We start from the raw sequence: 287,367 nt of genomic DNA, 5'->3' as shown, positions 1-287,367 counted from the left end.
GGCCATCAGCAACTGTAGTGGCACTCTGGAGTAATATATTTAAGACGGGGGAAAACAACTTGCACACCTGCAGCCCAAGAGTGGAGTGAGAACATGTGAGAGAAAAAACTCTGCAGACATCAAGGTCAGTGAAGAAGGAGGAGGAGGAGGCACTCCAGGCTCTAGAGCAGAGATTCCCCTGCCGCCCATGGAGGTCCATGGTGGAGTAGAGATCCGCCCGCAGCCTTTTTAGGATCTCACATTGAGAGCAGGTGGATATGCCCACAAGAGGCTGCGACCCTGTGCAAAGCCTGTGTAGGAGCAGGCTGCTGTCAGGACCTGTGGAGAGAGAAGCCCACACTGAAGCAGGTTTGCTGGCAGGACTTGTGATCCCCTGGGGCACCCATGCTGGAGCAGTTTGTGAAGAACTGCATTCTGTGGGAAGGACTTACATTGGAGTTCAGTGTTTTCCTTGGAAGGCCCCCATGCTGGAGCAGGGGAGGAGTCCTCCCCCTAAGGGAGAAGCAGCAGCAGAGACAACTTGTGATGAACTAACCACCATGCCTATTCCCTGTCTCCCTGCCCTGCTCAGACAGAGAAAATTGTGAGGGAAGTTGAGCCTGGGATGAAGGAAGGAGTGGAGAGACGAAGTGTTTCTAAGATTTGGGTTATTTCCCGTTATCCTACTGTGGTTGGATTGATGAGAAATTAAATTAATTTTCCCCAAGTTGAGTCTATTTTGCCCTTGACAGTAATTATTCAGTGATCTCTCCCTGTCCTTATCTCAATCCATGAGCCTTTTGTTATATTCTCTCTCCCCTGTCCAGCTGAGGAGGGGAGTGACAGAGCGGCTTTGGTGGACAGCTGGCATCCAACCAGGGTCAACCCACCACACAAAATAATGTAACTTTGCTGAAACAGATTACAAGAGCGAGTTTGGGACACAGCATCAATAGCACTTTTTTAAATCAGTGATCACCTTGAAACTCCTTTTATGACAAGCTTTGACAAAGTTCTCTTGGCTAGAGAAAAAGGGCCAAGGTTTACACTCCATTAATTTTTTTCTCCTAATTAGAGTAATACTGTTTGTATTTTGCACTTGCATTTCAAAAAAAGACTTTTTTTTTTTTTTTTTTTAACGTAGCGTTATATAGTGGAAATTGTTCTACAATACACGGTAGTAGAAAATAGGACATCTTAATGGAGCAAGATTGCAAATAAAACCTGTCAGGAAATTCTTAAAGTAAGTACCTCCACTTCCTGTATTTTTTGCTTTCACATAAAGGGAAGAACGTAGAAATTTGTGGTGGTTTTCTACCTTCATTGTTGCTGACAGTTTCATGGAATAACCAAACACCTTTGGTGAAAAACTTTTTGACCATGGTTATTTACTAGGCATTTTAAAGGAGATAAGGAGACCTGGACATGCCCAATGTAATTTCGTAAAAATATTTCCTTTTTAGGTGCTTGGGATATGGATGTGCTATTAAAATCCTCATCATAAAATGTTTTAGAAGAGGAAATCATGGCTAGGCTTCATGAACAAAGACTTGGGAAGAGCTCTACCCACGCTTGTTACAAGCACGCTGGTGGCAAAAAAGGCCAATACGAGACAGGCACATTCAGTTGCAAAAGGCACAGCAGAAGGATTCCTTAGGTGTTATATTCTAAGAAGAGGAAATAAAAAGACAAATACAATCTTAAGGCAGAAAAATAAATTCAGACAGAAATCCTCCAATAAGTTACTGCCTTTGCAAGTTATCTTCAATATTGCTTAAAAATAGATTTGTATTTAAATTTATTTTTTTAACTGTTATTACTTCTTTCACACCATCTCTTATGTCCAGAAGAATCTCCATATGAACCCTGCAAATAATATGTACTTTCTGCTGTTGAGAGGTTTACAGAGATCTTGACAAAAGATTCTTAGTCAAGACTAGTGCTTTTTCTGGTAATAATATTAATCGCACTGCAAGTTTGTGTATCCACTTCTTCTCTCCTGCATCATCCTTACATTGCCAATTTTTAGAAGCATATTCAACTTTACTACTATGACTACTGACACCAATAACCTTAAATATGTGCAGTGGGGGATCTTACAGATTAGATTACATAGAGCTAGGATGATCCCCTAATATATGTGAATAGATCATACACACACACACAGTCCCACCTGCTTCAAGGAGTCTTTGGCTCTCTTTCAGCATTTTGGGTTGCCATGGTAATTTTTACCCTAAAGAACATATCCCATCACACTCATGGTAGTGTACAGAAATAGGTGATGCTCCCACAATTAAATACTTTTGTCAAACCTTTGCATTAAAGACAGAATGTAAAAGTAGAAGGTCTGGCATCTTACCCTGTGATATCTTAGCACAATTAATACTTCCTAAGAAATATCAGATTGGAAGAGACCCTACTAAATTGTCTGGCACTGTGGGTGAATGACAGGATTACAAAAGCTGGAAAGAACAGCTTTAGAAACAGGCTCATTACAGCTCATTAAGCCATGTAAAAAAAAAGGGACAACCCTGCTCTTTGCAAAGTTTACATAACAGACCGAAGCATGACAAACCAAGCATACAAAGCACACAAAATCAGTCACTGACAGTCTCACTGTATTTCTTTCTTTTCATCCATAGAAAAGGGCAATCTTTGGGATGTTTTTAAATTATGTGTAAAGAAAGAACTGTTTAAAGAAAGAAACATGCATCTTGAAATTCCTTTTACTGACAGGTTCTTTTACAGCACGTCAAACAAGTATGTGGGCTCCATCTATCCTCCAGTTTTCTCTTATCTAACCTTGCCCATCACTCCCCACAACATGGACAAATGCAGAATTGACATCCTTTGCATAGGCATGTTCACTCCATTAGAAGTGATGACATCTTGTGATCTCTATTGATGAGATATTTCCATCCATGTGACTTATTAGCAAAAGTCCATATGATGTACTGTGGTGGGTTGATCTTGGCTGCTGCCATATGCTCAACAAGGAGCTCTATCACTCCTCCTCATCATATGTACAGGGGAGAGAGAATATGATGAAACACTCGTTGGTTGAGATAAGGACGGGGAGAGATCACTCACCAATCACTGTCACAGGCAAAACAGGCTCAACTTAGGAATTTAATGTAGTTTATTGCCAAACAAATCAGAGTAGGATAATTAGAAATAAGAACAAATCTTAAAAACAGCTTTCCTCTGCCCTCCCTTTCTTTCCAGGCTCAAGTTCGCTCCTAATTTCTCTACCTTTTCCCCCAGGGTGGCACAGGGGGACACGGAATGGGAGTCATTGCAGTCAGTCCATCATGCATTGTCTCTGCTGCTTCTTCCTCCTCACACTCTTGCCCTGCTCTAGCTTGGAGTCCCACACACAGGAGATAGTCCTCCACAAACTTCTCCGATGAGTCCTTCCCATGGGCTGCAGTTCTTCACAAACTGCTCCAGCATGTTCTGTCATAGGGTCCTCTGCAGGCTGCAAGTCCATGTGTGCTGCATCTTGGACCTCCATAGACTGCAGAGACGCAGCCTGCTTCACCATATGAAGCTGCAGGGGAATCTTTGCTCTCTCACCTGGAGCAAAGCACCTCCTCCCTCTCTTTCTTCACTATCCTCAATGTCTGCAGAGTTTCTGACATTTTCTCACTTCTCTCTCTCTCACCCTTCCTTAAATACATTATCACAGAGGCACTACCACCACTGATGGTTAGCTCAGCTTTGTCCATTGGTAGGTACATCTTGGAGCCAGCTAGAACTGGTGCTGTTAGACATGAGGGGAACTTCTGGCAGTTTCTCATAGAAACAGACCCCTGCTACCAAATCCTTGCCACGCAAACCCAATAGAATCACACACAAAAATGTTTGTCTCTCTCTTCTTATATTCCTATAGTAGGGCTAGAAACATTTCCATTCCTGGTTGGCTTATTCCATCTACAAAAGGATTTTTCTCTCTCATCAGAAGTTTATTGCATATCCAATGCATGCAATAGAAATAACAGTTCCTAAGCTAACACCTTCTTTTCAATTTTCAATTTGGTAGTCTGAAATCTCCCTTTTCCCTCCAAGTACTGTACGAGTTTTGCTTTCCAACTCTGACCTTATTTGGCCTAGTCCCTACTGTCTCAAGGGCTCCATGTTCTGTCTTCTGGTATGAAAACATTTTTGAGTGGTCATAATTAGTTTTATCAGGAGATGAATTTTCTGGAGCATTTTTATATTATTCCATAAACTTTTGTCTGCATCTTGTATTTCTTGACAAAAGCTTCTTACTCCCCAACTACAGAATGGGCATTTATACATAAATCAAAAGTGTCCTAAATGAGCCAATTAGAAAGCTTTATCAAGTAAAAAAAAAAAAAAAAGGAAGGTGAAAATAAAATCTGGACAATTCTTCCTTGCCTTATGTTAAGGAGTCATACCATACATATGGAGATTTTCTGACCTCACACAAGTGAAACTGCATTGTAAACCACCTACACAGACTTCCTCTTGTACCATGCTGATGTTGTAGTCAGATGTGTGGTTGCCTCACAGCAGACACGCTAATAATTCCAAATAATTCCAGATGTGTGGTTGCCACACAGGTCAGCTCTATTATCTATTGCAAGAGGGCACTAGTAATGCGGAGACCTCTAAGTGTTTTCAAAGAAGGTGCCATGTAGAATTGCTGATGTAGAAAGTTCTCTAAGGGGGCTCAACCATCACAGAGGAACCCAAGAGAAGACACTTCACAATGCTTTTAAAAACACATTTACCATCCTAAGACTGGCAGATTTTTTTTTCAAACATTTAGGTTCATTAGTTTTTCACCCTCCACATCTTCCAGTATTAGAACTGCCTGCAGTCAGCAGCCTGGCCTCTGCAGGATGCATATGCCCTGCTCCCCTATCTCCCTGTACAAAGCTCTTACTATGCAGTTAATTTGAAACCTGGCCTTGTGGCCCCATGACTCACTGCTCCTTCTGGCTGCGAGACTTATGACCCCTCACAGCTTTCCTAATGTGCAATGAAATACAGCAGCAGTCCCATCTGCTCTGTACAGCACAAAGTCAACCAGGCAATTCAGCAGTCAGTCTTTGGGAGTTAGAGAGGCCCTGTGCAGGGCACACATGGGAAGAAGGAGGGGAAAGACACGAAATGAAAAATTTGCCCTTAAAGTACAATGAAAAAGTTAAATCAAATTTGCAATACATTATTTAAATGTTGAAGGGCAGAAAGAGTTAATGTAAGCAAGCACAACTTATCTCGATATGTGGAAACAAGAGCAAGTAAGTCTGAAAAAATTCTTTGTGTGGATTTAATTAATAATTGGTAACTACCCGTGAGAATACCTTCACCCACTTAAAAGTATAAGGTAATTGCAAGGGGCTTACCCCTTTCATAAAAACAAGAAAATAAAAAACCTACTGTGCTTTTACCCTAACTTCTGACAGAAAAACAGAGTTTCCTTGGACTTAAATGATTTTTTCAATAAAAAACCAAAGTAGCTCTCTATGGCTCCCTTCAAATCCTTTCTTAATGCATAGTTTTGTCTGTGGTAGCTGCAAACATTTGACAGCAGATGGGAGGCAGACAATTCATAGGCTTGAACTGCTCCTTGTCAGACTGGTCATTATTTTGTCCCTGTTGCCTCATGTTTTTTCTGTCAGCCCATAAACCCCGATAATTCCTTTCCTATCATGAGATTGTCAATTCTTTGAACAGAAACAAGCCTCTGGTCATAGATAAGACACACATATGACAAGATTAGCATTTTATGGTAGAGAAGAAAACGGAAGGATGACCTTTGTCCTAAAATACCACATACAAATTACCACAGACAAATGGTAACCCTGAAGCCAGGACTTCATCCCATAGCTTCAATACAATGAGAAGAATCACAGGTTGTTGTGCAAGTGACAGGAATGTGCCCTGTATTGTGCTTTTGCAGGTAAAAATATCTCATAAACGTATCTTTTCACTTGTGTAATACCATGATTTTTAACATTGATAAGTGTGTGTGTATGGGTTTGTGACTTGTTGTTTTTAAACAACAGTTGTTTTATCCTCAGATATCTATGTCTATTTATCACTATAAAACACAAATTTGGTTACTTCTTGACATTTCCATGACTTCACCTACTGGACAGTCACTTTTTTAGAAAAAAAAAATCTGTTCTTCCCTTTTACTCCCCAAATTCACAGGATAAATTGCTTTTAAAATTCCTTGCAGCTCTCCCTCTATACCTCATTTTTCTATATGTTCAGTCCCCTGTTGCTGCAGAGGGTATGTCCGTGCATCCTGATGCACGGGACAATGATGGCATTGGCACTGCCCTGTGCCTATGCCTACACTCTCACACTGCAGAGGAAATGTCCATGTGAGAAAAGCAGCTTCTGCTCTGTGTTGCTGAAGTGAATGCATGCAAATTTCAAGTCTTAGTTCTTGCGGTCACTGTCAACTAGCATTCTGTGTGAGGAAGAGGACAGTGGACCTGTTGGAGATGTGGTGTGAAGAACTTCTAAAGTTGTGTCTGGGAAATGGGGGAATCTTCCTAGGCAGCACTGTGAAGAGGAAGCACTTAGATGATGACAGGTAAGAAAGACTGTTTTGCAGAAGGGAAAGTCCCAGTGAAGGCCAGAAAATCACCCATGGGCCTGAAGAAACCCACTGCAGCGCTAATAATGGAGTGGTAAAGTGACAAAGATAAGAATTAAGATCTCTGTGGGAGTGTAAGAGGTACAGAAAGGCTCTCTGACAACATGGTATTAATTTTTATATCTTTTTTTTCATCTTCATCTTATAGCAGCAAGTCTTCTCTCAGAAACATGGGATTAGAACGACCCTGAGTCCTTCCATTTGTACTGAGGGAGGACTGACCCTAGGCACAATTCTGACAGATAGTTATCTAAACATGCTCTTTTAACCTCTAGTGAAGAAGAATCCACAAAATCAATCTTGAAGTGTAAAAAAAATCCCAGCTTTCTAACCAAACTTCACATCTATGTAAGTCAATTATTTTTTGTCTCTTGTCATTGTGTCCATGAACATGATTGATCACAGTCCCATACAGCCTAAGAGAACATTTTTATATGAACTACTATACCTTGTTGGGTTTTTTTCTTTGCTAGTCAACCCATTCATGATCAAGAATTTTGTTTCTGATCCTCTTTTCACCCTTTATTGTTCTCTCAAGACTGCAACTTGACACAATACTTTCAAGCACAGTACACCAAACTGGAAAAAATACAAAACCTGCAAACTGTATGTCTCAGAAGAGACTGGAATGTTTGCTAAAGAGGATGAGTTATGAGACAGACCAAACTCCTCTCTCTCAGCAATTGTAAATTCAAAAATTAAGGGGCTTTAATCAAGGAAGTGTGGAAAAAAAGAAGAAATAACAACCCTTTATTAAAAGATATATGTATATTGGCAAGAACAGTAACAGAACATAAAAACAACTAGACAATAGTCCTGTACCCAGAAGTTCCCTTCAAACAAAAGAAGAAGTCTGAATACTTCTCTGTCTTTAGCGCAGTTCTGATCACGGTCGGCAGGGGGCGCTGTTGGATCGCTGGAGGTGCAGAGCTGCCGTTCGTTCTCTGTGTTGACCTGCAGGGGGCGCTGTCGGGCTCTGGCGGTCACCACAGGGGAAGGGGGCTCTGGGGGGTGGTCTCGGATCGTGGGAGAAACAGAAAACAAAATGGGGACCCTTCCCCCAGTGGAAGAAAGGGGGAAAGGAAAACAGTTAACCCCCATGAAACTCACTGTTGTCCTCAGATGACGGTGTCCCAAGACTCCTCCTTTCTCCTCCCCGTGAACACAAAAACTCTCCAATGAGAACGCAGCAGGTCTGGGCTGGAGACAAAGACAGCCTGCCCACAAGTCGAGGCCAGCAGTCAGGGCTGACCAGGGCGGGAAGCCAGGAAGACTTCCCACCAGAAAGACTTCCAGGCCTCCTCTCCAAAAGCACGCATGCAAGATTCCCCCCACCCCCCCCCATCTCCGTCCCAGAGCGAGAGCTCAGCAAAAGCTGACCTGTCCTGTATGAGGGCGGCAACTTCCCCGTGAGCCGGGCCAGCTACCGAAATCCCAAACTCCTTCCCCCCCCTCACTCCGGCCTTCGATGGGCCATTAGCTAGGTCCTTTCTAAGGACTGCTCTGTGCCCTATTAGTCCCTATGTTACTGGTATGCGTCTGATTTCCCCTTCACAAATGCAGTGCCTGTTTCTCTTATCGTCACTCCCAAAGAGCTTCTCTCTGACATTTCCTAAGTTTTCTGATGTTTACTTTTTCTGAGGTCCACTGATCACTCTGTCCAGGCCAAAAAGTGAGTGCTGTGGTCAACTGAAAGACTCATTTCCATCTGTATATATGTGTGTCTGTGTGAGACAACTGGAAACAAGAGGATCCAGGTGACACTTGGGGATCCAGTGTGCTCATGTCCATAAGTAAGGCTGCAGGCACTGGGGGCTTGTGTGCAGAGGCGTTAGCAACTGTGTGAACTAGGGATCCAGGGCCAGTTAGTGAGGCTATCAGTCAGTTATTAGAGTAATCCATATTTTGTTTAAACATATAGATATGTTTCCCGCCAGCTGACTTTCATCCTAATGAGCCAGAAAAGGGAACAGTACAAGGCCACTGGTGCAGCTTGTGTTTTTGTGAGTGGTGCATTTTTTTGTCTGAGTTCATCAATGTGGTCAGCTATGTGCATATGTATATGTACATGTGTATTGTATATGTGTGTCTGTGTATATTTGGACTACATATCAGCTTTGCTCCTGGCTGGACCTGGAGTGTGGAGCTGCAATGGCTTTTCCTCTGTTGGACTAGGTGATGTGCCCTCTCCATTGCAAGGTTTTGGTATTGTATGAGCACAATCTCATTGCAAACAAAGGGTTTTTGCTTTTTTTATAAGCAAATCTTACCCCAGCCTCAAACTGCTGTGACAGGGAGAGAAGAGAGTTTGGCATCTGGTTCCAATTTAGAAAAACAAGGATCCAAAATATGGAATTTTTAATGGGGAAAAATAATTCCTCATCTCCTGTATCTCTCAGAGTCTCTGGCAAGTCCAGAAAGGGTAAACAAAGTACTAGAAATTTTGCACTAGTATATACTTTCTAGGCTGTATTTGAAATCAAAAGGAATTGCCACAGATTGAACTGAGCCAACAATCCCACAGTGCAGTTATAAAGTAGTGGTATCTGCATATCTGATAATTTCAAAAAGCCCAGGATGACCTGAGGAGAATATCCTCATTTTACCTCAATCAGTTATGCTGCAATTGAAATGTTGTTGTCCCAGTTCTGCTGCAATTAAGACTCTGCTCATTAGTCCCAGTGAAAATTTCTTCTCTTACAACACCGTTTGTGTACTATAATAGATGAGGAACAGACTGCTCTGCTATTGTATTCCTGTTTAATGGGGAGCAATACATGGATTTTGGGATGCCTAAAATCCTCCTGGTGCTGCTGGAGTTGGAGGATCAGGCCACTATTAACACAAACAGCAGTTTAGGACCAGAAGTGTCTAATGTCCCGTCCAGCTGAAATTGTGGAGCAGAATTTAAACAGGCAGAATCAGCTATCCAGATTGTATTAGAGTAGACCAGTAAAAAAAAATAGCCTTTTTTTTTTATTATGTCTTCCCAAGGGAGGTCTGGAAGCATCTAAAAAGCTTTTGTAAAGGTTGTCAAAAAAAGTTTAACTTTGATTCTGCTGTAGACTTAGGATTTTTATGAGGACATTTTAGGTTTCTGATGTACCACACAGATTTTACAATGAATTCAGGCATAATACACCATAGTTAAATATATTAGTTTACCATTTAATTCTGCATCTAGAGCTCATCCGAAAGTCACGGTGGGCTGTCTAAAGAGACTTACTCAGGAAGACAATTGTAACTTTCTTAACTAAAGTATGTTACAAAAAAGATCTCTGCAACCTGATAATTGATAAGTTCTGTTATAAGCTTAACTTGGAAGGTTCAATGTGGACCAAAACTAATCCTCAAATTCAAAAGTGGAAGGTAAATATTAATTCAAATTGCTTAACTCCATGTCCAAATACAATCCTCTAAAGTAGGTCCATATCATGCGTGTTGACACTTTATTTATGATTCACATTTATTTGTTATTGAACATAATAGTAAAGTTGTTTTTAACATTACAAATTGAGATCTAAACCTAGGCTTTCAAATACTTGTGAATAGATCTGACATAATGCCTTCACATAGTTTTTGTTTATTTCAGTTCTCCACTGATAATTCCTGACTTAGTTGAGCTCCCAAGAAATTCCCAGAACTCCAGGATACAACAATGCCTGCAGTGTGATAAAACTGTATGAAAGCGGGGGAATTTCCTGAGGCACAGCTCGCTGGTTCCCCCTGTTCAAAACAAGAGCAGATCCATGCAAGTTTACTGACCTTCAGGCTAGGGCTCACACTGTGCGCTCTAGCCAGAGCTCAAGGTCTGTCTTTCCCAGCTGACTCCTGCAGTGACCATCACTGCCTCGGTCCGCTGGGATAGGGGAAATGGGACCGGGCACTGCAATTACGGTTCGGACGCAGTTGAGGTCTCGTGCTGCAATGCCAGTTTATTCAAGGGAAACAAGGGTTTAAAAAACCGCGGTTTAAGGGGTGGATGCTAAGCCAGGGAGGTGCAAGAGATTGACAGCTCAGGGAAAGATGTGGTAGGGGGACAGGGGAGAGATGGGTGGAACTCTTGGGTATCTGAGGGAGCTGACTAATGGTAGCTCTCTCTGCACTGTGATAGCTACAGCTAATCAGTAACAGAGGCATGGGAAAACAGGGGAGAAGAAGAGATAAACAGCTTTCAAAGGGGAAGCCTGAGGGAGAAATAGGGACAATATGGAGGTACAGCAGGATCTATAAATTTTGACAATAAACCGGGGTGTACAAGGGTTCATAAGCACACAACAGCAAACTGGGGAAAAACTGCCAGTCTGCTGGGTGGATTATTCAGTGAGTAAAAAGTCCATTCAGATTCCATTAATGCTTTTCCAGGCCACATATCTCTCCCATTCTGTCTTTTCATCCATCGCACATCACCAAAGCAGTTTGGCTGGCAGAGAGGAAAGATCCTGAAATGTGAATCTGACCAGTTTGACAACTGAAATTGCTAATGTCTTGAAAAGGTAACAGTGGTTCATTATGGCCATCAGTACCAAAACCAAAATAAACCCACAGTGAATTGTGAAAGCCCTCCAGGGTTATATAGATCCTGGTACATAGGTAATGATGTAGGGAGGGAGAGAGAAATTAAAATTGACACAAAAAGGAGAAAATTACTTTTTCATATTTCTCTGCTCATTTCTTCTTCCCATTCCAGCAGATGCTGTGGCTACAGGCCTGTTCAACTCCTGTTTCTCACTTGTCGGCCTTGTGGCTTCAAGGTCTGTGGCAGCCATCATGCCGGAAGCACCGTTCTCCATGTGTGCCAGCAGCTTTACCAGTGTATCTGGCCGGGTGTGTGTTACATAGTACCTTCCTCTGGAACTACCTCAAGAGACAGCAAATCTGGGCTATTTGCATTTGATGCTGAGGGGATAATGTTTGCACTGGTCTGAAGAGCAATCACCCTCCACCTCACTCCATTGCCTGGAGACAGGAGGGAGCTAAGGGAGTGATCTTGTCTATGTATTTGTTCACTTAGACAAACTACTTTTGCTTAGTGCATACAAGAAGGAGGTAGCTGCAACCTTTATTCTGCTCTTCTCCCTGCTTCTCCCATTTCAGAGCAAGCTAGGCATACATACCTCGCAATAGAATTCCTGAAGCCAGGAGCCTTAACGGTCAGAATCACTAATCGCACTCTCTTGCTTGCTTATCTTCTAGGAAATTATACTGTACTTTTCTCCATGCCCCATCACTCACATGGAAAGACCCCTGACTGAGAAGAGACAGTATCAGTGGTTGCTAATGAAAAATGATGGAAGAGGTTACCAAAAAAAGGCAACACGTAATAGCATTCAGTTATCTCCTTGAAGATCCTGATGGACACTGATGGAACCAGTGGCCCCATTTCAGGTTTCTCTAAGCCTGACATGGACACACTACCATCAGGGTGCTTAGGCAGGAGAATGACAAATGCATCATAGGAAGACATGCAGAACAGACACTGTCAGAGGGACCATTTTGTCATCTGGGTGCTAGGGCACAGAGGCCACATGGGTCACTTTCTGCTATTTAACTGCAGCCAGGCAGCCACTGCAATTTTTCTTTTGTTTCTAATAAATATATTTATATACTTAGTAACAATACATCTAGCCACCTTAAGAAAAAGCAGTAATTTGTAGAAAGTCTTTGGACATAGCAATTAGATATGTTTCCTTTAAAATATTTCTGTTCACCTACAGTGAAACTGAGTTCCATTATCTTATCCTGTACTGAAAGCTGTCTGAAGTCCATGTTCAACCCACTATGCATCTGTATATTGTAAAGTGTAGCAAATTATTTTCCATCACCAGTGGAACATGAAGGGTTGCTTTATTAGGCAATCTATTCTTCATTCTGTAAGCCATGGTTTATTAGCAGAAGCAAGTGTAGCATATATGACTGACAGCAGTGAAAGCATTAGTTGAAATCAGATTGATCCTGAGTTTAGTTCTAACCAGATTTAACAAAGGCAGACAGTTTAGGCTGGAATTGTGGAGAAAAAAATAAAAGGGTGACACTAATTGCAGTGTTAAATCAAACCACTTCCCCTGTAGCAAACCGTTTTCCTGCTAGGAAAATTACTCTTTAGTAGCGAGCAAAGTGTGCATTTAGTAGCCGTCAGTTAAGGTGATATAAATACAAAAGTCAGAATTCAACACTTGGCAAGACCAGTATAGCCAAATCTAGATTTTAATAGTCAAAATCTCCATAATGCCAAGTTTAGCATTTCTAATTGCATTATTCAAATTATCCCTGTGGAATTAATAATTAACTGGTCATCAGCTAATTTTCAGGAGGTTTGTATGTGTTTGATTGATCATTTATATGTAATACCTTACTGATGTGGCAAAGATTGCCAAAGGTTTAATCTAAAATCATGTGACTATCTAGTCGTTATCTATTTGCATGTCTGTTCAAGTGAGATAATACTGTGGTTATTTAAGAAAAAACTCTTATTGTGGATCAACATAACTGGTCTACTCTGGCCTCCAATCAGGAGGTCTGGAGACACACCATCTATAATGCTGCTGATGCCTTTGAGAACGCACACAGGATCACTCTCGAGGAGAAAAGACAACACAGAAAGAATCGTGTCTTGCAGAAATTACCACCTAAGGAGTCTTTCTGCTGTGCCTTTTGCAACCAGACGTGCCTGTCTCGTATTGGCCTTTTTAGCCACCAGCGCGCTTGTGTCAAATGTGGGTAGAGCCCTTTCCCTAATCTTCGTTCGCAAAGCCCAGCCATGATGATGATTTAAGAAAAAACTCTTATTGTGGTACAAGATGGGCGTGTTCATTTAGCAGTTTGAGTAGACAGAGAAAACACATATTATGGCTATATTTATGTCAAGAAATATTTCGTTAACATCCTAAATCTGTTCCTAATGGGAAACAGCTTCCAGATTACTTTCAGCTAAGACTACAAAATACGTGAAGTCATACTCTCTTGTTCCTTATTAGATATTTTTAAAAAAATTTTATAATTAATACTCTTAAGCTTTATCTTATATTAAATGTAAGCTGCTAAGGGAGGAAATGTGCCTCTGGACGTGGGGCGTTTCAGTAGTGCAGTGCATGGACTATGGGACTGTGCTAGGCTGGGACATAGTACACATAAGGAAGCAGTAAGGGAGTAAATATTCTGCTATACTGAAACAGGGATCTCTGTGGGATTCCACCAACTGTTATTATGGTTGCTTGACACTGGCTGGCCACCAGGTACCCATGGAAGACACTCTATTACTCCCTGTCCTCAAATGGACAGGGTAAGAAAATACAACAGAATGTTCCTGGGTCAAGATAAGGACAAGGAGAGATTACCATCATGGGCAAAACAGATATGACTTGGGAAAAATTAGTTTAATTTATTACCAATCAAATCAGAATAGGATAATGGGAAAGGAGAACAAAAGTTAAAACACCTTCACCCACACGTCCTTCTTCCCAGGCTCAACTTCACACCCAATTTCTCCACCTTCTCCCCCCAAGCAGTGCAAGGAGACAGGGAAGAGAGGCTGTGGTCAGGCCATCACACACTGTCTCTGCCGTTCGTTTTTCCTCATGCTCTTCCCCTGCACCTGTGTGGGGTCCCACCCACAGAAGACCTACAGGATCCTGTTCAATGCAAGTCCCATGAACTGCAGTTCTTAAAGAACTGCTCCAGCATGGGTCCCTTCCACAGGATGCAGTACTTCAGGAACAGACTGCTCCGGCACGGATCCCTCATGGGATCACAAATCCTGCCAGCAAATGTGCTCCAGTGTAGGTTTCTCTCTCCAGGGACAACAGGTACTCCCAGAAGCCTCCTCAAACTTAGGCTTTCTACAGGATCCCTGCCTTCTTCAGAAACATCCACTTGCTCCAGTGTCCTCCATGGGCTGCAGGTGGATATATGCTACCCCATGGACCTCCATGGGCTGCAGAGGAACAGCCTGCCTCACCACGGTCTTCTCCATGGGCTACAGGGGAATCTCTGTTCTGGCACCAGGAGCACCTCCTCGCTTCTCCTTCTAACCTTGGTGTCTTGCAGAGCTTTTTCTCTCACATATTCTCACACCTATCTCTGTCTGCAGTCGCTGTTGCCCAGTAAAGTTTTTCCCCCTTCTTGGATATGTCATCCCAGAGGTGCTACCACCGTTGCTGATGGGCTCTGCCTTGGCTGGTGGCAGGTCCATCTTGGAGCCGGTTGGCACAGGCTCTGTTGGACATGGGGGAAGCTTCTGGCAGCTTCCCCCAGAAGTCATCCCTTCAGCCCCCCGTTATCAAGTCTTGCCTTGCAAAACCAATACACTTAGATTTTTCTTTTATTTTCTTTCATCATGGCTAGGCATCGCGAACGAAGATTTGGGAAGGTTCTATCCGCATTTGTTACAGGCACGCTGGTGGCTTATCAGGCCAATACGTGACAGACATATCCGATTGCAAAAGGCACAGCAGAAAGACTCCTTAGATGGTATATTCTGCAAAACACAGTTCTTTCTGCACTGCCTTTTCTCCTCGAGAGTGATCCTGTGTGCGTTCTCAAAGGAGACAGCTGCGTTATAGATGGTGTGTCTCCAGGCCTCCCGACTGGAGACCAGAGTAGACCAGTTATGTTGATCAATATGGCCAAGGCTGAGATGTTGTTTCAGGGAGTCCTTGTATCTTTTCTTCAGGGTTCCTCTCTTGTGGCAGCCGGTGGCAAGTTCACCATAAAGCAGGATCTTAGGGAGGCGGTGGTCCTTCATCCTGGAGACGTGTCCTGCCCATCGCAGCTGTGTTCTCCGTAACATGGCCTCAATACTTGTGACTGCTGCTTGCTCTAGAACAGATGTATTGGTCACAAAGTCTGACCAGTGGATGTTTAGGATTGCTCAGAGGCAGCGTTGATGGAAGCGTTCTAGGAGATGCAGGTGGTGGCGGTAGATGACCCATGATTCAGAACCGTATAAGAGAGTACACAACACTATGGCTTTGTAAACACTGATCTTGGTGCTTTTCTTCAAGTGTTTATTACACCATACTCTTTTGTGGAGTTTTCCAAAAGCCCTATATGCCTTTGCTAACCTGTTGTCTATCTCTCCTTCAATCTTACCATCCGAGGAGATGAGGCTACCTAGGTAATTAAACTGCTGGACTGATTTGAGCTCTGATTGGCCAATGGTGATGTGGGGATGATGGGGGACTTCCTGAGGTGCAGGTTGATGGAGGACCTCTGTCTTCTTTAAGCTGACTTCCAGCCCAAAGAGCTCAGCAGCATCTGCAAAACAGGATGTTAAACGCTGCAGAGCTGCTTCTATGAGGGCAACAAGGGCGGCGTCATCAGCATAAAGCAGCTCCCGGACAAGATGGTTTGAGGTCTTGGTGTGGGCCTTCAGTCACCTTAGGTTGAATAGGCTTCCATCAGTAAGGTATCGAATGTAGATACCGTCCTGATCATCGAGGTCTGCCGTGACCCTTTGGAGCATCATGCTAAAGACTGTGAATAGGGTAGGAGCGAGAACACAACCTTGTTTCACACCATTCTTAATTAAAAAGGGCTCAGAAAGTGCATTGCCATATCTGACTTGGCCGTGCTGATCCTCATGGAGTGAGATGATCATTTTAAGGAACTTGGGGGGACAACCTAAACGTTCCAAAATCTGCCACAGACCTTTTCTGTTCACCATATCGAAAGCCTTGGTGAGGTCGACAAAGGTTACATAGAGACCTTTGTTCTGTTCCCTACACTTCTCTTGCAGTTGTCTGAGGACAAATACCATGTCTGTGGTACTCCTGTTGGTTCTGAAACCACACTGACTTTGAAAATGTGATTTTCTTTATCACATTGAGAAAAATCATGTTTCAGGTGAAGGCTTTAGAGAAAATGTAAAATTAGTTTAGCTTGGATTACTACCCCAAGGGGTTTCAATTGGCCTTCTGAGGCACACTGACTTGTCCTTGTGGTGAACATGGTGTCCCCACAACTAAAAAAACTTCCCTATGCATGGGTCATATTTGGTTCAAAATTAAAATGGGATACACTAGAAAAAACGTACCTGGGTGTTTGCTGCAGCAATACAGTTATTTGTTGCAGCAATAATTTGGTAGCAGTGGGACATGTGTTAATAGTATCGGTTTAAATGACAGTAGTTTTAAGAAAAAAAGTGCATTCAGACAACTTAGAAAAGGCAAGCCAGATAAGGCATTTCCAGAAGATGGTGCTATTCTCAAGCCTTTTGCTGCCTCTCAAGGAACAGTCAGAGGATTGCCTGTCTTTTTCTACTAAGTTCCAGCTTTGTATGATTTGTAATTAAAATAATCATCAATTTGATTGGGTTCCTTAATTACGAGACTGCATGTTGAAAGGTTCACACTGCTGAACTCCCCTGGGGAGATGTCGTGTGCCATCAGCCTGCAGAAGTCCCCTGCTTCCGGCACCCATGTGGAGGGAATCAGTCTCCACAAGAAAGAAACTCCTAAGGGAATGAGCTTCCGGATTTGGGGTTTTTTCTCTTTGTTTTTGTTTTTTGGTCTTTTGGTTGTTTGGTTCGTGGGGGTTTTTTTGTTTGTTTAGGTTTTTTGGGGGGGTTGTTTGTTTGAGGGTTTTGTTGGGTTTTTTTGGTCTGTTTTGTTTTTTGGTTTTGGCTTTGTTTGCTTTTCTTCTCCAGAATCAAACCCTTGTGTTTTACTCTAAACAAGAAATTTAAGCCCAGCTCTGTAACACAAGTGGAACACTCAGTCTCAGAGCTTAAAAACTATAACCACTCACCTATGCAGAGAACTCCCTACTCAGGTCTCAGTTCAGTTCCCAAAAAAATGCCCATGGGAGTTAATGCCTTTCAGCTGGAACATGTAACAGGCAGCATGCTGGGAAGGGAATTGATGAAAATAGCCTTAAAAGGTGAAGCCAAGCAAAAAAGTGTCTCTCAAAATCTTGTCTACATTAAGCCTTCAAAACTTACACTATGCTATAGGTCTCTCCTGTGCCTCCAATACAACTCCTGAGACCAGGACGCACTCCCTTTCAAGGACAAATGGCTACTGCTCAGATGAGTTACAGAAGACTCAGCTCCTCTTCTCACTTTTGCTTGAGAATACTAAACCACACTCAAAAAAGTGTCCTAGACACCTACTACTGTCTGTTTTTCAGAAGAAAAGCTGGTTTTGTATTTAGTTATAAGTTGAGCAACAGTTGCGACAGAGGCTAAAACTAAAGGTTATGGAAATCAACTGGAAATTAGAGACTCAGTTACCAAAACTGCACAGATAGGCTTTGGAGCATGGGCACCCATTCCAAGAGAAGATACCAAACCACTTAGCAGTAGTCTCATGCCTGTTCTCAACCTACATCACTCTACATCTTGTTTATTTTTTGCTAGCACCATGGCTTCACATGGAGACCTACATCATTTTCCATGGCTTGTCCTTCAAATCAATGAATCTGTGTCTTGGTGGTTAAAGCAAATCTATCAGGCACATATGGGAAGTTAGACCAAGCCTCCCACCTCAAGCCATGGAGAAGATAAAGGTCTTGCCTTCACTCATTGCTCCTGCAAGAACCTGCAGAGGCCAATGTAACAGGTTTCTGGGCACATATGAGAAATGGGCCTTAGAAAGGCTGGGTGAGGAAAGAGCAGGTTTATGAATCCTGATGGGCTTAGGCTTCAGCTGCAAGATGATCCCTGCAGCAGTAGGAACCAAGAGCCTCTAAATGCACTTTGGAGAAATCCTTCAGTCATCAAAGGAATTTCACTGTCAAAATCCAAGACTCTGGCAGTAGACAAGAGGACAGTTAGACTTTGGATGGCACTGTCTAAACCTTCTGATCTCTCGGAGACTTGGTCTTTTAGCTGTAAAAAGGAAAGTATCATTTACCTTAGGGTTGCAAAACATGCTTGAATAATGTACCAATCCTAACGAAGTCACTGAACTACCCAAGTAAATGGAGTGGCAGAACTAGATCCAAATTCTGGGTTTGGTGGGGAACAGAGCCCCAGGAGGTTCATTTGCCAGCAGCGTTCAAGTTCTGAAGGATGAACTGTATATAGTCTCACCTGAAGATGAAAAGTCATAATCATCAGTTTTGCTTAAAGAAAACGATAAATTTTAACTCCACAACTATCAAACACCAACAGCTTTTTTTTTTTTTTTAACAAAAAGTCCGAGAGATTTAATTCATGATTATATTTAAAACAGGTTAAATCACCATTTTTGGCTCAGGAGATTTCACCAGACCCAAGCTTTAACTTCTGAAATATGCACAGATAGTTCATGGACGTTTAGTGCCTCATGGCTGAGCATTTTTGGAGAAAGGAAACAAACACACAGTCTGGTGTTCTCATGGTCACTTTTTTGTTACATACATTAAATTTTTTTTGCTGCTGCTTCTTTTGAATGTGTAAGAGACATTCTTGGCTTCTGTTCCCCTAATTATAAAAACATGCAGAAGAGTTAAACAGGTTTTAGTTAAGGTGTGTTGTAATTTGTCTTTCCTGGTAGACAAACCCTTCTCAACTGCTTTTAGCACTAGTTTGGAATAACTTCTTTGTTCTGGGAGAATATTTAAGCATACACTTCAGTTTTAAATTATATTTGAGGCCTGTTGGAGTTGTGGTCAAATACTTCCCTGATGATTTCAGTTAAAGAATTGAGGTGTATAGCAGGATTCTATTTTACTTACCAAGAGAGTCTTGTCTGCAAAAAAACTGCCTTATCTGCAACAAGAAGCTATAAACAGTGAATTAGTGACTCAGTGGTGTCTTAGACCAGGAAGCTGCTCTGAATTACATTTTTCATCTTTTGGAGTATTACATTAAGCTCTGAAAATGAGTCACTGAGGATACAAGAGTGGATCATAAAAATCCGTCATGAATATATTAGCTGCATTGGGTTTTAGTGTTATAAAAGAATAGTTTCTCTAGTCCGTTGAAGACTTATTGAAAAAAAAGAATACAGAAGCATATGTTATTCTGTTCCATTGCTCCTTACACCGTTTATGGATGTGCAAACAAAGAAAGAGATTGTTTGGTGTAATGTGTTCCATATGCTTAAATTCATCCACATAGTTGCTGCATTGATTTAAAAATAAGGACAGCATTTGGCTGTGTATCAACAACAGAGGAGTGGATAAGTGAGCAAACCTTTTGGGGTTTTTTTCTGTGCTGGTAGGGGGAAATCAAAGTACAAGTAAGTTTGATGTTTATTATTGATGTGGCTAGCAGATAGAAAACATTATAACCACCCTGCATGAAGTTCATTTAGGGTACTAAGAAGTAATAAAAAATATTAACTAGTGCCTCTACCAAAGAACCTCTGCAAAAATGGAAATTGCATGAAAAAAAATTGCAGCAGACTCTGTTAAATATTATATGTAACATTCATATGCAAGCATTACAGCTCCAGTATTGCAATGCACCTCCACAGACTTCTCGGTTTGCTCTGCACCTGGACACTGTGGAGGTACTGGAAAGACACAGTGACTGCCCAAATTATGGCCCCCATCTCTTCCCTCCTGACTGGGAATTTTCTGCCAGTTTGCACTGATTTATATATTAGTCTAGTAGTTGAATAGGGCTTTTATTAAAATAAGAATATCCATTGACATGGGAGATCTTGAGACACCTCTTCTTTATGCCAGGTACTATCCTTTTGGCTAGAATATCTTTGTGAAATTGGCCCTGTTTTCACTGAAGATTCATAGAGTTTCAGGTGCAACTTGTATTGATCTTCAATATAATTAAGTTCCTTTGAAAATTCCAGCTAATACTTTTCCACTGATAGTGGAAATAGTTTGATGAGCTACAGATTTGCATACAAGAAAATAGATACAAAAAAGCTCCATTCAGGAAATCCACTATTCCTATAACACAACTGAAAGCTGAATAATTGGCCACCTGAATTAAACCAGAGCATCCACACTGCTCAAAAATCCCTGTATTTTTAATTGTTAGTCTTTATTATCCTGACAGCATCCTGTTTATTAGCTTCCTAGGTCTCGGTTTGCACATAGAGACTCAAAACCAAACCCAGAAATTCTGACTAGCTAAATAACAAAATGTAAAGTAAATGGAAAGTTTTCGATGACCAGAAAGAGTCATCTAGTCCAATATCTGCTCAAAGCATCTCTAAACAGATCATGCTGTGCAAGGCATTTTTAAGTTCTTAATATCTTCAAGGATTGAGACTAAAACTTCTTTTGGCAACCTGTTACTACGCTTGACCATCCATTGGTGAAAAGAATTTCCTGTACCTAACTTGTGTCCATTGCTTCTTGTTTCATCATTGTGTACCTCCAAGAAAAATCTGTCTTTCTCCCCTGTAGTATCCCACTGAATAGCTGAAGAGAGAAAAAGATGTCCGCTTTGCCTGCTCTTTTTTCAGACTAAACAGGCCTAAGTGTCTCACCCCTTCCTCATATGCCATGCTTCTCATGCTCCAAGCAAATAGGTAAAAACTGCAAAACTGTTTTCATTTTCTATCTTTGTTCTGTTTGCTCCCTCTGCTGTGCTGCCAGCCAGATTCTTCACATGCCTTCGCATACCAAACACCTTTCTGCCTTTCTACCGATAGTCTCTCATTCCCCAAAGCATATCCTACTCTAACCAAAGCAGTTAAGGAGAAAAACAGCACTCTCCTAAGACGGTCAGGATTTGAATGCATTGTGATGCAAGGAGGCAAAGGCTTGGTGAAAAGCAACAAATATCATCAGGCTTGCATTGAAATTCTGAGGTTTGGCAACACTGACTGTACTTGAAGCTTCTCAGAGCAGAGTTCACAAGGGTTGTATACTGCTGACTCCAAGCTCCATAAGCTTCATACAGAATGTTACCATAACAGACTATTTCTCCCATCAGCTGAAGCTCCAACACACCATATATCAAGTCATGCAAACAGTCATTCCATGACTGGAGGAATTGTAGCAGAGGATTGTGGATGCTCTCTGGAGGCCAGAACCCCTGATACATACATGAGGACTCTCAAAAGGTGCTTATACAGGGTAGAAGTATCAAAAAAGTCTTTAAGCAGGAGAGTATTCTTTATCCTTGTAATTAACTGATGGAGATAAAGCTTGCTGAGACCCAATGCTCTTCTTGGATCTATTCATTCTATAGAATCTTAAAGAAAGACTTGGTCAGTCTACATGAGCAGTTTGAAATGAGTTTTAATGCATGAACTACATTTCAACAACCATTTCTATTCTGCAGTTATGTTACAAAATTCACCGATTATCCACATCTCTAGCCTGCAGAAGCCAGGTAGTCTTGCTTTCACTGGAACCAGTAATATCACACAAGGGTCACTCATAAAGCTCCTTTTAATCTTATCTCATGAAGTTATTACACTCTTCATGCTGCACGTCAGGCAATGCTGCCATCTGTTCAGCTTTGCTGGTGCAAAAATGGCTTGAAACCAGAAAGTGATTGGGTCTGAGTGCACAAGATCAGCTTGACACCAGGCTGCAGAGGAGAGGGAATTTCTCTGTGCTGCTTCAGCCCTCTCAGAACATTGTCTGTTGTATCTTACTCACTTAACAAGCTAAGCGGGCTCAGTACAGTGTCAAAATATCACTACATATTTTCTTCAATAAAAATGAAATCTGCTTCTCTAGCTGTTTCCATGTTTCATTGCTTTCATATTTTATTGCAAGTTTGAGTGAAAGGACACCACACAGTCTCTGACACATTCCTGCAAAGTTAAAGCTACACAGCTACAAATGCTCATAGGACTTTTATTAGGTGGTCAGCTCTTACGGTGGAAAAAAAATTTAACTGAGTTTTTTAAGTTTGTGTGCTTTCTCTGGTGTAAATCAAACCACAAGCAAGTTTATAATTTCTGATAGGATGACAGAAATCATAATGAACGCACTGAGCTCAGAAAACAAACTAGCCACTAGGGGACAGCAGAAATCCTACTATTATGACATACAATAAATACATTCAGCTGTAAGGCAACTAAGATGTCAAAAACAAATATATTGTGGTATCTGTCTGGGCTAAGATACATTTGAGTTTTCACCAGGGAGCACTGCCAAATTTAGTTAGTTGAGTGGTATAACTAAGAATTGTTTAAGATACTGCAATAAATATGCAATAATGAATGTTACAAATCTTTGAAAAATAACTTGCAGGTATAACTGTTCTTAATTTTATCAGAAACAAAATTGTCACAAAACACTCAACATAATGAGATAAATTATTGTAAATAATTAGTGTAAATTAAATTAGTGTGTAAATCCCTGGACATGGGATCTGGGGTTCAATTTGCTGAAAATCAATGAACAGTATCCAGACAGAGTGAAATAATTTAGTAGCTTTAAACAGAATAGTCTGAAGATGTTTTTGGACAAAAGGGTTTTTAGAAGAATCATTGTTCTAAACTATTCAGTTGTCTCATACTGGTTTTAGTAGAATACAGAGGAGGTCATAATATCCTGATAAAAACTTCCAGCAAGTTAGCTGATTCTGTGTTCAGAATTGAGATGTGTTTTTCTCTACCAGAGCAGAAAACCTAGAAAGGTCACACATGCTAATAAAGGCAACTTAAAGAGACATGACACAAGTGTTGTCAGTGGATGGTGTTATGCTCTGAGCTCTCATTCTCCAGCTAATGCAAACCTCTCTGTCCACTGTTGCCCAGGTCCCTTCCTCCAAAAAAGGCATTGGTCCAGGGCTGTCCAAGGCTCTTTCCAAAGAAATGCTTTGACCACTGTTCACATTAATTGATGAAATGTTTCATTTCTCTGTAATGAATGTTCAAACAATGGAGCCTTTGCTAATGCATTTTGCAAATGCGTACTAAGATCAATGCCAAGACAGCACTACAAGCATAGTCTGAAACCAACGGATGATAAATAATCTATTGCTGCCCTGGTTATCAGATATTGGCTTGCAATCTAATAGCTTTTACAGTTTCCCATTAGACTTGCTGGCCATCTATTTAGTCCCTGTGAAGAGATACTGTGCAGAACAAAGGAAGAGGGATGGTCTGGTCTGGACAGCTTCTCTTGCATCAAGGAAATTTAGCTGCTCAGTCTGACCAGGGGGCCCTTGATGAATGGTACAGTGGAGGACACCCACAGGCAGCATTCAAACATGTCAGCAAACAAAGTAAATAAACACAAAGCTCTGTTGCCCATCAATAGGTTCAAGACTAAAAGCCTATCTGATCTCTCCTAGTCACAAGAAGAATGGCTTAAACAAAAGTGTGATATAAAACAATATGAAAAAGAATATTTAACCATGTATTGTGGTCTGGGGGTCCTCAGCCTTTGGTATTACAAGTTCTCCCACACAAATGAGGAGGTTCCACACAGTTGTCCCACCTGGGGCTTTAATTAGGACACCAGTGAATGGCCACTTTTGCCATCCGTTTAACTCTAAACTAATGACACTGCAAAAATTTTTAGAAAATCCTAAGGTGCCTTTCTGTGCAGAGTGCATGTAATCTAAATGAAATCTTAATTTTTACATGAAATATGTTAAAAAAGGTTACTTTTTCTTATAATTGTAGTTGTACGGTATGAACTTCATCTTACAAGAAAGACAGTAACGAGTAGGGGAATCTCTGCTGAAATCCTGATATGACATTGTGATTCTAAAGACATTTTTGAAGGCAGGGAATTGGCAGATGCAAGAAATGCAGCTCAGATATTATGGCATCAACTTGCTGGAACAAGTCCAGAGGAGGCCACCAAGCTGATTAGAGGGATGGAGCACCTGTTCTGTGAAGGCTGAGAGAATTGGTATTGTTTAGCCTGGAGAAGAGAAGGCCTTTGGGTGACTTAATTGTGGCCTTCCAGTATCTGAAGGGAGCCTACAAGAAAGATGGAGAGGGAGGACTTCTTAAAAGAGCACAAAGTGACAGGACAAGGGGGAGTAGCTTCAAACTGAAAAAGAGTGGGTTTAGATCAGATATTAGGAAAGAAATTCAGTACTGTTAGGGTGGTGAGGCACTGGCACAGGTTGCCCAAAGCAGTGGTGGGTGACCCATCCCTGGGGCTGTTCAAGGCCATGTTGGATGGAGCTCTGAACAGCCTGGTCTAGTGAAAGGTGTTCCTGTCCATGGCAGAGAGGCTGGAACTAGATGATCTTTAAGGTCTCCTCCAACCCAAACCATCCTATGATTCTATGGTTTTCCTGGCCATCTCCCTTGCTCCAATTTCAGCAGCTCCCCAGCAATTTGTTATCTATAAATCCCCCACACCTGTGTGAGAGCTGCTATTGCTGAAAATCATCATTACATATAATACAAGTCTTGTCTCAGTGAAATGTTTGATCTTGAAAGCGAAACTTAGGTGCTACAGCAATTGATGTTTAATGTTTTCATAGAGGCACAAGGTGATACCAAAAAACAGGGGCAGAGAATGATCTAGAAATGCTGAATGCATACACCAGTATTTTTTGGTTGTTTGTTTTTCTTTTGCTAGTGTAGAGATACTGGTAGGCTCTCCAAGTGTATAAAAAGCAAACGGAAAAATATTGCCAAAAGATTACTTGGGTTTATACTGTTTCTGAATAAAAGAAATTGTACAGGGAAGACTTTTATTGTCCCAACGTCATCCATGCAACTTGCTTTCACTGGAATAAACATGCCTAAATATAAAGTAAAATAATTCCCCTAGCCAATATTTCAGTCTAGTCAAAATCTGGACTTTTTGTGTATAGTTCCACACAAGGGGAGGATGTTCCTAAATTCCCTTGTGCTTTTGAAAACCTCCACATCATATAGTCTGTTTGCCCCAGTGGACCCTTAACATTCTCTTCTAACTCTAGTCTGAACTTATATGCCAATTTCATCTGACATTTAAAAGACACAGAGTTCTATGAAGTTTTTACACATTTATGCAAAAATAACAGAAAAGGAAAAAACATTGGTTAATTGGTCGTCTATGTACAAAATTCTATGTAGGTACTGCCTGCTTGTGCAGCAGTTTTGAAATTAGCCATAGACAAATCAGAAAGGGACATGAGAAAAAAACGAAGGAGTGTCAGCAGGGTGCAGTGGGAAGTGGGGAAGAAGCTGAAGATGGTCTTCAAGGAATTGAAGGTGCTGGGGATAGTGAGGTCTATGAGCATAAGAAGGACCTACACTGCCCTGGAAGTAGGATAGTGGGGTGGGAGACAAACTGGAGAGGAAAAGGGACAAAAATCTGGAGAAGACCCATCCTCTCTAATTCTTCTCTTGTGAAATCCCTTTATAGGTATAAAACACAACTATTGGAAAAGTTGTTAGGCTGCCCTTGGAGATACTAACTGACTTTCCAGGATTCTTAGAGATATTTGGACAGCTGGAGATACAAACATATTAGTTTCAACTATATAAAAAAACCCAACTGCACTATTTTTAAGTTATTTTGTTTGATCACTACAAAGGCCACAAAAATTACCATTGTTTATGCCTCAGATGCAGATTGATGGAAGAGAATGTTATTTCTTTGTTTTGTAGTTTCTGCATGTCCTCCCAGCTGCTACAATGTGCAGCAATATCAGATGCCATGAGAAGAGATCTGACACTCCAGAAAATAGGCACGGGAAGAAGATTTCCTGGCTCTGAGGACAATAGGCAGCTTTGGTTCACTATGTTTGGAAGAGACAATGGGAATTTAGATGTGGAGGCTGCGAGAGAAGCACCAACACAAGAAGTTCTTCTCTTGGTCTACAAAATCTAACCCTACAGACATAGTCAGCAACTAGATATACACCATATACACATGGGAGGGGGATACAAGAAGGGTGTGAGAGACATCTAAAGGAAATGAGTGGACTGTATATATGCACTGAGGTATTAGGAGGCAAGGGGTATATATGTAGGAGGAGGAATGGAGGCAGTGGGATGCAAAGGGAATCAGAGGCATTAGGAAATCCTGGCTGTGCTTCTTTTACAGAACATGAGACCTAAGACTCTCCTGGACTGCTCTATGAAATTAAGACAATGATGAACATGTTGGGACATTGGCAGCATTCTTTGTTTTTTTTCAGATATTTATGCTTTCCTCTAAGACAAGAAAATGCCTGGAAGACAAACCCTAGAGGAAATCACCAATGCTTGACTAACTTTCTGCATCTGAACACTACTAAATTTTGAACTGCTCAGGATTAATTTACCTTTTGCTGTGAACATCATGATCTGTAGTTGAGATGCTCTAAAAAATTCCTAGCAACCAGTCTTGTTTGATCAATGAAGCATCATTCTTTTGTTATGGTGCTTAAGACCTTATTGTTCATGCTGTGAGTTAACCATTAAGCCTTGGTCTTAAAGAGTCAATAAAGAGAATGACCTTTTTTTGTGGTAAAAGCCTCAATCTTAAATATAATAATTCTACAAATAAAAGCGTCAATCTTAAATATAATGATTCTACAAATAAATTTCATCCTATTTCAACTTTCTTTCAAGTTAACATTGCAGTTACCTATTTCATTTATCAACTATTTCTTTATGATAAATGTAGTATGAATGATACTAGAAAAGCACTTCAAGTGTTGGAAAAATGCTTATATTTTTAAGTGGAATATCTCAGGAGATTTTGTCATATGAAGAGAGTGTAAAGCCCAGATATGCTTTCCTTTAGGCTTTGATTTGTCTTTGATTTCAGAAGGAAATAGACAGAAAATCTCTCCCATGAACATAGGCACAACCTGCTAGATACAGTCAACCATATCACAGTAGTTCACGCACTACTAACTTTTCCATACTTTCTTCTGCATCTGCTTCCAAAATTTAATTTGAGATTTCCTGTCTTCTCATCTAATGCTTGAAAGGCACCCAAAGTCTCAACAGAGCAATTCTTTGAACAAATTCATGTTTGTCTTTTACCTTCACAGCAAAACTTACATCAGGAGGCCATATCAGGGAAATTTTTGTGCAAGACCCAAGAAAAAGGAGACTTATTTTAATTTATCATTTTAAAACTCTTATTAGAAACTTTGTTCAAATTCACAGATTCAAAAACTATTATGATATGATCTCATCTACAATACAAAATTCCACAAACAGCTAGAAACCCAAAAATTCCTCACTAAATTATAGCATAATTTTTCAAAACCTTTTCCATCTCAGTTTGGAGCTCACAAATGGGCATAAAAAATTCCATGGGGAGAGAAAATATTACATTGTGTTTTTCAAATAGTCAATTGTTCTCACTAGTTCTCACAAGCCTTCAGTCCTCCCATCTTTTTCCTCTTCGCCTTCCTAGAATTTCTTTGACCCTCACTTTCAGCCCGTGTTATGAGTTGGCTGTTAAACCCTTATCCTGATCTAAACATTTGACAAGTTTGATCTAAACATTTGACAAGAAAATCTATTTTCTATCACATGACTTGCATTACAGGTCTTTACTGCAATTTTTTTACTAAACAACATAGGAAACCTCCCCTTTATGAAGACAGTTCATTTCCCTAGAAACCCGACATAGGATTTTTAAAGACCCGTGATTCAATTTCTACCTCTGTGCAGTTTCAAAATTAATTTTTTAATGTACTCAAAGTATGAGTCACTAGTCAACAGAGGTTAGCCTGTCTCAGGGTCTAGATAACAGATATTGTGAGATAGTGAAAACTTCTCATTTTCAAGGATTGTGAAAGAAAGGATTCTGTTAAATATTTTGTGGTAATTGAGTATTATCTCTATTTCAAATGGACCATAAGTTTTGTTATGTCTGTCAGAGACTGAAATAGTTAATGATTTATGCACTCCAGGAGTTTGCAGGCTTTGACTTTTTGCCCTAAAAACACAAGGGGATACCCCAGATGGACAGTTGAGCCCATCCCCTCAGTGCTAAGCCCTAAAAGGCAAGAAGATGCCTCAGGTGGACTAAGCCCTAAAAAGGCAAGAAGATGCCTCAGGTGGACTAAGCCCTAAAAAGGCAAGAAGTTGCCTCAGAGGGGCTAAGCCCTAAAAGGCAAGAAGATACCTCAGGTGGCCAATTGGGCCCATCCCTCCCTCCAGTGCTAAGCCCTAAAAGGCAAACAACTCCTCATGCCAGGGAGGTGCAAAAGCATGCTGAGGGTATATAAACTGACTGGTGACTTTGAGAATTTGGGAGTTCTCCTTCTCCCCCACTGCCTGTGAATCAAGACCATCGCTCTCAAGCATCGCTGGATCCCGTGGGCGGTGACTATGTCCATTTCTTTTGTACTCTCAGCTTCTCTTTTCCCTTACTCTCATCCTAGTTTTCCTCTCCCCTAAACAGTTTCCCCCCCCCAAAAGTTATCTTTATGTTACATTGTTTTATGACAACACCCAAACTGTTAGCATGCTTGTTGATACGGAATTGTTAAAATAAACCTTGGCAGTATATGTTTTCAGACACTGATTATTCAGTGTCGTTTCACTCTAATCCACCCCAAGGGAATTATTGATAAAAACCTGAGTTACCCCCCTCCCTTTTTCTGGGACGGGTCGTAACAATGTCTTACTTCGTTATGAAGTCTATTCAATTGAATTGTAGTTAAAAGGTCATTGTGATCACACTGGATTTATCGAGGCTCAGGAAACACAGCTATTTACTATCTGTGCTAAAGAACCACTTCTGGATATACTTTTGATGAAGAGAAATAGAATGAATGAAATTTTTCTACAAAACAAACAGAGGAGAAATCATAGCTCCAAATAAAATTAAAGCTCCATGGAGCTTTCAGCAGATGGTTTTGGCCAGGCAACTTTTGTCTTTGCTACATCAGACACAATAATTTTGGATCAGCTTTTCTGACATGAACTCCTCAACACTGCCAGTGGTGTCATTATCTTACCTTCAGTCAGCCAGTCATCTGAGACTGTATTTCTCCATCTAACAGGGTATACATTAGCCAGTCTGAGCCCTACTCACATGTGTCTACCCGACCATAACATACATAAGGAAGAGACAGGTAACTTTTTCTTTTCTATCTCAAGAGAGGGTGACTTTGGGGAATTCAAATGTAACAGCAGTCAAAGAGCTATGGTCTTCACTGGCCGTGTAACCTCTTGAATAATTAATGGTGTCAGTGGATTGGCACTGGATGAAGTCTTGAGATGCAATATGCAATAATGCAGCTGCAAGGGCCTCAGAATATTCAGAGGTTTCTGCGTGCAGTCAATCAATGTAGCTTCTCCCTCTCAGTGGCACAGTTGCTTACCTTCTAATACAACTGCCAAGAAGCTAATTCTTTTTACCCTGGCCATTTACAGCTTTCAGGACTGAATTTTAAAGCCAGTTGAAAGATTTAGAGACAAGCCCTGATGACTTCCAGCAGTCTTTATGTTCTCATCACAAATCCTCCAAACACTTCTGAAAGTCTCCCAGCACGCACTTTCTCCATGTCTGAAATAGTGGACCAGTGAATCAGAACAGTGTTGACATCAGCAAATGCCAGGTTAATAGTGAGTCCCCAGACTTGCTGTTTACAAACCTAGGTATGTAATTCCAAGTTCCTGATAGCCAATTCCTTGTCTGGTTTTTAAATGCTGACTACCTACCACTTCCTCATATCCTATGGAAGAATGCTGAAATACTGGATTCTAAAAGATACCTGTCCCCTAGTTCATTGCCGCGGTCTGAAAAGGGGGGAGGGACCGCGGCACTGCACGAGTACAGGACACAAAGGTGGGATGCAGGTAGAGTCCTTTATTCATGCGTGCACCCGGTCTTTTATCAGCTCGGGAGGGGAAAGGGCCAGAACGTAGGGCGGAGCATGAGACAGACAAGCGGGGGCACAAACCAGGATAGGGACACGGGCAAAAGAGGGAGGAACCGGGGAGAGAAGGGGCGAATGGAGGCTGTCCCCTCTCTGCAGCTTGTCCAGCCAATCGGCAGAGAAACAGAGAAGCAGGGAGGTGAACAGGCTGGGACATGCCCGGGAAATATAAATTCTGGGGAAGCATACAGTGTGTATGTACATAATAACTGTAAAGTCTGTATCATAAAGTCCTTTCAATCACTGTACATCTTTTTCCATTTCTGAGATTTTCCCCATTCTGATTCCTGGTCCTTCACAGTTCATTATGCCTGGCTAGGCACATCCATGGATATGCTTCTCAGAAGGTGCATGTCACCTCTGTCAACAGAGGACATTGACCTGAGATGTGAATGCATTGGGAGGGAGGAGTTCAAGGGCCTTCTGCTCTCTTCAGAGAGACCACAGAAGAACATAAGATGGGAGGAGACTGTCAAAGCCATCAAGACAGTCTCCCCCAAGCACAGGAAGATTTGTAAGGCAATTAATTCAGAAGGACTACACTATCAGATGCCCACTATGCCCATTCCCAGAAAGCCCCAGACACTGCTTAATCCTTGTCAAAGATGACCCAGAGGAACAGAAGCACAGTGATGTAAAAGTCAACAGGTGTTGATCTCAGATTGAGATCTTCATTTAATGCTAATAAAACTCACAAAACTGATTATCCTAGTCTCAGAACACCTCACTAGTACACCAATATAGTACTTCTGGAACATGGGTAACATTTATTTTAAAAATAAGTATGTTGAGACACTGACATGCTGTCATTTGCCTATGATGACTTGCACCATGATTTACAGAATCACAGCATGGTTGGGATTAGGAGGGACCTTTTGAGGTCATTTTGTGCAGGCCCCCTGCTGAGGCTGAGCTTTTGAGTGTCTCCAAGGATAAAGACTCCACAACATTTGTGAGCAACCTCTGGCAGTGCTCAGTAACTCTCAAGAGTGACTAAGGTCACAGGAAAAATATGTTTCCTAACATTCAAACAGAAGCTCCTGTGTTTCAATTTGTGAATACTCCTTTGCTGAATCCATGTTGACTATTTTCTTGTCCTTCGTGTGCTTGAAAATGGTTTCCAGGACTATCTGTTCCATAACCTTCCCAGGAATCAAGGGGATGCTGACTGACATGTAGTTTTTATTGTACTGATGTCATAGGACTTCAGTGACTTCAATAGGCTTTAGTTAAAGTCATAAAGAAATTGAGAATAGACCCAGGAACCTTACCTTTTAGTGTTAGCCATGAAATGCACTTCTTAACTGTAGGGATGATCTACACTGAGCCAGTAGTTGCTTTCTGGACACAGGACAGGCAGAGGATTTGTTTGAACAGCTGAATAGTGAACTGCCTTCCAGTATCACCTCTGAGGAAATGAGAAACAAAAAGGATGTACTAAAATAGTCTTAGTAAAAAAAGACACGTGTGTCTTTTACTCCAAATGGCAAGCCTGCCCCAGTAGACAGTTCAGAGGGATTTCCACAACTTTCTGGCTAGTACTTAAACTCAGGTATTTCTCTCCAAAGTACAAAACATCCTCTCAGCTGTTGGCTAGCTTTCTGTTTTTGTGGGGGTTTTTCTGTCTGATTACACATCATGTCTCACTTGCATTCCCTCCTTTTTTCCTAACCCTTATGTGAGCGGACACGCTCTCCCCATCATATCCTTTTCCAAGCTTCCTGCTATTCTGCTGCTTCTATTAAAATCTAATCTAACATCATTATTTTTAAAATATAAAAGGGCAAAATCTATTCCCTTTCCATTGTACTAATTTTTTTCTTGGCTGCATGCATCATTCCAAAACGTAGTCTAGTTGTAGGGAAGCAAGAGGGAAATTCAACTTGCACATCACATCTACAACCCCTTCTGGGTTATGTGACAGGGAAGAGATACTAAATATAGAAATTAAATAGCTTCCACAGTTAATCTAGATAAAATTAAAATTTTAATATTGAAATTCAATGTATAATGTAGCATTTAATCAGTATACTAAGGGGATCATGTTTCAAAATATGAAACAGAAAATAGAACATTTAGTATTTTTTACTTCAGAGTCTGACTTGGGATTTGCATCAAGTTTTGCTTAGTTGCCTATAATTCCCTTCATATGAGTTATCAGAAAAAACAGTTTTAAATTACAGGAAGGCTTGGTCATGGCCCAGATGAAGATGTACTGCTGGGTCTCTTTTGGCATTTACAACACCTGGCACAGGACCCCAGTGGCTGAAAATTGGCTCGGGAGATGCTGCAATAGCAAAACATAATTTCCATACCCCATTCTTGTATATCCTTCAGGGCTTATTCTCACTGCAGTTCAGATAATGGATGCATTTGGGTTCCCCAAGCAAGCTGCATTCCTCTAGGTACCAAAGCCCCCAGATTATGTTGTCATAGTACTGCTAATGCCAAAGGCTTGCAAAGCTTTCACTGAAATATATTCCTGCACCCAGATGCCTTAATAATTTATAAAGCCAGAAAATCACAGTGTTGGCACAAAGATGCTTTAATATTAAGCTGCTCTAAGTCTGGACCAGATACAGTCTGCTGAGTTCAATGAAAGGCAAATAGCAATAATGTGACAAGACAGCTGAAATATTGAGTACATTTGGAAGACACTTGGAAACACAAATATTTAACAATTTATGCATTGCTTTTGCAGATGCTTAAGAAGGATTTGATTTGTCAGAACACAAAGCTAAGCTACTAATAAGGTCAAAAACAATCTATGTATTTACAATACATAGCACAGTGTTATATAAGGGAGCAAACCCCCCAAAAGAACCATATGCATTTCTTTCACAACATGCTACATAATTGTAAAATTATTCCTCTCATCTACTTCTAGTCATGTCTGGCACATGACACAGGAGATAGAAATGAATGAAAGGAAAAAATCCTGCTGAATAACCTCATATAATTTTGCCCATAGAGGGAAAATGGCAGTCACAAGCAGTCAGCTCTGGGACAGAACACAGCAGATTTCAGTAGCACAGAAAAATGTTGCCTGTGTGCTTTGGGATGGGGACCAGGCTGTGTGATATAAAAGACACAGGGCAGAAAGCAGTGCCAAAACTCTGTGCTTAGACTGTGTGGGCATGCTTCACTACCTGCAGCAGGAGTAGTTTTCAAGCATGTTAAGCTTTTCTTCATTTCAGAGGACCTAGGAGTTGTGGGTAAAGAAAACATGAGAAAAATGACATTGCAACATATGGAAAACCGGTGGGTCCCAAACTGAAAAAGTCATAGCTGGAATAATAAAAAAAAGGTCTGGTAATGTGAAGCACAACACACTTGTACTGGGTTTGGCTGCAACAGAGTTAATTTTCTTCACAGAAAAGGAATTTTGGCTGGAGTTAAACTATAAAAACACTGCAGGTTTAGTGTTTTTAAAAAAAAAAAAACACACAGCCATAAGATGAGGCAATTCACAGTTCAAGACTCACTATCATTGTCAACTTTTATTTACACTAAAAAGCACGCATGATGATATCTCCCATCTATGTTTCTAAGAGCAAAAGGCATTATATGTAGACCACAAAGCTGTATCCATATCTCCCATTGTGACTTCATACCAAGCCTTCTCTCTTTCATATTTGGAGTCTGAAACAAAAAATTTCCAGCCTAGAGCTCTGAAAAATGCCGGGTGATAATCAGATGAACAGAAAAAAGTAGAAAGGTGTTTCATCTAGACTAGAGAGTTTTTTAATCAATGATGATGAGCTGCAGCACCTCAATATAAACATGAGTTTCAAAGAGAAGTACATTTCAGCTCTTACACTAAAATAACTTGTGGATATTGATGGCAACTTAGCAAAGTGGAAGTTTCCATTGGAGCTTAAAGCATGCTTTGGCAAAGTCCCAGCTGAACATAAATATTGCTTGTAAAGGCAACACTGACAATTTCCTGCTGAAATCAAGGGATCGTTTCTTCACTACAATTCAGACGTGACTCCTTATACACAAACAGTAAACATCTATGGGTTTGTGCACATGTACTGTGTGCTGCGCTCTATGAGAAGCACAGCCTTAGCCTATCTTTCTGCCACAAGCCCGGCTTTGCCTGTCATCAGCACTGTCCCCTTCCCAGAGTCATGCAGTGAAGAGTTGAAGAAAAAGTCTCTATCCACATTCTCTATCCACAATTTCTCCATGGATGCAGTTCTACCTCTAGCTGCTCTTTATGAGTGTTGGTACCTGAGATGAGGTAGGGGATAGAGGAGCTTTGCAGCCAGGTATCTGGAGTGCCTTGCAAGCTTGGGCTTGCAGTGCCAGTCCCATGGCTGCCCATGCTGACGGCACATCAGGATAAGGCACCTGTGGGTGCTGCCTGCACAGGAGTGGGCCAAACAGCTGCTGCAGTGGAGTACACAGCTGCATTTCTCTGCCATGGTGAGGACACTGAACATCACAGTCCTGTCATCAAGGAGCAAATATTTCAGGGGAAATCTTGATTTTGTCTGTTTCATGTATATTTTAAAGCTGATTTTAACCACTTCCGTACTATTGCGTGCTTCTTGCCCCTGTTGTCTAGACCTTGTTTCCATCAAGTTCAATGAAACCCTCATCACTAAACTCCATAGGTCTACTTCACAATCCTCAAAACCACTAACAAATTTCCAATTGTGAAGTGCTGTATTCTGACTTTGTGTTTTATCTCATGTATCTGTCTTGCCTGATCTCAGTAGCTATAGCTCCTTGCTGTTCACAGCTAATGGGTCCATCCTCTTTTTAGTTCAAGTGATAAATGTCTAGCTTTTCAAGCCAATTTTTTCGCACAGCTGCTGTGCTTTATTGCAGGCAAGGAGTTAGTTAGAAAAGGTGGGGAGCTGTATTTTATGAGAAATATATTTTTTTTGTTTAATTTAGTCATAGAGGTAGTTAGACTAGAAACACACAGAGATCAAGTACCATATATAAAGTAACACTAATTTAAGTTCAAGATCTGTTTCGCAGCTCCCTACCCAGAGAGAGGAGAAAAAAAGAGGGATTTGCACAAATAATCAGTGGGAAAATACTGTGCCAGTCTCCTGATGATGAGGGACACAGACACCAGAGAAAAAGAAGAGAACTGATAAAACATGATTTTGTCTTGTCTTGCTGTCTTTTTAGAAGAAGTGAAGATCAGTAAGTGTGAATATCTTCAAGTATTTTCCCCCTTAGGAAAAAATACTGCAGGAAAAGCTTTCATCTTCCAAATGAGCTGCTTTTTAACAAACTATGTTGGCTGCTTGCCATATTAAGCTTGACTCCTGTTTTGTTTTGGTTTTTTTTTCAGCAATAGCTAATGAAAATGTTTGTCTGATCAGATTGTTGGACCCAACAAACCAAGATTGTGAGACATAAAACTCAAACTGGCTTGGTGTCAGCTGTCTTCTTACCTGCCAAATACCTCAGCCTAGGAGAGTCACAAGCTTTGTTCTGTTCTGCTGAGCTGCATGGAATTTATAGATTACAGCAGGGTTAATGGGCTTTGTTAGTCAATCCCAAAGCACACCACATAAAACCTTCAAGATCATAGGGCAGCCTCTCCTCCAGGGCTGGGAAAGACCTGGAGGAAGCAGAGACCTGAGCAACCAGCTCTGAGAAGAGGAAATCCCACAAATTATGAAAATTCCTTCCTTTTCACATTGCTGCCCCCAGGGACTTTTCTCAGTAGGCAAAAACTGAGTGTGAAAATGGGTGGTGGCTTGCTTTGGTATAATTTTGTCTGAGTTGCTGCTGAAACATGAAGCTGGCTTCCCTAATCAAGTTACATGTTATCTAATATGCATGCTATTTGTTTGCCAGCAATAAAGTAGTAAAGCTGTAGAGCATTTTTGTGCCTTCCTCAAACATATATCCAGATGGTTGAACTGATGCCTAGAAGAACTCAGGTGCCTGCAGGAGATTGTGCTGGGAGGAGGAGTTTAGAGGAGCTCTCCTCACCCTCCCCATGTGAAGGGTACACAATAAAGCAGGTGGCATAAAATCATATGTTTGGGTTTGAGTTGGAAGCGACCTTAAAGATCTTAGTTCCAACACCCCCACCACAGAGGCAGGGGCACCTTCCATGAGACCAGGTTGCTCAAGGTCCCATCCAACCTGACCTTGCATGGGCAAGCACAAGCTGCCATTCTGCTCCTGAGAGTCCTTTCACACAACTGCAACTAGCAATTGGTCCTTAAGACCAGTTTGATTTACAGTTGCACCCACAAGGTGTCTCAAAGCAGGCTTTGATCCATTTTCCTTGCAGGATCGATCACCACATACTTTTTAAGTCCATAGGGGTTTTTTTAGCCTCAGTAGCATCTTACACTGGGGTCTTGAGTGCTCAAATCTTCACTCACAAGAGTGGTTATGAAAGCTCAGGTGAACTATTCTCTACACTTAGATTTATTAGATCTCTGCTCTTTACTACAGTTAATCTGGGTCCACTGGAGACTGGTTTATCTGACACAGATATTAATATCTGTGCGCTGAGGAACCTGAGCTTCTGGGTCAGGTCAGGATATTTTGTGCCTTCTGTTTTTGTCAATGCACTTGTGAAGAAATTTTAATCTCCTTTTGCAGGAGGACCACCAAAAGTATGGCAAGAATTGGGGAAAGCAGCAGGAGAATCACATGGCTTGTAAGGAGGTGGCAAAGCTATGCTTGCTCATCTGCTCCCCAGCACCATCCCTCACAGAGTGTGTATGACTGGTTCCTGTCTGGATGATGTAAAAGGTAGCAGAAGAGCCAAACCATTTCTTTTTGGCAACAAACACTGCTGCCTAAATAAGGAGCATTAGGCTCTCTGGTTAGTCCAAGGAGGTCTCTCCAGAAACAATGCAGTATCTCACATAGTGTGAAACCTTTTAATGTAATCTAACTTCATGGCTTTTGCAGCTAGAGTCGAAGAAATATAATGCCCTAATTACTAAAAACACCAAAAACAAGAACAGCCATTTCTGCCCAGCACATGTTCTGTCTGCTTTCTGTTCCCACCTCTTCTGAACCAATTTGCCCACACCTTGGTTACATAGCATGTAACCACATCCTGCTCAGCAGTGAGCAGGAAATTAAAAGAACAAAAAGTAATGAAATACTACCATAACATAACTCTTCTCACCAGAATCTATGTGATAAGACTTATAAGAGGAAATGCTGCCCCGCTCACTGGAGACCATCATATAATGGTATCACTTCGCTGGAATTGGTGCAGAAAATACTGATAATCAGACCAAGACAGAAATTTCTGTGTCCTGAGTTACTGTAAGAAAAACAGGAATGAAAGAGAAGGGCAAAGCATTAGAGATGGAGAAACTGAGTATTAGGCTTGGACATAATCTGATGAAAAGGGACATATGTATTTGTAGATGACAAAGCAAGCTGAGACGGTATCAGTCTACAGTGTGTCACAGAGCTTGCAATTCTCACCTAAGGGCAGGTAAAATAAGGTTACTTATAAAGGATTGAGAAGGAAAATAATCTGTATCCAGGACATTTCTGTCAATAAAAACAAACATTCCAGACTGCTGTATCTTCCTCATTCCCTTTTCTTCCTCGTTAGTGAGCACTGTCTTATCCACAAGTCAGTACACAAGCTCCATCAAACACATTTTAAACTGGCCACTGGCTAGAAGAAACCAACTTTCTCTTGGATCCCTGGGTAAGTATTACTCTGCTTGAATGAAATATTGAAGTCATACCTTAATTCAAGGTAAGCAGGAAGCCATCTTGCTAAAATTAATGCCTATGTTTCCTATAGAGATAAGATATACAGACAGACCAGCCTATCCAGGACTAGCTGCCTAAATAGGATCCAGTCCAAAGTGTTTTAATTTAGCTTATTTGGCCACTGAGCCAGATGTGTCCTGATTTAATGGGTGAGTTATATTTGTTGGCAGTGATAGATCTCATTGCCCTGTTTCACACCACGGTGCAATATAGGGTATCACCAAACAGTTTGAAAGCAAACATGGCCCTGTTTTCCTGGATGCAGCCATCACCCTGGCTACAGACTTCTATTGAGCCTGTGGAGTTGAATTGTAGAAGGCAGTGCCAAGTGCTTTGGATGCTTCAGCAACAGAAAATACTCATAATAATAGGCAGATTTAGCCTTTCTGATTAACTCAGTGGCCTAGGAACTGTGAAGATATCTCCATCAGCCTCTGACCAGCTGTTACGTTGATAGAAGAGTCTAAAAATTACTCCCTGTTGTGTCCAAGCACAACAGAGTTGTATTTCACTATTTTTTTTCTTTTAGAGAACACAAACTTATCCCGTCACATGCCTGGGAGAACCAGTGCTGCGAATTCAGCTCTGCATTTTCACTGCAGAGCTGCCTCAGAGCTTGTCTGGTCACATCAGCAATGAGGGCCAGAGTTGGACCAAGGTCATGTTACTGTGCTCCCTGGAAGGGAAGTAGTAGTGAAAAGAGATTGTGAAGAATTAGTCCTTGTGTTCCATTACCATCAGCTTTGAGAGATTTTGGGAGATTTTGCATAGTGCAAGCTCTGCACAGCTCAATTTCCTTTCTGGGCAGAAGCAGCACTCCCACCTAGGTTCCCAGCTATCTGGAACAGATTAAAAAGAGGCCACTGCCATTTTTCTGCCCTGAGCCATTTCATTCTTTGCCTTGACTACAGCTAGCCTTGTTTTCTCATATGCCCGAGGTTCCAGTGTTGCAGCACGGCTTTGTCTGACTGATTTTGCCATTGCTGAGCCACCAGCTGAAGTGTAGAAAATCCTTTATCTCTTTTCTGTTTGATTTTCACCTGCTGTGTGCTTCCTACAAAACCATGATAAATATGAATCAAGGTGACAGTAGCAGGAGAGGTCAACCAGCGGAAGGTCATGTCCAGCAGATGCAGTCTGCTCACTTTAGTGGCTTCCCACTGAATACAGTCATTGAGTGTGAAAGATTTTGTTGTAGTTGTCCCTTCACTAATTAATGTGAGTGTGACAGCTTTCAGGAGAAATCAGGCAGCATTTCATGGAGACAGCTAAATGTAGAACTCCTTTGAGCACTGGAGGTTGCTGCAACTGCAGACCTTAATGAAAACCTGAATACATTCAAGCATTGCAAGTAATTAGTATTTTTGCCATTGACAGTTGCCTGAGAGTGATATGACAGTGAACTTTATTCCTGATAAAGGGTCGATATATATATATATTAGTAGTTTATGATTCTGTGATCAGACAGATATGCAAGTTATAGAGGCTGAAAATTTTTTTATCCTAATTCTCTACTTCCATGCTTTGTTCCAGTACTCTCTGGGGCCTTGCAAAGAGCCGGCATAAACTCTAAGAGCAAAAAGTGCTCCAAAATCAGGCATCCAAACCCTTGATACAGCTGGTAATTCTATTCTGTAGAAATCCAGAAAGACTATAGAAAAATTGTTTCCTATGCAGCATTCACAGGCAGGTCTGTGAAACATTTGCCTGGAAAATCATTTATCTACCCTATTCACAGTGGATCGATTGCAATCTGTAGCTACATCTCCATGGACAGAACTACTCACATTTATACTGAGGCTTAAGTTTCATGTTCTGTCAAATAGCCTGGGCTTTTAATAGGACACGATCTACAAACACCTCAGTGATAATCTAATATATTGATTTTCCCCTTCTACTTTTTCTCATATGCAATATCATTATAATCAGATAGTTTCTTGATTCTTCTTAGTTCCTGGTATTACTACTACCTGTGTACACACTCACAGACTCCAAACAACAAATCTGTTCAAAGCACTGAAAAGAATGCTTTGTGATCTTTCCCTTTCTGGTACTCATAAAGAAATGATGAATTTTCCAAGGTATTTTATAGGTATTTATGCATCAATGAACTTAAAATCCAATGGCTGTAATTTGTGCTCCTCCAAACATTTTTGGAATAATTAACTTCTTTTGGCCAGGTCCTTATCTCCAGTATTATGAAATCAGCAGATCCAATAGAGTGGAAAGAGCTACTGTACTCTTTCTTTTTTTACTTTCTGTTATTTACAAGCTGGATCACCAATTTGTCTTCAGCTAAATCACACATAGAGCCTGCTTACATCGAGACCCACACAACTTTACACTGAACTATCATTGTGTGAGTGGCAGGAACAAACACTGTCAGGAAAGCACTGGCTAGGAATAGAGGATATAGGCAGCAACAACAGCTTACAGATATTGTACCAGGTAATGACAACCTTTTGAAGGCAGTGGGAGATTTACTTTTATCATCTGAAGAGATCAAGACTTCATGAAAGAAAAGTTTTATTTTAAAGACACAAGGAAGGAGATCTCTGCTATGTGAGACATAGTGAAAGCAGATGTGAAGAAAGAAGGGAAAGAAATAACTGAATTTTTTTTGACATCCTAGGAACAGGGGCAAAGCACTGTGGATATAGACCTTACAGGACCAGGAAAAGCACAAAGGAGCAGATCTTGAATGCTGATGTTCCAGCTGCCAGAAAACCTCCCCACATTTTATGCAGCCTATGCTATGTCCGTGTCCTAGCCCTGGCAGTGAGTTATTTCTGAATCCTGAAAGGATAGATGAGAGAGCAGCAAAAGTCCTGAGTTCTCCCTGCTGGACCAGGCTGTGCTGGTCAGAAACAATCCAGGAAGGACATGCTCTGCTTAGTGACTGGACCAAATGCTGCTGTTAGAGACAGGGTAATGTGATTGAATTAACACTCTTCATTCTTCTCTTTTTAACATATGCTTTCAAAAATTCTCACAGAGAGCTCTGGGAACCATCAAAGGCCAATCCCAAAGATCAATTCAAAGCAATATCATAATAAAGCCAGTAGAGGTAAGGAAAAAGTGGAAAGGGCGAGTTCCTTCATATCTGAGCAAAATAGTATAAAATTCTTTAATAATCATGCCAATAAAATGGGAAGAAATTGGCCAGATTATTAATGTGCATTAATATGCATGTTGTAACCATGAAAGCACCTACCTATGTACAGGGAGCAACAAGATAGTCCTTAAGAAGAGGTCGAAGAGATACACACAAATTGTACTTCCTTTCCTTTTGAAAGGTACAACAGCATAATTATCTGCTTAATTATAATTAGCCATTTTTTTTTGAATATGTATTTTATGCTTGTATTTGCATAAAAGTGTGCGTTTATACGTCTCCATAAATACACACAGGAATATGTACTTATGCACACACACGTGCTTGCACAGGGATTGCTGTCTGTGGCACAGTGAGCAACCAGAGGAAGCCCCAATGAATTCCACGTCCAGTGAGTGAACAATGCAAAAACTCTTGTGGTAGAAACATAACTTGCATCAGCTGGTGCAGAAACCTGAATATCTCCTTGCATAGCTGGCGCAGAAGAGCCTCTTACGTCCTGCTCACCACACACTGGTTTTAGCTTGCCAAGTGACAGAGCCTGCCACGCCAAGGGAAGCAGGAGAACTTTCTGCCATGTGAAAGAGCTTACTCACTGAAAGAGAGTTTCCTGTTCCCCCTGAAAAGAGCTCCCTTCCTAGTAGGCTTCCTTAGAGAATAATTTCAGTAGTACAGAAGCAATCGTACTTTAAAAATTACGCAGAGGGAAACAGGAGAGGCAGCTAGTCACTGTCCTTGAAGCCTCCCTCCTTTTTTCCATCCAAAGTGTATCAGATGTGCTCTGCCATTTGAAGGACACTGAAAAAAACTAGCTTTTGCAAATTTTATTTTTCCCTGGAGAATATTAATTTTGAAAATGCAAGGGGCTTTTCCATTTGGGAATTTCATCAAAAACATACCTAACTTTTATATTAATTCTTCCTCCTCAGGCTGCATCACAAAGCCCTGTCCTTATCTCTTTCTTCAGATTTTAGCCTTTGAGCTTGCAGCCTCCCTGGGGTTTGTCCACAGGCTCAAGCAGCCTCCCACTTCTCAGTGTGCAGCCTGTGACCCTGTCACTCACAGCTCAGGAGCAACCCCACTGCCTTCACAGCCCAAAGAATACAGTTTTCGGTCAGGTGCATCCACCTGAACATGCTTTCAAAGCAAAAGCATTTTTGCCTGTCATCAGAGCATCTCTTCACCATCCTTAAATCTCTTTGGTGCTATGCACACAGCTGAGAGGAAAGAGCACTCCTAGCAACACAAGCTAAGAATTTTTGGTGATTTTGCTGCCCGAGTTCTAAGGGTTTTTTATCACCACCTCATGTGCATAATACCTAAGTGCCTGCAATTAACACCTCAAGTTCAAATCAAAGCCCTTTTACACCCTCTTTTATATTTTTTTTTAGTGTCTTAAAGGGCACTCTTCACACTGCAAAATACAGCTTAGCTGAGAGCTTCAAGCAAAACTCACACTCATCTACAAGGTCACACACTAGGCAAGCACAGAAGACCACATCCTGCAGTACTGCAGTTACTGCTGGTGTGCTTTTGAGCACTTTCCTCTATTTAGAGAATCAAAATGCAGTATTTAAAGCTGTGAGACATCAGCAACACATTAAAGAAGCTCAGCAACCTGAAGTCTTATGGGGTGTATGCAGAGGCATCCCCTTCACTCCGTAGGGGGTCTAAGTGTCTAAGACACCCTCCCATCCTCCTCAGAGGAACAGCACTACAATGGCACTTTCTCAAGGAAAAGTTTCCCACTAGAAGTGGACACGTCCCTCTGGAGGGCAGCATCCTTACTGTTAACTCCACCCTCCCTGTTTTTCATGCTGTGGCTCCCCCAGATCATTATCTCTATCTAGAGCCAAATTTGGCAGGTGAAGGAGTTGTAAATCGTATCCCAAAAAAGGAATTACTTTGATCACTGACAAAACAAACACAATGAACTTTTTTTTCCCCAGAGTCAATCCGCTGTCCCAGACAATAGTACACTGCTGTGAATATTAGAAAAAAAAACTCTGTAAGTTTTACAGTAGGATAATCTGCTACTTATTCTGTAGGATTTTTTCAACTACCCATCAGAAAGACTGCTTCCTACCAAACTCTCGAGGATTTGCCCATTAAAGTTCTGGTCTCATGATATTCTAAGGCACTTGCAGAGACTGAACCACTTCTGCCAGGGAGCAATGAATGATTGCCCACTAAAACATGATCTTCTCTTCCACTTTCCAGAAATAAACACAATGGTCTTTAGTACAAGGGAGAAAAGCCTTGTCAGTAAATCAGGTTTCTGAGTAGCAGCAAATATAACTTATTGCTCAGGCTTACAAGAGACAAAATCACAGGCTGTTGGACACTGATTTATTTAGGAAAATCCAGATTAACTGAACTGTATAGTGGAAAATTTGGCTTCCCTAATTTCTACAGAGGCATCAGTCATTCTCTTATAAGTTCCTCGTTGCATGCAACCCAGATAGCATTGCCCTTTTCTTCGGCTTCATCCTACTCCTACACATTTCAATTACCAGTTTCCCTATTTTTTTGCTACTTTTGACTATCCTAGTCCTTCCCAGCACAAGCCCTTTGTGTTCTGAACTTCCATTCTTTTTTTTGCAGATAGTGGCTTGCTTGAAGCTCATTCCTGTCTCTCAGCTACAAATACTTCTTCATATTCCCCTGGTTACTAGTTAAACACGGCCTTATTTTCTATCATTTGGGTTGCTTTTTGTGGGCCAATGTTAATGGCTTACAGTTAGTTTACCCAGGCAGCACCTTCCTGACCTTTTGACTGTCACTAGCCATCACACTTTCCATGGTGCATCAACACAGCATGTCAGTTGCCATCACAACCAGACAGTCACTGGAAACAGAACATGGGATTGCTTTTAGAACTGTCTTTGTTAAAAACATGAAGGCATTCATCCTCAAACAGCGAACAGGTTTCTGTTTTGGGAAAGAGGAGGGGCATTGTTGCAAATAGAGGAATTAAATTCTCATGTCATCTGACATAAATCTTCTTAGTGATTATAAATGTATATGACTAGCTGATCCACTTACAGCAACCTGTTCTAATTTTAACATAATTTTTTATGAAATTAATCATATTTCCTGATTAATTTGTTAGAAGTCCTAATTACCGGGGGGTGTATTACGCAGAATGGGGAGATTTTCCTAGGTCACTAGTAATCTCTGCAAATCAGTGTCCTGAAAACACTACACAATATCTTAATATCTTTTGCATAAAACAAATTGGTACAAAAACTGGAGATGAATGTTTGTGCAACAGCTAATGCAAATGGTATTACATCTTGCTCCCAGTTCACCTACACAAAATATCTACTGTCACAGTGATTTTTCCCACTGACTAAGACAGACTGCACAAGTCTAGGTCTCTTGAACCACTGCACCTTAGACTGTGAGTCTCATACTGTATCACTATTTGATACAAATTTATCCTAGGAGCAACCAAATACCACAACTGTAGCTGGGACTTCTCTAGTTTGCACCTCTTTCCTGTGAGACATTGCACATCTCTCCTACTAAAGAAGATGCAGCAGAGCTGCTCAGGTGAGAAAATTAAAGACATTATCCCTTTTGTTCATTGAGGATTCCATTTCTTTTCCACGTGGGAGCACATGGTGAGCTGTAACGTAAACCCCAGAAAATAGAAAGTTCAGAGAAGATGAGCTCAATGCTCTAACTGTGGTGGAAAAGGAGCAAACTAACTTCATAAGAAATATAGTTTTGTTCCCATGGTAATTTTTATGCTGTGCTTAGGGGACAGCACATTCTTATTTTGACTGAGGAATCTGCTGTGGGCCAAGTGGGTTACTCTGGGCTTCTATAGGAAGCAAAAGTACAAAGGCTCAAGTCTGAGTAGGAAAGATGCTTTCTACTGGAGCTGAAAAGACCTGCTATGGCAGCAGACTAATCTCTCCCAGAGCCTGACCAAGCCAGGGCAAACCCACAGCAAGTCAGACACACAGCAGTGTGGCACAACTTCTCCAAATTTGAGCAGCCTTGCCAAGCAGGGACACCCTTTTTCTCCATTTGACATCACCCTTTAAACATAGGTCTGGGTAGTTAGAGAAGTGGTGGATTACATTACTATACATTGATACATACATTGATATTTCAGGAGAGCCATTCAATTTTCCTCAAAGCAGCCCTGATGGTTTGTTTTTCCACAGAAACCACAGCCCAAATCGCAGAATATTAATTTTGCTTTAAAAAATCTTAAAAGGACAACTCAGTATAAAGCCCCAAGGTGACTGGCATGCACATGGCCACCTTTAAACATACTCACGCACCCACACACCCCCCCCCATCTTGTGGGGAAGCTGTCACAAACTTTGCAGTTGAAAGCCACATGGGTGCTTTCTGCAAATCACACTCACTGCTCAGAAGTGGTGCCTTCAGTGTCCACCATTGTTTCTCATCCTTATGAAGCACTGCCACTCACAAAGGCAAAGGCAGCAGTTTTGTTAAAAGTTTTTTGCATTGCTTCTGTCACTGTCTGACTCACTGTTTTGAAGGTCACTGTCTTTAAGAGATGAATAGATGAGATTTAGGTATCAAAGCTCTGTCCATGAGAGCCCTCATGAACAATCAAAGATCTAAATCATTCCTATAACACAAACTACACAAATGACCTTCATTATTTGTCTTCTCTGAGGTAAGGCCAAGCCTAAAACAATCTTTCAGGTCATTACCATGCACTTCAGGAAGGCACAATGAGTACCTTTTCCTCAAGTGGTTCTGTACAAAATATGACACATTGTTTTTCAGTGAGTTTTCAAAATAGCTTTTTCTATCAGGGCTGTCTAAGATGAAAAGTGAAGTGGAGCATCAGGCTTGGTAAGTTAGTAACCTGCTCCATAATGCATTTGTCCTACAGAAGGCAGCAAACTAACTGAATTACATTTTTTTCCTTACTGCAAATTCTTTTGTTTGCAGCCTGTGGTTAGGTAAAGTGCCCTGAATGCTGTGTGCCACAGCTAACCCTCCATGTGAAATTCACAGGAGCATCATACACAAAACTCAAATCAGTAATTTCCAGGAATTAAAACTTTCTGATATTCTTCCACTTCTCCTTACTGTTTATATGTATCACTTTGCCTGTATTTGGCACAGTAATTTTTCCAAGATTCATTTTTGGCTCCCTGGCTGCTGCTCCTCATTACACTGCTTCCTGGCCCAGCGACCAGTGTCACTGCTTGAACTACACAGCTGTTTAAAGACATATGAGGCATACCTGGCTTATAGGCAGAAGGGTGACAGTCTCCTCATATTACAACACAGGTCTGCAGGAGAACAGAATGAGTTCTTCAAACAATAAGCATGTCCTTTGAGAAAGGAGAAACAGTTGTACTTTCTAGCCTATAAGACTATGGATAACTTTCATAAGCAGTGCACATGAGTAAGCTGAATGTAAGCTAATATAGGCAGATAATAAGCAAATTGCTATTAGGAAATTTCTTCAGCCATAACTTCATTAGTTCTCTAGAGGTAGCCTCTAAGATCTGCCTGTACAGTGCAGTTGTAGCAGGATTTATTGCATTTGCTCTCTTACTTTGCATTTCCTGACAGATCTCATGCTCCTGAGTTCTGCTGGCCCCAGATTATGAAGCATTAAATCACATTTATTCTAGTCAAGCTCAGCCTTATTGAAGTCTGTTGCTCAGCTGCTCTTCCTCAGAAGCAGCACAAGAACTGCTCTGTGGGTTTCTTGGTCACTGCAAGACAATTACATAGGCTACAAAGGAAAGAAACATAAAATAAGTTCAAATAAGGACGGGAAGCCCCTAATCTGTGTCTATGAGATCATAGTGGAAATACATATACATATATCTATTTTGATTCATTTATATAAACTGGCAGAATACACTGAGCAGAGGTGCTTTTTCTTTAATACTGTGGCAGAAAGTTGATATGAAGCAATCAGAACAGATTCCTCAGAGTGATCTTCTGGACTGATGTATGCTGCAGACATTCCCAAAGCTGATGGAGACAATGTGATTAATTTTCATAAATTATTGAACCAAAAACAACTTTCAGCATCTAGAAATAAATATCACTTTGGTAACTGTTGCATTATTGACCAATCTATTTACCAAGTAGTGAGTCAAATGTTTATTCATGGCAGCAGGGTAACAAAGACATACATACACATACACAGAGCCACAGGCTGTTTGCAGAGGCTCAGGGGTACAACACATTTATTATTTACTGGTAGCTTGCTTTGCAAAAGCCATTTCCACTTTTAATGGTGACATGAAGCCTCAGAATTCTAGTACGTGTTCTAAACACTCCAGTTCTGTGCATGCTGGTTGAGTGGCCAATTCCAAAGTCTTAGCTACTGCTTTGTAGCTTATTTTAGGCCACAGGTTTGAAGAATATGAAGAGGAGGTTTTTCTTTCCCCTGGTCAAAGGTAGTATACACCTTGGTAAGTCATTCTTCTTGAGTTTATCAGGACAAGTGGTATAGCAGACAGGTTGCAGAGTAGAATTCATCCAGCCACAAATGCATAAAAGAGTGCCTCCACTCAGGAGGAAAAGATGTGAAAAAGGAGCCAGCAGAAGGATAAATACATTTTGGAGACCATTTTCAGAGTATACACATACCATCAAGTTATTAATATTTGGTCAGACATTTCTTGAGATTTGTTTGCATAACTTTTGTTAGTGCTTCTATTCTTCAACACATTTTGCAAACAGGTTCACTTCCAGTAGCATGCTACCTATTACAACCTCACAGCATCGAGGTGTATTTTCACTGAGAAACCAAGAAAATATTTGACCTGAAAAGTTTTTCACATTCAAGCAACAATAAAACCCAGGGTAATCTTTAAAATTTAACTTTTTTTCTGAAAGAAAGTCAGTACGGTTGCAGAAAAATTAATTTCATCACAAGTCTGTAATCCTGTAGAACAGTAGTTTCAGCAGAGATTTTCTGACAAGTTTACTGGCAACTTCCTCAAAGCCTGATATAATTTCATGTCAAGCTCAGAGCTTTGCTTCAAATCAGACTATAACTAGCATCCAATTGACATTATTTAAATGGTTTTGTAATAGCAGAACCCAAGCAAAACTAATTTCTTTGTACTTTTAAGCACTTTCTTTTCACAGATATTCTGCTCCTGTGATACTTTCTTTCTTCTTCGTCATAGTATCATTCCTGTTTTGCTCTCACACCTGGTTACTTGCAATATCAAAACTACCAAATTCAGGGACTTTATTTATGCCCTTGTACAGACATGGGAGGGGACAGAGACAAAAGAAATGCCACTTAAATGGTGGCTTACTTGAGCACAATAAAGACAGCATGTACACACTGGCACTAATTTGGCTATATTGAGGCCCTCAGAAATTGCTATTTATTTACATATGGATCCAGGAAGAAGGTAAGACCCCAGATATGGGATTAAGATATTGGCCTCCATCTTAAAATGGAGGTCATCTTAGATAACCTACATTTTTAAAAGCAGTAAAAATAAAAATGGAAAAATACTACCAAAAGCTAAAATAAAAAAATGCATACTGGGAGGAGGGCAGGGGGAAAGAGCTTTCACACTATCCAGATCTTACATATACTATTCAAGGATACAAATATGCTGCCTTTACACAGACACACCCTTCTCTGCCTCTCCCCAGCCGTCACTTTTCCCCCACAGCATCCCCTCGCAGTCCCTAGCCTTCTTTTCTGGCCTTACAGAGCTCCCTCCCCACCCAGTAGGGATGGTGGGCTAGGCTACGGTGCTCCCTCTACTTGGACCTGGCACAGCTGTACCTGGGGAAATATCCCTCCCCGCCTCCCACCTGCAACATCCTGCAGCAGCAGATCCTCCAGCTATGCCACCAACCCCAGGAAAAAAACGTCTTCATAGAGCAGCTCTGCTCTCAGAGCAGTATTTACAAGCAGATTTTTTTTTTAGCCAATTTGATTACGAAATAAACATTTCATAAATATAGGGCAATGTGGATTGTCCATAAGTACAAAGCAGTTGACTAGTCCAATGCAGCTGCAGGACCATTGTCCACTTGTGAACACTCAGATCACCCTAACACATCAAAACCCATTCAGAGTCATTAAATTCCAGATATTTTTCAGCAGAAATGTAAAACTGTTTTAACATGGAAGCCATTTCTGACACTGGAAAACGAGTAAAAAAATGGGTTGATTTGCTGCAGCCACAGCAAGAAGGGATCAGTCTCTTGGTGCTGAGAGGACAGAAGCTCCTGAAATGACAGTCAGAATTACAGGCAGAAATTTTATTTTACTTCCATGGTTCCCTCATGCTTCAACCATTTCTTTTTCCTCCTAATATTTAGTTAAACTGTAACCTTTCTCAGAGGGGGCCCCCACAGAGCCTGGAAAACTGGAGTTTAAAACTCAGGAAATGAAAAAAAAAATTCTGGAATAGGAAAAGTTGCTTGGAGACTGTCAATGATCATGCTTCTCAGAAAGCCTTTGAGTAAACCCCATTTATAATTTTTAGAGCAAGCTGGTGGTGGGAAGGAAATCCCTGTGGAGACAATGAACAGCAAAGAGCAACACTTCAAAGTTTGAAGTGGAATTGTTCTGGGAGAGAAAGTGATTACCTTACACCAAGAAAGAATCAAGGTGTGATTGTGCCACAACAATCAGTACCTCTTCATTAACTTAAGTTAGCTGTTGCTTTGCGGTAGCCTATGACCTGCCAAAAATTTCAGCTTGGCTTTCAAAGTGAGTTTGCATCACTAGCTCTGGACTTTCTTTTAGCTTGTAAACCAATGCTCTGAGTGGTTGTATTGGTACAGAATCCTGTAGCATAAAAGCTCAAAAGCATCAGGAGCAGCAATTAGAAGTGGCAACTGCCGACTTTTCCTACATATCCAACCCAGGAGCACCATTAGCTGTGACTGACAGTACTAAAAGTCCCAGGGCCACAGTTACCAGTTTGGATCACTGGATATCAGGACTTCAGATCAGATATCAGTGTATGTACCAGTCTAAAATCTTTGATTAAGCTTATGACTTGTTACTGATGTAGCTGCATGTGCATGTGCTGTACAGATAATGTTCCCTTTCACTGTTTGTATTCCTTCCTAAGATTAAACTACATAATGATAAACTACACTGCTAAGGAACTGTAAATTTCCGTACCAGTATGTTTTCTGCTGATTCAACAAGAGCAGAAAAATTAAAGCTAGCCACTTCTAAGAGCAGACCACCATCACTGCTGCTAATTAACAGAAGGGCCCTTTGTGTTCGTAATGATCAATATTAACAACTCCAACTCCCACTCCCACTTGAATTTGGCTGTATTCTTTTCTAAGATGATTCTGTGATTTTATCTGCAGCCTTAATCAAATGCAGCCTGCTTTCTGCATAGTACAGACCATGAAAAATCAGAGTAATTCCCACATCAAGCCCCAAAGTTACCACTAAACTACGACTATCTTCAAATGACAAAAGATCAAACATACGCCTTGGCAATTTGCTCCAAAGGCAAATTCCTTTGCTGAAAAAGAGTTATAATTTGAATGTTATTGCTAATAACTGGCATTGTGCTCCAGTCACTACAGTTCTATTATAAATCTGTCTGCTAGATTAAGCAATACTGTGGAAGCTGATTTGTTAATTTTTTTCATTTATGGTCCAAATCAAGTTGCTTTTCTGCTTGGGGTTAAGAAAAGGCAGGTATCTCCATTTATAAGAAGCACTGACACAATTTCTTTTTGGCTGCTTTTCCTTCCCTCTGGGTGTTATTTTACTTTTATCTGGTCTCGCCCATAAATCAGTTTCCATTTAACATTCAACACATGGTTCGTTCACATCAGCAGGGTCAACTGCAGCAATGAGCAATGGCCCAGTTGTGCCTTCCAAGATTCCTCAGTGAGGAGATACTTATGGATTTGCTTCTCTGTTCATGCCACAAGAATGGACAAATGGTTGATCTCAACAATAGACTAAAGAGAAAACAAAAATAGAAGGATATTGCAGGAGCATTTACCCTGCACTCAGAGGAAAGGAGAATCAATCCACTGCCAAAAAGACTTCTGGACCTGTTCATTGGGAAGCAAAGTAATCATACAGGGATGAACCCAGCAGCTACACAACTCATTCTGGTTTGGCATTCCAGTTTTCAAACACATCTCCAACCCAGCCTTAAAGGCAGGAGAAGCTCCTGGGTGCACTACCCTTTAACTGATAGCACTCCAGGATGGTATCACTTTTTGACTCCATGCGAAAAACAGCCTAATCTTAACTGAACTGTCTGAGCAGGCACTTCCCACATCCCTATGATTTGACTGGGTGGACAAACATGATCTTATCACTAGTCTTGCCAGCTAGCCCAGTCTTGGACAGTGAGCTCAATTAACAGCACCCAAAAGAGAATGCAGGTCTTTCCCCCTTATAGTCCAGCAGTGACTGTGCTCACCTGTGTGGTGAGCACAAATGCTCACCACCTCATCATGCCTCTGTTGAAGAAGGTATCAGCCACCAGCAAAGTGGATATTCAGAGCCATCTCTCTCAGACACTATGTGAAGTGCCACTGGTTGACAGGAAACATTTCAATTTAATTTTAAACTCTCTGCAAACAATACCCACACTTCATGCAACCATCAGCTAAACTGGCAAATGTAGAAAGTCTCAGAGGCAGCTGAAAACCTTGCCAAATTATGTCACCCCTCAGCTGGACTTGCACAATATGTATAATTCAGAAGTTCAGTTGTTAAGAAATTTTAAATAGATTTGAAAAAAAAAATCTGTCAGAAAACGCAAGGAAAGAAAAATAGTAGAAATATGACAGCAGAGAGAACTGTGGCTACATATTCTTGGGCTAAGCGAGTTCCTGCTGCAGATTAAACTAGCTTGCAGAGTGCAACACATCTCCTCACAACCTCCTCACAACCCAAACCTCCACTTCCTGTATCTAGTCATGTGAAGGGAACATCTTTACATGCCTGAGTGTTTTTCTAGTTGGAATCCACTGTAGCCCAGCCCTTACCTTCACTTTTTCCGAGAGTGGCAATATTGAAGCTTAATCATCTGTCATATTTATCTACTCCAATGGCCTTGAAACACTGTTAGGTAGGATCACTGCCCAAAGGTTATTTCTAGAGTGGTGAGACAGAGGCCTGTTCTTCTGCCCCCTCACCTAATGGCTGCAGTGAGCAATGCCTCAGCTGGGGAGAGCACAGCTTCTGTGGCACTGGGGAAGCTGTGCCACAATGTCAGCAGCAGCTCTGTGGTGTGCAGATCTGTCCAACTGAAATGGAAGCATCTCACTTTGCATAGACTGCAACAAAAACTTTCAGGTAAGTGCTCCCAGTAAGTTTTTCTTTAATATCTATACTTCTTGCTATTTGATTCATGAAATGCCTCAGATTTCTGAAACTGTATATAAAACTATCCCCTCAATAACAGCAGAGAAGTAAAGTACTACAGCTACTCAGTTTTAGGATTACTCAGTGTTTCATGTCTTCAGCTCTTTATGGTTTTATTACTGCAGAAGCTGATTTGGCTGCCTTGGTTTCAAATGAGGACAAGATATGCAGTACCAGAAGACATATTGTGTCTGTTCCAAAAATATATGTAGAGACTTTAAATAAATCTTAATTTAAGAAAGGCGTAAGAGAGAATGCCATGATTCTTCAGCCAGTAAAACAACACAGATAACACAATTAGCTGGCTGGTCTGGAAAATTGTAATGCTGATGTGCCCTAATGAAATGAAACAGAGATGGTGCTTGCTCTGCTGGCTGAGTGGGCTGATTCCTGCTACAGTGTGGTTTCTGGAGGCAGCTACATCTTCAGGAGGCTGTCTTGTCCAATCACTTGCATGCCAACAGCCAGGTGCTTTTCTGGTTCTGCTCTATCTTAGAGGAATCCTGAAATCTGAGGTTTAGAAAAGAAAGAAATCACCTAAACCTGCTCATGGCTTCACAGGTTACCGCTCTGTTCCACAAAGAAGAGGGATGAAGCTTTACCAATTGTATGCATCCACATTCCAATTGAGAAGAAGCTTGAAGAATATTTTTAAGAATATTGTTAGCAATACAAAGGTCACAGAAGTTACTCCAGCTGTCTGCAATAACAGCTGCACTTATCACTATTCAAGCCACAGCATCATCTGTTTTTTCAATTACTTGAAATTACTTCTCCAAACCAACTTTTTTCTATTTTTTTGAAATACCAGTGGAGTAAAATATGGTTCATCTCCCAGTGATGCAAGCTCATAGGTGTTGTACCAGTTGAGGCCCAGGGTAGCTGAGCATGTGCACATGCACCACTGAAGTAAATTAAACAGAAATTCAGCCATGCCACACGCTGATTTCACTCTGAGCCCTTAGAACTGCTTCAGAAGAGAAAACAAGTTTTGGATTCCAAAGCAATTTAGAGTAAATGAGAAGTGACAAAATTTAGTTGGTATGGGTATCTCATAGCCATAAAGGAGCTGGGACTGCTGCACTAAAAGGTAAGAAACAACTGTAGGGAAAATAACCAACCACAACATTGCTTGGAGAAAATAAGTGGATGCCTTCAATTCTGCTATTTCAAACCTCTGTAGCAGGAGGGCATCTACTTTCTGCTGACTGAAAGGTCTTGCAACGCATTTATGGCTAATTTTTTACATGCATCAGATTAAAATGGACATTCCACCTGTGTTTTCATCCTACTTGCTCTGGCCCCTAGCAATTTAGCACTGAAATATTTGTGTGTAGTTATTTCCAACTGTGATTTCCAATTCCTATTACATTTATGAAGAAATGGTGATTTGAAGCTCTACAGTATAAGATGCAGTTATTCTTATTTCCCAGCTGTTATGCTATAGTAACATATTAATAGCATAACAGCTATATATGTATAGTAGCATAACAGCCAGTGTGGTGGTAATGATGCTACCTGCAGCATCTCTTTATAGTCTCTAATCTTCTCATTGCCCTAGGTAAAGCTTAGACTTGCCATCCTTTCCATTTCAGAGCCCAAACTCTGAGATGGCAGAGAAAAGAGGCTCAGCAATAGGAAAGTTGTTGCCTTTAATTTAAATCACAATGAAGACTCTAATTGTAGCTCAGAGAAGAGTCTTTTAAATAAACTCATATGTGTTGGAAGCAAACACTTCAAATATAAGGTGGAAGTCAGTCTCTAGTCTTCAAATTAGCACATACTTAAATTGGTTTCTACAAAGAACACAGAAAACATCATTAAAAACCATTGACCTGCCATGAGAAAAAAAATCAGACATTCCTTCTTCTGCTCTCTCAGATGCAACCAGCACATTCTCCTGAGTCTTTTTGTGATGCCCTAGACAAATTTCAGTAAATTTTTAAGCACTTATTTTTTTGCAAGATGGGACACTGATACAGGCTCCAGGCACTTATCTCCTAAATCATCTTTGTTTTCAAAATGTACTAACTCAAGTCTAGCTTACCTTGATCAGAGATGGCAGCAGCAACCATGCCATATGCAAGCATTTACACTTAAGCAAATCTGTGCTAAGACACATAAGTGGAGGCTCAGCAGCAAGAAAACGTATTTTCCTTGTTCCTCTTAACAATATATGATCTGGCTCCTTCCTGTCTGTGGTGGTTTGACCCTGGCTGGACACCAGGTGCCCACCAAAGCTGTTCTGTCACTCTCCTCCTCAGCTGAACAGGGGAGAGAAAACAAAACAAAAGGCATCTGAGTCAAGGTAAGGACAGGAAGAGATCACTCATGGAAAAAATTAGTTTTTACTAATCTAGAGTGGGGGAAAAAAATCTTTAAGAAAGAAACCATCTTCCCCCACTCCTCCCTTCTACCTGGGCTCAACCTCACTCCTAATTTTCTCTACCTCCTCCCCTTCAGCAGTGCAGGAGGATGGGGAAAAGGGTTTGGGGTCAGTACATCACACACTGTCTCTGCCACTCCTTCCTCCTCATGGGGAGGATTCCTCACACTTCTCCCATGCTCCAGCGTGGAGTCCCTCCAATGGGAGACAGTTCTCCGTGAACTTCTTCAGTGTGAGTCCTTCTCATGTGCTGCAGTTCTTCATTAACTGCTGTAGTGTGGGTCCCTCCCACAGGGCACGGTCCTTCAGGAACAGACTGCTCCGGTGTGGGTCACCCACAGGATCACAAGTCCTGCCAGCAAACCAGCTTCAGAGTGATCTCCTCTCTCCACAGAGCCACAGGTCCTGCCAGGAGCCTGCTCCAGCATGGGCTTCCCATGGGATCACAGCCTTCTTTGGGTATTCGCCTGCTCCAGCTTGGGGTTCTCCACAGGCTGCAGGTGGATCTCTGCTCCACCGTGAACCTCCATGGGCTGCAGTGGCACAGCTGCCTCACCACGGTCTGCACCATGGGCTGCAGGAGAATCTCTGTTCTGGCACCAGGAGCACCTCCTCTCCTACTTGGCCACGCAAGACCTGTCTCACTTGAAAAAATGCCTCCTCCAAAGTTTCACATCTATTGCTTTCTCCGTTCTCTTAGAAAGATTAGTGCTACAAAGATTAGTATACTTTAGCCAAAAAAAACTAACGAGTTTTGTAGCTCTGAAGAAACGGGCCCAGGATAGAGGGTTTAACTATCAGCTTGAAATATCAAACAGCACTGGGGTCTTCCAGTACAGATTTACTGCATTGTAGTAACAGATCATATTGTTCTGAAGTATCATATCTGAGTGGAAATTATCACCAAGACCAATCCAATTTCTGCAAAAACATCAAGTATAAACAGATATGATACCTGAAATAAAACTCAAGGTCACACTGTAAATGCACACTAGTGTCCCACATATACTGCATATCTGCTGCCCAAGTCCTGGTTTTTTCATGTTTATACATTCTGATTTAAGTGCCACAGTAATGACTTTGCAGTCATAAAAGTGCTCAACAGTCCAAGTCTGTTTTAATTACAATTGCAGATTAGATGTCTAATTTCTAGTCTTTCCTTTCACATTCTTTTATTCCAACATTGAAGAAAGTACATTGTGAGGCATTTATATTTGTATATACTATTGTCCTGACTCCATGTCTAGCCTAATAAATTCATTAGCAAGTCAAGTTGTACTAATGTTGGCTCTGCATCTCTTTCATTAAAGTTTATTATTTCCTTTTCTTCCTTACTTAACTTGTCCATGTTAGAACACATTTAGCATTTTTGCTTTTTAATCCACTAACAAAATGGTGGGCTGGACTAGTGCTGACAGCCAGGACCAGCATTATTGCTGTGCTCGTGCATCCTTCTTGAACAGGAAAACAAGGTCAACTGATAGTCCAGATTCTTCATGGGACCAGCACAAGGCAGGGTGGGTGGAAGAAATGGGCCTTTTTCAGCAGAAAAAGTACACAGGAAACTATCCAATATGTGTGAATGTATGTGCACTTCAAATCTGGGAAATAACTTACAAGAGGAATCTCTCAGAAGTGAGGAAGGGGAAGAAGAAAAGGATATCTAAGCTTTACTAAGGTAAAAAACCAAACCAACAAAAAAAAAAAAAACAAACCCAAAAACCAAAACAAATCAAAACAAAAATTAACAACTCCTATGAGAGCACCCCTGTGAGAACTGCCTCTAATCTAAGTTTTGGCCCAAATAAAACTTCATATTTGCTTTGCCATAAACTAGGTTCAGGTTCTTTCCTCACAGAAAGATTGTGGATCTTTCTGTGCTGCATATCTAGGTACATATGCAGCAAAGACAGACCTACCTGAGTAAAGAGCAACTATGATGAAGCCAAAAGTAAATAATGGTAACACTGCAGAATGTAAAGTTAAAAACAGAGATAATATTATTCCAAAGTTAAGAAACTTACATTTTGACTGTTTTTCTTCTTCTTTTGGAAACAATGGAAAATGTTCCTCCTTCCTTAGAGGAAGAGCCCTCTGCAAGAGTCCCTGGAAAGCCCAAGAAACTCAGCTAAAAGTAAGTGTTGATCCTATTGTGAGTAGGAGGCTGGGCTAGATGATTTTCAGGGCCTGATCAGGCCTGTGATTTTTGTGAACTGCCTTTCTACAGCCTTGAATAGCCTTTGAAATTACTTTCAAAAAAAGCAGAAATATCTAGAATTCATTAGAAAATCAGAACTTCATAAAGTTGCAGCTATGTCTGTACAACTTCTACTTTCACATCTAGCAAACATATTGCTGTAATGTATGATGCTGCCTCACATTGTGCCACGTCCACATCCTCTTCCCTACGACCTTGGAAGGATGACCTGCCTTATTCCAAACTAGTTAAATGACAGGTATCATTAAACCCAGTTCAACTAAAGTTGCACAAAGTTTCATCTTGATTAAAATTATATACTTCAGTAAAGTTTATTGTGCTGGTGAATTATATTTATAAATTTATTGCAAGTCAAACAACTCCAATTAAACACGAATGGGTGTGTGTGTACATACATACATAAAGCCAGTTTAACTAAATACAAAATTTTAAATATATCATTAACCATGGGTTTATGTGCACAGAAGGCTGTAGCTTGGCCCTCTGGGATCCTAACATTCTCTTTTATTAACCTTTTTACCACATGGGGACTCTATTTATATACAAGTACTAATGTATGAATTTGTAAATACCATCAATATTTAATTTTCTACAAAGTGTCTATAAATTACATCAAGTCAGGACAGCCCTAGGTAGACATGGCAAGTCACTTAAGTAAGCAACACAGACTTTAAAAGTAATCCCCATTTATTTCAGAAACAATATATTAAAGAAATATGTGACCTGTGCACCCACAGATTCCATAAATAGTTTGATATACAATTAGTATTGTGCAACCAACTCACAAGACCCACAGGTTCCAAAGTGCTTAGTAAAATAACAGAAGATTGTGGTTCCCATTTTACAGCTGGAACAGCTGAAACAGAAAACTCACATGGTTTGTCTGAGGTCTTATTGAAAATCAGTGTCACAAATGTGGGAAAAGGCCTGAGACTCCTGACTTTCAAACCAGTCTTAAGCCACAGATGACTTGACAGTGACTAAATTTATAAACAGAAAGTGAGAGCAAAAAGTGACTTGGTTCTTTCAGATCAAATAAGGAGCATGGATATGAGACATGGTCATTACTGCAGCAATTTGTAGAACAGTAAGGCCAGATGTCCCGAAGTCACTCATGGGAAGAGGCCCCATAATAAAAGACAGATGACTAGAAAGAAGACAGTGGTATGGAGAAAGCTAGACCTCAAGGTCCACTGGAACCACCAAAACTGAACTTCTGGCAGAGCAGTATTCCAGGGAAATCCCCAAAATGCCAAGTGGCATTTCTAAGTTGCAAGGGTTTCTGCAGAGACCCCTACACTAGCAAACACTTCCTGCATGCTGTAGCATGAGAAGGCCATCTGCGAGGAGGCTCCAGAGACACTTCACTATCTGAAGATCTGGGAGGGCCATGGTAAGCAGGGGCTGTTGGAAAATACTTGCTCTACAGCTAAACTAGGCCTCATTCAGGCTCCTGTCAGCCTGGGATCATGGTGGCACAAAGCGACGGACTTGCACAGAAAGACACTCTACACAGGGTCATAATTTCTGCAATATGGCTATTCTTATGGTTACTGCTCAACTTTGCATGTTCTGCACTTCAACATACCACCACACTGCTCAACACTAACTAGAAATAGCACTTGTTATCCACTATGTATAGATTGGGATTTCACAGAAGGATATTTCTATGGGCAGAGATAGAAATGAAGATTGATCTCTTTTGGCACGGATTCTACCCTAAGGGGCTGCAGAGACTGCCCTTAGAACACACTTGTAACTTTGAAGAATAACATCGCACAATTCTGTTTCAACCAACTATCACAGATTCCATAGCATTGCACAGCAATGCTGAGCACGTGCTTCACAAAAGGAAAAGCAATGCACAGGTGAGTTGGGAGAAGAGAACAATGCTACAGACAATGCAGCACACAGGGATCTTCTTTCCCTTATATCATCCAGTCATATTCACATTGCAAAGATCTGTGCAGCTCCCACAGATGAGAAGTTTGCAACTTCAGGTGAGGTCACATGGCTCATTTGGTGTCATGCTGATCTCTTGGTTTTGTCTGTGAGATGGGCACTTGCAGTTTTCCTGAGGTAGCAGACACAGAGGTCTTTGTTTCATTCCTTTAAGAAAAGTAAAAGTGAAGGAAAAGGGGACAGGCAGACAGACGTGTTGGAGTTTCTTATGAAAGACACAAACACACTTGAAGTAAAACACATTTCTGAAATACTCTTTTGGGACAAACAATGCCACAGCCTCCAAAAGAAAATTTCACCTCTCAGAATCATCCTGAAGAACAATTACAGGTTTATTGTGGCAAGTTACAAAACAATTAATCAGAGAGGCATAACTTTTCATAAATAAACAGCCAGGCACCTGGCTCTCCAGGGGCTTGAACTTTATACAGAATGGATGTTTTGCTCACTGACATCCTGCAGCAAAGGCAGAGGAACTGTAGGTGCTGTGCTACAGCAGGACACAGCAAGGACAGCAGAGAGCACAGTGCTGCTATAGCAAGGCATTCGTAGAACTTAAGTGCAGAAAGTGTTTGTCAGAGGACAAACGTACCCACTCCTTCTGTTGTTCTGCCACTTTTTCAGCCAAGCATTTTACCAGAACAGGGTCTACTTTGGAGTCAATCTTGTTGGCGAACCAGTGCCCATAATTCAGAAGCCATCTTAATTCTCCAGCCCCGTAGATGCAAACACTGCGAAGGTGGGTACCAGTGCATGGAGGATACAAATAATCTTCAAGATAATTCCATTTCACCAGACGAGTTTTGCTTTGTAAGTCTGTTATGTCCTGAGATGACCTTGGAACTTCCCCAGGGACCCCAGGAACACGTACAAGAGTGGCCCAGAAATGTTCATCTGGAGAGTATGTGTCCCTTGACCACTCAAAAAAATCTTTTGCGAGTGAGCTTTCAAGTGTGTATTGAATAAATTCTCGGCTTAAAACAAAATAGGCACTGCCTACAAATACTTCAATATTATGAGGTGGCGGATTCTTGGAAATGTTGGTTTTTACAGGCATCTGCATGTATTCATAAGGCACTTTCATAAGTTCATAGTGGTAAGTAAATCGCTCTCTTTTGCTACTGCTTGGCTTTGTAGTTTCCAGCATGTTTCCTCCACCAAGTTTCTTCAGTTCAGCGACCAACTCGAAATTTGACCTCAAAGGGAAATCTTGACCACACAAATTGATAACATACTTCCAAGGGACTGGAGAGCCCATCAAATCAGACAAACAATTGAAATCTGCTTGCAGACGTGAAATATGTGCATAGTCCACTGTCTCCAACTTTGACGCAATGAAAATATTTGGGAAACATTTAGCCAGATTTTTCAAAGCAGATTTGAAACTTCTTGCTGCTTTTTCATCATAATGGATGCAGTAAATATTTTGATGACTGTACAATGAATGTATGAGCCTTTCTACCATTACTGCATCTTTGTGAACAACCAAAGAATAGGCAATTGGAAAACTCTCCTCCTCTGGAGAAACAGGTTTTAGGTGGTATTTCCTAAGAGAACGATACACATTGCAATCACTTGTCATTGCTACAACATCTTCATCAGCTAAGTCAACTATTTCTTTTCTTCTTATCTCTAAACTCTTGCCAATTTCATGAGGATCTTGTTCATATATAGATGAACAATTAATTTCATAGTGGAACGCATTTCTAGGATATGAATACCTGTTTCTAACATAAGAAGAAGTGCTTAAGAAGTGCTCAACCAAGTAAATGCCCTTAGAAGGAAAAAAGTGTCTTTCAACATGGAGGATCTTCAGCAATGCAATTAACCACCCAGTAACACAAAGGATCAGTATGTTCCTTTGTGAGGGGCATGGGTAGGGCCACTTTCGTCTCTTCATTCTGCAAGAAAAGAGAGACATGGAGTTATTTTAAATCAGAAAGAAATCATCAGAGACAATTCCAACTTCTAAGAAAGGAGACAATTCCAACTTCTAAGAAAGACATGCAAACATGAGTCAGCCTACACCATAAACACCACCTTATCAGGATAGGGCACTGGTAATCCACAGTTTCTTCTTAATCATCATTTTAAAATTTCATTCCCCTGAATTAGCTGATTGAAGGCAATAAACTAAAAAAACAACTCGGATTTAAGATGATTTCCAGCTGAATAAGAGTGTTGGAACAAGGCTCCTACTGTTTCCCTTCCAAACCTTTTTTAAATTTCTAATGAGTTACAAACTGAAGTACAGCAACCCCTGGATTGGCATAAACATCACTGTCCTATGCGTAAGTAGGAAGGATTGTTTATTTTTCTGGGTATGGCCAGTCTTTGCGAACGAAGATCCGGGAAAGGTCTCCACCCACATTTGTTACAAGCGCGCTGGTGATAGAGGGCTTTGCAAATGCGGGTAAGGCCTTCGAGCCTGCGCAGTGGATTTTTTAGGTGAGACACAGTATGCGCTGAACTGAGCCCACCCTTTAATCCTAAGGTTCATCTGCCGGGGCCGAGTGAGCTTGGACTGTGGCAGTGAGGTCCTCAGGATGCAGGTTTGTTTAGAGTGACCTTCTCTTAGATGGATGGCCTTACAGGGCTGACGAGCTCCATCTGCCCAGGTTTAGAGTTGTCCTTCTCTTCTGTGTGTTCCAGGGCTCCCCTCTCATCTCCCATGATGGCACTGTCTGCACAGGCGAAGCTCCCATTTTCTCGCTCCTTTCCGCGCCCGGGCCCCAGCGCCCGGGGTCGGGTTCTGAGTAACTATAAGGGGTTCAACAGGAGCAGCACTGGGATCTCTTGTGAATTTGCAAAGAATGTGTGCTTAATGGTAGATATTAGCATTTTTAAAAAATAAAGCATGGAACTGAAAGCTTCAGAATTCAAGCAGGTCATTCTCATTCTCTCTAACACTGGAGCCAGCTCATAAAAACGTCCAAGGAGATATGAATTTCTTTCCTGTCCTCACCCAACAGGATCTGGCAAGTCCAAAGTCCTTCCTCGGTTCAGGTTTCTCCTGGAAAATAGTGCTAACTTGCCCTTAAGAAAGAGGTGGATGAATACACAATACTTTCATCCACTGGTATGAACATATAATGAATGCAACCTTTAGAAGACAGAAGAGGTAGAGCAGTGAGCAATACCACACCTGTCCTGCTCTCTGCCGTGTGACACAACCTTTGATCTGACTGCAAAAACACATGGTCCCTTTTCATACAGCAGGTTATTTAATAACATTCCTGTGTAGCAAGTTAACTAAGGTATTAGTTAACCATAATAACCATAATAAAAGCTAAATACAGATATCCTCTTTTGATACAGGTTTGCTTTAATGGCTGAGTACTGAGTACTGAGCAAGCAACATTGTTGCTATCCCTGAATGAACATCAGACCAGAATTATATACAATCCAGCATTAAACTAAACTCTACTTCGTCTTTACATTGAACATCTTCCAGTATTTTCTTTTGAATAAAAGCTGTTCCAGAATGCTTCAGAGTCAATAAAAGGTAAGGCCAGCAGAAGTGGCTCAGATGCCTGAAGATCCCACATATGCACATAAAACCAAATACTGAGGTGTGCATGCAAACATACTGCAAGACTAACTTGGGCATCTTTAGCATTTGCATAAATGTCAGGTCTTGCAAGCTGTAAGTTCATTTAAATAGCAGCCTGTCAAGGCAGAGCTGCTTCATTAGTCTGTTCTCCCTGACCTTAGCTTTCCCTGTGTATCTTTGTCCTTGATATTTCTCTTCTGGGGCAAGAGAAAGGAGGAGGAAATGTCATCTCCTTGTTTCACCTAGAAGTGCCAGGTGCAGACCAGGGTAAGCCAACATTTACCTATTTTGTAGAAGCCAAAGCTCAGCAGCTCTCTGCAGGTTTTACAGTCTCCAGGTAACAAAGAAAAAATCCAGATCTATCTCATAGAATCATAGAATGGTTTGAGTTGGAAGGGATCTTAAATATCACTTCATTCCAACCCCCCTGGCCATTGGCAGGAGGGTTGCCAACCTTCCAGTAGACCTTGAACACTTCCAGGAATGGGGAATCCACAACTTCTCCGGGCAACCTGTTCCAGTGCCTCACCACCCTCACAGTGAAGTGAGGTGTTCATATCCCCATGAAGCTAAAAATCCCGCCTTCCCCTTCAGCCAGCACATGCTTTCCTTCACATCTCCAAACTTATCCCAGCCCAATGTCTAATCTGGATCTCCCCTTTACCTACTTCCTTCCTTTATCTGTGTTCCTGGAGAAAAGTCACTCTCAAAAGCTGCTCCTAACCAAAGGCAGGTTTTCAGCCATATGACAAAAGCCCTGTAGAGGGGAACACAGCTAACCTGCCTGTATTTTTTTCTTTGGAGGGAGAAGACCTGTGTGGTGTGACCTTTTTGTGAACCCCACCCTGTGCGTCCACCAAGTGATCTCCCTGGCTATGAAGGACAACACCTACCAGTCCTGGCTGGACAGCGATTGCCTAACCCAAGGAGCAAATCTTCTCTTATTCTCTCCTTCAAAAAGGTGAGTCTGGAGAAAGAAAAAGGAGGGGAAAAAACCAACACATCCTCCACTGCTCCAAAGCCTCTCTATCTATGGCCTGCCACAACCCAGTGCCAAACATTCTGTTGCTACTAAACCAAACAAAGCCATAGAATCTTAGAATGTCCTGAGTTGGAAGGGACCCACAAGGATCATCGAAGTCCAGCTCCTGGCCCTGCAGAGGACACCCCAAAAATCATGCCATGCCCCTCGGAGTGTTGTCCAAAAGCTTCTTGAACTCAGATAGGATTGGTGCTGTGACCACTTCCCTGGGGAGCCTGTTCCAGGGCCCAACCACCTGTTGGGTGAAAAATCTTTTCCTTATATTTAACCTAACCCTTCCCCCTGACACAGTTTCATGCCATTCCCTCCATGGGTCCTGTCACTGGTCACCACAGAGATCAGTGCCTGCCCCTCCTCTTCCCCTCCAAAGAAACCTGTAGGCCGCGATGAGGTCTCCCCTTAGTCTTCTCCAGGCTGAACACCCCAGGGGACCTCAGCTGCTCCTCAAGGCCCTTCACCATCCTCGTTGCCCTCCTTTGGACACTCTCTAAGAGTTCAATATCTTTCTTATATTGTGGTGCCCAAAACTGCACACAATGTTCAAGGTGAGGCCACCCCAGTGCAGAGCAGAGTGGGACAATCCCCTCCCTTGATCGGCTGGTGATGCTTTGCCTGATGCCCAGGACAAGGTTGGCCCTCCTGGCTGCCAGGGCACTGCTGACTCATATTCAACTTGTCCTTAACCAGGACCCACAGCTTCCTTTCCATGGGGCTGCTCTCCCAGCCTTTTGTATTCCAGTCTGTCTGTACATCCAGGGTTGCCCCATCCCCGGTGCAGAATCCTGCACTTTCCCTTTTTCAATTTCATATGGTTGCTGATTGCCCAGTCCTCTAATTTGTTGAGGTCTCTCTGCAGGGCCTCCTGGCCTTCAACAGCCCCTCCCAATTTAGTGACCAAGTTTACTTGTATCCTCTCCAGTCCTGTATCCAAGTCATTTATGAAGATGTTGAAGAGCACTGGCCCTAAGATGGAGCCCTGTGGAACCCCACTAGTGACAGGTCACAAGCCTGATGTTATCCCACTTACTGTAACCTTTTGTGCCCTTTGTGCCATCAGCCAGTTGCTCACGTGTTTATCCAGCTGTGTGCTGGACATTTTGTCCAAAAGCATACTGTGAGAGACAGTATCAAAAGCTTTACTGAAATCCAGAAAGATTACATCAATTGGCTTCCCTTGATCAAACAGGTGGGTTACCTCATCAAAAAAGGGAATTAAGTTTGTCAAGGAGGACCTTCCCCTCATGAATGCGTGCTGGCTGTGACTGATGACTGCATTGTCTTTCAGGTATTTTTTAATAACTCACAGCATAATCTTCTCCATAATTCAACAGGCACTGAAGTGAAACCAACAGGCCTGTAGTTACCAGGGTCATCCCTCTTGCCTTGAAGAAATTCTTCCTGATATCCAACCTGAATTTTCCCTGGCACAGCTTGAGGTCATTTCCTCTTACCCAGTCACTAGCTGTGTGGGAGAAGAGGCCAACTCCCACCATGGCACAGCCTCCTTTCAAGTAGTTGGAGAGAGCGATAAGATCTCCCCTGAGCCTTCTCTTTTCCAGGCTAAATACTCCTTCAGCCACTCCTCAAGGGACTTTCTAGACCCTTCAACAGCTTTGTTGCCCTTCTAAATCATTTGACTCTCACCAGGATAAAGTTAATTTCTGCAAAAGACTGGGATTTCTTGAGGAACAGTGTATGACCAGGGAATTAAATCCTATGGGACAGAAGTGCCACTGCAAATCTCAGCAGGTTTTGACTCAAGTGCAAAGTGTTTATTTCTTACCACATGCAGCTCTCAGAGCCCTACTGAAACATAGACATTCTCTCCAGAGGAGCAGGAAATGGATTAATGTGGCAGATGAAAACAGGAACTTATACCTACCCAAAGCACCTATCTTGGGTAGCACTGACCAGATACTAACTCGAGTTATCCTGCCCATGCAAATTTTTTCCTCAGGTGATGCCATACAGAGCACCAAAGTTCCATCTTTATATTATAATTTTATATTATGAGCTTGGCATTTTCTTGTCTTTTCTATATGCAAGAAGACTCCTGAGACATATTTGCATGGCTCAGGACTTGAGGAGGGCAGGAGCCCCAGGTCTTCATCTGGCATAAGACTTCTGACCAGATCCTCACCAGGTTACACAGCCCTTTCATGAACTCTGACTCCCAGGGAAATCCTCCTCTCCTGCCTCTGCACAACACTATTGCTAAACCTCTCAGATTTTACCCTCTCGAAGCTGGCCAACAAACACATGCATTTGTATCAGTCTGATTAACAGACCCATTATCAATTTTGTTACATCAAAAAATCTGCATTTCCCTTGTCATGAGCACTGTAATGCAAGACATACAAAAAAAATTCAAAAATCTGGGAAGTGTCTCTCCCTTCACAACTGCTGCTAACACTCAGAGAAGATGAATGAAAGCAAAGCATCCATCCCTCAAGCACTGACTACAGCTCTTAGCCTCTCAAAGATCATGCCCTCAATTGCAAAGATCACTGTGTCAAAGGTTACTTAATTCATAAAGCCATGCACACTGCTCAGGATTCAATTGCAAAATGAAAATGGGTGAAGCTTTTGGGAAGAGGAGGAAATCCTGCTCAGGCTTCAAGTAGGAGCACAGAATGGTGGCCGGGAAGTGGCCCAGCTAAAAGCTTCCAGTCACGAACAGCAGGTGTTAATTGCAACTCTTCTGATTGAAAGCAAGGCTCTAGGTGTGCCTTCTGCGATACTGAAGTTTAAAAGGGTTAAGCAAAGGTCAGGTGTGCTGCTAACTCACATGCAATCTAGTTGTAAAACCCTGAACATCCTGTTCTACAAGCCACATGAAAAACTGAATGATTTTGCATTTCACTGGCACTCCCAAAAAACTCCTCAAGTCAATGTATTTCTTTCAAACTCTACAGAAACACTTCCTATTTTGGGATTTTTTGTTTAAACTGAACTGAACTAAGTCCTAAAAGAAATTCAGTTTTGAATGAGAACAAAGTATTAGAGATGGCAACAATCTACACTTTGGCTTATTCTACAGGTTAGGGGGGTTTTGTCAAAATTAAGATGGATTAGAGCAATGTTTTCTTCTTCATTTGCACTTTTTCACAATTAAAAAGAATGTTCTTTTCTGTAAAAATCTGTAGAAGTGGCAATCATGACCTCCAAGGCAGACCCCAAGAGGGAATGACAATCTGTCTGCCCAAAAAACTGTTCTGCAGTTTCACCTGCATACTCGGTAATTTTTGTTGGATTGTGATCTAAACACACTGGCTAAGGCCACAGTGCACTATCACAGAGGTATTGAGGTTATTGCAATATTGAAGTTTATGACTCCTATGTTGTTTAATTTGTATTACTAATAGTTCCATAACATCGAATATCTAAGAAGCTGTGGAAACAATACCAATCACTGTAAACTAGATTTAAATTGTTTTTGAGTGTGCCCACCTGAAGTTTCACTGTATTTACCAAACTGTTGAAAAGTGAACCTTATAAACTGTTGCACCTTCTCAGCGCTATGCAGACAAAGAAATGGTTGCAGGTCAGCTGGTGAACTACCTATCTGGGCAACATAGGATACCTCGTACCAGTCCAGGATATGTTCCCTGGGGGGAAGTAGACCACAAATACACAAAAAGGAATGGAGAGAAGCTGCGTCCATCTCCCTGTAAGCCCACAGCCCCTTAAAAATAAAATAGGAGTTGCTAATGCTGTTCACTGGATGAAGAACAGAACAGTCAGATATTAACTGCCTGAAATTGTACATCATGAGTTGTGGTGGTCCAAATTTCTGCTCTGAACAGCCTCTTGTGAGCACATAAATTAATTTATCTGGAATAGCATTTAAAAAAAAAATTCCTTCAGAGTAAAATCAAGTTTAAAGCATCACTCCTACTGAGAAACCATATAACCACTTTTATTATGTATAAGTATATATGTATAACCATCATACATTATTCCATAGAATCACAGAAATACAGAATTACTTAGGTTGGTAGGGACCTTTAGTGGTCATCTAGTCCAACTTTCCTACCATGGGCAGGGACATTTCCAGTAGACTGCTTGTAGTTGTCCCACCACATCTAGATATATTTTATGTCAGGGAGCAGAACCCAATGTGGTTAAACTACCCAGACTACTTCTAGATTTCGTCTTGAAAGAAACCAGCGGAGAACGTGTTCTGTATCCTGGTCATTCTACCACACACATAAGACACACCTTGCCCAGACTAACCATCTGAAGTCCCTTTGCAGCTGGTGGAAAGATACAAGGAACTGCAAAGGATCATCAATTTGTCTGTGAGATGAAGCATTCCCGGGAAAGTCTTGGCCCCAGCAAACAGGAGACAGGAAAAGAGCCCAGCTTCTGCACCATGACTGCAAGCTCTGCCAGCTCTGCTTGTGATGGCACAGCTTTGTTGTACTTCCAATGTGAAGTGTTCTGGGGATAGCAGCATTGCACCCAACCCTGATCCTCTCTCAGCATCTCCTCCATCCCAGAATGGCACTCAGAAGCAATGGAGAAAAGCCAGCCTGAAAGCTGCTCTGGCCAGCAGAAGTCTGAGGCAGCCCAGAGAATCAAGTTCCTGCTTGATTCTAAACTTCAATGGCTCATATGCACCAGTGCTGCAGCAGCTTCAGCCCTCTTTGAGGCCACCCATCTGTATAGGTTTAAGGAGGCATTTGAGCAACTCAGAGGAATGGACAGGTTCCCTTCTTCAGCACAGCTGAACTGGCAGGCTTTGGGCTCACCTGCCTCTCTGAAGGCATGCTTCTACTTTACTAAGACCCTAATGATTTACATATGAAGAGCCCTCGTTCCTGAGAGAGACCAAGGCTTTATTGCAGCTCTTCACACTACTATTTCTGCTGTTTTCATCAGCTCAGCTTAGAGTAACAGCAACTCCCAGTCTGTGCAACTTAGTGATGCCAATGTCATTCTTGCACAGGAGGAGTCTACAGCTCCCTTCACCCTGAGCAGGAACAAATTACCAACTCACATTCCTCTTGCTCTGCATGGCAAGTCTCACCTGTGGTCTGCACAGTACAGAGGTGTTCCTAGTTTGTCTATATTCAGAGCACACTGATTTATTAACAGCTTGTGAACTACTTTGTTTGAGACATGATCTCTCCTAATGTATAGACCTACTGAATTTATATTACTTCTTTTCTACTTTATCATTACCCATCAAAGACGTCTGTGACTCTCTAGAGATGCCACTATCAGTGTCATGCCAGATGTCCAGCTGTGGGAACCATCTCTTTATCTGTTGTCACATTGGTTTGGGAATGGTTAACCCAGAGCATGGAGTGACAAGACATGCTAGTTGCAATTCTGGATAGAACAGGGATTCTTGGAAAGTCCAAGCACTGAGTAGTCAGTGCTCTCTCCTCGGTGGTTCTGAAATACACAGTACTCTCTATGAATGCTGTCGTGAGGCAAACTACGTCCGTGCTCACCATGGAGCAAGAGTTAAGTGAAAAGGTCAAGTATGAATGCAAGTCTGTGGAAGGAGAGGGAACCAGGAGAGTGGATGCAGGGGAGCAGGAGTGCTCTTACCCCACCGTGTGATTCTCTCTTGCATGCAGAAGCCCTTCTGCACGAACCAAGCTCCTTGCTGTCACCTAGGTTAAAAAAATAAAAAGGGAATGGGTATTGAGAAGAGAAGGAGCATCAGAACAGAGGTTGGGAAATTATGAAGGAGGAGAATGGAGGAAGGGACCAATGAGGGTAAGTGCTTTCATGTAGGTAGCATTAACAACAACAGTAAAAATCAAAGCAGCAGAACAGGTACTTTCTCCAACTCGCTCATCACTCAAAGGCATCTGAGGCATAACCAGTGTCTACACTTTTTCTTGGAAACCAGGTCACAGTGTATTTCAGCAACCAACACCATTACTACATAACACCGGGAACTATGGGAACAATTCCCTCTCCTCCAGGCAAAAACACTTTGGGAAAGTTCTCCCTGATAAAATATCTCTGTTTGCTTAATACACACCTGCTCACACAGCATTGCAAACTTGACATGTTTGCATGACCAGCTCTATGGAAAGATGTAGCTAGTTCCTTCTGTTTTTCCCTTTGGCCTATACAAATCAAGTCTGGGTCTTGATGGATCTCTGGAAAAGGTAGAGAGGCACTGTTCCTGGGAAGCTGGTGAAGAGGAAAAGTAATCATGTGCTTTACTAAGCAATTTATTTTATTTTATTTTTAGTAAACTGTCTGACTGAATTAAACTTTTAACACTACTTGATTATTCAATGGTGCTAGCTGGAAAAGTTAATTTATTAATGGGCTAGTTTTTACTGCTGTTAGCTGGTTATTTCCATTGCAAAATTATCTATTGATAGGGATCATGGGATTTCTGTAGGAATACCATTTATTGGCATTAAATCTAAATCAGTTGATTCTATCAAGTTCGTCTGGTTTTCTACCCTCTTCCTCTGCCTTGGAGCCTCAGGCTATGTCCCTGTAACGTGGACACTCACTACCAGCCTTGTTTTGACTTGCCTGTCTGATGTACTACTTAGATATTCTCTAAATGATGCACAACTAAATAACTAAGTAACTACTATTGTTTACATACTTAATTGCAAGATGTGGAAAAATACGTCATTACTTTTAGACCCAACCCTAACTAAATGATAAGTCTGCCAATTTTAAGACCCCGAATACTTAAAACAACACAGTGTCACCAGGAAAATAAAATCTACAGTTTAACACAGCCTGGTTTTTCTTCTGGAAGAGGAAAGACAGGTTCTACCACATACATGGGAAACACAGGTTCAGCAAAGATTTGGCAATTATCGGTATCACACCAGAGTTTGTCCTAGTGTTAAGCATGAGGACTCTTCATTGCACAGGACACACAGATCTGTGTTTCCTAAAAGAACCTGCTGAGCACATAGTAAGTTGCTTTGCTTGTCTGTCTGCTACTCGGTCCCAACTCTTTGTATGCTCTTTAGAAAAGGCCAAATGCTCTTTTCCAGTTGTCTTCAATGGCAATCCCCATAATTTCAGTAAAATATCTTACATTAATTCCTGCATGCCCATGTCTCAGATATATGCTGAGGTAAAGAAAGTCTGTGTCTCTGCTCTTTGCTTAGGAGAAGAGGTAAGCAACTTCTGTAGGGTCATGCAAGAAGACAACAGCACAAGAGAGATGTGAACCTGGTTCCTCTGCATCCCCAACTAATCTGACCTGTTTTACAATAAGTTTTGATGGAAACTGTTCTGGTGAAGGCCTGAAAAGAAAAAGTCTCTCAGCACATTTCTTGGTACATCACACAGCACTTTGTCCTGCCAGTCTGAGGATTTGCAGCCCTCTTACAGTTAGAAAGTGTTAAGAATGCCCAGAGATAGTCAGTCCTGAAAATTCCCAAGCTTGATTGCTTATACATCAAGTATTTAAATGCTCTTGACTTTTTGAAACGGGAGTATTCATGCTTACCAAGGATTTAGTGTACTATAAAGCCAGGAGTCAAGGGAAAAAAAAAACCAAACACATACCTCAGCAAATAGAGTTTACTCCCTTCTAATTCAGGGCAATCTGAAGTTTAACAGCTTTGTTCTGACTCATACAGGAGTTTAAAGCAATACTACTACAGCGGAGAGAGGGTTAACTTTTACTCCTAAGCTACAGTATAACAAAAAAATAAGACCCAAAGGGCCAGAACCTGTATTCATTGGCAAGGAGACGCACTGTAAAAGAGGGTGGAAATTTCCTGTTAGACAGGAAGGCAGGAGAAACTGCACCACACTGCAGAAAAGCTCCCATTAAGAGCTCAAAATATTTCTCCATTTCCTTCACCTCTCCACTAAGCTGCCTGCAGACTCTCTGCAAACCCCTTGCTGTAAATCACCCTCTTTGAGTCAATTCCCCCTGCCAAAGTCACAGCTTGTCACATCAGCAAGATCATTTCATGGAGGGCTGCAGACCTACCTCCTGGACTTTGCTGTGGTCTCTTCCCCTTGCAGAGCTCTTTAGGATGCCCTGCCCCAGGATATCAGCACAGGCACATCCAGCTTGGTGGGTGAGCACAGTCCTGGTGTCTGCTTCATCCTGCCACTGCCCGCAGCCTTCACCATCTTCAGTGTTTCAAGCGCGTATGAAGCCGGATGTACAGAAGTAGTAGGGATGACATTGTTTCTTGCACAAATTACAAAAGAAAATTGTAAAAGTTAGCTGAAAAATAGTGAGCATCAAGGCTTTCTATGAAAAGCTGTGGAAGACATTATCTGTATAAGAACCTGTAGTGGGTTGACCCTGGCTGGACACCAGGTACCCACCAAGGCTGCTCTATCGCTTCCCTCTGCAGCTGGACAGGGGAGAAAAAATATAACTAAGGGTTTATGGGTTGAGACAAGGACCAGGAGAAGCCCCTTGTATCCTTGGCATCAACTACCTCAGGAGAGAGTACTCCAAGAATCCAAAGGGCTATCGATAGGCTTTTGGTGTAGCTACTCTGAATACGGAGAAGATCAAACAATTAGGTACCCTGCCTGGCCTCTCAGAAGATCCCTTCATCATGAGGTTGCTGCAAGTCGAAGACCAGTAAGTGCCAGTTGCTACCAGAGCAGTGCACCAGCAGAAATCACACCAACCAAGACTCCGTAATTCCCATCTATAAGCTAATTTGTCAACTGGAGAGCCAAGGAGTGCTCAGCAGGACTTGCTCGCCCTTTAACAGCCCCATATGGCCCATGTAAAAGTCTAATGGAGAGTGGAGACAGTAGACTATTGTGGCCTGAATGAAGTCACACTGCCTCTGAGTGCTGGTGTGCCAGACATGGGCAAAGCATCTAGCAGCTTCTCACACAAGCCATCCCAGTATTCCCCCCACCACTACCAAAACCTGGCCACACGAACCCAATACAGAACCCTATATTTTTGTTTACCCATGTAGCATTTCTAAGCACCAAGAAGGTAAGGAGAAAAAAAGAAGATAAGGAGAAAAAAAAACAAAACAAAACAGATCACATCAAAGCAACCTAATTTCCTCTACAGCATGCTGAAGAGGACTTGGGGATAGGCAGGAAAGCACTGAGATGTGAGGAGTTTTTGTCAAAAGCCTCACCAATAAGATGAGCATGGTACTTCAGGTACTGAGACCTCAGGTCTTGGAGGTCTTGCTCCTTTCACAAATTAAATAGCTCTGACACTAAGCCAAGACCAGAAATTTGGGCTACTGTTCTGAGACCCACAACCCTGGTGATACTTCCTGAAATTCTGCTTGGATACGATGATCCGCATTGCAAGTTCATCTGTGCGTAAGTACTTTATATGGTATACAATGTCTCCTACACGGCAAGAAATACATTTTTAGGCTATTATACCTAACTTTTCTATGTCTAATGGTTACAAAGAAATCTGAGAAATGAAACACTGTACCAATTGCATATACAACAAACAATTATCACAGTATTTTCCCTCAAGGAAAGCACAGCAGCAGTAACTCCTCTCCATCCATATTTTCACCAAAATACTGTGCACACCAGCCTCCTCTTCATCATCAGACTTCCAGCTCATACAGAATTATAACCTGCACTTCTGTGGCTAGAGTAGGCTGAATCTCATAAGCTCCAAAGAGGGCTCAGGATCATGGGATCCTGCAGTCCTGCCTTAGCTTGATGGCCCCAGCACGGCAAAATCGTACAGAGCACAGTTTCTGGATTCCCCACTTAATATTTGGCACTCTCTGTATGCATAAGATGCCATGCGGCATGACAGTAGCTGGGTCAACATTACCTCTTCTCAGTCTGATGGTAGGGTATAGTGGCTGATTGTATCAAATGTTATTAATTGATTAAAAAAAATTAAGAACATAGAACATTTTCTCTGAGACAAAAGCTTCCAGCACATGTAAAACTGGGAAATGTCTGCAGACAACTATGCATCTTTTGAGTAATCTTTAGGCTGCTGACTTGTCCTTACCTGAAGAATCAAGTATGCAGAAAGACCCCTCCCACCAAACAACAAGACATCATAAAAATGCACACAGGCCAGCTGCACTCCGCAGCCAATACAAAAGGAAAAGGTCTTTGACTGGCACCAGGGTACCCTGCATGGGCCAGGGACTAGCTTCCTGACACACCAGACAAACCACACTGTAGTTAGATAATATGACAAAACACATTGTAGGAGGATGGGTGGGTCTCGGATGGGCTGGTATGTACCCTGTCACCTGCTTATTGATGCCTCTCTCTGGGCATGATGCAATTACAGAGCTCCTCTTTCTTCACAGCTGTCTCCCTTGTACTCAAAGCAGAGGGACCTGTGCATTGCACATTGCAAATCCTGGTGAAGCCCTCTTCATTTTTGAGTGTTTCAGTGAGAGGTCTGATGAGGCTTGACTTGTTGACAGCTACGCAAAATGTAACTCCCTTGCTGGATTCAGCACCCTGCTGTTTATGTGATAGAAAAGAGCTTTCTATGACTCATCTGATGTATCTCTTAGTTTCTTTATCAATATTTCCTGGAAGACCTCAAAAGCTGGAGTCCTGATGCCTTTCTGTAGCTGTAACAGCTATGCAAATGCTGTGAGGTTAATTCTTCTGAACTCATCTGGGCTGCTTCTAAGGAATCTCAGAGATATAGTCTCTTGCTTTTTACCAAGCAATTTTAAGGTCATCACAGACAGCCTGTTGACTTACTAGAATAATTTGCACATATTGGGCCAGAAAATAGCATGCATAGTACAGGCTATGATCTACAAAATCTACAGAACCCAAGCACAAGCAGTTTTCAGTGTCTGGACCCCTTTCTTGCACTCCCACTGTAATACCAGCACAAAGCTGCAGCCAATACAAGTAACTGAAGCCTGAACGTATTCCTTATCACCATTACTGCTTTTCAAAAAGTTAGAGTCCTTAAGAATTGCTCATTTATATGATGCATGTTTCAAAAAGCATTAGCCAAGTTTGTTGGCAATCTTTAAATGCCTTTGCAGCTGGGCAGCATAATGAAAAAGATAAGAAGTGGACCAAACCCCAGCAGCATCACATATATATAAAACTAGAAACCACAGCTGCACAAACGTAGTAGCATTTCACTTCCCTTTCTATGACCTTCTCAGAAAAGCTACATGCATGAAAGAACAAACCCATTCAGCCCAAGATGTCACCTAAGAGTACTCAAAAGCAGATACTTGGAAACAGAACTGCGATGGATGAAAAGACAGAATGGGAGAGATATGTGGCCTGGAAAAGCATTAATGGAGTCTGAATGGACTTTTTACTCACTGAATAATCCACCCAGCAGACTGGCAGTTTTTCCCCAGTTTGCTGTTGTGTGCTTATGAACCCTTGTACACCCCAGTTCATTGTCAAAATTTATAGATCCTGCTGTACTCCCATATTGTCCCTATTTCTCCCTCAGGCTTCCCCTTTGAAAGCTGTTTATCTCTTCTTCTCCTCTGTTTTCCCATGCCTCTGTTACTGATTAGCTGTAGCTATCACAGTGCAGAGAGAGCTACCATTAGTAAACCCCCTTTGATACTCGAGAGTTCCACCCATTCTTCCCCTGTCCCCCTACCACATCTTTCCCTAAGCTGTCAATCTCTTGCACCTCCCTGGCTTAGCGTCCACCCCTTAAACCGCGGTTTTTTAAACCCTTGTTTCCCTTGAATAAACTGGCATTGCAGCACGAGACCTCAACTGTGTCCGAACCCTAACTGCAGTGCTCGGTCCAAATTTCCCCTATCCCTGCGGACCGAGGCACAGAACTCTTGAATACCTTTTCCACACATTCTTTCCACTTCCATTTCCTTACAGCTCAGCAGTTGCCAAAGACAGGGGTTGCAACTGTCCATTTCTTATGAAATTTTGGGTTCTTCTATCCAGTCATTTTTTAACCTACCTAAATTTTCTGACATCCAGAGACTAGGGAGTATGGGGGTGGGGGGAAACACTGTACAGCTGACTTGACCATTGCGTAAAAACCCACTTTCTCATGCTTGCTTTCAGTATTTTGCCCTCCAGTGTCATTTGACCGTTGTAGTTCCTAGTCGGAAAGAGAGCAAGCAGCTCTTTCCTGTTCACTGCCTCCACTACGTTACTATTAAGGACATGTGCCTCACTCAAAATGAAACAGGCTGCTTTACAGACTAGGTCTTCGGAATGAGTTAGAGGATGTTCAGTGGAGCAGATGCTCACATTGGAGCACATGGATCACAGTGGAGGTTCTCCTTAAGGTCTCCTTCTTCAAACCTTACTCTGATATTAATAAATCTGTCTGCCCCATAATGAGGGAGAAGCTGCTACCGTCTCTCTTCCAGGAAAAAAAAGAAAAAAAATTGAGACAGATTCTTGCTATTGTTACTCTTTGTTTCCTCACAAGGAAAAAGAGCCTCTTTCCATACTAAAGAAATGAGTAAGTGCTCTTGGCACATTTAAACACAGATACAGACTAACATGTACGTTTTTAGCAACTTATTGAGAGATGAAAAAAGGCTAACATCACAACAAACCCGATTTCTGTTATCAAATCACCCTGAGTTGGTGTATAGCTCCTCGAGAGCAGCTTGTGCGGCTGCAACATCTGGGCAGCCGCCTGCCTGCGGGGGTGCGGGCAGGTGCGTGCCCGGCTCCAGACACCCCTTGGTAAATTCTGCCTTGTTTTGCTTCCGAGATGCAAAATCACCCCGTAACTAACTTTTGAGACACACGGCGCCTTCTTACCAGAACTTTCCCGCAGCACCGCCGACGCCGGCACCGATCCTGCTCCTCCTCCTGCTGCTCCGGCCGCCTCCAGCGCCGCGCCCGGCCCGGCCCTCTCGCCCCCGCACAGCACCGCCCCGCTGCGCTCCCGCGAAGCCACAGAGCTGCTGCTGCCGCCCTTTCCTCCTCCTCCTTCTCCTCCTCCTCCAAATTCCGCCGCCGCTGCCGAGCCTCCAAGTTTGCGCCTATGGCGAAGCCTCCGGGAGAAGGACAGGAGCTGCTGCGGCCCCAGCGCGCCGCTGCGCGCAAAAAGTTGGGACTGAGCTCCGCGGCCCGGGCCGAGCCGGGCCCCCTCGCTGCCGCTGCCTCGGGACGTGTCCGCCGGCCGCGCTCTCCCCGGGGCGGATCGCGGCCGTCTCGGCTCCGAGAGGCGCGCTGTGTGCGGGGGTTGCGCGGACATGTGCGCGGCGCGGCATTTTGCTCCCTGACGCGGAGGAAAAATACGAAGGGCCGCCACCCCCCCCCGCAACCTGGCGGGTAGAAGGAGGAGAAGGAGGAGAAGGCGAGGGCCCCGTCGGCACCTGGGTGCGGGAGGAGCCTCCCCACCGCCCCTCCGGCGAGCGCGGCGCCGGCTCCGCGGGGGCGGAGCGGGGGAAGCGCCGCGCTGCGCTGCGGGTTCGCAAACGCTGCGGCCGGCGTGGGCCCGGCAACAAGACAGGACTGTGCTGGAGGGAAGCCCCCGGCCCGGGCTCCTCGCCCTCTCCGCGGCTGCCCGGGGAGCGCACAGTCGTGAGCGGGGCCCGGCTGCAGCGGTCCCGGGTCGCGTGGGCGCGGGGCGCCGGCGATGGCTGCAGTTCTGAACCAACAAGCTGTGGTCTAGATTTAAACCTCTACTAAGAGTGAGATAACCTGCCGCTGCACCGGACTAGTGCAGTTCCACAGCGACTTCCAGGAAAAGGCCGGTGTTTTAAGGTCAGGCAGAGCTTGCGGGCCTGCACCCCTAGTATACCAGCTCGGTGGGAAATGTGGAAACGATCACCAGAACGGAGAGCATCTGTCTGCTGCCGTAGCACAGATCGTGCAGCTGGGCACAGCTGTGGCAGCTCGGCTCAAGGGTGATAATTATTTAAGCTGCTGTGACCCAGTTACATGTGTGCTTGAACTCCCGCCACAGAAACGCGTGAGTGAAATCAAAGGGACACAGATGCCAAACAATTCACCTGTGAGTTTGCTCTGCTACAGAAATATTGGTCTAAGTGGTAAAACTTTCTCCCAGAGACAAAGCCAAAGCCTTCGTAACAACATACAAACATCCAAAAAACCCCCAAACAAAACCAAACCCACAACCACAACCCAGAAAGGCAGAGATACAAAACACTTAAAAGTTCTTTGAATTCAGTTCCCAAGTCCCATTCCTCTGAAATGTTTTACTCTCTTCCTGTATCATGATTGTTTTCTTGATACGGACAGAAATTTAAGACTTGAAATTCCAAATCAGTTATAATATTTTCCTACTTTAGTGGTTAATTGACTACTGGTGACCAGAAAAAAGGCCTGAATTTCATGTATGCAGTTGCTCATTCTCTTGACTACTTAAAGAAGATATTTTCCTCCAGTTACTATTAAAGTTCAGAAACCAGAAAAAAAGTCTCCGTCTTCGTCTCTGTGTCATAATGACAAAACACTTGAAAACTGCAACTGCTTCAAGAATTTATCCAAATTCCTATGGTAACATTATTCACCCCTTCCTCCCCTCCACTCCCCACCTTAGCTGCATTTCCACCATCAAAAACTCTTGCTGGTTACAGTTCATCTTTGCCTGCCAAGACAGTGCAAATGTTTTGTGCTGATCCTCTACCTAGTGTGAATTTAGCTATCTCTTCATGTATGTCTTTATTTCTTTTCTCTTTCCCATGTGTTTCCCTTGCTTAACAGAGCTTCATAACCTCTGGCCTGTGTTACTCAAGAGGTCTGCTTATCACACTGGTCCCCGCTGGACTTAAAATCTATGTATCTTGTGTTGTATTGTGTGTCTCCCAGCTGCTTATCTTCCTCCTCATCCCTATTCTTTCGAGTCTTGCATTCTTCTTCACTGGTATTAATCTCCCCCACTGATTTTAACTCCATTTTAGCAATAAATAAATAAATCTGTGGAAATATGAATCTGAATTTGTAGTTTTTGTTCACTGCAACATGTCTTTCTCTTTTTATTCCCCATCTGAATATTAAGAGCATCATAATGCTGGGGTTTTGTATTATTATTTGCATTTTATATCCTTTTTACTTTAGCCTGCACCATGCAAAATAAATGCTAACTCACAGCCTAGGAGTGGAGAAAAGAGGTTTACCCAATAAAAGAACTGAATTACAGAAACAGCAGGAGGGGCTGGGAGGACTGACAATCTGTTTGCCATTTGTGAGCAAAAGCTTTATTACTCTGCTGCATTTCAGATCATTAATAGCTGCCTATCTGACCTGTGATAACCAGTTATATTTTTATGCAAAAGTACACTTAAAAAATATAAATTTAAACAGAGAAAACATTATGGAGTAAGTTTTTCCCATCTCTTACTGGATCTTCACACTAAGAACAATATTCCAGCAGGGAGAATGGGGAATATTCATAGTTTTAAGATTTGGGGAGCAGAATCCTACATTTGCTAGTCATATTAAACCATATGTTATCAAGCTATCCTTTCTCAGGACGTTTATATATAATATAAAAATTGAAAAAAAAAACCCAACCAAAAAACCACTGGTAGCTTACTTTTTTACATACGGCATCAGTAAAAACCAGTGGTTTTCATGTAGCACTTTGCATTTTTACCTCTTCGCTCAGCTTGAATCAATTCAATTTTCTGTCACTATCTAAGGACTGCCTTAGGTCATGTAATCATGTTAATATAAAGGAAATCACGTTAATATAATGGACCAAAATATTACTGTCAGACACTCATGGGTTTTTTACATTAATTTTATTAGACATCTTGCAACAAAGAAAAAATGTCAAACAAACATGCAATTCAGAGGTCATTTTAACAGTCAAATATTTTCTGCTTTTCAGTGTAAGTGCCATATTTGAATGAACACTTCCTTTTAAAACAACATGCCTTCAGGTTTGTTTTGCTGCTGCAGTTGTGAGACCACTCCATTTTCCTTCTGTGTGGAAACTGACCTTTACAAAATACCTGTTACTCAATAGCATTTACCTTTTTTGACTTCCAGGCCATTTACATTTCTTTATTCTTACAGCCCACCTATGATTGCTCATGCATCCTATGGCACAGTATTAGCTGTCTGCGTGTCAGACCCCTCTCTCTTCCCTAAACCAACTTCTCTTTAAGCCACTAATCACATCTCTGCAGAACATCTCTTCGCACTGCAAATATCTTGCTGAGGCTGTTTTGTATTGACAGAGATACTTCTCATCCCATTCACTGGAGTTAGCAGTAGCAGGTACAATTATTTCATCCCTTCTTATAATCCAGAGAATGAAAGAGCAAGAATGCCATTTGAATGCAGATAATTCTCACAACAGTCAGACATGTTACAAATATGCTGCTAAGGCAGATTCGCACATTGTAAAATTAAAATAAATAGAAACCCGCCAGAGTTTGGAATGAATATCTAAGATGCTGTCAGATGAAAAAATTTGTGTTCTGCAAACAGGCTAATTGCAATTCCTGCCATATGCCAGCACATTTTCTGCCTGTCAGAAAGACTTGTCTGGAACATGAATGGAGTTTCCCTGAGCACTTCCAGTGGACAAAATTCCTCTTTTAACCTCTCCCAGTACCTGCCCCTCTTCTCAAATGTTATATCCATGCCACACAAAGCAAAGCTGCTGGTGATTTTCAAAGCTGCCCATCTTGATTTTTTGCCTACCCTAACAGTTTATATTATTACACAAACATGTGCTGTCATTTCTAATAGCACATGCTCAGCCAGAGCAGTTCCAGGTTTAGGTGTAGGAAGTAACTATTTGTGTTGATATCTGTCAGGTTCTGTGCTGCCCCATCAAGCATGAGCAGTTACTTAAATCTTAAATTAAAACCTGAATTCCATACAAAGTTATCAATCTGGAATATAATTCATAAGTACCACTGTATAACAGTCCTCATCTATTTCTCCATTTCTTAATTTTGCAGCACAAAATTAAATATTGATAGTTATCCTTATCTGCTACTAAGTACTCCCCCATTCCTCACTTAATCAATCTTTCCATTCATTCCAAGTGCTGGGCAAATGATTTATCAAAATGACGGTAACAAAGCACTTAGTTCTAAAAGCCCAAGTATTTACTTCTAAGTGATGAGAAGAAAAAAAATGTTAGCACTCAAGAAGTCTTTAAAATCCAAAATCTTCACACCCTCTGTAGAAACTCCAGTGCTTTTCCATTACAGAGCATGGCAGAAACTCCTCTTTACATACCATTACTCTCTCACAGAATTGAAGAAAATGTGTCAGACTTTCCACTGAGTTAAACTGGACAGAAGAGCCTGTTGAAAATGAATGCAAATGATAACAGAGTGTTTATTGGAGTAATAGAAAGCAATCATTGGCACTACTTTCTAAAAAGGTGTTTGCTGTTTGTTAGACCATGTAATCATTAGTGTTCCCTACAAATCTGTAACATATCCTAGGATTCTTGTGGGGAAAGACTCAGGACATTTTACCAGTATCTCTCACCCATATCCAGCCTTCAGTGAGACAAGGGCCATATTAGACCTTCTGGTGCCCAGGCTGAAAAGTTAACCATCCCACATATTTCCAGTTAAGTAACAGGAAAATGCAGTTTTTCTTTAGTACTGATGGAATTTCACATATTATGTCTACAAAGAGGTACGCTTGGTGTACTTCCCTAAATTGAGGAGTCTCACAGGGAATACCCATCCTGCAGTCCTGAAAGGACTATATAAAAAGGAAGGCATACACTCATAGAGAAGAAATTGCAGGATTGAATAATGGGTGTTTGCAATATTTAAATATCTGCTGGACTGAATTAACTATTGCAGTTAATATATTTAAGGCATTCGTGTCAGTACAAAAACTGAACTTCTTAAAACTTAAAAATCATTCACAAAGTAACATTGTGAAGATCCAGCAGTAGGAAATGTTACAAGGCATTTCTCTGTAACAGCACGGACTCCAAAAGGCATTTGCAACTGTAGATTTCAGCGTTACTTGCTTTTGTTTATCTTTCATCCTCACTTTCTCCCTTCAGAACCCTTGCACAAAGTAACAGAGTTGCTGAGCTGCCACAACCAGTCCAGCACAGAAACTGCCAGTGAGGGCAGAACTGTCACACTTAGCAGGCGGTATCAAGAGAGGGAAGACTGTCATTAAAGTAGGATGTCTTCTGATTAAAAAAACCAACAACAAAACCAAACAACAAGCCACATCAAGAAGGTGTCCAAACAACATTCAACTGTCTCGATAAGCAAAACAGGGTACATATTTCAGGACTATTAGATCAGTCAAGATAAATCCTTGTCAAAGTGCAGAGAAAACATGTTTGAAGTGACATCAGTTGGCCATTTAGTCTGGACCTATTTCTGGGCTCCCATGTGCCACCCCAAGAGTCTCTTTCTCTGCTACTACAGTTTTCCATTTGTGTCACCTACACCGCTTCCAAAAAGCAAAATATATTCGCTGAAAACATTGGCAGAAGAAGCCAGTGCTAAAACAAACAGTGTAGCTTCTAACTCCATGTCTTGGAGCTCACCATCCAAAGCAGCGAAGCAGAAAATTGCTGTTAGAAGCAAAAGGTCTGTGTTCAGAAATGCAAACAGGGAGTTTTATGTGTGTGGATGTTCCACACCCATGACATCCACAGCAAAACTTCTGACTCCAGTGAGGACAGGATTGCATTCGGCGTCTTACACCATCTATGCATCTTCAGTACCCTCAGCCACAGCATAGTACATAATGCAACAAAGTATATGATCTCATGTCTGGGGTATATTTAAGTATGACTGACTGCAACAAAGACAGGCTGCAAATAAATCCCATGCAAGAAGTTACATCACAAACCCTCCTCACAGTCTTTACCACTTGTGAAGCAGCTGTCAGTTGCACTAGAAGAAGACAACTTATACATCTAGAAGCGATGTTTTAAAGGGCACAAACAGGAATGTTTGGACAGAAAATCAAAAAATAGTTTTAAGAACAACTTCAGGTAAAAATAATCTTAAAAGTATGCCTGAGAATTTTTTTTATAAAAGAAACTGGCAGAAACTGAGATGAAACATTGTCATTAATTCTGAGTCTGTACTGCGGTGACATGACAGGCATGGCTTCAATCTGCTTTGGTTTGTTCAAAATAAGCTTTTTCATTCTCAAATCTCTACATTTTGTATACAAGCAGAGGGAAAATTCTTAGCACAGCCTGAATTTAACATCATGTTTTGAGAGATCATAATTGGAGAAAAGACATTCCTTTCTTAGTTTGGAAATGCTCTTTGGAAATGCTCCACATTGATTTAACTTACTTACTAAAAATTCTCAACTCAAATACAAAAGTGTAAGAGAGATCTGACCAATTAGATCTATTGAAGTAACTTTTTTCTTCAGCAGCTGACAGCTTGTTGATTCCTTTGGGTTAAATTTATGTTTTACTTATCCGATTAAGATTTTGTAAATTAAATATCAGTATTCTACTGTAAATACTTTACTCGAGTGAATAATTAAAATATCTAAGATCTATAACCTCTATTTTTTAATAATTTAGGTAACAGTCAACAGCTAGCAATTTATAGTAACAGTAACAGTAGTAACAGTAATTTATATTTCCTAAAGCAGCCTTCCTCAATTCTGACATCAATGTTTGATATCAAAATTTCTACATCCATAGACAATATTTCTTCCTCAGTAAGGATGAATCAGTATTTTAGTCCCTGTGTTTTTTCCTCTATATTCTGACACAGATTATTAATGTCCTTCCCATTTTTCTTTCTCAATTTTTTCTCCCCTTTCTCTTTCCCTTTCCTATTATTTTTAATCATCTAATATCCACTTTGATGTTTCCTTCCTCCATTTTGCTGACTGTTAACTCTCAGACCCTTACGAAAGACTGGCAGCTTCCAGGTTGTAAACAGCAGAGAAATGTTGCTATACTGTTATCCAAAACTCAGTGCCCCCGACACAGAGGATAACTTAATAAATGAAGACACACACAGGCAGGGTCTTTCTCTGCTTTCCTACCCTTGCTGTCCTGGTAGGTGTTCTCAGTTTTCTGTCATCTTCATGAACTACAGGATAAAGTATCAATATTAGAATGAGCTTTTTTTCCCCAAAAATATGTGGAATGCCCATGTTGTCTCTTGGTAGCTTTTCCATCCTGCTTATCAACAGTTTTTCTGTCTCTGAAGGCATCTATTTTAGTCCTACAGTTTTGAAAATCCCACTAGTATCTTTCTTACTTATCCCAAGCAAGAAAGTGTTGGGACTATCCAGAGGCACGGTTATGCATTTTATAACTATTTTACTTGGGGAAATTATTTGTAAAAGGAATTTAAATGCTTTTGTCGTTTAAGCAACATATTTGAGTAAATTTACAGGCATCAGTGAATCCATTTTAAACACTTCTGTAAAACAGGTAACCATTAGTATAATCTGAGAGATCATCTGAGGGAAAGATGATCTCATTTGCAGTATTTGGCAAAGTCACAGGAGATTTTATTCTTCTAACTCAAAAGGATCTGGTTCAGCACAGCTAGTCTAGACATGGTCTACAGACGCATAAGCAAAGAGAAGATCTAAGAACAACACACTTAAAGGTGACAGCCTTTGATCTAGAGTGCCACAAGGGAGTATTTATAAAACAAAAATCTATTTTTAAGTGCTTTCAAGTTTCTTGGGACCTATCCACACTCCTCTCAAGAACTTAGAGAAGACCAGTCACAATCTAGGAGTCTCAATAGGCACTGTCTATTCAGACCAAACAAGGCCTTAGAAATGACAGCCAGCAATTCACATAACATTTTTGGGCCCCCTGACTCTTAAAAAAAGGTTTCTACTAAATTGAGGCACAAGAATTCTGCCCATGCTAGTAGTAATTTTGAAAATAACTTTTCTTTCAGCTGATTGAGACCTGACATTTTGGAAAAAGAGATGTGTGTGAACAGATTGAATAGTAAGACTAGACCTTTCTCCAACAAAATACATTTTCCTAGTAATTTAATATTTTTCCCCTCTGAATGCTTTTGCTTTTCTCCAGGTCTCCCGACAGTTCTTGATTCACTTCACTTGATATCAATTCTTTTTTCCTCCTGTAAATGCTGGAGTCCAAGGTCTCTGTCCTTACAAACCAATTACTAAGGAGTGATCTTTTTTTAACATTCAGATCAACCATGTCAGTCAGACACCTGAAGTTAGGGTGGTGTCCATCCACTATAAGATAGAGATCAGCAGGGATTTTGTCAATTATGATCCTCTTTGGCTATCCCCATCCCAATTCTGAAAGTACCTTTTCCCCTAGAATTAATTTATAAAGCAACCGTAAATTACACACACTGCATTTTTTTGAATTAGTAATTATAACCCTTTGAAAAAAAGTCAAAGGATATTTATAGCATCATTATAATAAATAAATCATTTTAGTTCGGAAGCTACCTAATGGACTTTAATGATCAGATAATTCATGGAACAGCTATAACAGTGCCAGAAGGATGTAGAGCAGCTTCTGATAGTACCTTAGCCTACATTTTTTTCCCTTCACATATCAGACATGAGTCACCGTGGATGATCTGTAAGTTCAGTTCATCATTTTCCTATAACTGGAATTTGTATAGTAATAAGTAGAATTTAATTCATACTTCCACAATTCGCTATTCTATTCTGTTGCTTCTAGATAAAATGCTAGATTTGAGAAACATTTCCTTTTTCACTCAGCAAAGGATAGTATTCCTCAGAAGTTCATTTTTCCTTTTTGTCCTCCAGTGAGATCGGCAAAAACAATGTCACAAAGCAGAAAAAAATATTAGGTGTTTAGAATCATTCTTCTTTCAAAGTTTTTATAACTGGGTCTCTCTTGTTGCACTCTGTATCTGCATGGGAAAAGGACTTGCAGGTATGATTAAAGATTAAGTATTCATGCCTTTTATTCTAAAGCATCACTTTCAAGGTTTACACTGAAATCTCTAATTATTTTATGTTTCATTTGGCAGAAAATATCATTCCTACAAAAGGACTCAGAGATAGTATACTTTTTCAAAAGATATACATTTTCTGTTTCTAAACATCTGAAGAATGTAAAATAGTAATATTAAAAAAAAAGCTTTCTTTAAAGCATTGCCCAGATAAGTGATATGAAGTGACACGAATACATTATTTTCCATTAAACTTCTGCCTACGTCACAATCTCATAGAGTAACTGGTTTTTATCTTCTTCTAGGTATCCTTGGGCCTGTTAGCCAGTAACAAATACTTGTACATGACACATTCTGAATCATTATTGTTTAGGAACCTTGGATTGGTGTATTAAGATATTGTTAAGTTTTTCACTTAACAATGTGAGGAAGTCAAGTCCTCCAGTGTACTGCAGAAATCCACCGATGCTTCAATAACCTCTAAGAGAAACAAGATGACAATTTAAATCTCAGTGACTCTTGCCTTCTTTGATACAGATATGATTTTTTCCTCAAAAGGTGAGAGGTATAATTGACATACATGCAAATACCAATTGAGAAATGTAAACAGCCTCCCACAGAAGAATCTATATTCAAGACTGAATTTATAAAGAAATAAAATATAATAAGTATTTTTAAAATAAAACAGCTGATTCCATTTTTCTCACGCAAATATTGTGTGCCTAGATGACCCTTCGGTTTCTCAGTTAAATCAGTCACTCTACTTCAATATCAAATTGCAAGTTCAATAACAACAACCTAGTACCTTTTATTAAAAGGGACAAAGATTGCTTTAATATGATTTCTAGGAGTCTACTTCTTGGTATGACTAGCGGGGTGCAGGTTTCCAGCATATGTTTCTTTCTTTTCAAACTTATTGATTTATTGTTGTACACTTGATTATACAACTGTATAATCATTTGGAAGGAAAATGCTTCTCTAAAATTATTTCTAACCGCTTTAAGAAACTTGAATTTAATGTGCCAAGATAATGCATAAGAAGCAGTTCCAGGGCTAAACCTGGGTAATTAAAAACACAATACTTTAAAATTCTTGCAGTTTATAGCAGATTGAGATGCAGACTGGAAGAAATGGAAGAAAAAGTATAAATCAAACTTCAGCCCAGGTTAGAACAGCCACCTGTAGAAAAACCAGCAGCTCATGTTTTTCAAGCACTGGCAAAATCTACAGCGGCTGTAACTAATTTGCTGAGTTTTATGTACAGCCTCAGAACAACTCATAGAGCCTTCTCCTAAGCTATTATCATGTGGTGATTAAAAGACTGAATTATTTTGTTTAGAAGCTGTGTTGCAACTTTGTTAAAAGTCACTGAAAAAAAGATAGAAGTATGACATAATCTGAACACTCACCAAGGTAAAATCATCAGGTAGTCTCCTAAAAGCTTTCATTTCACATGTACAGTGTCAAAAAAGTCTTTCCTCTCTGTTTCAAGCAAAGCAGCAGCTGAAGCCAGTGCCTCTTGAAGCTTGCTGTGTATCACACTGCCTTTTGTTTATTGCTTCCAAAAAGATAAGAAAAGATAAATGTGTTCTAGGAAGATTATCTACAACAGTTCTGTTTGCCTTAGTCTTCTCTCAGTCTCCATGGGACCACCAAAGCAGATGAAAACATCACAGTGCAGCTGATGAATTAAGAAGATTTATCAAAGTTATCAAAGGATTATTTTTTACAGTTGTTTCACAAAGTAAAAAGGCCAGAAAGCCAGTGTTCAAAGCACTTGACTAGGAATTAGTTTATGTACTCTTAGGCAGTTTTCTTAAGGAAACATGGTTTCTGTATCAACAAAGAGGGGCAATGGTTGCAAGTTTTAAAAAGCAAGATTTCAACTACATTCACTGGGGAAAAAAACACCATAAGCACATGAATATGCTGTACAGTCGTATTATGGAATGCCCATCCTTGAAAATACTCAGAATTTGACTGGACAAGGCACTGAGCAACCTCATCTAACTTGGAAACTGGACCTACTTTGAACAGAGGGTTGGACTAAAGATCTCCACAAGTCCCACTGAACCTATATCAGTCTGTGATTCTGTGCAATCACATTGTCACCTAGTTATTTCTGCAGTGATTTGCCAGTTTCAGAAAAATCTAACTTACAGGTAAGTAAGACAGATATTAAATTCTTCGAATTGGCTTCCATGACATATAGTCCTTGATAGCTGTTTCTTTTTCCCCCCTTTCTCTCCCTCCACAAGTTTTTGGCCATCTAAAAAGTGATTTTTGTTTGTTTCTTGCTGGCCACATACTTCAGTTCTGAGTCAGTCATGTGACATACTACCTTCTAACCTGCTGGAAGTCAAACAACAGCAGATAGAGGATTTTGGAAAGGAAGAGTGTGCAGATGAAGAAAGCCTATACTTCAGTCACGGTATGCAAAGGTACAGGAAAACACAGCTTGGTAAATTCTGCAGGCAGAACTGTCTGCTTCTCAGTAAAGTAAGTAAGTACCTAAAGCAACTGCCTCGTACTTTACAGTACTGGAAAATACTTTTAAATATTTTGTCTATGAGCCGTAAGGAAGAGACAACAGTGTACTAGTTGTGCCTTGAAATACCTCTGAGCTTGAAAAATATTATGGATGCAAAAAATTTGGATTCCAGAAGGCAGAGAAATCGAAACTGAGATGGTGGTTAAATTTTTTAAGCCTTATACTGCATTTTAGGCAGCTTTTTTTTCCTTCAATTAACAGGGTAATTATAGTAAGTATAAACAAAAATTTATATATGGAATGACATTTCTGTAAATTTCCAATTTACTATTTTTTATTATATTATGAAACTTTAATTTTGCATGATCTCCACTGACTGCTATGGTTACTTTTGCTACAAAATTACTCTACACTCTTGCTGTAACAGTTTCCACACAGGACTGAGCACCCAAGGACCATACAGGCTACAAGACCATTATTCTGTTAAGCAGAACTAGTAGCTATATTTCTGAAAACATGAATGTGGTTGTTAATTTGTTCAGTAGAGAAATGTAACTTCTATGAGACATTACTTTTCAATTCATATCATAGGGTAGTTCAATTGGGGCTTTTTATATATAAATCTGAAAACAATTCACTACACAGTCTGTTTTCTGTAACTTTAAAGACTACCTTCTTCCAAATATTCTGCTCTGGCTTTTACTAAGTCTGAAAAAAAACCCCACCCACAACCCACCACCACCAACAAAAACAACAACCAAAAGAAACCCATCACAAAACAAACAAAATAAACGTGTGGGATAACAAAGCATTTTCTGCAGAGGTTTGTCAACCCTGGGGTAAACTTCATCCTTTGCAAGGTAGCTGCAGGGCCTATGTACAGAAGCATATAAAGAATTGCTTTAAAGCGTGGATACTTTCAGTTTGCAATGACTGACTAAGTTTAGGCCCTTCAGTTCTGGTTTCTGTCCTACTGCCTCCCAGAGCAGATCTCACTCGGCACTGTTTCCCACTTCAGTGCAGTGTTACCTGACACCAGGGTTTGAGGGAGGTTTGACTTTGCACTTTGGTCAATCAGGATCGTCCCTCTTAGTGTAACCACAAGCAGTACAGAAAAAAGTACCAGGTCCAAGTGCAGTAATCACTTTTCAAATCGTACAAATATTACACATAGGGTTTAATGTGCAATCAACATAAAAATGTAAAACTGAAAACACAATGTTACAAGCTCAGTCAACTACACAAAGATCAGAGAATGTTTAGGAACATTTCCACATCTTCCTTTAAATTAGATTACATGAGACTATTTAGCAATGCTTATGTATCATATTTCTCCACCTATATCCAGAAGACATTTGGCTATGCTATTATTTTGGAAAGACATTTAACTCAGTACTCAAAATGATACGGAGTTATTTTATTAACTACATCAAAATAGCAAAATGTTTCTAATTTGGACACAGGAGAGTCAACCGTACTGAGTTCTGAAAAAATCACTGTTGGGTCATTTAGATGAATCCAACCCATCAGCAGCATCATCCTTTTTCTCCAGCACTCTTTCCCTCCCACACACTGATCAGTTCCATGCTACCTACTTTCTTTTTCCTTTCATACCTCTTGCACAGTCCCTGAATCCGCCATTAGCTTTTTAGACAGTTAAAAGAACACTTACTCATAAATTCCCTGTCAACAGCTGCTTCTCTTTCAGCACACAGCAAAGTTTTCACAACTTCTCTTGGGGGTAAGGATGGGGTGTCTGGATGCATGTTGCTCAGGTCAAAGCTCCCAAGAGGCTGAGCAATGGAGACAGTACTAAAACTCTGATGGTGCTGGCTATGGCTGCTGCAGCCCTTTGTGATAAAATTCTTTCCTGAGAGCGTAAAACGATAGTTTTGTTCTAAGAACAAAAAGTAACACTTAACACTGGTGCTTTAATGCACAGAGCAGATATGCTTTTTATTTAACTTTTTTCTCTAGATTTCCACTTAGTCTTACACCACCTAACACATGTAAGGGCAGACTTTCCTTTGCTCCTTTGCAGCCCAGTTGTTGCTGCTGTAAGATGATTCTTTTAAAAAAATATATGCCTTCCTTGGCAAAATTACTAGACTCCACACGAATTTAACTTGAAAAGCAGCCTACTAAATATATGAGTCCATTGCTTGCCTCAAGGAACACAGAAACATATACCATATCACATGATATCCACATCATGATCACAGCAAAACTATTCTTACTTGCTTTCAAGAAAACTTACTGAGTTCAGCTGCTCATTTTATGCTCCATACCTGAAATAACACTAACATAAACCTTCCGAAACAGCTCCTATGGTTTAGACATTAAGAAATCACCCAGATACCCTTGAAAACACTCTCTATTCTATACAACTTTGGGGTCTTTCATGAACTAAAGTGGAACAAGAGTTGTTCTAATCTTTCTAGGTGGAAAGATTGGTTATTAAATGCATTAATGGTTATTAAAGGCATAATAGGATTGTCAGAGCACAAGAACTGGACTAGCTGTTTTCCAAAGACTGCCTTCCTGAAATAGCAAGCTTCAAAATGAATATGCATGTCACACTTACTGTAACAACTGGATAAGCTTTTATTTTAAGCCACTCTTCTGGAATTTCAATATGAAATTAATTACCTAACATCAACATCTACTCTGCAACTGACATCTGCTTCTGAATCCTTGTTATTCTTCGTCATTTTTAGCAAACATTATCTCGTCATTACATGTATCAGAAAGCACAGAGGAATAAATTCCAAGCCATATAATAACTGTTTCCTCTGCTTTCCTATATACAGATAGTCTAAAAGTACTGTTTATTTCCTTAATGTTTAGTTCTCACTCAGACTTGAATACAGTAATTCCCTCTTTCTGCTAGCATGACCCTGGAACTCAGTCTCAAAGAAGGGACGTAAACTGAAATTTAGTCGGGATCCAGATGACCAATTCCAAAACTGCAATATTTAATGCTGTTCAATTTTTTTGCACTAACACTCCTAAAGTACCGAAAAGTCTGCTGCTGTACAAACCTTCAAGCATCTTATTAATCTCAACCAGGCTGGAAAGATTGGTTGAGATTATGATTGATTTCTTATGCTGGCAGCAACAGAACAGCAACTCCATCTGTCTTGCCTAGGGGCCTTGATTTGGTAGATGTTCTTAGGACACACTTCGTAAACTGGGCTGCATACAAAGTTCATTGGTAGCTGCTTCTTTCTGTTACAAAATGGCTAGATGCAGCTCCTGTGCATATCATTGTCTTCCCACTTCTCCACACCCTTCATACAGTATCCGAATGAACACTGAGCTAAGATACAGGAAGCTGGAAGGACAGTGAAGGAGGGGTATTTAAAAGAATAGCATTCTCCTCCAAAATCACTCCAATTACAGACTTCAGTCTTCTTTCTTAACAATGCTCTGGGATGCACAGAAAAAAAATTAAATTCATTAATACAGTGAGAAAAACAGAAGTTTGATTCTTTATAAAAGCAGCATTAACTTCTACTATATAATACACAAAGGCTTCAAGCATATTAGAAAGATAAAAGAGTGCCTGGGAATGCGTCCAGGCAAGTAGTACGGAATAGTTCACATCCACACCAGCAACGTTTCCTCTGCTTTTGAGCAGGCTGGCTGCAGGCAAAATGCCTGTTGTGAACAGTGTTTGGAACAAACTAACTCCTGAACTTGAAACCATTTGAGAGTTGCCAAATGACCACAACTGTTCTCACAACACAACACTCCAGGTTAATCCTTTCCTGAAACTATTTAAGGTACTGTTTAATTTCCTACTATATATCTGGCCATCTGAAATGGAACTGAAACTGTGAACACTCTGGCTTTCCCTTCCTCAATTTCTCACCTAGGGCTAATTACACATCACAAAAAACAACTTCTTTAAGTACTCTTTTCCAAACTGCCCTGGGCTATTTGGGAAAAAACACTCTCTGCCCTTTAGGCTGATTTTTGTTTGTCAATAGTATTTTTTGAATAAACAGATTTCTCAGTTCTAGAAGTTACAATGTTCATCATAAATATTCTGTAAGTGGAATAATTTAGAAGAACTAGTGAAATTTTCAAAAGCCTATTAAAAAGTTATAAAACTAAACCCATTTTAAAGTCATTTACACCTGGTATAAACTGAAGTTACTGAAGCAAGGCAAACTGAACTCATCATCTGGATGGTCTTAGCTTGAAGAAGATACCAGCAGAACACGGTAGTTTGAATATCAAATTAGTTATTTTGAATTATTATATTTTAATTTATTTTTTAAGAACAGACTAAACCTGGTATCCCAGTTCACATGAAATGCAAAATCTCATCCAATTAATGGCACCAATCCCAAAACCCCAAAACCTTTCTGGATTCCAAGCACAACTGGCTGTCAAAGAGACCTGGGTTTCCCAGAGAACACATTACTTATCAAAATTGGACTGAAGTTCTTAAGTCTGCTGGGCAATTCCGAAAAAATTGTTCGGTGTCATTTTGTTTCTTATGTACTCTGTTTCTTATGACTATTTATCTCTAAAAGAGAGTACAATACCCCCCTGGTTATTACCGTTGCTTGGGTATACTGGGATTTCCACCAATACAGATTACTCAATACGATTTGAAGATGCACATGAAATTAAAACTTATGCTACTGTATCTGAGTTTGCAACAGAATAAATAAGTATTAAAATAGCTTATTAACTTCACTATATATCAAATATTTTAATGTAAAACTTTACATAAAAAATTTTAACACAGCAACCAAGTCATTATTAACTATTCTCTTCACACAACAAATTTATGGAAGAAAAGAAGTGTACTTCTTTAGGGTTCAGGTATAAGTTCTAGCACTACTTTTATTTCAAGCCCAAGATCTGTGACGATCATGTACCCCAGAAAAAGCAATCAGAAAGCAATAAAGGAATTTTGGGATTTCAGTTCTTCAGAAATCACTTTCTGATGCTTTCAGTCATGGCGAATATTAGATTTTAAGTGCTACATACCCAAAGGCTCTCCTTCCTGTGTTGGTAACTCCAGGTCACTGGAAACTGACACTTCATCAACAATAAATTTTGACAATTCTGTCCCAAGATATGTAACCTGCACAAAGAAATCTAAATGGATAACTCATTGATTGATTTAGGGGATTTTTTTTTGATAGGTGTAAAAATTTCACTTTTCTAATAAAATGGAGTTTATGCACTTATCAATCTAATTTGTGTCTGTCAAGATTAAGGAGGAATTCTGCTAATTTGAGTTCTAAATGAAAGAAAAAAAATCCACAAGCACAATACAGTCCATGTGCAAAGCCCTCTAAACTCTGCCAGTATGTTTGCAACGTATGTCTGTGACACCCCGACATTTCAATAAGCTTGCTCTTTTTTATTCAAACTACCTTTCAGCTTTTTCTACCCCTCTGAATCATTATTAAAAGGAGTGTTTTCAAATACATTAATGGCAACAGGCAGTTTAAAAATAACATGGGCCTACTACAGGATGAGGATGGTCAGCTCACAAACAGGGATAGAGACAAGCCAGCGGTGTTTAACACTTTCTTTGCCTTTGTCTTTTCAACATGGAATACAAATCAAAGAGGTCTCAGTGCCCTGAGCTGGAGGACCATGACTGTGAGAACGATCAACTCCCAGTCAACCCTGAAATTTTGAGGAATCTGCTTCTCCAGCTGAATCCCTACAAATCTATCGGGCCTGATGGGATTCATCCCAGAATTCTCAAAGAGCTGGCTGATACCATTGCAAAACCTCTCTCAGTGATTTTTGAGTGGTCTTGGGGTTCTGCAGAGGTCCCAGCTGACTGGAAGCTGGTGAACACTGTCCCAGTTTCCAAGAAGGGCAAGAAGGAGGACCCTGGAAACTATAGGCCTGTCAGTCTAACTTCAGTGCCTGGTTAAGTTATGGAGATTATTCTGGGAAGTACTGAAAAAAACCTGAAAGACAACAAAGTCACTGGTCACAGCCAGCACAGCTTCATGAGAGGAAAGTCCTGCTTATCAAACCCGATTTCCTTTTATGACAAGGTAACCCTCCGAACTTATCAAGGGAAGCCAGCTGATGTAACCTTTCTGGATTTCAGCAAAGTTTTCAATACTGTCTCTCACAGGATCCTTCTGGTCAAAATGTCCAGCATACAGCTGGATAAGCACATCATGTGGTGAGTGAGCAATTACAGAGTAATAGTGAATGAGGTAACATCAGACTGGTGACCTGTCACTAGTGGGGTTCCACAGGGCTCCATTTGGGCCCTGTGCTCTTCAATATCTTCATAAATGACCTGGACGGAGGACTGGAAGGGATAGTAAGAAAGTCTGCTGATGATGCGAAACTGGGAGAAGCTTCTGACTCCCTTGAAGGCAGGGAGGCCTGAGGACTGGGCAATTACCAACCATATGAAGTCCACCAAGGAAAGTGCCGGATTCTGCAGCTAGGATGGGGATTCTGCAGCTGCAACCCTGGATGTACAGACAGACTGGGGAATGAGATGCTGGAAAGCAGTGTCAGGGAAAGGGACCTGGGGGTCCTGGTTGATGGCAAGTTGAATCTGAGTCAGCAGTGCCCTGGCAGCCAGGAGGTCCAACCCTGTCCTGGGGGGCATCAGGCAAAGCATCATCAGACAGTCAAGGGAGGGGACTGTCCCGCTCTGCTCTGCGGCGGCCCCACCTTGACTGTTGTATGCAGTTTTGGGCACCACAATATAAGAAAGATATTGAACTCTTAGAGAGTGTCCAAAAGAGGGCAACAAAGATGGTGAGGGGCCTTGAGCTGTATCAGGAGCAGCTGAGGTCTCTTGGGGTGTTCAGCCTGGAGGAGACTGAGGGGAGACCTCATTGCAGTCTACAACTTCCTCATGGGTGGAAGAGGAGGGGCAGGCACTGTAGTCACCCAAGGGAACATCCTGAAGTTGTTTCAAGGGAGATTTGTATATGATATGCGAAAAAGGTTCTTCATCCAACAGGGGTTGGGTGCTGAAACAGGCTCCCCAGGAAGTGGTCACAGCAACAAACCTGACAGAGTTCAAGAACGGATGATACTGTCAGGCACAGGACAGTCCTGTGTAGTGAGGCCAGAAGCTGGACTCAATGATCCTTGTGGGTCCTTTCCAACTTGGCATATTCTGTGATTCTGTGATCTTTAACACTATTCTTTCAAATCCCTGATAGCTCACAGTGCAAGCATTCTACATTCTTTCAACACTTATGACTAGTTCATCTCTGTACAGCTATAGTTATGTAGCTCTATCTTTGCTGCTCCCTCAGTAAGAAGACCTTTTAAAATTTAGGCTTGTATTCTTTTCTGCTTTAAGAACTGTACAGAGATCTAGATTAGTGAAATTTGTTATATCCATTTATTATTGCTATTTTTGGCAGTAAAATCAGGCCTACCTTATTCCACACATACTTCCATGTCACAGAAATATCACTTCCTAGTAGGTCTTTAACCCATTGAACTGGATTCTGCAGTATTCGTCCTTTACTGGTTCTGATCTTGCCATTCTTTAAGATTGTAGCTTTATGACTAAATTCCTAAAAAAAAAAAAAAAATTTCAACTCATATATTAAAAAATCTGAAATAACATTCTTGGAACATGAAAAATGCTGAAGAACAATACAGCTGAAAAGTTGCAGCTAACTCTCTTTTTCTCTGAAAAAAAAGTGAAAGAATTTATTGCCACTATCATAAACTGTGTCAGGTAAAATAAGAGGATTTATTCCACCAGAAAAAGATGTTGTAGCCAATAAAAGGACAAATCTCCCTATGTGTTTATCAGAATTGTATTTACATCTTATTTCCTCCTAGACATAACAAGGCTTTGAATAAATTATTTTGCAACAGTTAACTCAGGCACTCACAGGAGGCAAGTTGGTGCAACAAGGAACTGCTACTCAAATGCAATCTGCCTTACACATGTGGAACATGCATGTCACAGTGAAATTCCAGCAAAATGCAAAGATGAAACATATTTGCATAAAAATTTCCCTTATATCAAGGGATATAATTTATATGTTTTAGGAGGAACCTGACAGTCTTATCTTATGCAAAATTAAGTATAAAAGAACTTACTGTTAATGCTCCTTTGATAATGTAAAAACAGCTCAGTTCTGCAAACACAACCTCCAGAAGCACAACTCATTGTGCTTAATAATTGTTTATAATTGAGCAAAATAAATAACTGTTAAACAATTGTTTATAACAGAGTAAGTTATGGTTTTGTCATATTGGTCTTGGTTAGACTAACAGAGCTAAACAGTGGAAAAATCAGCTGTTGATAAACTCCATTAGAAGTTAGTAAAGTCACTTATCATGCATGAGGTTAAATAAATAAATCAGAATAAGAGAATGATCCAGCAAATACTGAACTACCTCCTACCATATCCACTGGCTTGGGGTATCCGTAAGAATTTAAATTAAGATGATTAACCCAAATGTTTTGATGAGCACTCAATCCAGTTCACAGTTCCACAGCCTAGGCCTACAGAATTCAACAACTGCATTCAGCCTGTCCAAAGCTAACCATAGGTATGGACTATGCACCAGCTGTATGTTGTTAAGTACATCTCTATAATGAAAAAGGAAAATTTACTGATCATCTCTTCTTTGCAACGCAACAGACATTGATTTCTAAATTTCAATCTCTATAGCACATTCTTCCAAGACATAAATGAATATCATTTTCATCCTAGTAAAGATCACTGACTTTTCTACACTCTGAACACCAGTACTTCCACAAGGGGTTATAATTCCTTAAGATCCACATGCATCAAGCTGGTATCAAAGATAACTGTCTTGAGAAATGACAGTAACCATACTGAATTATTCATCCTTTGAATTAGTCATCTTGCAGTTCAAAGGAATATTATATGTTCTTTAAAGAAAACAAGCATGTGTACATACCTATCATACGGACCACCATAGAGCCTTGTGATTTACACTATCTTGTTACTAACACAAGACCACATGAAATGGCAACTCTCAGCAGAAAAGCATTCCAGAGCAGATTATAGGTGTAGAAAAAAGTGTCCTTTCTACATTAACTGCACCTGGTGAGTTGGCTGAAGAGAACCTTTCATGTTTTTATCAATATGCTGCCCTGCAAATAACTAGCTCTCATGTGGGAATTCAGTCAATAATTCCCTCATTTGCCCAATACTAAACCAGGCCCCTGCCAGCTGCCTTGCAAATCTGCTCTGTATTTGGAGGGACATGGACACGCTTTTCTATTAAAAAAGAGGTTTCTTTTTATTTTTTTTAATTCAAATATGGTTTGTATCAGACTGTAAAATTAGTTTGTAGCCTACAAGCAAAAAATTTTGCACATATTTATGCCTATGAAATCCTTGATGTCACAATTCTTTATTTGAGGGACTTGCTTCCAAAAATCACATTAAATCACAAAACCTTTATGCTCTCGCTCCTTCCTTCTGGTTCTAGCAGTAGGAAATATTAACAAACTGATAATGCAAAGTTAAAACACAAATTTTACACATGCAATAGTCTGCATGTTATAGTTACAGGTTGATAAAAGACTTAATCCATAGCATTTTCCTTTAAAACTCATAAACAATGATCTGTAACCAATGAACAAACACATTCAATAATGAGTGCTGAAGATACAGACTGAACTATGAGAACTGCTGATTCCCCATTTTAGTGTGGGGAGTTTTTTCATTATATGCTAATATTAATATTATTAGATCTCAACAATTACCTGCAGTTTAAATTCTAAAACATTTTCTCCTGGCTTAATCCTTCCCAATTCAAGCAGATCTATCAACTGAAGCTTTTTCTTACTTTTCCGTTCATACCTCACTTGTTTTTGTTCCCATTCCTGGTTAGTATAGCTCTGTGAAGATTTCTCACTAACATTTACTTGAGAATCTCTATTTGAGGTAAGATTTGTAAGCACCAAGTTGGTATTAAATGAATTCTTACTACTCCCAAAGACCATTTGCTGTGAAGTATTAGGGAAGTTCTTCATAGGTGCTAAAGAATTTACTTGCTGCTGCTGGAAAGCTTCTTTCTTGTTTACATATCTGTGCAGATTCCCACGTGTAATAACCTGCAAGCAGTCACTGGCTGGCTGACAGACATTCTTATTCACAATATTTAATGTGTTGGTCACTGAAGTGGGATTTAAAGACTTGTTTCCTTGTTCTGCAAATGCTACACAATCAATGTCTTTTTGCTGTAAGCATCTTGTTTTAGCAGTGGAAACAGCAGGTTCTGAAGGCAATGTCACCACTTCCGCAGTGTTTGTCAGCTTTGACATGTTGTCAAAGGGATATTCTCTTACACTGTTTTCAGATGCCAAAGCATGATCAGAAGCCTCTTTGCTTCTAATTGCTTCTTTATTTGCTCCTGTCTCATCCAAGCAGATGTGTGGATGCTGGCTGCAGTCCTGAGCTGAAAATCTATTTTCTAAAGAGACATGTACTCCTACTCTGCTTCTATTAGGCATGCTGGCACAAAGCCCCATACTAAATGTAACTACATCAGGACATATGATTTCATCGGCAGTTAAACTTTGTCTTACATCATTTCCATAGAAAATAACGCAGTTTGAGCTTTGCTTCTCTGAAGATGACGAACTGAACATTTGCTTTGTTTTTCTGTAACTTTGTATTTTCTGCACTAATTTTTCCTGGTTTTGGGCAAGAGTCAACAGACTCTTTTGCCTAGAAGCAAGGTTAACTAATTGTTTCCTCAGTGCTCCTTTTTTGAAAGATTCCACTGAAGCCCTATGGAAAATAAAAAAATAAGGACATCAGAGTTACTGTAAACACAAAATAAAGACAGTTTAATAGATGTAACCTACTAAGAACAGGAATATGTTTCAAAGGACTCTGCCAACACCTAAAATTTCAACAATATTTTTATCCTGTATGAAGTTTAAAGTTCAAATCACAGGGTTATGGACAAACTGCAGAATCTCACAGCAGGATGTACAAGTAAGAGAATCTCATAGAATTTGGATGGAAAGCATCAAAACAACCTTGTACTCCTATACCACCCTTAATTCACAGAATCCAAACTGGGTCTGTATTATAACTGTCTGCTCTTTTATTACCACAAATAATAATACTTCATTGAACTCAATGCCTTTCGGATTCTAATTTGGAGCCTTCTAAAATGAGCTCAGGACGAACTACCGAAGGGTGATACTATCAGAATTTTTTTATGGTGCACATAACAAAATATTTTGTGAAGCTACACTAAAAGTACCACATGACCATTAAAAAAAGAGAACAGAGCAGCTTAGGATTACCTGCACGGTATCTGCAATACCCAGAAATATTTATCACTTCCCTCTGGAACAGTTTCACTCTCAGTATTAAAATGCAAATAAATTTGTGTAGCTATTAATTTTACTGTCCTTGTTTCTTAATTCAGTCACTAGTTCGTTCACAAGGATAATTTGAAACCATAATTCCTCATAATTTTTTTTATTATCTGGTAATTTACACATTACATTTTATAGCTGGCAAAATGGCTGGTGGTAGAAATATTTCAGTCTCTGCTCAACAGCCTGTATGTTTTGCTATGGGTCTACCTGGGAGCTGCACATTCTGCTTTTACATAATCAACCAATTCTGCTCAAACAAACATTATGGAGACATCCTCAGAAGCTGGTCTAGAAAGCATCCATTAAACAGGATGCTATATTCTTATCTCACCACATGACCAGCACTGAGGTAGTCCCTCTCAGAAGGAAGAAAAAAAGAGGCCTTGTGAGAGCTAGAGTCATGAAGCTGACAATTCACACAGTCCATGCTCACACTAAGGTGAGCACTCCTATCCTACATTTGAGTTGTCCTCACAAAACATGAATGTCTGCAAGCATGCTTCAAGCCATTTCTTTAAATGGCTCTTGGCCGAACACTCCTAGAAAGTGTTCTCTTTCTCTAGAAAGGGTGCTAAAGAAACAAACCAGAGGCAGGGACACTCCAAATAGTGTCTTGAGTTGCTACTACTTTCCCCCATGATACAGCTCAAAATTAATGTCTTTGTTCAACACCTCCATTTCTCAATTTCTTCTTAGGTATTTTTCCACACTTTTTGCATGTTCACTACTGAATTTCAATGCTCACTGTGTGCACAGCAACTGATTTGTATGCACTAGCTCAACTGAAGTTCTTCCTTGATGTAAATGCTTATTGGGGGTAACTGAAGCCAGTGTGGATCATGCTCCCACAAAATCTGAACGAAAACCACATAGATTTACTTTCATGCCACTGCATGCTAGTCTCCTAAAAACTTCTAACACTACTTCTATGAAGAACAGCTTCCTATCAATACAATCCCTCTATTCTACTTACCTGTATTTTTTAGCAAGGGCATCCCTCTCTGTTTTCTGGCTTGCAAGCATTTCATTCAAAGTATCTTGTATTTGAGACAGCCTTTGTATATACACATCTGTTCAATATTTTGAAATAATCAAAATTACGGTGGCAATAAGCAGTAGAAAATAATTACAGTAATATCCTTTTTAATGTAGCAAATACACAGCCAGAGTATGAAGATATAGTTAGAGCAGTACCTTATACTGTCATGCATACTGATAGCTCTTTACAACTGGATTACTTTGAATGAAATTCTTCAGAATTAAATGCAAGTTTAACTTAAAGAAAATAGTTTGTACTGGAAAATTTTGAAGTGCACATACTTTGTCTAGATTAAAGAACTGCCCTATGGATGATAAGCACTGAAAATTTTGAAGTTCTTTGTGTTGCAAAGAGCTACCTACGATGACAATTATACTGCAGAAGTTACACAGAAGGTGCACAAAACTTTTATGTTTGAAGTATTATAAAACAGTTTAACGAACCAAGACTGTTCCAAGTTACATACAATGATAAAAGCATATAGATCAAGTTTTCACAGTTTCAAACCCATATTATAAACTAGAATGATAAATTGTCGCTTTTTGTTAGTTATATTCTTCTAAATTAAGAAGAACAAATATCAGCTCCTCTTTATATACCCTATCTCTGAAGACATATAATATAAGGGAGGGCTAGAAGTCACAACCAGTGGATACCACCGGGATAATTTGCTAAACATGTTTAAAGTCTACAACAATCAGTGTGTCCTAGTTAGAACAGCTGGGACCGATTCATCACTGGATGGGTGTAGCCCAAAACTGTGTATTCTATAGCCTTCCATGCCATTTCCCAGAAACTGTTGTCAGTAGAGGCCTGTGAGGTGGGGGATGTTCCTGTCCTCATGCCCTTTTGTGGAATTCCCTGACTGAGCACCCTTACACCCTTTTATGGAATTCCCTATTCTGAGGGAAGGACTGAGCATCCTTTTATGCAATTCCTCGCTCTGAGGGAGGGACTAAGCATTCCTGCCTGAGCTGGAGAATGTATAAACCTGGAGTTTCAGAACCTTACCACTACTCATGGGATCCAGAGGAGGACTGCAGCTCACCGCTCTCAGCCGGACGGAGACCACCACCCTCGGCTGGGCTGCAATCACCACTGTTGGCCGGACTGCAGCAGCTCTCCCACTAGCAGGTTTTTCTCCTCTCCCTTTGCTTTGGACTCAAGGGGGCCCAGGGAGCATCGCTTTGTTTGTGCCCCGGGGTGCTGGGTTGTACATTTGGGCTTTGTGGGTTAGGGCCGGTTGCTTGTCCGTGTGGTCGTACTTATTGTATTATTTTATTAAATTGTTATTCTGACTTGTAATCTCTCTTTTGAGTTGGGTTGGTTTCCCCTGCTGGTTAACTTTTAAACCAGCACACAGTGTAAGCTTTTCTTAATCATGAAAAACGAAATTATAGGATTAAAATTAGCATTTGTAAAATCCAAACTGGTTTTACAGCATCTACCAGATATTTACTTACTCAGTAATACGTACATACTGCTCTTATTAAGGCAGCTTAATAGCAAATTTGAATTTGCTATTTACAGGAGGTTTCACGCATGCAAATACCTTGAGATTTTATTCTATGTTTTAAGTCTGTCAATGTACTTCCACGTTCTTGTTCAGTCCTGTGCCTCTTCGGTAGTAATGATTATGACTTAGTTTAAGATGTGCTATATTATTAATGCTTTTGCCAGTAGTAGTAACAGAGCACCATGTTAATTTCTCTCATACTCCTAAACAGGAGAAGTCTGATAATTCTTTTCGATCTTTTTATGAAATTGCACTTATCTCTGTCCATAGGCTCCTGCTTCTTGTATCATCTACCTGCTTGTCAAACATTTTTCAAGAAAACATACCTATTTTAATTAAGAGTTCATACATCACAAATTTGCTAAACTATAAATCTGCATATTTCCATATTTCACATTTCTTTTTAAAGGGAAAAATTTACTTGTAAATATAATTTGAAAGCTCCACCCTATATTCAGGAAAATAGATTTAAAAACAAACCCTTTCTTTCTGTCACGAATCCAAACTGTTTCATGGGCATGAGCTGCTCCAAAGTGAACAGCCCTGCCTAGATGGCAAAGGCAGCTGGGGAGAGAGGCCTTCGTCAAAGGCATTCCTACAGCAAGCTACGCCAACTTGAAGAGTCACGGTACAGACACAACAGACTCCAACCGCTTCACAGCAGCAGCATCATGATCTCCTAGGAAGTCACTGTCACTTAGTAAATTCTTGAGATTAAGCTGAACTGAGATTTGATAGCCTAAGACAAATTACACTTCTGGGCATCAGCATTTCTGAAACTGTCCATCATCCACAGTGTTTGCTTAAAGAATTCTCTTTTTTCTCTCATAAATTATTTCAGGCTCCTGGAAGTCCTGCCACGGCAGACTGAAAACACTGCATACAGACATAGATGTTTACATACAGACATAGATGTTCTCGATCATGGAGAGGCTCATGTACTTGTAACCGAATAACGCTGCCAACAGTGGGTATTCTTATCTAATGATCCATTTTCATATAATCAGTTCACTTGAGATCTGTGCCTCCAAGTGGCATGCTTACCTTTTCTGTCAAAATATTCATTCCTATGTAAAGTGGAAATACTTCAGGAAGTGCACTTACCTGAGAGATGCTATTAAAATCTTATTCTCTAAAGATATATTTTCCAGAGGAGATAATCAAAATATATTACATGCAATAACACTAAAAACAATTACATAACCAAAGATATCTACCCTCTAAAAATAGGTGAAACACCTGAATTTATGTCTACCTGCATCTTTAGAAGTTGTCAGTTCACAGAGCAACAGTTCTTTCTGCTTCTTTTCTGTATTTTGTATGGCAGCAACAGACTTCTGTTAACGAACACAAAATTACATTAAGAAGCAGAGCCAAGTGCACCATAAAAACAGGCCATGATACATGCCTGCGGTTTAAGTATTGGTGGACTCAAGTCATTCCAGGTAGGGAATTACTATGTGAACGGAATGGGGCACTGGTAAGACAGACATACATACTGTCAAGGGCTTGCTCTGCAAGGGGTTGTCACAGTCTGGTTTTACCTAGGCATTCAAACTAGTCCATACTCAGAGACCCACCTCTGAGCACACTGCAAGGATTAGACAATGAAATTCAGCATGACAGCATCACCTAGGCAATGCAGATACAGCCTACAGATACCAGCAAGAGCTCTCCTGACAATCTGTGCAAAAATCTTCCTGGTTGTTTTACATTAAGATAAACGATTTCTAAATACCTTCATCATGAAGCCAATTCATTACCGTTTCAAAAAGAACCCTTTTGGAAACATGATGAAAAGCCTCAGGACTCAGGACATTTTTTCTATTCGTATAACCAGTAAGAAATATAAGTACTGAATACCTTTTGTACAATAATTATCATTAAAAGAGTGAATAATAAACGCACCTGTATATGTAAAACACAACTTACCTATTATAAACCTCTGTATGATGCTGTTTTTACATACATTTTAATGGATTAATTATTTACATTATATTCTTATATTATTCAGTCAGCTAATGTCACCATGCACTACTACACTAGGAAGCAGTTCAACAAAACTCTGTTATCTATACTTACCACACTGTATTTCTCATGTTGTGGCTCCCAAGCTGCATCATCATTTTTACAGTAGTCAAAGCAACAATGTTCTGATTTCCTCTCTCCACAGTTCAGAAAAAATAAATAAAATTTAATATGAATTTGAAGAAGCATAATAGGTTACAAAGATACAATGGCAGATCAAATAATAAAAAATATCTTGTATAAAAATGAAATCAAATTTAGGTAGCATAAGGAAATAAGTCCTTAAAGTTAACACTTTGAAAACCAATTATTTCCCTTCCTGTGATGGGAAATATGGATAATAAGAAAATTTGAAGACCTGAATATTTTCTTATACCTCATTCTCTCAAAAAAACCAAAACCCACTCATGTATCCTATTTTCTGTAAATAAATTAATATAATTCAATAGTTAACAGAGTTAAAAATATCAGTGCCAGGCAATACGCAGCTCCACAAATCAGCACTATGTGAATGTATATTTTTTTTCTTAAGATTATGGGGTGATACTATAATTTACATTACAAAACCAACATACCAGTACCCTCAACTGTCGAAACAGGAAGTAGAGAGTCCATAGCACTGTAAGACTTCAGAAGTTCTTTCATTTCTTCATCACAAGCTTGATCCACAGCACTTTCCCCTGCTCCATTCCTCTCATAGGGATTCGCTCCATGCTGCAGTAGAATCCTGACTGCCTATTATGTATTTTTATTATTTGTATTGTGGTAATTCTTACTGTGGACAACTATGTGTGTTGTATCTAACATAAATCACAAATAATACACATACAAATAAGATACTCTAAAACCTGTTACACTTGCAATCCAAATTAAACAAACCAGATTAACTGGTTATTATCAATACGGACTTCCATATTACATTTCTAATTTTTCCATTAAAATACGTAAATAGTTCACAAATTGTCATTAAACCTATCACTTTTATGGTACTGTTATACAAAGCAATTACAAAACATCATATATCTAAATTAAAAGGAGCTGGTCAAATGAATTAAGACCAAAATGCGAAAAAGAAGCGGATTTTTTTCTTTAATAGCAGTTTCGGTTTTCTGGTTACATGAACTGATTTTTTTTTCCTAATTCCAAATAACTTGCAAGTCTGCTTAATTGTAAAATGTGGAAATGAGATTAGTGGCACCAGCGGAATCATCTATTCCCTAAAATTCAGATTATATGAAAGTGCTGATGAGGTCAGAGCTCGGATGTTAAAGAATTTTCATATGTCTGATTTCCCCATTTTAGCATTTCTTCTTATTTCTTACACTCAGAGTGCAGTTAAGTATGAGAAAGTATCAGAAAGACAATATTGTCTTGCAGTTCAGAATGTTCTCCATTGGTTTTCCCTTGCAATACTGAATAATAAGCTTATATGTTTGCAAGAACCCTAATAATAGTTTGGCACCAGGTCTGTGAATCATCCCCTTTGTTTGACTGTTTTTCACAGAAAAAGGTAAATGTGATCAAACATGTTCCTCTGACAGATATAGAAGTAGTATGTTTGAGCCAATCTGGCATTATCTTCTTTACACTCAGTTCACCAGAACTCACTCTGCCAAAGGAACACTTTATTTATTTGTGTGCAGTGCTGGGCTCCACAATTTAAGAATGATGAGAAGGTCCTCGAATGTGCCTGGAGGAGGGCAACAAGACTGATGAGAGGGCTGGAAGCCATGTCCTGCGAACAGCCAGTAAGGACTTTGGGCTTGTCTAGTTTGGAGAAAAGGAGGCTGAGGGACAACCTGAAGCTACAGCTTCCTGAGCAGGGGAAGTGGAAAGGGAGGTGTCCATCTCTTCTCCCTGGGATCCAGTGATAGGATGTGTGGGAATGGTTCACAGTTGTGCTAGGGCAGGTTTAGACTGGACATTAGGAAACATTTCTTTACTTTGAGAGACGGTCAAACACTGGAATGGGCTTCCTGGAGAGGTGATCAATGCCTCAAGACTGGGGCATTTGGACAATGCCCTTAACAACATGCTTTGATTTCTGGTCAGCCCCAAAGAGATCAGGTACTTGGATGAGATGATCACCTTCTTGGTGATCATCTTGGGAGAGATAGGTCCCTTCCAACTGAAATAGTCTATTCTGTAGAACCATTTTTAAACAGCAGGCCTAGAGTCTTTACAAAAAAGAATTTTTTTACAATGGAGATGGTGAGACACTGAAACAGGCTGCCCAAAAAAGCTGTGGACACCCCATCCCTAGAAATGTTTCAAAGTCGGGTAGGACAGGGCTTTGGGCAAGCTGAGCTAGTAAAAAAATGTCCCTGCCCATGGCAGGGGGCTTTGTGGCCATATACTCCTCTGCTTAAGCCATAACCACCACGGACAGCTGCGGTGGTTGCATCGAGCTTACCTGGACTTTGGGGGATGAATGGCAATAAAGTAGCCAAAGACTGTCTGGAACAGTGACCCAGGTATCTTGCTGGTATGCAAATATGACTGTAAGTAAATCATCTTACTCCATAAATAGTGGACAGCCCTGGGCTCTTCAAGCTCTCCTGCACAGCAATGGTCTGCACACCAGGATCTCCCCTTGAGTAGGGACATCTCTCAAGGTTGCTCTTCAAGACTGAGAGATTCCTTGCCACAACAGATTCTCAGCGATTAACTGTATGCTAAACTTCGATATGTTAGCTAACTGATAGAAAGGATTGATTGTGCACACATAATCCTTTAGATACAAACTGCTGACTGAGTCTGAGACCAAGTCTGGATCTAGTCATCTGAGATGGAGTTTAGAAAGCAAGGGGGTCCTTTCTGGACAGCATGACTCAACAGGAGGCTCCCCCTTCTGGTTCTGTTCCTGTCCTCTATGCAGTAAATAATCAATGTATCTTGCCTCAAATCTTGTTAAACAACTGTCACATTTACCAGTGAACTTTGCTAACTCACTCTTTTCTATCAATAAAGTATATTGTTTCTTCTCTCTTACGTGTGAAATGCATCACTCCACTCTGCAGCATCACTCCTCCCTGCAGCAGGGTTGGACTAGACAATCAAACCAAGAATGCTCAATTTTAGTATTAAAAAGCCCAAACCTGGGAGAAAACCAAAGGAAGTTTCTGAATTTTTATGCTCTGTCTGCTGTACTAAAAAAGGCAACTAACTGTACAGTTTCAACTGTCACTATTGAAAAGTATTTCTTTCTCTAATTTGGATCACTTTAAAGAATCCTACTTTATTTCCTAAATGCAAATCTACACTAAAATTGTATTAATAACTTGAATGAAAAGAGGATTTTGCTCTGCTGACCCTCTGCTGGAAATCAGCTTCAGGAAATCTTACGAAAAAGAAAAATGTACCTCCAAATAATTGCCAGAAACAGCATCGTGTATTGGTAAAACACCATCCAGACTTCTGCTGTTGACATCAGCACCTGCTTTCAGTAATTCTAAGATCACATCAGTAAATCCCCCGTTGGAAGCTTCGTGAACTGCTGTCCAACCTAATAAAGGCAAGATGACACACAGCATGCATCTGATTTGGAAAGATCCACATATATCGCTTAGTAGTGATTATACATTTTGCTGCATTTAAGATAAATCTTATACAAATAACCATCTTGAAATGCCAAGGTCAAATATTTTCTGTGTAATTCAGTTTACCTCAGAGAAAAATGTAACCAATCTTAAGCAGAAAATATACTGCTTTTTTTTTCTACTACAGTACTAAAAATAATAAAAGAAACAAAACAATGGAGCAGAAAAACTCTAAAAATTCAGAAGCACAACATTAATAGTCTCATTTCTAATCTCACTACCGTTGTATAATATTAAGTCTGCCAGGCATCTAGAATAGAATACAATGCATTTTGAAAGTATGAAAACAGAAATATGTTATACATTTAGGCAGAGAAAAAAGAAAAGATAATCCTGTCATCTGGTTTTTGTCCTTATTTCTTAAGGAAATAACACCTGTCTGAATGTGCTTCACACACATACATATACATGCGTATGAACATTATTTCTCTCACCAAACTTTCATGTTCATTTTCTGTACACATCTCTGAAAATGTGTTCTTCAGCAGAGAAGCAAGACCCTATTAATACCCCTGCTGAGAAAAGGTCTGCATTACTTCCATGCTGAGACACAAAATCCAGGTATTCACTGATTCTGCTTGCACTTGTTCAATGAATTCCTTTTCTCCTCACAATTTTAAGTCAAGAATCCATATTTATACTACAAATTATGTAAAACTGTATCATAAACAAGCCCATAAGAGAGTAATTTTCAAACCTGCATAATCCTGTTCATTGACACAAATTCCAGATGATATTAGAGTCTTCACCAAGGACAAATCTCCTCTCTTAGCAGCAATATGCAGCTGAGTTTCCCCTTTTTCGTTTCTCTTAATTTTCTTCTTTCGTCCAGCTCTTGAATTACAGGTAGTGTGTACAATTACAGGTTCTTTTCTGGTAGATTCTAACAGTATATTGGGTGTTCCTTAAGAAATTTTTGCACAAAGAATGTTTAATTATAAACAGAAAATTAAGCTTCATAACTCATTTGAATTACTGTAAATGTGTGCAATACTGTTGCTTTAATTAGTCAATAACATTAACTGACTACATCAAAAGGTTAAAAAGTAGTGTGTAAGAGCTCAGACAACAAACAGACCCTAAACAAAAGAAGTTAAAGTTCAAATCTAGATGATTTAACAAGGGTGCAACAAATGTGGGATGAAACAAAAGGTAACAAGGTTAAAGTTCTACACTGTATATAGGTAGGGAGTATGTTATGTTTCTTCATGGACTGCTTTCAGGCTACCAGGCGTGGCTGCTAAACACATAAACTACACACATAAATGTATTTAAGAAACCATATAAAACTATATCAGTTCCTAATTCTGTGTCGGGAAAAGATAGATACGTGTGTATACATATATATATATACACACACATATATGTATAGGTATACATACAGATAGGTGAATATGTATCTATATACATCTATACATATCTATAAATACATAAGGTATTTTTACAGCTCTGATGTGAAAAAGTCCTGTAGGCTGATTAAAAATTTTTGATTAATGTTTAGTGGTATAGATAAATTGTCTTTTAATTAAACCTGTCCAGGATTGGACCCATAATTGTAAATAAACTTGATTTAATCCTTACTGGTTCACAGAGCAAACAACACCCACTTTAAATTTTATCATGTGATCATCAGACAGGTTCTAATTCTGAAACTAATTCAAATTATAAATTCAAATTGAAATACAAAGAAAAACACAGATTACCAAAGTACTGATTATGCATGTAGAGTAAGGACAACCCCCTTCTCAAACTACAACCAAAAAGACAAGGTATATAAATCTTCAAAAGCTCTATCATGCATGTCAGCTTTTTAAAAGCTCCTGTACTCTTCATTTTAATATCATGCTATCAATATTTTCTTAAAAATTCACAGTGGTCTTTCTCTGTTCTCTTGAAAATCTGTAATTCATTTAAAAAACCTGAAAGTGTAAGGTTTAAAATGAGCATTTTGCATGCTCTTATCCTTGGAGATTTTGTCAATTATTCCTATGAACAATTAGTTGCTGCATCTTCCTCTTCTCATCAGACAAGCTGTTTTCTCAAATATTTGCAGTCAGCAGTATCCACTGGTATCAAACATCTTCCATGATTTGACAGCTGCCTTTCTTAAGGCTCCTGCACTCTGGAAAATTTGCTTTTCCAATGTTTCCTTGAAGGTAAACTACTGAGCTTGTCATCCAAGACTATTTGGAAGAACATGAAATGATATTAGAGACAGACATTCACTGAGGATAGATCCATACTAACTTTAAACTATCCTGTTCAGGCACTGCTCCAGCCAGAATATGGCAGCATGGAGGTGACTGTAGGCTTTTCAAACCTGTCTGAAACCATTCAGGTAGTCCTCTTTGCACTGTGGGTGCTTGGCCCACACTGTATTGGCAACCAGAAAAGCTCAAGAGTTCATTTTTTAAATGAAAACTGAGATTCTAGAGCACACAGAGCCACCACATTATTAAAATACTCCTCCAATTTGAAACCTACTTTTCCATAAGATAATGTATTGTGTTTTGTCTAAAAGCTTCTGGGTCTGAACTCCCAAAGCAATCATCTGCTTTCTGGTTCTTCCTTTTTTTTCCCTTTGATTCATGGGAGAATGTCCAAGGGACTGTTTATAGACATCTAAGAAAAAAAAGGTACACAACAGCCCATTAAGCTAATGACCCTTAGCAATACTGGCAGCCAGTGAACAGAAATAATTGCAGAGTTTTCCAGTTAAATTGCCATGCACAACAGTTTGCTTCATGGCTGTTAGCAAACATTTGCAAAAGCATAATGGGACACTGGTATGTGAATCAAAATACTGGTTCTCTGTTGGATGCACTGCCAGATGGGTCATGAGCAGGAAAGATCCAAATCTTGGCAAAAACAAAGTCCACTCAGCACAGTATAAAGATAAAATGAAAAGATTACAGTAACCAGCAATCAGGCCAGATCAGGCTGACATACCTCAACAACTTCAACCTTGTGCATAAAAAAGACATTTGAATACCTCAACATTGGTCTAAGAGCAAGGCTGAACTGTAAGAAAAGAAGCAAACTGTTTGTACCTTCCTTCCCTATAAGCACATTAGGAATGTTGGGAGCCTAGTGACTGACTGTAGATGACAGCAGCTCTGCATCATTTCAGAAGAAAAATTTTTATTCAAGAATAGAATGATATAAGGAAGACCAGTGGGAGGTAGGAACAATCAGATGACATACTATGGCCAGTTAATGAAGAAAAGGCGTAAGAGAGCAAAAATCTGAAAACTCCAAAAGTAAGAAAACATTATCCCATCTTCCCTATTTTCTACTGTAATCTGAATGTCATTATCCTGGACCCCAAACTTATTAAGGCCTTCAACTGTACAAAGGGCTATACCTTCTTGCACCGCCTCTCAAATGGCAACGCTCTCCTGGTACAAAGGGAATAATTAAATTTTATCTGAACAAAATATTTCCTGAAGAATCTCTTTTGAGGAAAAAAGCAGCCTGGGAAATGCTATTTCAATGGAGACCAAAATATAAGACACAAATTCAGAATAAAGTTTTTTAAATCATAATTTTATATATAGGAGGCAAAAAATAGAAATAAAAAAAATCCAAAACCGTATTAGTGCACACAGACCTTATTATAAAGGTTCAGCAGGAACATAAGAGCTACAAAAAAGAACATCTATAGAAAAAGGAAACATTTCTACGTTTAGTGTTTGTTCTTCCAGTAATTAGCATGGGTGATGACATGTATTAGATATGCCATGGATTTTTTTTCCAGCATGATTTAAAAAGACATTCCCACAGTAGGAAGAACAAAATTTAGAAATAGAAAAGATAAGCACTGACACTGCCAAGAACTGGAAAGTAGTAAGTAACACGAAGCACCTACTCCTTTCCTTCTCCCTTCAGCTTCCAAAGGAGAACACACACTTGCAGTCCAGAAATTCAAGAGAGCAGGGACTTAAGAAGGGTTGAAAATAAGCAACCACCTGAGACAGGAAGAGGGAAGAGTGTTCTGTACCACTGAAGGTAGAAGACAAGAAGACTCTGACTATCACAGAGAAAAGGATCAGCAGGAACTTCAAACAGTTTCTTGAGTGTTTTTTGTCATGTGTAACAGGACATTGCAGAGATCGGCTGATGGTTCCTTAACTTTTAAGACTAGTGAGCATCCAGACCAAACTGAAGTCCCCAAACAGAAGGAGAGTACTCATCAAACAGAAGTAAAAAATGTGCATGTTGATGATACGTGAGCAGATGTATTTGTCCATACTGTGTGTGCATTTATGGGGGCTGGGTGTATATTTGTTATATTATTACATAACCATGCTCTTATATACACCGGTTTTAAAGAATTTAATGCACATAGGAGCACGAATCCCATTGACTTTCAAAATATTCTTGATGCTAGCATTCATTTACATCTCATTCAAAGGCAACCAAGGTTTGACCAATAAACCCCAGCAACACATAACTGCAGTTCAGAGAAAAAACTTAAATTTTTTGCTGCACACACTTGGAAAAAAAAATCAAATGTTATATCCACACACATATGCATTCACACATGCTTCTATAAACCTATATAATATATATATCTATAAATCCACCTTTTCCTATGTATGTATATGCATACACTTATACTGACACAGTAGTTATTTGAAAGAGAAGTTTTCAAAGAGCTGAAAATAGTCATAAATTAAAAAAATTGAAGAAAAAATGTCAGCAGAAAAATATTAATAACAGCTAGGAAGTATTTCACAAGATATCTCACACTCAAGATGAAAAGCTGCAGTGATTCAAAAACTAACCTAGCTTAGGAAGGGAAATACAGAGCAATAAAAAATGAGAAATGAAAAAAATGGAAACGAATAGTAACAAGTATAAATAAGGAGTTGTAGAAAACTGATGTGGAAAACAAAAGAACACAAGGAAATAGTCACAGACAGCTGAAGTCCTAAGAATGTGCTATTTTAAAAACCTATCAAAACCAGAAAAAATAATTCCCTAAGTTTTATTTGAAAGACAGAAAGAAACAAAAATTGAAAAGAGATCATAGTTTACTTTACATATAGAACATGCTGTTACATATGTATAACTTGTCTACAATATTGTGTGTAATAGTACTTACCATATTTAGCTTTCTAGAAAAATTTTCAAGCCATAAGGGTTTTATTTTAATCTAAAACATAACAATACATAAAATATTTATAAAAATACTGGAGTCTAATCTTTGTTGCAAACAGCACCTTGCACAAACCAGAAATGGCGAGAGTAAAGAGTGACATTGTAACTCTAAATTTTTTTGAAGATTAGTGACCTAAGTGATTCTTTTTGAAACTTAAGAGGAACCCCTGGCTCTTCTCTGTAAGACTCCAAGTGTGATTCAGGGTATCCAAGGAGTCTCAGAGCAGCAGGCTGAGGGCACTCACTAGCACCCCATCCACCTAACTTGCATATATCACCCAATGGCTTGTCATGGGCACGTCTGATATTGTCCCAGTCCCTCTTCAAGTACAGTTTTGAGCTCTGTCAATGAGCCCCGCTAGCTTAAGAGCAAAGACCCTCTTCTTTCTCTGAGAAAGGTGAATGCCATCTGACACCAGCAGGCCTGGTGACATTTAAACCATCCTATTACTGAAAAACCCAGAACTGTGGCAGTGACATCAGCTATGGAGTCATGTTTTAATAGACTGGCTTTGTCTGTTTCTTCCAATGTCGCGGCTCACAACTGGGAGAGTGGAAAAAAATTATCTGTGCACCAGATTCCCCTTCCAACTATCCCAAGGTCCTGAAGTCTCTTTTGATTCTCCCTGGACTATGCATTGTAGCTTTACTGCTACCCACAACGGAAAAGCAATAATGGATAATAGTCCAAGGGACAGGGACTCCTTCAAGACTTAAACATGCCACAGCTCACACTGGCCAATGGGTGTCCAACAGTCTTAATTCTAGCTCTAATCAAGGCTTATCTTGTGACACATCTTTGTACTTGCTTCTGATCAAACAGCCTTTTCTGAACCTTCTTCTCAATTTAGTTCCCAAGACTGTACAAGACCCAACTTCTTCCTTAGCCATAATCACTAACTCTAACTCAACTATCTCCTTACAAACTCACTAGCTGTTACCTACACCCAGCCCAAACAGTAGCAGTTAAGGCTTGGCAACTCATAAGATCTAGATCTAATCCTAGATTCACCACTTTTTATCCTATGGATCCTTTAAAATTCAGACTATATGCCAGTTTAAAACCAAACTTTATCCCTAGCTCTAAACCATACCTCACCCATCAGCAAATTAAGCCATGTCCCATCTTCCCTTTAGACAGACAATGACTACTGTGCTTCACATCTCCATTTCAAATTTAAAGGTAACTCCAGCCCAAGAAACAGCTGGACATCATTATCATTTATACTTCATCAATGTACGGCAACTGTGGAAGGTAAGGAGTGCTCACTGCTACTCAGGCATCAGTCGCTGAAGTCGATAGAATTACTAGCAGTAATTAAGGAAACAGTTTAACAGATGGTCTGAATTTCTCCATTTAGTGGTGATGCTACGACAAAATAATTCTTTCCTACCTGATACTGAATATCCCCTGGATTTTTCCACATAACTGGTAAGAAGTTTCCTCATAGATGGGTCAGAAGCTTCTTCTAATGCACACCTTCCCATTTTATTTTTTAATAAGGGATCAGCTCCATACCAAAGTAGTAAGTTCACCATCTAAAAAAATAAGTTTTTTAGCTCATATCTCTTCTGGCAGTATTTTCCATACTCCTTACATAGGCTTCTCTCTCTTGTACTTGACGACATGAGCAACTAAAATCAAATTTCTCTATATTCTAGTTCAAATACCCTAAGCATTCCCCTAGATAAGGCATTATCCTATCATCTTATTATTTTCATTTTTATAAATTGTTCCAGTTGCCATTAAGACAAGGTCTCCCAAAATACAGGGTAGGATTCATGGCCCCATAGCTCTTAACTGGTAGAAAATAACAGGGTATGAGCCAGCTTATCCATTTAGGACATCACAGAACACGTGGAGTTGGAAGGATCCACAAGGATCGAGTCCAACGCTCAGCCCTGCACAGGACCATTCCAAAGACTCACACCATGTGCCTGAGAGTATTATCCAAGTGCTTCTTGAACTCTCTCAGGCTTGCTGCTGTGATCGCTTCCCTGGGCAGCCTGTTCCAGGGCCCAACCACCTGCTGGGTGAAGAACCTTCTTCTAATATCCAACCTAAACCTCCCTTGACACAATTTCCAGCCGTTCCCTCAGGTCCTGTCACTGGTCACCACAGAGAAGAGATCAGTGCCTGCCCTCCTCTTCCTCTCACAAGGAAGTTGTAAACTGAAATGAGGTCTCCCCTCAGTCTCCTCTTCTCCAGGCTGAACATACAAAGTGACCTCAAGGTCCTCAAGGCCCTTCACCATCCTCGCTGCCCTCCTTTGGACACTCTCTAAGAGCTCAGTATCTTTCTTATATTGTGGTGCCCAAAACAGCACACAATATTTATTCAAGGTGAGGCCACCCCAGTGCAGAGCAGAACAGGACAATCCCCTCCCTTGACCAGCTGGTGATGCTTTGCCTGATGCCCCCCAGGACACAGTTGGCCCTCCTGGCTGCCAGGGCACTGCTGATATCTACTTTAGGAGAAAAGAAATTTTGTTCTAGATGTGTTGATTGTGACTCCTGAGACTGCAAAGGGGAGCTTTGACAGCTATTTCAGATATGCAAGATATATCTGATCAAATTAAACCCATTCTGATGGTCTTATTACCAATATTATGATTTTTGTACAAATATAAAGCCTGATTTTGTTCTTATTCAAGAAATGACCTTTTTAGCAAAATGTTCGGCCAAGCTTTGCAGGCATGGGACATGGGAAATTTACAATCTGATTGTTTCATTTCTGTGGGTAACCCTGCAATCTTATTCCACCACTAGTGTGATTTTACTTGTACCTCTGCTTTTGTCCCTTCAGCACGTTATAATTTCAGACTGACCTTGACTTACATCCTCCATCCATGTGTTTGAGTCCCTCATTATTTCTAACCAGACTGCTAATGAGAAAATTGTTAGTGACATTTTCTCAATTCATACATGCTCCTAACAATAGAGTAAAATAAAATGGGGTCAACCAAGAGCAAACCTCTGGATTTTTTCAACCAGTAATGTTGAGAACTCTTCTTCCACAACTGTGATCATACACACTTGCATGCTCTTCCCCTTAACTGTACTAAAAAAATCTTTCCTATACTTACCATTTTTCCTGAAATAAATTAATTTGGCATATTGCAGGCACAGAAAGTAATAAAATTGTAGATAAAAGGCATGTTTCCAATCTACAGTAATAATGCAGCTTTGAAAAAACAGCTTCAAATACTATGTTACCAAAAGCCTGAATCACCATCACTATCACTGTTTTGTTGCTAGTCAGAAACAACAAAAATTAAGTCTGACAGATCACTGCAGCAAGACAATTTTACTGATAGTGAGCAAACAGAGACTGAGTAAACACAGCATCACCAGATAGTACCATTCCCTCTGGACATACCAGCTTGCATAAGTCTAACTCAGCTCTGTGCTGAATGATCTTGGTGTGCCTCAAGTGACCTAGTTGAAATGACTGTTCTTCCAATATCATTCTAGTTGATGGCCCCTAAATATTACTTGCAGAGATGCAGAGTTCTTCATGCATAACCATGGACATGGTGTGTTAGGTACAGTCACAGAACACAGAAATATTTCATGAACCCACAATAGTCTGTGATGCACAAGCTGAAAACCATTCCTGGGGCTCTCAAGTCTCAGAAAAAATTATTAGCTGGAAGTCCACCCTTCCTCTTTGCTCCAGGGAGATTTGTGAGGAAACAGAATAAATTTCATCTCAGTTGTGAAAAGAGCAAAACACCCCACAAAAAAAATACTTAAAAGATCTTGGAAATCAATAACTATTGGGCAGCAAACGTGCACTTCCAGAGAAAGAAAATGCAAGCAGATAAAAGGGACACATAGAACTCCTACATAAATTTGGGTCACCCTAGAAATATGCACAGACATGCCAGCTGGAGGCAAGCACTGCCAGACTGAAAGAGGATCCACAATTCAGACACAGGTTTATGAAACCACAACATTTGGCGACAAATCTTACAATTATTTCACATTCGCTATTCAGTTAACTTTCAGTTTTAAGACTATACAAAATATAAAGCCATGCCTTCATAACCCTCCATGCTACATGTTAAAACAGGGTGTGCATGGCTGTGGCAGTGTGCCATACATGTGTGATTATAAAATCACGTATCAAACAGTAGCAATCTATTCCTCAGTAGTACACTGTCCCCAACAGTTAGAAAAACAATTAATTTCTCCTTCGGGAAAAATCCTGTGGAATGGTTTGAACAGAAATCAAGCAGGAAGGACTTGCAAGCTCCTGAATTTGCCTATAATCTGAAAAGACCAGCTACATGCAAAAACATTATGTGACCTTCTGGACTCAACAACAATAATCTGTATTACTAAATCATAATTTGTGTTCAATTTGGAATATACCTCATAATGGCCTTCTTTAACTGCATCTTGCAACGGTGTTATTTGTTCCTTTTCTGCAGCATTAACATCAGCACCTGCTTTCAAAAGCAGATTTGCTATCCCATAAAAGCCTTCCACACTTGCTATATGTAGTGCAGTCAAGCCTATGAAAAAGAAAAGCATGTATTTCACATTTGGGTAAAAAAAATTCTAAAAATTTATGTCAGTTTTAGGTTGCCTATTTGATAAAGATTTCAGAGCGCATACTGAAAAGGTACACACTGATGCATTACAGTAAGTTGTATGAAGAAATATTTATGAAAAAGTCACAAGGGTTGGGAGATCTCTTGCTTTTCACAAAATTTGCACCTACTGAAGAAGCAGACGCTGCTGTAACAATATTAGTTTTAGATTTGGTAGTTCTGTTATGAAATGAGAGAATTATTTGACCCATATCTTGGTAACTTCTCCTGGAACAAAACATATATGCTGTTTTAAGAACAACATAGTTTTTCATGGCACTCTTAATTTATATAGCTATGCTGAAGAAAGTTAGTAAGAAGGAAGCTAAAAAATAAAGATGTGAACTACTACCAAACAGAAATGTTTTTTAAGACTACCCAAGAATAATTTGAGTGTCCAAATAAATTAAAATTCCCTACTGAAATTCCATCTTCATTCCTAGCTATATGGAATAAGCTTCACAACAGAATTCTACTCTATGAAAGAGGTGTTGAGGAAAAACGGGGAATATAAGCCTTTGAACTGAGTTTAGCATAGCCATGCATCAGCTCCTTAAACATGTAGGGTGAGAGAAATAAGAAAAAACAGAGCGGATTTTCCACTTCCTGTCTTCCAACTCTCAAATCAACATGCCCTCCAGAAGACCATTTTGATCAACAGTCTTACTCTTCAACAATCTTCCATTATCAGAAGGTTGTTGTCGGGGCCTAATTCACATACTAAATATGTGAATTAATAAGGCTTAATGAAATTCTTTTGCCACCATAGAGCAAAATTATCTTAATTTCACTGGAGAGAGAAATTCCGAAGGCTCTCTTATACACAGCTGAACCTGGAATATTGTATATTCCTACAAATTGTGTTTATTATGAAATCTGTTAAGGGGAGAATTAAAAGGTTCACTTAAGGGAATGTATTAATTTTTTCCCTCAGTAAAACGTATCCTCTATCTGATACAATAATAAGGCCCCAAAAAACTGCACCTACAACACATTCAATTAATAATTCTTAGGGATTAGCGACATGAGACAAGGATGCTGTGCATGCTCCAGATCAAGAAGAAACACAAGTTTCACTGCAACTGTTTTTCAGATCCCTTCAGACACTCTGAATCAAGACTCAAACTAAGAGCACAAGACAGCATTTCTAACATGCTGTTCATATCCTACATGCTGATGTCCAGGAAATAAAAAGGAGAAAAAAAACCCCAAACCAAACAACAGAAGATCACAAGAACTCAGCAAAGTACTGAAGCAGAATATTGTAGCACAGGAATAAGGAAAAATACTAGGCTAAAATATAGATAATCACTGGTGAGAGGCTTTAAAGGAAGAGAATAGGTACAGAGGCAGAATATAATTCGGAACAATGACTCCCAAAGAGATCAAGATGAAAGTGCATGTCAAAATGGCACAGGTCTGGCAACTACTTCTTCCTGACTACACCTGCCTCATTAAAAAAAAAAAAAAAAAGAAGCATTGCGATGGATGAAAAGACAGAATGGGAGAGATATGTGGCCTGGAAAAGCATTAATGGAGTCTGAATGGACTTTTTACTCACTGAATAATCCACCCAGCAGACTGGCAGTTTTTCCCCAGTTTGCTGTTGTGTGCTTATGAACCCTTGTACACCCCAGTTTATTGTCAAAATTTATAGATCCTGCTGTACCTCCATATTGTCCCTATTTCTCCCTCAGGCTTCCCCTTTGAAAGCTGTTTATCTCTTCTTCTCCTCTGTCTTCCCATGCCTCTGTTACTGATAAGCTGTAGCTATCACAGTGCAGAGAGAGCTACAATTAGTCAACCCCCTCTGATATTCGAGAGTTCCACCCATCTCTCCCCTGTCCCCCTACCACATCTTTCCCTGAGCTGTCAATCTCTTGCACCTCCCTGGCTTAGCGTCCACCCCTTAAACCGCGGTTTTTTAAACCCTTGTTTCCCTTGAATAAATTGGCATTGCATCACGAGACCTCAACTGTGTCCGAACCCTAACCGCAGTGCTCGGTCCAAATTTCCCCTATCCCTGTGGACCGAGGCAAAGCATGGCCAGGTTAACCTCTCATCTCTTCAAGGAGTACAACTACAAGATACTTTGTGCAGCTGTGCTGTTTTTGCACTAAAAAACCAGCAACCAGAGCCTGGGGAATGAAGAAATCGTGGCCTGGCAAAACATTAAAAAGGTAGAAAAAGGAAGCAACTGTGACAGCAAAAACCAGAAGCAGTGCACTTTGGTATGCTTGCCTACTGTGGCTGCACTATCAGCACTTCTCTGTCGTCAGCATGGGGCTTTGAACCACACCAACAAAATATTTTCTCACAAGTTAATACATATTATGAGTCACTCTGTTAGCTCAAACATCTGTACTCCAAAAGTCTGAAATCTGCTGCTGACCCAATCTATCTCCCAGTATATTCCAGAAGACAGATAATTTTTAACTTAATTTTGGAATGTTATGTGCCTGCATTATGCAATAGCCTATAACTGCAGAATGTGAGTGTCTTCCTTTCCCACAGAACAGTTGTGAAATCCTAACCACTAGCATGGTATGAAAACACTCTAAGAAATGATGTTTTCTACCAAATGAGCCAGTTGTCTGAAACAATCTTTTCTTTTGTTGTGGAAGTTTATCAGATATTACGGGAGGAGATGGGGAAGTGCAAATAAGAAACAGCCTTATATTTGAAAAAACCAAGTGATACTTAAGGTGCAAAGCCTTTGACACAGAGTATCACACATGAAACTGGATAAGGTGAATTGCTTCAAACAAAACATTAACAGCCGGCCACTATTTGTCATTCCTTTTTTTTCATGCCCAAGATGAAAGAAAAACGGAAAATACCAAGTAGTCACAACTTTCTTAGAAAGTTAGGACAATGCCGAATTATAAAACTACAAGTTCCCTTAAGATCTAATGGGCAAAATAAAAGTCCCTGGAAAATTAAACTGAAAAATCTACATCTTGGTGTCTCAAGTTGGTCACTGAAGTGGACAAAAATAACCCCAACTTTCAAACCCATGAAGTTGATTATTTAATTAGGGACTGCTTTGTGATAAGCAGGCACAGAACTGTTGAATTAAGGCTAAATAAACCTGATTGCATCACTACGTAATTTTTAAAGTGCTTACTTTTCCCTCCAAATTTTCTTTTCTCATATAGTTTTATAAGTAGATCTATGTATTTTACCATGAACAAGTACCAAGTGAAACCAATAAAAATATAATAATTTACTGACCAGTAACAAACCTACAGTCTTGCCCACTGCACAAACTCATAATATACGCTTTTATTAGTTACAAGTGGATACTTCATTGAAAATAGTATTTTAATACAATTGCAACTTACCAGAATAATCCTGAGCGTTTACATTTCCACCAGCTTTTATGATCTTACGTACGAGGTCTACATCTTGATGAGTAACAGCTCTATGCAGTAAATTCTCACCATACACATTCCTTCTGTGGATTGCTGAAAGTGTAAGAGGGCGAGCCAGACCCTTACCAAAGGCTTCTCGTTCTGAAAGATAATGTTAAAAGCTCTGTTGTGCAGAAAAATACCTTTTCTCTCTTATTTTGGCACTTTGTATTACAGTTGGTAAATGATCTTTCTGAAGAAACAAATGCTCATTCAATCTAGTAGAAATGAGTATCTCAAAAAACACATCACCAGTTAAATAATAATACCATTCAATAAAAGATGCCATAGGGAATTCCATAACAAAAATGCAACTGAAATGCAACACACAGAAATATGACTTTGTAAAGGTATGTTAACTTTAGACTTCTTCCTTTCTAATGACATTTTTGCAAAGTGCATTGCTTCCCAACAGATGATAAAACTGCTATTCTGCAATACAAATCATTGTAAGGAGACCATCTCAATAACTAAGTCAGTTATTCAATAATTTAACTTTTAAGAAAAGTCAAATTTATCAACCATTATTTTGTAATAATTTTTCTTTTAAAACCTCTGCTTTGTGAGGAAGTATTTACATTCGGATAGTGATTGAGATTAGCTCCCTCAGACTACCTTTTCCTATTACTTCACAACCAGCTCAGCCTTTTCTGCAAGGAGTGAAAGGTGAATATAAGGCCTAAATGTAAAAAAATAAAATGTAAAAGATACTATTTTTAACTTTTAGTTTATTATTTTACAAAACAAATGCTATCTCCCATTATGGACTCATCACCGTTTTCATCTTGGCTGAAATTATTTCCAATACATAGATGAGCTCTTCTGTACTTCACTAGCCATTCCAGCATCCCTTAAAACTGTGGAGAAGAGCATCCTGGCTACTGCATCTGATGAAAAACAGAGAGGGAAGAAAGAAGGGAAGAAGAACAGCAGAACTGCCTGCAGGAAAATACAGTACACACCCTAGGCCATTACTTCATCTACTAATGAAAATGCTTGGGACAGCAGGCTACATACACTGCTCCTCTCCACAGGCTGTAGCAGGTGTGTCTTGCTGGCCCTAAAACTCTGCCCAGGTGTCAGAAATAGACCTTAAAAACCATAGTTCTTCTAGAGCTGTAACTCACGCAGCCTGATGTCTCTGGTTTGTGCATGGTGATATACTGTGAGCTCAGACTAATTCCCAAACTTATTAAGTTCTTGAGTCTAGGTAGATTTTTGGAATCTAACAGATATGGGTTTACTCAGGACCTTCCCTCAGTTGAGCACATGGACAGTCCCTCTCATCTACCTGCCCAGCCTTGCAAGACCTTAAGCATTTCAGATATGCAGTCACTAGTCAAAGCTGGTCTAAACTAGCCAAGCAGCTCAGGAGGGATTAAACTGCACAGATATACACAGAACAAGGCGCAGTTTTATGCTGCAATTTACCTGATTCAACTTCCTCCTTCAAGAGGACCTATTTCCCATCACTTCCACCTTGCCTTCCCTAGTGCCTTCCATGTCCCTGACCTTGTGCCAGCCCAAATGAAACTTATCATCGGGCTGTTTTCTCAGAGAATTACCAAACTAAGATGACTCATGGGCTCTTGATTGCTAGGCCTGACGCAAAAGGGAGATAAACTTGCTACACTGGTGTAACGCAAAGCTACCTCTACAGGCATTGCAACTCTTTCTGCAGAAATCATGCTAAAGAACCAACAGCCTATTTATTGAGTGGAAACTATTAAGTCAGTTTGAAAAAGAGGAGCAGCTACTCATTCAACTTTAAATCTCATCAACATAGAGCTTCTACCATGAATACTTAAAATCCTGCAAAAGAGAAGGTTTGTTAACTGGAGGCAGAATTCTTCTCATTTTGTAAGATCTATAATGTAGCTGTTACAGTTCAAATACTTCCAAACTTTGTAAGATGTTTAAATGACTGTAGATTCATGGATAAATCCCAACTAAGTGGCCTTTAAAAAAAAAAAAAACCAAAACAAAAAAACCCCACAAAAAACAACTTTTAAGATCCCAATCTTAAAGGTGCTGGAGTGAGGACATAAGTGAGGAGATTCTTTATCCTCCTACAAAATTCCTCATTGAGGTAAAGAACTTGTCTGCATGTATCTTCAAAGGATGAAAAATAGTAATCTTTCTGTCTGACAAAGCACATCGCAAAGAAAAATACTTTACAAGATGCTCCATAACTGTGGTAGTGAAGGCCCTATAATCCTGTAGACAGGATAACAACATCAGGCATTCAAAATAGAATAAACCGTTTTGTAGAGGCCAATTCTTGCGGATGGCAGAGCCCTGAGAATGAAGTTGCACACAGAACACTAAATGACAAAAGGATATATAAATGCGTGTCATTTATATACTTTTTCACTCTGCATGAAAACATTTCTCTTCTTGTCAGAATACACTGTAATTTTTTTTCATATAAAACACTGTGATAAAAATTGCATCCTGAAAAACTCATGATTCTTAAGGAGTTTATGCAAACAAGTCAACTGTTAGGTTGCTAATATGAAGGTTTTCAGAAGTGAGGGAAATTATCAATAATTTTAATTATTAAAATGAATGTTTCTACCACCTTTTAGAAAGAAATTCATGCCACAATATGTTGGTAAGGTTATTAATTGTATTTGATTCAGTACAGTTGTTCAAATAATAAAATAATCTGTATGATAACAGTATAGAATATCTTACTCCGTTTGTTGTCAATTCTCTTGCTCCTCCGATTAGCTTCTGTATACTCATTCAGAATTATTTCTTGCCATATTCTGGTTTCTAGATTCTGCTTGTCTTTAGAAGTAGATTTCTGAATTTTACTGACAAGAGATTTGCTTAGAATCAACAAAATTATTCTCTATATAAAACAATGTTTACAGTAGAGGTGATAATACGAACGTATCTGATTTTAAAAGGAAGTAACAGCATGCAAGTACACAGGCTAACTTAGGTAGTACTTAATAAAGAGTAAATCAGAGGAGAAACGAACTTCCAGATCTTTTAATAAAAGGTAAAACCTTTACTTTTTGATCATTTTAAACTCACTCACATGACAAATGAGTATTCTATATGCATTGTATTTATTACATTAATATTTTTAAAAAATTAAGAATATTATGCATTAATTTCTCATACTCAAAATCCTTGAGTTTGTTTCATGTTATACTGCCACTGTGAGACACTCTCTGCTGAGTCTCTTCAAGTATTTTATCATGAGAGGAAACACAATCACAATCTCTGTACCTTCTTGAGGAGGTCTCTCTCAACTTCTTCACCTACCTTGATATTGTTTGGGCTGTTTCTGCACATGCTATAAGCTCCACTGAATGTGAATGTCCCTCACCAGTTTGCTTTTTACTAGAGGTGGCATCCCAGTAATCAGGAATTACTTCTTTCTCTCTCTGCTGATCACCCACAGGTTGTGATAAAAAGAAAGAAATATTACAAGCAACCAGTAAGCATGCAGTAAAACAAGAGCTGTATATAAAAGAGCTCCAAGAACACTTATAAATTGTATGTGTCCTCACAGACAACAGAGGTGTTGCTTAAGTGAATAACTGGATTTCTACAGATAAGAGAGACAAAGGCTGCCATAGGAGAGGCACCCCTGAAGTAGTATGCCATACCATGTGCTCCTGACAGAAACAGCCAAGAGAATTAGATACTCAGAATCACAACTTAAAACATAAATCTCGGCTGGCTGACAGCAAACAAAAGCTGTTCTATCTGAAAGTTATCCAGACATATGAATTGACTTAACAGACTCATTTCAGTTTCCTATAGACACAAGCTCCTGTCCTAAAAAGTTAGATCATGTTTTAGATGTCTTAAGCTGGCCCATCTTATCTCACCCTTGCAGAAGCCTAGAAACAGACACAGGGTAAGAACCATGTTTCACTCGAAGTTCAGAGACTCCCAACTGAGAAGTTATTTCTAAAGACACACCATCCGTTAGCTACAGACACTACTGATGAGATTCACTTTACTAACCTTCAGCCTTCTAAAAGCCAGGCAACTAGATATCACTAAGGCATCCTCATTACCCCCACTACTGAATAAGAGGAAGAGTTACTTTCAAAGATGATAGTGATTTACTCATCCTAGGGGGTGCAATTGATTCGTGTATACAAGAGACTTATCCTAACAGTAATGGAGAGAAATCCCAGCCTAAAGACAGGTCATCCCATGCAAGTTAATTTGAGTTACTTGAGTTTATTCCCTGTTTTAGCCAAGTGAGTGTAACATGCTGTTGTGTACTGCTCAAGCTGCTGAAACCTGGGTACTCATTAGTTCATTACTCACTTGAGTAATGCTGAAAGCTTTTAGGACACATCCTCAACACACATGCATAGGAATTCTTTCTCAGTGACATGGGAGGACTTGTCAGTCCTTTCCTGGGATACTGACAGAAATGGAGAATTCATTGATTAATTTTTTTAATTGACATATTTAGCAGAGAAGCTACTGAAGAGGTGAATTGCTTTCCCAGAAGTGGTCCTCCTGGATCAAGGGATGATGCATACCAACCTGGGATATGGGGTTGTTTAGCCTGGAGAAGGGGAGGCTGAGGATGGCCCCTATCACTCTCTGCAACTACCTAAAAGGAGGTTGTAGTAAGGTGGGGACTGGTCTCTTCTCCCAGGTAACAAGTGACAGGATGAGAAGAAATAGCTGGAAGTTGTGCCAGGGCAGGTTTAGATTGGATATTAGGAAAGATTTCTTCACTGAAAGAATGGTCAGGCATTTGAATAGGCTGACTAGGGAAGTGGTGGAACCATCATCCCTGGAAGTGTCCAAAAAACATGTGGATGTAGCACTTGGGGATATGGTTTAGTGGTGAACAGGGTGGTTCACAGTTGGATGGTTGGACTCGATGTTCTTAAGAAGTCTTTTCCAACCTTAATGATTCTATGGCACTTGGGGAAAATCAAATATGTTACTTTACAAAACTATCACAGCAGTACTTTTTGATGGTTAGAGAAGAAGAAGAAAACATTTCAATGAAAAGAAACCTCACGCTTGCTTTATAAGACATCATATACTAAAATAAATGGGCTCTCCTCTTTAGGGCACTTGTTTCACCACAACAAGAATACTCGGAAGAAACAAAAATGGGAAAAGACCAAGGTGAAGAATATACTGTTAGAATTCAACAGTTACTAACATATTAACTGGGATTTTTTTTCTCATTAAATTGCCTCCTTACTTCCTGCCTTCGAGAACACCAGGTGAAGACACAAAAAAAAGAAGCTAAAATTGAGTATTAATCAACAAGAGGTTATAGATACCCATTTCCACAAGACCCTGCTTCATAATCTTAACTGTGATTTTGAGTAGATCTATACATAAAGCTTCACACAGCTGCGCTACAAATTTCAGAAATCAACATGTCACTTAAAAAGCTTTGTAAAGTGCTATAGTTCTGAGACAATTATATGACAGACCTTTCAGCACCTTGAAATTGCCACCTCTGTGGCACATTTTATTACATGCTATGATATTCAGTTAATACTGCTATGAAAAGACAGAATTAACTCATAGTTTTTGGATGCTTTATACCATTGTGGGGAAGCAAAGTGGTTGTAAACCCACTTTAAATAGCTGGCTATACACAACTGATCATTGATTTGCAGCTCCAGATTATTCAAAGACAACACAGAGCAGACAATCAGATTACAGGTTTACAAGAGATGCCTATTACACTTTGTAGCATATAGATACATCTATGTGTCATCCTCTTTCCCTTATTATAATCTAAACAGGAAGAGATTATGGCATTGCTTTCCTTTCATGCTCCTCTCCAGATTTTTGCATTTCAATACAAATGACCTATTCCAGAACACCTTTGCAGCACAAGGCATAACAAGAAGGATCACACGCTGTATCCATACATACACTGACTTCTTCAGGGGAGGACATGGACATAAAACCACGCCTTAACTTTTTCATCAAGTCTCACATAAGCACAACTAAATCAAATAAATACACTTCTAAACACATGTGTAAAAAATCCCCATTGAGTAACCTTTCCAGTCTACAGAAAAGACACAGCTGAATTTATTTTATAGTACTTGCAAAGCGTTTGTATGTTACAGCAGTGAGAACTGTGACAGAAGAAAACAGCACACTATAGCCAGGAGAAAAAATAGAACTGTATGGGGTAGGAACCTTGAGTTTTTGAAATTCCCATGCTGATTCTAGACTTCCACATCAGTCACTGAATTAACTTTAACAGTATTTCCTGTCCCAGCAGGCTGAACTTTTTCATCACATGGATATATCAAAAACACATTACTGGACTTTTAAAACAAAAACAACTTAAATGATTTAAACATGCAAATTACTTATGCCAGTTTATTCTTTACTAAGATTCACATCTCTAAGTAATTTGGCTACTATAAAACATTTTATGATAAACAGGGATTTCCAAATATGAATTAAATAGTGTATATACTTGCTCATTTGTTATCCTCTGAGAGTCAGATCCTCTGAAGGCATTTATTTCTTTCACCTGACTTGTAGCAAGTTGAGGGTCCATCATGTTTGTTATTTGTGTACAGTCATCATCTAATTGGGGAATGCTGGGTTCTGAATTTAGCTGCTCTCCCTCGGTGTTAAGCTGTCTCTCAATTGGCACTATAGGAGTGATAGGTTGTACCACAGATCCTGACAAAGCATCCAGAGGCCTCACAAGCTCTACCGGCAGGGCATCACTGCTCTCAGCTGCTGATGGATCAGTGGAAAAGGCATGACCCTGACACTCTAACTTGTCAGGCAATGGGTTTATCACTTTAAGACTCTCAGAATCACCAGGGGATGTTAACACAGCGCTGCCGTCAAATCCACCAGTCTCTATACTCTGTTCAGTGAATACATCCACGAAAATCTTCCTTGGGGATGTCAGAGAAAGATTTGTATCATTATTAAGGGAATGCTCCTCTACTATGTTATCAATGTCAATAGTGGTCACACAGGTTCTGTGGCAATCATCTAAAACATGCTGAAATGTATCTTCTGGTGTCTGTTCGTTTAGAACTGTTACGTCTTCCACAGGGCCATCTAGACAGAGGCTTATTTCTGGAGAGAGATCTTCATTACTTAATTTTTGTGAAATCTAAAAATTAAAACAAAAAAAAGTTCACGAAAAGTAATGGAACAACTTTTTCTACAAAGCATTTAATTAATATTCACTTTAGAAGTCATCTACATATATACATATATATGTATATTTTATTATCAATTTTTGCATAAACTACAAGACTCAAAGCCCTCCTTCACACAATTGCAAGAAGACTGAGGTCTCAGTTTCAAAAGTAGAGCACTTCAGCTCTTGACTTTCATAGCAATGAAAATCCAGAGCAAGAGAGACTAGATCTGTTAAAGATACTGTGCCATTGCCAGTGACCTGAGGGTATTAAAAGGCTCTAAAAGAAAGTAATTAAAAATTTCTGTCAAGTAGAAATAATGAAAATGAGCATATTCATAATAATAAGAAACACGTAGTTAGTAAAACATAACATATGAGTTTTGACCATGTGTATCCCACACAAATGTGGAACATCTGTGCCTCACGAACTTCAGTTCAAAAGCTTAGGAGTTCAAGTTATTTGAGTTTCCACACTGAGTACAGAACATAAAGGCACAACTGTTCTTGGAAAAGTAATACTGCTTCTGTTTTTCTAACCACTTTGAGCTGCTTTCAACAGATGCACCCATTTTTATTCCAAAACATAGGTTTTTTATTTTTTTCCCTATCCTTGTTTCAAATGTTCTGCAGAAGAAAGTATGGTGCCTCCACCAACCTAAACCATATTTTTTTCCATATAACATTTGTATATAATAGTGCTCTTACTTAGTAATACTGCTCTTAAGAAAATACCTTTCAATGCATTTTTAGAGTCTTGCTGCCAGCAAGTGGTAATACGGGGCAGTGCAAGAAACCTTTAACCACTGGTAACATGATTTCAATAAAGCTCACACACAGTAAAACAGGGCAGAAATCTGACAGCATTGAGTCACATGCAGTTTGTAAGTAAACATAAATCCCTGCTTCTTTGTTGAAAACTTATTCCTCAGGCAGCTGTTCCCTATCTTATACCTTTGTATGTAATTCTTCCTTTTTAAGTACTGACTATTTCTTACTTTGCTGTACTGAACTACACTTTCTTTTTAGACCACTTCTCTAATGTACGCAGACTATAAACCAACCGCATAAAACCCCTCTATTGGCACAACTTTCTGTACTTGAAGAACTGTGGTATAAACAGCATGTATGTACATTACAAACTTCCTAAGAAAAATGCTCAGTGTAAAGGGCAGGTGAAACTTACATTTATATTAATGGAGAAGGCAGGCAACGAAGGATTAATTTTGCAAGATCCTAAAAACCCAAAAGCCAACTGAAATCCAAACCCTACGTGTGATGTGTTCAAAAAACTTCTGTCCAATACAGATGCCTAAACTTCCTTAGCACTCATTTCTGTTGGTAGGACTTTCTCTACAAATAATTCAAATCTGCAGAACATAAAAGAAGTTTAAACTTTCCCTCCCTAAAACTCATCCTCAGCTGCCACTTACGCGCAAAGACACTTAAAAGCCCCAGTGCCTAAGATCCCTGTACCTTCAATCGTCTGTTGAAAAGCAACAGAGGAGCTGCCGAAGCAGCAAAGCTGAGTTAGCTGTGACTGGAATCAAAAGTGGGAGTTCTCTCTTCTGTCGATCCCAGCCTGGTTAAATATGGTTTGAAAATACCTAAGTTTCATTCAAATGAGGAACAGGATTCCCCCTCAGTCAGCAGTTCAGCAGTAAAGTATCAACACTGTGGTAAATGCAGGTTCAGGACCATCTTCCACCGGAAGAGCTATGCTTCAAGCAAATTATTTTATAAAGGGGTTTCTACATAAAAAATGTACCACTTTGGCATAATGCTGCTGATTATTTTATGCCAACCACGTCCACTGGTCACACTGCTTCAAAAAACTTGATTTAAATCCCACTATTCTCATGTCTCAACTATTCGCAGTACAAACCCAAATCATAGCGTTCCTTAACCCAGGCACAAATTCTAGTGACCTAGCATCAGCCCAGAATGTCTTGTCTCCCTCTCCACCTTACCCAGTAAGCATGCACTGAGTAACAGCTGAGCACAGACACAGTCAATTCCAGCCTCAGCTGATTCACAACCTAGCACCAAAGGAAACAGGTAGACAGGGAAGTCAAGAAGAGGTTTCATAAAAAAAACAACTTGACCATGGATAACAAAACTGTATGTCAACACATGTACTGCATCAAAGGCCAGTGAGCGAGCCAGGCTCTGCAGAGCCTCAGATGTTTACTTCTCCCTGTGCACTACATGAGCAAGGTTACATCTGGCCTGGCAGCTCCAGCAGCCAGCAGGACATTCACATCACCTTGGTGTTGGTGAATCGTGACACAAAAGGACTTTTTTCCTATATGTTTGAGAACAATGTGAAAATTATCAAGAAATTGTAGGCTTTTGGGTGTCACAGCCTGCGTCTTACAAATGTTACAACACAAAAAGGGAATTACTAATATTGCAGTATAAATAATAAGGGTGGAGTAGAAATATTAAGTGGACTACTGTATCTGATAGCTCTGAGTAAAAGAAGTTCAGTTGTTCAATACACACATGCAAGAGAATCACTATAGAAGAATTAAGCCTTCAGAGAGATCAACATTATCAGCTTCTGTAAGAGTGCTTTGCTGAAGACTACTGCAATACACTGGGACAGGAAGAAGGCACAGAGAATCACACTACATTTGAGGGCGGAAGGGGCCTCTTGAGACCAACTAGTCTGACCTTGCTGCTCAAGCAATGTCAGCTGCAGCAGGTTGCCCAGGACCATGTCCAGTCAGGACATAGGTGGAGAATGCACAACTGCTCTAGGAAACATGTTTCAGTGTCTGAAACCCCTTCTCAGTTAAAAAGTATGTTTTTCTGTTCAGATGGGATTTCAGATTTCACAATTTCTTTTGAATTTCTGTCTATTTCCTCTTGTCCTATCAGTAGGAACAACTGAGAAGTCAGGGTCCCTTATCTTCATTCCTAGCTGTCAGATGTTCATACACAGTGGTAAGATCCCCCTCAGCATTCTCTTCTTCAGGTTGAACAGTTCTGGCTCTATCAGTCTGTTCTCATACAGAAGATCACAGAATCACAGAATGGGCTGTAGTCCAATGCTCCTGTCACGGGCCAGAACACATTCAAGTACATCAGGTTCCTTAGAACACTACTCAATCGGACCTTGAATGTTTCCAGGGATGTGGCATCTACCAGCTCTCTGGGCAACATATTCCAGCATTTCAACACCCTCATCATAAAAAATTCCTTCCCTATATCTAATCTCAATCGACCCTCTTTTACTTTAAAACTATTAGCCCTTGTCCTGTCACTACAGGCCCTAAGGAAAGGGTCTGTCTCCATCTTTCTTATTAGCCCCTTTTAAGCAGTGAAAGGCTGCAATGAAGTCTCCCTAGAGCCTCCTCTTTTCGAGGCTGAACAATCCCAACTGTCTCAGCCTGTCCTCATCGCAGGAGAGGTGCTCCACCCCTCTGATCATCTTTGTGGCCCTCCTCTGGACCCACTCCAACAGGTCCATGTCTTTCCTGCGTCCAGAGCTGGACTCCAGTACTCCAGGTGAGGTCTCACAAGAGCAAAGTAGAGGGTCCACCAGGATACCCAGGTCCTTCTCTGCAGAGCTATTTTCCAATCAGCTGGTCCCCAGTTGTACTGGTGCCTGAAATTATTTCTCCCCAGATGCAGTACTTCACACCTTCCTTTGTTGAATGAGACTTCCCTCTGCCCCATTCTCAAATCTGCCCAGGCCCCTCTGAATGCCAACACAACTATCTGGTATATCACTCACTCCTCCCAGTACCATCTCTGAACTTGCTGAGGGTGCATTCTGTTCCATTTTCTGGGCCACTAAATGAAGCCCTGGTGGTCTAGTGGTTAGGATGCGGCACTCTCACCGCCGCGGCCCGGGTTCGATTCCCGGTCAGGGAACTCCTCCGGGCAGATGGAGCTCGTCAGCCCTGTAAGGCCATCCATCTAAGAGAAGGTCACTCTAAACAAACCTATGTCCTGAGGACCTCACTGCCACCGTCCAAGCTTGCTCGGCCCCGGCAGATGAACCTTAGGATTAAAGGGTGGGCTCAGCTCAGCGCACACTGTGTCTCACCTAAAAAACCCACTGCGCTGGCTCAAAGGGTAAAGACCTTTCCCAAATCTTCGTTCGCGAAGACTGGCCATACTTATACTTAAATGAAGATATTGAACAGTATTGACCCCACTATTGACAGATTAACCACAATAGAAATCAGCGTTGCTACATCATCAAGGTCAAGAAAACCCAGCAAGACTAATTTTGTGGTGTCAGAATTCTATGCAGATTATCTTAATTTATAGATTTATCTTGTGTTTCCAGGGACACACAGAATTAAGATGCTCACTGACTCTCTGCTGGTTGTCAAGGTGTCTGTTCTGCCCTTGCTGCAAATCAGTCTGGGGTGGCCTCTTGGTTCCTCTCACTAAAGATCTTTCTGCAGGACTCAGATCGTGCCAGTGCCAACATCAGCCAATATCCAAAAAGTATAATTCACTGCAGTGATTATTTCCAACCTTCTTTCTCCAGGCTCCTAAAATATCCTCTCTGGAGATATTCTCAATGCACTCAATCTGCCTATTCTCCAGAAGCTATTAATCAAAGACAATCTCTTTTTCAAGGCATTTAGATTTTGTTCTGTTGGACTAATTCTGTGCAATGAGAATGTTTCATTTAATAAACTTGGTATTATACGCTTATATTTACAGCTGCATACTTTTCAGAAAAGAAAAGCCTAGGAGATTTCAAGTTTTTTCCCCTTGTTTCCAAGACAAAGAATACTTGGCCCTGGTCATGAATGGTATTTGCTGCAAGACATGAACAATTTGCCATACTGATCTCAAATCTACCTTTGGTGAATTTTATCAAAAATAGTTGCTTTTTCCCCAACTATTACCTCAATCAGAAGGACAGTTACAGATAATCTATTCCTCCTCAGAAACCTTCCAAATGTAATGCCTTTCCCATAACTTTCATCGGTGGGAAACATTTTAAGCTACTCAAAAGTCTTCATTACTTTGTCTTATCTTAAGTAACAGCCCTTACAGATTCTGTGTCATGATGATGTCTTCCCCACATCCCTTTTACTGCTGTGCTCCTACCCTTGTGTTCTGCAAGCTTAGGAACTACAGTTCTTACCTAAAAAGCAGAAAATAAAGTTTAGCTTTAAAGGTGTTTTCACCTAATGAGCTCAGTGACAGTTTCAACAGCTATGTGCTTGCTTTTTAAAATGAAAGAAACAGGCATTTTTCAGTAAAATACTCTATAATGCTAAATAAATTATATGATATTTTATATACATTCTCTTGTAAAAATACACTTACCTTTTCTTCTGAATCCTTCTGAAATTCATTCAATTTGATATCTAAATTAAGGAAAGTAGACAAATATTTCAGTTTTACTTTTCACTTCTGAAAGTTCTCATTGCCTCTAAAAAATGGCACTATTTCCTAAGTTTAAGTATAAAATTTCAAACCTTAAAAATTACTATAGTCATGTTCCCTAAATGGAACTGACAATAAAATTTCTAGTCAGGCTCTGTTAGCCACTAAATTATATCCCAGAGCTATTTTGTCACATCTCTTCACTGTGGTTTAGAGACCTGTCTTTCCAAAGACTGTCAGCAGATGGTATTACCACCCATTCCACAGGATAAGACTTATCCCCTGCCCTCTCCAATTACAATGCAATTAGACAATAGTGCTAAAATAACCTAATAACTTACTGCCTCTGGAAAGGGATGATCCCAACCCCCCTGCTCCTATCACTCTGTTCTGACATTCATGTGACTCCCCGGCAATTTCCTCATCAGAAATAAAGTGAGTGTTTTTCTGTAGGGTTAGTAAAAATAAGGTAAAGGCAGAAGACAACTAAATAGATGGGGCAGTCCTGCACTGCTGGGAGCACAGAGGAACGGAGGCACAACTAAAGTAGCATGAAGTGACATACAGACACGGGGAATAGTAGCATTTCTGTTTCTCCTTTCTTAGAAATGCCTCTGATTCTTTGATATGTTAGTAAGAAACATTTGGGAACTCTCAATGACCTATTTATCTTACACAATCATATGGCACTTGAGTACTAAGTATATTTGTGTGGCCTGTAACTTTTGTCAGAAAATTCCACGGTAATGAAATAATTTTATACTGGATATATAGCACTGGATTGAGAAAACAGTTACCTCTTCAAACAATCCTAGCACAACACTTATAAAACCAGAACTTTTAGTCCGTGACTATAAAAACTAAACAATTGTTGGAAAGCACACATATCATATTCCAAATAAATCTACATGGATACTCATCTTCAGCTTCTCAAATGATTTTCTCAAATGATTCTGGCACAGCTATAACAACTTCCAGTTTTGTACAACATACCTACAGAATTAAGTTGCTGTTCTTCTACTGCAGCATTTAGTGAAAAATCAGACTTAGAAATATTTTCAGTAGGTGATGAATGCTTTATCCAACCCCTAGAATTAAGTAATACAATAAAAAGTTCTTAAAGAATTGTAATCTGCTCACCTTACGAACATTTTTACAGTACTTTGAGTTTATTTATGTAATTTTGTGCTAACCATTATTCATGAAAACAGCTGCAGTTATTTCAGAGGTATACTTTTATTTTACAAGGACATGCAACAAATAAGACTTCTGGATTTCCTACACGGAACTAGCTATGTTTGCACATTCATTCTCTAAGTGAAAAAATGGCCCTTCCTGTTTTTCATTAGTTCTTTCTGTGTTTCTGTTATAAATCCATCTTCTTCTGAAATCCTTCCATAGCTTCCAGGAACGAAAGGTCTAATATTATTTATTATAAATTTTTGTTTGTCTAATGGTTTTCTCCAAGTTCTGTTACTCTTGTTGGTTTAAACCAATAAAGGTAATATCATCAATATAAACAAATCCAGGTACATACTGAACATAGAACTACCCGTGACATAAATATAGATCCTTCACTAAGCAAACAAGAAAACTGTTTCTAAATAGTACACTGGGAATAAAATAACATACAAATGGATATATAATGGACTTGTTTAATTACAGTATGCCTGACTGAAATTCCTGTGTGATGTATTATACTCACTGCAGTAGAGACTGAGACTGGTCAGATGTGTATGCCTCTTGAAGTATCTAAAGAAAAAAAAATTAACAAGTTAGCAAACAAAGTATTTATCTTTTTTTGTTTGTTTGTTTTATTACCAATTGCCTACCTTCTTCCTTCTGTAATTGAGTTGGGAGATGAAATTTTTAGATCCTATCATTACATACATTACTAATAAATCACAAAAGTATTCTGCTTTTTTTATTTATACTATTTGAGAAAAATGTTGAAAAATAAGACTGTGGAAGATAACACTCACCCAGAAGGAAAACATACCCATGCAATTAAGACATGAATGCTTCAAACTTAAGATGTTTTATACATCAAAGGACCAAAACACAAGGTATTTTAACTTCAACTCACAGTTTTAATCTTTCTTTGATAACAACTCCCTTTTTTCATTAAATAAAACAGGGTGCTGCTCCAGAGACTGTGAAGCTCAGTATACCACTCTCAATACCCCTGTAAACAGCATAGTTTAATTACTTCAAGACCTGCGCATCAGCAAGCTCTAAGTGGCAGGGCTGCCACATGCCAACACATGAAAGAGCATGAGGGTAATGTAACAGCAGGTGCCAGATTCCAACACTTCAGTACAAAGAGCTTGGATCTGCTTTTCGTGCCTTTGTACATAAAGGAGAGATCTCCTCCAGTATGGAAAATGGAGCCTTTATCTACTTTATAAAATGTATAAGCCTTTATACACTTTTTACAGAAAATATATACACCTTTTACAGAAAAAGGAGCCTTTATATAAAGTCTAAGGCAAATTAGGAATGACTAAGAAAGACTGCAGAAAGTGAACTGCAGAACAGTTCTCTCACTAGTGAGCTGAAGACTGGGTATTATTAATGAATTATCTGCACACTGGCTATAACTTTTAACAAATCATTGACAGACAGTGGACATTAACAGCATTAGGAAGATTCTGGGAAAGAACACCTTGGTGCAGGCACCAAGTGATGACTTTTTTGTCTTACACCAGACATTAGGAAGGCAGGGAGATCAATCATCTTAACAATGACCTGAAGAGTAACAGGTGTAGATTGGCCAGTAGGAGGACTGCTAAAAGGCTTCCTGGAACAGAATAGATTCTTTAATTTGTCCAACAATTATCAACTCATGTAATTCCAAAATATGGCAATGAGATAGTTCACAGAAAGTTATTGACTTTGCTTAAATACACCCTTCAGGCGAGTCAGCCTGAATACTTACACAGAACATTATTCAGAGACCAGGCAAGGTCAAGAGAATAACAGAATAGCTATCAAACCCCTCTGACTGCTTTACATTGCTCTTAAAAGCTCAGTGAACTACCCTTATAACTCAGAAGACAAAGGAGCTATTTTTTCTGCTAAAAAATTAAGTTCTAAGCAAAATCCGTATATTGCTTAATGGTTGAAGGGTCTTCTCAAATCATATAAGTTACACAAATAGTATTTGTGGCCACTGACTGGAAGTACTGGAACAGCTTTTTGTCCTGCCTCTTGTTTTTCGTAAGGAAATTCCTGCAAAATCCTAACAATTTTTCTAATTTCAACACTCACTTATACAGCCAACTATATGAGGGGACTCTGGATGTGGTCCAAAGGAAGACTAATGCTAAAAAACTGTTAGGTGCACTTCACCAAACAGGGCAAGAAAAACGAAGTACAGAAAAGCTGAAAGCACAAACTTACAGTCATGACACCTGCCTGAACAAGCCATGGAATAGGGTGTTAATAGATAAGGAAAATGACTTGTCAGTTGAAAAGAACATGGATCCTACAAAACCTAATGTATGTCTACTGCATTTCTGGTGGAAGAAAATTCTTAATTACAATTTCTTACATGATGGAATCAAAGACAGGACTGCATATCCCAAGCCTTCCCCCAACCCATCCAAAGTACAAAGATAGCTAAGACTTCTCTGGAACAACTGGAATGGATGTTACATTTCCTGAAAAAAATCACAGCCAGTCCAGGCTGCATGACCCTCACATCACATCACATCACATCTAAATGCTGTACTCACCTAAGATCATTTCTTAAGACATAATAGAAGGAAAGCTTCTATGTAACCATATTCCATGCTGGCTCTTGGAGTGGCTGGAAAAGCCACACTGGTGCAATCTACACACGTGGGTATCAAAGATGACAGGCCAATACCACTCCTTACAGTATTCAAAAAAGATTTAAGTTTTACGCTCTCCCCAAGCTTTGCATGACCAAACTACCACTGGCATGCTATAGAGGTCTCCCCCCAAAAAAACTAGTAAGGATTACCCAAACTATTTGGTGAGAAGTACTAGGTTTCTCTGCTTTTCTGACCTTTTCCTTCATGTACAGGGTATTTGAAGGAACTTAGATTCTTCCTTAGACTTGGAAGAATCCCTTAATGGCATTGCAGACTGGCTAATCTGCTGGTAACTATGAAGCTAAAGACTCAGGTTAGGAAGAGGCTAGTCAGATCAGCTCCCAGAGTGGAAAGGAAGAGAGCAAATGTGCACTTCGCTCATTCCTTCCATCCTTAGAAAACCATGATAAACTTCAGTCAAGACAACCCTGGGACATGCAAGGAGTAGAATAAAGTTATACAGAAAAGTCTTTGAAATAACAGCATTTTTTTGGATTTTTGTTCACTGTTTCCCACACTGTCAGCTAAGACAAATTTATTTGCAATTTTATAATGAGCTGTAAAAACATTCACTCTAGTAGAAATGTCTTTTTCCAGCGTAGCTTTTGTCATCTAGGAAACAGTTTAGCTCTTACCTCTCTTTCACTGGAATAAGGTTATACAGAGTGTAGGCTTTGGAATGGTGAATCCACAGTGCTAAAGATGGTGTAACACTCACAGTTAAAAGCAGAGAACCTGTTTGTCTCTAATTATTTCATGACCGTATCATATGCAGGTGCAAACTGATTGCTCAACTGAACAGAGGTTTATGGGCCACCCAGCATCCATGGTAAATATGTTAAATGTAGGCTAATTATTAGATTAGGAAATGCAGAATTATCCATAGAGTAAAACTATTACCCCATCATTATGCAAGTAGACATTTTATTCTGCATTTCAGATTATTATCTCTTTGTTTTTGAAAGAAACAATTGTTCAATCATTGGATCACAGCTAATCTCACAGTGAGTAACTAAGGGTGTATTCCGGCACAGTCAATCCAGATGGTTATCTTTCAGCTCCTAAAGTGAACATACTAAAAAGACTGCGCTCTACGACTTATTTTTGTCCTAGGATTGTTCCTCAAATTAGAAAGGAAATTTCACATATGAAATACTTCATGAAATACTAGGGAAGAGACTTGGATATGTTCCTGGAGACAATGTGCTAAAATTCACTTCAGCTGTAAGCTACCAGACTCTTTCGCATGTAATCAAAGGGAGGCCCAGTGGGTTTATTAATAATTAATCCTTAGATATGTTTACAGGAGACACTATCTTTGGTGTACTTACTGGATTTATCTCGTCTTTCTTTTGACAGTATGTCTGGCCACCAAATTTCTGTATAAAACATATTTCTGGAGAAGGAGTTCCTAGAAAAAAACCAAACAAAAAATCTCCAGTAATTAAAGTTTTTATTGCCTTAATTTCTACATAACTTTCTGTAATTGCATACATTTTCACATAACTCAGTAATTGAGCTACATGCATCAAAGCTTCTGATATGCAAGGGATTTAAGTGGCCAAATAATCTATCTCACTAGATTTTGAAATTACAATGAATGGAACAGAAATTAATAAAACCAGTCAGGGGGAAAGATTTATTTCACTTAGTGTTCTGGGACCCTCCTTGAGTCTGTATTGGAGATTAACTCTTTCCTCTTACTTTTTAAACTAACAACTGCAATTTTGATAAGCTGCCTGATCCATTTGACTAAAAATATACTTGTACTCTTATATGTAGTAGTTTCTTTAATGAATATACAAAGGAAGACCTTCTCTCTGGAAAAAAAAGGATAGAAGCCCTTAAGGTTGAACCCTTAAGTTTGAAAACTAAGATGTTGATACCAACATTAGTAAAATACTAATCAAATTAATATTTGCATTCTGTATCTCATCCCCAAATTGCTAATATACAAGTATGTACAAACCCATGAATAATTAAATTCTAATTCCAATTTACTGAATACAACATGCGGCAGGCAGAAATCTATTACAGTTGCAAGGACAAAACCCCCTCACTCAACCCTCAGACAAATGCCTACTCCACAAACTGAAGAATGAGTCAAACAAACATTGCCAGGTCTTAATTCCAGTGGATAATCACACATAAGTTCAAAATGGGATGATGTTTCTTTCCTCAGTCAAAACTATTAAACAGCTATAAAAGGTTCAGCACCAGGAAAACATAGCCATTGGAAAAGTTTCTTCAGATTCCAATGAGCTTTAGGTAAGATTTATATTAACTCAGAGTACGCTGATAAAAAACGACAGTCCACTCAGATCTTCAAATTGGCAAAAAGACAAACAATAAAAAAATCTGGAAGAACATCACGTGTCACTTAAAGAATAGTCAGTCCGAAATATTGCTGAAATAAAACCTACAGTATGCAAGTCAAGTATATTATATAAAAATGCAAAGGAGGTACTAGTGAAACTATTATGTAACTAAGACATGCTTGCTCATGCAGCATGTGTTATGGGTATTATTATGGAAGATTTTAAGACTTTAAATGAGCGTGCAATCATTTACGCTGAAAGTAATTTAACGATACACTTAAAATAATGCACTTAAATATACCTACCCAAACTTCATATGCTACAGAGAATGGATATATTAACAATATTAAAGGGTTTTTAAAAATACTATAAGCAACTATAGCTACATATAACTATTACGTGTATAGGTTCCATTTATTTTATTCTGTTCAAACACATACACACAAACACATACATGTAAATAAAAAGGATATCCCTATATATAGTTCATACACTTCCCAAGACAGGGATCCTAAGTTACAGTACACAGAAAGAACAGGGAAGTCAAGAGCAAACCTAATTTTCAAATATTAAAAAAGTGCTGAAGAATCTTCTAAAATATGAGCTAAAATTATAGATGTAATAAAGAGCACATACATTCCTAAGAATGAACTTCATGCAGCACTGAAGCATAAATACCACAGACTCAGGCAATATCTAAAGCAACAGTTTAAAGACATGAACAAACTGAAAAAAAGAATCCGTCCTACCTTTAGTAATACTCATCTCAGTGGTTAAAGCTATGTCCACATTAAGAAAAGCCAACCTTTGAAAAATAAATAAAATAAAAGGTCATTAAGCATTACAGTCCTATGAACTCAAAGGGCAGGTCAGAGTTTAAGTTCTCTTAAACCCTCAGTTTAAGAGAGGTGCCCATCCCAGCCTCTGACACTGGGACACCACTGGGCAAGTGCTAACACCAACAGCAAAGGACCCACAAACTGTAGGGATATACCTGATTTTCTGCATAGAAAATCATAGGTACTGAAGCACATCACTGCTTTATGTATTTCCAAGAAATGCCAGGCCACAAAGCCAGCACAAAGAGGTGCAGCCACAGGTGTTTTCAATCCTTTGCCATGTCTTAAATAAGAGAAAATGGAATGAAAATGGTATCAAGTCAAGGTTGCAGGGAAACAGTATCTGCATCAACTGCATTTAATAGTGTTTATTTCCTCCGAGTTGGTTTACGGGGCATTTCACTTCTACGGACTGAAATGTTAATCAGGAGGGTCCAGAGGCACAAGCTCCGAGGCCATCAGCGGAGCTAAGAACCGCTGAGTCTAAGGGCAAACAAAACGGCTCTGAATACAGAAAGGGGGGGGAGGGGGAAGAAAAAAAGAAAAAAGAAAGAAACAAAGAGGGCAAAACCCTCATCCCCGGAGCGGCCCTCAGCCGCGGGCCCCTTGCTGTTCCGCGGGCGCGCCACACCTGCCGCCGCCCTCGCATAGGCAGGTGCCGCTCAGAGCCATCTGCGTTACTACCTCCTCCTACAGAACTCCTCTTCCTCCACATCACTCTCCGTCACAGAGCCCTCCACGACGGTCTCGTCGCTGTCCGTGTCGCTGTCCCCGCCGCACAGCTGCCGCTCCACCGTGGGCTGGCCCCGGCGCTGCCCCGGCACCTCCTCAGACGGCCACCCGTTGCACTCCGAGGCGGCCGCCATCTTGTGGAGGCGCCTCGCTGCCCCTCGGGCGGCCCCGGGCGCACGTCGTTCCCTAGAGCCGCAGAGCACTAACGTACACCGTGCTCTGTGCGGTTAAAAAGGCTCACTTCTAGGCGTTTGTGCACTCCTGATGCTGATATCTCAAGAGTCAGAAACGCTTATTTGCCCAGAGAGTTACAGAGAATGAGGAGGGGGGTTGTGAAACAGGGTCTGGCCTTATCAGTGAGAGGCCTCATAGCCTCAAAGGAGGGACCCAGAATGAAGGACCACCTGGGCTTTTATTGTATAGTCTGGGGTCTTAGAATCATAAGGGGTTGGAATAGACCTTAAGGAACATCCAGTCCCAACCCCCAGTGGCAAGGACAATTAGCCCGGGTTGCTCAAGGCCTTATCTAGCCTTGCCTTGAACATTGCCAGTGCTGGGGCATCCACAACCTCCCTGGGCAACCTGTTCCACTGTCTAATTCTTCCTAATATCTAACCTAAATTTCTCCTCTTTCAATTTATGCCCATTACTCCTTGTCCTATTGCTACAGTTCCTGACTAAACGTTCCTGTTGACTTGTCGACTCCTGCTGTGTTTCTGGTCACCTTGCTGGCACCACAGGTCTCCATGCCCTTTGTAAGGGAAGGGATCTGTGCCAGTTCATGGCCTCTTGAGTCTGGCAGTCCACTGTCAAAGACTGCAACCACTCACTCATGGACCAATGACTCAAGAAACCCACCAACTTGAAAGAAGAGAAAGTCTGAGCATGAGAAGCAAGAGAATCATTTAACCAAGATATGATAGACTACTAATTAATAAGCAAACGAGGTAACCTGTAGCCAATGAACTGTGACTTCTATGGTTTCTAAAATGTATATATAGTGTAAACTTTTGAGGAAACTCCACCTTGCACCCTGCACAGAATAAACAATGTCTCCTTTCTAAACTAGGCCCTGTATCTGTGTTTGGAGTCCCTACATTGGGAACACTTCCCTGGCCGTGGTTAAGTAGCTATCTTCACCTGCTGTCCTGAGCACAATGTCCATGGGCTCATGAGTGGGAACATGTTTGAGATAATCAAATTATTAGTTGACAATACTTTGACAGTATTTGCAGTAGCACTCTTCAATGATCGTCTGTGAATCACAACATTTTCCTGAGGCAGAGCTGTTCTAGCTCTGCTTTACCTGCCATCTGCTTGGCAGTGGGGCAGTCTGCTCCCATGGCCTCTGTCAGCACAAGGCTGGGCTGCAGGCAGGCCACCACAAAGAGCTACAGATGTGAGAACTTAATGACAGCACGTGTGGTGTCACACAGACTGCAAACCCCAAATCACTGCAGTGACTCCTGCTGCCAGTGAACTTGATGATAAAATTAGCAATTTTTGTACTCTCCAAATAGTGTTCATGGAAAATGTGGAAAACAGAGCTAAGATACTAAGGGTCATCTTAAATTATATATCATTTGCACATAATTTTTGAATTGTGTACAAATTGTTATTATGCTTTGGCTTAGTCATATCCGTATGCAATTATAGCAATTGCTGTGCATGTTATCAAGTGAGTCCAGAAATCTCACTGATAATACTTTACAATTTTCAGCTAACGAAGGTGAGATACTGAAGAAAACATGTTAAGAAAGAAGCTGTCAGGAAAGATGGATACACAGTAGTATTATTAAGATATTTAAGAATTCCACTGAAGATGAGAACAAAAAGGCCATCTACATGTTAAAAGACTGAGCTGGCATGAATGATTTCGTTACTGATAACTACTCTGGGTGGAGTTCTTAGGAAACCTTTTCATAAGCGCTTCGTTTTTTCAGGATCACATTAATGCTTCACAGCACAGCACCATGCGGAGCTAGTAAATATATTTCCAAATGAGGTGCCACATGTAAGAAGCAGCTTCGGGAAAGCCAGAGTGTGGATCATCTGCTTCAAAACCTCTTGGTTTGTATTTGAACATGTTAGTCGGCAAGCTCAGGCCCAGAAACATGTAACGGCAGTGCCAGCCTGGAGTGCTGTCTTGCAGTGATCATAGTGTCACACCTGACTCCGTGCCCAAAAAGAATCACAGAATTGTTAGGGCTGGAAGGGACCTCTGGTCCAACCCCCCTGCCAAGGCAGGGTCACATAGAGCAGGTTACATAAGCATGCATTCTGGTGGGTCTTTGAGAGCCTCCCAATACTTCATGAACCAAAAACTGCACTTCCTCTCGGGCCGAAAGACACAAATACAAATATATTGCCTTTTTTTTTTTTTTTCTTTCTCCCCGAACGTCAGGGGCAGCGCGGCTTCCCACAAGCAGGAGCTGGGCATTTCTGCGCGGACTCTTAGTGCCTCGGCCCAGCGCGGTGCCCCGGGCGGTACCAGCGGCGCGGGGGTGTTCGGGCAGCACCGCGGTCCCAGAGCACGGCGAGGCGCGGTACGGGCCCGAGAGCGCCGGCACCACTCCACTGGCCATGCAAATGAGCCGCTACGGCCGCCCAATTAGAGGGCGCGGAGTGGGGAGCGCGGCGGCCCATTGGTGGGCGGCCCATGGCGCGATGGCGTGTTCGCCGCTCCTGATGGCGCGTGGGGCCGCGCGCCGCTGGCCGGGCCGTTGCCGCGGCGACGCGGCGGGTGACGCGAGGCGGGCGGGGCGAGGCGCGCGCTCGCGATTGGCCGCGCGATCGGGCGATGGCGGAGCCGGCGTGTCCTTGCGCGGCGGGGCGGGGCGGCAGGGCCGGGAGGGGACAGCGGGCGGGACGCAGTGAGCTGCCACTGCGGCTGGGGTGCGGCGGTGAGCGGGGACCGCAGCACGGTGGTGAGCGGGGGTCAGCGGGGCCGCGAGCGCGGGGTCGGCACACGGGCGCGCCGTGCCGGCGGGCGGGCGGGCTGAGGTTGCGGGCCGAGAGCGGCCGGGTGGCGGCGGCTCGGGGCAGGGAGGGCACCGTCGCCATCTCCGCCGGTCGGGAGCGGCGGCCGCCCCGCCTCGCCGCCGCCCTGGGCGCTGTGCTGGGGTGCCGGGGCCGCCTTGGCGTCCGCGGGCTGCGAAGCTGAGCCCCCCCAACTCTCGCCCGGTAGCTGCAGCTCTGGGCCTCTGAGGGGCTGCCTCCCCCCGCTGCGAACGCCGAAAGCGGTCCCGGCAGCGCTGCAGGGTCTGTGCCCTGTGTCTGCGGTTCAGGTGAGCTCCGCACAAATTCTCGTTCGGCTGCTTTTGCCACTGGGTTCCTGTAGCTGTTGCTGAGTCAGCCCGCAGCAGATGGGAAATTTGTGCTGATCTCATTGATGGTGTTGCAGAGGACTGCTCTGAGTTTAGAGCTGGGTGACAAACCTTGGGTATTTAACAGACTAGTCGTACAGTTACGTGATTAGTAATTGCTCTGAAGCATTCCATACGACTGATCTAGTTTGCTTTTTACACTGGTTTGGAGGAGTTGCAGCTGGGTTTTGTTTGTATTTTGTGTTCTGTTTTGATTTCCCAGGTCGAAAACAAAGGCAAGCGGGATTTATAAAGCACCCTTTTTGTACCACCATTTTGAAACTTAGCAGAATTACTTCACTGTTAACTTTTGGCTTTATATTTAACGTTATATCTTGCTAATTTCAAGCTGTGAGTCGGTGTAACTGTATAAATATTTCAAACAGAAATATGAGCTCATGTTATGCATTGACTTTTTTTTTTTTAAACCACTGTAATGCAGAATCAGTGTGTGTAATCATGAATATTTTCAAGAAAAGTCAACTGCATAGCAAAAACCACCATGTGCTTCAGGCAGGTTAAACTAACATGAAAGCTTTAAAGAATACTTTTAGGTTAGGAGTTAGTATCATTCAGTTAACCCCAAGATCAGCCATGAGGCATCTTCTATTTCGTACCAGCAGTTAATAAAAAAACTAAGATATTATGGATAATTATTTTCATAAATTAATTTATGCACTTTTTTCCTCTAATTGATTTATGTGAAGCCATTTTACTGTTTTTGTGTAGAAATGTGGCAAATAATTTCTGAAAAAAGATTCTGAAATCTTTCTAGCCCTTCTAGGTTATTTATTTTTTTCATGGCCAGATAATCATTCCAACTCTCAGAATTAGTTGTATTAGCTGTACTACTAGTACGACTCTGTAAAAGTCATATAGTAACTACTAGTTCTGATTTTCCTGAAACAGTGTGATATTCAAAAGTATTTGTATTTTCAAAGAATGTTGCTTTGCCTTTCCTATTTTTTGTGTTGTTTTGAAATATTCAGCACTGAGGTATTTCTCTGGTAATGTTTTTCTAATTAAAAAATACTTTCCATTCTACTGAGGAAAAATGATACCACTTTGGTACAGCTTGGTGGCAACGTAAATTTACAAACCAGAATGTAGATTATACTATAGAGGGAAAAAGAAGGGTTAACTACTTTATAAAGGAGATGTTTGCTTTTGGTTTTTAATTTTATTCTTAAAAAGCTTTCTGTCAGGAAATGAAATAATTTGTTCATAAAGAAGGCAGTCCTCTCAATCGTTTTCCACAGTTGGTTCCATGAAGCACAAACGTCTGTCCACACCTTCCCCGTGGAAGGATAAAGAGAAACAGATCAGTGCTGTTGGTGCTCATGTGATTGAGATCAGCGCTGGTAGGAAACCAAGATGATTCTGGTATCTTCAGGAACACTTAATCAGATAGTTTTACCTTGTTATTTTCTTCGTTGAATGGCAGCTTCATTTTTGATGTCTGAGCAAAATAAATAATACCAGAAGCCCAGTGGATGGATTGTTACTTTTAAAGCAATGCAAAGGGATTTTTTTTAATCCACTTTGAAGTGGCAGTGTGTACAGCTCTCAGTCTTCTATGGAAATCTTTACAGTGCTAAGTTGGTACATGTAAATACTGAATTATAGATTGTCTCTGTTAACCAGACTAATATTAAGCATTTTTTAAATTTTATAATGCAGTTTTGTAAGGTGTTGTTTTTGTGTAATGAGAAAAGGAAACTCCAGTTATTAATGCATTTAAGAGAGAATGTTACCACATTTGTTTCCTCGATAAACTTATGTAAAGGTACAACACACAGCAAATAGACTAGGATGGGGTCTGAAGGATGTGAAGAATGTCCATGTGTTTAGTTCTGTGAAAGACAGCTGTGAGAATTTTTGGCAAATGTTTGTTATTTGTTGGAAGCAAAGGGATGATGAAATGTACCAATAACCTGGGAATTAGTTATGGGTAGAAGATAACTGTCACAGAATACTTTATGTGAGGACTTGCATGCTTGAGATGAAGAAGGAACACTTTTTTGAATGTAATTAATTTGTGTCACAGAATAATATTGAACAGAAAGTAGAGAAAACGCAGCCAGAGAGATAACATTGCAATTCTTGCTGTTGAGCATTACCAGGAATGGTTAATTGGTAATTTTTATGGTTCAGCAATACTTTTGATAGGAAGAATGAGTACAAAGAAGCAACAGAATTTGGTGAGTGCTTATATAGATGGTAAAAACAAGAAGTTAAGTGAAAGGTGTATCAGAATTTTGCGATACCGAGAGATGTGAGAGTAGTGAGGACTTACCAGCAAGACCTTGAAGAAACAGGGCAGATTTGTATTAAAAACAGGTTGAGAAGGCAGGAGCAGATTGTATTATATTTTGGAATCTTAGAAATAGATCTGTTTTACATGGAAGGTTGAAAGGTGAAGATTACTTTCCTCACTCGTCTGTTACTTAAGTAGTTTTGCTTTTTTTTTCCTGGAAGATGACTTGCAGGAATGTGTAGATTTCTGTCTTTTCACTGAATGTCAGACTTGCTAACATACAAAATATTCCTTTGTTACAGGATTGCTAAGTATAGAAGAACAGTCTTGAAAATGTTGTCCAGACTATTTCGAATGCATGGCCTTTTTGTAGCCTCTCATCCATGGGAAGTCATTGTGGGAACAGTGACTCTTACCATCTGTATGATGTCTATGAAAATGTTCACTGGGAATGATAAGATCTGTGGCTGGAATTATGAGTGCCCCAAACTTGAAGAAGTAAGTATTTGAATTAATTTTATTGTACTTGGTGTTAATCAGTAGATCCAGGGTTTTCTGTAGAATAAGATGAGGGTGTGATGTATTAGGAGTAAAGTATCTATGCAGAAGCTTCTTTATTGCCTTATTTTTTAATTGTGGATATTAAAGTGGTATGCAAACAGTGATGCAGTACAGACGGGTTTCGTTAAACCTGACATTCATCTGCACAGTGTCTAGTGAACAAGGATTTTCATATTTTAGTTTTTTAAGACAAGACTATCCTACTTATATTATTCTGAAACTTCATTTTTAGTGCAGCTTCACAGTGGAATCTTTTATTATTGAAACTTAAGAAGTTACGTCTTGCTGTAAAAGCTAACTAAATTTCTTTGTATTTCAAACAGGATGTTCTGAGCAGTGACATCATCATCCTGACAATCACACGCTGTATAGCAATCCTTTATATCTATTTCCAGTTTCAGAACCTAAGGCAGCTTGGATCAAAATACATTTTAGGTACTGTGTCTGACTTCTATTTTTGCTGTATACATTTTAATTGTTGGTAGGGGTTTTTTACATAAATTGGTAACAAATATTAACACTTTAATCCTTATGTTCAAGAAAGCATTATTTTAATTGTTTGTTACATAGCGGAAGACATGTTTTACATTTATCAAAGTGCTTTTTTTTAAATGAAAGGTTGTAAGATTATATAAACACTGGAAATTTAATTCTTAAAATAACTGTTGTGTGAATCACTTAAAGTTATAGAGCTGTTTAAGCCAGTTTTAATTTTGCTTGAAATAAATTGAGAAGATTTATGGCTTTTATCTCTGAGTCTTTGAATGCAGTACAAATTTGAGTTTTAAATATCTATGAAAACAACATGTGCTTCAGTTTGTATTTTGACTGCTGTTAATACACTCTGAGAGACAAGAATTCTCATGCATTTGTTATTATTTATCTAAAGGTGTGATTTTTCTTTTTTTCCCTTATTTTTCCCTCCTCCTTCTCTCTCTCTCTTTTTCTCTCTCTCTCTTTGTACACCAAAAATTTCCTGTTCTCTTGTTTTTTAAAGGTATCGCTGGCCTCTTTACAATCTTCTCAAGTTTTGTTTTTAGTACAGTGGTAATTCACTTCTTGGATAAAGAATTGACAGGTTTAAAGTAAGTAATGAATTATTATTCTTGATTTCTTGCTTGCTATTTTTTCCTGTACAATAAACCTTGAAGTTTAACATATGCTTCTTTTTTTTTTCAGTGAAGCTTTACCATTCTTCCTGCTCCTGATTGATTTGTCAAGAGCAAGTGCATTAGCCAAATTTGCTCTCAGTTCCAACTCACAGGTCAGGGGGGTTCTTCTTGAGGGCTTTGTTTGTTGGTTGGTGTTTTACTTTGTTGGGGCTTTTTTTGTTTTGCGATGGAGATTTTAAGTTTAATTTTCTAAACTGAACATTATCCCATGGCTGGGGGTTAGAACTAGATGATCTTGAGGGTCCCTTCCAAGCCAAACCATTTTATAATTATATATGAATAATCCAGGTGGAGAGACATACAGGCGAATACTGTCTTGGTGATATATAAAATGTCAAAAGGATCAGATTTTATCCAGATTCTGTGTTCTCTTGTCTTCCAGCCAGATCAGTGTTCAAGTGAGTAGTAATGCTGTTTAAATTAGTGTACACAGTCATGTGCACTAAGTTAATTATGAGTGTGACTTTATAAAATCAGAACTTAAAACCAGCAGTGCTTACAGCTCTTCTAAGGAGGCTAATGTTCCTAGGCCAAAGTTTTCCCTAAAACAGTTACTGATATAAAAAAGTTAATTTTTAGGGCTCAGGAACAGTAGATAAAGAGACATCTAATTTTGCAGTGCTTCTACTGGAAAAAGCATATTTCTAGACCAAATATTAGCAGATGGAGCATATGTGCAGACAGGAATAGTAATGCTCTAGTGCATTTAACGCAGCACAATAGGAGGGATTGACAGGACACTTTGCTTGTCGTACCTAGTAATGTTTTTTTGCTAATACTCTTAAGTTCTGAAGTATATTTCTTGCAATTAATTTATGCTTACAAAATACTGTATGTGGTCTTTGAGCATACTAATTGTGACAAAATATTGTCTATTATATTTTAATGTAGTGTATATTATACTGCACATTTTCTATATATGTAGTATTGTTATAGCGTGTTCTGTATTATTTGGTGATAATTGCAAGTACAGAATTTTTTACTGATTTTCAAGAAAATATTTCACAAATATGTTTTTCCTACAGTTTTCTCCCCTTCTCACCCCAAAAACACCACCACCAGAAAAACAGCAGCAAACTCTAGAGTTTGCCATGCCTGCCTGCTGGAGGAAATCCCTTTCCTCCCAGGCAAAGTTTTAGTGGTTTTTGTGTGCTTTTTTTCTATCAGCTGAGTCTAGAGAGTTAAATAATAAAATAATAAAGTAATAGTAGTTAGGGTACAGATATGCGGTTGCAAGAAATTTTGAAATGCCTTGACACAAGTGGCTTCTTCATGTCTTAAGACGTAGAAGTCTTGTTCTGAATTTAGTGTAGAGTCTCTGCCTCATCGGTATTCTAAGCTCCTATAATACTGATGGACAAAGGCAGACAAATTAATCAAAATTAAATAACCTTCTGTGACTAAAAACTGTCAAAATATGTTAAATTAGAAGAAATAGAATACATTTTCTATATGCTTTCTCATAGACGTTAATTTTCAATATATGTTTTACAAGGCTTTATCACCATAATACTACTCAATTTACTGATCACTTCATGTCATAAACTTAATTTGCTTTTCGTTTTCATGTTAATGGACAGAAATTTTTCTTTCTAGGATGAAGTAAGAGAAAATATTTCACGGGGGATGGCAATTTTAGGCCCTACATTTACACTGGATGCACTTGTGGAGTGTCTTGTAATCGGTGTTGGTACCATGTCAGGTGAGCCATATAGTCTAAAAGTTCAAATATTTTCACTTAAAAAAGACTATTTGAGAGACGTTGAGATATTGAGAGTTTTACATCACAGATGTTACCCATGAGAGTGGAGTGACCTAATCTCCTTATTTACGTTCCTAATTAGCGTATTTTACTAGTTTCTTGCTAATATGAATAATATGTACGTGTTAAACCAAAGTTTGAAATACAGATAATGGCTTTCCTTGACCATGGTGCAGTAGGAATGGACTTCAGTACAGCTGCTTCAATAAAATTAATATCTTCCTGTTGTTCCCATCACTCCTGTTAACATCTTAGTGTCTCTTCTCTGGGCTGTCCCAGCAGGTCCATGTCCTTGTCATGGTGGGGGCAGCAGAGCTGGGCGCAGCACTCCAGGTGGGGTCTTAGGAAACTGGAGTAGAGGGACAGAATCCCTTCCCTCAGCCTCCTGGCTGTGCTGCTTTTGATGCAGCCCAGGATATGGTTGGCATACTGGGCAGCATATGCACACTATGATCTTCATCAGTTCTGTGTGCAGTAGCAGTTGGTTTTCTCTTAAAAAGAGTAGTATGTAGTAAGCAAAGGACTGTCACATGAAAATAACTAAATTCTTTGTAAAATAAATTGAGGTTCCATAGTTAAGACTGAACTGGGGTTTTGCTTGCATGTTTATTTTTATATGTTGTTTTTAATGTGGCTTGGTTTGGTTTTTTTCCCACCTGTTTCACAGACTTTAAAGATATCTTGCAAAGCACTTGCTCTGCAACTTTTGGATCTTTCACAGTATTGTGTGTTAATAAGTTTTTCTCTTGTTTACATCTTAGGGAAAAAACCCATTTTGATGTTGCGTATAGTTCATTTTATACTGTTAGCTCTTTCATCTTTACTAAGGCAGTTTGGTAATGCACATGCAGCATGGCTGTCTTTTTCTGGATACCAGACTTATTGAAGAGTAGGCAGCATATATACTGTTTCTTATTGCCTGAACACTTAATTGGCCATCTTTCAGAAAAGATTTAAATACATAATGTTAGCTGCTTGTTCTTTGCTTAGGTAAGTAAGGAGTTTCAAGGTTTTAATGTGAAGCTTTAAAATCTTGGTGAAATTTATTTGTATACATTTAGAATGACATATTAAAATAAAGTTTTCTGTCAATACATAAATATATATTGTGCTTAGAATAAGCCAGTGCACAATAACTAGGGCTTAATGTGCGTGTTTTTCATTAATCTAGACAATGCCTTCTGTAATCTGCAATGTCAGTTTAGTGATTTCTTGCTTAGTTCTGCAGCACTTCTTCAATATAGCCCATTGCATATTCAAATGTAAAAAATGTCTTTTTATTTAGGTGTGCGGCAGCTTGAAATTATGTGCTGCTTTGGCTGTATGTCTGTTCTTGCCAACTACTTTGTCTTCATGACCTTCTTTCCAGCTTGTGTGTCCTTGGTATTGGAGGTAAGACCAACTTCAAGACAACATCAAGCTTAGTATTCAGCCCCTTTGCTACTTATAGGCTATATATTTCATCACATGAAATGACATGTGATGACATGACATGTTTGTCTTCCTTCACTGGTGAACTAGTGACAGTAACTTGTATATGTCACTGTAAATGAGTCACACTCAATAGTAGGAGTTCTGATCTAAAGCAGAGTAAACAAATTACATTGTAAATTATTGTCTGTTCAGCATTTTTCACTGTTGAAAGTCTTAACGTTGTTTGGATGGTAGACTGTAGTCTGACTCTTTTGTTGGTAATTTCTCAACGATCAAATAAAAGTGCAGTGCTGAAGCTTATTTGTTGGTTCTTCTAATATGTACTATACATGACCATTTTTAAATTATGTTATATTTTGCAGCTTTCGAGAGAGAGTCGTGAAGGGCGCCCTATATGGCAGCTCAGCCATTTTGCTCGTGTTCTGGAAGAAGAAGAGAATAAACCAAATCCTGTAACACAGAGGGTCAAAATGATTATGGTTTGTGGCTCTTTTGCACCTGTGGTTATGCAATCAGTGAGGTGTTCTGATGGAATGAATCAAACTTTTGTTTCCCGTAGACTTGTATTCTGCATCGCATTAGTTCAATTTACAGTGGTAGATTTTAATAACTTCTCCTGTATGTAACCCTGTCATCTTCCTGCCTATGCCATTTCTGTGCCAAACAAACCCTTGGGGCTTTTTATGTGTACAGCTCCCTCCCTCTTACCCCTCCAGTATCCTCACCTTCCTCTGCTTATTTCTTGAGCAAGGGGAAGAATGTGGGTGGGACACATCCAAAGCTACTATACAACAGTGTTACCGTAGGCTAAAAAGGGTTTTAATGAGAGGTGTTGAAAATCAGCTGTTAGCTTTAGACTTTTGAGGCATGGGGAAAAAAAAAAGCACCAAAAAACCCAAACAAAGAAAGGACAATGTTTACTCTTAGTAGGCTAGATACCAAGTTACAGTTGAAAAATTAATATTTGGTTTTTGTTTTTGATACAGTCGCTGGGTTTGGTTCTTGTTCATGCCCACAGTCGTTGGATAGCGGAACCAGCTGCTCAAAACAGTACTGTAGAAAATTCAGTGGGATTGGATGAGAATGCACCAAAGAGAATTGAACCTAATGTTTCCCTGTGGCAGTTCTACCTTTCTCGGTGGGTAACTTCACAGAGTGTGTTTCCTTGGGTGGGGTGTATCCTCTAATACTGCCAAGCTCATTGTTCTAGAGCACAACACTTAAAAGACTCACAGATCTGACCACTGTAGGACTTCCTGGAACTAGAGATGACATTTCAGAGGAAATACTTCAATAATATGCCATTTGTCCAATCTCTTTGAAGTAGTCAAGAATATGATTGAGCCAGCTGTCCTGTATGCATCAAAGTATTCTATTTTCCACTAGCCCTGATAGTTTTCAGAGTACACTAGAAAATAAATTTTTTAACTGCACTAGGGTAATAATTTATGCAGAGCTTCTGACCATTCACACTTAAGTGCAAAAAGTGCAAAAGCCGTGCCACTGTGGCTTTTCCTTCAGTTCAGCTCAAGTTAGTGGCATGTGTGATTTCATGTTACTTCTGAAAACTCAGAACTCTCTGTTTTAGGTGGGATTTTTTTCCCCTCTTAGCAGTTCATCTTGCATCATAGTAGTCATTATCGGTAGAGGATGATAAATGAAACTATCCTGTCATTAGGGCATAGGTGTTACATCAATTTCATGTAGCTGTTACTGCATCTTTTACAGTCATTTTCTTATTGGGACTGCTTTTTAGCCAGATTTAGGTTACTCTTTAATGACATCTGAAAATTTTTGTGTTGTTAATAATATGAAGAATTATTTCTCTAGCCTAACGTAGTGTACTTAGATGTCCTGGTAGAAAATATCTTTTGACTGGAATTTCTGTAGCTGTAAATTATGGTGAAATAATTACTCTTTGTATGTCAGAATGCTGTTATAAAAAAGGAACTGTATATACTGTGTGTTTACTTTCTGATCTGTCTCTTTTAGAATGGCCAGTATGGATATTGAGCAAGTAATCACTCTTGGATTAGCCCTTCTCCTTGCCGTCAAATACATTTTCTTTGAGCAAGCAGAGACTGAATCTACCCTCTCACTGAAGAATCCCATAACATCTCCTGTGATGGTCCAGAAAAAGGTCCCTGAGAATTGTTGCAGGAAACAATCTATACTTCTGAAAAACAATCAGAAATCTAACACAGTGGAAGAAGCTTTCATTCCCAAAGATGGAAATGGTGGGTAATTCTTATCATTTTGAAGTCTGAACCTATTAATAAATATTAGGAATAAATAGTGAAATCTAGTGTAACATGCTGTATTTAGTACCAAAACTTAAGTATTTTGTAAACCAGGGTTCCTTTTAATTGTCTTTGTGCAGCTGAAGTCATAAAACCTGTATTAGAGTCATCAACCAAGGCTACATTTGTAGTTGGCAGTTGCAGCCCTGTGGAAACTTCTTCACTTGTTAAGGAAAAAGAGGAAGAAATTGAGTTACCTAAAGAGCCACGTTCTATTGAGGAATGTGTTCGTATACTTGGAAATGCACAGGTATGGCAAAATAAATTTTTTCTCTTTTATTAAACCTCTACTGCAATGGCTGATTTAAGAATTCTTAAGAGTTCATTTTGCAGCTTTTACGTGTTCCCACTGGTTGTAGTGTCATTCTCCAGAAAATTACATTACGTTAATAACTTGGGACTGCATGGGAGTCACAACTAAACCAAAACCCTTTAGTGCGTTATTTCACCTTAAGTCAGTTGAGATGGGAGGGAGGAGGAACTGTCATTCATTGAGGCTTCCTCATGTGCATGTGTAGGTGGGTGTCTGATCATAAAAGTTTTTGATCACATCCTGGCCTACTGTAAAACCTGATGTTGGCAGTTGACTCCTGTAGTTGTATTCAGATAATATCAAAGGAAAGTTGTTACCCTTTTTTGTTTGGAAACATTAAAAAGGATTTTCATCGAGAGAATCTATATTTTCTCTCTCCTTCTTTAATATTTCCAGGAAGGAGCAAAATTTCTAACTGATGCTGAGGTTATCAGCTTAGTTAATGCTAAGCATATTCCTGCATACAAACTGGAAACCCTGATGGAAACTCAGGAGCGAGGTGTGTCCATTCGCAGACAGATGTTATCCAAGAAACTCCCTGAACCTTCATCTTTGCAATATCTTCCTTATAGGAATTATAATTATTCTTTGGTAAGTAAAAGGGAGACAAGCAAACCTCATTGTAAAACTATTTTCCAAACACATGAACAAGTCCAGAGGAAAGCCACTAAGTTGATCAGCGAGCTGGAACACCTCTTCTGAGAGGACAGGCTGAGAGAGTTGGGGCTGTTGATCCTGGAAAAGAGAAGGCTTTAAGATGACCTTATAACGCCTTGCAGTATGAAGGGGGCCTACCTACAAGATAGCTGGAGAGGGACTATTCACAAGGGCATGTAGTGACAGGACAAGGGACCTTAAGCTGAAGGAGGGTACAGGGTATTAGAAAGAAATTCTTTATTGTGAGGGTGCTGAACACTGGACTAGATTGCCCAGAGAGGTTGTGGACTCCCCATCCCTGGAGGTGTTCAAGACCAGGTTGGGTGGGGCTCTGAGTAACCTAGTCTAGTGGAAGGTGTCCCAGGAGGGGTTAGAGCTGGATGGTCTTTGTGATCCCTTCCAATTCAAACCATAGTCTGTGATTCTGTGAAATAAATACGCAGTGATGCACATGAATTAACAATGAGCTTGGTCAAAACTGATGTAGAAGGAAAAATAAAAGGCAAACATAAACTTCCTTTTATTGCTCTTGATGTTTCTAAACACCACCTAGGGAGGTGGGCGAGTTTTGCAGGTTATCCAAAAAATATTTCCTATCAAAGTATGCAGCTGCTTTATCTCAGAAATGCAGAATTCTACTAATACTGAGCTACAGTTCAGCTGAATAATACTACTTGGAGCTCAAGTTAAAACTGAAGAATATTTAAAATTAATTTAACAATACAAGGGTTTTTTTAATAACATTTAAGACTATAAAATTCAGTACGTCTGCCTACACTTGAATAGTATTAGCTGTTGACAGCTGTTGCTGTTAACTTCTTGAGGTGGGAATTAGTTGCTTTATGGGTAGGTTTGTGGGTTTTTTACTAAGATACGTTGTTGTAGTCAGGTACATATGTCAGGCATAGTATGTGGCATGCTGTACTGTACCACTGCAGTGTAACCCTAATGATTGTTTTGTGTGGTTTTTTAAGGTTATGGGAGCTTGCTGTGAAAACGTGATTGGATATATGCCTATTCCTGTAGGTGTAGCAGGACCACTGGTTTTGGATAACAAAGAGTTTCAGGTGCCAATGGCAACAACAGAAGGATGTCTTGTAGCAAGCACAAACAGAGGATGTAGAGCAATATGTGTAAGTATTGTTTGACTAGAAAAACTTCCTATGTTATAAAATGTACTTGGGGTTATATAACACATGTTTTTGACTTCCTAAAACACAAAATTTCAGTAATCCTACTGTATTTCCCTTCTGCTTTGGTTTTTAGCTTGGTGGAGGAGCAAGTAGCCGCATTCTTGCAGATGGGATGACTCGAGGACCTGTTGTAAGGCTGCCCACTGCCTGCGAGGCTGCAGAGGTGAAGGTTTGGCTTGAGAGCCCTGAAGGCTTTAAAATAATGAAGGAAGCTTTTGACAGCACAAGTAGGTTAGTACCAATGGCTATTCCAGCTTCATTGCCCAACATAAGACTTCTGTGAATGGTAGAAAACTCCTAATCGTTGGTTTTTTTTTTTTGAGTTCTGCAATACAGGAAGTTACATCTTCATTTTTACTATCCTGTGTAGTATGTATCTAAGAGAACAAAAGTCACTCTGCCTACATACTGAAGTTGCAATCAATAAACATCATTCAGTGATAATGGTGAACACCTGTATTTTAGCAAAAAATACATTCACACTTGTGTAACACTTAGTAGAATATTAATTTGTCTAATCATTTAAAAAAATTTTGCATAAGCTTGTTTTGATATTTGGTAGTTACTATGCAAAAAAACCCTCAAAGTTTGGTATTTAGCCTTTCAGATGATATTACTAATATTGATAACTAATCTGTGAGGTTCCAGAGAATACAAGATAAACTAATGCTAGAAATGAAATGCTAAAAAATGTAAACCAATACTAAGAATAAGTCTGTTTTAAGCCCTGGAGGTTTTTTTAAGGCTTATGATTACCTGCTAGCTTTAGGAAGATTCCTCACCTGTTTTGTTTCTTGAAAGTGTCAGGCAAGTATATGACAGGCCTGACACTGTATTTCGGCCAGAACGAACTCATGTTGCTTTTTAAATGCAGTATTTCCTGGGTTTTGTGTGACTTTTAGGACTTACTCTGTTGAAGATAAGTATGCCTTTTGCCTTGCAGTAAAACTGACAGCAGAATTTCTGAAGGCCTCGTTGTTAGTTTATAACTGGTAGACAGATGTTTTAAGTACAAATGAAATGGATTGGTCAACACCTCAGATTACTTCATTTCATGAAGTCCAGTGGTAGAAAACATAAAAAGGCGGTGAACACTTTTACAGTGAATGTTTTTATAGTATTTACCTGAGAAAACACCGTCACTGGAGGTGTTAAAGAAACAACTGAATGTGGCACTTGGTCCTGTGGGTTGAGTTAACAAGGTAGTGCTCTGTCAGAGGCTGGACTTGTTTGACCTTAAAGGTCTTTTCCAACATCAGTAATTCAGTGATTCTGTATTGCAATGATTTACTGTCATTTTGCCACTTAAAACTTATCTTTTTCCTTGAGGATTATAGGTAATAGTTAAATTTTCTTGCAGGTTTGCCCGCCTGCAAAAACTTCTCATCAGTTTGGCTGGTCGTAACCTTTATATCCGTTTTCAGTCTGGAACAGGGGATGCAATGGGAATGAATATGATTTCAAAAGTAAGGACCAATTCTCTTAAGTATTTTTAATAAATGTGTATTTCTTTTAGAAGTAAAGATAGCCTATTAATCTGTGACTGATTTCTGAAAGACAGACAAGACATAATGCTGTTTGCAGTGCTGTGAAATAATGACAGTGTTTGTCAAGTGTAAACAAGAATAGGATGAAAATGATGAAAGAAAAAAGTAACTTTGTGTTCTAATTTTTTTTTTTTTCAATTATGTAAAGGAAGTATTTTTGATATAGGGAAGTTAAGCTGGTTGCTCTGTTGCTTTGAGCCAAAGATTTTATCTAGCAGTAATTCATCTGTTACTGTGTTTATCACTTCCTTCTAAGTACAGGATTAGGAGTGTGGTGAATAGCGGCAGAGGGGTGTTCTCTTGTTTGGTTGCGGTTTTTTATGCAAACATGGAAAAATGTTGTCCACGGATTGTTGGGATGCCTTGAGCTATTTGAAATTAATAGTCTTAGACTTACATTTTATATGGAATAGCAATCATAATCATTACATAAGTGGATCTGGTCATAAACAAGTCCTAATGTAGCAGATTTCCTACTGATTACCCACAAGGACGCTCTTTCCACTAGCCAAAGTTAATTAATTTCATGCCTGTAGTGTTTCACTGGGTTCATGTTATATCTTCAGTATGGTACCATACGCCCATGCACCTAGAATATATCCAGGGAATCCATATATATTGGGAAGAACCAGTTATTCCCCATATAATTCCCAAAGTGGTTAGAAAAAAGTCAAAATAGTTTGGATTTTTTTCTCTCCTGTTTCATGTTTCTTTGTGAAATTATGTTCTTTTTTTCCACTGTAACTGATTATCTGATTAGACTTAATCTAATCTTACTGTTCCACTGTCCCTGGGTAGCTTATTTTGCAACCATAATGATAAACCTAGCCTACTACCTGTTTTACTCCTAACAGGGTACTGAAAAAGCACTGGCAAGGCTGAATGAAGAATTTCCTGACCTTCAGGTTATAGCTATTAGTGGTAACTATTGTACAGACAAAAAACCGGCTGCTATAAACTGGATAGAAGGAAGAGGGAAGTCTGTTGTCTGTGAAGCAGTCATTCCAGCCAAGGTTGTTAGAGAAGTAAGTGTCTGCTCTCTCGTTTATAAAAATACATACATTTTGCAAAACTGCAAAACTTTTGTAATGGGCCTGGATAGTTTTAGGTAAATTTGGGAAGTACAGGCCTGTACATCATTACATTTACTGACATTGAACTCCAGTACGTAAGTGTTGGGTTTTTTTGTCAGTGTTGCAGACTTAGTGCAGATCTGTGTTACCAGTGTTATACAGGAATATCTTAAATTTTGCTCACAACACTCTCTCTTTTGACTGTCTTTGGTCATTTTTATATTAAATTCAGTGTAAATCTCTTACTTGAAGGTTTCAGAATACAATCAGTATAGTGTAAATGTGCCACTTAATTTTATATTACTGTGCATAATATTTATTTGCCCATGTATCACGGTGTTTTCTGTTGAAACTCTTGAGTTTGGCTCCATAGTCTTACGCAAAGCAAAATGGGGAAGAGCTGAGAGTCTGGAGCAACTTGACAGGAATGTTGCTATTGTGTCATGGTGAATTAATGGGATATTTCTGCCAAGTTCATTTTGTTCGTTTTATTCTGAATATAAATGAGAATTTGAAATAGAGTAGATAGCTATGAGCTTTTCTCAAAGGCCTATGCAACTCCAAACCCTTAGCACTGACTTTTTCCATTGTTACTGGAACATCCTGCATTTGAAAGTCTCCTTTGGAACAAAAATAAAAGTTAGGATAATGATTGAGTCAAATTCCATATAGAAGCAAACAAGGGGTGAGGGCTTATTAACCATAAATAGAGTATTTCTACTCCTGCTTAAGGAATGGGGTAGTCAAAATGTATCTATCTCTTTGTCTAGGTATTGAAAACAACTACAGAAGCTCTAGTTGAAGTCAATATAAACAAAAATCTGGTGGGGTCTGCGATGGCTGGAAGCATAGGTGGCTACAATGCACATGCAGCAAACATTGTGACAGCCATCTACATTGCCTGTGGTCAGGTAGGTTTGTTTTACACCAACTCAGATTTTCCTTAGTTCAGTAATTCTCAATCAAACACTTACTCGAGCATCTCGAATTTGTTTTGTTTCTCCTTTGTGATCCAAAGGATGCTGCACAGAATGTGGGCAGCTCTAACTGCATCACTCTGATGGAGCGCACTGGTTCCACCAACGAAGACCTGTACATCAGCTGCACGATGCCTTCCATAGAAATAGGGACTGTTGGCGGAGGCACCAACTTGCTCCCACAGCAGGCCTGTTTGCAGGTAAAATTCAGAAAGCTCAAATCAACATAGCTTCTTCAATTAAAGCTCACTTTCATGTGGTGTCCAAGTAATGTTGCAGGAATAGGGCCCCTTGAAACTTGCTGTATTTTCTATGAAAATTTCAGAATTGTCTAATGAATTGTTTTCATATAGCCAGTTCTAAAGCTTAGACATTTATAACATCAGAGGGACTTAAAGCTAGTAATTTGGAAGTTCATACTAAATTTAGCATAAATTGACAGCATAATATTGCCTGCATTTCTCTGCAGATGTTAGGGGTTCAAGGTGCCAGCCAAGATAACCCTGGTGAAAATGCCCGTCAGCTTGCTAAAATTGTCTGTGCTACAGTGATGGCAGGGGAATTATCACTAATGGCAGCTCTGGCAGCTGGGCATCTAGTCAAAAGCCACATGATCCACAACAGGTAAAAAATGGAAAAATTCTTGAATTTTGTGCTGTTTTTCCCTTCTCATAAGTACATGAGATTCAGTGATGATTACATGAATAACTGCAACACATAAGAGCAGTGTAACATTTTAACTATCTAATTAGTTATCTTACTGTTTTATTAGGTCAAAAATAAATCTACAGGATCTTAAAGGAACCTGCACTAAGAAGGCTGCTTGAATACTTTAAAATGGCTTTGAAATGAAGAATTTTTCTAGTAACTGACAAGGAGCACAGGGGAAAAAAAAAAAACCAAAATCTGTGAAGTTTAGAATGAAGATTGCCTTCAACTCAATAATGTCTGTGTAAGATAAACTAAGAGATCAACAGACTTATGTGAGACTGTTTACACCTTTGACCTTCTTCAGTGGCTAGTGGTGACTTCATGAGTGAAATTCTGTCACATGTCTTGAACATGGCTTTGGAATTCTTAATCTTACACATCATTTTTTAAAGGGTCAGTCTTAGGTTTTTACAGGTTGAGATTATTTTGCTTACCAAGGTCCTGGTACTTACTAAGCTGAAAAGTGATGTTATGTACTTTGGGTGTTTAAAACAAAAAAAAGTTGGTGTAAACTTGGCTTTAATGCACAGGCCCTTGCCATTTTATTTTCTGGTTAGACAAGCATGTTTTTTTAAGTGATGGCAAACCTCATCACTTTTTATGAACTCCTAGTTTTAGTTTTGTTCACATGTAAAACAGGTTTTAGGCTATCAGTTTAATTGAATGATACTAGTTTTATAGAAATCTGTCTATATATATAGTACTTAATTTGCTGCTGCTTCAGCTAAGCAGTGTTCAATATTTTAACTCCACAATTTAGGTTATTCCTTTCTGTAAAACTTGTGATCTGTAAAGTTCTGAACCGTTAAATATAATTTGTACTGAAGTAGGAAAAAACAGTGTCTTAACTGTTTTGTTGCTTTGTTCAGGTAGAAAAATGAAACTGGTAACTCAAAAATCTGTCAGACAAGACAGGCACTTAAGTAAATGCTGTTTCTCAAACTTTGTTTGGTAGGAGTGCATTCAAACGCGTCAAAACCAGATGTTTACGCTTAGTTTAGAAGTCTCTTTAGGAATATACAAACACATTGTGTACCTGATGTTGGGGATTTTTTTTATACAGTGTCACTTATTCCCCAGGAATAGGTGTGTATCCACTGTTTAAGCTGAAGTAAAATGAAGCCAGAAAATCACACTGTTCTTAAAAAAAAAAAAGTAGGTTTTTTTTTTATTATTATGTTTCAATTCCCTTTTAAACTTTATTTTTAAGGAGGGAGTATTTATTTTAAGAAGAAACCTTACCCTTTTTCAATGAAAATTACTAATTAAGGAAATTCAATGAAATGACATGTTAATGTAACAAGCAGTTTTTTTAATAAAATACTGTACTTGGACCAGTGAAGCAGTCTCAGGTGTTCTTACTGTAATAAAGAAAACCCGGGTTTATTCTGGTTTGATTCATCTTTGGGAATATTCCTAAATGCATTGCCCTTCCTAGTTAATCACAGAAGGAAAATTATTGATATGCTTGATTTTTTTTTTTTTAATTTTTTGTTTGTTTGTTTGGGCTTTTTTTTTTTAAGTTTTTGTGGAGTGAATCAGTAGACTGGACTGGGTTTCCTGCAGCATCATTCCTAAAGGGGTGACTAGCAGAGGTGCTCTTCTAATGTGCAAATTTGATGTAAATCATGGGTTGCTTTGTCAAATCAACACATTAATATCCATTGTAATGAGCTCATATAGCTGATGTGCAGGCATGAAGCCATACTACATGCTAGATATGTTATGATGGCATGTAAATATTAAATACCATGAATGTTTATCTGCTTGCATTTTGTTGCTAATAGCTACTATTTTTATTTAAGGAAAGCTGGAAATATTTTGTTTCTTTGTTCATTCAATGATCTTATTTAAAGTAACACTGTTCTGGCAATAAATGGTGGTTCAGCGTTCATTTTGGTGGATTTAACTGACATTCTGTCTTGCAGAATTAACTTTTTGTATTATTACTAAATTGTGTACATTTTGGTACAGAACTACTTTTTCAGTGTCAGTAAAACCATGGAAAAGACATCTGCTTACTTGTGATATTTTAAGCTTACTTCACAACTTAGTGACATACAAACTAAATTAAGAAGGTTAAGGAAGATATGATTGGTGTACAGTGCTAAACACAGCAGGGCCATGATGTGTTCTCATGTATTCTCCTCAAAGATGAATGAGGCAGTTTGTCCAAGGGGAGAGCTAACTCACTGCAGCATTAGAGATGCCTCCTGCTGGAGCCTACTTCCTCCCTCTTTTCCTCACCTGCAGTGCAGCTCCCATCCTTGATCTCAGTCATATCCAGCAGTCTCTAATCAGATGTGCTTTTTCAGTCTCTGCAGCCATATGGGTTTTGTACCAGAGGCATCTGGTACAAAATGACCATTTCAAACATGTCATTAAATGTAGGGAACTGAATGAGTCTCATTCCCCTGCATACACCATAGTAGAGTGTTTCAACATCACTGCAAATCTGTGTGCAATTTCAGTACAAGAAACCATCTTACACTGTTTGTTTTGTGTCCTTGGCAAAACCAAACCACCTGTCTGGAATCAAATTTCTGGAGTTGCTGTGACTTAAATGCCGTACTATTACAATTGATATAGTTTCCCAAATATTTTAAAACCCTAGGAAAAAAACCAGTAAAAATAGTGTATTTGGTAACGCTTTGCTTCTCTGTTTACTTAGATTACCTCCTCTCTCCTTCGTGTCCTGAATCTACTGGTATTTACATTCCCTTTTAACACACTAGTCCTTTCCTGCTGCCTGGTGTGGAAGTTTTGGAGCTGTGAGGCTGCAAGCATTGCAGTCCCAACTGTTTCTAACCACGTACTTGTTGCCCACTTTGATTTCCCTCAGCTGGTGTAAGACCTCACCAGTGAACAGCGTGTTACTGAATCTTCATGACAGAAGAAGCGGCTCCTGTGCCTGTGGCACGGGGATGCACACCAACATTGCTGCATTCTGAGCACAGCTGTTATTCCAGGAGATGGGATGGGGCCCTGCAGCACAGGCCCTAGCACAAGTGTTCCTGGCAGGCACTCTAGTTCCCAGAAAAGAGCATGGCTGGGAGACCACTTGCGTTCTCATAGATGCATGCAAGTACAGCTGGGCTCTGGGTGTGTCCGTGCACAGACACTGTTTGGACAATTTTCATCCTTGGTGTGACCCTTGCTCATAAGGTGAATACAGCCGTGGTGGGTGGGCTGTCTTCCCACTCCTCCCAACTGCCTTCTGGGGTCCTGTGAGAGCTCTTACTGCTACTCATAGTGCTTTTCAGGTACCTTATCATCTCTCTCTCTTTTGGGACACCACTTACTATTTTTGGGGTGTTGTCCTCTTTTCTTTGGCTTTAGTGAGGGAAGGTTTACACTGCATAGTGATATCTGCTGAAACAAGATGATGGTTTGGGAGCCTCTCTGTTGCCTCAGGGGAAGCTTGTGTTCCTCTCAGGTCCACCTTGCCTGACACACAATGCAATGACAGTGCTGTGCATCCAGTGCCACTCTTAGTACTGACAATTCTGTACCTTCTCTTCCTGCCCAGAGATGACTGCTGGCCCTAGGCTCACCTTGCATACTGACCTGTGGGAAGGAGAAGCCGTGCCTCCAAAGCTAACCTGATCTCTACAGAGCTCCAAGTCTTTTGTAAATTGCCCAGTGATGCATCTTCACTACTGGTTTATCTTTGGTCTGCTTTCAGGGAACTCTAGGGGTTTTAGCTGTTGCTCACCCCCATCCCAGCAAGACAGAGAAGAGCATCAGAAGGGCAAAAGTGAGAAAACTCATAGATCGAGATAAAGACTGTTTAATAGGAAAATGAAGCTGCACATGGAAAGCAAAATATAAAGTTTATTCCCATCAGCAGGCAGACCCTCCACACACCATCAGTTACTTGGTAGGACAAATGCCATAAACACCAGTGTTCCCCCCTTCTCATATTTTTCCCAGAGCTTTTAGTGCTCGGCACAATGCCATAGGGTATGGAATATCTCAGTGGTCAGTCAGGATCAGATGTGACCCCCTGTGTTCCCTCACAGCCTCTAGCCCACCTGCAGCCTAATCACTGGCAACAGGTGCAGGGGTGAAAGAAGCACAAAAAAGAAAACATTGGCGCTGGACAAACTGCTCAGCAACAACCAAAATGCTGCTATGTAACCAGTGCTGTTAGTCTCATCCAGAACACAGCCCTGTACAGGCTGCTGTGAAGACAACTAATTTCATTCCAGCCACAGCCTGTACAAAACCAGAAAATATAGATCTTGGCACTAGTGTCCACAACAACTGAGATCCACAACAGCCGAGTAAAGACCAGCTCTTAAAATCACAGAGTGGTTTGGGTTGGAAGGGACCTTAAAGATCATCTAGTTCCAACCCCCCTGCCATGGGCAGGAACATCTTCCATAGACCAGAGAATCACAGAGTTGTTTAGGTTGGAATAGACCTTTAGGATCATCAAGTCCAACTGTAACCTAACACTGCCGATTACACAGGCTAAAAAAGCATCAGCCTAATGAACCTGATGGTTCTTTCTTCCCGTCATGTGGCCCATATGTGGCACACAGTGAAGACATAATTATGCAGCTTTCCTCCTCTCCCTGCATCCTCCTGGAGGCCTCTCCCGTGGACACAGTGCATTAGACACAGCCTGTGTGTCAGCAGGAGCCAGCCCTTTTTCCTTTCTCCTTGCAGCTCATACTAGGCAGCAGTAGCAGATTGGAAAACATTTCTTTGTTTATCAACCACCCAAAACATAAGTTCAGGTTGCTCAAAGCCCCATCCAACCTGGCCTTGAACACTTTCAGCTACAACTTCTCTCTTCCAGTAGGAGCAGCCTGATAGTAAATAATTCCTTCCTTAGCCACTTTATTCTTCTGGAGAAGAATTCTACAATGTCAGTCCATTTTCACATACTGTAACACCAGGATGAAATTAACCATGCCATAAAAATTAAGCCAATTACCAGTCTCTCCTAGAACCACTGAGCGAAGGACCAGACTTAGGCAAGTCTGTTGTGCTCAGTGCAAGTCTAAGCACATGAGTTTGTAGCTTCCAGCTCTCCACCTGGTTTGCCAAATCGCTTCCTACTTCTCCTTAATGAACCATTGGTCTCCAAGAGCAAGTGAAGTCAATCCTGTAGTGTGTGTATGCCATAGGCTGCCATCATCAATCCAGAATCTCAGAAAAGTGGTCTTCCAAGGAGGCAGTCACCATGTAAAGCTGCCCAGAAAATCTTCACCCTCAAAACCGCTTGGCAATACTGCAACCTTCCTCTGCCCAGCTCTGATTGCTCCAACAGTGTTTTTGCCCACAACCCACAACCAGCCAAAGCCTGCTATATACGCTGTCCAAGGGTGCATGTGCTGCCAAGGGTGAAAACCCTTTGAAAAAGGTACTTGAAACAAGCCAAGTACCAGTGTAATGGTACACAGAGTAGTACATCTCACTCTCTGTCTTTTCTATGTGAGAGCTGATGTAGCTCTGAGTGAGCTAGTCCAGTTTAACAACTCTAAAAGTTAAAATTAGTTCTACTTTTGTGAACATTGGGAAAACGAGCAGGTCTATCAGGAGCACACTGCTGTTTGGCAGAGTTTCTGGCTACACAGAATTGTACTTTTTGAGAAATAATCTTGGTTTCCCCATATGGAAATTGTTTTGGGGTTAGTAAGTCTAAAGGGTTGAACATTCACTAAATAAATGTTCTCACAGCAGTCTCTCTTAATATTTAACAATGACCATTTAAAATCCAGGTAACAGAGTTACATAATATAGAAAACTACATGCAACTTCAGTTTTTGCTTTGCTGATACAAATTTAGGAACGGAGCCAAGTCTGGAAGCCACCAGGCTGGCCAGCTCATTGAAATATCTAACTCAGAAAATGTTCCTGCTTTATGAGGTGGGGAGAAATAAATTATATTACACTGCGTCTGGTAATTAGTCATCAATTACCTGACTTTTTTGTTTCTTCTCTCTGTACTGTAAGCTTATATGGTCCCTTTATTTACAATAGTGCTTCTGCTATTGACACATCATTGCTTGTTGTGAAATGGCTAAGAACAACCCAGCCCCTGAGTTATCTAAGACAGAAAATCACTTAGTGAGTAATCCTAGTCTTGCAATTCTGTTGATGGCTTTTAAAAAATGCAAATTATGTAATGAACTTGTGATATAAATTGCCTATTACGTAACTGAGTGGAGTAATTGCTCCTCACTACAAGAAAAACATTGAGGTGCTGGAGTGAGTCCAGAGAAGGGCAATGGAGCTGATGAAAGGTCTGGTGCACAAGGAGCGGCTGAGAGAGCTGGGGTTGTTTACCCTGGAGAAAAGGAGGCTTAGGGGAGACCTCATTGCTCTCTGCAGCTACCTGAAAGCCAGATGGGGGTTGGCTGCTTCTCCCAGGCAACAAATTTGAGGAGCAATGGCCTCAAGCTGCACCAGGGGAGGTTCAAGTTGGTGTAACAGTTCGTTTGGATGCATGTCCAGAATAAAAATAAGTGCCAGAAACATTCAAACACACAAAATATCTTTTATTACAGTGAGAATAGTAATAATAATAATAAACTTAGCAAAAAGAATCAAAAGCTAAAAAAGATACAAAATAACTACCTTATTGTGTGGCCTTAAAAACAAATGCTACAAACAGCATTTATAACATGATATTAACTAGTAAAAAGGGAGTTTAAAGGGATACCAAAAAGGGATCTTGACACAATATTATGGATAACTATTAACATGATATTGCTTAGTAAAAGGGGAAATTAAAGGAAAAATACTATGAACAACTTATTTATGTAAAAATGTTCAATAGCAAAAGGGGAATTAAAGGAACACTAAAGGGATATTAAAAAGTTTGTTCTCTTGGTTGCTTCCTATCAATAAACTGTGCTTACCCACACAGACAGGCCAGGGCTGTCAGGATCTGCAGCAGCTGGTTGGTACCCGTGCTTAGCGGGCGTCCCCGCGGAGCAACACAGTCTCGGTGGTAGGATGAGTATCGCTCAGCTCAGCAGTCCCGACACCCCATTTTTATCAGTTCCACATTACACTACGTGGGGCCAGTACGCAGTATAAGGTGATGCCTGAACGGCAGCCAAACACCACCTGTTCATTACCTAATAGCAACAGTCTGCGCGTGCCCTACTTGTAGGGTAAGGGGCGAGCAACCCCTGCCCACATAATCTTACTCCCATCATCATCTTTCTCACCCCTCTGTATGACCTCTACCATTGTGTTTCAAGGGTAGATGTATCTGTCTTGCAATATGTAGCAAACCCAAGGAAGAACTCAGCTCTGATAATAGGAGATATCAAGCTGACTTGCTAAAAAGCACAATGGACCTTGCAATTAGCTTGTGCCTTGAAGTTACATTGTACCATACTCTAGCTGTTTTCACATCCTAATATGATTTCTTTCTCATGCCTCTATGCTCCATTGATCATCTAATTCAAAAGTACCCCCCTTACAGTTGGACACCAGGAGGAATTTCTTCACTGAAAGGGTTGTCAAGCATTGGAAGGGGCTGCCTGGGGAAGTGATGGAATCATCATCCTGGGAGATGTTAAAAAAAATGACTGAATGTGGCACTTAGTGCCATGGTCTAATTGACGTGGTGATGTTTGGTCACAGGTTGGACTCAATGACCCTGGGGGTCTTTTCCAATTTCAGTGATTCTGTGGTTCTGTGAACTAATTTCAACAAGCTCGCACACAGAATTGTACAGTGAAAGACTTTTTGTTTTTAATTCACCATTAATGAATGGAACATGTTGTATGCTTAGTCTAAAAGCATTTTTGATTAATAGATGTGACACAGTGGGGATTTGGACCCAATGCTGTGAGATGAGTGAGAAAAGAAAGTCCCAGTTTTAGTAACAAGGAAGAAAAAAACTTCCCATCCAGTTTACATCTAACTGACCCTCCCTACTGCTGGTGTTATTTCAGTGAGAACATGGGTCTGCTCTGCTCTGGGCACTTGACAAGTTGTGACACAGAGCTGAGATAAAGGCCTGGCCCCACAAGGGCATCCTATTTCCCTGAGTCAGACAGGTGAGTCAGAAGGGTTTTAAAGGGAGCAGAGCAGAACTTAGGTAGATGGCTGGGAATAACATGTTTACCCTCCATTTCTATCTCTGTTTCTCTCCACCTCCTCCATCTGCCTGATCGACTGTTGTTGCTGTCTGCTGCATCTTATCTTCAAGAACTGCAGAAAAAGGTTTTTTTTAGGATACCTTTAAAGTATGGAGGTGCACCACAGAGCCTCCAAGCCCACAGTGAAAGAGCTCAGCAGCTCTTTCTCTGTTGCTTTTTACACTACTGGTGAGGAGAGAACTACAGGGGGGTTGACCAGTTTGGGGAAACATTTATTTTCTGAATGGCACCATTGCATAGTTTCTTAGACTGTGGGGCAAAAATACTTACTTAAGGTTGCTGCAGCTTTGCAGCAATTTGCACTTCAAAATAGAAGACTGACATCCTTTTAGATTTTTTAGGTATCTGAACTAACCCTACTGTGCACCTCAGCTAGGCAGAAGAGACAATTTGTATCACCACAGAAAGAAGCGAGCGTCAGAAACTATTCTTTGTGAAATGCTAAAATGCATTTTTACTTTTTCTAGCTATCTCTCTCAATATCAATTTTTTCATGCTAACTGCATTATGACCAGATTAACTATAGCTGATCTGTATATAAGAGAAAACTTCTTTTTTGCTCCTTGAAGTGTAAGGAAGCTTTTAGACCATTGCCCAAACCTTTTATTGACTATTTTATTACTTTATTTCAACACAGGCCTCTTCTCTGCAATCTGGAAAGTATGTACGATGTGTGTTGACTGTGGTGGCTCCCTGGGGTGTGGTTCCCTCATATTTAAATATGCTTATTACCCTTATGGATTGCACTGTGCCCCTCAGGTCACCCCTGCATGGCACTACTCCAAGAGACCTCTAATACCTCAGTGCTGGAATAAAACATCACTGCCCTGGGAGCACACACTTCTGCCATTTCTCATTTCCAGGTCTTCAACTTGTGTGAAAATTTATATAATTTAATGGGGGGAGGCAGGGGACACCACTGCTGTGTCAGTGCTGACAAAGGAAAGACAGACTCACTGTTCACCTTCTGTGTGGCAGGAAGGTTTGTTTGTTTGCTGAGGAAAAGGTCAAATTTATAACTCTAGTTTGGGGATGAACAGGAGCAAATGTAACTGGTACATACTGGGCATTTTTGCTAGTTTTTGAACACAGAGGCTTTCCACCTAGAAACAGTTCAAACCTGGCTGTGTCCAGGTGAGATTTCTGCCTTTCCGAACCAATGGATCGCACCTGTTGCACCCTTGATAACAATTTTTAACCAAAACTGCTGCAGGTGCTGAAGCCTAGCCCACAACATCTCAGAGCCTTGGCCCCTTTGCTGGTGCACCCTAGCGCACTGAATGGCAGGTAGCGAGAGACAGATTGGGGTATTTTCAATGGAGACGTTACATGGAATCATTGTACACACCACCTCCCCCTGCGGAGGGGAGTGGGAGGAGCTGTGCTGTGTGCCTCAAGATCTGAACCCCTCGAAGTCTGAACCGAACTTTGCAGATTTTTTTATTGGTTGTTATCAGTAGCTGTAGCTGAACAATTATGACTAAGCACTTGCATTGTGAACGTCATACGCTTGGATAATCTTTTGTTTTGAGGAAAACAGAAGATAACCCCAAGATGAACAGGCTGTCTGGACGAGAGCCGCCAGGAGTGAAGTCAGCAGGATTGGGCAGTACCTAGGGGAAACATAATTCCGACAGGGAGTGACTGTGACTATGGACTCACTGAGTACCTACTCAATACGGCCCCCTGGCTCAAATGGAGGGAAGAACTGCACATGGGAACTAATGAGCAGGAGAAGGGAGAGATACAACTGGCAAATAGAGGTTTGATTGCTAATTAATAGAGAAGTTATGCAACTTATAACCAAAGAATGCTGGTGCATTCATGTTTGTTAAAATGCATTAATAGCGTAAAGTTTTGATGATCGGCAAGCCAGCTTTTCATGGGTAACCACCCAGATCCCTGCTTTGTGCAAACTGAAATAAGAAGTAGAAATTCAGAATCACAGAATTGTTAGGGTTGGAAGGGACCTCTGGAGATCATTTAGTCCAACCCCTCTGCCAAGGCAGGGTCACCTGGCGCAGCTGACACAGACACATGTCCAGGTGGATTTAAAATGTCTCTACAGAGGGAAACTCCACGACCTTCCCGGGCAGCCTGTCCCACTGCTCTGCCACCCTCAACGTAAAGAAGCTCTTCCTCACGTTGACGTTAAACTTCTTGTGATTTAGTTCACGCCCACAGCTGCCCGTCCTGTCGCTGGGCGCGCCGAAGGCCCCGCCCCGGCTGTGCGAACCGGGTAGGGCCGGCTCCGTCCCCGCCCCTCAGCGTCCGGCGGCACCTCCGGGCCGCCAGGCGGCGCTGCCGCCCGCGCCGCCCCCGCTCCGGCCGCCCCCGCTCCGGCCGCCGCCGCCCGCCGCCGCTGGTCCGGGCGGCCACGATGGAGGCGCCGCCGGTCACGATGATGCCCGTCACGGGCGGCACCATCAACATGATGGAGTACCTGCTCCAAGGTGGGCGGCGGGCGGGCCGGGCAACGCGGGTGGCCGCCGGGGAGCGGGGGGTGCGGGGCAGGAGCCGCGCACGGGCGGGCCGGGGGGCAGCTGCGGGAGCCCGGGAGGGGGTGACGGCGGCGCTGTGTCCGCAGGGAGCGTGCTGGACCAGAGCCTGGAGAGCCTCCTGCACCGCCTGCGCGGGCTGTGCGACAACATGGAGCCCGAGACGTTCCTGGACCACGAGATGGTGTTCCTGCTGAAGGGCCAGCAGGCCAGCCCGTTCGTACTGCGCGCCCGGCGCTCCATGGACAAGACCGGGATGCCTTGGCACCTGAGGTACCTGGGGCAGCCCGAGATCGGCGACAAGAGCCGCCACGCCCTGGTGCGCAACTGCGTGGACATTGCCACATCCGACAACCTGACGGACTTCCTGGTGGAGATGGGCTTCCGTATGGACCACGAGTTCGTGGCCAAGGGGCACGTGTTCCGCAAGGGCATCATGAAGATCGTGGTGTACAAGATCTTCCGCATCCTGATGCCAGGAAACACGGAGAGCATCGAGCCGCTCTCCCTGTCCTACTTGGTGGAGCTCAACGTGGTTGCACCAGCGGGGCAGGACGTGGTCTCTGATGACATGAGGAACTTTGCTGAGCAGCTGAAGCCTCTGGTGCACCTGGAGAAGATTGACCCCAAAAGACTGATGTGACTGCAATGTGGGCGGTTAAGGCAGTGGTTTTGTAAGGGTTCCAGAAAAGGGTGTTTTTCTAAAAAGCTTTTTGAGGGCAAATCAAAACAAGGAGAGGGGAATAAAGGACTACATACCAGTTCTGTTACTTGCAATTACTGAGTGTCTTTTCCCTTCGCTGGTGGATATGAACAAAAGTGGAGACTTCAACACCATTAAAAAAAAAAATTAAATGTTAATATTGGTAGTTTTCCTGCTGGGAGGATACCTATTAGAAAGCCTATTACCTAACACTCTAAAAATGTCATTCTTACTGGAATTCATCCCTCTCGTACCCACAACCCAGTGCTGTCTTTGTTTGGTTTTTTTGAGCACCATTTGCGTTTCCTACCCAGTCATCCAAAATTTTTACATAATACATGAAGTTAATATCTTTTAATACAGGAGGTTCTGTTTAATACAAGCATAAACCCAGGAACTGCAGTATAAAAGAGCAGGTGTACACCTCTTCATAATAGCACATGTGACAGGAACAGCCAGGACAAAGATGCTTGTAGGGAAACTGTTGGAAGTGGAAGACAATTTAGTAATATTGACATATGCAAGGGGTTTTTACATTTTTTAATGGTGTTCCGTCTTTTTCATTGGAGTTGAGTATGGCAGTCTTAGTTAATAAAAAGTAAATTACAAGCTGTTTTTTGTTATTGGGCTTGTCGCAGCTGACAGCAATACTGAATATTGAAATGTTAAGTGCACTTTTGCTGCATTTTTGTAAAAAAATTTATTTGCAATTTTTATAAAAAAATTTATTAAAATAGTACCAGCTGCTAATTGAACTACTGATGATTTTGTTTCGTACCTCTCTCGATAGCACCATGGTTAGTAACCTAATACTTCAGTGATAATTCAGTGTTATTTGAATTAGGTTTTGAGGGTTTTCAAATACAGTTCAGTCAAAAAAAGTTTGGGAAAACCAGGAAATATAAAGGAACTTATTTACATTTCTCAGGTTTTTTACAGAGGATAACCATTTTACCCAATACTGTACCAACCTCTGCTTGAAACATTGCCACACTTCAGCACAAGTGCTTTATGTAACAACTAAAGGCAGGGACCACTCCCAGAAAAACCTTCAAAAAAAGCCTTTTAAGTTAACAGCTACATTTTCAACACTGGAGTTTGGGCAAGATAAGCCTTGACAACTGACCAGCACTTAACCTAAGTGCAGTGTCTTAAGCATTCCAATGCCACAGGCTCTAGTGTGGATGTGGGGAAAAGCCAAATACTTGGATGGTACGTGAGCACAACTACGCTGCAGACAGAGCAGTGATTTCCAGCAGGGCAGAAGCAGTGAGGTGTAAGCTGTGTGACTGCTCATTACCCAGACTGAAAGTGTTTTCTAGAGGGTACAAGCACACCTGCAATTCTGTTCACACTAACTGAAGCATTTACACTTTAGATGACAATAGGTCTGACTATAGATTGACCCAAAAAATGATAATTAAAAAAATTGTTCTTTTTAGGGAGAATTAGTTTAAACCTTCCAAACTGCAGCTACCAACAGTACCAGGCTTCCTTATTTTAGCTGTAATCCTTGCACAGAAGAGGCAGGTGTGCAGAGAAGAGCTTACTGCATCAATGGCTATAGCTGAGAACACTTTCGGGCAGTTAAAATACTCCAAAAGCATCTCCCTTACTCCTATCTAATGAAATCTATTTTTCTCCTATGAAAGTTAGCTTATAAAAGCTGGAGACTAAAGACTACTAGTATCAGTAATACACACTAGTAAATTGCATGGCATATCCTTAATTATCATTCATTATCCAGGGTCAAATTGTAGTTACACAGAAATGCTCAATCTCTCTTTACTGGAAAATAGGTAGTTTTTAAACTAAGCACATAAGTTATGGGATCAGGAATGTCAAGTGTGACCATATTTTTTTTCATTCTATATTTGGGGATTTCTTTATGCAAGATAAAATAGCTGCATTCTTCAAGGTCAGGACTCTGTTGCGGTATATTAGCTGAGGCCTGATGCAGCTGAGCTTGAGATAATTTTCTTTTCTGTGCAAGTAATGCCTTCTGTTATTTCAAACTGTTTCTCCAGTCTTGCATACCTATAAGGTCTCTAAAAATTTACTGATTACTATATAAAAAAGAAATCCCTGTGTAACAAATAAAGGTAGGATTGCTATTGATCCATTAGGCACCAGCTATCTCTAGTATTAAGAAAGCTTGCTCTGTGGAAGCTCATCTCAGTTCCTAAAATTATGCTTACTTTGGAAAAAGCCACAAGTTTATCCTTTGGCACATCTCAGTACTGGATCTCTGTTCTTCCCATAGAAGCTTTCAGAATTTTGTTAATTATGTACAAATGAAGATGAGCTGAAATACTTTGGAAGTGCTCTATATGATGCTTACCCTGTATGGGAACACCTTTTAATATCCCTCTGATATGCCAGCACAAAATGAACTTCTCAATGCCAGCACAAAATGAACTTCTCAATGTATAAACTAATGTGGCATTCAGGTTTTCATCTCAATAATGTCAGTAACACAAGCAAACTGCTTTCCTGTTAAATGTTTTCTATACATTAGAATATTGTATATAACTTTATTCAAGATTTAAAAGTTAGTTAAAAGGTAAAATGTTTTAAGTAAGTTTCTCCAAAGCACTGGAAAGTTAAAAATAACAAGAAGCCAGGATTTTTCTTCATAATTTTTAATACCTTTCACTTTTAAATACTGGTTTTAAATTTGTGATTGTAACATGTAAGAGCCAACTTCTTTTAACTTTTAAAACTTATGATTAGAATCATAAAGCTATTATAGAACAGTTACAACTCTACACACTCAAGGTACTCAAAAATATGATTCATGTTTTAAGTCTGTAAATAAACAGTGGTAATTCAAATACAGCATTATCTGTACAACTTGACAAAAATACAGGTGGACAATCTGATTAAAGAGAATCTGCACAACTTCAGATAAGCCAGCTCAGCCCAACTAAGTAAAAGGTAAGGTTTTTTTCAAAGTGCATCACATTTTTTCACAGATAAATTCGTCAAAAATGTTCAGGTTCTCAGACAGAATAACAATGACCATCTCATCTTCATTCCCAGTACAAGTACTATCAAGTTCTGCCTTTCTGATCTAGTTTGGCAACATTCAAATTCTCCAAACAGATGCAGATAGTCAGAGAATGATATCTGATGGAGAAGACTGCTGCATTTTCAGCCTTTCAAACTGGTTCATTCTAGAGTCAGGAGCTGCTTCTGCAAAGACCACCACAGCTGCATAAGTTCTACTGATCCATTAACAGGAAGAAATGAACTCACAATGCACAGATATGTGGCAGTGACTGAAAAGAGGGATGGGCTCAAGAGACAGGGCAAATTGTCTAAAAGCAAAATCTCTTCCAGAAGACAGGATCTAATAGCTACTCACAAGGACAATCTGAGAGGCCTTCTTCCTTCTTTTTTAAAAAGGTGAATTTATACTGATTTCTCAGTCATGCAACTCCTTCTAAATTCTTTAAAAAGCCTCTTACAGCTCTGGGCAGGGCTAGCTACAGTGAAGTACCAGTGCCTTTATCTAAAAGTAAAACATTTCTTTACAAATAGTATCTGTAGTGTAATTTTATTTACAGAATAAATCGCAAAAGTACATCACATTTAGTGCAAATGCAACTAATGATATAAGTTTATACACTGCTTTGTAAACTTTCCATACCTTTGTAAAATAAAGCTATCCAATTAAATTAATAAACTTGCCCGTGTTCCAACAATTACCAGAAATAGCAAATAAGGAGTTAAACTCTTTATATTTTGGATTTTTTTTTTTTTTAAAGTTCCCATCAGTGTCTATGCTGGAATATACCACTGCTTGGTTGATTGTAAAAAGATGAAGTACATTTGAGGTATAAGATTTGTTTTTTTAACGTTGGTATATAAAATGCTCACTGGTGATATAGTAAACATGTACAAATTTTCATCTTATTTGCCTTACTAACATTACCATATAGGCACTTTTCTACATAGTCAAATTAACAGAATAACTCTGTAATAAGGCATATTCCATGCACACCATTAGAGAAAGGCAAATAAAAAGGGAAGAGTTATGGAGCATGAAATCTGCATGCGTGTGTTAGGTACGGTTTCATCTCTACACAGAAGATGAAGAAAGGAAGTTTTTCAACACTGTGCAGATCACATTTAATCATTTACCAAATCTTCATTGTTACTATATTCTATTTCTTTTCAGGCACCTAGCACACTATATCAAATAAGACTTTCAGCTTTCTTTTGAAAATAATATGTCTGAAACTATTTTCCTCAAGATATACAGGTTAGTGAAACACTGAGCAGTCTCTGAAGAGCTTCCAACTACAGGACATGGAGAAAAGACCTCGAAGTCAATACTAGCCTGATACAGTCCTCTCCTGATCAGCCTCTCCAGAATCAAAGCTAGGCAAACATCTGACATTTAAATTGTCACAGCAGCCAAAGGGAACTTTCCAGTTAGAACTATGCATTCTTATAGCTCTGATGGGTCTTTGATCAAGAGGCAAATAATTTTCTACATGAAAATAGCTTTTATTAAGATGAGGAAAATACATGCAGGACCTGAAAATAATGTACTCATCCTCATTGTAGACTGGGAATGTTGTCTTATGTAATCCAAATGACTTCAATAAATATTATAGTGTACCTTCTCACAGTTTGGGAAAACCCTGGATATCATGCAAGAAAGCAATCCACATATAGCATGGACAGATGTCTTCCAGGTTTCAGGCAGTCTCTTGCCCTCTTATACAGAATCTTTCTAGATAATTCTGGATCATGTTCAATAACAAAAATTCTGCGGCACATATTACATAACTAAAAAATACAATAGAAATATAAAGATATCTGGAAAAAATAAAGCTTTTCACACTCTTACTCCTTCAGAACTAAAGATCGTCATAAGAGTAAGACAATAGAAAAGGCAAAGTCATAAAGATATTGACAGCCCTCAGTTATTAACTGACATTTTATGTAACAAGATGATTCATTATAGAAATCAGCAGCAATGAACTGTGATTATACAAAGCAGAACAAAACCTACCAACAAGTCACCTACATTTTACTGAAGCTCTTCCTCCAAACTCCCCCAAAATACCATACAAATTTTTGTGCATATAAAGCACATACAATATGCTATATGTGCATCTGTCTTTTGTGCTTTTTAGACATGCACAAAACCAGCACAAGTATCTTAGGAAGGCTGACAGTGAAATTCTGCAACTTGTTTAAAATTAAAGTGGTAACCCATGTTGGTGATTCAAAGTCGTATATGCTCTTCTTCTAAAGCAAGCAAATAAAAGTAGAGCCATATACATGTTGTCAATACATGTATTTATAATTACACACTGATTCAGCAAGAAAAGTTAACAGGAGAGAGCTACTTTTAAATATTCAGCCTCATGGTGTTGCAACACTTCTTCACTTCAGTATACAAAGCCTAGAACTCAGGCCATAAAAAGACTGTAGATCCTTCGTTCCAGCATGGAGTGCTCTACGCATGGTCACTTCTCCAACGTGGAATGCTCACTCAGTCTTGTTCTGATTGCTGCAGGTAAGCAAAGACAAAACTACAGCACTGAAAAGTTTGAATGCTAATAGAAAAATCAACTTGTTAAATACTTTAAATATCACCAGAACTGCTATGATCACGTGTGAACTGTTGGCTCGTGACAGCTGTGCTGTTAATGCTTCACCTACACTACTTCTCTAACAACATTAAATTAAAATTGTGAACCATTACAGGGCTACCTGTTACACAATGATGAAATGACTACAACTTTTGGAGTCTGACACAATAAATAGAACCCGAAAATAGAGGGGGGGGCCTATGTCATGCATAGAAAGAGCAATAAAGGCTCATTTTCAGATGTAACCAAATGATGCTGCAGCAACAGAACACCTAAATGGAATTCCATGGTTTGACATACATTAACAAAAATTAAGCTAAGCCTTACTTAACACTAAGGGGCTCAGAAAACCCCTTAGTGATCAAGAAATCCTCTTCTAATGTCATATCATCATCTAAATATTAAAACAATTTTAGATTAGCTCAATAAAATATATCTATTAGCTCATTAAAATATATCTGTTGACTTCAGGAAGCATCTGGAAATCCCTTTTCTTTCTCAGGTTCATCAAAAAGACTAAAAATTTAAGTCACAGCCTTATAAATACTCTAGTAATTCATGTTGGTCTGTCAGAAAAGTTCCATTAATAAAAATTCTAGATCAAAACTATTCTGTCAGTACAAAAGAATACTTCGAAATGTAGTAATAATGTACCAAATATGCAATTATAATTAGAATTTAAGATATAAAAACCACATGAGGCTCTAGAGAAACTTCAGTGTGTATTTTTTCAGAACAAGTGTAAAATGGCTGTGATAACTGAGAAAAAACAATGCTTCATCCTTTCATACTTCTACATAAATTGGACATGTATGCAAAAACTTGCAAGATAAACTATTAAAAGTCTACAAGAAACACTGCTTGCCAACTTATGCAGCCCCTATTTTTCAAGCTAATAATACACACAAATTACACAAATGTTTTACAAAAGTATATATTGCATATGAATACTAAAACTAAGCACTGAATTCATGCTAATCAGGTAAGACATTTCTAGATTGCATACTTCTGTTTGGCCTTAAATTTAAAATGGCGAAGCAAGAATAAAAAAAAATATATATACCTGCTAATACTAGAATAAAATAGGCTTTCCTGCTGTTTTCTCTTGCACATATGATGTAAAACGCTTCAAGAACTTTGGATACTCTCGTTTAGCCACTGCTCGTAGCACTGATGCTGGTGCCCATCCTCCTGGGTTCACTACAAGTAAACAGGAAGAAGGACATTGAAATAAAGCAACTCCATTAAAGGCTAGAAAAGAAAATTTAAGTTCATTATTCCTTCAACTCTCTCTAAAGTAACAGGAAAGAATAAAGATGAGCAGATTCTTTTTTATGCCCCTAAGCTTGTGCTGTAGCACTTTCTACTCATAATACTCAAGCTCAGTCCAGGTCTATGATGCCGCTATTTAGAAAACAGTAAACATGATGTATTGTGAGTCTTGGGAAAATGCCCAAATGGAAGAGGACATTCTCTATGGGCTTCCAAGAAACAAAAGAAAGAGACTTGAGTAACTTTTTACTTCAAAGAAAACATAAGTCAATCTTAACTTTTCAATAATTGCTGCATTTTTCTGCAGAACTGCTACATAGCCAATGCCTACAAATTATTTTAAAGCATTTAAACAAGATTTGAACTGATTCTGAATCACACTTCAATTCATGCAGCAAGTATGTTGCTGAAAAGTTACCATATAATCATAGTTCAGAATTTAGCAATGTTTTAAGTAATTGTGAAACTTTTAAAAAAAGTAATTATGTGAGCTACTCTTGAAGTGTTTTGTAGCTCTAGGAGAATAGCTATTAAGTATGCACCTCCAATACTACAATACACTGGTAAATACTGGGTACAGCAACAATACAGTTTGGCTTTGACAACTTTTCAGTCAATATCAAGGATTCTATCAGCTAAAAAAATAATTAAAGAATGTAGACTAGATTATACAGTTGCAAGCATGTTCATACAAAATGCATTTGCTCATTCTTGGCACCAAGGGTGAGAACTGTATCTTTACTATCAGCAGCTTTTCAGCCTAATGAGATGAACTGAGAGAAGAAAAAATTTCATAGAATCATAGAATCGATTGGGTTGGAAAAGACCTCCGAGATCATCGAGTCCAACCCTTGGTCCAAATCCAGTCCATTTACTAGATCATGGCACTCAGCAGTACATGAAAAAAACAACACACCACTACTGACACTAAAAGCTACGCCAGCTCATCCCAGCTGCAAACATTTCTGCTCACCTTCCTCCAGCCCAAGATTGTGCACTTAGGATTGAGCTCCCAGAACACCACAAAATGAATGATCCCATTCATCGATTCATGTAGCACATTAATTTGATACTTTTTGAATGTGAAGACCACAAGTGTGATGCTATATATAGATTTAACAGAAAACTGCATCAAGGGTCTTTTTTTTTTTTTTTGCCAGTGTTCAACTCCCCAGAACTGGCATCTATCATGAATGTCATACTGAAAAATTTTAAACTTACCATTAGCTACATATGTAATCTTGCACAGGATGTTGTCCCTGCTTATTTCCTTGTTCCCCTCTGGTGGGCTTACTAATGTCTGACAAATCATAGCGATATTGATTTTGGCACGGACACAGCGATTGTTCAGCTGTCAAAAAACATGAAAAATTGTAAGCCTCACAGTAAAATTGTTTCAGCATACTTAACCACGAACATTTTAATTGACTAAGAAGTCTAAGACACTGGAAACTGTGTTTCTGAAAGTCTGCATTCTAGCACTACATGGACGTATCAAGAAAGTGAGTAAAATGAAAGGTAAAAGGTGAATAGGGAAAGAATTAAATTAAAATGCCTGAATTTCAAGTTTCTGCTTGCTTAACCCAAGTGGATTACTTCAATTATTGTGACAAATCAGTAAAGGAACATTTCAAGGATAATGCATCAGTTTACAAATATCAGTCAACTTTTCCCTTGACAGGAAGCTATGGCATAGCAACCCAAAGAAAACAATCATTGCTACTATCTGATAAAGCCAAGGCAAAACTGTATAAGATAGAGACTTAACCATATATACACTCATACAAGCCTAGTCCTATATCTGACAATACTGAAGAGTTATTAATTTGAATCCATATAAAATAACCTCTGTTCTTTAAAATTATTTCACATCTCCAGAAATTTTGCTTCCATTCTGATGAAAAACCTTAGATCTGCCCACTGAGAGATAAGGCAAGAAAGCTTTTGGCTCAGAATGCCTTCATCAGGTCATTGTATCACCTGGTTTAAATTAGCTGTATTTTTGTATAAGCCCCCCATCTCCCCTCACATTAATATTGCAAATGCATTACCACATAATAGAAAAACTTCACCTTAAAAGTAGAACTTCACAGAATCAAAATAATACTTACAGGAGCACTGTCATGTTCTACAGAGAAATTGCACACAATCCATGTTTCTGGATCATTTTCACTAAATGCTGGTATTTTTCTGATGGCAGACAAATACAGCACATCCCTTTGAGAAGCTGGCCACACCCTCTGCAGAGAAACACCTGAATATAAGTTTTTCCAGGTTTGCACATTAAGTACTTATTAACCTTAGTTAAAGGAAAAAAACCAAGCAAGACAAACCAGGTCAGTTATGTCATTGAGTGTTTCTTCAAGTCAGTAATTTCATTTTCAAAACTGAAACAGACATACTGTTATAAATAGGTAACAGAAACTTCAGGTTGTATGGCTACGCTTCATGCCAAAAAAATTAAGGTATAACTTTAAGGCCTTTGAAATGCAGGGAGCCAAGCTGCAATGAATTTTTCAGTAGAAAACCAGGAAGAGGCAGCTCCCTTCCTGTTTCCTCAACCTCAGGTTTACATTTTAGTTAATACTTGTAAGCTATAAACTAAACTAACACTTAAGTATATAACGATGTATCTACATTTACTTATGTCTCTGGAGAGAAAAAAAGGAGAGACATATTTAAAACAATTATTTCCAAAAGCTACTTCTTAAGTAAGACAGATATGGCAAACTGATATTATCCAAGAGAAAGTCTGAGATACAAAATGCCTGATAAAATAAGAAAATATACAAAAGTTTTCCTGACTTTCATGACACTCAATAGGATAAAAGTCTGGCTTTTACCAGAATACAATACAGATTACACAATGTCTTACTCAATTGTGAGTCCTCTGTTAAAGTAGTCTAAATGTAATCATGCTACTGTTAAAATGGTCAAAGAAAAATACCTGTTTGAACATTTGAGTATACTACTACCTAGAAACATGCAAGAAAAAATATGAATCCGTATATTTCATTCCCATCCATTTTTAAAATTTTTAAGTTACAGTTGTTGGATTGTAATTCAAATTACCATTTTTTTAATTGACAGCAGAACCATTTTGGAAAGAAAAACACTGAAGATACAAGAACAAATGTTATATCAACAATTAAAAACCCTTGCATTATGAGGTGGTATGTCAGCTAACTGTGGTTAACAGTAGCTCGTATTTTTGCAAAAAATATCTGATACAGTGGTATAGGATTCTTCCCTGTAGTATGTGTTTATTTACTGCTTCTGTTTGCCTCAGGTGACTCTTGCTGGCAGTAATACAATTATGAGATTAAAAACAGTCCTCATTTGTTATTACAAACTCTATCAGACATGTACACAACCGATTACACCCTCAAGACAAGTTTGAAAAATTGATGAAGTTGCAGATAATAGAGAACTTCTTCTGAAATGTTGTTCTGAAGAGTATTTAAGTTGTTAACCCAGTAAAGTATTCAGAGTAATATTGGAATACACATTCCTCGGACTGTCTCAGTAAGGTATGCATATGGATGAAATGTTATTACCTTATGTGTCTGGTAAATGATGATTGCATTATCTGCTAGATTTTCCACAACATGAAAATTTTCAATTGTTGCTAAAAGAAGAGGGGAAAAAAAATAAATCCATCAGTAAACAATCACAGACACATTAGGTCAACAATATCCTTGCTGATAAACATGCAATTCCTTACTTTCCCAGTCATTACGAACATCGACATTCCAAAAGTAGTGGCAAACTTCATGCCCTGTTACCCCTTTAACAGCATGCGTTGCTTTCAAAGGATCTAGAACTATTCCATTCTCTTCCACCTCTCTTCTGTATACCTACAGCCAAACACAAAGAAAGAAATGTAGAAAAGAAATTGTCAAAACTGTTCATGTGTTTAATTGTTTAAATTTAATCAGTAAAAAAACCAAACCAAACCAAACCCACTTACCCAGACGACTATCACATGAATTTGCCATGAGAGTGTTCTCTGGTAACCACTGTTGCAGACATTCTAACATGGCAATTCACACTGAAATACCAGCACCTGAAGGATCTCTACTCCAAAAATTATTAAGCTACCTTATTTATCACTATGCACAAGGATTCATAAGCACAGCAGAGCAGCCAACACAGTAGCTTGCTACTCTAATATTTTTGTACGTTGAATTTACACATTACTTTGATACCAAGCTTTAAGCAGGAGGGAATGAGAAAGTAATCTGCAAAGACAAAGCTATTGCAAGAGTTACACTACATTTTGTATGAATAAATATATTGGAAGCCACAACTCTGGTGGACTCCAGTCCCAATCTAAACAATGCTATTCTCAGAGAAAAGTTTTAGCAGCCTAACTTGCTGAGTGATAGTGTTGCAGAAAATCACAGAATCATTTAGGTTGGAAAAGACCCTTAAGATCATGAAGTCTAACTGTAAACATAACACTGCCAAGTCCACCAGACTGAAAGTACCTGTCTTCACAGCATATCATCTTACACAAATTAAACAAATGTTTACCTTCATTTCTCCTTCTTCTACCACTAGCTGCCAATTGGCATCTCCTCCCACATCTTGCAAGGAATATGTCATATGATTTTGTACCATCTCTTCCACCTTTAAAGGGAAAAAAAAAAAGGCTTTTTAACTCATTCCTTCCATCTTTTTGCGCAGATACTGTACAGCATTGGAAGTCACGAGTCAATACTTCAGTTCCTGTGCAGGAGATCAATTTGAGAGCTTTCTATTACAGGTTAAGAACAAGCAGATAGTGCTAGCCTTCAGAAACAAAGCCAAAATCTTGATTTAACTTCCAACTTCATTCTTTGTGGGCACTTCCTATCCTTCCTTTGTGCCTCTAAACTGTGAAATCACACTACTTCTACCTAAAACAGTTTTATTTCAGCATATAGGAATTTCAGTTATCTCTAAATAGAATTAAAATGCACTGTAAGATATTCACTGAAGAGCATTTAAAAAGCTGAACAGAGGCAGGGGGTTGGGGAAGAAGACTGACAATCTCTAAAAAAGTGAATACATATCAAAAGTAATATTGAAAGAGCAGTGAAGAAAACAGTCATGAGCAAAGCATGCCTGCTCTGTTTCAATGGCATCTTTGCACAGTTGCCAGCTACGACAAAAAAAAAGAACAGAAATGCCTACATTCAAAAGATTATGATGGTATAGAGACTATTATTCTACAGAGACTACATTATTCTGTTTCTTTGGTTCCCCATCCCCTTTCAAACGCCCCAATTAAAAAAGGAAACAAAATTATAAAGTATCCATTGCTGTGTAATGCTTCAAATATTGAAAACATTCGAATATCTTTTAGGTAGAAAAAAGTTAAGTGACTACTAAAACTTGCCACAGCAAGCAAGTCCACGTGACTCACACAATTTTCCTGAATTTCTAGAAATATCTTTTTTTTCAAAAGGAAAAGCATTACAAGCAAAGGTTAGTTAATTCACCAATACAAAGATTAGCCTAAGAAGTTCCCAGTCACAGGATTATTAGCCTGAACCTTGAAGTGCTTTTGCACAACTTACAAAAATATGAAGTCTAGTATGCAATAAAACAACATATAAAACATATATTTGAGCAAATAGTAAAACAAGTAGAAAGCAAAATTAATAAACAGTGATATGATATAGAATGGAAGTTCTATGGAAGATGTTATTTACTTTTAATTTAAGGCAGTAACTTTGTTTGTATTATGTACTCCATGTGCAATATTAAGACCAGGAAGAAAATAGGTAACTGAATGAAGTCAAAACCTTTAAAGTGCAACATCAAAATAAAACCCATTAGATGGAAATTCTAGTTTGTCTCAGTTTAATGACAGACTTCTTTAGAGAATGAAAAGTTATCACTTCAGTTTTTGGAGGGTTTTCTAGGTGTTTTGTTTTGGAGTTACAGTGAAAAAACACTCCCAAGATTTTTGTTTCTGCTTTTAGACAAATCAACTTTTTCTGCTAGTTACTAGAAGGTTTCCTTCAAAAAGTTCTTCTGTTTTTCTTATCCAGTGAAACAGTGACAGTACAATACAAATTAGGTAAGAATGTGGGCTATTTAAAAATTCAATTTATTAGATTAGATCACACTTCTAGATCACACTTCTAGATCACACTTCTAGATCACACTTCTAGATCACACTTCTTTTGGAAAGCAATCCTTGCCATGCTCCCAACATTTGCTTGCCACACCTTCAGGTCCCCATGTCTCTTCTCCCACACCTCTTTATTTATTAAGGACAAAGCTATCTCTTATACATTTATTTTTCTCTTTTGCTACTTTTTGCTTTATACTAAATGCAGAGGGATGAAGGAAATAGCAAGGAAAGAAGAGAAGGAGGCATCCACAGGAGTGCCATCTAAACAGATTCTTACTTCTGCTTCACCAGGAAATGCAGTACCTACAGAATTGCCTTGTGCACGCTATCTGTCCAAACCATATTTAATCTGAAGACTGGTTGCTGTCTGTCAACTCGCACCTATTTCAGAGGTACAGAATCAAGATTCACAGACTCTCTCCCACTGGAGAGGTTCAGTGTTACCTCTGGGTTCCTAGCTGGCTACAGAATAGTCTGCAAAAATACCTGTAACATGTATGCCATGCAGCCTTGGCCTGAACATTAAGTGGCAAGTTCTTCACTTCAAAGGGCCTCAGAACACCTCAACCTATTAGAAAAGCTGCTATTTCTTTAAGAAAGTGATCTGACCTCCCACTCAACTGGCAGAGGCAAATAAATGCCTTTCTAGAGGCACACTGAAGAACCAGTTCCCATTAGAATACATTTATACTTCTCAGTCTTAAAAACAAGGTTGCAAGTTTCTACTTGACCTTTTCCCGATATCAAAATTCCCTTCATTCATATGAATTCTAGAAAAAAAATAATTTTTTTAATAATCGAGATATTAGCCTTCCTTCCCAAAAGCCAAATTGTCAGCCTGGGGCCAGAGGCCAACTTTTTATTAATGAAGTCCAGAGCGGTTGTAATGAAAAGATTTGCTGCTTTTCTCATCTTGCTCTCTGTTGTCTTTCACCTGCTTGTTCACTAGAAATGAAGCTCCAGAGCAGGTGTACTGACTTGTTGGTTTGGCAAAAATTTGTTCTAGAGAAAACACGTAGGAGATAGGGGTGTGTGCGGGGATAGTAGCTTTCCGTAAATGAAGATCATTCTTTCTGCAGTGAGTCCATTAACTTGAAACTGCATTTAAAGGCACTCTGTAGTAATTTCCATGCAGTAAAATCCATGCAGCAGCTGAAAAGAGCAATTTGACTCCAGCCCATTTGATGCTGATACATAATCACAATTTGCATTATTGTGATAAAGACTTAGTCCACATGAGATTTGTTTTTAAATTATTAGTTCTGCAGTCACAGTACTGCTCTGATTATCATATGAACACAGATGTCAGACGTATTTTCTGAAGGATAAGCGAATACATAGATATATAAACTCTTCAGTAAAATTTGTCATACCCACGATCTTGTTTGTCAACGTACTTTATGGTCTTTCAGTAATCAAACCAGTTGAAGAGGTAAAAAGCAGTGATAGTAAACCATAATATTTAGCATATTAATGTCATTACAAACAAATGTTTCAGATTAAAATCAAACCTTTGACTTTAAAAGCGCAAAAAACCATTCAATATGAAGAAACACTGTTTCCAGCCTACATAAAGCAGGTGTTATTTTACCTTATTATAACTAGAAATAAAAAAATTTCAAATTGTAGGTATTTTTTAAAGCTATTGAAATAAATCAAACAGTTTCACAAGATTTGGGCCTCTGCACAAGTGGTATGCATGCAAGCTGGATGTAAAGAAAGACAACCATTTAGTACAGGAATAGAGAACTCCTTTGTTTGTCTCAACGTACTAGTTTAAAGCAAGCAGTGACTGATGTAACAAAAAAACCAGGTTTTAGAGAAGAAGATGAAATACAGTAAAGATATGCAACCCCCACCTGACACATCAGTACAGTACCTGGGAGCTGAATCTGTGAACATCATCAGAGGCACTGACTAGATCAATGGAAGACATGGAGGAAGAGCGACTATAGGGCTACCAGAGACAGACAAAGAAAAAACCAAGTAATCAGAACAAAGGCACAACAGAGCGATCAGTACCATCTTGCAAGCACAAGATAATGAAGAAAAGGAAAACAAAAGCACCATAAGCAGCAAGCACAGTGGCAAATGCTGATTTCATGCACCTATTATATATTATGCTCCCAGTGTAGCCCTGACAGGAGCGCAGTGTTTCCAGTAACACTAAAAAACAGCCAACTGATTCTGATGCAGAAGACTAGATTTTTATTTTTATTTTTTTTTTAATAAAATCAATTCAATTAATTTGGGTGAAGATATCTTGAAAACACTGGGTTTAGCCAGTTGGGATTTTTCCTTTATTGTCTGACTGACGGGCTTAATACAAATCAAGAGTATTCTAAATACTCAAGATACTCAAATCAGTATTTTTTAAGCCAAGACAAAAAAAAAAGTCCTTCAATTCCAGCTACTTTATTTGAAAATGATTAGACCATTGGAAGTTACTAGAAACACCTAAAAATCTCATCTACCATACAAAATATTATACAGAAACATCACAGATCAGCCCATTATTCTGAGGAGATCAGGAAAAATATCTCACCGTTTGCACAAATCGATGAGTCCCCACAGCAGTATATGCATCTCCAGAAGGTAAGGATGTTGGCCAGTGTAATCTAACCTTTTCACTTTGGGACTGCAACAACATAGGTTTAATTATTATTAGTCAGCTGCTATTGGGTGGACTGTGAAACAAAGTGAGTCATGCTTAATGTACATAATGACTACAAGAACTAATGCCATCCATGACAGGAGTGAAGCAGTCATTCTGCTGGAATTCTCATTGAGAGGGCCTGAAGACTGAATTCATCCAAACTTCAAGGTGTATTTCTAAGTTAAGGAAAACATATCAAGGATGCATGTAGTAGTATCACAGTCACTAAAAACTTACACTCTCTGCTAAGAGACCCCAACATAGGTAAGCTTTGTTAGTTACTACATGTCCACTAGAAAGTTTTTTAAATCTCAAGTATTTGTTATTCACTATATTCCTAAGCACATAAGCATTTAACACAAAGAAAGCATCACTTTGTTATTCCCCCTCATTTTATATACTGCTATACTTTCTAATATTCTACATACTTTCCTCACATGTATCTTATCCCTTTTTGATCCTTGTCACTGAAGCGTATTCAAGAAATGAGTTAGAGAAGTAGTCAGAGCCCACAGAACTTCTGAATAAAACCAAACACCAACAGAACTATGTCTTTCCTATTTCATATACCACTAGAGTAAACAGAAATTTTAGGTTTTGGAGGCAACTGTAGTGTTTGATATTCTTATTTCAACAGGGCATCAGTTACGTATAAAGGTAAGTTTCATACAGAACACTTATTTAGGAATTATAAACTAGAGACATTAAATTAGTTTAACACATACTGTCCTTCTCTATACAATCTGTGAAGTCAATTTCTCAAAACTGGCATTAAGCAACAACATTTAATTGTAAAACTGATCCCCTGATCAATGTCAGAATAAAATATCTACAGTTTCGGAAGATGCACTTCAGGACTGAGTTTAAGTCACAGAAATCTCTTGTGAAGTGCTCATCATTAAGATATTTTTCAAGTATCAATACCTGTTCTTCCATTTTATCCTGTCTATCAAGAGCAGCTTCAACAGCATCAAAGAATTCTTCTTCATTAATCAGACTATTAGGACCCTCCTAGAGGATAAGAAACAAAAGTAGTTAAAAATTCTGGAGATATGAAAGTTCCACTTCAATTTATTCTTAGAAATTATATATATATATATTTACATTACAAATCCTCAGAAAACCTGTACTAGTTAAAGGAAGTTAAGGATAGTTGTATAAAGAAGGAAAAAAACCCCAGGAAACCAAGTAATAGTGTCAGTATGCTTTGACGTCAAATTTAGGTTTTCATTAACAAATATGTTCTCTTGAAATGCTTACAGTGTGTCAGTGAAGTACACCTATTAACATACTTGTGTAGTTAGACTCCTTCCAAGTATTTCAGTGCCTTAAGGCATTGAATTTCAGGTATTTCCTCAAAATATAACAAGAGAAGAGAAAATTCTGCGGAGTTCTATTGAAAATTCTTGGAAAACCCAGTTAAGCACTAAACAGCAGGTAGAACTGAGTCAACAATTAAAAACTCCAGTTTACTAATTAAAATGGTAATTTCATAAAATTAGGTTTGTTTCTTTTACAACCTGACCCAGCAAATTAAAAGACCCCTACTTTACAACACGGATACCTGGAAGAAGCAGCTGGGTTCATAACCAAGTAGACCAAGTCCAACTTCCTACCATTTTTTAATATTACAGTGCATGCCTCAGTGATAAAAGATAATCTAAGCTCAAGTATCTTAAATATCTGTATAGTACTACTTCTCAGGCTATGACTTGTAAGTAGAAACATGTTTGATTAACGTACATGAAAGAGTCAAGTTCGTAAAAATTATGCAAACTGCATTAGAGGTGCATTATCTTACATTATTATTGTGGATGCGTCATCCATGTAAGTGTTCAAGGCCAGGCTGGATGGCTCTCTGAGCGACCTGGTCTAGTGGAAAATGTGTCCCTGGCCATGGTGGGGGGGTTGGAACTAAACGATCTTTAAGGTCCCTGCCAATTCAAGCCATTCTATGATTAATCTTCAAAAGGTAGTTAAAGCATCTCAGAATCAGACTAAATATCTCACTGAGGAGGATGCTAATGAAATACGCAATTTAACAGAAGGAACCTAAAATCAGTGAATTTGACAACACCATATTTCAAGTGGCAGTGACAAACTAAAAATCAATTCAAGTTGGACTACAGATTTTAGGACTGCCTCTGCACTCAGGGTTTTCATATTTGCTTTACATATCTCTACATCTGAACAAATAAAGAGGGAAAGTACAATACTAGTACATATAAGCAGTATCAAATGTAGAAGAAAATAAAATCAACAGATATATCTATAAGAAACACACTTCAGACAATATCAGAACATGGAAGGTAAAGACATATTTCCACTTGCAAGAAATTAAGGACTCAGATTCTCCATATAGTTTCAGTTTTCAAGGTGAAAAAGTAAATGTGGCATGAACACATTTGTAAATCACACTTGCACAGGCTTGTGCAACACCACTTTCCCCTTTGATAAACAACCCAATCTTTACAAGTGTATTGGGTTTGTGTGGCCAGGTTTTGGCAGCTAGGGGGGGCTACAGGGGTGGCTTCTGTTAGAAGATTCCAGAGCTTCCCCCATATCCAGCAGAGCCAATGTCAGCCAGCTCCAGGACAGACCTCCTGCTGGCCAAGGCTGAGCCCATCAGTGACAGTGGTAGCTGCTCTGGGGTAATGTATCTAAGAAGAGGGGAAAAAGCCTGTGCAACTCCATCTGGAGAATCGCAGAGTGAGAGAATATGTGAGAGAAACAACTCTGTAGATATCAGTGAAGAAGGAAGAAGAGATGCTTCTGATGCTGGAGCAGAGATTGCCCTGCAGCCTATGGTGCAGCCCTTGGTGAGGCAGCTGTGCCCCTGCAGCCCATGGAGGTCAATCTGCAGTGGATCAGAGATCCATCTGCAGCCTGTGGAAAGCCTCATGCTGTATAGCAGGTGGATATACCCAAAGGAGGTTGTGACCCTGAGGGAAGCCCAGACAACTGGCAAGACCTGTGGCCCTGTGGAGAGAGGAACCCACACTAGAGCACGTTCACTGACAAGACTTGTGACCCTGTGGGAGACTCACACTGGAGCATTCTTTTCCCTAAGGAATGCACTGAGTGGGAGGGACCCCCACTGGAGCAATTCATGAAGAACTGCAGCACACAGAAGGAGTCATGTTGAAGAAATTCATGGAGGACTGCCTCCTGTGGGAGGTATCCCGCATGGGGGCAGGGGAAGAGTGTGAGGAGTCCTCCCTCTGAGGAGGAAAGAGTGCCAGAGACAATGTGGGATGAACTAACCACAACGCCCATTCCTTTTCTCTCTGTACAGCTGAAGGATAAGAAGCAGAAACTGGAGGTAAAGTTAAACCCAGGAAGAAAGGAGGAGCAGGAAAAGGGTGTTTTTGAGATTTGATTGGTAGTAAACTAAGCTGTATTTCTCCAAGTTGAGTCTGTTTTGCCTGTGTCAGCAATTGCTGAGTGAGACTTCTGCATCCTTATCTCCACCCAGAAGCCTTTCATCATATTCTCTCTCCCCTGTCAGCTGATAGAGCGACTTGGTGGACACTTGCTGTCCACCCAGGGTCAGCCCACCATAAAAAGTCATAGCATTTTAAAAAATTTCAAAAGTAGAATTCATACCTCATAGTCTGGCCCTCCGAAGTGGGACTTTTTCTTCAGTTCTGTCACAGCATTTTTGTAGGCTTCTTCAATTCTTCTCCTTTTCTCTACCTCCTGTAAAAAAATTACATGACCATTTGATGCAGTGAGAATGAATTGTCAACATGTCAACAAGTAGAATGACCAGGATAGTTTTTTCTCCAAGTAGCAATTGAAAACCTGATGATTTTCTGAATGTATTTGCATGCATGCATTATATGTGCCTATATACATGTATATATAATAGTAAGCTTGGGGAACTAGCTATCTTGAGGATACTTTTTAATTAGTGTGAAAGAAACCAGATCAGCATGCAAAAACTAGTTTCTAGTTTAAGCATGGTTCACTGAGTGTCATATTTTGTATCTGACAGTTTATATAAACCTCCTTGATACAGATGCTTGGGCAGGGATAACAAAGGGTAAAAAGTAAAACTAGTAAAAGGCTAACGTGCTCAACATGGTGATATACTAATGAGTTACATCCTGTGAATTTGTATCCTAATTATAGGATCAATGTGAATAATTTTGTGGATTCCATGCAAAGACTAGCAACTTGACATCATTCTCACATAATAGGTTGTGACTGTAATAGAGCCACTGATGGTGTCAGTATCACTGTATATTTTGAATATACAGTAGTAACATCAGAATGAGATTAGGTCTAATATTTCCTCTGCAAATTCTGCATACTGCCAGATACTTTCAGCGAAAAAGCTACAAAGATTTCTGAAATTCTTGCAGAATTCAGCTTTTATATGTGAGATGTTTGTTTCTCTGTCCCCTCTCAGAATCTGTTCAAGTGAAAGAAAGTTAAGTCTTACAGGTGACAACTGGACACCACACACTACTTCTTGTAGATATGAGTTTATTCAGACTACTTCTTGCAGATATGGGCATAATTATTCAGCAACCCAAACTGAAATGTAAAGATTCAGTGGAAAACCATGAAGCAATATGGAAAGGCTGAGTTTACCAATTGGGAATTTGGAGGTAACATTCACTCTGGAACATTCCAGTTTCTAGTAAAGCAATAGCTTTGATGTAAAACAAAGTAGTAGTTTTCCCCAGAAAAATAAAAAAACCCAGCACTTAGACTGACAGTATTGTCTGTAACTGCGACTGTAGGTTTTTATCTTCTGAAACTGTCACAAAGAGGCAGAAACTGCTAATAAATTTCACAAAATTTTGCGTGTTTTTTTTTTTTGAAAGATAAACAGGAGAGTCATGAAGATGCATAAAGCATGACTTAAGTACATGTCACTGAGAGAAAGCACAGAAAGTTTACCAGACTTGGAATGAAAAACAAACAAACAAACAAAAAAAAAACCCCACAAAAAACACCCCCCCCAAAACACAGCTCCTCCTCCCACTCACCCCAAATCTCCACACTTTCTGTACTTCAATCTGCAAACTAGTGATAATTCACATATGTCAAAATACAGCTCTCCAAATTTGCCAGCTTCTCTTGGTAATAACACTAAGTAAGGCAGAAATTGGGAAACTGATTGCACAGCAAAAAAAAAAAATTACTTGCTGTATTAAAACTGTAAAATTTAAAGAGACATTTAAGTTTCAAACATCAAAGGTGAACAAAGTAAGTGACCTAAACATATTATTATTAAGGTAACATTTAATGTTCAGAAGATAAATTTGCTTAGTAGTAACAATCAGTGAGACCAAACGAAGCAAGAACAAAAAAATGCTGCCTTAGTCAAGAAAATATGAAAAGCATTATCACAAGGACTTTGTTGAAAATGAAACAATGGTCCAAATACTAAAGACAAAATCCTTTTCTTGTGTGTCCATTTTAAGAAAAGTCTATTTTAAAATACACTTAACATTTTATATACTGCACTGGAAAAATAAAAAGTCAAGCTCAAGATTTTAAGAGTTAAGCATAAAAGGTGGAAAGAAAAGCTGTAACTACAACTATCTTTAGAAAACACTATTTGCTTTTGTATTAATTTTTTTCAGGCCATCTATTTTGGTATTGAAAGAAAACTAGCCACAGAATCTGTACTTTAATCATCTCACAATATTTATTTCCTTCTCAGAGCATTTTACACACCTAGCCAAGAAAACCAAAAGTACAAAGATCTATACCATTCTCATCCCATGTCTATTCAGAGGGCAAAGCAATGGTTTTGCTCAGGCCCACAGTTATAGATAAAATTAAACCCAAAGCAGCTCTATTATGGAATGCAGAGCTGTGGAATAGTGGTAGCAGAGGTCTGAATACAGTCAACTGCTGTCCTTAGGGGTGTGGGTGTCAAGGTGCTGCTCACAGGAGATTGATTGCAAGGGTGGCGTTTGTAGGAGTAGACCAGGGTTTCACTCTCAGTCAAAGCTATTTCACCATAATTCTATGTTGTTTAATTCATCAAAAAACCTCCTCTTCCAAAAGGTCACCCAATAGAGAAATACAAAGTAATTATTTTATATTAGAATTAAGGTAATTTACCCTGTGTGTCCTCTAAACCCCATTAAATTTCATTGACAAATGTAACTTTAAAAAAGTTGCAAGTCTACTAGAGCAGAGCAACTTAAAAGCTCCAAGGTTTCAGAAGCTTTTGCCGCTTTAATTTCTAGGAAAACAAGTCAAAATAAGTTTGTGGCCCCCTTTAAAATGTACTTAGTCATGCCGTATGAGATATTACTCATGAGACTCAAACTGAAATTTAAGTTGGAATTTGCTAACCACTTGCAGCTTAAACAAGTGCTTTAAAGTTAGTCCACAGGAAAAGACAAAAGTGAAAAATAACTAATATAAATAAATTCAAATTTTATATTAACATATTATTCTGCATATATAAATATGCAGAATATACTAAACTAGGGGCAAGGAAAACATCCCTTCATCCATGCTCAAAGGAAAGGCTGATCAAATCAAGTGAACTGTGTTTGCTCAGCACAGAAATGAGAAGGTTTTTTTGCAGGTGGGCCTAAGAGTAGCCTTCCAATACCTTCAAGAAAGTCATAAGGAAACCAAGCCAGACGCTTCACAGTAGTTTAGAGCAGAAAGATAAAAAACAAGAGGCAGATACTGGAATATCCAGTTACTCTAACTGGATATAAGGCAAAACTTTTTCACTCTAACAACAGATGAGCAGCAGAACAGGCTGCCCAGAAGTGTTGTGCAGTCTCCAGCCTTGGAGACCTAAAACCAGACTTAGTAAAACCCTGAGTAACTCGATCTGACCTCAAACTGTCCTTCCTTTAAGCAGAAGATTAAAGAGAGAGAAACCTCTTGAGCTCTCTAGTCCAACCCAAATTACTCCCAATCCTATGAACAGGCTTCAAGTCTTGGACCTACTGTAATTCCTCCAACTGCTTACTGTGGACAGAAGTCACAATACAGTTAGACAGGGCCAGGCCTTTGGCATATGAACAAAGACAATAAAGGATTCAAATATGGATGTATTTTATCTGAGTATGTTCATTCTTTGAATAGTGTACACTAAATGGAGTAAAAGGTGAAGCGTAATATACACCACATGGAAATACATTAAAAAAAAGATAACAGAACAACAGCTGCTCTGCACACCAGCCAGTGATGGCATGATTATGGAAACTAAAGCCTGAAGTACAACCTGCCATGCCTCCAACAACAAATCACAGGCAGGAAGACACTGTTCCTTTAGAAGTGTTACAGTGGTTGAGTAGGCTTAGCGTGAACCACCACTGCCATTAGAATAACAGATACTGTAACACCACACACAAATAATTTAACCACTTAGTATTAAACACAATTTAATCTCTTCAATCTGCCAAAGGAAAGTGAAATAACTGTATCTTGAAGAGACTTTTCAAGTTAAAACTGTTTCTCCTATTATCACCATCTCTTATCACATTAAAACATTTCAGAGACTCGCACATCATTTGGCACATATGGATAATTATATCCATGTTAGAAGGCTGCAAGCAACACACTTACTATTATGAAATAATGTCAAGTGCTTTATAGATATAAAACATATAGGATTACCATCTCTGTAAGAGCCAGGAAAAGAAAGGCTATGATGAATAGTGTTACTATATTACCAGTAAGGATGAGGCCCTTAACATTTTATAGAGGTGATAATGAAAGCACCTAAAATTAATAAATGTTGTACATAAAAATAAAAGCAGTTCCTGGAGTAAAAAAATTAACAACAGCTCATTTGAAATTTTAGTTTCAAGCTACAGAAAACTTTTCCCAGCAAAAGTAAAAGGAAAATGATCTTACCTTATCTAGCCTTTTTTGCCAGCTTTCTTCACGTTTTACCATGAGTTCAATACAATGAGAGAGTGTAGCAAGGATTCCAGCAGTAGTTGCCTTGAAAGTTATAGCTTCTCCTTTAAAGTCTATGCCATTAATTCCTTTGGGTGTCACATGTGGAAACACTAAAAACACACATAAATGAATCTCTGATAACAGCCTTTAAATCAAACAAGCACTTTACATGTATGTGCTATATTTGAAGACAACAGACTGGTTAGAAAAAACCCCTAATTTAAAAAAAAAAATCAGAAGTGGTAATAATGTTCAGCTATCCATCGCTACAGCTTCATCTTGCTATACCGTATTTCAAGCCTGCTTGTAATGCTGTATTACTCTGCACTCTGCAAATCATGTGGGTGGAGGGAGTGGTAATAATTTGTAACAATAGCAGTTTGACAGCTCGAAATGGGGCCTAATTAACACAGAGCAACCTTAAAACATATCAGATACAGCACTAAGAAAGGAACAATTTCAAAACGTCTTCAACCCCAAAATGTAATACTCAAGGTTGCTTTAAGCATGCAATTATAGATTTTAAAACCTCAAAGTAAAAAGGTCTAAAATAAAAGTATCAAATGTGTGGAATTATCCAAGTACTGTGGGTTTTGCAGTTCCAACATCTACTTCATGCTGTCAACCACGCCATCTGTTGCTAAGGCTATTTAAACAAGTCACTTAAAATGCGTGACAAAAAAAAAGTACCTATTACATGTCAAACTGGTATGTAGGTTGACACAATAACAAATCAAGCACTACACATGAATGTCAGAAAATATTAGAAAGCAGAAGTAGCATTCAAGTTGAAGCTGACGGAGCCCAGCAAGTTAAAGTAACTCTTGCTATGCCACAGAACAGTATAATGACTTATCACCTAGATTAATATTAGTTTTTCCCCAGTCTGTCAGTTTGTCAACATGCCACTGCTCTAGTTTTAAAAAGTACAAAAAAAGTATTTGAGTAAGTTTACCCAGTTACTCTCTGCAAGGGCACAGCAGGGCTTTAATCAGCCCAGTTCTTGTAAGGAAGATAAATGCTATTGCCATTCCCTAACGGCACAGCACAGTAGCTGCACTTTGGGAACAGAAAGCAATTGACAAAGGGTCTACAGCAGTGGTTTAAGTCTCCAGAGGTTTTTTTATGCACCCCTTTCAGAAAGAGTCAAACTATTTTTCAAACTAGTGACTACGGACTACACACTACCAGAAGTACCTCAATAAGCATACATACTATGGTAGAATACAGCTTGTTGGTCTTTTTTTATGTTAATCAAGAACATTTCCAAAAAGGTAAAGATGATGGGGGCTGGAGGGAAAAAAATAATAAAGGAAGGGAAAGAAAAAACTGTTTCAGAAATGATCATGAGGAGAGCAGCTCCTCCTTCAGAGGGAACACAGAGGAGGCTGAGACTGAAAGTGGTATAAGCTGACAAGGTGATGATGCAGTGGCTCCACTGAAAATAATAAAAATCACACAAGAGCTTTGCCCATAACATTTCACTGCTGAAAAAGACAGTTTTATACTAATAATTTCTCCTGTTGGTATAGACAGTGTTCACGTGCAGGCTTAACAGCACAGCTATAACGCTTGCTCTCAACTAGGAAACAGGGAGACAAACTGAAGAAACTGCCCCTAACTGCAACACTATATAAATAGTTTCAGAAATCTCTATGGTAGATTGTAAAGAAAATGCAGCAACCCAGCCTCATTTCCTGGAAAAGAGAGCTTTTATCCCTTTCTAGGTCTCAGTCACAGCTTATTAACACTTCCATAAAGTTTTAGTCATCAAATATTCTAAGCCATTCTTTAGTAACTAGTCTCAGATAGCAGTGATAGATGGAGAGCTTGCAGTCAGTCTCTGTAGTTCCTTTCAACCATTACAATTATGGGCAAAAATGAACATGTTGTAGAAGGATGTAAAACCTGTTTCTTTGAAGAGATGGCCACGCCAGAGATTCCTTATGATGGATGCAAGTATTTTGATTCAATCCCAATCACAGGAAATGTGTCTTTCTGAAACATGTCAGAAGATGACCTCAACCCTCGTCCAAGCAACAACTGAGCTTCAGTACATTAGCAGTACTTGTCAGGAGATTTTCTATTTGGAGAGCCCAAACATCTTTCCAATTCCTGTTCTATGCTTTTCTTCATATCAGCTACATATTGATTTTTTCAGAATGAAATCAGGCATCAGGAATCTAAGTTCCAAGGTAAAGGCTAACAGGAAAGTGTTCTTACTGTTGCAACTGCACTTTGGTGATCAAATTGCATGAAGTCAACTGAAAATAGCAGGAAAATTTTTCTCCCACTTTAACTTCAATTTCAACATGTTCCAAGTGGTTCCTTTTTAATTATCCCATCTATGCTCTATTTCTGATTTGTTTTCTCTTGCATTTCATATAACAAATTCTTCATACTGTGCTTTAGCCTTGAATAGCTTTTTATCTCTTCTCTCCTACACCTCTGTGTCCGTTAGGACAGGTGTTTTCCCTTCCTGTTCCCAAGATTCTGTAACACTTTCCCAGATGTCCCAAATATCAAATTGTTTGATCAAATCTGTTTTTCAGTGAAACAGGAAAATATTCTAAAGATAGTAAGTAGAAAGAAGTTCCTTTAGCTTTTCCATTTTATGTCTCCTTAACATCTTGCATCACTAAACTAATTCTAAATACCTTTGTAGTACTCTACTTAGCTCTTCACTTGAACATCCTAGAGAACGCACAAAAGAAAAAGCCTCCCTATCCAAAACACCATCTTCAGAGTAGGACATAAATGTCCATACTCATGTCAACTTTCTCCTCCCACCCAGAGAACAAACCACAAAAGACAAAGTGAATATGGTCCCTTGGGTCAGTCTTAAATCTAATGATCTGAGCTTTACATTGGTGCACTAGGAGTCTGAACAGTAGGCTTAAACACTCCTCCTTATAGTAAGCTAAATAAACAGGCTGAACCTATGCCTTACTCCTGGAGCACTGAGTGGAGAACAGTCCCAGAATAAACAGACAACCACTTCTCAGCTACAGTTAAGAGGATTGTTACAGTTCCTCCAGAACCAGAGAGAAACGTTTAGAAGGGAATCTGAAATTTGAGAAACCATATTTTATAGCTGCTCTGCAGCTAAGCTTTAGAAAAAGGTGAAGCTGAAGATAAATCTTTCACTGTCTGTTACTCTGAATATATGGTCATGGTTGAGATATCTACTTCCCTCACTGCATCACTTATGATTCCACTTAAGGGCAGAGACTCTAATTTTTCCTTTCTAATCAAGCTTAGCAGCACTCTGCAACTAAATATTTAATGAATTTAGCCCTTAGAAATCAAACTGAGGCACAGAAAAATGAAAATGGAGATAAATGTTTTCATAGAAATAATTGATGGATAGTAAATTTAATGGAATACAGTAATCATAACAACTGGAAATAGAAATTCTGCAAAAAGCAAGAGGTTGCACAAATTATTTCCTGTAGTGACCTATAGTATGAGTTTATATACACATATCCATAATACATATCAATTTCTGAGTATGTAAGTTCCCAAAGGCTTGATGACCAGATGTATTAAAAATACAGATTTTCCTAATGACATTCGCCATAGTGTATGCATATATGTAGCAGATGCACCACAAGAATGTAGATATGAAGAAATGTTCTAAAGGTAAATGAAGCTGAAACACCTACACAATCCTATCAAAATTAAGTCTGACAAAGACATCTCCTCCAAAATGAATCATGTAGTAAAATTAAATTATTACTTAATATTTTTTAAATAAGGTTTTTTCAGTTTTCTGACTTAACAGTCCTCAAAAAAAAAGTACAGTTTTATTCATACAATAGGGTTAGTGGAACTGTATGCTTGCCTATAGGTGAACAGTGCAAGCTTGCCTACCTTTAGTGATAAGAAGCAGAAAAGATTTGTTCAAAACTTCAGGGCTATATGCTGCTTAACCTCTGAAATCAGCACTACAATTATCTCAGCAGAATAGGCACTTAATAGAAAAATCTACTCATAAGATGAATTCTGGATGTATCCTGAAAGTTCCTTTCATTTCCTCTTCCCTCATAACAGTTTTGGCTATACTCTAGAAAGACCATTTAAATACAACAAGGAAATATGTAATACATGGGAACAATAGCAATTAAAAAAACCCAGAAGACACAGAAAAGGCTTATTTTGCCCTATATTTTCCAGATTCTTGATGAAGGCATTTACATGTTTAAAAACATTTTTGCTGAGTACTTCGGGAGATTCTATCACATTTGAAATTGAAGGTAGTGCAACTTCAAAGTCTCGTGAATCAAGTCTAAGAAATACCTTAGGACTAACTGAATTGTCAACATGTAGAGAATGTAAACACTAAAATATTTCAGTCAGGAAACTTGAGAAGGTCTAAGAAGACTATAAGTAGACTTTAAATGCACACACAACTTCCTCCAGGCCAGAAGTATCAGATTTCTTGAACAGCAAGTTATGTGTGAGTTCTTCACATTTGCTGCATGGATGCAATGAGTACAATATTCTTATCATTTATGATAAGAATAAATATCAGAATTCTGTCATCAAAACAATGAAAAGTACAGCAAAAAAGAGTTAGAATTATGATAAGTTAGAATCAGTAACAGTGCTGACTTAACCATTACACAGCCATAGTATTTGGAAAAAATACAGTGGGACATCCCTAACTGGAAAAGCACTGCAGTCCACCAAATTCCTAAAGCAGGTAACACTTGCAAGAAAAGCTGCAATTACCTGTTACAAATCTCAGTTCCCAATATCTCAATGATGCAGCTGTTTCAACAGAATTTTATAGTGATAACAGCTTTAGACACAGAGTAGGAAATTATAGCTTGATAAATTTGCATTAGTGCTTGTGGGATTAAGAATAACTCAGAGAATCATAAAAACAGCCAAAGAATTATTACATGACCAAGAACTTCCTATCACATACACTTAAATAAACATTCTCACCATTTTCTGCTTAGAAAAGAGCATAAGTACCTGTCTTGTATCAGACTTTTCATCATATCATTTATCATAATTTTCACCAGTGGAAAAAATTGGGACAGACTTACATTTTTCCTTACTGCTGTTACTGTTATGTACAAAATCCCCATCAGGACGCATTGTAGGGAAATCATCTTCATCATCTTCTACCACTAAATTTGAGAGAGAGTGTGTTATGGGAGTGGGAAAGCTCTTCTAGTACTTTAGTGTGCAAGAAAGAATTAAGAGCATTTTCATGGGTAAGCAGTACTTATCCCCATAACAACAGTCATGAACCCTCCCTCCCTTTTTTTTTTTTTGTTTTTTTGACCCAAGACCACTATTAGCATAGATGTCGGTAAATATCAGAATCTAATATTTGCTAAGTATTGAAGTTTAGCACTCGATTTTATGGTAAGAACAACATATTTCAATGTTACAACTGAGTAAGTAAATAGTCATGATTCCAGCAGCTATCTAGTTTTCTATACTGGAAAGTTTAAAGAAAGTGGAACTGTATTTATCTAGTGTTTTATTACTACCAAAATTTTCAGACTGCCAGAACAACCACAGGGATGAATATAAATGCCTCAGTAAAGTGCACAGATATGACAACAAGCTGTGCTCTGGGATAAGCAATTTAGATATTTAGACATTCACACCTTAGTCTACTAAGGCCTTGAGTGGGCATTCAGTGCTCTAGTTCCAGTCAATACATCTCAGAAGCATTCCTTATGGCAGCACCTTTGACTTTTTTAAAGAATGTACTGTTTCTATTAGAAGTAATATCCCATTGATTTTTCCAAACAAAAGGTAAGAGCAATAAACTAACTTAAATTCATCTTATGAGGGTTAGCAATTGGTATTCTATAATGTAAAACACTTAAAAACAGCACTCCTTTTGTACAGTTGACAGGTATAGGTTAACATCAAGCAGATTTTTATACAAATCTGAATTCTGAAGCGAAACTAGTTAACACTGTTTATGCAGAAATATATATGATTGATCCCTTTACTAAAGAGTAAACTTAAGATACATATTTTATTTATATGACATCAAATGCTATTGTACTTATACCAAGAGGCTGATGGGGTAAAAACCAAAAATCTATGGAGGGCAGAGTTTTCAGTTACAGTGTTACCTTTATCCCTCTGGAGTTCATCTTTGGAAACTGCATCTGCACAAGCATCGAAGTATTTCTGTAAAGTATCGACTTGTCTACACAAGATGTCTCTAAAAGTTTCCATTTCTGCAAGCTTCTCACGTAAGCTATGGCCCTTCTGAAAAGGAAAAAGGAAAAAAGCCTGAAATGCTTCTACACACTAAACAACTGACTGATGCATAAATTTAAAAAATGTATTTCTGCAGTGATAGTGAAGAAATTGAAGTACACAAAAGATATTTTAGATATCAGCAGTCATGAAATCCTGCTAATGTCAGAAGACACCATATAGAAGTGTTCCTTACTCATTTTGTCCACTAGTCCCAATTTTGCTCTTGATTGCATCTGCTACTTCAGAGCATTCAACAAAAGCTCATTAAAAATGTGGTCTTGCATGCTACCAACTTTATGCCCATTTGCCTGAAAACAGTCAGCCCTAGTTTAAGATCTTTATTCTGATCCTTACTCCCCTTCTTTATGTTGCTCCTCTTCTGCTCTCCTGGAAGTACAGAACATCCCAGTTCATACATTAAATATTCATACAGCTGACATAAGGAGAGCCATAATTTGTCAGTCAGTACTGTATCAAATTTATTGAGCCACAGAATCAGCGTTTGTTTTCTTTTGCTATTCTGGTGAGTAAACTAGAAAAAGCTAATAAACATGCTCATAACTTTGATTTCCTTGCCACTAGAAGATGACACTACAGTTAAAAGACAAAACTGTACAGAGGCATGAGAGAGCTTCCTCATATCATCTGTTCACCACCATATGATGAAATATTAACAGTTAACTAAATATTTTGTATTTTTTCTATAATTACATGAATGAGTCTTCACATGTTACTTATTTTCCAGGTGTGTGTGCACCAATACTAAGAAAACTTTATTCACTAACCTTGAACGAAGAGGTGGATGTCGCAGAGTATCCACTTGCTCCAGAGACAAGAGACACCATGGAGCCATGGCGTCGCAAACTTGACTCTGATCCATAGCCAGATTCAGTCTGAAAAGCAAACCACACACAAAACTAGAGTGCTGAGGCTTTTAATGAAAAAGAAATCACACAAGCAAGATTAATGCCATTTCCTCTGAAACCCACCCATTTGGTTTTTGTCATGAAGCAGCAGTGGTTTTAATAACTCAAATTGTGCCTGCATCTGCAGCATCTGCAAAGTTTTTTGTTATCTTAATGATTTCTAAAAAAATTGCTATGTACAACTGATTATGTGCCCCCAAAAGAACAAGGCAACATATATTTAAGGGTTCAAGAAAAGGACCATGTTCCATTATTTCGGTTTATATAACTCCTAACAAGTAATTTTCACACAGCCTATTCAAAAAGCTATATTACTCTACCATAAATTGGGGGATTAACATGGTTCAGTCAAGATAATCAGCCTCAGTGAATCCTTCCAATCACACAAACAGTACCATTTTCTTTTTAAAAGCAACAAAAGAGAGGTCATAGAAAATGAAACAATTACTGCTATTGAGTTTTCTTCCTGTTCCAGGCTTCTCTAGCAAAATTATTTATACTAGATTGAAATTATTTTTTTACTGAAAAAAAAAGTCTACATAAAACAAGATGAGATACTAAAAGTAAGAGAGGAGTGACTAATTAAATAATGAAAAGAAAAAACATATCTTGATTAAAATAACATATATAAGATCTAAAAATATAGAGTCTGACAAATTTCCTCAGAAATCAAACAGAATCAGATAACAAGGAACTGGAGGAAAATACATTTCCCTAAATGTTAATGTGAATGACCTGTGCATGGCAAAGCAGAAGAAAAATCTTGAAAGAGAATGTAAGCAATAAACATATTTCAGAATAATATATGAAATACTGTCATTAGATGAGTTTGATTAAGTAGACGGTGACGACATTACGAAAGACTTTTCACAGAAATAAATTCTGCAGCAGGACAGAAATTCAGGTGGGGCAGGGAGAAGGGGAGACAAAACAAATGGTATAGCACAAACAAGAAGCAGTGATGAAATTCCAGCTGTTGTACATTTTATGGAAAAATTTGAAACTGCATAGGCTTTGGGAAGGCAGGAGAGCGCTGACAAATTAAGATGCAAATGATCTTCAAAAAGCAAGGAGAAAGCAAAAAAAGTTGTTTGAAATGTTGGCTAAAAAAGGATTTGGACAAAGTGGGACAAAGTATATATGTCTGAATTAGAAGTAAGAGTTTGGGCATACAACGGTTTTGTTTCAAAAGTGTTTTATAAGCATAAACCTTATAAGAACATTTTACAAGAGTCACCCAACACTTTGAAGCATGTCTTTTAAAATATTTTAAATGCAAATATAAAAAAACTTCACTGTATTTCCAGTAACTTCAGTGTTTATTTAAGCATATACTACAAATATTAAGATGACTCTGAATGTATTTTTTTTACAGTCAGTTTGACAGTGGAAACTAATTTTTTCTGTAAGTTGTACACACTAGGAAAGAAGACAAAATTTCATTTCAACAGGATATGGCTTAGAGCACAGATCAATTTTAAAATGTAGCCAAAATATCCATTTCATTGAGGTTAGAGTATTTTAACTACGGACAGCAAACATTTTCTGATCACTTTCTCCTTTAAGTGAGAAAGACCCACACAAAACCTGGATTTCAGCTTAGGAAATGAAACTTCCATATTTCTTTATTTGAAGATTTAATCAAAGCCACATCTTAATAGCAATGTTCTAGAACCTCCAAGAATAGATGTAATCTTAGAAGTAGAAAATCTGATGGCTTATATTTCACATTTGAATTAACTCATTTTCTTCCAGTATTAGGCATACAATCAATGCTCAGTTACTTTAGTTCATAAAATAAAAGCTGAAGATGAAAGAAAAAAACCTTCTTTCCATATCAATATGTAAGCTTGTTTTTTTTATGGTACTTTTTCAGAAGGATATTTATTTGTCTGTCATTTATGTTAGTGATTATTAATTCCACTAAACAGTTTATCCACTCTTCAGAATTGTACACAAAACAGCATACATGATTATCATCTAGATACAGCTATCAGCTTACAAACCTTACCAATAAAAAGATGCTACATAATTAACTATTTGTTTTTGCAATCAAGAAGCAAATGAGCAGGTGTTAACAGCAGACCAAAAAGCACACATTAATCGAAAGCACGTGCATTTACAGACCATGTTCACAAAACTGTCTCAAGACAATTATGTCTGAATAGCCAAGAGGAAAAAAATAAAATTACATCAAGAATACTTATTTGTCAAAAGAACCAGAAAATAAGTATTGATTTGTAACTGATGTACAGACAAGCCATCCTGCTCACAGCAGACAGAAGCAAGCGGAATAACACAAACAAAGAAAGCATGAATCATGCAAAGCCCCACCATTCTACTACCGCAACATCTAAACGAGAGCAGGTCACTGCCGCATTTATGTCTTGCAAAGCAGATCATCATTAACTATTCACTGCAGAAATAATCAATTACATTGAGAAGAGGAATGTAGACAGAAGCTTCTTCTTTTTACACAATTTTTAATTTAAGATAAAAACTGGAAAAGCAGGTAGAGTTCATATCATAGAAACCAACAGTCTTTGCTTGAAAACGAAATTATTTGTAGAAGTTGTATCAATTCATACCATTAAGCACTAATGGTAAATTGCCATGCTCAGTAAAAAGATGCAGTTCTTTGAAATTCCATGCATACATCACAGCTTCAAAGCTACACTAAAACTGGCATTTGACAGTATATTGCAACACCTTCAGCTTTCTAAGGCAATGAGTGAAATCCATTAATCCTTTTGTTACGACAGACAAGAGGAAAGAGCCACATGATCCAAAGCTTCATGTGATCCTTTAACTGGAGCAGACGCTCGTATCAGCAACAAGGCAGTGCATCAGAAAAGCTGCTTTCAGTAAAAAAAGCTAAGTGTTTGCAGAATCATATTGCAGATCTCCATTATTGCTCGCACTGATCCACCACGTAGAAATTTTCTTGAGTGGAAAATAATACTCCTGAGTAAAGCACAGACTTATAGGAAAGTTCTCCCACTTAAAATCAAATAAAGCAAATTATTTTCAGGTCTTCAAGGAATTATTTTGATTATGTCTCAATTCAGTGCCTGTGAAGCACTTCAATGTACATTTATCCACCAAGGCAGATATATTCAGTTAGCATTATAAATTATTTATTATTTTACATAACACATGCAGCAGGCAGCTCCTCCTCCTAAGGCATTCAGCTCACTCTAGGAGGTGGAAACAGATATTAGGACACTGTAAGTCTAATCTCATTCTCTGCAGTATTTGTGCAAAACCCCATTCACACATCCGAGAGATCAAGCCACATCTTAGGAAAAAACAGAATAGAAAAAAGTAATAACACAAAACTAGAGAGCTGGAAGGTACTATGAAAGACTGGGTGGCAAATAACCAGGCAAGCTCTGTAAAACAACTATATCCCAAAGGTAATTTTTAGACCTGCAGCAAATGCTTCAGAAAGAAGAGTTAGTGAGTGCCAGGATGAGCCAAGGCAGGGCTACCCAGCAGATGGCTGCACAGTAACACCACCACAGACGCTACAGGTAGGGCTGTACAGGATACATTTTTGAGCCCTGAAGTCAAAGATATAATTATTACGTGACTGTAGGTCTGATTTTTCAATTGCTCTTAAGCTGTTGACAGTGGAAACCTAAGGTTTCAAAAACAAGGTGGTAGTTAGCAGGAAGGTAGAAATAGGAATTTCACAGGCAGAGCTGCTGGATGATGATTCCCCACCCACAGCCCTCCCAAACACAGTGCAGAAGACTACACGGAAAGGATAAAGCTTCTAATATGATGTCTTCTGCAAGTGCAAAACCAAGGAAAGACTTGTAGACATAACTTTCCTCCAGCAGTGATAAATGTTGCAACTCCGTAGTAAATAAACATACTATGTGCACAGGAGGAAACCCCAGGAATTCTGAGCTGAAAAGTATAATAAGACAACTGAAAAATTAGCCTTAAGATTACTGTAATTGCGATATCAAATCTAAAAGCAGTGTGCTGGTTTAAAGGTAAACCAGCAGGGGAAATGAACTCAACTCAAAAGAGAGATTATAAGTCAGAATAACAATTTAATAAAATAATACAATAAGCACGATTATACAAACAATTGGTTTTAACCCACAAACCCCAAATATATAACCCAGCACCCTGGGGCATGAACAGAGTGGTGTTTGTTGGGCCCCCCGAGTCCAAAGGAAAAGGAGAGGGGAAAACCTGCTGGTGAGAGTGCTGTTGCAGTCTGGTCAAGAGTGGTGTTTGCAGTCTGGTTGAAAAGTGGTGGTTGCAGTCCAGTTGAGAGCGATGGTTGCAGTCTGGTTGAGAGCAGTGATTTGCAGTCTTCCTCTGGATCCCACGAGTGGTTCAAAAGGTCCCAAGATTCCAAGATTATATATCCTCCAGTTCAGGCAGGAATGCCCAGTACCTCCCTCAGGGCAGGGGTTTCCTTAATGGGTGTGAGGACAAGAGCAACCTCCTATCTCTCAGGCCTCTTAACACCCAGTTTATAGCCTGAGGAGTCAGGTTCTATGTGCAGATGGTGTAAATGGTTCATTGATAACAGTTTCTGGGAAATGGCACGGAAGGCTATAGAATACATAGTTTTGAGTTACACCCATCCAGTGATGAACTGGTTTCAGCTGTCCTAATTAGGACAAGCAGAATGAAGGATAGCCAGGAGGATGCCATGACTGTCCTGCTCCTCAGATTTGGGAACCACTGTGTCAAAGTGACATTTTGCAAAATAAAACTCTTCACTGGGCAAAAGTAACGAAACCCAAGATGACAATAACTGCAACCCTCAGTATACCTAGTAATAGAATAAAGCAGCTTGTACTCCTGGGTCACGAGACTATAGCAAGACTAGGAGAGGACTACATTTGTCCCTCCTGTGAGTCCAACCTGTTAGTAAAGGGATAAGATCTGTACTGCTATATAAGAACTAATAAACTGAATTCTGCTATCAGACACTGTCAGAAAAAGCACTGATGTTCCAGCCTCAGCTCCCAATGCACTGAAGTAAGTGTTCTTACTTGCTTTCATGCTTTGAAAGCTAATGGGAGTAGTCGTAGATTTTAAAAAATGAATTCATTCCATTACATACTGCCTCAACTGCACAACTGTGCTTTTAAAAATAAGAACAGTTCTGATCCCAACTGAAAGCACTTGTCTTTCAGTAGTTATACGAAATTGCATAACAGTTATATTAAATATTATTACATCATCGCTATGTATGAAATCCAAAAGGGAGTGTTGCCAGGGTCAATGCACAAGTGCTAGCTAAGGCAGATGAGCAAGGAGGCAGCAGGAAAATCCCCTGCAGGAGCCCGAGAACTGTCTCTCCCATGGACCGCCCAATAGGTGGAGAGAAAGCCCACGCCTTGCCAGGACTTAGCATGCAGGGATAACCCAGCAAGTCTCAACAGCGGGATGGAGCAAGGAAGACTAGACCACACACTGTGTTCACAACTGACAGGCATTTTGGCAATATTTTACTTATCCTTCAAAACGGCAGGGAAGGTATGATTGCCTATTACTTTACTCCTTGGTTTGGGTTTATTTTTAATCTGTTTAAGATAGTTAAGTACCATATTAATATCACCTCTGTAGAAGAGGAAAACCACATCCACCATTACTGTTAGGTGAAGAAAGTTAGGCTAAAGACCACAATCAGACTTTGAAAGAGAGATCATCATTAAACAGCAAAGTGTTGGGGTTTTTTCACCTTTGTAGAAAGATAATTCTTGCAAGTCTGAGCCAGATTTGGCCATGGACTTGAGAAGCCTATGCTTTGCTTAATCAGAATAAACATTTTTGTATCAAGAAACCCCAGGATTCAAAGTAAATATGCAGGTAAGGTTGTTGCTTTCTCTAGAAGCAATGGACTACAAAAAGCTTTACATTAACACAGAACATATCTGTCAGCAGGTTTATCGATAAGAAGAAAAACTACCAAAGCAAATGCTCCCGCAAAACCCAAAAAGATCATTAAATCTCTTGTTCACCTAGTGCAGTTAGCATTTATCTTGTCACTGCTACACAGGGGAACAAATATTTTTTTCTCTTCCACTCAATCCTTAAATCCTTAAACATGAATCCTTAAAGATTCATTTAGCCATGAGAATAGAAATCTCTATCAAATGCTTGAGTATGTAATAGATAGCAAACACTGTAGGATGAAGAAAATTAGTACTGACATATTCCATAACATATCTGACAAAGCATTTAAGGAAAACTACCTTAAACTTGAAGGAAATACATGAAAACACATGCTGCTCTTAAACTGTACTCTCATAACAGTAATTGGGGAAAAAGTGGGAAAAAGTAAGAGTTTACTTTGAACACATTATTTGTTTTGCATGTCACACTGTATTAAATCTTACTCAGTTTTCTTCACTTTCAAAACCTATTTCCTATTCTTATTTCCTTCTTGCTATGGTCCTTGTTTTTATCAGCTCTCAACACCTACTTCCTTCAAAAACAAGGGAGGTTCACTGCACCCATTACACAGTTGAACAAAAAAAAGTTATACCAAATAAGGGACTCCCCAACACATGCAAGTTTTTCTCATGTTCCTGATACAGTTTCAGATTCCTGAAGTTGCCCAGGGTAAAGATTCATAAAAGCAGTCCCTCTATTGAGTCAAAATCATGTTTGTTTAAAAACAAAACCCAGTCTGGTTTAAAAGCTCTTTATGCAACAGAATTCTGCCATCAGTAGAAGCTTTACACCCACTTCTATAATCATATATCAATTTGACAACACAAAGATTCCATGTGTTAAGTTCAAACTATCTAGGCAATAATAATGTCCAAAGGTAATTTTGCTTTTAAGCAAAAGATTAATACACTAGATAGGAGATATCAAAGTTCTGAAGGCATAATTCCATAAGAAAAAACACATCAGTTCTGCATGACAGGCAGCAAAGAATGATAGAGTCATTGAGGTTGGAAAAGATTTTCAAGACCATCGAGTCCAACCTTTGACCAAACACCACCACGTCCACTAAACCATAGCACAAAGTGCCATGTCCAGTCGTTTCTTGAACACATTCAGGGATGGTGACTCCACCACTTCCCCGGGCAGCCCGTTCCAACGCCTGACCACCCCTTCAGTGACGAAATTCTTCCTGATGTCCAACCTGCAGAGCCTTCCCACCCTCCAGCAGATCAACACTCCCACCCAACTTGGTGTTGTCTGTGAATTTACTGAGGGTGCCCCCAATCCCCTAATCCAGATTGTCCATAAGGGTATTAAACAGAACTGGCCCCACTACGGAGCCCTGGGGAACACCACTGGTAACCGGACACCAGCTGGGTGTAACTCAATTCACCACCACTCTGCATCCAGCCAGTTTTTAACCCTGTGAACAGCTGTCCAAACCGTGGGATGTCAGCTTCTCCAGGAGAATGCTGTGGGAGATAGTATCACAGGCATTGCTGTAAGTCCAGGTAGACAACGACAACATCCACAGCCTTTCACTTATCCACTAAGGGGGTCACCCTGTTCTGGAAGGAGATCAGGTTGGTCAAGCAGGACCTGCCTTTCCTAATTCCACGCTGGCTGGGCTTGATCTGGCTGTCCTGCATGTGCCATGTGATCATATTCAACATACTCTGTTCCACAACCTTCCCTGGCACTGAGGTTAGTCTGACAAGCCTATAGTTCCCCAGTTCCTTCTTCTGACTCTTCTTGTGGATAGGCATCACACTTGCCAACCTCCAGTCATCTGGGACCTCCCTGGTTAACCAGGACTGATGTTAATGATGGAAAGTGGCTTGGCAACATCTTTCACCAGCTCCCTCAGTACCCTTGGGTGAATACCATCCAGCCCCATAGACTTTTGAGGGTCTATGTGGCAGAGCAGGTCACTAAGTATCTCCTTCTGTATAACAGGGAGTCTCTTCTGCTTGCCATCCCTGTTTACCAGCTCAGGGGGCTGGTGGGCCTGAGGATATTCAGTTTTTCTGTTAAAGACTGAGGCAAAGAAGGTATTAAATACCTCAGCTTTTTCCTCAACCTTGGTGATAAAGATTTTCCTTCATGTGTCCAATAAATGATGGAGATTTTCCTTGGTCCTCCTTTTGTTGTTAATGTATTTGTAAAAACACTTTATATTATCTTATACAGCAGTGGCCAGATTGAGTTCTGCCTAAGATTTCACCTTTCTAATTTTTTCTCTACGTGACCTAACAACGTCCTTGTACTGTTCCTGAGTTGCCTAACCCAACTTACACAGTAAGCAACATTTGCAATATTTTAAGTCAAATGAAGCTGGTGAAGGCTCTGGAACACAAGACCCACAAGGAGTGGCTGAGGGATTTGGGGTTGCCCAGCCCAGAGAAAAGGAGGCTCAGGGGAGACCTTATCACTTTCTACAACTACCTGAAAGGAGGCTGTAGTGACATGGGTGTCAGTTTCTTCTACCAGGTAACAAGTGACAGACAAGAGGAAATGGCCTCAAGTTGCACCAGAGGAGGTGTAGATTAAATATTAGGAAATTTTTTTCCATGGAAAGGGTTGTAAAGCATTAGAAAAGACTGCTTAGGGAAGTGGTGGAGTCACTATACCTCAAAGTGCTCAAAAAATATGTGGATATGGCACCTGAGGACATGGTTTAGTGGTGACCATGGTGGAGGGTGCTAGGTTGACAGCTGACATGGTGATATTATAGGTAATTTCCAATTTAGTGATTCTGTGAAACACTTGATACACAACGGCTGTACCAACATCTAAAAAAGTTAAATGAAAATATTAATTGTTACAAAGACTAGCACCACATGATTCCATAATTCTCATTTGAGTTCATGGGTTAAGAACAAGTCTAACATGACATAAAACAAAATGCTAAAGGGATAAATTATCTTAATGCTTCCAATGTTAAGCCATAAGACCTAGTCCCAGACACAGAAAGGCAAATATACGCATGCAAAGCAGGCCCCACATCAAAAAACTTCAGAAGCAAACAGATTATGCTAAAAGTTTTACATGTTTCATGTAAAAGACACATTTGGATATCTAAAGGAACAAAAATTCAGATAATTTCCAAAAGCTCAGTGAATCACCAACTGGAAACATTAGAGTATGTCCTTCTGGCACAAGATATCACAGTGCACTGTCCTCTAACTGGTCAGGACTAGGAAAGTTAAGTTTTCATACGACCCGTATTACTTTCGTATTAGTAGTTTATTATTTACGTACAAGCATTTGAAAAGATATCAGTTCATGTGTGTTTAAACTCTCAAAGTCAGTATCGCGTGTGACCACTAGAGGGAAATAGCGAAAAGGAAAGAGGCATTGCCAGAGGTTACTCTCGGTCAAAGCCCAACAGTAACCCTTACACTGTTTCTGCTTCAGTCCCTGGGCATAGAAACCTCCTTCCTTGGCAATTAAAACCAGAGCAGTTTTACCTTTAGCCTTTGTAATTACATTTCAGACACATTGCTCAGTGAGGATAAAGTTTTCCACACAGCATGCAAGTAGTAACAATGACATTTAGTGCTGAAAGGATGACAGTGAATTAGAAATTTTCTCTATTGAGATTAATGAAATTATTCTGAAGTCACACTTCTCAGCCAGTTCAAAACAGTGAACCAACTATGAACATGTTCATTTCCAGTTAAGCTTGTCCAAAGACAACACCAAATCAAACACACTGACTAACATTCTGGCTCAGATTCCTTAGAATTTAACAACTGGGCTCAATTTAATTTAGCTTTAAAAAAAAGAATGTCTAATACTTGACATAGAGAAGATCAGTCACCTCTGTCTCAAGCACCATGTCGAAGTAGAAGACTTCTTTACATTCACGTGCTTTGCCATTAGTCTGCAGCTGTCAAACATACAGCTCACAATGAAAAGTCATTTTATATACGAGCCAGATGAACAGCCACAGGATTTCTTCATGTACCAAGAAAGCATTAAGTAGGCTTTCATCAAATTAGTTTTCCCTGTATGTATATGCACTTTGGGAAGCACCAGAGCATTTTAGTTAAAGCCTATCAAACCCATAAAAAGTCACAATACAGTAATGATACAGACACATTTAATTTGAAAGAAGTTATCTACTCTATTCATGACACTTAAGTTTATACAGGTTTACTAAGGAGTTTGTAGAACTATTTTATGAAACACAACTTTCAGAAAGCTCATCTTTCAAAATTAAAATATTAACTCACATTATACACAATATCAAACACACCAGTAAAAATATTAAACAATCTGCCAATATAAAAACAACCTCCACACTATCATTGTTCATTGATGCAGAAAGAAACAGACTGCTTTTATTTGTTGAAAGCCAACACTCTCTGTACAACAGGAAAAACAACTTCAAGCACAGCACAGGTCTCTACAATAAGCTGACCTACCCTACCCTTGAAGGAAAATCTGTAAAATGGTGGAAAAACAGCTCACAAAAGGCTGCTTCTAGTACATTAGAAGAAAGCAAACCAAAGTATCTGCAGAGAGACCTGGACAAGCTGGAGAGTTGGGCTGATTCTAACAAGATGAGGTTGAACAAGGCTAAGTGCCGGGTCCTGCACTTTGGCCACAACCCCAAGCAGCGCTACAGGCTGGGCACAGAGTAGCTGGAGAGCAGCCAGGCAGAAAGGGACTTGGGAGTTTGGATCAACAGGAAGCTGAACATGAGCCAGCAGTGTGCCCAGGTGGCCAAGAAGGCCAATGGCATCCTGGCCTGTATCAGGAACAGTGTGGCCAGCAGGACCAGGGAAGTGATTCTTCCTCTGTACTCAGCGCTGGTGAGGCCACATCTGGAGTACTGTGTCCAGTTCTGGGCCCCTCAGTTCAGGAAGGATATTGAGGTGCTGGAGCAGGTCCAGAGAAGAGCAACAAGGCTGGTGAAGGGACTCGAGCACAAGTCCGATGAGGAGAGGCTGAGGGAGCTGGGGTTGTTCAGCCTGGAGAAGAGGAGGCTCAGGGGAGACCTCCTCACTCTCTACAACTCCCTGAAAGGAGGTTGTATCCAGGTGGGGGTTGGTCTCTTCTCCCAGGCAGCTCTCAGTAAGATAAGAAGGCATGGCCTTAAGCTGTGCCAGGGGAGGCTTAGGCTGGCCATTAGGAAGAAATTCTTTACAGAGAGTGTAATCAGGCACTGGAATGGGCTGCCCAGGGAAGTGGTGGATTCTCTGTCCCTGGAGGTTTTTAAGATGAGACTGATGTGGCACTTAGTGTCATGGCCTAGTAACCACGGCTGTAGTGGATCAAGAGTTGGACTTGATGATCTCGGAGGTCCCTTCCAACCCGTCTGATTCTATGATTCTACGATCTAGTCTGTAAAATGTTCAGGACTTTGAAGACAAGTATTATCACTAGTTTTACACAGAGCTGTAACACTGTTGGTCACTATTAGCTTGTGCATTAAGCTGTGGGACACTATTTTGTTCTGCTTTCTGGAGGGGTAAAAAGTTCATAACAAGATAAAGGATGCCAGTGCAATGCTGGTGCCAACACAAAAACCTCCCTACAATAAGCATTAGCTAGAGAATAGTGTAATAAAACAAGCGGTTTAGCAGCCTACTTTTACTCAAGTCTTCTATAGTAACTACATTATCTCATTTCACGACAGCACATCTGTGTTTTGTACAAGCTGTAGAGCCCTTTCTGCAAGAACTTGTGCCTTAATTGCACACTGTACTATGAAAAGTCCAGGAAACTGCTGAAACACATTCAATGCCTCTGTCACCAGAATAAATTATTTTGTAGACTCATATATTCTCTACATACTGTTGCAGCTAAATCCCATTGCTGGTTCCCTTACAGCACTGTATCCCTGAAAAATTCATCATGAGAAAACTACATGTGTTAAAAGCCGACAAACTGAAACACTGATGCTATTGCCTGCAGACATTGCAGTGTGTGTATGGGGGTGTGACATGACTTAAAGGAGAATGGTCATAATCTTGCTATTACATGCTTTGAACTGCAGCACACTAAAAGCTGACTTCCATTGCTAAGTGAGGGGAGGGACACTCCCACCTGATGGTTGGCAAGGTGGTGTTGTTCCCTGACCATTCTGTGTGGCAGTAACAAAATGCATATTCTGCCACCGGATCTTCATATTCTGACAGATCTGCATATAGCCCAGTTCAGGCACAAAAAAGCAGTAGCCATAAAAACGACAGAAAAGTGAAGTTATGGTATCTACATCCAAAAGCATTTGAGACTCAAATCTGCCTCAAAGGCTAGGACAGTAAAGAAAAACTTTGCAGATTGGATGTGTAGCACACAGCTCTAAAAATATAAGATTTTTTCTTTAAGCCTTTTTATATCAAGACACTATAAACCTACATGGTTGGCAGAAAACCTTTCCAGCCAAGCGTAACACAAATTTTGCTCCTAATTCCAGCCCCAGATCCACATATTTCAGTCTTCCTTTTCATATGACCAAGCCCAAGCACATAACGGAGCATGTTTTTACTCCAGGTTTTGTGTATTCAGATGGATACTCCAAGACAGACTACATATGACAGGTACTGTCAGCTGAACACTGACAGTAGTCCTGTTGAAGACCTGTCTAGCTGGCATGATGGCCTCTTTTCAAGAATCAAAACAAACCAGCCCAGTAAGCCTCTGAAGACTGATTAGATTTGTACAAGTACAAACCTTGAGTCCTACTTATTGTTTGATTAGATTATGGGAGATGTTGTCTAAATAGCTATTGATTATCTTTGTACTTTCTCTGTACTTTTCAAAATTGGCAGATTTATCCAACAGATTTCCTCGAACACACCAATATCCCTAAACACATGAATTATATATTTTCTGTTTAACCTTGCTTAGCATATTTGGGGGCAGGTAGAAACAAGAATGGAAATAAGTAGATACTGCATTTTTGAACAGTGCAAGAACAAAGAGAAACTTGAAGGAGACAGAGTTTAATCAGATCTTTTATTTAAATCTGAAAGTCTGAGAACCAGCAAATTAAGGCAAAAAAACTTCACTTTGTTAAAAAAGGATCATCTCAAGACAGAGGAATTCTTTTGCTGGGAAGTAGAAAATACTGTGACATGAGCAAGGAAGAATTAACTGCTATACAAGAAATGTGGTTTTAACCATAAAATTAGAATGACTAGGATGCAAGATCTCTAGTACCACCTCCTGGTCAGATCATGTCCAATTAGATACTCAGGCCAACACCCCACAAGGATGCATTCTTCAGAGGATTATAATATCTATTTTCAAAGCCAAAGCAATTGTTATGAAACAAAACTGGAACACACAGGCAAAAAAAGATTAAGTTGGTCAAAGTGAAACAATCTGCATTGTTTAAAATTAATCAAGTGTGTTGGGCTGGAATGGACAGAAAGCTTTAGTCCAGCTTTAAACAGTCTTAACTGTAACTACTTATTAATAAAGCTGCAACTTACAGCTGCTGTTCACATGGACCCAAGAGTAGCAAAAGGGTGGCAAGACAAAGAATCAGTGTTTTCTGTCCTGAAAGGGAAGTTTCAACAGCTTGGAAGTGACAACACTTAGGTTTGATGCAGCAAACACACTTGTATAGTCAACTGAAACTGCTGATTCACTGGTATTCCCCTAAAGTCTTCTTTCAGGAAATACAGTTTCCAGCAGCAAGTGGACTGAGCAAATTTAGTAACATTAAATGACTTGCAATATCACATGTATGAAAGAGTTCCTGCTGATAACAGTGTTAAAATAATGGAATAGGAAGACATACCCAAGCTTAGTTTTCAGCTGTGAAAGAGTACATTTAATTTAATTTTAAGAAACTTCTGATATTGTCAGTAAAGGAATAATAACTTGAGTAACCCATCTAATCTTCCCCTGAAAGCACAACTTCTGTACAATATTGACAAGTTTCAGTAGCAGATTCCTACTGTACATCAGGAAAAGTAATTCTTATCAGATGAGCAGCCTCAGTTGTATTTGTTTGTTTAAACAAGCAATTTTACAGTAATACACAAATCCTCACAAGCTATTTCTGATTACTGGGGGGTGGGGGATTGAAAGATGGATACCTCTCTCTATTCCACCCTCCATTCCCCCAATTTTCTGATGCCTGTGTTCATATCAATCAATACAGGACATTTAATACTAGCAATTAAATATTAAAACCCTTCTTTCTCTCCTCCCATTTAAAATAGGTGTGCTCAAGAGCAGAATTTTGCTTCCTCTGGACTAAGTCCATGCACGCAGACAACATTAAAGTAACAGCAAATGCGTATTGACACACTTGATCTGTATCCAGAGAGAGAAAAAGACCTACAGTGAAAATTATATTAGAAGAATAAGAGGTTCCAATGGCAAGTGGACATTAATTAAAAAAACAGAGGTCATGCTGTGTTTTTGAAAAAATTCCAGCAGCTCCTGAAGTTACTGTCTTTTTCAGGAGGTTCACTGGATGATGATGATGTTGGTGTGTGTACCTCTCAAAAGAGCCAAAAAGTTACCTCTGATGAATGTAACTATGTCTTATTGGTACTTGAGCACCCCACCCATGCGGCTGAGCACTCCTCCCTAGGGCCAGAGTATTAACTATGGCCTGTTAATATCACCTCATTGAGTTTCACTGTAATGAAGCCCACTGAAGAAAAAACACCTCTTAAAAGTTTTTTTTTAAAAAGTGAAAAAGACCACATTTTTTGGTAGATTGAGGCATATAGAGTATTCAAGACTTTTCTATTAAACTATTAATGCACAGTACTTTAAGGTGATGAGTAATAATTCTGAGTAATCAGCATACAGCATTTTGCAAGTGCCAACTTATAACTGTTTAACCACTCCCTACTTCTACATGGCAGCTCTCTATTTCTCATTATTGATATCAGGAGTTTACCATAATGGGAAGGGGCATTTACTTCTGAAGTAAAGCTTGATACAGGTCTCTCTCCATGAGCAATACTGCTTTCAGGGAGACCACGAGAAAACATGCCCCGGAGAGTTCAGCTCCTAGAGCTACTGTGTGTCATTCTGCCAGTTACGACCTTGACACTCCCCTTATTTCTATTAAATGAAAGTATACACTATCAAAATGATCTACCACAGTTGTTTGTACAAAGTGAATTAATAACACCTTTGAGGTTACTACTAGAAATTTGCTTGTTTATAGCAACGAGACTGGTTATTTACTGCATAGCCAGCTGCAAGTTGATTCTGCTGGTTTAGTTCTGATCATCTCAAGACTCCGCAGTAGTCTCGGGACCAAGTTGACTTTAGCCATGTATATCAGCCTTCATTAAATAGCATTACAAAAATAATAACTGACATACTCTTAACAGCTTAGTAGTAGTGTCACAAGCCTTTAACGTTATTTGATACTGAGTCAGTACTTATGAAAGTGTTTTCATTCACATGGTCCTGCATCCACACGGCAATGCTCTGCTCATTTGCAATTTGAACTGTAATTTTCAGGCATCCTTTAGCTATTTCAGAACACCCTAGTTCACCAGCCTGGCCATGCATGATCAAAAATTTACTTGAACTTTTCTGTGCATTTGAATTTAAATTAATTTGTATATTTAGCTAATTTAAGGGAAAGATAGGAGTAAACCATACCAACTAAGTTCACTACCTTTTGAGGGCAGGGGTTTGAGAAAAGGCGAGTTCAAGACCTCTACTAAGATTATGAAGACTATCTGTGAACACTCTGATAGATGGGGAGCATATTTTTTAATTTGGAACATATGGTAGACAATGATCACAGCTCACAAGGATATAAACATGTAAAATTGTCTTCAGTGCACAGCTTCAGCTTCAGATAAGCATCTCCCGAAAGAAGAACAAGCAAACTCAGCTGTCAACTGAGATACTGCTAAATGTCAAACAGACAATCCCTATACTTTACAAAGTACTAGAGGAAGCACAATCACTTAAGAAATGGAACACAAACCAAGAAGCACAATAAATTATTTCTGGAAAGAAACCAAAACCCAAGGCAGCAGAGCTGGAGAGACTGAAGCTGAGACTGAAGAGCAACATAAACTTAACACTTAAGTACACATTAGAACAATGAAGTTCAAAGCTTACTTGGTTCTAGGAAATATTGTACTGTACAACTACAAGACAGGTAACAATCTGCAGACAGTTCTAGAGATGAATCAGATTTAGTGGTTCTCAAAGTGAATAAATAAATTAAAAAACTCATGGTGTTGGAAAACAGGGTAGTGTACACAATCCACAAAATACTCCTGCATTCTATGCAACGTGTGCAGGATCATCCGTAGGAAGACTGAGTTCACTTTTGGTTCTGTACCTCACAGAAAGATGAAGACTGAGTTTGGAAGAGAGCCATACAAGGTATCAGAAAGTTGTAAAAGACATCTACATTAATAACAGTTGAGGAACGGGAAACTGTTCTAACAAAAGACAAGAAATTTTAAGTGTTTCAAAAATTAAGGCAATAATCTCATCTCCAGACTCATTGTAAGATTAGTTGATGAAGGAAAACTCATATTTTTATGAGGATGGTAAGAAATCACTTGAACAGCAGAAACAGGCTAAAATGATTTCACAACCCCTTACTGTTACAATACTTACCAGTATAACTTATAATGAAACACAGCACCTACTAAGGATGACTTTAGTTCATATTAGCGGAAGAATTAGGGTGAACTTTATGACTCTTTCTTCAGGAGAGTACTTCAGTTTATTTCTTTGCCTATACTACTCACATGTCACTGAAGAGCAAAAAGGAAGAGACTATTCATACTTGAAGGATGAACGAACTTGAAAAGCTAGACAGGGTGCTTAGACTTGAGACAGCTACATTCTTCTGTGCATTTCCCACTTTACCTGAGGTTCTGGCCAAAATCCAAAATAAAGAAGCTTATTACTGTTGACTTCAGAAGACTATGCCTGGACTTACTTTCTTATTTAGTTATCAAGAAGCAGTTTCACTTCAAATTCAGCTTTGCAGGGAGATGTCAAACGTGAATACACAAGAACTTAAGTTACATATTTAATGTCAACATACAACAGTGACAGAACAGCAACAGGACAATACCTAAGTTCCTGTATAAGCTTGAGCAATAGTTCATGGCTTTCTAGTTTCAAACAAGTATATAGTGTTTATGCAACACCTTTAGGCATATATTTCTACCACTCATCAGTGACTTACCTACACATTTCAGGCTTTTAAACAGCTTTCAGCTGTTTTTACAGCTTTTTACAGCTTTACATAGATATCTTAATCTGTCCTCCAGCCGCCTCTCAGGCAAGCTTCACTGCTGCTGCAAGTCAGAGCCTTGCAATGCCACAGTGGGAGTGGGACACTACCTTCTGGGCAAAACGTGTTACCACGGAGACTAACAGTGTGTGCTATACAATCCAAGTGTCAGCATCAAATAGAAAAATTTTAAAACTCGTTGTGTGCTGCAGAGCAGACAAAAGGACAAGGCAATCTAAATCAATTTGATAAGGAACACTAACTGACATCAAGACTACTTAAACCTGTTCCAACACTTAGGACATGAACAAAGGCAAAAGGAGGCTTCATTGTCACACTCCTATAATCCTCACTATGAACTTGATAAGTGAAATCAAGGTTAAACAACATATACCTACTCCCACATCTCCTGTGCTTTCCTTCATCTGCGTTGTTGTTTCCACTTAAGCCAGTCTTTTTTGCTTAAGTGGGAAGTATGGTCAGAGGAACTGGTATTAGGATGAAATGTAAAAAAAATAAAATTTTAAGGAGCCACAATTTTTTTCCTTTTCAGACCTCAGCAACTACTGCTGAGGAACCAAATATGTTAAAAATCACACATTACTGCAACACCTAACTCCAGGAGAGGAAGTAGACGGAGAAATGGCAACAGACACTATTCCTGTTGCTCCTTCCTAAGTGATACATCTGAAATTACACTATTGCAAAGTTTTTATATTAAAATAATTAATAAGACTCTTTTTATAATTAACATTCACTCATCAATATTAGAACACCTAGCATTTGCTAGAAATTGACAGTGTCTAGTTGTCAGCAATATAGTAAGCTGATACAAAAAAATTTTAGATTTACAAAGGTCATAACATCAAAATCAAACTATTTGCTGATGGCAGACATTTACACTTCTCATTGAGTATCTATTTTAAAAGTTTGTTACATCAGTATGCTGAATCAAAATGTTTCTCTATCATTCCTACTCTGCATATACTTTCCTATTCATTCTAAATTATCTTACTAATTTCAGTCTAGATAGGCAACTGATTTGGAGTGACTTATTTGCATATCTTTATTGGTATACTAAATCCATTTTAGGGCAGGATTAGAGAGGTGTAGAAAAGCAGAAAATGGCTCTGTCTTCACAGAGTGTTACAGCTTTACTCACAATTGCTGAATGCCTAGGGACAAGTTAAAAATCTAGTACCTTTCTGTATCTTCCTTTTCTGTTGATAACCTGAGCTCACTATTTCACAAATTGAAACTCTGATGTCGGTTTCTGACCTGATTAACAGATCATAAATTTTTTTGCTCTGGTACCCACTGCCAGTAAAATATTACTATGAGAAAATTACCTCCACTAGCATTTTTCAATTTTTTCTTAGCACAGTTAACTAAAAATAATCTCATAGATCAATATTTACACACAGTATTCAAACAAAAGCTTGACACTAAGTATTGTTAATGTGAAATTTCCTAAGGCATTAATAGGTTGAAGGAACAGGTAGATGCACTTGGGTCTCGGTCTGAAGGTGACTCATTCCAATTACAGAACAAAACACCAGGAACTGAGAAACTCTGGGTGCTTATAATCAAGTTCAAAGTGAAATTTAAGGCTTTCTCTGATTGAAAAAAAGTTACTACTGCATAACTTTATACTGGAGTTAATAACAGAAATAACACATAGATAGAAAGTAAATTTTAATTTTAGAAATACTTCGATATTTATTTTAATATTTTACCTGATGTCCTTCACCCTGTTTATCCAGAAGCTGATTTGTATTAACAACAAGATTTAAGCAGTCTGACATTAACTCAACCTTCCTTCTAACTAGAACAACTACAGAAGTTTGAGGGCAATCCTTTAAGGGTACTCTGTGGGGTATTCTGTTACATTTAAGGTGCTTCTGAAGTGTACAACATTGTGGTGCTCTGGTTTTAGCCATTGTGAGTTTTACTTTTGTATGGTGTTGCATTCATGTTAGACTAGCAAAAGGTCACCTCTACCCCTTGTTCTCTCCTCCGATACCACCTTCTTTTAGAATAGTACAATGACAAGAGAAAACAAACCATGCAGATGACCATAATGGTGGAATTAATGACTCTTAATACTTTATGCATAAGGTAACTGTTAGCTTTTCTTAGATTATATGGAAAAAAAGAATTGCATTTTATGCAGTTAACAAGCATTTTCTGAATATTTCAGGTTGGTGATATTTTTAGATTTTGATTTTTTTAGATTTAGATTTTGATTTTTTTTTCCCCTCAACAATATTCTAAAATGCCCTTATTACCTGCAATCACAATTATGCTGTTTAAAGTTTGCTCTGCAGTTTTCTACATTAATTTATGAACTAGGATCCGTATTCAGAAAATCATGGCTAGGCTTCGCAAACAAAGATTTGGGAAGGGCTCTACCCACATTTGTTACAAGCACAAGGCTAAAAAGGCCAATACAAGACAGGCACGTCTGGTTGCAAAAGGTTCAGCAGAAAGACTCCTTAGGTGGTAAATTCTGCAAGGCAGGATTCTTTCTGCGTTGTCTTTTCTCCTCAAGGGTGATCCTGTGTGCTTTCTCAAAAGCAGCAGCAGCGTTATAGGTGGTGTGTCTCCAGGCCTCCCAGTTGGAGGCCAGAGTAGACCAGTTATGTTGATCAATATGGCCAAGGCTGAGATGTTGTTTCAGGGAGTCCTTGTATCTTTTCTTCGGGGCTCCTCTCTTGCGGCAGCCGGTGGCAAGTTCACCATAGAGCAGGATCTTAGGGAGGCGGTGGTCCTTCATCCTGGAGACGTGCCCTGCCCAGCGCAGCTGTGTTCTCAGCAACATGGCCTCAATACTTGTGACTGCTACTTGTTCTAGAACAGATGTATTGGTCACATAATCTGACCAGTGGATGTTTAGGATTGGGTGGAGACAGTGTTGATGGAAGCGTTCTAGGAGTTGCAGGTGGTGGCGGTAGATGACCCATAATTCAGATCCATATAAGAGAGTAGATGGTACAATGGCTCTGTAAACACTGATCTTTATACTTTTCTTCAAGTGTTTATTTCGTCAAACTCTTTTATGAAGCTTTCCAAAAGCACTCTATGCCTTTGCTAACCTGTTGTCTATCTCTCCTTCAATCTTACCATCCGAGGAGATGAGGCTACCTAGGTAATTAAACTGCTGGACTGATCTGAGCTCTGATTGGCCAATGGTGATGTGGGGATGAAGGAAGACTTCCTGAGGTGCTGGTTGATGGAGGACCACTGTCTTCTTTAGACTGACTTCCAGCCCAAAGAGCTCAGCAGCATCTGCAAAACAGGATGTTAAACGCTGCAGAGCTGCTTCTGTGAGGGCAACAAGGGCGGCATCATCAGCATAAAGCAGCTCCCGGACAAGATGGTTTAAGGTCTTGGTGTGGGCCTTCAGTCGCCTTAGGTTGAACAGGCTTCCATCAGTACGGTATCGAATGTAGATACCGTCCTGATCATCAAGGTCTGCTGTGGCCCTTTGGAGCATCATGCTGAAAAAGATTGTGAATAGGGTTGGTGCGAGAACACAACCTTGTTTCGCACCATTAGTTATCAGAAAGGGCTCAGAAAGTGCACTGCCATATCTGACTTGGCCGCGTTGATCCTCATGGAGTGAGATGATCATTTTAAGGAACTTAGGGGGGACAACGTAAACGTTCCAAAATCTGCCATAGACCTTCTCTGCTCACAGTATCAAAAGCCTTGGTGAGGTCAACAAAGGTTACGTAGGGACCTACACTTCTCTTGTAGTTGTCTGAGAACAAATACCATGTCTGTGGTGCTCCTGTTGGCTCTGAAACCACACTGGCTTTCAGGTAGGATTCCTTCTGCTATGGCGGATATTAGTCTGTTCAAGAGTATTCCTGCCAGGATTTTGCCAGCAATGGAGAGCAGAGTAATACCACAGTATTGAACAGTCTGATTTAATACCTTTCTTCTTATACAAAGTGATGATGACTGCATCACAAAGGTCTGATGGTAGTTTGCCTAGTTCCCAACAGCGCACCACAAACTTGTGAAATTTAGCATGGAGTGCAAGGCCCCCATGTTTCCAGACTTCAGGTGGAATTCCATCAACCCCAGCTGCCTTGCCTATTTTCACCTGCTGTATGACCTTGAGGGTTTCTCCTGAAGTGCGGGAAGTATCCAATTCATGCTTCACCAGTTGTTGTGTGATGGACTGAATTGCTGAGTCTTGGACTACACAGTTGGTACTGAAAAGAGTCTGAAAGTGTTCAGACCATTGATTCAGAATTTTATCTGTCAGAAGTGTTTGACCATCAGCGCTGAGTAGAGGACTTTGGGCTTGGTATGTAGGCCCATATGCTGTTTTCAGGGCTTCATAGAATCCTCTGTGATCACCTGTATCTGCACATAATTGAGTTTTCTCAGCTAGATCGATCCACTACTTGTTCTGGATGTCACGGAGTTTCTGTTGGAGCTTGCTGCATGGAAGGCGAAAGGCTGCTTTTCTTATGTGACAGAATGGCAATGCAAGGTGTGCTTGGTGGGCAGTTCTCTTCTTCCTCAACAATTCCTGGATCTCTTGATTGTTTTCATCGAACCAATCCTTGTACTTCTTGAAGGAGAACCCTAAGGATTCTTCAGAGGGCTGCAGGATGCTGTTTTTGATATGGAGCCAAAGTGTTTTAGGGGAGGTATCTGTAGAATCTACTGAATGATTTTCGAGCCTAGTTTGAAGATTAGCCTGGAATTTGTTTCTCACTGTGGCTGATTGGAGATTGTTAACTTGGAGTCTCCCCCTTAGGATACTGCCCCTTTTAGGTTTGAATTTAAGATTGAGGTTAAGTTTACAGCACACCAGTCGATGATCTGTTTGGCATTCTGCACTGGGCATCACATGGGTATGGTGGACATCATGAACATCTCTCTGTCGCACCAGGACATAATCAATGAGGTGCCAATGCTTGGATCTTGGATGCATCCAGGTTGTCTTCAGACTATTTTTCTGCTGGAAGATAGTATTAGTGATGATGAGTTGTTGCTCCGCATAGAATTCTAGCAGAAGTCGACCATTATCGTTGCGGTTTCCAACACCATGTTTGCCTAATATTCCTTTCCAGGCTTCAGAATTCTTTCCTACTCTGGCATTGAAATCACCAAGGATAATGATCTTATCTGCAGAAACCTTCTGGGTAAGGCGGTGCAGGTCAGTGTAAAATTTATCTTTTTCAGCAGGGTCAGCTTAGAGAGTTGGGGCATATACGCTAAAGAGGACAACGTGTTGTTTGTTGTGCAGTGGAAGGCATAGGGAGATAATGCGGTCAGAGAGACCTGTCGGTAGATTTTCGAGTTTAGGAACAATAGAGTTTTTGATCATGAAGCCAACTTCTGAGAGATGCCTTTTGGTTCTGGGTTTACCTGACCAAAAGAGTGTGTAACCGGCACCATGTTCTCTGAGGCTGCCTTCCTTGTGAAGGCGAACTTCACTGAGAGCAGCAATGTCGATGCTGAGATGCGACAGTTCGTGGGCAATGAGGGCAGAGCAACGCTCAGGACATCCACTATCCACAGAATTGAGCATGATTCTGATGTTCCGGCATGCTAGAGTTAATTTGGGTACAGCTTTGGAGGCACGTCTATTTGCCTTTGTCTTTTGATCTTTGTGTGACTGCATTTGTAGAAGATGTCGTTACAGGGCTTTGCAAATGTGTGGGTAAGGCCTTCGGGCCTGTGCAATGGATTTTTTAGGTGAGATGCAGTATGCGTGGAACTGAACCCACCCTTTAATCCTAAGGTTCATCTGCCAGGGCTGAGCGAGCTTGGACGGTGGCAGCGAGGTCCTCAGGACGTAGGTTTGTTTAGAGTCACCTTCTCTTAGATGGATGGCCTTACAGGCATTAAAAAAATAATCACCTCAAAACTAAGTATCCCTATTCTAGATTAATTGTTTGGAAATGTAACAATGTTTATTAAAGGAAATGAATCAACTGTTTCAATACTTACTTTACTTTTTCATAAATTTGACTTTACTAGCCTGCCAAATCCAGTGTTTTGGTTTTTTCACCATCTAACTAGATCTGCACTTAATGCAAAAATGGGACGTGAAACATCTTGCTGGGTTTGACAACCAATAATTTAAGAATTTAGCAAGCTAAACCATCTTTGATGCCAAGGTTGCCATACCCCCTCTCCCCAGGCTAGTTAGGGAAAAAATGCTAAGAAAAGAGATGCAAGTTTTACTCTTCTTGATGTTTCTGTATAATCGTATTCTAACTAGCTAACTCCTCTCCCAGTGTCTAATTAAGAGTGAAAAGCCGTCACTCCTTCAAGATAGCCTCCCAATGCTTTTCACAGTCAAACATGAAATTCATGTCTCCTGCTCTAGATAAAAACACCTTGTATATTATGACTTCAAAATGAAAAAGAGAACCTACCTCCCTACTTCTTACATGCCAAACTTGCTGGATATCTAGATATCCCTCTGGAAAATTACCTTTTCCAGTTCGACACAGCAATGACAGGTATTTTAAGAAGTTCAGCAAGACTTTAAAACAGCATTTCAGTTTGAAAGACAAAAGGTTTTGAAAATCCAAGATTTAAAACACTATCAATCGCTTTTGCTGAAGTCACAAAGTAAATAATGAACACATGCAGAATCTGTATCCAAAAAGTAAAAAGATGGAACAAAATGGGACAAACCTAAGCTGAGGCAAAGTTTCTCATGAAGCATTCAATTCTAAAAAAACTCTAATCAAGTTCTCAACTCAGATGGTATATTAACATTACAAGAAATCATTATCTGGATCTCAAGAGTTCAAGTTAATTTGCTCAAAATAAGTTTAATTATACAGAGGTTTATCATAACAAACAGCAATTCACTCCCCTCATTTTCTTACAGCACTGAACTAACAGCATGTAAGCCCGTTTATCTCATCTTAGGTTAGAAATTCCAAACTCCACTTTCAAACCACAGGAAAGACCTGGAGTCAGTCCTTCAAATTATTATTATAAAGAGGATAACTTTCCAAAAGTATCAACACCTTGGTGCTCAAGTACCATCAATGTTTTGATACCAGAGAAATGCCTGCTCAATACATTTAACAAAACACTTACGTAGAGGAAAGGACTCCTCATTTGCCTCACTGATGGTTTTACAGTAATTTCAGACATATCCCTTCTCCAGTTCAGGAAGATAAATAAACATTTGAGAGGCTATATTTGAAATGTAAGGATTCAGGAACCTCAACACAAGTAAAGATGAATGAAATGACACAAACCCCTGCAAATTTGAACAGTTTTTATGCTTGAACATTAGCTGTTTTATATTTCTCAGCCATCATCTACTCATTGGTGTTGCTAAGCAGGAAGTTTTTCTATATCTGCTTATACTTAAATTTATTATAAAATTAATTTAAAATCACTGTTTGTTAGGAGCACAATGAAACAGTCATAAAGTTTCAGTCTATTTTTCATTCTCTGAAGATCAACAACCTTGTGACATGCTACATTAAGTCTCACAAACATACTTTTGTTAGCAAACATCTTAAGCAGCCTACCAGAACTACCTACCCACTCAGTAAGCAACAAAGAACTTCAAAAACAAACAAAAAAATACTTTATATAGCAGTAGACTCACATTAATAAAAATAGCTGTTTAGTAAAGGAAATAATTTCCTTTCAATTTTATTCAGATTACTGTGTATCAGCTGAAGAACCTGGTTCTAAAACAAAAATAATTTTTATGCAGAAACAACAGCTTGGTAAGGAACTTTCACTTGAGTTTTGGTAACCTGACCAGAAATGTTCCTTTAGAAAATTCCAGAGTAAGCAAAATTTCAGAGTAACACAAATCTGAACTTTAAGTGTAATTTTGTCTCATAAAAGCCCATCTTCTCCTACTCTAAATCAAGTTTCTAGATATAAAACTTGCATGAGATGAAGTAAATTAAAGAATGGATGAGAGTTACTTTAATCTAAGGATCATTTAAGTGTTGATTATACAAATTCGAATGAAAAATGGGATTAACCTCCAGATTCCATGTAAATATGTTTTTTTCAGATCCTACCAAAGTTATACTGGAAAAACATAGTTTCTTAAATATTTTCCATACAAACTTCTAAAGAAATTAGAGGATATAGCACTAACCTCTCAATGAAAATACAGAAACAAGACATTTTGAAACACATTTTTTAAGAACCATTAATAATACCAGACTGAATACTGGATTTGGACAATTACGGTTTACGTTAAATCCTATCAAATACTTACTTATGTGCCTACAGCACTTTTCTAAGGCTTATGGTGATAAGATTACTTTATATTTTTGTAAGAACAGTTAGAAGGAACAGATGAACCTCTGCACTTACATTTATCACACAAAGCTGCTACTGTATTATGAATAGAACAGCATATTGCACTGGAAAAACATGCTACTAACTCTGACATTTCATGACATACTTTTAACTTGAGACTAAGATATTGTTACAAGACTGCATTAACTTTTGCTGTATTCCTTGCCTTGTCTTGATCCACTATATTTAGTTGCATAATACAAAAAGGATACTTATAAATAATGTAATTGATTTAACATATTAAGTGTTTTGGTGGTGGTTTACTATTAAGTGTTTTGGTGGTGGTTTACTATTAAGTGTTTTGGTGGTGGTTTACTATTAAGTGTTTTGGTGGTGGTTTACTATTAAGTGTTTTGGTGGTGGTTTACTATTAAGTGTTTTGGTGGTGGTTTACTATTAAGTGTTTTGGTGGTGGTTTACTATTAAGTGTTTTGGTGGTGGTTTACTATTAAGTGTTTTGGTGGTGGTTTACTATTAAGTGTTTTGGTGGTGGTTTACTATTAAGTGTTTTGGTGGTGGTTTACTATTAAGTGTTTGGTGGTGGTTTACTATTAAGTGTTTTGGTGGTGGTTTACTATTAAGTGTTTTGGTGGTGGTTTACTATTAAGTGTTTTGGTGGTGGTTTACTATTAAGTGTTTTGGTGGTGGTTTACTATTAAGTGTTTTGGTGGTGGTTTACTATTAAGTGTTTTGGTGGTGGTTTACTATTAAGTGTTTTGGTGGTGGTTTACTATTAAGTGTTTTGGTGGTGGTTTACTATTAAGTGTTTTGGTGGTGGTTTACTATTAAGTGTTTTGGTGGTGGTTTACTATTAAGTGTTTTGGTGGTGGTTTACTATTAAGTGTTTTGGTGGTTTACTATTAAGTGTTTTGGTGGTTTACTATTAAGTGTTTTGGTGGTTTACTATTAAATGTTTTGGTGGTTTACTATTAAGTGTTTTGGTGGTTTACTATTAAATGTTTTGGTGGTTTACTACTAAATGTTTTGGTGGTTTATTTAGAAGTGAGATGCCATAATATTTTCCTTTCCATTTAAGAATGAGAACAACTGTTATTTGCCTTAGATACTGTAAACACTGCAGAGTAAAAAGAAAATGAAAGAAACCGAAAAATGTCAAGTAGCCATGAAACTGCAAACTACACATACTGAAAAAGCCATAAGATTCAGAATAGTCAAGTCCAGTGTTACTACATTAAGACAGAAAGATGCAAACTGAACTAGTTCTTGTCAATTCAGCATAAACAGAGGAATTTTATTACCACTTCCTACTTGTAGACATACTTTTCTTCTGTTTATATAACATTCCAGAACACCCTCACTCTTTGAAAAACAAGCAGAAAAATAACTTTATTAAAATAATGAAAAAAGCACTCATTAACCCTACCCCTATATGAACTCTAAATACTGAAAAAAATGTGTACTAGAATTAACCAAGAAACCCCTCATATTCTATTCCTTTAAATGTAAAGGATCTGGTACAATTTACTGATTTATTTAAATAACTACCAAATTCTTGCAAAGTATGGAAGTTCAAACTGTCCAAATAGAAATCAATATTAAAAGAAGCCTTATTTTTTGAAGTGGAAAACCTGCATAATTAATCAGGCTTTTTCACAAAGGGAGGTCACTTTTGGAATGCTAGACCTTCTGCTCTTCAACACTCACTAATGATCTGAAAAGAGGGTTGAATGAGAGGACTTAAGCTTACCTTACCACTAATAACAGACAAAAAGGAATGCAAACAGATACCTCATGACAGGGGCTGTGCACTAATGCAGGAAAAACTTCAGTGTTGAAAAATACAAGTTGGTTTGGGTTTTTTTAAGTAGCAGAGAAAAACCAATTTCAATTTAACAGAGTGGCAACCTCTATTACCAATCAATAACTCCATATTATGAGTTGGTGATTCCATAAAATCACAGCTTAGAACTCAGCAACAGTTAAGGTGAACCTCACAAGAGGGGAAAAAAACCCAGCATGAAAATGGTTTGAAGTTGGGCTGAGCAGAGTTCAAGACAGGATTTGGGTTTTTTCCTCATTCATTCCTGCATGGTAGCATACAACAACCCAGACTGCATTTCTGCTTATCTGGCCTCACGTTAAGTTCTGCATTTCCCCAGCTGAATCATTCACCTAACCTAGTCTGAATTTTAGCCTAGGGCTATTGAGCTCCACATCCCCACAAATCGGTATCTGAAGACCACCAAGCCTGTAAAGCAGTTTTAGAAATGCCAGTGGTATGAATGTATAACCCAGCAACTTGTTCAATGTACCTCATGAGATGTGTCTCTAAGGTACTGCACTAGGAACAAATTTCAGTAGTTTGTCTCAAGAACACTCCATTGTTCACTTTTTATTTTTTCACTAGAAGCAGAAAAGCATCCTGATTTTGTAACTTATTTTTTTCTCTTTTAATGTTATCTCCGTATCAAAGTGAAGGCAAAATGCCAAGCTATACAAAAAGGTATGAATAATCTAATTGAGATGATTTTTTTTTAGAGAACCATTATCAAAAGGCAGTACTTTAAACTTAAGAACAGGTACTGCTTATTTCAAGGAAGGTCCAATAAGAGGTGAAACCTCCTTATAACATGGAGTACTTATATACACAACACTTTAAGAAGCTTAAGGTAAAAAGTCACATCTACTTAGACATCTATTTTAATTTGTATTCCTTTAACACCTGTACAACCCAGACTGAGAGATGCATTGTGCTAGCTACTGTAGTTAAATTCTACACCTTGGGACATTGCCTATCTTGTACCTGAAAACATAATGGATGTTTTGCATACTTTCTACCTGACCTAAAGGGCTTGAAGGTCAGCTAGTTTTATAATGAAATTAAATGACTACATTGAAACATATAAGGATAGATCAAGAAAGGTGAACCAAAACGCTGCTGAAGAGTAGTGCCGTAAGAGACAAGGAGACAAAAGCCAGTGATCAGACACTAAAAGCAGTCAAATGATGAAAGAGAGGAGTCTAAAACCAGAATGATAACCTAGGGGATGTGACTTTAAGACTAACAAGCTTAACATCTTGGACAGATAAGAAACAATTCAATAATCAGAGAGAAAGGATGAACAAAACAATGAAAAAAGTCACTCAAACATAATGCAAGTTTTTCTTGTTTCAAGCTAGAAAGCCTAGTTGTTAGCCCCCAGCTAAAGACTTCTCTAAAGTCTTATCTATGAAGAACAAGCAAATCAATTCCTTTGAACCATATTTAAACACACAGCTTCAATCTTGCAGTTTTTAGCTGTCATAAATACCTTCAGTACTTTAATGACTGTACAGGGAAGCTTACAACTCTGCAAGCACCATGTTTGATCTATCAAGGGAGTGAGAAAGGAAAGCAGAAAACAAAAACCAACATACCTTGTGTTGTTCTATTGCATCTACCCACTGTTGTCTGTGGTCTGGGTCCTGAGCTCGGAGGTACCAAACACTATCATTCACACTGATATCAAATCTGCATTCATCGAAGTCATGAGGCTGTGACAGAAAAGAGTGTAAGAGCAGACAAAATTAGCAACATGATCAATATTACCTCACAGATTATTTTGAAACTCAAACACTAATTAGAAAATCTAATCTATGTTGTCTTGAATTCATCCTAGATTCTAAATTCCGTTTTAAGAAGCTGTCTCAAATAATGAACATACACTCTCATAATGAAAAATGGCGGTCTTCTGAAATAGAAAAGCCTGTTTAATATATCATTATTAAATAAAATTTTCATAAATAAATTCCACATAGAAATAAGTTTCATCTTTTCAAATGCTTCAAGTCCTTTAGCAAAATACCTCCTATACAGAAAAATACACACACACGTATATATACACACACATTTTAATTTAAGAGCAGGACAAAAAAAGCATAACGTTACTGCTATCTGTATTAATTTTAGATGGAATACATACATCATAGCAAAAAGGTACCAGGATAGAACCATAAAAGTAGACCATAGCTAAACAGCAAGTCAGAGCAGGAACTTAAGGAAGCTGTGACATCCTCTGCCTCAACTGTTTTCACCAGGTATATTTCACAGATAAATGGGAGCCATGTGCAATCTTTTAAAAGTTCTCCACTCAACTGCATCTAACTTACAGTTCACGTGCCTTAAATACTAATAAGCTTTTACCAGCATTACAATGAAGCTGGTAAGAAAAGTACAGCAAAAGAACACAATGATCTAATCTGCCCTGTATCCTGACACTGTCAGTTCAAAGTTACTCCTTAGCAAATATTCAGCTGAGCCCAATAGTCCCCACACCCTTCACCCTCGAAAATTATTCTTAGAGAAACATAACACAGATATTGCTAAATACCTTTTTGAATTTGAATGCAAATTAAAAGTAACTGTAGGAGGCTAACAGGCTCCAGGATTACGGCTAGCGACGCAATCTAAAGGACCACAAATATTGCTACCAGATGCTAAAGACAAGTCTACACGTGTAGGTAATATCCTTCACAACACATGAACCCCTCTGCCAGTATGTTCATCTTGCAGACTAAAGCGCTCATGAAACACTCCACAAAAGAAAACCTAAAAGCAAGTCTCATTTGTTGTGCACACCATTCCAGTGTTAGTGAGAATTTTTTTCAAAGAATTTGGAAATCAGAAGCTACTTACACACTAAAGCATCTTTCTTTTTCTAAATATACTAAGGAAGGAGAAAAGCAGAACAGAATTCAAACTACGAAATTAAAAGATGAGGTAGAAAGTTTAACAAAGTACATTAAGTTTCACTTCGTTGTTTTTTTTTAAAGGCTTCACATATTTGGTCAATCATCTGAACCTAAGTTCAATTTAAAGAAATTTAAACTTTCCATGGGAAAAATCTCCAGCAACTGAAAAAACTGACAATCAAGTCCAACAACTGCAGCTACTAATTACCTGATACCTGCCCATTTCAAGTTAATACAATTCAAACAACTTTCAAAACTGGTTCTATACACCACTTTGGTTTCACTGAATCAGATAACATAGGCATGTGAGAAGGGACATGTGATGGTTTGACCCTGGCTCAGTGCCAGGTTCCACCAAAGTCTGTCCCCTCCTCAGCTGGACAGGGAAGAGAGGTCACTTGGTTTGTTCAGCGTGGAGGAGACTGAGAGGAGACCCCATTGCAGTCTACAACTTCCTCGTGAGGGGAAGCAGAAAGGGCAGGCACTGATCTCTTCACCCTCATGACCAGTGCTGGACTCGAGGGATGAGGCTGAGTCGAGGGGGGGAGGTTTAGGTTGGATATTAGGAAAAAGTTTTTATTCAGAGGGTGGTTGGGTGGAACAGGCTCCCCAAGGAATGGTCACAGCACCAAGCCTGACAGAGTTCAAGAAGTGTTTGGACAATGCTTTCAAGCACATGGTATCACTCTTAGGGTGTCCTATGTAGGGCCAGGAGTTGGACTTGATGATCCTGATTGGTCCCTTTCAATTCAGCATATTCTATAAATCAGGTCTAGGGTTATATTCAGCTCACTGTACAGTTACCATGTTACAAAAAACCCAGCTGATCAGGTGGTTCTATTAGACCAACTTGCTTAAAGATAAGAAATAACCACCTACAATGCTATGCTTTAAAAGGAAGTTAGGCAGGTGATACATGATTTGCTTTTGACAGATGCATGTTACCTATTTAACATCCCACAGTACTTATTAATTGCCTATTTTCCATATTTTTGGAAACTGAAATCAAACTCATTGCTGCTGCTTCTTTTCCTTTGGGTTTGTTTTTTTTTGAAGACATGCTTCATTGCGGAAACCCTGTATTAACTGAACATGAAAGACAAATAAAACACCTGAACCACATGTGACCTATTCTTTTCTTAACACAGAGCAAATCAGGTTGTTGTCGATTATCCCTTTTCTCAATTAGTAAGAGTTCACATTTCATTTTCATCGATAACTTGGCAGACTTCTGTATGTAACCTTTTGGTATCATCTGTTACATTCCCTTCCCCACTGAGCTATAGACAAACTTCCTTGGTTTCCCTCCTGCTATAAATGCTTTTATTGTTGTCTGTAGCTGCATCTAGCAGAGACCACCAAGTGTCATTCACAACTTCTCAGATCTGTCCGTTTTCCTTCCAACATCCTCCTCAGACGAGTCTGACCCTCTCCTTTACACCTGCTGGAAGTTTTTCCATTTCTCTTCACCTTCTTCCTGTAGACCTCAACTCACTACATTTTCATTTCATGCTGCTTTTTCCCACTCTGCAGCAGTTTCAAGCAGCATACATAAATAAATAGGGAGGGCACTGGGCAATAAAACCCAGACCAATAAGACACTGTGAATGGGAGAACCAGAAAACACTTATAGCATTTTCCAAGTTGCTTTTGGACAGACTTGTCTGTGGCAGAGGCAATCGCTGTGTGCACCAAGAGCTCCTTCTAGAGCCAGCATTAAAAAAACCCACAAAACCACCAAACCAAAAAAAAACCCCAAACCCAACCAAAACTCAGCTAAATCATAATTCTGTTCAAGAATATGCTGCAAGAAAGAGGACTCCAGCATCCCCAAACACCCTTTTTGTATGCCCTGTAATCTTTCCTCCAAGGCATCCACAGAGAATCCTGCAGAAACAAAGGCAATTGCAAGCATTCAAGCGTCCCAGATCCTTCTGTCCAAAACCAAAGGGTAGTAGCTCTTAAATTCTAAACCAGCAAGAACAGTTTACATGAAGAAACACTTACTTGGCTACAGTTACTGAGGAAGTCAGTAGCCAGCTCAGGACTCATGAGTCATAGCTGACTGCATTGCCACAAAATCCTTCCTGCTATGCAGCTGTAAAGCCCGATGCATTCATGAAACAAACTTCAGAGCAGTATCTGCTTGAAAAACACTGGTTCGGGTGCTTAAGGCAAATCACACAGGAAAGTCTTAAGTGTTTTTATATACTTCATAACATGGAAGAGTACTCCATGGGAGGGAAAAAAAGAAAAACACCTTGAATGAAGGAACTTTCACTTGCTCTCTCACTACTCCAAGTGGTATTAAAGGCATTTCTTGTTTTCCCTACAGAGGAAAGGCAGGGTGGTTCACAGCAGATACAACTCAAGCCTGCATATTACAATTATTAAAGTGGGCTTCTGCCATTATTCCCATTGCAGAACTAAAACTTATCTAAGCTAACATTATTTTAAATTATTTTGTATTAAGAAAATACTGAGTATGGAACTAGGACACAAGACAAACAATAGAGGACTGCAGAAAATAAGAACTACCATTCTTTATTCTCTCTCAGATGTGAATGCCTAGCTAGATGATAGCCTCTGTTGAATTTACGCTAGTGACACAGTTCTCAGTTACTAAAAAGCAGTATCATATACTGCTATGAATATAATTGCAGTTTACAAATACAGTAGCGTTATTCATCGCAATAACATATATTAACTGAGTGAAGACAAGCATTGTACCTACCTAGTTCGGCAGTACATAGCTATTTATCCTTGAACTTTTGACATTGCAGCTTTCTGGAGGTTTTTATTTTTTTTGCGATGCCAACAATTAATTCTTTTCATATAGAAGAATAAAAAATTTAGTATAGCTGCACACTGATTTTGCCCACAGCTAAATGTGAAAACCTATTCAACTGCTGAATACAATTCCTGGATTTCTAAATTCCAGTCATATTTAAGCCAGATTCCATAAAACCTCTAATACTCATTCATCCTGCTAGACCACCACATTATTTACTTTTCTGTGGACTGCATAATCACAGACATGAAATCTTGAAAGAGAACTACATTCATAAAAGAATAATTTTAAAATGAAGGCAAATATTAAGTACTACTTGTTTTATTTCCTTTACAAAAAATATTGCAAAATTGTGAGAAATCATTACTTTGGAAAAGGCATTTTGTGAAGTACTACATTTTGGTTTACTTAATTTACTTAAGAGGTTTTACAAAACTCAAAGGAAAAAGCTTGAATGATCTGAACTCCTCTGACAAGGAATAACGATTGTTAGCTTTCAATCATTATCAAAGACTTTAGTAGTAGCTTTAAGCTGAAACATGAAACCTGATATTTCCCCCTGCTTCTCTGAAAGCAACTCAAAACAAGTTGGCAGAACTTCACATTCTTTTTTTCAGGTAGGCTTGAGGAAAGTGTCAGTCAAAAGTTACTTAACTGAAAATTGAGAAAACAAATTTAAGTTTTGGTAATTAAACTTCAGTTTTTCTTCAAAAAATGGCCTACACATGGCCATTATGGCCTTATATCCAAATACTTGAAGCTATTAAAAATACTAATACTCAGTCTTTAACAAAAAATGCCTTATCTAAGTAAAAATGACTTAAGATTACTCTTCCTACATAAAACATAAAGTGTTTTTTATATTTCACTGATGCAAATGCTGTAGCCCATGCTTACAGACTTATGGTTTTTTTCGCTTGTAGCATGTGCATAGGGACAAACCACTCCCCAGTCACTTCTCTTCCACCTAATAGACAAGTTGGTACATTCTGCCCTTTGCTTCTTCTGACAGGGAAGTACTGAAACACCACTTTGCAACTCTGCTGTCTGTCTGCATGAACCTTCACATTAATAAGCCTGCAAAACTTTTAAACCAATTGCAGCTTAAATATGTCTTATGAAATTGGACATGAAAAGTTGTACCCTGGAAAGTGAGATGCAAGCCAAACTATCATAACCAATGTTTCCCAGTTCAAGAGAGCTGAACACACAATCTTTCCCATGTGAACAGTGTCACTGTCCTATAATGCAAGGTACAATTTATCTACTGGTTAATTTTTCTGCTATTCCCATGGAATTCAGGAAAAATTGTCCCTTTTCCACCATTCTTCAACTTCCTGAAATCCTCCGGTTACAAGGTACCTGAATAAACTACCACTTCCTTTTAAAAAAAAAAAAAAAAAAGAAAAGATGTTCAGAGCAGTTACCACAAAAGCTATAGATCTGCTTATTTGTTCTCATAGGTCATTCAATGGGTTCTGGACCTCGATGTATTCATTCAAATGCCCAAAACACCACTATCCTCTCTAGTTTCCAACAGGAAATGCAAGAGATCATTCCTGGATAATACGGATAGGACAAGAAAGGATAGAGGGGCACAAGCAATTATTAGAATACACTAAATTGCATCTTTTACATTGTATTACTTTTGAAACAGACATAAGTTTGAAAGAGGACCGTATTCACACATAAGCAAGGGAACATCCTCACAACAGAAGGCACCAAACTGGACAAAGGAAGAGATGTGCATGTGATAATTTTCAATGCAATGGACAAAACCAGTATCCTATGTTAAAAAGAGAGAAAGCATAACATCTTATATGATGAGCTTTAGAAATACAGTGCTGAGCACCTTAAAAGGTAGCTTACCTGATGCAACAGAAAAAGGGAAAGTGACATAAGGTAGCAGGTAACAAGGTCAAATAAAGAAAAAAAAAATGTCTTCATGATTTTCAGTAAGCAGCATGTATCAAAATAAGAAAAACACTGCAGTTATTGAGAAGTGAGACTAACACCAAAGTGTGTACTTTGACTGTGGGAACAAATAAAAAAAAGAACCTATTTGATGCCAGAAAACTCATATGAGTGCTTCTTATATGTACCTATGTTGAAGTGCTAACAAAAACAGAGATAAAAAGTTTAAGATTTGTGCTGTATGATTGAAAAAATTAGTTTTAAAAGTACATATGAAAACTCTGTTTCAACTCCTATGAAAAACCAGTTTGGAATTGGCAAGGCCTGTGATTAGTTAGCTGGAAAAAAGCATGAGGAAAATCTCAGCCAAGTTTTGAGAAGTGCACATCTTAAAATAATTTTTGAGAGCATTTAATTCATGACAGATCCAAACTGTGAAGAAATTATGTCCCCTGACTAAAAAATGTAAAATGGTTGGAAACATGCTAACCTATAGAAAAAAAAGAACAGAAAGAAAGTTAAATGAAATACCACTGAGATGATTTAAAAGTTGTATTCTATATGATGAATAGTATGTAAATTATCAATGGAAAAATCCTTTCAGCTGAATCAAAGTATGTGTTTTACCAAATAATATTATACTTGGTTAGAATTTTACCAGACAAGACAGGTCTACAAAACACTGGCTTTTGTGCAGTATTAAATACTAAGAACAAGTATTTCTCAAGTTACTTTATTTCTTTATGAGTCACTGAAAAGCTCATGGGTCAACATAAAGACAGGGAGATCACTCACTTCCTGCCAGCAGGGTCAAACAGATTTGACTTGGTGAAAATTGATTTAATTTGTGACCAATTAGAGTTGGATGGTGAGAAATGAGACAAAACTAAAAATGTAGGCACAGGGGGATGGGGTATGAGGGCTGTGGTCAGTCAGTAATACTAACTCTGCCACTCCTTCCTCACACTCTTCACCTGCTCCAGAAATGATTTTGTCCATCACTGCAGTTCTTCAGGGTAAATCTGTTCCAGCACGGGCTTTTCAGAGATTGCAGCCTGTGTCAGGATATATCCAGCTGCTATTGTTGGGTCCTACACAGGCTGCAGTGCGGTCATCTGGTTTGGTGCAGTTCTCAACACCGTCTACAGGGAAATGCCTGCACAGTGGTCTCCTCCACAGGCTGCAGGGGACCTCTGCTCTGTGGCTGGAATATCTCTTCCTGCTCTGAGCTGTTTCTCACACTTTTTCCTCACTCCTCTCTTTCTCACACATTTCTGAGTGGTATTTTGGCCCTCTGACTATGTTTACCTTGAGGTGTCCCCACAATGGCTGAGGGGCTCAGCTGTGCCCTGTGCCGGGTCCAGTGAAGCTGACTGGAACTGGCTGTGTTCATTGCAGGACAACCTGGAGTCTCCTCACAGGGGCTGCCTGGCAGCCCCCAGCTTCACCATGTTCACTTAGTGTAATCATAAAAGTTCATCAAGATTTTTTTATCTCTATGACTTCTTTTTGAAGACACTTGGCTTTAGAAGTATAACATTAAAGTTACGAAAGTAATTAATTTTGCAAGGGTTTTTCACTTTTTATATCAATATCTACCCCAGATCTAACTGCCAGGATGGAGCAACTTGGAGAAAGCATTATACTCCATTGTTTATATTTCATTAAAAATGTACTGAAACCCCCCAAAATGTTGCAAATTCTAATCCCCCTTATCTGTTGTATTTGCCCCCTGCTGCCCCAAGAAAAATCAAGGGGAATTAGGTCTGCCAAAATTCACAACACAAAATTCTGGTTTCCCTTTCCAAGTTCCAAAAGCCAAGCAAAACCCAACAGAAACACTGCACTACAATGTCTTGACTTTCCTTGTTACTCTTAAGCAAGAAGAACCCACTTTTTAGTTACATTGGCTGGCTGTAATTTTTTTACAGGGTATAGGAAAACCTTATTGCGAACAAGCAAATAAACAGGACAACTCTATGCCTACTGAAACAGTGATGAGCCTTTGAGGGGCCAAATATAGGCTAATTGCTTATTGTTCATCACCACATTTAAAAGAATTTACACATGTAGGAAAAAAACTTCCTTAGAAATAGGCTTAAAAATAAAAAGGTCTATTAAAAATTTTTACAGTCTTTCCCACTAATATTTCACTTCATGTCTTAAGTTAGCATATTTGCTTTTCAAAATGATTTTCAACACTTACTATTCTTTTAAATAATAATCTTATCTTTCCAAATCTAACTAAAGTAATGGCCAGTGAAAGCAGCAGCATGATGAGTGAGTGTGAGAATTTAAAATTAGTTTGGTACCATGCTATGCAAACTTTAAAATTAACTAGGTTTAATCCATTGCAAAGAAGTTCTCTCATTGGAGAATCACCCTTTCAAGTCTGGATCAAGTATATATTATACATAGTACTTTAGCAGTGAAACCACATTTGAAATTTGAAACCCACAGTTCTCAAGCATAAACGTGGTCAATCTGGTTTTCTGCACACCTGCTGAAGAGGTTCAGATTCAGGAGTGATTGTATAGAAATCATTTTAAGATTTTTTGTGACAAATCTTGCAGTATAATATCTTACAGTACACGATTTTTTAAATTAATATTTCATCACATTATTTCCCTGTTAATAAAATGGAATTACTATGTAGTATCAAGTCATGCTGTGTTGGTTTATAGGTAAACACACCTCTGACACGTGCTTCAAATGCCTACTGAAAAAAAAATTACTTGTAATAGCAAGACCTAGAGTGTAACAGAAGTGCACTTGAAATGTCAGCTAAACTTTAGTCGAAGACATGGAATGGCACTGCGTTACTAGAAGAAAGAGGGCAAGACTGAAACAGTTGTAAATCAGCATGTGCATGCAGCTGTCACCTTAATCCACTAGTGACTATGTACAAGATCCCTGGATTAGTGATTCAGTATTAACAGATTTAGATACACAGTGTGAGAAATGAGGATATAACTAATAGGCCTGTCCTGTTTGACCAGTCTGAAGAATTCAAAACTTGAACTAATTCAAAACTGGCCTTTAGAGTTAACTATTAGCTAATGAGTCCAGTATATGAAATACTGGAAATGGAAGCGTATATATTGTTGTCTTGGTGAGAACCAAATCAGAGAACTGAGTCCCCTGAAGAAAAACTCATATGATACTTCTCAGGCTTCCATATGGAGGAAAATTTAATTGCATTTATCCAACACCTACATGCATCAGCTATGGAAAAAAACCACAAAACAGAATGATATACCACGCAGAAAAACATCAGCCTAGAATTGTTTACCAATCACCAAATTAAACTTCTTAGGAATCCCACCGTACACAGAAGGAAGATAGAGTTACCAACGAGGCAGGAAGCCAGGCAACTTTGTATCAACTTCAGAGAATGCAGAAACATTGTGTGCGCCACTTTTTTAAAAGGTTATTTTTGTAATATTTTTATAACAGGAATCACCTACGCACTGCTGCACTCCTAAAATAACTATTTGTGTATTGATCAGCTTCATTGTACCTTGCACAATGTACTGCTGCATGGCACAGAAGACCCAGTGGCACATACACCAGCAGCAACAGAACAATACAGATTTCACAAGAAAACCATGAGCAAGTATCCAGAGAAGGTACTCAACCCTAGGAGAAAAACAATGCTTCACAGCACTACTGTTTGCTGGTGGAGAGACTAGAGCATTCTGGACTTAGATTTACGGTGATGGGAATGGAAATTCCAATTCTAGGAAATCAGTGGAGTTGCAGCTAAAACAGAGGCCTGCTGTACCTGTGAAGGCAGCACACAACGATTTAAGATTAGCTTCATTTGAATACAAACATAAGCAACTTAACACAGTACAACTGAATAAGCATTTCCATAAATGCAGTATTAACATTATTAGCAACAGGACTTATGCTAACTATGCAAGTCCAAGTCTTGATCTGTAAGGCTCATTATCAACATCTTATGAAAACTGGCTCTATGAACTAGACCTTGGTACCAGATGTCTCTTTACGATATAAAATTTAAGCATGTGATATCAAAGACCTTAAAACTATGGACACAGATGAAAAGCAGAGGCCTCCAGAACCATAAACAACTCCTTAATGATCAGATACTGGTCAGTGAAAACATGCAACCCCCAGAGCTGGGAAGGCTCTTTTTGCTCTTGGTGGGAGCAGGTACTCCAGAGGAAAAGAAAAAACCTAACAATTGAGCAACAGGGCAAAGAAGCAAAAAGGTTGCAGTTTGGGATAGGAACTCCTCTCCAGCATGACACCACATGCAGTCCAGGGTCATGAGCCTCAATCATTTTATAAAAGATTGTTACAAAAAATCCTAATTTTGGGGGGGGGGGTGTGTTGGCAGAAGATGCCTACTTCAGTTCTGTCCCTGTCCTGTCACCTCCTCCCACCCCTTACTGAAGAGCTCTTAAATCAGGTTAGGTTGACCTCAGCAACTAGGACCATCGAGAACAAGGATATCAGGCTAGCTACATGATACTGGTACTACATGGTACTGCATAGCTACAGCTAATTTAGGATATGTCAGATATACAACTGACTGCTTTGAATACATAAAAATAATGGTTAGTGTGTAAGAACTAATGTACAGCAATAATTAACAACATGTAAGAACTAATTAAAAGCACAAAGCATGTTGCTAATGAATGTCAGCCTAAAAATGCCAGCCTTTCACTCTAAACTTAAAATTGACCTGAATAGTCAATCTAAATTCTTTCATCACAGTTTCCTCTAATTACTTCATATATTTATATATGTTTGTACATATATATCTATGCATACAATTAGTTCTGAAAGAGCTTAAAAAGACAGCTTAGGAAAAAGAGCATCATCCTTAAAAGGCAGCAACTTAAAAAGCTTTAAGAATATAAGACACCAGTGACAGTACAATCTGAGTTAAATGCCTGGAGACATGGGGTAGTACATTCTGTTCCAACTAGTCCTCTTAACTGAGGAAAGATGGACATCAATCGAGTGGAAAGACACACTAAACAGATTTCAGAAGTGACTGAAGTTCGCCAGACTACTTGATCTAATTTGCATTGATCAGAATTCACCTGGAACAAGAGAAAAGCAGCAACTAAAGTTTATGCCCAAAGGAGAAAAAAGATGAATTAGGAGAAGGAGAAAACAACACTCAACTAATCATCTATGAAGAATTATTCTCCATGTATGGACAAAAATGAAAGGCTGGTAAGATAGTGACTTCAGAAAGCAACTAAAACATATGGCTGAGTGCAGCTGCATATTAGTAAATAAAAAAAAGTATTCTGACCTTTTAACTTAATCATTCTATGAATGCATATCCAAAAGTGAGGTCTAATATTGCACAAATCCTAAATAGAGCTGTTTGAAACATCATTAATGGCTATCACAAGACACATCAGATAACCAACAATAAGTTGCCTAGGAGGACTACTGAGCAACACTACAATGCTGGAGGGGGTGACACATGAACCAACTGTATCCATGAACAAGAAATCAACTATTAATCAAACTTACGAAGATGCACAGAAATTCAGATTGAGCAAGAGTAAGGATTGCAGATACAATAGAAAAAAACTGCTGAGTTTTAAAATTATAGTTAACACCTAATGCAAACACTGAATATTTAAGACTTGATGTAGCATCTGTGAGAAACGCTCCACAGCATGAACCTGACAATATAAACCACAGGGAGGAATTATGATCCTGAAGTGGATGTCAAATAATGAACAGTGTTAGAATTTAACTATCTTAATAAAAAGTCATGTGGGGGAACAATATTCTCATTGATAATAAGAAGTTGACGGAAGTACTGGTGGATTACAGCCCTAATTTCAAGTGTGTGGTAACACATGATTATATTCAAGTACTAAAGACTAATTCTTCAGCAATATTAAGTAATCCTAAAATATTTGCTTAATACACATTACAGATTTTTTTCTTACATATTAATCATTATGGAATCTTCATCATAGTACACAGAACAGCCTCACCTAAGTTGATCTAGCTGTGTATTTTTCAATTTCTGACAATTTCTTCAATACACACTATCAATCATCAATTCCTTCACCATGCCAAATAATTGGTTTTTGCTTGACAAGGATATTAGCACTTTATAGCACTTGGATATATACCGGGCAATGTTCTCATATTTTCACATTAACCCATCAATGGCTGGTTCAGACAACTCACATGCGTACACAAATTTGAACAGAGGATGCGAGTGCTAAAACTAATTGTCCAGGAGAATCCCACATTTCAAGCAACTTCTGCCTGCTGCACAAGCAGCAGCCCAGTATCATTATCTCCCGGGCATTACCTCCTTTTCTCTTCCTCACTCTCCTGTTGCTCTTTGGCATTTTCCTCTTCAGAAAAGAATCACCTCTGGCCTTTCACGTATGAGTAAGTACTCTTGGTCACATTTGCCTCTATTTAGAATATCTGTTTCCCATTTAAGCAAGATCTTCCACCTGTCTGGATTTAGCTACTTGATTATTTGAGGCACACACCAAAGCCTAAAAGTACTAATTGCCACATCCTAAATAAACCCTTATCTAGTTAGGGCTTGTATTATATGTCTTAGTTTACTCAGGTCAGTAGCAATTACGGCTGAGGAAGCACTTTATCAAATTACAGAAAATTAATTATTCAATTAAATGCTCATCACATCATACTAAACCAGATTGTTTTCCAACCTCAGACAGTTGGAAAAAATATTTTCCCATGCAATTAGCAATTATTACAAACTTACTGCTAGTGTTTCTGCCCAGGGCATAGATTTATAGCTTAGCTTTCTTAATAAAAGCTTTCACCAACTAAACCCTATCACTTCTCGTTCAACTAAACTAGCAAGAGACTGAATCAAACCTATCAGTGGACAAAAACTGCAATTACAGCATTTTTTTTATCATAAGCAGGTCTGTTAGCAAGAACAAATTTTGGAGCAGTAGCTAGAAATGAACAAATCCAAAGTTTATCCATATTAGTTATCCAAGTGGGTCCACTTCTATACATTACCACACTATTTGAGTCAAAGATACTGTTACATTTCACATGGTATAAAACGCTAAAGAAACACAGCAACATACCATTCATGTCAAAGTGAATTTTTGAAAGACTACTTTGAAAGACACAATTCGTCATGCTCCCAAGAATATTTGTCTAGCACTGACACCTTCTTCAACAAAAAACACACATCTTTATTCTAAAACTTAGAGATCTGTAAGGTCTGAAGTTTCTGTGAAGAAAAACTCTCATTGGAAGGTTCTGCATCTGTTCTATGTGATGAACACATGAAGCATCCTCTCTTAACTTGTAAATCTGCTTTTAAAAATGTCAATCTGTACTTCCTCTCACAAGCGCACAATTATTAATGGTGGCCAATGTCGTACTATAAATATAATAGAAGTACTAGAGTGAAGAAGGGCAGCTGTTCAGCTAACCTATCTCTAAAAAGTGGGGTAAGTTTTTTAATTTTAATGGCTGATTACTGGAAACAAACATGTCGCACTCTCTTCAGACTATATATAATGAAATGAAAAGTTTAAAATTGAAAACTACCAGTTTAGCTCTTTCATGTATAGTGTTCTTGTTCTTTTAGCAGATTGAAACTAACACATGTTTATATCTGCCCTAATTTATAAAATGAATATTTATGAAGTTCTTTACAACAGCAATTTATTACAACTTAGGGGGAAAAAGCTAAGAAACTCACTAAGCTGTCTCTCTACAGACTTCCATTTTCTTTTCTTCTTGTTTGTCCTGAGCTCCAGATATTCACAGTAGATACTCAAAACCCTCACCTTTTAGAAGTTCATTCTGAAGGTAAATGGCTTGCTTGCAATTTGTATATTAATACAAAGCATCAGTACTGCCTTCATTAAAGCAACTGTGCCTTTGAATTAAGTGTTTCTGAAAAAAAAAAAAACCCAAACCAACAAACTAGTTTACTTGAAAGTATCTCCACTATGGAAACTGAATTTTTTGCTCAGTCTTGGTTCAGGTGCTTCCACAGACCTGTCTAAACATCTTGTTACAACACAATAAAAACAAAGTGTTCTAAAAACCCCCAAACTAATAACCAATAGCATGTTTCCATAAAGATTTTGATATCAGTATACATCCTTGCAGTATAACCTAAGCCAAGAAAAAAAATCACTGCATCACAGGTATTGCATCTTGTTTAAGTAACCAAACCAAGAAGTTTTTCTACATCAGTAATACAGACAAGAAGGAAGATGAAGACTAACCACTGGATTAAAACAACATGGCAAGTTGAACAAAAGCTGAAGTTTTAAGTTGAAACTCGAGGTTTTGGACCTCTTCCTCTGTAGGCAGTCACCTCTAGTGACAAAAAACACAAAGTTCACACATGGCTGAGTTTAAGCATTCTTAAACTTTATCAAGCGTGACACTTCTCTAAGCATTTTTCAAGATCGTCTATATGGGTCCATGCAGAAGAGCTATCCTGACCAGGCAAATCCTTTCTGGAAAAACCCTAGAATTCACCAGATAAACACTTCGTTGCTAAGAATTTATAAAGAGATTTGAGAAGCTATTAATATAAATTACTACCATGATTAAATCAGTGATGGCCTTGCTGCAAGAATGCCTCAAGTGGGGGTCAAAGCATGCTGTTCTTGACTTATCGTGCTGTGACTACATTAGTTAGTCACGTACAAGTCACTCTGTGCAACAGTGGTGATGACACTATATGAACAGACACAGTAATCAAGGCAAAGAAAATACAAGCTCAAAGACCTGTCCCCCTGAAAGTTGAACTTCCAGGTCTACAGAGTATTTTCTTTGTTCTTTTAATAAGAGACCCTAGACCTTCCAACTCCAAAACTGAGTCCCAAAGGTCCACCTCTACAGGACTGCCATGGATCCATTCTTAATCACGCACACAGAATTAATTCTCCATTGGAAGTTTGACTTTAGGAATGAAAGAACTACGAAGCTTTAAGATAAAGAAGAGTGTCTTTAATAAAGACCATCTGGCACTGACAACCACCTACCAAAGTTATTTAGTATGCTGAGATTAATACAACAAAGCTTAAATTTGTCCATATATCAACTTTTTATAATACCCATAATTTCCTCTCATCCCTTGACAACATAGCAGAACTTTTAACTTGAGTTTCGCTTCTACCCTTTTATAAACCAACTAAACACCTTTGAGATGTTTTTTTCCTAGCTGGATAAAAGCAACTCAACATCGTATAATGACTTTCATTGTCCTTCCACAAACCTAGTTCACACGGCCAGTTCTTGACAGTTCATTACTTGAGGTAATCCAGTGAGTATACAATAAATATTCATCCTTTAGTCTTTTATTCCAGAAAAATCAGCCCTTTTGAGCCCCAGGAGTTAATACAGCAAGAAGTCCAACCAGATCCCATATTTTCCATTCAATTAAAGACTACTGTCACAAGACCATACCTCTTCTGGAGGTATGACAATATAATTCTGCACTTGAAACACCCAAAAAAGCTAACTGAATTAGTCTGCCTTTCATTAAATATAGGGGAGAGACAAGTGTCTTACAAAATATCCCTGTAGAATTATCTATCAATCCCTAACCAATGCAATACAAATGATAAAACAAGAGAAGAAACAACTGTGGGTTTCTGCATACAAGATTCGTGTCTCAATTAATATTATGACTTAGAATTAGACTGATCTTCATTGCTGGAAGTACGGTAAGATTACTCAGTGACAGCAGCTTTCCAAACTTATGCTTATACATTAACAAAACATGGACATTCTGTAATAGTAGTAGAATTAACTATGCACAGAAAATCATTACATTCCCCCCTGGATTCAAACATGCATACCTAATCTGAGTGCCTAAAAGAAAGCTTCATGAAGCTCCAACCACCTACAAAGAAACATTACAGCCACGAACAACATCTCATATCACTCATGTCCTGCATGGTACTGAAGGAAGACTTCCTGAAATACACCAGGTTAGGATAAAAGTAGTTACTACACCTGTCTCTGGATAGCAAGATCAAGGGAAACTGAACTTACAGTAGTGAAAGATTGATGAAAAATATTAAAGATTAAGATCCCAACTACATCAAATCAGTTCAACTTACATTAAACCAGTAAGAAACCTGACTTCCCTTCCCTACCAAAGTAATCACAAACCACACAGTAAAGAGTAAGTTCCACTGACCGCAAAGGTAGTGGAGTTGTCATCTCAACACTGACTTTAGCAGCTTGGTGTTCTATGCATTTAAATACATGCTAGAAAGCTTATAGTTAGTAAAGACATTACAAGGACACAGAATAAAGATTAACTATCTACCTCAGGAAGAATATTTTAAACATTTACATTTAAGTATAAGCAATTTTCAATTGAAAACTTAAGTTAAAAAAATATTCAATTTGCTACAAAACTATCAAACCAGAAGCATTCGTGCTAAAACTCTGACTTAGAAGTATGAATTCTGAAAAACTAAGAGATAGAATAGTCACAGGACAGTTTCGAAAGCATATTTCTACATCCTAGAGACATGATTCAATGGTATTCCTGGACCTTTAAAATTTACACAACAATAATTTTAATTGCAATTAGAAATAATTAACAGGAATTTACTAGCTTTCAGGGATGCCATCTCAAACTACAGTCAAGCAATTAGACTGTCAAATATCACTCACAAAGCATGAACTTGAACGAAAATGGAACAACTAAAATATCAGATTAACTTTTAAAATTGTGGACACTTTTAATTCTTTCTCAATGTAGTCAAGAAGTTCAAGAACTGAAAACCAAATGCAACAATTCAATTCCAAGTTACCAGATGTAACAAGTGCCAGACAGAAGAGTTAAAAATTACCTGTAAGACGTTCCAGTGTTACATAATTACTAGTCAGAATAGGTGCTTGCCAACTTCGCTTTACAAACTGCAATGTATCAAAACATTCCAGTAGAAATGGCAGCATAGCTATAACCTCTCACTCCACCACCACAAGTGGAATTCAGGATGCTGAGATGTGCTCTACAGTGTGCTTCCAGATGTTCTTTTGTCAACATCCTTGCCAGAACCTTCCTGTCTCTTCCTGGTTGGCATGCTAAGCCTCTTGCTAGTGAACTTGAAAACTTTTGGGAAGTCCTGAGCAGAGGCTAAGTCAGAACTCCTAGAGGCTGTTGTTATAAATTCCTGATTAAGCAACATCTTGAGCAAGTTTAAAAAGTTTAAGCAGTTTAAAAAACAGTTTTAAAATACACTCGGTGATCTGTTTCAATTTATAGATGACTATGATACCTGTCAGACATATATATGTAAAGCTCTCCTTTCCTTCACAAGCTTTTTTCCAAAATGCATATGGTTGATGTTATCAATACAGGGTTTTTTTTCAAACCAAGATGTGTTTATTAACATTCTAGTTGCTAGCTGATTATTACTAAGAAAGAGAATACTTCTTGTTTGTCATCTTTAATTCAGTTTGAAAAAACCCCCACATATTTGGTGGAATAAGAATATAAATAGTAAGATTTAACACTATTACTCTAGGAATTTGTGTGCTAGACAGAAGTCCAGCTCTTTTCACCTAAATCACATAACTGGACTATTCAATGGTACTGCAGAAAAGCTACAGTATGCTTTTTGACAAGCATTAGTCATAACGCATATCCATAATTCTGAAAGCCAAAAAAGCAAATTTTTTTTCTTTATCTAAGGCAAATTCATCTTTATGAGATTTTATACTATCGTAAAGATTGGAAAAGGCCTCTAATATTGAGTCCAATCATCAACCCAGCACGACCACCACATTCACCATTAAACCATGTCCTCAAGTTCTACCATATCCACAGGTTTTTTTAACACTACCAGGGTCAGTGACTCCACCACTTCCCTGGACACCGTGTTCCAATGTTTTATAACCCTTTCTCTGAAGCCATTTTCCCCGATATCTAATCTAAACCTCTCATGGCACAACTTGAGGCCCTTTACTCTCGTCCTGTAACTTGTTATCTGGCAAACTAGACTTGACTAAAACCTCCTTTCAGGTAATTGTAGAGGGCAATAAGGTACCCCCTGGGCCTCCTTTTCTCAGGCTAAACAATCCCAGCTCCCTCAGTCAATCCTCATAAGACTTGTGCTCATTTATATGTAGGCTCTTTATTCTTATCAGTGTATTCTGAACCTTCTTTTACAGCAACACACAAACTTGTTCAGAGCAAGCACATTTTAGAAGAAATTTTCCCTTTGGAAACATTCTACAGAGTCATCTTCAGAATGTACAGTCAAACCTTCTCTCTCTACTGCAAAGACTGTGAAAGGTGGTACCTCCTCTGGGAAGTTGGTCTGGGGTCTGGGAAACAATGTTGCAGCCTTCAGAGGCAAAGAGTATCTCTACCCACAAAAACCTCTAATGTAAGAAACAAAATGCTGCTCACCGAAGCCACAAATGAGAACCGCTTGTTTTCTTATTAGGAACTCCTTGCCCTGCTTCAGTGTTTCACTGACACCACTCACTGTCATAAGTAGATGACCTAAGAGAATTAGCCATACCCATATTTCCTTTCACCAAATACAAACATATAATACCTCAAAACATGAAATAATGGCAATAATGAAATAGTACTTACTGTAATCACAGCCTTACTCAGACAAATAGAGCCTCTGCAGCCATACTCAGTTTCATCTTCAGACTTGTAATAACTGAGTGTGTTGCTTTTCAGAACTACCCATCGATCCTGCCACCCATGAATGTAGTTGGTCCACTGTAAAAAAAATTTCCAAAGATCAGCTAATAGAAACATAACAATAAAAGGAAGTAAAATGGATATTTTTCAGGCTTTTGAGCACCTTCAGAAAAAAGCAACTTATTTTTACAAGTTCTTCCCAACTGAGAACTTTTTTCTACTCAGAGTTCCTAGAATAATTTTACAAACTCCTAAAGGTACAAAAACTCAGTTGTCCCAAAGAGCCAATATAGAGACAGATGTCTTGACTGCAACAGCATTGCCAAGGCCAGTTACAATAAAGATAATAAACATACTGATAATACAAATTGAGGAAACTGGGGGAGGGAGAAAATCAAACATTAACTACTAAAGAGAATTTAGGTACCTGATATAAAATTGGGAGTTAGGCCAAAAGACTTAAAGGGAACATGAAATAAATTTTATATAAAATGTCATATAAAGTTCTCTTCATAGAAATAAAATCATGTAATTATCTCATGATACAGTAAATAACTATTGTGACTAGAGGAATCAGGTTTTTATCAATTTAATACTGCTTTAGGTTTTAATTCTAACCACTTTCACAAAGAAGATACTTGCTTATCAGCAGACATTCAATCATGCTTTTGCTGTTCAGATTTTTCTAGGGACTTCACATTCACACATGGAATAAAACCGATTTTTCAGGAACAAATTCTGGATTAATTCTAGAGAGATGTAGTAAGAAGTGACTAAAAGTTCTGATTATTAATCTTATCTTTGCAACATCTTCCCAACTGCATTTTGTAGAATCATATCATACTGACAGAAAATCAAGACTCTCCTATAATTCTGACAATACACTGGGCTTAGTCTTCAATTACAGTAAAAATATTATAAATTTGATAAAAACAGAACCAAAGCATTGAAAACAATCTTATCATGCAAGCATTACTTTGATTATGACGACTGTTCTTTGACAAAAAGCTCAGAGAAGTAAGCTCTCATTAGCATTTAAATCCAACCATTATTCATCATTTTGTAATATAAAAATGAGGAGGGGAGAAAAATCAACCAACTGTCTTATTTCCACATTATACTACACTTATTAGTTAACACATATTCTATAACTACACGTTAACTCTAGTTATCAGACGATGAGGTCTAAAGAAAAAAATTACAGCTGAGAAATTCCTAATGATTTTCAAATGTAGGCAGGACCTTGATCTGCTCTCCAAATATAAAGCCCTTTTTCATCTCTTAATACAACTAATTGCTAAGTTCAGCATCACTTAAAGAAAGCCTCAGCTGTGTCAGTACATAAACTGGTAGCACAAGCTATGGAGGTGTATTATTTCCTGCCTTCCTCTTTTCCTATCTCTTATGTTTCCAACTCCTCCTAAGAGGTGAAAGACAGAGTCCAAAGTTGTCTTCAGTAAAAAAGCAAGGGAAAGCACCTTTTCTTTTTTGAAAAAGTTAACAGAGACAAATATAGCAGTCAATCTTGCATCTGCTGTTGCAATCGAAGCTTGCTGTTGCAATTCAAGTGTGCCATGAATTAAGAGACTCCTTAAAGCATACTTGGGTAAACACAAGGTTTTGGTTGAGAAGTGTCCACTGTTTTTCCAAGCATCTAGAAAAACTAGATGTTCAAGAAATACTCTTCCGTGCTGAAGTTCTTTCTTCGTATCCACCTTAAAATCGTTAGCAGGAAACAAAATGGAAAAAAAGCCTAGAGTTTCAAAACTTTTCAAAACACCAGCAGGAGGTACTTCTAACAAGTTTCTCTTACCAAATTACTCCATTTCCTTCAAAGCTTTTCTCTTTAGCGAAGGGTAGAACTACTGAAACACTAAGTACATAGCAAACTGCAGCTTATTTCTTTGATTTTAGAACTTAAGTAAGTTAATAAAAATAGATATTTCCTTAGTAGAAAGTTCAGCGTGCTACCATTTCATTTCAATTAGTTTGTCTCAATTATTACTGAGGTATCAACTAACAAAAGGTAACCTTATCCCTCAAACATACTCATTGCAACAGGTTTCGCCATACTTGACTATTCAGATTAAATTCCTCACAGGAAAGTCAGTGTTCGCTACACTCAGCATGTTCATCTAAAAAAGCAAAAAGTTTGCACATACCTAAGCTACAGAATGTCTGAAGCCATGGCTTCACCTTCTATGCCAGAAACGGTACCTGGACTTAATTTTTAATTTGCTAACATAAAAATAAATTAAATCTCACAGATTACACCCCTTCTAATGATGGAAGCATCTTACCAAAGAAAACCTTTGCAATGAAAAAAAAACCCAAACAAAATAGCAAAACTACACCAATCAAAAAAATCTCACATTGTAACTGCTGTAACAGCCATCTCATCCTCCCTCTGCCATCCACTGTTGAATAAGAAGATCTTAAAAATGCAAGCAGAGATCCTTCTTTTCTCCTAACCATTCTTCTTATCTCTGGAAGGATGGAAGCATATCCATCCATATCCATTTTCAGGATGGAAGTAGTTCAGAGAGTCCCTCACAACAAGCAGAGTGAGACCTGCTTTCTCTGCATCCAGGACCAGTTTAAGACCTCCGTATCCTGTAACTTATGTCTCCTACGTTGGCTTGTGCCCAGCCTTATCATGAAGGGCAGGAAAAAAAATGCAAGACGTAGTGCTTTAATTCTAAACATTATTCTGAATATACTTCCCGTAATTAAAAAAAAAAAAAAAAAGTGGTCAAACTTAGTAATTTAATATTCAACTTGAAAGTACTTCTAAAAATAAGATTTCCCGGTACCACCCGACACATACTTGGATATCACCTTATTTTCAGCGATTAAAGAGGAAAAAAAAATACGGCTATTTTTAAAAGGGGAAACAAGCTGTAGGGCCATTTTCCTTTTCCGCTCCTCCCGTTATCTCTTGCTGCAGGAGTATTTCTTTATTGCCTTGCTTTGATACTCGCACTGAAAGCCGTGCCCGCTCCCGGGGAGCCACCACGGCGCCTGCGGGAGCTCCCGGGGTGCCGCGACACCCAGGCCAGGAGCCCGAGGCGCGGGGAGACGCCCTCTCGGCCCGGCTCCGCGGGGCCCCGCGGCGGACGGCGGCGAGCTGGGGGCCGGCCGGGACCGCAGCTGTCCCCGGGGAAGGATGGGCTGCTCCGGGCGTAGGGGGCGGCAGGGCCGAGGGAGGGGGCGCGGGCGCCGGCACGGCTCTGCCTGGCAGCGGCTACGCCGTCAGGTGGCGGCTGCCCCGGCCGTGCCAGCGCCGCCCGCGAAGCCGCACAGCCCCCCCCCCCCGGCACGGCCCCTCGGCCTGACTCCCTGGGGCTGACAGCGAGGAGGGGAGCGGGGATGGGGGAGCGCCGGGCTGCGGGAAGGGGGTAGAGGCGGCTTACCTTGCTGAGCACCCCGCAGAGCTCAATAGGCAACCCGAGCTCTGTCTCAGGGTCCTCCTCGGAGCCGGAGGAATTCCAGCTCTGGTTGTCCGACATGGAGCCCGGAGCCGCAGCCACCGCCGAGCTGGGAAAGAGCCGGAGCGGCCCCCGCCCACAGCAGCCTCCTCCTCCTCCTGCCGAAGGGACGGGAGCGCCGGGCTCTACCTGAGCGGGTGCCGCCGTCGAGCGCCGCCCACCCCTGCCAGCGACTGGCCGGCGACCAGGCTCGCAGCCCCAGGCTCCCCTCAGCGAGGCCCCGCAGACCCCGCCCGCGGCCAGAGCAACAACACCGGGGCTCTGAAGGGAGGAGGGGCGAGCGCGCGCCCGCTCAGCGCGCCGCCGCCGCCGCCATTTTAGGGGAGGCGGGAGCTCCGAGCCACCACTCTCCAGCCCCGCCCCGCCGGCCGCGCCGCGCGGCGCCCCACGGGACGTGTAGTCCAGCCCCGCGGAGCCGTAAGCGAGGCGCTGCTTCCCCTCGATAGTGCCACAGGGCATGCTGGGAGGTGTAGTCTCAGCCCTGCCGGCGGACTGCCGCCATCTTGATTTCGTCGTTCCCGTGACGGTGTCGGCAGGTCTCGCGTCAGCGCCCCCGGTGAGGGGAACTGCGCTCCCGAGGGCGGCGGTGCTGCTCGGGGGATGTTTGCTTTGTCTCTTGCTTTATCCTTTGCTTTATCTTTTGCGAGGCGAAGCGTCTCTCCGGCTCTGCTTGCTTTCTAGGGTGAGGAGATTCAGCCTCGCCTTCCTCGCCTCGAGCTGGCGGAATTCGGGGAGGTGAGGGGGTGTGAACTTCAAACTTTTCCCTAATCAAAGATGGTGGAGGCGGCGGGAAGGGGCGGGAAGTGCTGCCGGCTCCGGTGAAACTTGACGGGAGGGCGGGTCCGTCCCGGTTCCGCTTCGCCGGTGATGCCCCAGGGCGTGGGATGGGCAGAGCTGGTACTCTGATGGGTCGGCGTTCGGCACCAGCTGCGAGGTACTGCGGGTGTCCTGGCATCCATTTATCAAACTGCTTTCGCAGGTGAGGGAACAAAACGCTGATTTCTTTCTTCAGACTTAAGTCTGACACACCTGTATTCGTCCATATTTATGGATAGAGGAATATTTGCAGAGAGGGGGAAGAAACCAACCCCACCGTTGAACCTGTCACTTCAAGATTTATGGGCAGGAGTAGTGGTTTGGGAAGGACTTACGGTTCGTACTAACTCATCTCCTTTCTCGTGATTTCTTGGGCGGGGGGAAGTGCATTAAATACGCTGGTTGAGGAAATTTCAGTTTTGGAATTTATACTTCTGGTTGTATCGCAAGAACAATGCTGTAGTATTCTTTCCTCTCTCTTCATCCTTATGACTAGTCCTTGTGAAATTTTCCCGTGTTCGGTGGTTTGACATTTTCTGTGAGGATTTAATATTTTTTTGAAAGAGAATTTATATACATTTATGTGCATTTATATACATTTTCAATATCTACAGGCTAAAAGTTAAATAATATTCGTGCCTGTGTTAAGTCTCAGGTATAAAGATATTTACAATAAATGCAGCATTGAGTGATTCGTGAAGATTCATGAACCATCATTGTCCTAAACAATTAGAAATAAAGGACAGCCACAGACATCTTAATGTTTGTCTAATCAATGCAATGCACAGAAAAAAACTATTACAGGAGTCTACTGCGGGTGCTACTTTAGACAATTTTCTAAAACATAAATCACTGTCATAAACCTATGTTCTTTGATTAACCATCTGTTTGGAAAGAAACCAAGCCTGACTTTTAATTCTTAGTGTCAGTTGCAATGTACTGTATTTGTCAAGCAAGCAGAGTGGCCGGGTTTTGTAAATTTTGGTATGTATGAGAATAATTTATAGTTTTTCTCTGCATACATTGTTGAAATTAACTGGTATCACCTGTAAAACCAATTGTGTTAACCCGTTAAACTCTGAATGAGCTTCTTTATCCTGATCCAGAGCAGGAGGAGAAGAGACATGTCTGAGCAAGTCCTTTTAGCAGTGACAGTGATGTGTACATAGCCATTCCCTGTTATGCTTTCAATCTGTGACTTTTCACTTAGTTACAGAAGTAGCTTGCCTTTTTTTTTTCTTTCCCCCCCCCCTCCAGGGCACTGATTGACTCAATCAGGTATTAAAAAATAAAAATGCCTAGGAAGATATTTTTTCAGGTTGTTCAACAAACATATTCATCCTTTATAGAGAGAATATTTGTTTTGATTATTAAGTCTGGTTAGCATTTTATAACCAAACTTTAAATGAAAAAATACTGGCTGCTAAAAGGTTTGCCTTTTCAGCTTTTCATATAATGCACTGTCTGTGCTAGCTAGTAGATATTTTTTCCACCTGCCACATACTCCTAATACATCTTTTTTTTTCCCACAGTGTCACTAGTTTATGTTCTTCCAAAAGCCGTATTGCGATTGTGAATACCTTGTGTAAATCACCTCTTTTTTCTAAATGTTCCAACTGTCTTTTTAAAATATAACATGCTGTCTGTTACTCTTAATGAGATCAGGCCATATGTATATTAGCAAGCATGTGGTGCAGTGGGCGTAGATATGTAAAGGAAAGATTTAGTGCTGAGGACTGGAAGTTCTTATAAATGCTTCGAGAGGTTTTTTTTTGGACTACAGTACTCTGATCCCATGGAGGGCACATACGTTAACAATTGTCATGTGGCAGGTGTGCCCTGGAAGCACAGTCTTCCAGTTAAATATAGTTTGAAAGGGATTTGGTTTGCCTCCCCCAAGACCAATCTGGGATGCAAACTAAAGCACAGGAAATGGAGAAGATCAAACTGATGTGCTGGTGCACTCACTCCCCTCTACCCCCTTCTATGCCTTTTCTACTGAACCTGTATTTTGTGTTTCATTGCTGTGTGTATTCTTTCATTGGAAGTCATCCCATCCCCAGTCTGTACCCTTTTCAGGGTCTTGAGATGGCTAGAAGTTTACAAATTATTGTTTTAAGTGGAAATAGTCATCACCTTTGTCAGAACAGCACAACAGATAGCGTTGTTCTATATTGCTGACACATTACTTATAATACAAAAGTGAGTTTGACTTCTAGGGATGTCAGTCATAATAAGCAGTGTAAAGTGGGTAACTTTATAAATATCTTTATTTTTTCTTCTTCCTATTTGTATATCTTTTTTCCACTATCATACCTTCTGGTTTAGGGTGTTCGTTGTAAGTTTTTAAAAGTCACCCCTAGTATATGAACACTTTCTAGTATGTTCATGAACATGATCATGTTTATTCTGAAATTTGAGACTGTTTTTCTTAAGAGGATCCTTTAAGGAGCTTTGTTATGCAACAGCATATTGCCTAATAGTATGGGCTCAGAAATATTAATGATTCAAACAATTTCTTCTAAAGCAATTGTGGTCTCTGTGAGTCACTGAATTAAGGTTTTTCTTCTAAGTAAAAAAAATAAAAATAAATAATGTATGAATATGTTGGCACTAAACACATCTATAGAAGCCATGTTGCAGATAACTACATCACCTATGATGTAGTTTTTACTGATGAATGTTGTTATTAAGTGTTCAGTTCCTTCATTATTTTCTTTATGGATTAAATTGCTAAAGCCTTTCTTTTCAGTAATCAGGAAGTGCTGGGAAAACTTAGTTAGAAACTTGAAATAAATCTTTCAGTTGAAAAGGTCTTCAGTTGAAAATGCGGAGCAGACACAGAAGATATGATGATTCTTTGTCCTTCAGATAAACTTTGACATTTTAAAGACATGAGGGTTTTTTGACAGAGAAACTGAAAGTAGAATTTAGAAAAGAATTACACTGCATCCTGTCTGCAGAAAATTGATAGGGGATGAGTATTCCACTTCTTTTGCTCTTCACATAAGTGAAGAATTATTTGAACAGTTTGATGAATGGAATAAAATACATATTTTGGTATTTAATTTTGGGCATTGTCAGAAGCTGTCTCTATTATCTGTTTACTTGCAGTGTGAATTATTTACTTTTCAAAAGGATGGATTTGACTAATTTGCTGTATGCTGAAGTCAATGAGTATAGAAAAGACATAATTCTAAGGCCTTGTTTTCTTCAGGGCTAAGTCTAGGTGCTTGTATGGGATCTTTGTTTTTGCAAAATGCTGAGTCAGCTGCTACTTGAAAAATAGTGCCATTTTCACTTCCATGAATTATGTTCCAGTTTTCTGTTCCATATTAATTTTTCATGTACCTTGGCTGATTAGAGTTGTAAAAATACTTACATCTTTATCGGAAGATTCTGTTTTCTGAAAGCCCAGATTTTATTATATATTGAGAGAGAGAGAATAGTGAAAACAGTAACAGTGTTGAATGCACTAGTAGGGAACCTAGGTTGTTAACACAATGTATATTAAATGCTGACAATACTGTTGTGGAGTTCCTTTTGCCAGTTCCTTTTTTTTTTGGAATCACTACAGGATTAAAACTGATGGAAGACTTCTCAGGGCTATTCTGAAAGCAGGGCTCTTGTAAATATCAACCCCTCTGTGGCTGAAAGGAATTGAGTAGATAGTTCAGAAGGACAGTCTGATGTACTTGCTTACACATGTCTTTGTTGGTGGTTTACCTTGCTGAGGAGAGACTTCAAAGCAACTGATACTTAAATCATTATCAGAGGAACAAGTTTTTACAAGGAAATGAGAGCTAAACTGTTTGCTAAATTTGATCAAGCCAGAGTGTTTCCTTGCCAAATGAATACTCAGAAAAGACAGGTGCACTTCTTTTTGGAAAGTATGCAATATGCATACATTATATATATAAGTATTCTCTCAGGTACATGATGTAAATCTTGGGGTTGTCCTATGCAGACTCGGGAGTTGGACTTTGATGATCCCATGGGTCCCATTCAACTCAGGATGTTCTATGGTTAATATAATTGTTACTATTTTGGGATAAAATCTTTATCCAAGTAATGGATAAATCAAGCACTATTAAATAAAATGTTCTATGGAGTTTGGAGCATAACCTTTTAAATATCAGAAATGTTAAAAACATTCTAGTGGGGTTAAATTTTCCTAATTTGCTGAATTTATGTTTGTTATTGTCTTAGAAATTAAAGAAATAAAGCAGTTTGTGTGAAACCTATTGTTCAAAGGCCCTGACTATTAGGAGATGATTTTCTTTACTGAGGTGGGTTAGATGGGTTTTATTCTTTAATGATGCATGTGTTGCTTACACAGACTGGATGAAGATACTTCTGTGCAGCAAGTGGCATAAGAAGTGTAGCTTCGTGGCCACCAGTTCAATCTAAATTAGCAGTTGGAGTAAAACCCAGGTATTTTCCAATAAGAATGTTGATTTAGATGAGTTCTGGTCTTATTGGGAAGGTCTCATATAGTCTCTCGTTGTTTCAGTATAGCGTTGTTTCAGTAGCACCCAGAGGTTTTGTTTTGAGCTGGTTTCCAGCTGCAATCATTTCCAGTGCAAAGGAGGCATTTGGAAGGTTGAGAGTGAGAGTTACTCTTGAATCTGTCTCCTCAACTTGTTTGTTCTGCATTTCACTCTTCTTTATTCTTCAAGAACTGTTTAATGCTTGGCAAAAATTAATGAAGCAGATAAATTATTTAATGCTTACTTGTGAAGTAGGGTCTTTGGTACAAGTGGATTTCATTTCTCTCCCAGAATGGATGAAGTCCTAGCTTTGTTAATTGTTTATTGTGCTTTCAGTGCTTTTACAGAACTATTAACACCTCGACCTTGTCATTGAAATTATGGTTAGTATTGATTTTCTTCTGAAGTGGCCTATGTAATTAAGGATTCTGGAAGGTATTCCTTTATTCGTTCTCTACATTTGTGCATCAAGTACAAATACAAGCCATTTCCTTCCTGCTGGTTCAGTCAGCTGTTCAAAAACATGCTCAATTTGAATAAAGGTAGAGGCACATGAAATTAAATTGTTGCTCTGACTTTATTGCTGTTTCAGTCTCTTGATACTTTCAAAATACAATCAAAAATTGATACAAATATGTAGCCCTGTCTGGCTAGTACAGTTGAGTTCTGTGCCTGCTTCTAGAACAGCTTGGCTGGGATTTTATTAGTGATCTTTTTCCACTTGTAAGCATCCCAAGTTACTAATAAATGTTTCTACTCAGTAGTGGTGTTCTGTGATTCCTCTCCACATTTTTTCCCCCCTTGTTTTACATTAATGCTGGCACTCACTGCCAGAGTCTTTCTCTGTACCTTCCTGTAGCAACTGGAAAGTTACCTCATCCACCCTATTTCCTCTCATTCCCAAATCACAGGAATAATAGGATAGTATTTTACTGTAGACTGCTTTCACAGACTTCTCTAGTTTCACAGACTTCTCTAGTTTCACATCTGCTTACTCAGCGTGATGCTTAAAGAGATGTAGTGTGTTCTGTCAGAGGAAACAGCTCAGTCTTGCAACAGCTTCTTGAAGGACAGCATGCCAAAAATTTGTCACTCTGCCTAGACTGAGTTAGTGTTTCGTTAGACTCTAAACCTTTACCCCCTTTTTCCAAGTTGTTTTAGCAAAACAAATTTATAACATTGTGTCATCACAAATTAAATGTTATCTCTAGGTTAATTGAAATAGGTACTACTTGTCCTCACCACTGTCCACACTGACATTTTGTTCACATTTTGTATAGTTTCAAGTTATGCCACTTCTGTATTACCTTTAGATATTTCCATTTTCAGTTTGTCTATGCCAGATGACCACTGTTTTTTATCTGTCAGTACTGTATCTGTTGTTTTATTGTAGCTATTGTGATTCACTTCAATATGTTAAATATTTTATGTATTTTTTTCATACCTATTAATCTGAAACCAAGGTAATATTCATGTTCTATTCATGTTAAGCAGATAGAAATTGTATCAGTTGTTATTCAAGTTTCTCTTCTATACACCTTTAATCTTGGCTGGAGAACTAATGTCATGTCCTGAAATAAATATTTCTTCTTAATTTCATCTAAGGTACTATTTGATATTTGGACATTTGCTCATCTGGTACTAGCAATGTATTTTGTTGCACACAAAAAGCTAAAAAGATTAAATACATCAGAGACCACCATTTATGAGACTTTTAAAAGACAATTATTTTTTCCATCATGGTTTTGTTTTATTGTCGAATAAGTAACAATGTGCTAGAGAAGACTTTTGACTGACATAAATTAGTGTTTAAAGCTTCTGCTATAAAACTGGGCCTTTATGAGTGATCTGAATCAGAAAGGGGAAAAATTTGTGTATATTAGGAGAAAGACGCTTTCAGGAATAAGGAAGAGCTGAAACACGTTGCAAAGACTGGAATAGGAAATGAAAGCAATCTTGTGTTCATTCTAGCTTCTTGAAGGGAAAGAGTGATAAAAGAACGAGGAGGAATAGTGGAGGCACATTTACCTTGAAGAAAATATTTATGGGGAATTGTGCCTGTTGCTTACAGAGATTGCCAGTAACCATGAAATTGTTGGGAACTAGCTGATATGGGCGTGCTTATGAACACGAGCTGAAACTTGAAATGTTGTGTGGGATGCAGTGGTTTTCCTTTGATTGAAGTCTAGCAAACTGCTCTGGTAAATATGAATGCTAACCGTAAAAGATTGTCCTACTGCCAGTGAAAAATTTATGAAAATATTCAGCATCATGGTATTTGACAGATATGCATCAGAGCTATGAAGCTGCTCCTATTCCCAGCAGCTGTTATAGAAGCTCAGGTGCTACTAAAGGGTCAGGAAAATAGTTCTGGTCTCTACAACAACTTCTGTTCTTTGAAATACAACACACTGGAGATAAACACAGCATTACATACCTGATCTTGCATTTTCAGAAGACATCAGAGATAATAATCTGAATTAATAGTATATGACTAAAATTTGGATATTTTTGTTGGAACCTTTTTGTAAATATGGCTTTCTTTACTATCTTGACTTCAGTTGTCTAGTATGTTTCTGTAGAAGATCTTCAGGAAAATATGAACAATAATTTTTAAGTCATCTATGTGGTTCTTTAGTAGCAAAAATTAATTTCTAAACACAAAAATACATAATGACCTTCTTGAGTTTGGTTGCTCATGAGGCCCACTGAAGTCCTGGAGTGGAAAAGTGGCATTTAAAGAAAAAAGTCACACTCTTAGATTTGTGTGATTTGTGGTTATTTAATAGAGCAGCTGTGTTTGCCTGAAAAGGTGTGGCTTCTCCAAGTGGGGAGGGGTCCGGTCACAGGGAGCAGCTTGAAGAGGGAGTTGAGGAGTCAGTGTTCTTTCTCCATGGCAGGAAAACTGAAGTGGATTATGAATCAGTGACTTGGGGTAGAAAGAAATTATTTCTGTATGCTTTTCCAGTAATAAATATATTTTAAGTTCAGTATACCAGTATCACACTTGGATTTTTTTATCAGGGCCTGTTGTGATATGGCAAGGAGAAATGGTTTTAAACTGAGGAGGATTGGTGTTGATTAGATACAAGAAAAGTGGGTTTTTTACAGTGAAGATGGTGAAACACTCTGGAACAGGTTGTCCAGAGAGGTGGTGGATGCCCTACACTTGGAAACATTCAGTGTCAGGTTGGACGGGACTTTGAGCAACTTGATCTGGTTGAAGATGTCCCTGCTCGTTGCAGGGCTTTGGACTTGATGACCTCTAGAAGGTCCCTTCCAACTCAAACTGTTCTATAATTCTGCTTGTTTAAATCTGGTGAAAACAAGACCACAAGTTCATTCAATAGAAGATGAAATTCACTTTCTTTATTTTTTTGAGATCAATTTAAAAACTAGACAATTTTCCATATAATTAAAGCCTATTGATGGATTCAGCTATTTACTTTCGTAAAGAAAAAGGGAGGGTGTCAGAAGTTCACACGTCAGAAGTACCTGCATGTATGAGAAGTTGCTCATGGAAGTAATTGAGTAGTAAAGGCTTGATAAGTTCTACCAGTTGGATACCATGGCTCTACACATTAATGGAAAAAAAAGAATATATGACTTTTACCCTGAATTAAACAATAGGGTTTTATTAAAAACTTTTAACTTAAACCATCTGTTTCTAAAAGATGAGCTTTAAACAAGAGTTTTGAATTTGAGCTAGAAATTACTGGGAAAGATTCTATGGCTTTTCTCAAGCACGAACGAGGACTAAATAAGCAGTGGTCTTCTGTAGTTTAAAAATAATTCAGCTTCTTTTAACATAATAATCTAGTGAATAGTATTTCATGCTTAAAACAGTGTTGTTTCATCTGATAGGCATAAATAGCATGTGCCTATGTAAGGTGTACTAGTCTTTACCTGAAGTTGATGGTGCTCCATTATTTCTGTTAAGAACCTTTTAAAAGACTGTGTTTATAAGTTAATAAAAGAATAGAGGCTTACTGTTCTCCAAACATTCATAGAATTGCTTTATGGTGGTGAGTGTGGCAGGTCTCATGTGGCCATTTTGCAGGAATACAGGTCTTCATATTTGTGATAAGTATGTTGTTTTCTGAATAAGTATAAAATGCTTATTCGATAAATTAAGCAAATGAATTCCAAAATTTATTTTTTGTTACTGTTCAGTTGGAACATAAATATTTGATGCAAAATCTTTTTTTTTTCAGATATTAAGTCTTAAAACAGGTACTTGTTTTCAAGAAGTACAATGGATGATATTAAAAAAGTCGCTAACAGCTCTTGCAATGATGGATTTCTGCTTAGAATGGGCCTTAACGATAACAAAGCTGGAATGCAAGGTTTGGATAAAGAGAAAATCAATAAAATCATCATGGAAGCTACCAAGGTCGGTGTGATTACGTTTTTTGTATATTTTATCTGTGATCCAGTATCATAAGGCTCTCTTCCTTCCCCAGATTTTATCCCTCATATGTGTATATAGAGGGCATCTTCTTAGGAGAAAGGCATGTGTTGGGAAGAAGGGGAGGGACTGTAGCTTAGTGTCACATAGGGTATTGTTGGATTCACCCACAGGGAAATGGAGGAATACAATTGTGTATGTCCTTAAGTGCTCCCTTTTTGTCCAAAGCAGTACTTAAATGTCACAGCATTTTGCAGAGGTAGTTGTGAAGGTTGCAGCTTCCTTAGGCCTCTTGTTTTTCCTTTTTCTGTTCCTTTTTCCACTCCATCATTAATTAGCCAAGCAGATTTACTTCTATTGGTCACCTTCCTGTAACTGATGAATTTGATGTAATTAGGTTTTTCTAGTACTTCCAGTAGAATTTCTTGGTGTTCATTGCCTGTCTTCTTGACTGTCTTCTCAGTATTCAAGAGAGGTGGCCAGTAGTGTGCAACTTTGTACCAAAGATCCACAGAGAACCCCACAAATCTACAAAGCATTGAAATATTAGCTCTCTTAGTTGTTCTTCAGGAGTTCACATAGGACAATATAGGGATAACACTTTATTTGATCAACTCTGGGTTTTCTTCTCCTTGGTCAAGTGGGTATTTCCTTGGGTGTCACTATGGCCCTAAAGTAAGTGTTTGATGTTTTGCTCATGAATTATGTGTTGACTACTATTGCTCTGTGGCAGACTGCAAGGGCAAGGCAGGGGGGAAACTAAACACGCTGCAAACAGCTCTTATTTCACAAACTTGTTTTTGTGTGTGTGTGCAATTTCACATTGATCATACTTCATATGCTATCAAGCTCCGTTTTACTTAGATGTTTCTTGTACTTATTCTGTATGCTCTTTCTTGAAAACAGTGCTTTGTCAGACATATCCCAAATAATGATGTTTGCATAAATTATTTCAATAGCAAAGTTACTGTTTCATTTCCCAGTGTGAAATAGAATTAACTGTAAAACAAACTTTTAGAACTGACTTACAGGCATGTGTCCATTAGAATATATTTCTATCCAAACAAAGCAAGAGAGTATGAATACCAGATACACCTCAAGAAATCTGAAAAAAAGCATTGATTCTTTTTATTAAGCTCTTCTATAATCTGCAAAATGACACCTACAAGCACTAGCCACAACTGTATTAGAGAAAGATTTTATGGCATTTCAACTGTGAAATACCACAAGAGAAGTAAAAAAAGCCCGCAGCTTAATAATAATCTTAAGTATTGGGTTGCTTCCCACACCTACATTTTGGTACTTATTTCTTTCAATGAGTCTCAACAAGTCATGTTTGATTGCAGAGGGAGAAAAGATAAAATGCATGTCTGATACTCAAAGAAAACACCCCCAAATTTCTTCTAATCAGAGATTTCTTCTAAACAATGAGACATGATACTACAGTCCTACCATTCATCTTTTTTATCATTATTATAAAAGCAGATATTTTTGCTTTTTATATAAACGTCTGATTCTTACTTGACTGTGGCTGAATTTTTGGTATCGCTGACAGTTTGGTAGTCAGACAAGCTAAAAATTTGTCCACTTTTGCAGATTTTACCAAATAGCTCAATAAAAGACATTTTCCTGCAAATGTTATTGCCCTTGTAAGCTAAGCAGATTTTGCAAGAAAAATATTTTTTCCTCGTTTTGAATTTTCCTCTTTTCTATTTCATTGTATGCTCTCTTTTCTTTATTATGAGTCAGGAAGGGAAGTCACATTATACATTTTATACATGATTGTTGTCTTTTTTTGTCTTCATTTCATCTCCTTTTATTTACCCCTTTTGAAGGAGCAATTACATACTTGAGAGCAGCAGGACTTTCTTATAACCATTTGGTTTTGATCATCCTCTTCTAAATAGCTTCTAATTCTACAATGTCCTTCAAGATTAAAAGGTCAACAGAATACTCAATTTAACAAGTGAATTTGACTTACACAATGTCATTTTCTATTTCCATATATATTAAACTATATGGAAATCTGGCAAAATGCTTAAATAAATTTTTATTAGAGTTTTATACTCCATACCTTGGAGGTGTTGCAAAGAATAGTTTGACTTTTATCTACTCTTTCTGAATTTTTGTTGTCAAGTGTTAGAATGAGTAAATATACAAAGTTCTCTAAAGATGTCCCTCATTTACGTATAGGGGCTCTGAGAAGGAGAGATATATTTGTGTCATTTGAAGCGAGAGATGCAAAGAACCACTGATCTCTTCTCTGTATCATTTATATGAAAATCCAATGAATGCATTAGAAACCATTACTATGTTTTATGTTTTCTGTGTTTAAAGATCAGATGTGGTTGCTTAAAGGAGAAGACAAATAAAAACCTTAGTGTTTTTGTGATTTTTCTTTCAGGGTTCTAGATTTTATGAAAATGAACTTAAAAAAGATCAACAAGTTAACCAACGAATTGAAAAAATGATGCAGCTAAAAGAGAAAATTACAACACAACAACTCTTGAAAGCACAGCTGCAGGTACTAATCTTGTAGAGGTTTTTTGGAGTAAATGTCAAATAATAAACATTATGGTGTTTTCTAGTTTATTGCATTAAGTTCTAGCGGAAGGCACAATGTTAACTACTGTTTTGATGTTAGACATTCAAGTAAAAGTGCACAATGTTTTGATGATGTCATCTTAATAAAAACTCACTAGAGGAACAGATTGCAAAATCTCTCCAAAATGTTCTCTTAAATGAGTAAAATAAAGCAAAGTAATTCCTTTTCTTCTGTCTGATAAGTTTAAAGTAATTTACGTAAAGATTTGTTAAATACTTTGTTAATAAGTATCATATCAGTCTTGAGTTTTAGAATATATGTATGTTTGTGTTCAGTGGCCTCTGATGGAATGAGGGAGATTACAGTTTGGAATACAGAATTACTGACTTCCTCATAGAGTTTTCTATGTTGTACACCACATGCTGTGAATTCTTAATTCTTGCATTACTCTAGAAAAGTAGTATTTTTTTTTTGGTTTGTAGATTAGGAGCTGAAGCACGTGAAGATTAGACACATCCATTAATTTTCAATGCCATTGTGAGGATTATAGGTTGAGCTTTTTATGGTGTACAACCTTCTTTGTTCATTACATATTTGCAAATCTCTTCTGTACTTGAGATGCCAGTGTCTCAAATTTGAGCTCAGAAAAGTTTGCAATTCTGAGTACCTCAAAAAAGTTTGTTGTAAGTCTCTATGCCACAATGGTTTTTAGTAAATCTTTAGCATATATCAATTATGACTCTGCTTGTACAATTGGTTTTTTTAGTTAACTGAGATAGCTTTTAAGTCACTTAATTACAGAAAAAAATACTTTCATTTCTATCCTACCTTCACCACGGAACTATTTATTTTAAAGAGAATAATCTTTCTTATAAAATAAATTACATGAATGACACGAATCTTATATATAATATTAATGTATAGTTATGTCATGAAAGAATATGTAGTGCACATAGTGGAAGCCAATGAATTTGTATTGCATTGTCTACCTTCCTGTTGGCTTTTTCTTAACTTGATTCTTTGATCTTTTAATATAATGTAATATTCTTTTAATATTTCTTATGAAAACTGGTTTCTATAGACAAAAAAAATAAACTTAAAGAGAGAAATTCTCTCATATGGGTCTTACTGGGACCCAAGTTTGAAACTCCGTGTTTGGTATCTTTATGCGACTTGCTGAAATAGCAGTCATCCTTATTTCCAATGGAGAAACTGTTAGGTCAGCTGTCATACTTCATGAGAACTGTCATTAGAGGGTATAACATGCACACTTCTTTACTGGCTAAGTTTAGATCTTTGCAGCTACCAAAACATCTTGAAATCTTGGATTTTGCTGTCTTTCTCACCAGTAGAATGTGTGTATACCAAGGAATTTGTGAGGGTATTCCTCAAATTTTAGTTTTCCTTAGAAGGCCATCTTTTCAGAAGGGCACTTACCACCATCGATTTTGCAAATATTGAAGATCAGAAAGGACTTGTAAATCTTAAAACTGGCATTTCTGCATACAAATGGGGTTTTTTGGTTGTGTTTGTTTTGTTTGTTTGTTTTGGGGGTTTTGTTTGGGCTTTTTGTTTGGGTTTTTTTGGTTGGTTGGTTAGTTTTGATAATCTTAAATGTAAATGTGGTTTGAAGTTTTCCTCATGGTTATAATTGTAAAATTTTAAGGGAAATTATATACTGTACAGTATCATGTAATTTTTGAAAGCTTTTCTGTAACAGATTATCTCAACAGCCTAGAGTGGAACTGGTTGAAATTCAGCAATAGTTAATAATACGTTAAAAAGTATCGAGCTACTACCAGATTTGGAAACTACCATACTATTGTTTGCTATTTTCATCCATGTTGGTTTTATCCCAGATGTTTATTCTGTGAATAGTTACTATTGTCTTACTTTTATTCACTCTTCTGTCATGTTTAGAAAGCTCCTATATTGTATCATAGGGTAGGAAAGGAGAGATTACTCTTCAAATTGTCTAAAAGTCACTGTAAGCAAAATTAAACTTCTAATTGCAATTTGTACTTTTTAGTTTTGGGTTTTTTTATCTAGCTTATAAATAAATTTTAAAAAGTATCTCTTTTTATCTTCAAAGGATAATTGAAAGAAGCTTTTAAAATCTTGCCAGCCTGGTTTACCTCTAAGGAATTACTCCATAACTTTTAAGGAGATGTTTGTAGGTACCTAGCGTTCTCTGAGTACATCTGGCTGGATTTTGTTATGTCATATTGCTTGTATCAGTTTCTTTTGCTGAGGAGCTATCATTTTGTTTAGTGTAATCTTGCTTCATTGTTTAGATGTGTTTGTTAGCATGTTATAAATATATTTGGGGAGGAAAATCAAAAATAAGTTTTTGTTATAAATGTGATAAATTGAAATGCAGGAGTTGTGTACCTAGAGTAGCAACTGACAATATTAATTGAACAATTTGAATTTGAGAGTAACCTGAAAATTATCTGCAAAGTATAATTTAAAATAAGGATGCTTTTGATAATTATAGTGTGGCATAAAACTCGGTTGAATTAGTAGCATCATGAAAATAATGTAAATACTCCACTTTTTTTTTCCAGTTGTTCATTTGAATGGCTTTCCTCCTGTGCTTTTAATTTATCTAAACCAGTTTTCTCAGCCTCAGAGAGCATACTGTACTCTTCTGTATGGAGTAGCCTAGTTTAAGGCCCCATTGTAGCCTTTTATCCCTCAAATCAAGTTGGAACAAAACAAAGAAAATACTTTGTAAATCATTAATCAGCAATTTAATTAGAACATTCCAAGTTCACTTGTCTTGGTTCAAGAGTCTTGAGCTCGAAAGATCGGTTTTTTGGGGTAAGGTTTTTAAAACCTTTTAAAAAGGTTTTTTTTTTATTAGGCAGCTCTGTTGACAGAAGGAAAAAAAAGTCTTCAAGTGACCATGAAAATTGCATGTGAACATTCCTTTTGAGGACCATAAATGCATTGCAGTCAGTCCAGAGACATTTCTGTAATGGTGCCTTAATGTCATGAGTTTGTGTGTGTTCTTGTGTCTGCAAGCAAATTGAAACTTTCGTTCCTTTTCTTTTCAAGACCTTTTCTTAATTCCGTTTCTTGAGCTCTATTATGCCTATCATTTGATTTTTTACTAGCAGTGTCAGCCTTTTGTTGTGTAAATCAAGGTTACCATAATCGTTGATGTGGTTAGATAATCATATTTTAATAGCTCTTTCTTTTTTTTTCCTGTATTTTTTTCTTGCTTATAGAATGATATGTGATGCTGCCAAAACAGTTACCTTAAATCAGTAGACCTTAAAAATCTCCTGTCGAATAATTCACTCATACTTTCTCATGACACGCACAGTTCATATCTAATTCATAGCTGAACACTGTTTCAGGAACAAGCACATGATCTGCATGACTTTTGATAAAAAGTGCAAGCAAATTAAGCACAATTAACGTATTTCATAGAGCTATCTGTGTCTTGGCCTCTGCCTCACATTGCCATGGAGCTGATAAAACAGTACTGCTCACAGTCTACTAGTAGAGATACATCTTTACCATTTGGAGTGAAACACACTTTGTGTATAGGCTTTTCTTTAAAAACCTTGTAGTTTTCCTGGCAATCTAGCCTCATATGATATGAATTCCTCTAACACATATTGAGGAATTTTATTGAGGGATTGACAGTAGCTAACTTAGCCATAAATGAACCTATTTGTTTGAGACCTTATTTCTGACAAGACAAGATGGTTGTGTCCTATGAACTGCTGGTCTTCACCTTTCTAGGCAAATTTTTTGAAGTGTGATAGCTTTATTTAGGAGTGTTGGAAATTCTATAATAGCATGTTTTCATTTTTTAAAAATAACCTGTGTCACTAAAATGAAGTACTTCAACTAAAGCTGCATATTGAACAGTCTTAAGAAGTTTCTGTCTGAATCAGCTACATCATCTGTTTTTTTCCACATGTAGGATTTTGTTGTTTGTTGAGTGGTCTTTTGTGCTACTTTTGGGTGGCATAGATTTAATTTTCTTCACAGTAGCTGGCCTGGGGCAGTATTTTGGATTTATGTTGAAAACAGTGCTGATAACACAGAGATGCTTAGCTATTACTGAGCAGCACTTGCACACAGCCAAGACCTTTTCTGTTCCTCACCCCACCCCACCAATGAGGAGGCTGGGGTTGCACAAGGATTTGGGAGGGAACATAGCTCAGACAGTGTCCCTGACTGACCACAGCAATATTTTAGACTGCATGGCTTCATGCTCAGCATATAAAGTGGGAGGGGAAAGAAGGAATGGGGACTTTTGCAGTTACAGCATTTGTTTACTTAAGTAACTGTTACATGTGATGAAACCTGTTTTTCCTGGAGATGGCTGAACACTGGCCTGCCCATGGGAAGCAGTGAATGGATTCCTTATTTAGATTTGCTTGTGTACATAGCTTTTTGTTTATGTGATAAATTGTCTTAATTTCAATCCATGAGTTTTCTTACTTTTACTCTTCTGACTCTCTCCTTCATTCCACTGTGAGGGTGTGGCTGCATGAACTTAGTTGCCAGCTGGGGCTAGATGACAATAATTTTTTTTTTCATTGAGTTTTTGGGTGGTTTTTGTACCAATTGCTGCAGCAGTGTTCTGTCTGGGAGCAAGTTTTGTCAGAAACTTTGTTGTTTGGTTTTTTTTATGCCAGTTTGGCGGTGATTGGGTTTGTTAGTTTTTTTCCATTAACTATATGCAAGGTGCATATACTGCTGCACTTCTGCCAGGTTAGTGTTTCAGTTATTGGTTTCTTCTGTTCAGGTGGACAAACTTGTGGTAGAACTGGAACAGACCCGTAACCTTAGCAGTACAATTGTACACATTGACATGGATGCCTTCTATGCAGCTGTGGAAATGAGAGACAATCCAGAGCTGAAGGAAAAGCCTATAGCAGTGGGATCAATGAGTATGTTGGTAAGGCCATATGTTAAACTACAGAAATTGATTACATAAATCTTAAGCCTAATAAACCATAACAATAATAGCATAGTATGATGACACTATTATATAGAAAGTGTGAAAACCCCCAAAATAATAGAAAAAACAACTCTTCTTAGACTTGACCGTGTAAGCTTGATTTTATTTTGCAGTAAAAAGTGTACAAATGAAAATTTAAAGTATGCAAACAGTCTGAAAGGCAGGAGGGAGGAGGGGCAAGTGCATGTAAACTCTTAGCCTTCTCAGTCTTTTCTGTGTGAAGATATGTGATTAGAATGTGATTCTTTAATAGTAAACTTTAAGAAGAATTTGATTACTAAACAGTAAACTTATTTATTCTCTCCTAAGTCTACCTCAAATTACCATGCTAGAAGATTCGGTGTGCGTGCAGCCATGCCAGGATTTATTGCTAAAAAGCTATGTCCACATCTAACTATAGTACCACTAAACTTTGAAAAATATGGCAAAGTGAGTAAAGAGGTAAGTCTGAAAGTGCTGTCTAACCAAAAGTCGGTGTACTTGGTTTTAGACTTTATCCATAATATCAGTTCTAGATAATATGAAAAGTGATAGCTTAAATATTAAACTCTTCAGTGATGTGGCTTTAAATATAAGTTAAACAAAAAATTGGTGCTTTTGGGCAAGGGGATGAAAGAACATTACATTCACCCATCTTGCTGTTTTACTAGTTAGTAGTGCTGCTGATAGAGGTTTTGAAAACCTCTGCGTAGTGGTAGCACTTGAACCTTATTATTCTTAGAAGTTCAAAACCATGAAGCATGATCTAATTATTAGGAAGTGGCAAGTACGTAGGAAACATGGAGATAATAATTTCATAAAATGCATAGTCATAATTTTGAATACTAATCACTGGAGAGAGAAAAGCAAAGAACATTAGTAAGTTCTAAATGCAGATTTATTTCTTTTTAAAAGAAGGGACTTGATATAAAGAGCAGAAGAAACAGGGAAAAAAGAAATCATATTTTACCTTAATGGCAGTAGTTCACTTGGTGCCAGAGGAAGTAGTTGGGTTACCCAAAAGCCTGGTTTTAAAAAAAAAAAAAAGGAAAAAAGATCTTTTGTATGTTTTAAATGAAACCAGTGCATGACACAAGTCTCCTGACTTCCATAAAATTATGGAAATTTATCTATTTTTATGAAGCCTCAGTTTCTTCACATACAAAAAGTAAGGTTGATCTTACTTGATTTTTTTCACTTCTGTAAAAGAAAGCATATATAAATATGAGTATTTCAGAATGGATTTGAACTTGGTAAGGATCTTGGATTTCATGTTACTTATTTCATTTGTTATTTGATAAGGTAAAGTATTAAATTTTTTTAATTTCTCCTAAGTCCACCTGAAATTATCGTGCTAGAAGATTTGATGTGTGTGGAACCATGCCTGGATTTATTGCTAAAAAGCTATGTCCACATCTAACTATAGTACCACTAAACTTTGATTTGGATTTTCACTTACGTTTTCTTCTTGGGATTTGGATTGAAAATATTTAAATATATTTCATTTTGTCATTTAAAGTCCAATAGTGAATCCTATATTTTTTTCAGTTTCAGAAAGATGAAGTGCATGTGAACAAACATTGTGATACCTAAGAATTTGATCCAAACTGATAGGAAAACACATGAGGCAGTCAGATTTTCCTCCATATTTTAAAAAAAAGAGAGAGTAGAGAAGGTAGAGGTTTTATTTTGACCATTTATTTTACTATGTTTCCTTCTAGGAAGATGCACTTATCACTAAAGATTTCCCAAAAAGTTTTGACTGTGGCATTAACTACTGCTCTAAAATACTGGCTATAACTTTAGTTTTAATGTAATTTAAAACTTAGATGTTTGCAGTCGATGGTGGATTTTTTTAACCCTTGCATATGTGGTATCTGACACACAGTGCAGAAAGGTGCATCATCTGCTTTGCTGAGTTTCAGGTCCCCAGAGTTTTATTCACATGCTTACTGCAGTGTCTGTGAACCTGGTGTCCTTATGCACTGATCTTAGTGACCTCTGCAGTAAAATACACTGCTCTACATCTGTTTAGTTCTCACTTACTACTAATATCTTACTACTTGTGAGAAGCACTGCTATAATTTTACAGTATGAAGAAATAATTTGTTCCTTAAGTATCTTTAATATTTATTGGTCATCTTGAAGTTTCAGAGTACATTTGTTCATGTCCTAATTGTGTGTCAAGATCTGCTCTTAAAGCAGTGAGGCTTTAAACTTTCACTATGTGTTTATCAAGGTTAGAGAAATACTGGCTGAATATGATCCCAACTTTATGCCTATGGGCCTAGATGAAGCCTACCTGAACATAACAGAGCACTTGGAGGAAAGACTGAACTGGCCTGAAGATAGGAGAAGGTTCTTTTTTAACACAGAAAGCACTACAGGAGTAGGTAAGCAAATTACTTTTTGTGTGGTCACCTGACACTGAGAGGACAGGCAGTTTGTTTTAGGAATTCTTGGCAGAATGATGATGGCACTAAATTGTAGTTAGGATTTAAGCTTTATTTTCTTAACAGGATTTAATTGTTAGCATGGTATGGAATTTATTATTAGAATGGCAAAGGATTTCTGTAAGGAGAATCAGTGTAGTACAATCTGTAAGTAGCAAAATAAAGAGTTTATAATATAATACAGTCTGGACCCTCTGCAGATCGGGTTGGATCATAGCACATGGTTTGATGTATCACTAACACTCTTAATCTAGACTCAAAAATCATATAAAAGAACACGAGTCCCTCCCTCAGTCCTCAGAGGAAGCAGACAATGGCAGAGATGTCCCTGGACAGTGGGGGGTCCCAGATCTCTCTGTCCAGCAGCAGCTCTGGTACAAGTTCCCTCTCAGGACCCGTTGCAGGGGATTTTACAGACAGACAGTGCTCCTGAGGCTGCGAATGCTTCCTGGCAGTGCAGCCACCGGGGTCACCCACAGGGATCACCCACAGCCCGGGCTGGCCCGGAGCAGGACCTGCAGGCGGGCCCAGAGCGGAGTGATTGACCTGGTGCCCAGGGACCCTGAGGCCAGGAGGGAAGGGAAAAAGATATTTGGTTTGTCTCCTTGGGGCACAGGACCTTCTGGGCCTGATAATGAGGGGAAAGGGCACAAACACGTTCCCAGAGAAGGGCTCTTCGCCTTGTGAAATGACCTCAGTCACGATGACCACAGTACCAGGAGTCGGGAGTGGGGGGTGCCAGTCACACATGCACATAACATAAGCTTCAGATATGCTGCACCCATTGGAAGTGTAAATACTTAGGTCCTTGCATATATTCTCTACCTCAGATTTTTAGTAAATAGGTCAACTTCCTCTGTTGCTCACTTGTTAATAAAAGGTATACTGCTAATGATTTGGACTTGAAAGATATTTTTCTTTTAACATGAGTAAAATGTGTAAAAAGTGGTACTGGGTTTTCTAAACCAAACTGCATGGTAAAACAGTTGAAGGATGCACTATCTGGAACATTTATATTATCAGCATTCAGAAATTATCTGAATAGACATTAAGAGGATTATAAAGGATACACTACTGCAGAAAAGTATTAATAAAATAGAAAGCAATGAATGGCATGATCTTTACAAAATAAATATCACTGGTGTGTAGTCATGTGCTTCTTCATACTTCTTTGACATCTTTGTTCCTCTGAAACACAAACAACTGCTTGGAATGTGAAACTGTAAGTGTAATGTTTGTAGAGTCAGACAAAGGACTGCTGAATTACTTGTTCTACTATGACTGCAGTTGAAAACAAGAAACTCACCAGACTGATGGTTCTAGAACCACATATTCCAGAAACCTAATTTTCTTTGGACAATATTGAAAAAACTTCTGCAAAAATGACCATTTCCACCAGAAAAAGAGAGCATCTGGCCTTCAGTCTGATTTGAAACAAAAATAAAGCCAAAATCTTGATGGTTTTCAGCTGCTACAGCAACAGGCCATTAAACCTTTTTGCTTTTCTGGAAGTTATGTCCAGTCTCCTAGCTAATTCTGCCAATCTCAGCCAAGTTCAAAACATATTAAAAACAAAGCAGTTATGACTCATATCTTCAAACAAAAAAAAAGGCAATGTCTAAATAAAAGTAGAAAGAAATAAAACCACTAGTGAACTCCGCAGCCACTGTAGAAGGAAATCAGGATGTTATATATGGATGTATTAATCATTTGTGTTTCTGTCTTAGATAAAGATGATATGAATATGTCTGACAAATTTAATGAGGGTGAATGCTCTTCTTCGCCGGTACTGTTTGAAGACAACACATCTCACCTTAAACAAAGAGGTCAATCAGTAGAAAATTCAGTTGTCTTTGGTACTTCTGCAGAGGAAGTTGTGAAGGAAATTCGCTTTAGGATTGAGCAGAAAACTCAACTAACTGCTAGTGCAGGTATTCAGACACATATGAATAATAGTAAATCTTTTTATTTCCAAAATGTCTTCTACTCTTATCTCAGAGGGCATTAATTAAGAATTTAACCTTGCCACAGCATTCTTGTGCTGCAAAGAAATATGCTCTCTTTACATGTACATGCTCTCTTCTGCAAAGACTGTGACTTTCAATTGTTTCAGGAGATTTCACAGCTATTAAAGCCACTGCTATTTGTTTTCCTTTTTTCTCTTTTTTAATCATTGAAACAGTTATCTTTTTGCTTCTTTCTTCTTGAAATACAAGTAAGTAATGTGGAGAAATGACCGGTGCACCTGAGCTGATGTTAGCACAGGTGGTTGCTATTTTAGTGCATCACATAAATTGTTTCTGTCAGCCAGTGGGTCATAGTAAAATCTGTCACTGGTTGCTAAACTGCTCTTAATTTGAATAGCAGATCCATATTGTTATGTGTTTCTGACTTCTCCACACTGTTCTTTGCTTAAGACAATATCAAAATTCATTAAAATGTTAGTTCTCAGAGAAGTAAATATGTGTTGAAGTTTAGTAAACTCTTCAGTAACTTTTTAATATTTACCAATCAAATTTTGTCTTGACTTCAGGCAATCTACCTCTAAATCTCAAGTGTTTTGATTATAATCTGCATTAGGTCACGAAAACCAGTATATGTCCCTAGCCACAAAGTTTGGAAGCCACCCTAGTGTTTTGTGAACCAGGTCAGTGAGGCATCAGGGAATGCTGAGCTTTATGAAGCAGATGCAGAAGGCTAAGGAAATGTGAAATGTAAGCAGAGGTAACGAAACAGCTTGTAAGAGGAAGCTGGATGAGTCTTCCACCTATGTATAGTATCTCACGAGCGGTAGCCAAATATCAGTTTTGTTTACTGAAATTTTGTCTTCTTAAGGATAAGTTTGTGTTTAGAAAACAAACATAGCTTTTATAAGTGCAATCAGGGATCTTAAGCCCAACAGTGAAAAACAATTAGAAGGCTAACTGAAAAAATACTGATAATCAATAGTAAGTAGAATTATTTCTACCATCTTGAATAATGTTTTATCAGTGAGCAAATCAAAAGTTGGACCACTAGGACTCTAGCACAGAGTTATTTTCATTTTCTTACTAAACCAATTCCAGAGTTCATTTGTAAAAACAGATACTTTGATGGAAAAGAGCCATCCCTCCTCATTCCTACCAGTGTCTGTGAAATATATGTATTTCTAAATGACTACTTGCACTGCTAGCCCACAAAATACTAAAATTTGGTAAATTTTGTCAAAAAAGTCTTTTTGCTGAAATACAAGGAAGAAAGATCTTCTCCTAAACAGTTAATTATAACTGCCATTGGAAGCATTTCCTTTGTCTCACCATAATCACATCATGAAAGTGTTCAATCACGTAATTGATGTTATTTTTAAGCACTTGGTATTTAACCCTTCGTGACTTATTAGGGCATGTTATGTTATCCTATCTTATAATAGGAAGTAAACTTTATCTGCTATATTTAATCTGCTAGATGTATTTATATTCTCTGATGTCCATCTCAAAATTTTTTTGCAGAAATTATATCAAGTCTGGTTATCAGTTATTGTCATTCTTTTCCTTATTTTAGTCTTTGCCAAATATGTAGGCTGCTCATTTGCTTTTAAATATTTGACTGTTGAAATTAAACTCCGTCTTGTATTTTTTTAAAGGTGGGGTTTGTTTGTTTGTTTGTTTGTTTTTAAGGAATAGCACCAAATACAATGTTAGCAAAAATGTGCAGTGATCATAATAAGCCTAATGGGCAATACAGAATTACTCCTGAGAGACAAGCAGTGCTAGACTTCCTAAAAGATTTACCCATTAGAAAGGTAAGAGACACTATGACATTTACTCTGCTGTCGTGTATGTTTTTTCTGTTCTAAAAGGAAAATTTCTACTGAAAGGATACAGTTTTCTAGGTAATCTTCCAAGTTGTGTTTGATTTAAATTGTTCTTGGTAATGGATCTACAAGTGGAAAGTTTCCAGTATAATGTTACTTACTCTTTTTTAGGTGCCAGGCATAGGAAAAGTAACAGAGAAGATGTTAAAAGCCCTTGGAATTGTGACTTGCTCAGAACTTTACCAGCAGAGGGCACTGCTTTCTCTTCTGTTTTCAGAAATATCTTGGCGTAATTTCTTGGATATTTCCCTTGGTTTGGGCTCAACACATTTGGAAAAGTATGCTTTGGGGTTTTTTTTCCTCCTATGTTCAGAATTTTCTAAATGTTTCCTTGTGTGTGCTACATTTTATTTTACATTTTATTTTATTGACAAATATTATGGAAATATGGCTTGTTTAGCATATTTTTAAAAGTCTCTGACATCTGTTACTGTTATACTTAGGGCTAAGATACAACAGCCAAACACGAAAAAGCAAAGGTTTGTACAGCCCTGTCTAAATATGAAATCCAAAAAAGTCTTGTCAGGGAAGTTGTACATAAGTGTATATCAAGAAATCAGGGGAGGATCATTTAGGATAACCTCATAATTATCAAAATAGCTGAACAGAACTGAATTGCCCTAAGCAGAGGTGTTCACTCCTGTTTCCTTGAAAAAAACAATACACATTCATTAGTTTTTATTATTATCTGATTATAATGAAAATTTTATTGGTATTTGATCTTCTCTGGTGGTAAAATTGTCATATTTCTAATGAAAGTAAGTGAAGTTTATGTGTCTTCTATGAGGATTACATATATATTTGTATTATCAACATGTGAATTCGGTGGAATAGAACTGAAGATTTTTATATCCGTCTTAATATCCGCTCCTTTAAAGTTCATACTACTTTAATGGCTTTTAGCTTCCTGTTTAGGAGAAGTCAGTCTGACTAGTGAATACATCTCTTCAATAATATTTGTAATTTCTAAGCCTGTCCTGGATACAAGCACAGAACACTTGTTCTTTTAAAAAAAAACCAGCAAACTGTAGCATTTTGTTGCAAAATAATATATACAGTTAACAGTTTGAAGCCCAGTAATGTGCTAGCACAAAAGTTTGTGTTGTTGGGTTTCTTTCTATTCAGAAGTATGTTGACTTGTAAAAAAATGTGCAGGAAGATTGACTTTGTAAAGGTGACTTGATAAAAGATAAAACCCAGTTTTCCAAATATTTGTTTCTGTTAATAAATAAATAGACCTTGAATAGTCTTTTAATAGTTGGTGCACTCTTTCCCCTTATTCACTCTTGTTAGGTGTTGCAGTGTCTGGGAAATCTACCTAGTACATAAAAAAACCCAAAAAAAGTAAAAAAAAAAAAAAAAAAAAAAAAAAAAAATAAAAAATAAAGAAAAAAGGAGCATTTCAGAAGTCAAGGTTATCATCATGTGGAGAACACATTTTTCGTGGATTTAATGTCTGAGAAATTGCTTCTTTTTTTTGCATCAACTTAATTTCAGTAATTTCAGTGTGGAGAATGCAAGCCTTTAACACAGCAATGCCTGAGTCCTCAGTAAATAGTTAATCTTATGGTTGTTGTCTCTGACCACCTTCTTTTAAGAAAATCTGAACATAGCAAATTTGTTATTTCCAATACTTATAAACATACAAAAATACTTACAAAGAAGGACATAAAAAGAATTGCTCTGAGGAACTTCTTATATGCAGAAGAGTTGTTAAAGGGTGCTCAACTAAAACTGAAAAGAAAGAATGCAACAAGAAAACCCAGCCTTAACACATCACCTTTAACCTGAAGAATCATTTAGACAGAAAGCAAACTATTTCCTCAGATCTCAGATAAAAAGATATTCAAATATACATGTATGTTCAGGATTTTGATAGCAGTGCTTCACAGTTACAGCAAGGTGAGACAGCATAGGATTTGTAGTTAGTTTTGGTTTTAGATAAGACTCCTGATATAGGAGGTGAGTTGTGGGGTGGAGGGGTTGTTTGGTTTTTTTACACACTGTTTATTTTTATTAACTATTTTGATTGACATCTGTGGCTGATCTATGTCTTTACTTAATCTACAGAAGTTTAAGAATTTCTTTTTTTTTAAATCTCCATTTAACACTTGTTTAAACTGGATGTACAAGATTTGTAGAAAAAGTTAGCATCCAGACTTTATAGAAGAGATTGCTGTTACTTATTGAGGCATAATTGGTTGACTCAGAGTTTATTGAAAAGATAACAATTCTACGTAAAGTGAGTATAATAAATTGCTTTTCTTTTTGAAGGGATGGAGAAAGAAAAAGTATGAGTACTGAAAGGTATGCCTTTTTAATATTGAGAAAAATTGCATTAATTATGAAAACTACTAAATACCATGTAGTGTATATTTTTATTAGACATATAATTTCATTATGTACTTATATGTGCTAAAAAACAACATATACAATAAGTTCACTGAATTAGATTCAAGCTTTCTTTACTTTTTTTCCTTGGCTCCTGAATACTATGGAGATATTTTTGTCAGTGAGTGTGTTGTCTTTTCTTATCATCTGATTCTGCTAGTGCCTTTAAGACATCAAAGTGATCATGAGGCTTAAAGATAGGGTGGAAATATATAAGGGCTTGAATTTTTTTATATGTTCTAGTTTAATGTCAATATCAGTGTAATAGCCTACAGTCACATGCATTTCCTAACTTTCAGATTTCAGTTAGTGTAAAGTTCCTTAAAAAGGTGGTGCTTGTTGTTTCCAGAAGTTCATTTTCAATACAGAAGTGATGCAGGGAGAATCTGTAGAGCACCATAATAATTATCCCTACCCTCATGTGTTGTCTTTTCTTAGGAAAGATGGTAAGAAAAGATGCTTAGTCCTATTGAGACTCAGTAGTTGTGAGCAGCTGAAGAAAGCCCCATAAAATTTTGGTACCATCAAACGTGAGAAATTTATAGCTTTAGTCTTGTGCTGGTTTGCAGGCTGCTGAGATCATGAAACTAGTTTATGTGGAGGGGAAGAGGCAGTCTTCTCTATACTGTTCCGTCCAAACCTTGGACTGCAACATTGCCAGAATAGCATGAATTACTCCTTGAGTAATGGTATGGGACCCGCAGGGAAATATTCGTCCCATTGGTTTGGCAGCATGCAAACATTCTTAGGGGAATGTGAATGATAATAAACAAAGCCTTTCCAATAGAGTAGAGTAAACCTGAATGTAACTTAGAGATGTGAAATCCAGTGTAACTATATGGACTTTGCACTCATAAATATAAAGCCTGACATGAAAAAATGGATCTATGAGACCTTTCCAAAAGTATTTGCTGTCTAAATTTTGCTTCCCATTTCTCTTAAAACCACTACTAACTGAAGGTTGCCTTTCATGTTGTTACTTAAAAGCAAATGTACAACAACAAAAAAATACTGTAATTTCCCTACTAAGAAGCTCTAGCAAAGGCAGTTGGCAACATTTTTGGCAAAAAGATAGCTTTTCCTCCTCTGAGGCTAGACGGAATTATCCCAGCTGGCATCTTTTTCTTAGCATCTGCATTATTTATTTCTGATATTTGGCTCTGATGTTGACTTTCAAATACTGAATTTCTTATGATGTGTACAGTGTGTACAAAGGAGATTAAACTCAAATAACTTGGCTGGTTCTGTGAATTCATTTAGTGTTAGTATTCTGTCTTGCAAATATTTAAGCATTAATGACATTAAATCTGATACATTTTCAAATAATGCATGAAAAATTGAAAGCCAAATTATTTAATTATTTGAAGGGCCTTGCAAACATTTTGCAAACAAAATATGCCTATTAATAACTTTTCCTTGAAGTAAATGCTCAAACCTATGCAACATTTTTCTGATGTAGTTTAACTTAACTGTACGAAAAATATTTTTAGATTGCAGCCAGTTATATATGAACATATAGTAGGATTCATGCTGAAAAAAGATCACATCTTTGTCTTAGAACATTCAGTGAAATAAACAGAGCAGAAGACCAGTACAGTTTGTGTCAAGAACTCTGCAGAGACCTTGCTCAAGAGCTACAGAAAGAGGGACTTAAGGTATTTATATTATTCTGGTTACTTCAAAAAGACACCACTTTGCCCTCCAGCTTATTAAATGCAGCTTTAGTGTAAATGCTTTCAGCAGCATCGTATCATGCAGTCTATCTTCAGAAGTCTTCATTGTTTCATTTACAGATGTTTAGAATGATATAGGCAGCATTTTGATATTTTGGAGGTGTATATCTAATAATATGTGTGGGGAAAAAAATTAAACTTATTAACCAGTTACTTAGCATATAAACATTTTTTGCTAAAAGCAGTGTTTGTTTATAAGGGAGTAATAGAGCCATGCTTTGGACAATCATGTAACACTAATGTATGTAAAACACTATATTTCTCTCCTGTATTTATACGGGATCCAGTCAGTAGCCAGTTGTGTAGTTTTAGAATTTGATGTATGCCAGACTTGTTGACAAGTTATTCATATATGCATTCAGTGGTATGAATGGTAGAAATAATCCCTTTATTCCTTCTCCCCAGATTTCTGTTTATTACCTAGAAAGAACAGTACATGTTTTCTTTGGAGATCTTTGTGTTAAAGCAAAGAATAACATTCAAGACCTAAAAGAATTATGGTTAGTCTTCCTCAGCCATAAAAGAATATCTCAAAAGATGACAGTTTGGAAGGTAAATGATCAGCTAAGAAGGACAAGGAGATAAGCTTACAAAGAACATCAGAACAAAGGGAGTGCTATTTATTTACATTTGGATGGACATGATAGATCACACAAATGGTTTGGAAGGTGTTGCCAGTGGGAATATCTGTGCTAAACACTAAACCTGTGCGGCTCTGATAGCACTATGCAGGAGGGAGGAAGTTTTCAACAAATCCATAATTGGGTATCACTTTTGCATCCTTAGTCATTAGGATATGTGGTATTGGAAATTTCAAAATGATGAAATAATTTTTTAGGGTAGAAGTGGCCTGTAGGCAAAACATGAACTCTGTTGAACATGCACTGGTGGCAGACGGTCTGCTGAGAATTGTAGCCAAATGACTCAATTCAGAGAATTTGACTTCAACAGTTAGGAGCAAATACAGAATCTTGCTGCCAAATTCTTGGTAGTGCCCCTTGCTGTACACAGATAAGCACCCGGTCTTGCTTGTGGCTTAAGGGCCCATATAGATGCTACATCGTAATTGTTTCTGTTTCTATGACATGCTTAGCCTTTTTCCTTTTTTATATTCTTTTTTTTTCCCAAGGGTAAAACTGTTACCTTGAAGTTAAAGAATGTGAACTTTGAAGTTAAAACAAGAGCTTCAACTGTGCTGTCTTCTGTTTCTACTGAGGAGGAAATATTTGCTGTTGCTAAAGACTTGTTAGGAACAGAAATTGATAGTGTTGCTCCTCACCCTCTACGGATCAGACTTATGGGTAAAAATATTTCAAACTCATTCTTCCTTTTCAGAATTATGAGATCTTACAGCGTATCAAAATAATATACACTACACTCTAAAGTAAAATCAGTATAAGTTTATCCTTTCTCTGTTAGCCTAGTAGTTTTTGCAAATTGAAACAGCTCTGGAATGATGATTGGTAACTCAGGAATGTTTTACTAATTGAAGTTGAACTTGTTTTATAGAACAACATACACATCAACATGAGAGCAGAATCTTGAATCGTAGCAGTACTTATTCTGGTGCCTTAAAAGAGCTTTTAAATTTGCTTTGCACCACAGCAACAGAAGTGCTTATAGATCTTAAAGTACAAAGTTCTGCAAGAAATGCAAACACTTCTGACAAAAGTAAATTTGTCTCGATCCTAAGACCTTTATGTTTCAGGTGCCTATACATTCTGCTTGAAGCATTTACATAAAACTTATTTGCATAAGATATTAAAATGTACTGAAAAAATAAATATTTTTGTGGGGAAAATTCATGTAAAACTCTTTTAGACTGAATTTTAAGTAACTGTATTATGTTTATAGCCTCGTGTTTTAGTGCAATCAGTTAAAAGTTAAGGGATGTTAATGATATGGTTGGGCAAGTGATTGCATCTGATAAAATTGTATTGACCTTGTGATCCACTGTTAGTATTTGCAGGTACTGTAGCCACCTTTTAGAGATAAAGTGCATGGTTATTGAGTGGATATATACCTCAAAAGGTGTTAATTAAGAAATAGTATTAAGTTCTCATAAAATCATTGTTATAAGTTTATTTTTCATCATTAGGTGTACGAGTATCAGGATTTCTAAGTGAAGAAGAAAAGAAGTACCAACAAAAAAGCATTACGAGTTTCTTAAAATCAGGAAAAGAAATTGGTTTCCTTAGGCTTCAGCCAGAGAAGTCTAACCAAGAGTATTTCACAAAAAGTTCAGAACCATCTCATAGAGGGAGTTTTTTTGATCAAAAGCGAGCAGCAAGGCTACTAAACAGTGAGAATCTTCCTCCAAATGAAGCTGTAGATAAGCAGCTCTTTCATGATAGGAAATCATCGGCAAATTTTGTGGAAGAAACAAAGAAACTCACAGGTTTACAGAGTTCTAATATCTGTAAGATCTTCACCTGCCCTGTTTGCTTTGAGGAGCAAAGCAGCGATAATTTGGAAGAACTTAATAGACATATTGATGAGTGCCTCAATGGGACATTTGTTAAAGACACTATGGAAATATCCAAGAATGACAGATCAAGAGAAGATACACTCAACACATTCCCACAATTTAGAAATGAAAATGAAAATGCTGATGAATGGCAAAAAAATAAAACAGATCAATTAGCAAGAACAGACCAGTCTGCAAGTACATCTGACAGCTTTACTAACAACAGCACAGAAAAATCTGCTCAGATAGTATCTGATAAGTCTCACAGAGAGCAACAACCTAGCAATCTCAGTGACATTGCTAGACATGTGTGTATGAAAGAGTGTCTCTTCCCCAAAAGAATATCTCAAGGCAATGAGGACCATTTTGAAAAGACTGAACATACAGCAGGAACTAGTTTATCCTGTTTCTTTGAAGCTAAAGAAGGCAGTGTTCTTGTTTGTCCAGTTTGTAATACAGAACAGAAAACCACCAGTCTTGTGTCATTTAACAGACATGTGGATGTCTGCTTAAATAAAGGCCTTATCCAGGAGCTGACAGAAAAAAAAGATTTTCCTGCTGAGAATTACAGGATGGAAAACTGGAATAGAGTTGGTGAGTATATACACTAGGATATATTTATTATTCAAGTTATCTGCTTGTACAATTAAAATACTCTGGTAATGGTGTATTTGAACTTTTTGGGACTTTGAGATTTTTGCTACAAGCTCATTTTAGCAGGGCCTGTGTAAGAGTGAACATTTTTATCTAAAAAATACCAAGTCAGTTCTCATGAGAAACTAGATTTATGACTGTAATGGTAGTTAGACAGTGCCCTCCCATTTGCCGTAATGGTGACATAGGAATTTCTGTAAATGGTTTGTTTTTTACCCCCAACCATGTTCAGAAAGGTGTTTGCAATGCCACTGAGATTAAAATGAAAATCAATTAAAACATCTTCAACCTGGATTGTTTCAGAGATTCGGTTGACAGAAAAGTTATGTGCTAGCAAAACCAGAGAGTGTGAGCTAGAGTTTAAAGGCAGAAACTTTCAAGCCTGTTGTATATAAATATAAAATATATCACATAACTGCACCTGTAACATGCCAAACCAGTAGATGTTTACTCAAGTAGTTTCTTTCTTTGATGAAGAGTTATTCTTTGGCCAGATTAGAAGACACGTGCAGGTAGTTAAGTATCTGCCTAAAGTACTTATCCCTGTTCTCCTTAACATTTATAAGAGAAGATTAAAATGCTAGCATGTTGGAATTTTCAGTATGCAATTAATACTTAAAATATGAACCTTTTACACAGAAAATTTTATAAACACTGTCGCTGTTACATGTGAAAACAGACTTTGATTTAAATTAAAGACTTACTGTTGGTGAAGATTCTTTTTTTCCCTCTGCAGGATAAAAAAATTAAGAACGTAATTTCCAACTACCACCTGAAAATCCACTATGTTATGCTGAAATATTTCTGAAAACTTCTGAACTAAGAGGTTCAAAGAATTCAGTAAACTAAAGGCTTTTTGGTTTTCTCTTTTTAAAATGTTAATATAAACTACTATACTCAAACTGCAGCTAATAAAATATCTGCTTTTTGAGACAGATTAAATTTGGTTATGTTTAAAAAAGAAAGTTCTGCCATGTGTGTAATTTCTGAAGCATTTTTTCTTTCTTGAAGTAATTAATTTTTGTTGTTTCCAATTACTTTTAAGGAGCTTTAAGCAAAGAACAGCAATGCACAAATCCATCACAAGGAACAAAAAGGTGAGAGTTTTCTGGAATCTTGAGTACACCACTCATTTTAAAATAATAAAGTTTAGAAAACTATTCAGTGTTGTAAACGTTGCGTAGGTATGCATTGTATATTTTAACCTCTTACTGTTTTGTTGTTTTTTTTTTTAACTTCAGGTCTGGATTAACAACTTCACAATCAGTATCAAAAAAGACCAAGTTGAGCAATTCCAAGCATACAATCAAAACGTTTTTTAAATGACTGTGTAGCAGCATATTCTATATGAAGTATTTCATACAGTTTTATGACTGCAAATTAATTTAGCATTGTTGGTAGGCTGGATTCAGGTGCCTGTCACTTTGGAGCCATTGCATATCTGTGTAGAAAGAACATGATGTCTGAGGTAGAAGAAGAGGTGCAAATATAAATAAGGTAATTTTTTTGTTGTTTTTTTTTAGAATAGTACTTTTTTTTTCCCCAGTTTTTTCCAAGAATCAAAATCTGCTAGCACTACGATTTTGTTTGTATTGAACATGTGGAACTTTCTGAGAGCCATGAGCAGCCTCATGAATTCTCTGTGCTGTTCAAAAAACAACAGATTGGGTAGAGCTGCCATTGAGCAAGCTTGTAGGGCAAGCTCCTTAGAGAGCAGGAATCATTAGCTAGGGTGCTACACTGTACTTAGTGAAGGCTCTCTCAGGACACCTGACCTGCCATTCTCTCTCAGGACCACACCTGACCTGCCATCCTCACTGTGGTAATCGTAGTAGCTCAGGCTGACACTTCCTTGGACAATTCAATGCCAAATTTAATTATTATATTGGCTGTGTGATAACAAGGAAGAGCTGAGCTGCTTGACTTCAACTTACAAACGTCTTCTCAGTGAACAAAAAAATTTATTGGTCTCACAGTTTCTAAGGACAAGAATAAGAACTTAGAGCACTATCAAGCTTTCATTGTTTTACTGAAAATTACTTCAGTAAGAATTGATGGATCAACCGTGTCCATCTCATTGTGGTGAGATACGGAATGACTTCACTGATTTAGAAAATGTTAATAAAACTGCTAATTGAGAGAAGGATTCCTGCAGTGTAGTCAGACAAATGCTATTCGATCCTTGAGCTTTCTAAAGAGATTGAGAACTCTTCACGGTTTGAAATTGTCACCAGTCAGTAGCACTTAATTTACTCTAAATAAAAGGTCTCATGGTGCAATAATAATGAATTATGTGCAAATATGCAAGATGATGAACCTCTCAGTGTTTACCTATATTTCTCTTTAAAATTATTTTGTATTTCTGAATAAATTATATTTTATCAGTGCATATGTTGAAGGAAGGAATCAAGTGCAAATATTTAAAATACACAGTTTAGCTTTTTCTGTTCATGACAAAATGCTTAAAGGAATTTTATTATAATTAAATATTTATCTGACAAATAATTTATTATGACAGCATATTTTTTAGAAGCTACACAAACAGTGCTAAACCCTGTATGAAATATAAGTTGCTTTTTGACTGCAAACTCATTTAAAGAAGTGGCTACTGTAGAAGCATCTATTTTGTTGTTTAACTGTGTTGGAAGTACTTGGGGATTTGCTTGGTTTTTAATCCAGTATGTACATGGTATGTCTTAGGTGCCCAGGCTAAGTCCAGAATGTGCTTTTTTGTTTCCAAAATTGCTGGAATGATTACACCATCTCAACCTGCTTGTCTGTTTGTTTGCCAGATGCCACTGTACCCACAGCTCTGTCATTTGACTTCATGTCAGTGCTCCCTTACCTTCTTCAGACCAAATCAGCTGGACTAGTTCAGACTGTGCAAATTGATTGAGTTGACTTTTTCTGAACCAGGTCAGTGAGCATTCAGCATGAACTGTTCTGTTGACAGAGGTGGGAGCTGGAAACTTTTGGTAGGAAAGACATAAAAGCAGCTGGGGGAACATTAAGCTGCCACTGCTGTTTAGAAAGTGAACACCTCTCCCTTTATTATTGTATCTGTCTGATTCAATAAAGTGTAGAATCTAAGTATTACCCTGTCATTGTGTGTGTATCTTTAAATTGTGTATTTTTATGTAAGCATTACTTAGCAAAAACTAAGCTACTATAAGGGCTTGAAAAAATTAAATTAGTTTGACTAAGCCTTGAAAGTTGTCTTACCATCTGTTTAAAAGTGAAGTGTCATAGAGCTATAATTTTGAAGTGTGAAGGAGGTGTCCACTTCCCTGCTTTCCTGCGGATTGGCTGGAGAAGCTGCAGAGAAGAGGCAGCCTCCATTTGCCCCTTCTTT

The 287,367-nt window shown here is 38.9% G+C and overlaps 6 protein-coding genes, 1 long non-coding RNA gene and 1 other non-coding gene across 41 annotated transcripts; 4 read left to right on the top strand and 4 right to left on the bottom strand.

The window, feature by feature from the left end:
- Positions 1-57,366: 57,366 nt before the first annotated feature.
- GCNT4 (glucosaminyl (N-acetyl) transferase 4) lies at positions 57,367-76,392 on the bottom strand. Of its 8 annotated transcripts, none has more exons than XM_032676774.1 (4): positions 76,326-76,392; positions 71,590-71,796; positions 69,204-69,268; positions 57,367-60,947 (listed from the first exon to the last, which is right to left on the bottom strand). In XM_032676774.1, exon 4 carries the CDS (start codon positions 60,944-60,946, stop codon positions 59,579-59,581), a length of 1,368 nt encoding a protein of 455 aa, XP_032532665.1. In that variant the 5' UTR covers position 60,947; positions 69,204-69,268; positions 71,590-71,796; positions 76,326-76,392; the 3' UTR covers positions 57,367-59,578. The 8 variants fall into 8 exon arrangements, with proteins under 8 accessions (XP_032532665.1, XP_032532668.1, XP_032532666.1 ...); XM_032676777.1 differs by lacking the exon at positions 76,326-76,392 and adding an exon at positions 73,832-73,983; XM_032676775.1 differs by lacking the exon at positions 69,204-69,268.
- A 2,870-nt stretch (positions 76,393-79,262) lies between these two features.
- On the bottom strand, positions 79,263-141,301 carry ANKRD31 (ankyrin repeat domain 31). Of its 15 annotated transcripts, none has more exons than XM_032676767.1 (24): positions 140,791-141,301; positions 140,017-140,072; positions 138,281-138,360; positions 134,816-134,862; positions 134,104-134,198; positions 133,051-133,091; positions 132,773-132,865; positions 127,057-127,716; positions 123,882-124,006; positions 123,300-123,421; positions 120,534-120,704; positions 116,969-117,111; positions 113,986-114,130; positions 108,126-108,332; positions 107,192-107,334; positions 104,405-104,564; positions 103,884-103,966; positions 103,057-103,138; positions 100,220-100,316; positions 98,437-98,641; positions 95,288-95,428; positions 92,892-92,988; positions 89,557-89,754; positions 79,263-80,803 (listed from the first exon to the last, which is right to left on the bottom strand). In XM_032676767.1, exons 1-24 carry the CDS (start codon positions 140,970-140,972, stop codon positions 80,652-80,654), a joined length of 3,525 nt encoding a protein of 1,174 aa, XP_032532658.1. In that variant the 5' UTR covers positions 140,973-141,301; the 3' UTR covers positions 79,263-80,651. The 15 variants fall into 15 exon arrangements, with proteins under 15 accessions (XP_032532658.1, XP_032532644.1, XP_032532643.1 ...); XM_032676753.1 differs by having other exon boundaries at positions 97,612-98,641; positions 123,882-124,003; positions 140,791-141,294; XM_032676752.1 differs by having other exon boundaries at positions 97,612-98,641; positions 140,791-141,293.
- On the top strand, positions 131,557-131,628 carry TRNAE-CUC. Its single transcript has one exon. It is a non-coding gene; the product is annotated as a tRNA-Glu (tRNA).
- A 2,036-nt stretch (positions 141,302-143,337) lies between the features above and the next one.
- Positions 143,338-161,502, top strand: HMGCR (3-hydroxy-3-methylglutaryl-CoA reductase). 4 transcript variants are annotated; one of them, XM_032676770.1, is made up of 20 exons: positions 143,338-143,342; positions 146,763-146,958; positions 147,345-147,456; positions 148,019-148,106; positions 148,201-148,285; positions 149,790-149,895; positions 151,241-151,347; positions 151,752-151,868; positions 152,376-152,527; positions 153,382-153,626; positions 153,770-153,939; positions 154,399-154,593; positions 155,634-155,792; positions 155,926-156,083; positions 157,213-157,318; positions 158,254-158,424; positions 159,243-159,383; positions 159,491-159,649; positions 159,919-160,073; positions 160,222-161,502. In XM_032676770.1, exons 2-20 carry the CDS (start codon positions 146,794-146,796, stop codon positions 160,274-160,276), a joined length of 2,646 nt encoding a protein of 881 aa, XP_032532661.1. In that variant the 5' UTR covers positions 143,338-143,342; positions 146,763-146,793; the 3' UTR covers positions 160,277-161,502. The 4 variants fall into 4 exon arrangements, with proteins under 4 accessions (XP_032532661.1, XP_032532662.1, XP_032532660.1 ...); XM_032676771.1 differs by lacking the exon at positions 143,338-143,342 and adding an exon at positions 143,669-143,765; XM_032676769.1 differs by lacking the exon at positions 143,338-143,342 and adding an exon at positions 143,770-143,798.
- A 9,127-nt stretch (positions 161,503-170,629) lies between these two features.
- On the top strand, positions 170,630-171,640 carry MED18 (mediator complex subunit 18). The gene is made up of 2 exons (XM_032676966.1): positions 170,630-170,745; positions 170,880-171,640. Exons 1-2 carry the CDS (start codon positions 170,673-170,675, stop codon positions 171,431-171,433), a joined length of 627 nt encoding a protein of 208 aa, XP_032532857.1. The 5' UTR covers positions 170,630-170,672; the 3' UTR covers positions 171,434-171,640.
- Positions 171,641-174,119: 2,479 nt separating this feature from the next.
- CERT1 (ceramide transporter 1) lies at positions 174,120-253,430 on the bottom strand. 4 transcript variants are annotated; one of them, XM_032676963.1, is made up of 18 exons: positions 253,165-253,430; positions 249,695-249,829; positions 231,069-231,185; positions 202,088-202,195; positions 201,170-201,308; positions 200,117-200,200; positions 195,012-195,169; positions 190,767-190,859; positions 188,085-188,171; positions 187,050-187,142; positions 186,384-186,461; positions 182,914-183,009; positions 182,102-182,234; positions 181,935-182,005; positions 180,489-180,617; positions 179,599-179,728; positions 178,169-178,305; positions 174,120-177,023 (listed from the first exon to the last, which is right to left on the bottom strand). In XM_032676963.1, exons 1-17 carry the CDS (start codon positions 253,258-253,260, stop codon positions 178,178-178,180), a joined length of 1,875 nt encoding a protein of 624 aa, XP_032532854.1. In that variant the 5' UTR covers positions 253,261-253,430; the 3' UTR covers positions 174,120-177,023; positions 178,169-178,177. The 4 variants fall into 4 exon arrangements, with proteins under 4 accessions (XP_032532854.1, XP_032532853.1, XP_032532855.1 ...); XM_032676962.1 differs by lacking the exon at positions 186,384-186,461 and having other exon boundaries at positions 253,165-253,360; XM_032676964.1 differs by lacking the exons at positions 231,069-231,185; positions 249,695-249,829; positions 253,165-253,430 and adding an exon at positions 204,938-205,344.
- LOC116781256 lies at positions 184,303-185,181 on the bottom strand. Its single transcript, XR_004354832.1, has 2 exons — positions 184,547-185,181; positions 184,303-184,508 (listed from the first exon to the last, which is right to left on the bottom strand). It is a non-coding gene; the product is annotated as an uncharacterized LOC116781256 (long non-coding RNA).
- A 285-nt stretch (positions 253,431-253,715) lies between the features above and the next one.
- On the top strand, positions 253,716-287,108 carry POLK (DNA polymerase kappa). 7 transcript variants are annotated; one of them, XM_032676957.1, is made up of 15 exons: positions 253,716-253,795; positions 262,760-262,938; positions 265,358-265,477; positions 270,270-270,422; positions 270,795-270,926; positions 272,704-272,857; positions 274,645-274,848; positions 276,574-276,698; positions 276,882-277,048; positions 279,045-279,077; positions 280,720-280,816; positions 282,024-282,195; positions 282,993-283,955; positions 285,061-285,112; positions 285,257-287,108. In XM_032676957.1, the coding sequence occupies exons 2-15, from the start codon at positions 262,801-262,803 to the stop codon at positions 285,339-285,341; spliced, it is 2,595 nt and encodes an 864-aa protein (XP_032532848.1). In that variant the 5' UTR covers positions 253,716-253,795; positions 262,760-262,800; the 3' UTR covers positions 285,342-287,108. The 7 variants fall into 7 exon arrangements, with proteins under 7 accessions (XP_032532848.1, XP_032532849.1, XP_032532846.1 ...); XM_032676958.1 differs by having other exon boundaries at positions 253,732-253,921; XM_032676955.1 differs by having other exon boundaries at positions 253,732-253,974.
- Positions 287,109-287,367: the final 259 nt, after the last annotated feature.

The sequence above is a fragment of the Chiroxiphia lanceolata genome, chromosome Z (assembly GCF_009829145.1).
Source record: "Chiroxiphia lanceolata isolate bChiLan1 chromosome Z, bChiLan1.pri, whole genome shotgun sequence".
NCBI lineage: Eukaryota > Metazoa > Chordata > Aves > Passeriformes > Pipridae > Chiroxiphia > Chiroxiphia lanceolata.
This window is presented reverse-complemented; position numbering and strand designations above follow the sequence as displayed.

Coding starts and splice junctions, on each gene's coding strand:
- GCNT4 (XM_032676774.1), bottom strand. CDS start 60,946: ATGAAGAGACGAAAGTGGCCCTACCCATGCCCCTCACAAAGGAACATA.
- ANKRD31 (XM_032676752.1), bottom strand. CDS start 140,972: ATGGCGGCCGCCTCGGAGTGCAACGGGTGGCCGTCTGAGGAGGTGCCG. Junction 132,866..133,050: donor AGAAGGATTCAGAAGAAAAG/GTAAGTGTATTT, acceptor TCTGCTTTTTAG/GTAAGAACTGTAGTTCCTAA. Junction 107,335..108,125: donor CAATGAACAGGATTATGCAG/GTTTGAAAATTA, acceptor TGCCTTTATTAG/GTTGGACAGCAGTTCACGAA.
- HMGCR (XM_032676770.1), top strand. CDS start 146,794: ATGTTGTCCAGACTATTTCGAATGCATGGCCTTTTTGTAGCCTCTCAT. Junction 149,896..151,240: donor CGGTGTTGGTACCATGTCAG/GTGAGCCATATA, acceptor CTTTTTATTTAG/GTGTGCGGCAGCTTGAAATT. Junction 158,425..159,242: donor CAGCCAAGGTTGTTAGAGAA/GTAAGTGTCTGC, acceptor CTCTTTGTCTAG/GTATTGAAAACAACTACAGA.
- MED18 (XM_032676966.1), top strand. CDS start 170,673: ATGGAGGCGCCGCCGGTCACGATGATGCCCGTCACGGGCGGCACCATC. Junction 170,746..170,879: donor GATGGAGTACCTGCTCCAAG/GTGGGCGGCGGG, acceptor CTGTGTCCGCAG/GGAGCGTGCTGGACCAGAGC.
- CERT1 (XM_032676963.1), bottom strand. CDS start 253,260: ATGTCGGACAACCAGAGCTGGAATTCCTCCGGCTCCGAGGAGGACCCT. Junction 202,196..231,068: donor ATGCAATAGAACAACACAAG/GTATGTTGGTTT, acceptor TTTGCTTTTCAG/ACTGAATCTGGCTATGGATC. Junction 182,006..182,101: donor TGTTCGTAATGACTGGGAAA/GTAAGGAATTGC, acceptor CTCTTCTTTTAG/CAACAATTGAAAATTTTCAT.
- POLK (XM_032676957.1), top strand. CDS start 262,801: ATGGATGATATTAAAAAAGTCGCTAACAGCTCTTGCAATGATGGATTT. Junction 272,858..274,644: donor AGAAAGCACTACAGGAGTAG/GTAAGCAAATTA, acceptor TTTCTGTCTTAG/ATAAAGATGATATGAATATG. Junction 274,849..276,573: donor TCAACTAACTGCTAGTGCAG/GTATTCAGACAC, acceptor TTTGTTTTTAAG/GAATAGCACCAAATACAATG.